A 288,358-nucleotide genomic window follows, 5' to 3' on the forward strand; every position below is an offset into this window, starting at 1 on the left:
TTGAGTCAGTGATGCCATCCAACCTACTTCCTAAATCTTTAATTGAATTGTTATAAGATAGTATACTTTGATCAAATACAGCTTGCAAAACAGGAAAAACCTGTATATCATTTCTCCTCTTTTTGGCTTTTCAATGAAAATTTTACAGGCTTTCTGTCATTTTACATGCCAAACCTTTGAAAAATAGATCTCAGAATCTAAATTTTACCAAAGAAGGAATCAAGAGGCAAAATACTTAAGTGACTTCCAAGGCCATTTTGTTGTTCGGTCCCGAAGTTGCGTCCGACTCTTTTGCGAGTCAGGCTTGCCAGCTTGCCAGCTCCTCTGTCCATGGTATACTGCAGGCAAGAATACCGGAGTGGGTTGCCATTTCCTTCTCCAGGAGACTTTCCCAACCCAGGTGTCAAACCCATGTTTCCCGCATTGCAAGCAGATTCTTTACCACTGCGCCACCAGGGAAGCCCAAGGTGATACTAATGACGAATCAAAAACTAGAAGCAATGAAAGGTTTTCTTAACATCCAGCCTTCAGCTCGGAGAAGGCAATGGCAACCCACTCAGTACTCTTGCCTGGAAAATCCCATGGACGGAGGAGCCTGGTAGGCTGTAGTCCATGGGGTCGCTAAGAGTCGGACACGACTGAGGGACTTCACTTTCACTTTCATGCATTGGAAAAGGAATTGGCAACCCACTCCAGTGTTCTTGCCTGGAGAATCCCAGGGACAGCGGAGCCTGGTGGGCTGCAGTCTATGGGGTTGCACAGAGTCGGACACAACTGAAGCAACTTAGCAGCAGGAGCAGCAGCTGCCTTCAGCTCTGTGCACCAAATCAAACTAGATAAGTTAATATTCTTCCTGACAAGCTGAAAGTCTGCATTCCTGTACCTACTTTAAAGTGGACTTTAATTCACATACACTATTATGTTCCTTGGCAAGATACCCTTTTCTGAGTATTATAAAAATAAAGCATTAATAATGTCAATGATACATTCTGTTAAACACTACTGCCTATTGTCTTAGATCAGGCTGCTATATAATAAAAATATCACAGACTGGGTGGCTTTAAAAAACAAATTTACTTCTCAAAATTCTGAAGGCTGAAATTCCAAGATCAGGGTATCAGCATGAATCTTCTTCCAAGCTTGTAGACAGCAGCCTTCCCTGATGGATCTTCACAAACGGGAGGGAAAGATTATCTGTTGTCTTCTCCATTAAAGGCACTCCTGGACTTTCTGGGTCTCCTGGACTCAGGACCCAAGAGAAAGATCAGTGACCTCCCAAGAGACTGAGTCAGACCTGTCTGTGAGTGTTTGGGAGTCTCTGGTGGAGGTACGGGTTGACAGTGGCCTGCCAGGGGGTCAGGGACACTGACAGCAGCAGTCCTGGGAGGTGTGGCATGCTGGTATAAGTTCTTTTGGAGGGGTCACCATTACCGCCATAACCCCTACCACTGATGAAGAACTGATGCTTCTGAATTGTGGTTCCAGAGAAGATTCTTAAGAATCTTGGACAGCAAGGAGATAAAACGAGTCAATCCTAAAGGAAAGCAACCCTGAATATTCATTGGAAGGACTGATGTTGAAGCTGAAGTTCCAATACTTTGGCCACCTGATGTGAAGAGCCAACTCACTGGAAAACACCCTGATGCTGGAAAAGACTGAGAGCAGGAGAAGAAGGGGACAACAGAGGACGAGATGATTGGATGGCATCACCAACTCAATGGACATGAGTTTGAGCAAACTCCAGGAGATAGTGAAGGACAGGGAAGCCTGGCGTGCTATAGTTCATGGGGTTACAAAGAGTTGGAGGCAACTCAGTGATTGAACAAGAACAATCCCTACCATAGTTTGGTCTCAGGCCAAATTACAGGGAGGGAACACAGCCCCATCTATCAGCAGAAAACTGGATTAAAGATTCACTGAGCAAGGCCCTGCCCACCAGAGCAAGATTCAGCTTTCCCCACAGCCAGTTCCTCCTATCAGGAAGCTTCCACAAGCCTCTTATTCTCATCCATCAGAGGGCAGACAGAATGAAAACCACAATCACAGAAAACTAACCAGAATGATCACATGGACCAAAGCTTTGTGTAACTTAATGCAATTATGAGCCATGCCGTGTAGGGCCACCCAAGACAGATGGGTCATGGTGGAGGGTTCCAACAGAACGTGGTCCACTGGAGAAGGGAATGGTAAACCACTTCAGCATTTTGCCTTGAGAGCCCCATGAACAGTATGAAAAGGCAAAAAGATATGACACTGAAAGATGAACCCCCCAGGTTGGTTAAGTGTCTAATATGCTACTGGAGAAGAATGGAGTAATAGCTCCAGAAGGAATGAAGAGGCTGTCAAACCAGAAATGACGCTCAGCTGTGGATATATCTGGTGGTGAAAGTCAAGTCAGATGCTGTAAAGAACAATACTGCATAGGAACCTGGAATGTGAGTGCCATGAATCAAGGTAAATTAGAAGTGGTCAAACGGGAGATGGCAAGCGTGAACATCAACATTTTAGGAATCAGTGAACTAAAATGGATGGGAAGGGGTGAATTTAATTCAGATGACCAATATATCTACTACTGTGGGCAAGATTCCCTTAGAAGAAATGGAGTAGCCCACATAATCAACAAAAGAGTCAGAAATGCAGTACTTGGGTGCAATCACAAAAATGACAGAAATGACGGAAAGATCTCGATTCATTTCCAGGGCAAACTATTCAACATCACAGTAATCCAAGTCTATGCCCCAACCATTAATGCTGAAGAAGCTGAAGCTGAACGGTTCTATGAAGATCTACAAGACCTTCCTTTTCATCAGAGGGGACTGAAATGCAAAAGTAGGAAGTCAAGAGAAACTTGGAGTAACAGGCAAGTTTGGCCTTGGAGTACAAAATGAAGCAGGGCAAAGGCTAACAGAGTTTTCTCAAGAGAACGCACTGATCATAGCAAACACTCTTCCAACAACACAAAAGACAACTCTATACATGGACATCACCAGATGGTCAATACCAAAATCAGACTGATTATATCCTTTGCAGTCAAGGATGGAGAAGCTCTACAGACTCAGCAAAAACAAGGCTGGGAGCTGACTGTAGCTCAGATCTTGAACTCCTTATTGCAAAATTTGGACTTAAATTGAAGAAAGTAGGGAAAATCAGTAGGCCATTCAGGTATGACCTAAATCAAATCCCTTATGATTATCCAGTGGAAGTGACAAATAGATTCAAGGGATTAGATCTGATAGACAGAGTGCCTAAAGAACTGTGGATGGAGGTTTGTAACACTGCACAGGAGGAAGTGATCCAAACCATCCCAAAGAAAGCAAGAAGGCAAAGTAGTTGTCTGAGGAGGCCTTATAAATAGCTGAGAAAAGAAATGAAAGGCAAAGGAGAAACAGAAAGATATACCCAACTGAATGCAATGTTCCAGAGAATAGCAAGGAGAGATAAGAAAGCCTTCATAAGCGAATGATGCAAAGAAACAGAAGAAAACAATAGAATGGGAAAGACTAGAGATCTCTTCAAGAAAATTAGAGATACCAAGGGAACATTTCATGCAACAATGGGTACAATAAAGGACAGAAATGGTATGTACCTAACAGAAGCAAAAGAGATTAAGAAGAGGTGGCAAGAATACATAGAAAAACTATACAAAGAAGGTCTTAATGACCCAGGTAACTACGATGGTGTGGTCACTCATCTAGAGCCAGAAATCCTGGAGTGTGAAGTCAAGTGAGCCTTAGGATGTATTGCTGCAAAGCTAGTGAAGGTGATGGAATTCTAACTGAGCTACTTAAAATCCTGTAAGATGATGCTGTTAAAGTACAGCACTCTATATGTCAGTAAATTTGAAAAACTCAGCAGTGGCCACAGGACTGGAAAAGGTCACTTTTCATTTCAATCCCAAAGAAGGGCAATGCCAAAGAGTGTTCAAACTACATTGTATAATTGTGCTCACTTCACATGCTAGCAAGGTAATGCTTAAAATCTGTCATGCTAGGCATCCACAGTACCTGAACTGAGAACTTCTAGATGTACAAGCTGGATTTCGAAAAGGCAGAGGAACCAGAGATCAAATTGCCAACATCTGAATCATAGAGATATCCAGAAAAACATCTTCTGCTTCACTGACTACATGAAAGCCTTTGACTGTGTAGATCACAACAAACTGTGGACAATTCTTAAAGAGATGGGAATACCAGACCACCTTATCTGCCTCCTCTGAAACCTGTATGCAGCTCAAGAACAGCTAGAACTGGACACAGAACAACTGACCAGTTCAAAAATGGGAAAGGACTACATTAAGGATGCATATTGTCACACTGCTTATTTAACTTCTATGCAGAATACATCATGTGAAATGCCAGGCTGTAGGAATCACAAGCTGGAATCAAGATTGCCAGGAGAAACAACTGCAAACACGCAGATGACACCACTCTAATGAAAGAAAGCAAAGAGGAACTGAAGAGGCTCTTAATGAAGGAGGAAGGGGAGAATGAAAAAGCTGGCTTAAAACTCAATATTCAAAAAATTAAGACAATGGCATCTGGTCCCATCACTTCATGGCAAATAGATGGGGAAACAATGGAAACAATGACAGACTTTATTTTCTTGGGCTCCAAAATCACTGTGGACAGTGTCTGTAGCCATAAAACAAGACACTTTTTGTGAAGGAAAAGCTATGACAAACCTAGACAGTATACTGAAAAGCAGAGACATCACTTGGCCCACAAATGTCTGTATAGTCAAAGCTATGGTATTTCCAGTGGTCATGTGTGGATGTGAGAGTTGGATCATAAAGAAGACTGAGTGCCAAAGAATTGATGCTTTCGAACTGTGGTGTTGGAGAAGAGTCTTCAGAGTCCCTTGGACAGCAAGATCAAGCTAGTCAATGCTAAAGGAAATCAAACCTGAATACTCACTGGAAGGCCTGATGCCGAAGCTGAAGCTCCAATACTTTGGCCACTGATGTGAAGAACTGACTCACCCGAAAAGACCCTGATGCTGGGAAAGATTGAGGGCAGGAAAAGGGGATGACAGATGAAATGGTTGACTGGCATCATCGATTCAATGGACAAGAGTTTGAGCAGACTCTGGGAGACAGTGAAGGACAGAGAACCCTGGTGTGCTGCAGTCCATAGGGTCACAAAGTGTCAGACAGGACTGAGTAACAACAACATAAAGGCACTAACCCCATGTCATGAGAGGTCCATCCTCAAAATCTAATTACCTAAGGCCCCACCTCTAAACACCATCACGTTGAGGGAGGGACTGGAGTTATGACTTCAACAAATAAATTTCAGGGAAACAAACATTCAGTCCATAGTGTCCACCTTTGTTAGAAACAGATTTTTTTTTACATGACAGAAATAGAGGTTCTCTGTACATTCATGGCTCAGAAGGTAAAGAATCTGCCTGCAAAGCAGGAGACCTGGCTTTGATCCCTGGGTTGGGAAGATCCACTGGAGAAGGAAATGGCAACTATCTCCCGTATTCTTGCCTGGAGAATTCCATGGACAGAGAAGCCTGGTTGGCTACAGTCATGGGGATGCAAAGAAGATACGACTGAACAACTAACACTTCTACTTTCATAAGTTTAAAAACCTAATAATTTAAACAAAGTGAAAAGTACTATCAGTTCAAAAAGATCTTAAAAATATAATAACAAGTGATGCTGGGAAAACTGATCAACCACTTGTAAAAGAATGAAACTAGAACACTTTCTAACACCATACACAAAAAGAAACTCAAAATGGATTAAAGATCTAAATGTAAGACCAGAAACTATAAAACTCCTAGAGAACGTAGGCAAAACACTCTCCGACATAAATCACAGCAGGATCCTCTATAACCCACTTCCCAGAATATTGGAAATAAAAGCAAAAATAAACAAATGGGACCTAATTAAAATTAAAAGCTTTTGCACAATGAAGTAAACCATAAGCAAGGTGAAAAGACAGCCTTCAGAATGGGAGAAAATAATAGCAAATGAAGCAAGTGACAAAGAATTAATCTCAAAAATATACAAGAAACTCCTGCAGCTCAATTCCAGAAAAATAAATGACCCAATCAAAAAATGGGCCGAAGAACTAAACAGATATTTCTCCAAAGAAGACATACAGATGGCTAACAAACACATGAAAAGATGCTCAGCATCACTCATTATCAGAGAAATGCAAATCAAAAGCACAACGAGGTACCATCTCATGCCAGACAGAATGGCTCCTATCCAAAAGTCTACAGGCAATAAATTCTGGAGAGGGTGTGGAGAAAAGGGAACCCTCTTACACTGTTGATGGGAATGCAAACTAGTACAGCCACTATGGACAACAGTGTGGAGATTCCTTAAAAAACTGGAAATAGAACTGCCATATGACCCAGCAATCCCACTGCTGGGCATACACACTGAGGAAACCAGAATTGAAAGAGACACGTGTACCCCAATGTTCATCACAGCACTGTTTATAATAGCCAGAACATGGAAGCAACCTAGATGTCCATCAGCAGATGAATGGATAAGAAAGCTGTGGTACATATACACAATGGAATATTACTCAGCCATTAAAAAGAACACATTTGAATCAGTTCTAATGAGGTGGGTGAAACTGGAGCATATTATACAGAGTGAAGTAAGTCAGAAAGAAAAACACCAATACAGTATACTAATGCATATATATGGAATTTAGAAACATCGTAACGATAACCCTGTATGCAAGACAGCAAAAAAGACACAGATGTATAGAACAGTCTTTTGGACTCTGTGGGAGAGGGCGAGGGTGGGATGATTTGGGAGAATGACACTGAAACATGTATATTATCATATGTGAAACGAATAGCCAGTTCAGGTTCGATGCATGATACAGGGTGCTCGGGGCTGGTGCACTGGGATGACCCAGAGGGATGGGCTGGGGAGGGAGGTGGGAAGGGGGTTCAGGATGGGAACACGTGTACACCTGTGGCGGATACATGTCAATGTATGGCAAAACCAATACAATATTGTAAAGTAATTAGCCTCCAATTAAAATAAATACATTTATATTAAAAAAACAAAAGGTCACCTAAAAAATATATATATATATAAATTTTAGAGAATAATTTTTCTTCTAATAAACTATTTTGTGATAAAATGTAACTGATATAAAGAGAATTTCTACTATGCTAATAAAAGTTTATGAGGCACCATAGTTATCATTTTTTCTTTCCAGATTGTCCCCAAGACCAGACGAAGAAGTTATGATAAAAAAATGTTGGAAATCTAATAGCACTGTTATTGAATATTAAGTCAATATTTATAACATCAGCAATTTTACACAAATACTGGGTATTCTTTTTGTACAATTAGGAAAACAAACCACACTTTCTATTTCTTTTCTTAGACATGTTTTGCATGCAAGCAAATACTCTTATTTTGTTTTTCTTGTTTTTCTTTGCCGTGAACATTCTTCAAAAGACTTTTCAAATAACTAGACTTGGCATATTTGCACAGCTGTATATCTAATTTTAAGTGTGTTAAATAATTGATCAAGAAGAATATGGTCAAAGAGGTACCCAGGGAATAATTATTGAACAAAAACGCAAACTAAGGGGAAAAATTTTTTTCTCCCAGAATATAAACTCAAGTTTAGAGAAGTTTCTTCCATGATATGAGATTGTTAGGGGTTAAATTTTCATAAAAACTAATCAAACCCCTTCTCACAATTTAAACTTCTACATGATCTTAAGGACCAAAATAATATGTTGTGAAAAACAATATGGGAAGTTACTTGGAGTACGAACTTAAAAGCAAATTTTCTAAATGACAAGGGCTACGCACTGGGGAAGCTATCAGATTTACTTCAAAGCAGCTAAAGCTTCTTTTATCCAGGTATATGTAAGCAACATTCCATACCATTAAATATCCCCTCCTTTTTGAAACATTTTCTTTACTTGGCTTCCAGCACATCAGTCTTCTAACTTTTCTTCTAGCTCACTAGTGAGTACTTCTCAGTCTCTTGCTGGTTCCTCCTCTTCTCTACTTCTTAATATTTGCATGCTCCAGGGTTTAGTCCTTTGCCATTTTCTCTTTGCAAGCTGTACTAAGTGATCTCATCCAATATCATGGCCATGAAATAGACTCCCAAATCAATTGTCAGAATCAAAATGTACCCTGAATTCTAGATTTGGATATCCAACTGCCTATTTAGCATCTCCTAACTAACATGACCAAAAACACCCTCATGACTCCACACTCCTTCAAATCTGTTCCTCATCTCTCCATTCCAGCATTCACCCAGTTGCTGAATCAAAAAACTAAGTGTCATCCTTTACTCCCCTCCCCTCCTTCATATCCAAGCTATCAGCAGAGCCTTTAAAATATAGCTTGAATCCAGTATCTGACTACCCACCCACCCACCCCACCTCCCCCATCATCCACCACACTAGTCTAAGACTCTTGCCTCGAAAACTGTAATAACCTAACTGTTCTCTCTGCTTAATCCTCTTCAATCTAAACTCTACACTGCAGCTCTATAGTTCAGTTCAGTCACTCAGTCATGTCCCACTCTTTGTGACCTCATGGGCCACAGCATGCCAGGCTTTCCTGTCCATCACCAACTCCCTAAGCTTGCTCAAACTCATGTCCATTGAGTTGGTGATGTCATCCAACCATCTCATCCTCTGTCGTCCCCTTCTCCTCCTGCCTTCAATCTTTCCCAGAATCAGGGTCTTTTCCAATGAGTCAGTTCTTCACGTCAGGTGGCCAAAGTACTGGAGCTTCAGCATCAGTCCTTCCAATGAATATTCAGGACGGATTTCCTTTAGGATGGACTGGTTGGATCTCCTTGCAATCCAAGGGGCTCTCAAGAGTCTTCTCCAACACCACAGTTCAAAAGCATCAATTCTTTGGCGCTCAGCTTTCTTTATAGTCCACCTCTTACATCCATACATGACTACTGGAAAAACCATAGCTTTAACTAGAGAGACATTTGTTGGCAAAGTAATGTCTCTGCTTTTTAATATGTTGTCTAGATTGGTTGTAGCTTTTCTTCCAAGAAGCAAGCGTCTTTGAATTTCATGGCTGCAGTTACCATCTGCAGTGATTCTGGAGCCCAAGAAAATAAAGTCTGTCACTGTTTCAATTGTTTCCCCATCTATTTGCCATGAAGTGATGGGACTGGATGCCATGATCTTTGTTTTTTGAATGTCAAGTTTTAAGCCAGCTTTTTCACTCTCCTCTTTCACTTTCATCAAGAGGCTCTTTAGTTCCTCTTCGCTTTCTGCCATAAGGGTGGCATCATCTGCATATCTGAGGTTATTGATATTTCTCCCAACAATCTTGATTCCAGGTTGTGCTTCATCCAGCCTGGTATTTTGCATGATGTACCTTGCATGTAAGTTAAATAAACAGGGTGACAATATATAGCCTTGATGTACTCCTTTCCCAATTTGGAACCAGTCTGTTGTTCCATGTCCAGTTCTAACTGTTGCTTCTTCTTGACCTGCATTCTCAGGAGGCAGGTAAGGTGGTCTGTTATTCCCATCTCTTGAAGAATTTTCCAGTTTGTTGTGATCCACATAGTAAATTTGTGATCCACAATGTCAAATTATGCCACTCCTCAGCTCTCCATCCCAGCTACAAGGATTGTCATGAACTACTCTCTGGCTTTCTCCCATTTCATTTCTTATCATTCCTTTAATCACTAGGTTGTAACCCTACTGGCCTCTGCTATTCCTCAAACACCAAGTAAGTTAACATTTTCAAATCTTTTTACTTGCCTTTACCTCTTCCTAGAATGCTCTTTCCCCCAATATTCACACGGTTCATACACTTATTTCATTAGGGCCTCTGCATATGTCACCTCTTCAAACAGGCCTTCCTTAAGCATCTTACATTGCAACCCTCTCAAACATGTATATCTCTTTATGTATAATTTGGTGGAAGGCAGAGTCTGATGATGAAGTCATTTTTCACTTGCTGGCTAAAGAACCCAGATCCTGCAAATCAAAGTTGGCCACATTGAAGGTCTCCTGAACCATGGATAGAAGGACAATTTAAAGGACTCCCTGAAGATGGCAGTCTGTTGCTGAAGCGAATATGGAAACTCAATGAGCCACTGGGCCTCTACCAATGAGGAAGGAATTTAGTCCCATACACTCAGTTTGTTTCTGTCCCTATTCTTTGCTTTTTCTTTATAGTATCTGATATTAGACATCTATTTACAACCTGTATTATCTGTCTTCTCCAATGGAGAAGTAAATTCCACAAAAGCAGGTACTATATAACCAGCACACAGAAGAGTTCACAGCACATGGTAAGCTCAGTAAATATGTATAAAATTAAAAATGAGTGAATACATAGGATTCTAGTCTGAACACCTTCCAATAATATAGTTCAGGGTTGTTTTGCTTTACAGGAAAAAAAGAACTGCAATGTGCTCTTAAATACAAAAGTAAATTCAGCCTGATTTCTCTCAAATGATACAAATTTTATTAAAAGGTGGAGAATTTTTCTGTAGCACTGAAGCAAAATTCCGTGGTAAATTTTCAGCAAGATATTCTAGCTATTATAAAAATTTTAAAAAGCTTCAGAATTATTCCTGAAAATAAGTTACAGTTAATTTATTTGAACCTAAACATTTAAAAATGGGATATATATATATATATATATATATATATATATATAAACACATACATGCACATGCACAAAATAGAGCAGTCTCGTAAAATCAAACTGGTAAAACTCCAGGAATGTGCATTATCCCACAGTTCTCTCCCTTTCCTTCTCTCATCAAATTTCTACTACCAGTGAAGGCCCAAGAATCTACCAACTACCTAAAGTCAGCTTTTAGAGTTAGAAATATATCCTGTTAACTTGGTGTTGGTATGGCTGTCCAAAATCAGTAAAAGGGCAACATTCGCAGAGGTTTCAGAGGCAGCTGAGTATTTTCCATAAATATGTCTGGCTTAGCTGCCACTGTATATTATCATCTGCTCTCTTCCATAAAAATAAAAATCATAGTTCACAAAAATGTGAAAAATCCCACCACATAATGGATATATCTCTTTATGCATAATTTGGTGTAAGGCAGAGACCGATGATGAAGTCATTTTTCACTAGTGGGCTAAAGAACCTAGATCCTGGAAATAACGTCAGCCACACTGAGGCTCTCCTGAGCCATGGGTAGAAAGCCAGTTTACGCACTCCCTGAAGGTAGCAGTCTGTTGGTAAAACGAGTATGGAAACTCAAGTTGAGCCCCTTGATCTCTTCAGCAACAAGGAAGTTTAGTCCCATATACTCAGTTTGCTTCTGTCAACATTCATTTAATGTTGATCAGGTGGAGGAAGGAAAAAAAAGCCCCTTTGACCCAATGCTGTCAGAGAGCATAAATCATAAAGTTAATGGATTTTCATTTTTACAAGAAGTGCATAAACAATGTCCACTCTCCTCCTAAACTAGCAACTGGGGGTTCTAAAAGTGGTTGCCAACTTTTTGTAAAGCAGTTAACTCCTGCAAACAGTTTGCTACATGAAAAGTCAAAGGCTATACTTACCTTGTTCTCAGTTTTACAAAAGCTGATGGCAGCCACAGCAAAGAATGAGCAGCTAGTAAGCCGGGTGTACCTCTGCTCCTGTGCAAAAGGCCTGATAAACTCTGAAGCTACACTTGTACACACGTGGTCCATGGCAACCAGATGTCTTAGTTATCTATTCCGGTGCCAGGTTTGGAGACCCTGGTAAAATTCAGAGGCTTGTAACTTGCCTGAGGCCAATGGTGGCTAAAGTAGTATCACTCATCCAACATGGTCTTCTAGAACAGAGGTCAGGAAACTTTTCTATAAACAGTTTTACAGTAAATATTTTTGGCTTTGCAGACCACAGAGTATCTGTCCCAAAAACTCAGCTTCAACACTGTGGCAAAGCCAGAGACAAGACGTAAATGCCCAGACACGACTGCCTTGGAGAGGGAGCCTGATTTCATCCAAGGGTCATAATTTGCCAACTCTACTCAAGAACTCTGCCATTTCCCATCATGAGGTGGAGTCTAATACCCCTCCCCGTGAACTTGGGGAAGTGTGTGATTTGCTTGTGACCAAGATAGTATGAAGGAACTGAGAGTGCATGACCTTCAAGGCTGCATCAGAAAAGGTGATGTTTTTTGTCCCTGAGACATCTGCCTGCCTGGAGCCCCAAGCCACCACAGAAGCATCCAGTTGTCCTGAGGCCACCATGCTGTAAGGAAGCCCAAGTGAGCCACATGGAAAGACCACATGAAGAAGCCTTGAGACTCTAAGAAGAGGGGGAGATTAACTCAGCCAGCCTCCAGAGTTCTAGCCCTCCATCTACCCGACTACAAGTTTGGGAAAGACCCTGAGGCAGAACCACCCAGTTAAAGCTCTCCCCAAATTTCTGCCTCGTAGAAATATTAATAATAAATGATTGCTATTATTTTAAGGCACTAAACAAAAAAAACTCAGAACACAGTCTCAAAACTAGTGAGTGGCAGACATGAGATTCAAACCTAGGTTGGCTTGACCCCAACACCACGTCTGTTCTATTACATGACTGCTAACAGCAGCCTTTTTAAAATATCATGCTAAAACATCCGTGACATGAAACATAAAAACAAAATGTTGATCAGGTGGTTCACGCTCTCTGCTCAGGGGACAGAAGAACGATGAATACTACTTCTTATGAAGTGTTTCAAGCCGTGTAACCCCTCTGAATATAAATAGTCCAAATACCAGTTCCATTTCTTCCCCTGCAGGCACAAAAATGGGAAAATTACTCATCAGGTATTTACTTTGCTTATTCTCTACCTCCTCTTCTTTGCCTAGAAAAAGTTCCCAGCATCCTGGATGTGCATACCAAGAGTAAGCTCGAATAGCCATGTTCTTTACTCAAACTCAGTCACTAAAGCAACATTCAAACTAGAGCATACCCAAAATTTAAGGGCTAAATATTCCTTTTATTATATTGACAAAAATATTTAGTTGTTCAGCTGAACAAGTACTGTGAAATGGAAATGGGTCATCATTCCTGCACTCTAGGAATTTAACATCTAAAGTACACAGCACAGGAGCAGACATTATTACATTAATGTCTATATTAAATATGTACACAGCAGAGTTTCTATACTGAGACAACTGTGTTTGGTTTTGTTACAGTCACACTTTGACTACATGCAAATGTATTATAGAATAAGATGATGCACAGACACAACAGCAAGAGTCAAACTATGAATAGTTTTATCTATGTAGAGGGTATGTGCCAATGAAGTCACATAAAAGTCACTGGAATTAATTCAGAAAGCAAATACTTTACTTTGAATTTGCCTAGGCAGCAGACATGGGATTTGGGGGAAAGTAAAGGTATAAATTCTTTTGATGAAATGAAGCTTTATCCCTGCTGCTGCTGCTGCTGCTAAGTCGCTTCAGTCATGTCCAACTCTGTGCGACCCCATAGATGGCAGCCTACCAGGCGCCTCTGTCCCTGGGATTCTCCAGGCAAGAATACTGGAGTGGGTTGCCAATTCCTTCTCCAATGCACGAAAGTGAAAAGTCAAAGTGCAGTCGCTCAGTCGTGCCCGACTCTTAGCGACTCCATGGACTGGAGCCTACTAGGCTCCTCTGTCCATGGGACCCTCCAGGCAAGAGTACTGGAATAGGAGCTTTATCCCTGCACATGATGAAAATAAATTTCCTTACCCGAATAGAGCTCATGTTTACTTTCCTTTCTTCTGGGCATTCCTTTAAAAACAAAAAAACAAACAAAAAGGGAAATGGAGAGAAATGGGGATGAAAATATTTGGTTAGCAGAAATTACCAGAAAATTAAGATGGCTCTTCACTGTCTGATTCATTTGCTATGTTCTATTCCTACCAACATTCTTGGAATCCTTTTGAATAAACACCCACTATAACCTTTCATATTTTTCCCTAGAAGCACAAACAGAAAGAACATAAAATTGCAGTAGATAAAGTGAGCACCATTTTGTTAATCTATGGCCTCATTTTTAAAAATTCTGGACTCAGTCACGGGTGGAGATGAAAGGTGTTATAGAAGGTTTTTCCCGAGGAATATGATTATCTGAATTGAGTTTTGAAGGATGAGGACGAAGTCTGGTGAGGCAGTCTGTGTACACAGTAGATTTCTGAAATTGTAATTTTTTAATGTAAACTCAAGAGCTAGGTGAGCTAGCTAGTTATTCTCTGGTTTTAACTATCACCTACGGTACTTCACTGAAAAGCTATCAATTCTAACGATCTTTTTTATGACTCACTGAGAAAAAACTCTGCCAATCAAACCATGTATAACACAATTAGAAGTTTATATTTTACAGTGAGTGAGTTTTAGATGTAGGCAGATTTTGAACATATATCATTTTTACCAACATGAAATGGTAAATGCAAACAAAATTCAATGGTGAAATTTTGAAATGGTGAAAGTTATTTCTAAAACTTCACATTCAGAGTCTAATTCTTCTGAATTACTTTTTTACTTGAGGGTTGTGGACATCTATGTTTATCTTCACACAGTATCATTCTTTGTGCCAGAGTGTGCATTATGCAGCATTTCTTAAAATAACAGAAAGCTACGGTGCTTGGGTCTCAACTGCAAAAAGCTAACCTACTTTTGGCCCTTGCCTCAAGGAAATGTCCCTAACATGGATGGTTCCAGCTCTTCCCTACCTTCTTACTTTGAGTCATTTGATTTTAAGGGCTTAATACAGTTCTCCAATATCATCTCCAATTCTCCCCCATGCTGCTGCCATCCAATCTGCAAGATCTGATTCTGGCCATCTGCCAGTACACACTTAAACAGCAAATGACAACTCTATCACGATTGCTACCTGGCTGACATCAATCACAAGATGCACCCTTATCTCTGAAAAGTTAAAAAGCAAAAAAAAAAAAAAAAAAAAAAGTAGTTTTGGAACTGATGAAGTATCATCCATGCTGATGAATTTCATACTTATTTCTCGCATTCCAATACCTCTCTTGAGCTTTAAAGGTCCCTGTTTCAAGGTGCCTACTTAAGCTTCTTGGATATCTAACAGGCATCTCAAACTTAAGTAGGTCCTACTTAACTGATTGATTCTTGATTCTTAACCTGCCCTCCCCACAAAAACAAAATAATCTATCCTGTTCTTCTATCAGTCAGTCAGTTCAGTTGGTCAGTCGTGTCCGACTCTTTGTGACCCCATGAACCGCAGCATGCCAGGCCTCCCTGTCCATCACCAACTCCCGGAGTCCACCCAAACCCGTGTCCATTGAGCCATCCAACCATCTCATCCTCTGTTGTCTGTCCCCTTCTCCTCCTGCCCTCAATCTTTCCCAGCATCAGGGTCTTTTCCAATGAGTCAGCTCTTCACATCAAGTGGCCAAAGTATTGGAGTTTCAGCTTTAGCATGAGTCCTTCTAAAGAACACCCAGGACTGATCTCCTTTAGAATGGACTGGTTGGATCTCCTTGCAAGGGACTCTTAAGAGTCTTCTCCAACATCACAGTTCAAAAGCATCAATTCCTTGGTGCTAAGCTTTCTTTCTAGTCCAACTCTCACATCCATACACAACTACTGGAAAAACCATAGCCTTGACTAGACAGACCTTGTTGACAAAGTAATGTCTCTGCTTTTTAATATGCTGTCTAGGTTGCCCATAACTTTCCTTCCAAGGAGTAAGCGTCTTTTAATTTCATGGCTGCAATCACCATCTGCAGTGATTTTGGAGCCCAGAAAAATAAAGTCAGCCATTGTTTTCCCCATCTATTTGCCATGAAGTGATGGGACCAGATGCCATGATCTTAGTTTTCTGAATGTTGAGCTTTAAGCCAACTTTTTCACTCTCCTCTTTCACTTTCATCAAGAGGCTCTTTAGTTCTTCTTCGCTTTCTGCCATGAGGGTGGTGTCATCTGCATATCTGAGGTTATTGATATTTTTCCTGGCAACCTTGATTCCAGCTTGTGCTTCCTCCAGCCTAGCGTTTCTCATGATGTACTCTGCATATAAGTTTGTACTCTACAAATAAGCAGGGTGACAATATACACCCTTGATGTACTCCTTTTCCTATTTGGAACCAGTCTGTTGTTCCATGTCCAGTTCTAACTGTTGCTTCCTCTTGTTCCTTAATCTAAGTCACACTGGCCTTCCTTTTTTCCCCTGAATCCTTTAAGTACTGTCCCCACTGCCTAGAATGCTCTTCTTCTAGTTATCTTTAGAGTTGGCTTATTCTCATCTTTTAGAAGAAATCTCAGATCAATTGTCACCTCTTCAAACAGGTCCTCTTTGAACACTCATCCCTGACAACTCCCCAGGAACACACTCTCACGCCACCCTGTTTATGCCTTTCATGGCATTTCTCAAAGTTTAAAATTATTACATCTACTTATTTCATTACTTATTTTTTGCTTGTTCTCATTAGAATAAACTGCATTTGGACAGAGACGGTAGCTTATCTTCTTAAGCACTGTATTCCTAGTGTCAAAAGCATGCTGTGCTGTGCTGTGCTTAGTCATTCAGTCCTGTCTGTCTCTTTGTGACAACATGGACTGTAGCCTGCCAGGCTCCTCTGTCCGTGGTGATTCTCCAGGCAAGAATATTGCAGTGGGGTGCCATGCCCTACTCCAGGGGATCGTCCCAACCGAGGGATTGAACCCAGGTTTCCCACACTGCAGGCAGATTCTTTACCATCTGAGTCACCAGGGAAGCCCAAGAATACTGGAGTAGGTAGCCTATTCCTTCTCCAGGGGATCTTCCCGACCCAGGAATCAAACCAGGGTCTCCTGCATTGTAGGCAGATTAAGCCCGTCAAAAGCATAGTGGACACCTAATATTTGTTGAATGAATAAACAAAGATATATCTAATTATTAGTTCAAAACTAATTGATAAGAAAACCAAGAGCTTCAGAATTTCCTGAAACATAAGCTTGACAAATGTCCAGACGCATGGAGTAACTTGAGCTCTTCTGATACTGAGAACTGATTGACCAAATTAAGTTTACTAAATTATCTCTAAAAATATGGTCAATTTGAAATATTTACAATGTGATAATTCAGCAAAGTAAAACTGTCAGAATTAAATCACACTAACATAGTATCAGAGGTTATTTTTATCACCTCAAAGGTATAATCATTAGATAATGAGCAGTAAGTTGGTGACATGGCTCAAAAGGTATTCTTTTAAGAGAAAGATTGACATTAAAGCACAGTATTTTCATAATCATACAGAAACATTAATTACAAAATGCTAGTTACACATTTTGCCAAATGTGCACAATGCTGTTAGAATTAAACTTTCAAGGATCAGCCTTCCTGCTGTATAGCACAGGGAGCTCAACTCAGTGTTCTGTGATGACCTGGAGGAACGGGATAGTGGTGGCGGAGTTCAAGAGGGAGGGGATATATGTATACACATAGCTGATTCACTTTGTTGTACAGAAGAAACTAACAACACGGTAAAGCAATTATATTCTAACCTTAAAAAAAAGAACCAACCTTCCTAAAATATTTTTTAAAACACTTCTGATTTAAAAGAATATATTAATTCCTGAACCCCCAAAATAAGTTTGCTTACCTATGTCTAAGTTGATAGCATTTACCATTTTAGAGACTGAATCTTATAATTAAGACATACACACACACACACACAGTTTGGGAAGAAAAGAGAACTAACTTAAAGAAAATTAATTCTATTCTGTGATTCATCATGTAGTATTCCAAGTAAGAACTGGATGCAACTGGACTCCCATTTATTGTTAGCAGTAATGTAAGTTGGTAAACATCTATTTCTGCTTTATTGACTATGCCAAAGCCTTTGACTGTGTGGATCACAATAAACTGTGGAAAATTCTGAAAGAGATGGGAATCCCAGACCACCTGATCTGCCTCTTGAGAAATCTGTATGCAGGTCAGGAAGCAACAGTTAGAAGTGGACATGGAACAACAGACTGGTTCCAAATAGGAAAAGGAGTTCGTCAAGGCTGTATATTGTCACTCTGCTTATTTAACTTATATGCAGAGTACACCATGAGAAACGCTGGACTGGAAGAAACACAAACTGGAATCAAGATTGCCGGGAGAAATATCAATAACCTCAGATATGCAGATGACACCACCCTCATGGCAGAAAGTGAAGAGGAACTCAAAAGCCTCTTGATGAAAGTGAAAGTGGAGAGTGAAAAAGTTGGCTTAAAGCTCAACATTCAGAAAACTAAGATCATGGCATCTGGTCCCACCACTTCATGGGAAATAGATGGGGAAACAGTGGAAACAGCGTCAGACTTTATTTTTCTGGGCTCCAAAATCACTACAGATGGTGACTGCAGCCATGAAATTAAAAGACCCTTACTCCTTGGAAGGAAAGTTATGACCAACCTAGATAGCATATTCAAAAGCAGGGACATTACTTTGCCAAAAAAGGTCCGTCTTGTCAAGGCTATGGTTTTTCCTGTGGTCATGTATGGATGTGAGAGTTGGACTGTGAAGAAGGCTGAGTGCTGAAGAACTGATGCTTTTGAACTGTGGTGTTGGAGAAGACTCTTGAGAGTCCCTTGGACTGCGAGGAGATCCAACCAGTCCATTCTGAAGGAGATCAGCCCTGGGATTTCTTTGGAAGGAATGATGCTAAAACTGAAACTCTAATACTTTGGCCACCTCATGCGAAGAGTTGACTCATTGGAAAAGACTCTGATGCTGGGAGGGATTGGGGGCAGGAGGAGAAGGGGACGACAGAGGATGAGATAGCTGGATGGCATCACTGATTCAATGGATGTGAGTCTGAGTGAACTCCGGGAGTTGGTGATGGACAGGGAGGCCTGGCGTGCTGCAATTCATGGGGTCGCAAAGAGTCCGACATGATTGAGCAACTCATATGATCTGATCTGATCTGAAGTTGGTATAACTTCTACTGAAAGCAATTTGACAACACGTAACAAAATTACACCTAACAAAACACCTAACAAAAGAAGCACGCCGGCTGTGACAGACCTCGCAGGACCTCGCAGAAGTGTGGTCGAGAGGAGCTACCCCACGTCTGAGGTCGGGGCGGGGGGCAGCCAAGAGTGCCAGGCTGCAACAGTGCAGGAGCGGCTGAGAGGAGCTATTCCACATCCGAGGTCAGGGGCAGTGGCTGGGAGGAGCTACCCCATGCCTGAGGCCAAGGGAGGCGGCCGGGAGGAGCTACCCCACGTCCCAGGAGTGGTGGCTGCATGGGTGCAGGAGGGCCAAGAGGAGCTACTCCACATTCAAAGTCAGGAGGGGAGGCGGTGAGGAGATACCCCTCGTCTAAGGTGAGGAGCAGTGGCTGCACTTTGCTGGAGCAGCCATGAAGACTTATCCCACGTCCATGGTAAGAGAAACCCAAGTAAGATGGTAGGTGTTGTGAGAGGGCATCAGAGGGCAGACACACTGAAACCATAATCACAGAAAACTAGTCAATCTAATCACACAGACCATAGCCTGGTCTAACTCAATGAAACTAAGCCATGCCCTGTGGAGCCACCCAAGATGGGCGGGTCATGGTGGAGAGGTCTGACAGAATGTGGTCCACTGGAGAAGGGAATGGCAAACCACTCCAGTAATCTTGCCTTGAGAACCCCATGAACAGTATGAAAAGGCAAAATGATAGGATACTGAAAGAGGAACTCCCCAGGTCAGTAGGTGCCCAATATGCTACTGGAGATCAGTGGAGAAATAACTCCGGAAAGAATGAAAGGACGGAGCCAAAGCAAAAACAATACCCAGCTGTGGATGTGACTGGTGATAGAAGCAAGGTCCGATGCTGTAAAGACCAATATTGCATAGGAACCTGGAATGTCAGGTCCATGAATCAAGGTAAATTGGAAGTGGTCAAAAAGGAGATGAAAAGAATGAACGTCAACATTCTAGGAATCAGCAAACTAAAATGGACTGGAATGGGTGAATTTAACTCAGATGACCATTATATCCACTACTGCGGGCAGGAATCCCTTAGAAGAAATGGAGAAGCCATCATGGTCAACAAAAGAGTCCGAAATGCAGTACTTGGATGCAATCTCAAAAACGACAGAATGATCTCTGTTTGTTTCCAGGGCAAACCATTCAATATTACAGTAATCCAAGTCTATGCCCCAACCAGTAACGCTGAAGAAGCTGAATAGTTTTGTGAAGATCTACAAGACCTTTTAGAACTAACATCCAAAAAAGGTGTCCTTTTCATTATAGGGGACGGGAATGCAAAAGTAGCAAGTCAAGAAACACCGGGGGTAACAGGCAAATTTGGCCTTGGAATACGGAATAAAGCAAGGCAAAGGCTAATACAGTTTTGCCAAGAAAACGCACTGGTCATAGCAAACACCCTCCTCCAACAACACAAAACTCTACACATGGACATCACCAGATGATCAACACCGAAATCAGACTGATTATATTCTTTGCAGCCAAAGGTGGAGAAGCTCTATACAGTCAGCAAAAACAAGACCAGGAGCTGACTGTGGCTCAGATCAACTTCTTATTGCCAAATTCAGACTTAAATTGAAGAAAGTAGGGAAAACCTAGACCATTCAGGTATGACCTAAAACAAATCCCTTATGATTATACAGTGGAAGTGAGAAACAGATTTAAGGGACTAGATATAATAGATACAGTGCCTGATGAACTATGGACTGAGGTTCGTGACTTTGTACAGGAGACAGGGATCAAGACCATCCCCAAGAAAAAGAAATGCAAAAAGCAAAATGGCTCTCTGGGGAGGCCTTACACATAGCTTTGAAAAGAAGGGAAGCGAAAAGCAAAGGAGAAAAAGAAAGATATAGGCACCTGAATGCAGAGTTCCAAAGAATAGCACGGAGAGATAAGAAAGCCTTCCTCAGCGATCAATGCAAAGAAATAGAGGAAAACAACAGAATGGGAAAGACTGGAGATCTCTTCAAGAAAATTAGAGATAGGAAGGGAAAATTTCATGCAAAGAAGGGCTCAATAAAGGACAGAAATGGTATGGACTTAACAGAAGCAGAAGATATTAAGAAGAGGTGACAAGAATACACAGAAGAACTGTACAAAAAAGATCTTCATGACCAAGATAATCACAGTGGTGTGCTCACTCACCTAGAGCCAGACATCCTGGAGTGTGAAGTCAAGTGGGCCTCAGAAAGCATCACTACAAATAAAGCTAGTGGAGGTGATGGAATTCCAGTTGAGCTATTTCAAATCCTAAAAGATGATGCTGTGAAAGTGCTGCACTCAATATGCCAGCAAATTTGGAAAACTCAGCAGCGGCCACAGGACTGGAAAAGGTCAGTTGTCATTCTAATCCCAAAGAAAGGCAATGCCAAAGAATGCTCAAACTACCGCACAATTGCACTCCTCTCACACGCTAGTAAAGTAATGCTCAAAATTCTCCAAGCCAGGCTTCAGCAATACGTGAACTGTGAACTTCCAGATGTTCAAGCTGGTTTTAGAAAAGGCAGAGGAACCACAGATCAAATTGCCAAAATCTGCTGGATCATGGAAAAAGCAAGAGAGTTCCAGAAAAACATCTATTTCTGCTTTATTGACTATGCCAAAGCCTTTGACTGTGTGGATCACAATAAACTGTGGAAAATTCTGAAAGAGATGGGAATACCAGACCACCTGACCTGCCTCTTGAACAACCTATATGCAGGTCAGTAAGCAACAGTTAGAACTGGACATGGAACAATAGACTGGTTCCAAATAGGAAAAGGAGTATGTCAAGGCTATATATTGTCACCCTGCTTATTTAACTTATATGCAGAGTACATCATGAGAAACACTGGGCTGGAAGAAACACAAGCTGGAGTCAAGACTGCCGGGAGAAATATCAGTAACCTGAGATACGCAGATGACACCACGCTTATGGCAGAAAGTGAAGAAGAACTCAAAAGCCTCTTGATGAAAGTGAAAGAGGAGAGTGAAAAAGTTGGCTTAAAGCTCAACATTCAGAAAACTAAGATCATGGCATCTGGTCCCATCACTTCATGGGAAATAGATGAGGAAACAGTGGAAACAGTGTCAGACTTTATTCTTGGGGGTTCCAAAATCACTGCAGTTGATGACTGCAGCCATGAAATTAAAAGACGCTTACTCCTTGGAAGGAAAGTTATGACCAACCTAGATAGCATATTCAAAAGCAGAGACACTACTTTGCCAACAAAGGTCCATCTAGTCAAGGCTATGGTTTTTCCAGTAGTCATGTATGGATGTGAGAGTTGGACTGTGAAGAAAACTGAGTGTCGAAGAATTCATGTTTTTGAACTGTGGTGTTGGAGAAGACTCTTGAGAGTCCCTTGGACTGCAAGGAGATCCAACCAGTCCATTCTGAAGGAGATCAGCCCTGGGATTTCTTTGGAAGGAATGATGCTAAAGATGAAACTCCAGTACTTTGGCCATCTCATGCGAAGAGCTGACTCATTGCAAAAGACTCTGATGCTGGGAGGGATTGAGAGCAGGAGGAGAAGGGGATGACAGAGGATGAGATGGCTGGATGGTATCACTGACTCAATGGACGTGAGTCTGAGTGAACTCCGGGAGTTGGTGATGGACAGTGAGGCCTGGCGTGCTGCAATTCATGAGACTGCAAAGAGTCGGACAAGACTGAGTGACTGAACTGAACTGAACAAAATTACAAAGATATACCCTTTGAAGTCAATTCCATGTGCAGCAATTTTATCCAACAGACACACTTGCACATGTATGAAATAATTTATATAGTTCAAACATATTCATTAGAGTATAATTTAATAATGATTGGAAATAACTCAAAAACTCAATTTATAAGTTATATGCTTAACTTGTACTACATCCATACAATGAAATACTACAGAGACAACAAAAAGAATGAGGCAGTCCTTTATGTACAAATATGAAACAAAAGGGATTCTCTTGTGGCTCTGTGGTCAAGAATCTGTCTACCAAAGCAGGAGACACAGGTTTAATCCCTGGGTTGGGAAAATCCCCTGGAGAAGGGAATGGCAACCCACTCCAGTATTCTTGCCTGGAGAATCCCATGGACAGTGATGCCTTGAAGGCTATAGTCCATAGGGTAGCAGAATTGGATACAACTGAGCAACTGAGAACACACACACACAGGCAAAATAAACGCCAAGATACTAAGTCAAAAAAAAAGTCAAGAGACAGGAAAAGTATGTATAATGTACAGTGTTGAAAAAGATCATTTACACAGAAATATAGTATACACATCTGGAAGGATATTCAAGAAACGGAAGATGGCTGTTCTATGATAAGTGTCCACATGGAGTTCCACTTCCAGGATAGGATCACGAGGAATTCTGTGGAACTACTCACCAGAAAACAGGCAAAGTTGGCAAAGACTGGTTTTATAAACCCAGGATTTAAAGTCTCTTGAAATTATCCTAATGACATACAAAAAATATAAAAATATTTATTCAACAAGATCTACTAAAATTCCATAAGAATAGCAGTGTAAGCCATTTGTCCTTCCTAGTTAGCATGGCAGATAAATCAGGGCTGTAAATATTTACAATAAAAATGAAGATCTCAAATTGATAATCTAATTTATTGCCAAGAAACCAGAAACAGGAGAGCAAACTAAACCCAGAGAAATAAAGAAAGAAATAATAAAGATCAGAGCAGAAATAATAGAAATAAAAAGTATATAAAGAGAGAGAATATCACACTTCCTGATTTCAAAACTTACTACAAAGTTTCAAAATAAAATAATGTGTTACTGGCATGAAGACAGACATATAGACAAGTGTAAATGAACAGAGAGCTCAGAAATAAACCATCATGGATATAGTCAAATGATCTTTGACAAAGGTGTCATGGCCATTCACTGGGGGAAAGAACAGTCTCTTTAACAAATGGTACTGGGAAAACTGCATCTCCACATGCAAAGGAATGAAGTTGGATCCTTTATACCATATACAAAAATTAACTGAAGGAAGGGAAGAAAATGGACTAAACATCTAAACATAAGACTAAAAACTATATGGATTTCTATATCCGTAGAAAACTGTATTTTTCAATGGATTAGAAAAATCCATAGGGGGAAAGATTTATGACACTGGATTTTATGATTTCTTAGGTATGACACCAAAAGCACAAGCCAAAACAGACTACATCTATATCCATATATACATATCCAAATGGCATTATATCATGCTTAAAACGTCTATGCATCAAAGGATGCAATCAAGCAAAATGAAAAGGCAACCTACAAAATGGGAGGAAATATTTGCAAATCATATATCTGTAAATAATTAATATCCAGACTTCTTATATAAAGAATTCCTATAACTCAAAAACAAAAAATCAAATAACCCAATTAAAATAACAGCAAAGGACTTGTAGATATTTCTCCAAAGAAGATAAACAAATGACCAATGAACATATAAAGAGATGCTCTGCAACACTAATCATTATGGAGATGTGAACCAAAGCCACAATAAGATGTCACTTCATACACATTAAGATGGATATTATGATTGCTATATTTAAAATGGATAACTGACAAGGACCTACTATATAGCACATGGAACTTTTCTCAATATTATGTGGCAGCCTGGATGGGAGGGGAGTTTGGGGGAGAATGGATACATGTATGCTGCTGCTAAGTCACATCAGTCGTGTCCGACTCTGTGCAACCCCATAGACGGCAGCCCACCAGGCTTCCCCATCCCTGGGATTCTCCAGGCAAGAACATTGGAGTGGGTTGCCATTTCCTTCTCCAATGCACGAAAGTGAAAAGGGAAAGTGAAGTTGCTCAGTGGTGTCCGACTCTTAGCGACCCCATGGACTGCAGCCTACCAGGCTCCTCTGTCCATGGGATTTTCCAGGCAAGAGTACTGGAGTGGGGTGCCATTGCCTTCTCCAGAATACATGTATATGTATAGCTTAATCCCTTCACTGTTCACCTGAAACTATCACAATATTGTTACCCCAACAGAAAATAAGCTTAAATTTTAAAAAAGATGGTTATTATGAAAAAAACTAGGAAATAGTAAGTACTGGTGAGGAGGATATGGAGAAATTGGAATTCTTCTGCACTGATGATATGAATGTAAAATTCATATGAAAATAGAATGCTGTTTCCTCAACAAAGTAAAAAAACAATTACCATATGATTCAATAATTTCACTTCTGTGTATATATTCAAAGGAATTGAAAATAAGAACTTGAAGAGAGAACTTTACATGCATGTTCATAGCAGCATTATTTACAACAGCCAAAGCTGGAAGCAAGCTAAATGTTCATCAAAGAATAAACAGATAAACAAAATGTGGTGTATACATACAATGGAATATTATTCAGCCTTTAAAAAGGATATTTCAAAACACTGCTATAACATGGATGAACCTTGAAGACATTATACTAAGTGAAGCAAGCAAACATATGATTCTACTTATATGAGCTACCTGGAACAGTCAAACTCACAGAGACTGAAAGTAGAATGAAGGTTACAAAGGCTGATGTGAGGAGGCAGGAGGGAATAGGGAGTTATTGTTTATTAAGTACAGAGTTACAGTTTTACAAGATGAAGAATTTTAATGCCAGTGAACTATATACTTTAAAACGGTTAAGTTTTATATCATGTATTTAATCACAATTTTTAAAGCTTTTAGTTTTTAAGTAGAGAAAAATCAATGACACTAAAAGTTTGTTCTTTGAGAAGATCAACACTGACAAACTTTTGGCTAGACTAGGGAAAAGATTCAAATTACCAAAATCAGGAATGAAAGGGGGAAAACATTACCAACTTTATAGAAATAAATATTATCAAAACAACAAGAACCTATTGTATAGCACAGGAAACTATATTCAATATCCTGTAATAAGCCATAATGAAAAAGAAAAGAAATTATTAAAAATAAAAGTTATTATCAATAAATTAGATAAATGATATAAAATGGACAAATTCTAGAAAAATAAATGTTGAAAGTGACTCAAAAAATTGAATATCTGTATAGACCTATGACAAGAAAAGCGGTTGACTAGTAGGGGACACATGCATCTGTGGCTGATTCATGTCGACGTATGGCAAAAACCATCACAATGTTGTAAAATAATTATTTTCCAATTAAAACATAAATTAATTTTTTAAAAAACCTTCCCAATAAAAATGCCTATGACCAGATCGCTTCATGGGTAAAATTTACCAAATATTTAAAGAAGAATTAATGTCAATCCTTCACAAACTTTTCCAAAGATTAGGAGAGAGAATATATCCTAACTTATTCTTTGAGGCCAGAATTAACCTGAAACCAAAACCAGACAAAGACATCATGAGGAAAAACCAATATCCCTATCCACCACAATTTACTGGGAGACCAAATTTGAAGGAAATTATGCTAGGTGAAATAAGTCAAACACAGAAGGACAAATACTATAAGATACCACTCATATTATGCATCTCAAATAATCAAACTCATAGAAGCAGAGAGAGTAGACTGGTCATTGCCAGGGGCTGAAAGGAGAAGGAAAAGAGGAAGCATTAAAAAAAGTACACGTGATAAACTAAAAAATTAATAAATTAAGAGTTCATCAAAATTTAAAACTTCTGTCCTTCAAAAGATACCAAAAAATGAAAAGAAACCCACAGACTAGGAAAGAACTTTTGCAAATTATATATATATATACATACATATATATATATATATATATATGATTTGTAAATTATATGATAATCAACTGGAATTTAGACTATAGAAATGAGTCTTACAAGCCATTTAGACAAATAACCTAATTTAAGAACGGGCAAAGGTATAAATAGACATTTCTCCAAAGGAAATATACAAATGGGCAATAAGCACATGAAAAGATGCACATCAATAGCAATCAAAAAGCACATCAATAGCTATCAGGGAAATGCAAATTAAAACCACAATGAAATACTACTTCACAGCTTCTAGGATGGCTAGAAAAAAAAAAACAAACCCAGACAATAACAAATCTTGAGGAAGGTATGAAGAAAATGGAATCCTTACACACTGCATACCCATAGATGAACCTTGAAAACATTAGAAAGAAGCTAGTCACAAAAACCCATATATTATTGTATGAGTTCATCTTTATGAATTTCCAGAATAAGCAAATCTGTATAGATATAAAGTAGATGAGTGTTTGCCTAGGTCTAGGGAATAGGGAAACTGGAGTGTGATAGCTAAGGGACAAGGGGTTTCTTTTGGGAATAATAAAAATATTCTAAAACAGATTATGGTAATGGATGCAAAGCTCAGTGAATATACTAAAAGCCACTGAAGTGTATACTTTTAAATTGGTGAACTGTACTGTATTTGACTTATATCTTAATAAAGTTGTGAAAAATAAGAAGAAACAGAAAAAAAATTTAAGTGCCCATATCTTTTAGGGACATAGAATCAAACATTTATGTAAAATTGTGTAACATTTGGTATTTGTTTCAAACTAACTGGGTCAGGGGAAAGTATGAAACTGGATGGGAATAAAGACGAGCTGGGTCTACAGGGGCTCATTATACTATACATTCTCTCTCTTTTTGTATTTTTAAAATTTACAAAACATGGGACTTCCCTGGCCCTCTAGTGGTTAAGACTCCATGCTTCCACTGCATAGGGCACAGTTCAGCAAACTAATGCAATATGCCACACAGTGCAGCCAAAACAGAAAATAAATAAATACAATTTACAAAATAAAAAAAGTTATGTTTAAAAAAAGTAATACAGGGGTATTTTAATAAAGGGAATGCCAAAGTCGATGGCAAGGTTAAGCCAAAATCTAGAAGATGAGAGCCCAGAGGGGTAAACCTAATATTCAAAGTCACTCCTGGCCTAAGGGAATTTGCCAATCCAAAGGAGTCACCTGCAAAACTGAGCTGCATCTCCACTAAGGGGTCATGAAATCAACTCAATGGACTTCAACAAGTATTTTTAAAAAAATTAGAATAGAATGGAATGGAATAAATCAGAGTATGTTATACACAGTGGCAAACAAACAAACAAACAAAAACCTGAGCTGCACTTCCACAACCTCCAAGGGCTAAGGTAACTAAAGTCAAAGCAAAGGGTTTGCCGAAAGTGGGAACTCTCATAAACTAACATTCACTTTAAACTAGAAACCCAAAGGGTTACCCTTCAAGGTAACAGTTCACCAGAAATAAATTAGCCTTCTCACAGGCTTGCAGTCTGTCCACCAATCATGTAAGGAATCTCAATTTGCATCAGGTTAGTGCCAAAGAGGGAGAAGGAAATGGCAACCCACTCCAGTACTCTTGCCTGGAGAATCCCATGGACAGCGGAGCCTGGTAGGCTGCAGTCCATGACATGACTAAGCGACTTCACTTTCACTTTTCACTTTCATGCACTGCAGAAGGAAATGGCAACCCACTCCAGTGCTCTTCCTGGAGAATCCCAGGGACGGGGGAGCCTGGTGGGCTGCCATCTATGGGGTTGCACAGAGTCAGACACGACTGAAGCGACTTAGCAGCAGCGCCAAAGAGCATCCCTATGCTTGTGTGCTTAGTTGCTTAGTCATGTCCGACTCTTTGTGACCCTATGGACTGTAGCCCACCAGGCTCCTCTGTCCATGGTATTCTCCAGGCAAGAATACTGGAGTGGGCTGCCATTCCCTTCTCTAAGAGTATCCCTAGGTACATGCAAGAAGCAAATGAAAGTTCTCTCTGCAGGAAGATATCATTCTAGTTTTCCAATTCTTTCTACAAATGATAGTCCAGGTGCCTATCACAAAGTTGAAAGTAAACAGGACACACAAAGAAATTAAGCAATATGAGGAAGAAACAGTAAAAGAAGGAGGCCGCAGAGACAGACACACAAAACTCCTGATAATGGAATTTTAAGACACAGATTACAAAACAATCTTGGACTTCCCTGGTGGTACAGTGGATAGGAATCCACCTACCAATGCAGGTTCAATCCCTGGTCTGGGAAGATCCAACATGCCCTGAGAAACAAAGCCTGAATGCCACAACTACTGAGCCTGTGTGCTGCAACTACTAATGCCTGCACACCTACAGCCTGTGCTCTGCAACAAGAGAAGCCACCATAATGAGAAGCCCACGTACCACAGCTAGAGAGGAGACCCAGCTTGTCTTAGAGAATGCCTGTACACAGTAATAAAGACCCAGTGCAACCAAAAACAAACAAATTATTAAAAGGGTAAACCAAAACACTTTTTACTAAGTTTAAAGAAACAAAACACTGGATGAACAAATCAAGAAGCAATAAAATGGCTACCTAAAAAAAAAGGCTCCCTAAAGATAAAGATAGGATGGAGGAAATAAGGATGAAATTCCTATAGTTAAGAATTTGGTGGGGGAGGAGCCAAGATGGCGGAGGAGTAGGACGGGGAGAACACTTTCTCCCCCACAAATTCATCAAAAGAGCACTTAAAAGCCGAGTAAATTCCACAAAACAACTGAATGCCGGCAGAGGACATCAGGCACCCAGAAAAGCAACCCAAGTCTTCGAAAGGAGGTAGGAAAAAATATAAAAGACAAAAAAAGAGACAAAAGAAGGAGGGACGGAGTTCCATCCCGGGAAGGGAGTCTTAAAAGAGAGAAGTTTCCAAACACCAGGAAACCTTCTCACTGCCGAATCTGTGCCGAGCTTTGGAAGCACAGAGGGCAACATAACAGGGAGAAAAAATAAATAAACAATTAAAACTTGCAGATTGCGAGCCCTACGGTAACTCCCCCAGTGGAGAAGCAGCGCAGACGCCTGCACACGCCATTAGCAAGCCAGGGCTGGGCAGGGAGGCGCGGCACGGGCTGCATCGCTTAGAGTAAGGACCTGGCCTATGAATACCCTGAGCGCTATCTGAGTGAAATAATCTGGGCTAGCAGACCAGACTGTGGGATATCTATCACGCAAAAAGCCAGCCCTAACCTAAGACACCACCAGGCCCGCGCATGGAACAAAGGACTGAACAGAGATAGTCGGCTGCAGACCTTCCCCCTCCGGTGACACGCAGCCAGAGCCAGAAGGGGGCAATCACAGCCCCAGAGAGACATTATCTATAAAACTGTAAGCAGGCTTCTTTGCTAACTAAAACTTCTTGGGGGTCTGGACGGTCAACATCTCCCTGAGAAGGTGCGCCAGTTGTACACCTAGACAACCGAGTGGCGGGGAGGCGATAAGTTGCAGCAATCGCGCTCGCTAAACACCTCATCACCTGAGCTGCTCGGACCTGGGAAGGGCACAAAACGCAGGCCCAACCGAGTCTGCACCTCTGAGGACTACCCGAGTGCCAGAACCTGAGCGGCTTGGACCTGGGAGGTGCAGGCAGCCCAGGGCCGGCCACCGATGGTTCCCCGCGGAACAACGTAGAGCCTGAGCAGTGTGGGCAGGGAGGCTACACGCGCCGTGAGCCGGGGCAGACCCAGCGTGGCTGAGGCACTGCGAGCACACGCCAGTGTTATTTGTTTGCAGCATCCCTCCCTCCTTCCCCACAGCGCGACTGAACAAGTGAGCCTAAAAAAAAAAAAAAAAAAGTGTCCTCCACCGTCCCCTTTGTGTCAGGGTGGAAACCAGACACTGAAGAGACCAGCAAACAGAAGAAGCTATAACAGAGGGAACCGCCTTGGAAGCTACAGGCAATAGATTAAAACCCTGTGGTTACTACAGACTACACAGGAAGGGGCCTACAGATCTTGAGAAATATAAGTCGGACCAAGGAACTAGCCAAAAATGAGCTGAACCCACAATACTCACAACAAAACCAGAGAAAGTCCTCGATATATTTTTACGATCATTCTTTTTTTTTTTTTAATTAAAAAAAAATTTTAAGTCCTCTATTATTCCTTTAATTTTCACTTTTACAACATATTACTTTGCAAATAAAAAAAGACCCTATTTTTTTTTCTTCAGCAAATTTCATATATATATTTTTTAGAATTTTTTGACCTTGTTTTTTTTTTTTTCTTCTTTTTTTAACATTGTATTTTTGAAATTCCAAACTCTACTCTAGATTTTTAATTTTAGCTTTTTGGTATTTGTTATCAATTTTGTACCTATAGTTTTTTTATAATTTCTGTGACTTTTTTTCTTTTTCTCTGTTTCTTTCTCTTCTTCTTTTATATAACATTGTATATCTGAAATTGCAAACTCTACTCTAGATTTTTAATTTATGCTTTTTGGTATTTGATATCAATTTTGTACCTGTATTTTTTCTTTGTAATTTTTGCGACAATGTTTGTTTTTGTTTGTTTGTTTGTTTTTCTCTCTTTTTCTTCATCTTTTTTTTTTAACATTGTATTTTTGAAATTCCAAACTCTACTCTAGATTTTTAACTTTTGCTTTTTGGTATTAGTTACCAATTTTGTACCTATATTTTCTTTATAATTTTCGCGACCTTGTTTGTTCGTTTTTTCTCTCTTTCTTTTCCTTCTTCTTTTCTTTAACATCATATGTTTAAAATTCCAAACTCTACTCTAGATTTTTAATTTTTGCTTTTATGTATTTGTTACCAATTTTGTACCTTTAAGAACCCAATCTTCAGTACCCACTTTTCACTAGGAAACGAGATAACTGGCTTAACTGCTCTCTTTCCCTTTGGACTCTCCTTTTTCTCCACCAGGTCGCCTGTGTCTCCTCCCTAACCCCTCTCTACTCCACCCAACTCTGTGAATTTCTGTGTGTTCCAGACGGTGGAGAACACTTAGGGAACTGATTATTGGCTGGATCTGTCTCCCTCCTTTTCATTCCCCCCTTTTATCCTTCTGGCCACCTCTGTCTCCTTCCTCCTTCTTCTCTTCTCTGTATAACTCCGTGAACATCGCTGAGCGGTCCAGTTGTGGAGTGCACATAAGGAAGTGATTATTGGCTAGCCCACTCTCTCCACTATTGATTCCACCTCATCTCATTCGGGTCACCTTTAACTCCCTCCTCCCTCTTCTCTTCTCCATGTAACACTGTGAACCTCTCTGGGTGACCCTCACAGTAGAGAAACTTTTCATCTTTAACATAGATGCTTTATCAGTGGTGCTGTACAGAAGGAGAAGTTTTGAAACTACTGTGAAAATAAGACCAATAACTGGAAGTAGGAGGCTTAAATCCAAACCCTGACTCCAGGGAACTCCTGACTCCAAGGAACATTAATTGACAGGAGCTCATCAAACGCCTCCATACCGACACAGAAACCAAGCACCACACAAGGGCCAACAAGTTCCAGGGCAAGACATACCAAGCAAATTCTCCAGCAACAAAGGAACACAGCCCTGAGCTTCAAGATACAGGCTGCCCAGAGTAACCCCAAAACCACAGACATCTCATAACTCATTACTGGACACTTCATTGCACTCCAGAGAGAAGAAATACAGCTCCACCCACCAGAACACCAACACAAGCTTCCCTAACCAGGAAACCTTGACAAGCCACCTGTACAAACCCACACACAGCGAGGAAATGCCACAATAAAGAGAACACCACAAACTGCCAGAATACAGAAAGGACACCCCAAAATCAGCAATTTAAACAAGATGAAGAGACAGAGGAATACCCAGCAGATAAAGGAACAGGATAGATGCCCACCAAACCAAACAAAAGAGGAAGCGAGAGGGAATCTACCTGATAAAGAATTCCAAATAATGATAGTGAAATTGATCCAAAATCTTGAAATCAAAATGGAATCACAGATAAATAGCCTGGAGACAAGGATTGAGAAGATGCAAGAAAGGTTTAACAAGGACCTAGAAGAAATAAAAAAGAATCAATATATAATGAATAATGCAATAAATGAAATTAGAAACACTCTGGAGCCAACAAATAGTAGAATAACAGAGGCAGAAGATAGGATTAGTGAATTAGAAGACAGAATGGCAGAAATAAATGAATCAGAGAGGATAAAAGAAAAACGAATTAAAAGAAATGAGGACAATCTCAGAGACCTCCAGGACAATATTAAACGCTACAACATTCAAATCATAGGGGTCCCGGAAGAAGAAGACAAAAAGAAAGACCATGAGAAAATACTTGAGGAGATAATAGTTGAAAACTTCTCTAAAATGGGGAAGGAAATAATCATCCAAGTCCAAGAAACCCAGAGTCCCAAACAGGATAAACCCAAGGCGAAACACCCCAAGACACATATTAATCAAATTAACAAAGATCAAACACAAAGAACAAATATTAAAAGCAGCAAGGGAAAAACAACAAATAACACACAAGGGAATTCCCATAAGGATAACAGCTGATCTTTCAATAGAAACTCTTCAAGCCAGGAGGGAATGGCAAGACATACTTAAAATGATGAAAGAAAATAACCTACAGCCCAGATTATTGTACCCAGCAAGGATCTCATTCAAGTATGAAGGAGAAATCAAAAGCTTTTCAGACAAGCAAAAGCTGAGAGAATTCTGCACCACCAAACCGGCTCTCCAACAAATACTAAAGGATATTCTCTAGACAGGAAACACAAAAACGGTGTATAAATTCGAACCCAAAACAATAAAGTAAATGGCAACGGGATCATACTTATCAGTAATTACCTTAAACGTAAATGGGTTGAATGCCCCAACCAAAAGACAAAGACTGGCTGAATGGATACAAAAACAAGACCCCTACATATGTTGTCTACAAGAGACCCACCTCAAAACAGGGGACACATACAGACTGAAAGTGAAGGGCTGGAAAAAGATTTTCCATGCAAATAGGGACCAAAAGAAAGCAGGAGTAGCAATACTCATATCAGATAAAATAGACTTTAAAACAAAGGCTGTGAAAAGAGACAAAGATGGTCACTACATAATGATCAAAGGAGCAATCCAAGAAGAAGATATAGCAATTATAAATATATATGCACCCAACACAGGAGCACCACAGTATGTAAGACAAATGCTAACAAGTATGAAAGGAGAAATTAACAATAACACAATAAGAGTGGGAGACTTTAATACCCCACTCACACCTATGGATAGATCAACTAAACAGAAAATTAACAAGGAAACACAAACTTTAAACGATACAATAGAACAGTTAGACCTAATTGATATCTATAGGACATTTCATCCCAAAACAATGAATTTCACCTTTTTCTCAGGTGCACATGGAACCTTCTCCAGGATAGATCACATCCTGGGCCATAAATCTAGCCTTGGTAAATTAAAAAAAAACAGAAATCATTCGAAGCATCTTTTCTGACCACAATGCAGTAAGATTAGATCTCAATTATAGGAGAAAAACTATTAAAAATTCCAACATATGGAGGCTGAACAACACGCTGCTGGATAACCAACAAATCACAGAAGAAATCAAAAAAGAAATCAAAATTTGCATAGAAACGAATGAAAATGAAAACACAAACCTGTGGGACACTGTAAAAGCAGTCCTAAGGGGAAAGTTGATAGCAATACAGGCACACCTCAAGAAACAAGAAAAAAGTCAAATAAATAACCTAACTCTACACCTAAAGCAACTAGAAAAGGAAGAAATGAAGAACCCCAGGGTTAGTAGAAGGAAAGAAATCTTAAAAAATAGAGCAGAAATAAATGCAAAAGAAACAAAAGAGACCATAGCAAAAATCAACAAAGCCAAAAGCTGGTTCTTTGAAAGGAAAAATAAAATTGACAAACCATTAGCCAGACTCATCAAGAAACAAAGGGAGAAAAATCAAATCCATAAAATTAGAAATGAAACTGGAGAGATCACAACAGACAACACAGAAATTCAAAGGATCATAAGAGACTACTATCAACAATTATATGCCAATAAAATGGACAACGTGGAAGAAATGGACAAATTCTTAGAAAAGAACAACTTTCCAAAACTGGACCAGGAAGAAATAAAAAATCTTAACAGACCCATCACAAGCACAGAAATTGAAACTGTAATCAAAAATCTTCCAGCAAACAAAAGTCCAGGTCCAGACGGCTTCACAGCTGAATTCTACCAAAAATTTAGAGAAGAGCTAACACCTATCCTGCTCAAACTCTCCCAGAAAATTACAGAGGAAGGTAAACTTCCAAACTCATTCTATGAGGCCACCATCACCCTAATACCAAAACCTGACAAAGATCCCACAAAAAAAGAAAACTACAGGCCAATATCACTGATGAACATAGATGCAAAAATCCTTAACAAAACTCTAGGAATCAGAATCCAACAACACATTAAAAAGATCATACACCATGACCAAGTGGGCTTTATCCCAGGGATGCAAGGATTCTTCAATATCCGCAAATCAATCAATGTAATACACCACATTAACAAATTGAAAAATACAAACCATATGATTATCTCAATAGATGCAGAGAAAGCCTTTGACAAAATTCAACATACATTTATGATAAAAACTCTCCAGAAAGCAGGAATAGAAGGAACATACCTCAACATAATAAAAGCTATATATGACAAACCCACAGCAAACATTATCCTCAATGGTGAAAAATTGAAAGCATTCCCTCTAAAGTCAGGAACAAGACAAGGGTGCCCACTTTCAGCATTACTATTCAACATAGTTTTGGAAGTTTTGGCCACAGCAATCAGAACAGAAAAAGAAATAAAAGGAATCCAAATTGGAAAAGAAGAAGTAAAACTCTCACTATTTGCAGATGACATGATCCTCTACATAGAAAACCCTAAAGACTCCACCAGAAAATTACTAGAACTAATACTCCACCAGAAAATTACTAGAACTAATAATGATTATAGTAAAGTTGCAGGATATAAAATCAACACACAGAAATCCCTTGCATTCCTATACACTAATAATGAGAAAACAGAAAGAGAAATTAAGGAAACAATTCCATTCACCATTGCAACGGAAAGAATAAAATACTTAGGAATATATCTACCTAGAGAAACCAAATACCTATACATAGAAAACTATAAAACACTGGTGAAAGAAATCAAAGAGGACACTAACAGATGGAGAAATACACCATGTTCATGGATTGGAAGAATCAATATAGTGAAAATGAGTATACTACCCAAAGCAATTTATAGATTCAATGCAATCCCTATCAAGCTACCAACAGTATTCTTCACAGAGCTAGAACAAATAATTTCACAATTTGTATGGAAATACAAAAAACCTCGAATAGCCAAAGCTATCTTGAGAAAGAAGAATGGAACTGGAGGAATCAACCTACCTGACTTCAGGCTCTACTACAATGCCACAGTTATCAAGACAGTATGGTACTGGCACAAAGACAGAAATATAGATCAATGGAACAAAATAGAAAGCCCAGAGATAAATCCACGCACATATGGACACCTTATCTTTGACAAAGGAGGCAAGAATATACAATGGAGAAAAGACAATCTCTTTAACAAGTGGTGCTGGGAAATCTGGTCAACCACTTGTAAAAGAATGAAACTAGAACACTTTCTAACACCATACACAAAAATAAACTCAAAATGGATTAAAGATCTAAACATAAGACCAGAAACTATAAAACTCCTAGAGGAGAACATAGGCAAAACACTCTCTGACATACATCACAGCCGGATCCTCTACGACCCACCTCCCAGAATATTGGAAATAAAAGCAAAAATATACAAATGGGACCTAATTAAACTTAAAAGCTTCTGCACATCAAAGGAAACTATTAGCAAGGTGAAAAGGCAGCTTCAGAATGGGAGAAAATAAGAGCAAATGAAGCAACTGACAAACAACTAATCTCAAAAATATACAAGCAACTCCTACAGCTCAACTCCAGAAAAATAAATGACCCAATCAAAAAATGGGCCAAAGAACTAAATAGACATTTCTCCAAAGAAGACATACAGATGGCTAACAAACACATGAAAAGATGCTCAACATCACTCATTATCAGAGAAATGCAAATCAAAACCACTATGAGGTACCATTTCACGCCAGTCAGAATGGCTGCGATCCAAAAGTCTACAAGCAATAAATGCTGGAGAGGGTGTGGAGAAAAGGGAACCCTCTTACACTGTTGGTGGGAATGCAAACTAGTACAGCCACTATGGAGAACAGTGACGAGATTCCTTAAAAAACTGGAAATAGAACTGCCTTATGATCCAGCAATCCCACTGCTGGGCATACACACCGAGGAAACCAGAAGGGAAAGAGACACATGTACCCCGATGTTCATCGCAGCACTGTTTATAATAGCTAGGACATGGTAGCAACCTAGATGTCCATCAGCAGATGAATGGATAAGAAAGCTATGGTACATATACACAACGGAGTATTACTCAGCCATTAAAAATAATACATTTGAATCAGTTCTAATGAGGTGGATGAAACTGGAGCCTATTATACAGAGTGAAGTAAGTCAGAAAGAAAAACACCAATACAGTATACTAACGCATATATATGGAATTTAGAAAGATGCTAACAAAAACCCTGTGTACGAGACAGCAAAAGAGACACTGATGTATAGAACAGTCTTATGGACTCTGTGGGAGAGGGAGAGGGTGGGAAGATTTGGGAGAATGGCATTGAAACATGTATAATATCATGTATGATACGAGTTGCCAGTCCAGGTTCGATGCACGATACTGGATGCTTGGGGCTAGTGCACTGGGACGACCCAGAGGGATGGTATAGGGAGGGGGGAGGGAGGAGGGTTCAGGATGGGGAACACATGTATACCTGTGGCGGATTCATTTTGATATTTGGCAAAACTAATACAATTTGTAAAGTTTTAAAATAAAATAATTTTTTTTTATTCCAGAATTTTATTTTTTATTTTATTTTTTTAAAATTTTATTTTATTTTTAAACTTTACAATATTGTATTAGTTTTGCCAAATATCAAAATGAATCCGCCACAGGTATACATTTGTTCCCCATCCGGAATCCTCCTCCCTCCTCCCTCCCCATACCCTCCCTCTGGGTCATCACAGCAGGATCCTCTATGACCCACCTCCCAGAATATTGGAAATAAAAGCAAAAATATACAAATGGGACCTAATTAAACTTAAAAGCTTCTGCACATCAAAGGAAACTATTAGCAAGGTGAAAAGGCAGCCTTCAGAATGGGAGAAATAAGAGCAAATGAAGCAACTGACAAACAACTAATCTCAAAAATATACAAGCAACCCCTACAGCTCAACTCCAGAAAAATAAATGACCCAATCAAAAAATGGGCCAAAGAACTAAATAGACATTTCTCCAAAGAAGACATACAGATGGCTAACAAACACATGAAAAGATGCTCAACATCACTCATTATCAGAGAAATGCAAATCAAAACCACTATGAGGTACCATTTCACGCCAGTCAGAATGGCTGCAATCCAAAAGTCTACAAGCAATAAATGCTGGAGAGGGTGTGGAGAAAAGGGAACCCTCTTACACTGTTGGTGGGAATGCAAACTAGTACAGCCACTATGGAGAAAAATAAAATAAAATTGAAAAAAAAAAAGAATTGAATAATTAGAATGTATCTAAGACAGAATGGGTAATATTAGTTACTCTTGAAATAAAAATATAAATGTTTGCTTGGAATTTTATAGCTTTTGGACACATATACTATATTAAATATATTATATATTATAATACTTAATGTACTATAATATGTAACCACAATCTCATGTATCTTTGGGTTTGTAATTATGTCTGGAGAGAGAGAGATTGTTAAGAAGAAAAATAATAAAAGCTGGATCAACTGGAAAAAAAAAAGAATTTGGAATCATTTAAATGTTTTATATATTCCAAGAATCAAATTAAATAAAAAATCAGATAATCAATAAGTTCCTACTGTATAGCACATGGAACTATATTCAATCTCCTGGGATAAACCATAATGAAAAATAAAATAAGAATGCATGTATGTGGATAACTGAGTCAGTTTGCTGTACAGTAGAAATTAGCACATTATAAATCAATTATACTTCAATAAAAAAGATTTCTAATGATCAAATAAAAAGAAAAAAGCAATCTCTAAAACATGAAAACAAACTGAAACAAATGTACCTAATTGCATATAAAACACAGTATATGCAATGTACATTTTTCATAGGATTTAGTCCAGGAGCAAAAACTAAAAATATTTCAAATTTCATCCAGTCTCATTATTAATAGTAATATATCATTAATTGAAACAAGTTTTTATGTACTGTATGATAAATCAGGCAAGTTATTATGAAAGGAAAAGAGAAAAAGGAAAGAATATCAGAAAATCACAAAACTATACTGCCTCTGTCTACTTGAAAACGAATTTTTATTCAATTATTGAAATCAATATGTTTTTGAAGGTCTACCTATTACTTTTTTCACCATCTGGTCCTTGACTACATTTTAAAACATCATCTCCTACCATGCTATAGCATACTCTAGTGACTTTTAAGGGCTTCCCTCGTATCTCAGCTGGTAAAGAATCCTCCTGCAATGAAGGAGACTCTGGTTCAATTCCTGGGTCGGGAAGATCCCCTGAGAAAGGGATAAGCTACCCACTCCAGTATTCTTGGGCTTCCCTAATGGCTCAGACAGTAAAGAATGTGCCTGCAATGCAGGAGACCTGGGTTTGATCCCTGGGTGAAGATCCCCTGGAGGAGGGCATGGCACCCCACTTTCTTGCCTGGAGAATCACCATGGACAGGAGACTGGCAGGCAGCAGTCCACAGGGTCCCAAAGAGTCTCAACTAAGCATAGCAGTGACTCTCAACTCGTGTTGTATATCAAAATATTTATATCAAAAAAGTAGATTCTGGATATCACCACAGTTAGTAAATCAAAATGTCAGGGTGCAAGTAATCAAGCACATATACTTTGGAAAAGTACCCTGGGTACTTCTGCTGCTGAGTCAGGTTAGAATACCTGCTCAAGCCCTACAATTCTGCTTAAATTCCTCAAATACAGCATGCTCTGACAAAGGGCAAACCACATCCAGTCCAATGCCTGTTTCTGTAAATAAACTTTTATTGGAATGCAATTATGCCCATTTGTTTACTCACTGCCTATGGCCACTTTCATGCTGCAACAGCAAGGTTGAGTAATCTTGACAGAGACCATGTGGCCTGCAAAGCCTGAAATATTTACAGTCTGGTCTTCCACAGGAAGAGTTTACTGCCCCCTGTTCTATTTTTGCACTTTTCCTCAAATATCACTCCTGTCTTGACAAGCTCATGCTCATCCTTCAAAACTCCAATCAGCATCATTTCTGTAAAGCCTGAGCTGGGTCAAACACCCGTGTATTTTTTCATTGTTCTCTGTACTTTCCCTATATTATTCATCATTCTTTATTGTAAGATGTCTGTTTAATGACTGCCTCCTCGACTGGATTCTAAGCTCTATAAGGGCAATACTTAGATGTGTCTTGTTCACCACAGTGCCTGGTTCTTGCATGAATATATTAAACAATTATTCAATGACTATCTTTCCCATTCTATACATTTTTTTCATTTTGTTAGATTTCTTAATGCTCTAGTCTGTTTAGGGAATTGTGAATCCAGAGTCTATCAGTGTATTTGTAATTCCATCCTGTTGTGTCATCCACACACATATGATATGCATACCATTTGAGGTAAGTCACTCACAATGTTGAAAATTACAGGGCTGGTGATAAAGTCCTAAGAAGACCCCTTTGCCTACATACTGATATCAACCCATTAGATCAGCAGTCTTTGGCTAAGACTTCAACTCTAATTATAATATTGTCTAGCTTACATTTTCCATCTTGTCTAGAAGGATTTTACCAAAGCTTCAACTTCTCTGTACCCTTTTCTTACCTGGCACCACCTCTACCCAAATAGAATTGAACTAATATTCCCTCCCCCTATTTCTCACAATTGTACTTCTCATTTCACCTAACTATATTGCAGTAATGTTCACAAATCTGTCTCTGCCACAAACCCAAGCTCTTTGTGGGTAGAAACTAACTTTGAATCCCCAGAGCCTAGCACAATAACTAAAAGATAGCTGATACTCAAAAAGTATGACTGAACACGTCTTGCAATTCAGACACACTAAATTTATGAAATGTCCTATTTGTGCCATCATGGTACTCCCACAGAAAATCTAAAAACTGTTTAAATATTCTTACCTGTAGCAGAAAGGAAACAGTATAACTCAAAAAAGCAGGATGATGGACTAAATTTAAACTTTTTTTATACTCTGCTACTGAAGCATTTCCTAAGACTTCAGGGTCAATATATAATCCTTTCTGGAAGGGTCTGGATGTCCACAGGCAACCAACCATCGCTGTCAAATACTGATTAAATTCTTGATAGGTCTTGCTGCTGAAGCTGAACTCTGATTTTGTCTATTGGGAAAGGAAAAAAAAAATTGTCATTATCACCTATTCTCCCTTCGTTTTTATTCCCAATAGATCTTATATCTCTACATTGGTGACTTAATACAGAGATTCATCATCCATACCTTGTGTACAAACTCATTTTTCTTTGCAGCAGTCAAATTTTTATGATACCTAAAAGACAGAACAAACAGAATAAAACTTTTACCATTAAATGCCTTTCCTATGTAAATATAAACAAAAGTTTACATTTTAAATGTAAATATATGTACATACACAAATATCCAGCTGTCTAGTTAAATATTTTTTTCCTTTTGTGGTACATTTTCCTCAAAGAATAAAAATTGACAGAGGCTCAAATATTGAATTGTACACTTAAGATATGCACTTGACTCTGTAAATCGTATTTTAGTAAAAAACAAAAGGCAATGTTTTTAATGTTTCAGTATTAAAAATTAATAAGAGTCTCAAAAGCAGCTACTGATACATAAACATTTTTTTAATGTGGAAAAAAAGGTGCAGTAGACAGGCTAAAGGGAAAACTTAGAAATATAATTTTTTCTTGACTGAGAACTATTCTAATTAGCTTTTGAACATTTCAGTTCAGTTCAGTTCAGTTGTTCAGTCATGTCCAACTCTGCGACCCCATGAACCGTAGCACACCAGGCCTCCCTGTCCATCACCAACTCCCGGAGTCCACCCAAACCCATGTCCCTTGAGTCGGTGATGCCATCCAACCATCTCATCCTCTGTCATCACCTTCTCCTCCTGCTCTCAATCTTTCCCAACATCAGGGTCTTTTCAAATGAGTCAGCTCTTTGCATCAGGTGGCCAAAGTATTGGAGTTTCAGCTTCAAAATCAGTCCTATTTAAACCTTAGCATAATCTTACAAGTTATGCCAAAAGAGTCTACACTTATGGCCTAAAAAGAGCAATTTCAGTCCATAAGTGGAAAAATTAGAAGGTATCAGAAATTTAATACTTACAGTTTCATACAATTGGTAATAGCTCCCCTTTATCTCCCAGAAAATGTTCTTTTTACCAAAGAAGCTATGTAGACTTAAACCAGTTGTTAGTTGTCAGTAAATGACTAATTTTTCTTTGCAACACAGCAACAAGAATTAGCAATGCTGAGTGCAACATTACCACTGCACAAAAAGATCCTTAACTATAAATTCTTTTATTACACGTCCCTCATGTTGACATTTTAAGAACACAGTTAAAATAGTTCCACATTGGAAGGTCATTCCCAAAAGAAAGCCAGGTTTCCTATTTCCAAAGGCCCTGGCAAAAAATAGATAACAATCTTATTGTTCTGAATATTTTACTGCATTATATATAATAAGCTTGTATGGGTGTGTGCAGTCGTGTCCGACTCTTTGAGACCCCGTGGGCTGTAGCTGCCAGGCTTCTCTGTCCATGGGATTCTCCAGGCAAGAATACTGGAGTGGGTTGCCATTTCCTTCTCCAGGGGATCTTCCTCATCAGGAGACTGAACCTGCAGCTCCTGCAGCTCCTGCATTGCAGGTGGGCTGCGCCACCTGGGACGCCCATATAATCTTACTGTAGTATATTTATATACTTTATTTTATAGCTGGAAAATGAGGATGGAATTATGATATAAAAATGGGGAAAAGGCTTCATACCTGTCCATAATGTAACAGAGTTGATTCAGGATACTGGAATCCAGGCTGAGGAGTACAGGATAGAAGACCCCAGGAGGAAACAACACCACTAATGGAAGGTTATAATTTATATATATGTCACACACCTTTTGGGAAGAATGATAACATCAGTATATAAATTATTCCTCAGAACCCCTCAACAAACTTCACCCAAAGAATCATTACTAGAGAATAAACAATAACATTAGGGATGGTCCTGCCTGATTCATAAACAGAATAGGTAGCCACAACTTTTGCTTAAAAATGTACCTCACCAAACAGTAACCTTATGATAGAGGATTATTTCTTGGAGGTTTTATTATTAAAATCTCTTTTTTTCTGGGGAGAAATCTTAGAGTTAGGGAGAAAGGGGAAAGGAACACTTCTTTCTTAAGTCCTATGCATGCTAAGTCACTTCAGTCATGTCTGACTCTTTGTGACCCAATGGACTGTAGCCCACCAGTTTCCTCTGTCCATGGTATTCTCCAGGCAAGAATACTGGAGTGGGTTGCTATGCCCTCCTCCAGGGGATCTTCCCAACCAGGGACTGAATCCACCATCTAGTGTGTCTCCTGCATTGACAGGCAGGTTCTTTACCACTAGTGCCACCTGGGAAGCCCTAGGTGGGCTTAAGTCCCATAAATACTGATTTATCACATTAGTTAGCTGTCAACCTGGAAAACAAGCAAGCAATCTTCTAACCAAATATAATACAACTAGGTATCAGTGAAGGGAAGAAGCCAGGAAAACCGAGATTAGTGGGTACTTCCTAGAAACAGTTCTGCCTAGGCTGAATACTACAAAACAACAGAAGAGGACCAGAATCATAGGTACTGGCAGAAATAAGGCAGCTGAAAGCTGGGGGTAGAGAGCTAAGGAAACAGCATATTTTTGTTTTTTTTTTTTTTTTACCAGGGGTTAAAGATCTATAATGGATGAGCAAAAAGACAGACTTCTGTCTAGGGTTAGCATTACTCAGGGGAATGTCTATTAAAGTGGTACCTGCAATTCAGGAAAAAGCATTTGCTTTTTCTCCTTGTCAATTATTCAGGCCAGAATATAATCATTAACTTCAAAATTAACTATGTTTAACTTTAGTTTATTAGCTAAAATTAACTATGATAATAAGATCATAGCCCAACTTAATAGTTGTACATAAAATTTAAACAACACCGTAGTAAAGCAGACAGCTATCACAAAAATCTAAGTAGGGGAAATGGGATGTGTACTACCTTCTCATAGAAATCCAAAATAAAGTGCAGCAAGAAAGTACGGTTGCTTTCCAAGCGCACTGCAGTAGTGGACAGCCATCCTACGTAGTGAATCAGTTCAGACACAGAGTTCATGGATCCACCTAAAGTTGTCTCTCTGCAACAAGAAACCATGACATGCAGATCCATTAGCAAAAGTCCTCACAATTTCCCAGCTAAAGCTGGATTAAATATACAGTAAAAAGTTGTTGGGAATTTCAGAAAATGATCGGCGCTCCAAAGTATAACTCACTTTTTTTAAAACCACAGTGATTACAACTATACAGCCATCTAGGGAACCACTAAGACCAATTCATAGAATATCCTGAGCAACCACTCTAATATTAGTAAATAACAGAGAAAGAAAGGATTAAACTCCAGACTTTAGATAATATTACCAATGTCCAGGGACCACAGCAGTCAGCAAATTAGTTTCTAAGTACACAAATCCAAAACCAGTTTTGCCAGAATTTCTGAACTAAAAATGCTGTCGAAGTATATTCACTTTAACTGGAATTCAATTTTTAAATTGAATGAGTAAAAATTCTGGCATCTTTCATTCTTCTAGTAAAAACCAGATCTAGATATTTTATACTCTAGCCAAATCAATGAATCATGTCTCTTTAAATGACACACGGATATAATTGGTTCAATCTATCTATCCATTCACCCTTGTCCTACAATCCACTGTTGACTGGATTAGGAAAAGATTGGGAAATGTGATTTCATAGCTTTATCCTCAGACCTAGATAGCCAACAATGACTACGCACAAGGAAAAATGAATCATATACAGTCTTAGAGTTTGAAATGATGACAACTCTACCATTACCCACCACCATGACATAATTCAGTGGCAGAGCAAGCAGGAAAAGATTAAGAGACCATTCAAATAGGTGGGGATACATACAATCAGACTGTCACTTGCAAAACTGTACTTTATGATTTCTGGCAGCACTTGACAAATATGTCTGAAATAATCTTCACAATAATGACTGCTCAAACAGCATCCTTTCAAAGTGTTTCTCTACAGGACATTACCACGGGCATTTTAGATGACACAATTCACCATTCAGCATTGCCTTCTACTCCCTACTGACTACAGCACGTTTAGCACTTCTGGCTCCTACCTACTAAAAGATGTTAGCATCCTCTTTCCAGTCACTGTGCCAACCAAAAATTCCCCCTGGAGAACCACTGCTGAGAACAGTTTCCCACCCTCCTCTCCTTGTTATCTACAACTACAATTTACTCCCTCTATGGTACATGGTCATATGATGGAGACATAGCATTACACTCCTGTCTCCAAAATGGAAGGAATTATAGAGAACTTAAGAGCTATATTTTATAATGCCAAGTAGTATTAAGATAAGCAAAGTTACCTATAATTATGTTCATTTATTTGTTTTAAGAATTTTAGAAAGCAGAGCCCCTTTTTAAATGCCCTCTCAAAATTTATGACACTAATTAAAAAGGATCCTAGGAATTTTAGAAAGAAAGTACAGAAATTGTAAATCACCTGTATTAGGGTACCTAAGACTTACACTGCAAATTGGCTAAAGATTATAAATGTAAATATACTATTCTTAATAGAATTGAGGTATTTGAAGAGATTAAGCATTCAAATGGAATTTCTTATGATAGGGGTTCTCAAACTTTAGCTTGTACCAAAATTCTGGAGGCATTTGTTAAAACACATATTTCTGAGCTCTACCTCCAGTAGTCATGTACGGATGTGAGAGCTGGACCATAACAAAGGCTGAGCACCAAAAAATTGATGCTTTCAAACTGCGGTACTGGAGAAGACTCTTGAGAGTCCCTTGGACAGTAAGGAGATCAAACCAGTCAATTCTAAAGGAAATCAATCCTGAATATTCATTGGAAGAATTGATGCTGAAACTGAAGCTCCAATACTTTGGCCACCTGATGCGAAGAGCTGACTCACTATAAAAGACCCTGATGCTGGGAAAGACTAAAGGCAGGAGGAGAAGGAGGTGGCAGAGGATGAGATGGCTGGATGGCATCAATGACTCAATGGACATGAATTTGAGCAAGCTCTGGGAGATGGTGAAGGACAGGGAAGCCTGGAGTGCTGCAGTCCATGGGGTCACAAAAAGTCGGACACAACTGGGCAACTAAATAGCAACAAGTTCCCAGGTTATGCTGATGTTGCGGGTCCAGAAACCACATTTTGAGAAGCACTGCTTTACAAGATACTTTCACTACTCACTAATGCTTCATTTTCTTCTAAAAGTGATCAGACATACATGATACATGGAAGCACTATAATAATGAATATGAAGAAACAAAAATTTTCCAGGCAACTTATAAGAATCTTGTTTTCTCCATTCTCATAACAAATTTGGAGATAACTATAGGGAAAAGAACACAGAGAAAAATAGATCTAGACTAATCTCACCAAAATAACCACCAAGTATTTGTGATTGAAGCTAAGGGATCCTTATGTTATAAAGTAAGAATGTGACTGATAATATAGGGAATCTGAACACTGATTAGATATTTGAACATATTATAAACTATTAATTTTTACATGTTATACTGATATCATTTTTCAACTGCTGAAATGATATCGGGTTTTGCTTAAAAAATATCTAGTACAAAGGAGGAGAGACATGAAGGGTGTTAAAGATGAGAAAAAGTTAATCACGAGCTGGTAACTGTTGAAGCTGGATGATGCATACATAAGGGTAATAATTGTACTATTTTCTCTACTTTTGAATTTGTTTGGAATTCTCTATAATATAAAGTTTAAAAAAATAATGTTAAAAAAGAATATAGGAGAACCCAAGACTCTAGGTAGAAAGAATCAAAGCAACCTGGTTTAGGCAGTTCCTTGAAATTCAATTAAGTCTTTGACTTTCACTTTAAGGTTTTATATTTAACAATAATGAACATAATGGAAATTCAGGGCTCTTTTTAAATTATAACGTGAAATTAAATTAATGTATACAAGCAAAATATATCAGGGAAACAAAAAAAAAATCTTTACAGCAAAATAACAGATTTTCCTAGCCATCATCAAAATTGACTTCACATATAAGCAAGAATACATTTTATAAAGTAAGCTAAACTGAATGAAAGCCAAAGTTGCAAGTTTTAACGTTAGAGGCTTAGGGGTTGCTTTCTGATTTATATAATAAAACTTGAAGAATTAATCTTTCTCACAGGATTGTGGGGAAGGGTGAAAAGTAGAAAAAAAAAACCTTAGAAAAGTACGATTCAGTATTTACATAGAGCAATTAGGTTTCATGTCACACCGTTAAACTCCATATGCAGTTTTGCACAGATCAACTCTTGTGGAGGGTTATAAGATAACTCACAGAGGACTGTTCCTAACAGATTTCACATGGATGTCCATAGAAAGCCACAGCAGCCAATTCTGCAGTAGTTCTTTCAGACACTGAAGAATACTACACTGCAGAGGCAAAACAAAAAATCATTCAGTTACACCATAGTGTTGAGAACTAACAGACTAAACCAGAGACTTAGAGACAGAAGGGACTATGGAGACAACCACATCCAATTCAGAACCCTGTAGCTGCTGCTCCAACCTGACCGGTCTCCAAGAAACAGATTAATGCAAGTACAAGTTTATTTTGCCATTTTCTCTACAAGCTGGCCCCCAGCTTATCAGCGACGAATAGACTCTTGTTTTTCCAAATTATATTCATTCATAATATATCACATCATCAAATATAGCATCACCCACCTCTTATCATCTCCCCTCAAAGATCCTCTTATGTTGTTTCAGATATGTGTTTCCTACTCTTTTCACCTTGGGTCTACAACTGCAATTTATTCTTTTGTTGGTCATAAAATTTATCTTCTATGACTGTGGAAAACAACTCTATAGTTTTCCTTTCTCAGGCTTTGCCTTGATATCCCAGGAACTTACTCACATATAAACAATATAGTCTTGAAACAAGTGTGCCTGGAACACTTGTAAGGATAAATTGTAATATCTACAAATTTGAAAGCAATCCACACCATCCCAAAACCTAATACATGAAATCTTTCTCAAACATCCTTAATAATTAACGGTCTAGATACTACTTGAATATGTGCAGTGATACAGTGCTCATTGCTACTTCATTGAAGAGTTCAATTAATTTTTTTTTAGAAACTGACATTCCTCACATTCAGATTATAAATATGTTTGAGTTGAAATCAAACTTGGAATCATCTAAAATAATCTATTTTGGTGCTAATTTAATATGGAAAGATATTCAATATTACTATGTCATATTCAGAAAATCTCCACTCACCTACTCTATCGCATCCAGCCTCCATATTAATGGAAGGCATGAGGTTTTTATCTTTATGAGAAGGCGGCATGGGTTTAAAAAAAAAGATTGAGAAGCACAGCTCTACACCACTCCTAAGTTATGGTCTCCAACTTCATCTGGGTCCTTAATGAAGCCCAGTGATCCTTTTACCATACTTCTCTTCAATCAGCTGTCTCTCTCTCCCATTTTTTTAATGGCTGTTCTCTTCACATAACACCCTCTTTAAGCTCCCTGCTCAATTCTGTCCTCTATAATGCACTTATTTTGAGAAATTTAACATTTTTAGGAAAAAGTATTTCAATTTCTTGCTCTTTGTTCAAATTATACAAATATATCTCTATGTCCACCTATCTCTACATCCTTGTCCTCAACCTTAGAAAACAGTAGTACCTCCCAACCCCTTACCACCATTCAGGAAAATCACTCTACCTAGTCTTAAATCAATACTATCATGCTTTTTCTGAAACCCTGCACTGTCAATTATCCCCCATCTTTCCCCCATTTTCAACCTCTCTCTCTTCTCATCTGGCTCCTTCTATCCTATCTATAAACATGTTCAGGTTTTTCCCACTCTGGGGACAAAAAAAAAATTACAACCTTCCCTTGATTCAAAGTCCCACTATAGCTCTCTTTCTCTATCCCTCCCTTAGCCAAAGTTTTGGAAACACAGTCAATACTCATTGTCTTGTCTTCATTTCTCATCAACTCCTCAAGCTCCACAATTTGGTTTTTATTCCACACTCCACTGAACCTGTTCACAAAGGTAGCCAAGACCTCTGTATTATCAATTCTAAAAGAAACTTTTTTGGTCCTTATCTTTCTGGACCCTCTTGGGATATGTGGCAACATTAGCCCTTCACTCCTTCTTGATAGCCTGTGTCTCTCTGTTCCTTTGGAACTACTATTCTCCTGGTTCTTTTCATACTTCTTGAAAATGTTCCTTTATAGACTCTCCTTTTCAGTGAGAATTAAGTAGTAAGTATTTCCTTGATTTCTGTCTTTGGCCCACTGTCTGTTTCCCTTCCTCTCTCCACCTCCTACTCTCAAATATGAATATATGCATGTGTTTATAAATGTATACTTGCTAGGCTGGAACATATGAAACTGCCAATTGTTAAACAGCTTTGACCTATCAGATTAAATCTATTCAGATGGTTTAATCTAATATTTACAGATAAACAGCACTCTATATTGGTAGAATAAGAGAAAAAAATAAAGAATAACCAAGGGACTTCCCTGGTGGTCCAGTGGCTAAGACTCTGCACTCCCAATGCAGGGGCCCAGGTTCGTTCCCTGGTCAGGGAATTAGATCTCACATGACACAATTCAGAGTTCACATGCTGCAACTAAAAACCCTGCGTGCCATAACTAAGACCCAGCACAGCCAAATAAACAAAAATAAATATTGTAGAAAAAAAAAAAGAATAACCGAATTAGAAGTTTGGGATAGGCAATTAATAAAGTACCATTTGACTAGGATAAACACTAATCAGGACAATATATTTTTTCTGTAAATGTGGCCAACAATAAATGATTTAAGGTGAAAAAAATTACAAAGGAACATTACTTATACTGTCACTCTTTTAGAATAGGAATAACCATTCTATAAGAAAGTGGCTCTCAAACTTAGATAGAACTCCTGTAAACCACAGTGGTCTTTTTTTTGGAGAATACTTCAAAATAGTAACACATTTTAATTTTATTATATAAGGTTAGAACAATTTTATTAACAGAAAATAACTATTATAATACATAGTGTGTACTCAATATATATTTGAGAAATGAAAAAGTGTATCTACAAAACTATCAACCACAACAATCAAACTAAGTATGCTTAAGTTATTTCCTAGTTTGTTTTTAATACTGATTTGCCACCTGTTCATTCACTTCATCATCTGCCACAAGTGGAAACAGCTCAGGAAAATGATATGTGACAAAACCTTAAAAACAGAAAATTCTACACATTAACTTTGATTTGAGTAACGGAGCATCTCAGGTCCAGGTTCAAGTGAATCCTATTAAAAAAACTACTGTTGTAATGTGGGTTTGAAATTGTGTACCACCAGCCATAGACTAAGACAATTTTTTTTTACCTTGAAAAAAATAGATGATGTAAAGAAAAGCCGTGAAAGATGGTCAAAAAGAAGTGGCTTCATCTCTAAAAATCAGAAAAGAAAAACATCATTCAATTCTTTTAATTAACATTACACTCAATTAAATGGCTCCAAATTTTCATGATACATACCAGAGAAGCTACTAAAAGGAATCCAGCTCACAAGTTGAAGGAACTGTGATCGACAACAGAGGCCATCCCAGAGAGGAAGGCTCTTATACAGGAATGCTTCACAGGAATAAAACCCCTCCTATAACACAAGTTGATGGTAAAATCTTACGTGGAGCTCTTCAGTCATAACTATACTCAAAACAACCAATTTATATTGTGCAATAGTTGTTTTACTCTTAATTTTTTTGTCATAAATATAATTAAAAGCCTTGGGTTAGGTATCAGACTTTCTCCTAAAAAGAACCAGATGATTAATATTTGAATACTTTAACATCTTTATCAACATAGTTTTCAAATACCATAAAACTTCACCAACTAAAAATAAGGTAAGAAATCAAATTATGAAATATTTTTCAAGATAAATGAAACTATTATTTTGGAGTACATGCAGACACTTGAATAGTCCATAAAGTTGCACAGTAAGTCTGGAATTTCAATAGGAGCCACAGACCAAACCTGAACTCTGGGCAACACCATCTGGAGAGGGCTGAGTGTCTAGCTGCTTGTGTTTTCACCAGTGAGTAAGGATCCAGGGCTTTCCCTTTTAATTCTGTCATCCTGAGTCTTAAATAGTGGCATGTACCAAGACTCTATTCTGCACCTTCTTTTCAGACATGAATTCTCTGAACAATCACATCTATAACACAGCTAAAACCATCACCTATATCATGAGGAGTCTTACATTTCTGCATTTCCAGCCCAAATCTCATTCTGATCCCTAGACTTATTATCTAACTGCTTACTGAACCTCTTAGATATTCCACAGGCATCTTTTAAACCAAATATATCTTTCCTTCTTAGCCTGCTTTTCTTATACTCCCATCATCATCCTCCCAAGCAGAAAATCTAAAAATTCAACCTAAATTAATTCTTTTATTCTCACCACCATTATCCATACCCAACTTCTAATTCAATGGTTTCATATAAAATCCTTAAGATTTATTCAACAAACATTTATTGAGAATCTCTTTTTTTTTAAAATTTTGCACCAGGTACCAAGTTGAACACCCATACATGAAGAAAAGTTAGACATGGTTCCCACCTGTCTGGAGCCCATAATGTGTGGAAAAACAGATGCTTCAAGATACCACAATACAGGAAAACACAGAAGAGCCAAGGGAGCACAAAGAACAAACATCTAACCCAGATTGAGTAAAGGCTTCTTGTCCATGCTGATACCTGAGTAGCAGCTTAACAGTACAACTCAGGGTTACCCAGGCCAAATAATTAACTGGCTTAACATATTCAGCAATCAAAAAAATGCTTGTTGATTGTAAGAACATAGGGTCACTGCTTGTGACTAACAGGGAGGGAACACAGCCCTACCCATCAGCAGAAAATTGGATTAAAGATTTACTGAGCATGGTCCTGCCCACCAGAGCAAGACCCAGTTTTCCCCACAGCCAATCCCTCCCATCAGGAAGCTCGCACAAATCTCTTATTCTCACCCATCAGAGGGCAGACAGAAGAAGCAAGAACTACAATTCCACAGCCTTCAAAACAAAAACCATAACCACAGAAAGCTAACTAAAATGATCACATGGATCACAGCCTTGTCATGGCAAAGGGGCTTGCATGATTCAATGAAGCTATGTGCCATGCTGTGTAGGGCCACCCAAAACAGAAGGGTCATGAGGTGGAGAGTTCTGACAAAACATGGTTCACTGGAGAAGGGAATGGCAAGCCACTCAGTATTCTTGCCTTGAGAACCCATGTATAGTATGAAAAGGCAAAAAGATATGACACCAGAAGATGAACGCCCCCAGGTCAGTATGTATCCAATATGCTACCAAAGAGCAGAGAAATAGCTCCAGAAAGAATGAAGAGGCTTTGGGCAAAGTGGAAACAACACCCAGTTGTAGATGTGCCTGGTAGTGAAAGTCAAGTCCAGTGCTATAAAGAACAATGTTGCATAAGAACCTGGAATTTGAGTTCCATGAATCAAGGTAAATCGGACGTGGTCAAGCAGGAGATGGCAAGAGAGAACATCAACATTTTAGGAATCAGTGAACTAAAATGAATGGAAATGGGCAAATTTAACTCAGATGACCATTGTATCTACTACTGTGGGCAAGAATCCCTTAGAAGAAATGTAGCCCTCATACTCAACAAAAGCATCCAAAATGCAGTACTTGGGTGCAATCTCAAAAATGACAGAATGATCTCAGTTCATTTCCAAGGCAAACGATTCAATATTACAGTAATCCAAGTCTATGTCCCAACCACTGATGAAGAAGCTGAAGCATTCTATGATGACTTACAATATCTTCTAGAACTTACACTAAAAAAGATGTCCTTTACATCTTAGGGGATTAGAATGCAAAAGTAGGAAGTCAAGAGATACCTGGAGCAACACACAAGTTTGGCCTTGGAGTACAAAATGAAGTAGGTCAAAGGTTAACAAAGTTTTGTCAAGACAACACATTAGTCATAGCAAAACATCTCTTCCAACAACACAAGAAACAACTCTATATATGGACATCACCAGATGGTCAATATTGAAATGAAACTGATTATATTCTTTACAATCAAAGATGAAGAAGTTCCATACAGTCAGCAAAAACAAGATCTGGAGCTGACTGTGGCCCAGATCATGAGCTCCTTATGGCAAAATTTAGGCATAAATTGAAGAAAGTAGGGAAAACCACTAGGCTATTCAGGTATGACCTGAATCAAATCCCTTATGATTATACAGTGGAAGTGAAACATAGATTCAAGGGATTAGACCTGATAGAGTGCCTGAACAATTGTGGATGGAGGTTTGTACACTGTACAGGAGGTGGTGACCAAAACCATCCCAAAGAAAAATAAAGCAAGAAGGCAAAGTAGTTGTCTGAGGAGGCCTTATAAATAGCTGAGAAAAGAAAAGAAGTGAAAGGCAAAGGAGAAACAGAAAGATATACCCAACTGAAGGCAGAGTTCCAGAGAATAGCAAGGAGAGATAAGAAAGCCTTAAGTGAATGATGCCAAGAAACAGAGGAAAACAATAGAATGGGAAAGATTTGAGATCTCTTCAAGAAAATCAGAGATACCAAGGGCACATTTCATGCAAGGATAGGTACAATTAAAGGACAGAAACAGCAAGGACCTAACAGAAGCAAAAGAGATTAAGAAGAGGTAGCAAGAATACACAGAAGAACTGTACAAAAAAGGCCTTAATGGCTCAGTTAACCACAATGGTGTGGTCACTCACTTAGAGCCAGACATCCTAGAATATGAAGTCAAGCGGATCTTAGGAAGCATTACTACAAACAAAGCTAGTGGAGGTGATGGAATTCCAGTTGAGCTATTTCAAATCCTGAAAGATGATGCTGTTAAAGTGCTGCACTCAATATGTCAGCAAATTGGGAAACTCAGCAGTGGCCACAGGGCTGGAAAAGGTCACTTTTCATTTCAATCCCAAAGAAAGGCAATGCCAAAGAATGTTCAAACTACCACACAATTGCGCTCATTTCACACGCTAGCAAGGTAACGCTCAAAACCCTTCAAGCTAGGCTTCAGCAGTATGTAAACCAAAAATTTTCAGATGTACAAGCTAGATTTCGAAAAGGCAGAGGAATCAGAAATCAAATTGCCAACATCTGTTGGTTCACAGAGAAAGCAAGGGAATTCCAGAAAAACATCTACTTCTGCTTCATTGACTACACTAAACCTTTCATTGTGTGGATCACAACAAACTGTGGAAAATTCTTAAAGAGATGGTACTCCCAGACCATCCTACCTGTCTCCTGAGAAACTTGTATGCAGGTCAAGAAGCAACAGTTAGAACCAGGCATGGAACAATGAACTTATTCAAAATTGGGAAAGGATTATGTCAAAGCTATTTATCAACACCCTGCTTATTTAACTTACTTGCAGAGTACATCATGTGAAATGCTGTGCTGGAGGAATCGCAAGCTAGAATCAAGATTGCCAGGAGAAATATCAGGAACTTCATATATCTATATGATACCACCCTAATGGCAGAAAGTTAAGAGGAACTAAACAGCCTCTTGATGAAGGAGAAAGGGGAGACTGAAAAAGCTGGCTTAAAACTCAACATTCAAAAACTTAAGATTTTGGCATCCAGTCCCATCACTTCATGGCAAATAGATGGGGAAAAAGTGGAAACAGTCACAGATTTTATTTTCTTGGGCTCCAAAACCACTGTGGATGGTGACTGCAGCCATGAAATTAAAAGACACTTGCTCCTTGGAAGAAAAGCTATGACAAACATAGACAACATATTAAAAATCAGAGACATCACTTTGCCAACAAAAGTTGGTATAATCAAAGCTATGGTTTTTCCAGTAGTCACGTATGCATGTGAGAGCTGGACTGTAAATAAGGCTGACTGTGGAAGAATTGATGCTTTCAAATGTGATGCTGGAGTAGACTTGAGAGTCCCATGGATTTCAAGGAGACCAAACCAGTCAATCCTAAAGAAAATCAACCCTGAATACTCATTGGAAGGACTGATGCTGAAGCTCCAATACTTTGACCACCTGATGCAAAGAGCCAACTCATTAGAAAAGACCCTGATGCTTGCAAAGTTTGAGGGCAAGAGAAGGGGGCAACAGAAAATAAAATGATTGGATGGCATTACTGACTCAATGGATAGGAGTTTGAGCAAACTCCAGGAGATAGTGAAGGACAGGGAAGCCTGGCGTGCTGTAGTCCATGGGGTCGCAAACTGTTCAGACACAACTTAGCAACTGAACAACAGTCACCTTGTGAGATTTTTCTTACTGGCCAATTCAATTAATTTAATGCATTCAGTTACATCTTCAGTTTGTTCTCTTAAATTACAGACCTCTTTCTCTGTTTTTGTGTGTGTGTCAGCCATGCCATGTGGCTTGTGGGACTTTAGTTCCCTGACCATGGATTGAATCCGGGTGTTCAGCAGTGACAGCATAGCATCCTAGCCACTGGACAGCCAGGGAATTCTCTAGATCTTTTTCTCTTATTTGGATAATTTAACAACTTCTTTCTTCACAGCCAACAGTACAAAGATAAACGTCAGTTCAATTGGCTCTATCTATAATGAATTTTGAGCTTCCCAGGTGGCACTAGTGGTAAAGAACTCGCTGGCCAATGCAGGAGATGCAAGAGACACAGGTTCGACCCATGGGTCAGGAAGATCCCCTGGAGGGCATGGCAACCCACTCCAGTATTCTTGCCTGGGAAATCCCATGGACAGAGGAGCCTGGAGGGCTACAGTCCATGCGGTCTCAAAGAGTTGGACACAAATGAAGCAGCTTAGCACACACTCATGATGAATTTTGAATTGAGCAAATATTGTTTACAAAAGATGTCAAGCACCAATGAAAAGGTTTTCAATGAATATCTAAATAAATTAAGAAGTGATGAAGTCATGGAACTCTGCTCAATGTTATGTGGCATCCTGGATGGAAAGGGAGTTTAGGGGAGAATGGATACATGTATATGTATGGCTGAGTCCCTTTGCCATTCACCTGAAACTATCACAACATTGTTAATTGGCTATATACCTCAATACAACATAAAAAACTAAAAAAAAAGAGAAGCAGTGATATAAGAAGGAAACAAGCAGAACCTTACTTGTAAGAAGCATTCTGCCCTGAGGATAGTGTCCAGGAAGTTGGCAAATTCTTTTCCATGATCATAATTATTCACCTTGTACCAATTACACTCTAGAACAGAAATATTAAGCATAAGGCTCTGGTTGCACAACAGTAAAAGCTAAACAAAACATCACCACAACTCTAAAGTGACAAATAAATGATAAATATAAACAAGCTATCAGTCTCATACATCTCAGCCAACTCACACTGGAGACTGTAACATATACATGGAGATGATAGTTCAATGTTCCTCAAGAACTTGGTAATACAGGGGGAAAGCTTATAGTAAAAAAAAATAAAGTGGTAAAAGTCATATATAATGAATACGGTTAGCTTTATGCCACACAGTAATCCAAAAGAATGTAAGTATATGAATTAAAAGCTTGAGAATGGCTAAATTTCAATTAGGGTGAACTGGGGGTAATCTAAGAGTGGTAGAACTTTAGTGAGTGGAAATTTAACTGTATCATACCCTATGTAAAGAAAGACTGAGTAGGAAAAAGAGAGCTATGCTGGAACTGACTAATACTGACCTTAAACACTTGAAGAGTCAGGATTTGCTTATCCAGGAAAGAAATAATCTGGTGAACACAATACTATTTTTAGAGAGATTGACTCCCTCAGAGGAAATGAAATGATTGGGTTTTACTATGGCCTGGATGAAAAACTCTCTCACTTCCCTTTCCTTCAGTTCAATAATTAAGAAACCTTCTGATGACTAATGTGGCTCCCATATACACTGATAGCAGAGAAGAGCTATTCTAGCCAGCAAACATGAACATTTTGGTCACCAGTAGGAATTACTTCTATCATGAAATAATAAGTTGACATTCTGGCTTACACAGTAGTCTCAGAGTTTGGTTAGCATTAATCTGATGATTCTGCAGGCTTAACAGCAAGTTTCTGAACATACAAAAGATAGAGAGGCCTTGGACTGTGACAGTCATCAAAGTGGAGGCAGCCAGCGAGTTCTGGTGACCATGCAGTAGTGTTTCTTTAACAACATATCTCCTTTCTTACTTTCCCTTGAAATTAGAACAATAGCAGCATTCAGGCTCTGAATATATGATCATCAGAAAAAATTATTATAGCTTATGAAGGCTCCTCCTGTCTAGACATCGTCATTCTTTTAAAAGAAACCTATTTCTAAACCATCTTGCTCCTTCTTCATTCATCTAACACTTAAAAAGCATCAATTTTTACCTTCTTGTAATGTTTGACTCAACCAGTGATAGAGCCTCAGTAAGACTGACTCATCTCTGACACAGTTAATATAGTGAAGTAGCAGAGAGCTGTTCAGCACTGCGCCCATCTGAGAAGGCAGCTGCAAAGACAGAAAAATTAGTCAACTGTAAGTATATAAAAAGGACATCAGAGCAACAAGGAAATCATCAGATAAGAAATACATAACAAAAATAAAGGCCATGAAGGTCAAATGGATTATGTAAATAAGCATGTGGCCCAGTTATATACCTCTAAGCAATGAATGTTCTGTAAGAGTTGAGGGAAGCTTTTAAGCTGTTCCAGTGGAAATGATCCATTGCTACTGAGGTAATCAGAAAGATTCATCCTTTTTTTTCTACTTTCTTTACTGTAGTTACAGGAATTTAGCACTGGTATAATTGAGTGAGAATTCCATTTCTAAAAAAGAAAGATAATGAGACAATCAGTGGATCAAACAGATTACAAACTATAAATGTAAAAGCACTTATTAAGGTGATCTAATGAATGGAGTCTGAATGTGGTTTGCATAGAATCCTAATTAAAGTAATTAAAATATACTCAGACATCTGTAATCTCTTCCAACATCTGAAACCTTATGGTTTGAACCTAACAATAAAGAAGGCTGTGGAAGTTACTTGGGGTTTTAAATACTTACTCTTTTTATAGGATAGACGTTAGTTAACATCAACTTTAGAGGTTCTGAAGGATATCCTGGATTCCTTGGCTTCAGAGCAAGTAGAGCGGTCTTCCACAGATTCTCTGAATTCTTAAAATAGATCTGCAAATTTGAAACCAATATAATATTGTAAAGTTAAAAAATTAAATAAATAAATCCAAGAAAAAAATAAAAGAAAAAAAAAGTACATGAGAGGAGGTATCCATAAGTTAGAACGGTATAAAATCTAAAACTTTATTAACTGAAAATAAATTAATTATGAAATATTTTGCACCCATGCAGGTCCATTTAAAGTATAATCAGGAATCTATTAAGAACATTGAATAGAATCAAAACGAAGTGTTAACCCCTAAAAAACTTCTCAGAAGCAACACTACAATATTAAATCTTAAACAGCATGCTATAAACATTTTAGTCAAAATCTATAAATTAACTTACTCAAAATAACATATTTCTATCCAAATATGACTTATCGCTCCTTAATCCCTTACCTTCTTTCTCATAGGCAAAGATACAGAAATCAAAGTAGGAACAAAGAATTTATACAGTGACAACAAAGCCTGGAGATGAGGCTGCATTCCCTGAAATAAAATAAGAGTTTTCAATTCTGTGGCCAATAAGAAAAAAAGAGTAACAATAAAATAAAAAGATTAAATGAATACTCAGATCCTAATTTTATTATGTGATATAGCTATAGGAAGATGCTATAGAAAATCGAGGAACAGAAACTCAAACATTTAAATCAACTATGATAAAGCAACCCTCACCGACTTGACATGTTCTCTTTTATGATCTTTTCCCATATTTTACTTCTTCCCTATATTTTCTCTCTTCTCTGCCTGATTAATATGAAGTAAAATTAAATTTAGACAAATCATTATTATTACTATCCTCAGAGAGCTATCAGAATATACTGCATGCACTCAAAGAACCGAAACAGGAAGCTATAAATCAGGAAAGTGAAAGTGGTAGTCGCCCAGTCTTGTCTGACTCTTTGTGAATCCATGACCTATACAGCCTACCAGGCTCCTCTGTCCATGGGATTTCCCAGGCAAGAATATTGGAGTGGGTTGCCATTCCCTTCTCTGGGGATCTTCCCAACCCAGGGATCAAACCCAGGTATGCATTGTGAGTAGATTCTTTACCATCTGAGCTAACAAGAGAGCCCCTAATAAAACAAAAACAATCACTGAATTGTAAATACCAACAGGAAACCTCATACTGGAGAAGCACAAATGTGCACACGTATTTGTGTTTTTCATGAAAACTGAATGCCTCTATGTAGGTCATGCAGGCTTCAATAATTAGGTATAGGCACCACAACTTCCCTCAGTTTCATACCCAAAGCTTCTGTTACCTGGCAAGTATAGTGGAAATAACAAGGCAAGAGGGTTGTAAGGACAAGAGATAATGGTCAGGATATATACTGAAGTTTAAGCATCCAGAGAAGAATGCTTTCCTAGATCACAGCCACAGAATAAATAAGCTAGTCACTTTAACAAAATAGTCATTTTTTATTACTCCCTAACATTTAATTTCCAGCCATACCAACCCAATTCCATGAACAGTTGCTGCTATTTGATATCTACCTGGCTTTTGCTCATGCTGTTCCCTGCCATGAGTGCCTTTCTTTTCCTTCCTGGCCTAGTTAAATTCTACTCACCATCATCACTCGTCCCTTGACCCCAGTCTAATTCTGATTTTTATTTTGTTGACTCAGCTCCCCAGGCAATAAGTTTCTTGAAGATAATGATGCATTCAGTTTTACATCCCCAAAGCCTAGCTCCATACCTAGCACAGAGTACACTGGCTAGAGTACTTACCATTTTGGCCTGAAGATCAAGCAGTTTTCTCACACGAAATGGTTTGACTAGTGAAGGTAAAGAAAAGAAGTTTGTGGTTCAGAATAAAAAGAATCATTGTCCATGTAGCTTCTCCTTACAACACATTAAGACTATAATTACCCTGCTCAGTTAAGCCATTAAGCAGATGCTCTCAGGTAAAAGTACTAAAAAGCAATTTCCCACAAAACCTTGCCATAGAACTAATGCTAATAATTAAAACTTTATAAAGGCCAATACAAATGCTAATTCCACAGAGTGAATGTAATACAATTGGAATGAAAATACTCACCGTTCTCTTTTTTGGTAAGTAAATATAACAAATGGCAGACATAAGGGCACTGTCAAAATATAAAAATTAAAAGAAAAAAATGACAACATATCTTGAAGACAGCAACAATACATTTTCCTTAAATATCAATCCTACAATGATTAAGTAAAAAGGCTTCAGGACTTGATTGAACAATAGTTTTAATTAGCACGTCTTTATGCTATTTAGGGGCTTCCCGAGTGGCTCAGCTGGTAAAGAATCTGCCTGCAATGCGGGAGACCTGGGTTGGGAAGATCCCATGGAGAAGGGAAAAGCTACTCACTCCAGTATTCTGGCCTGGAGAATTCCACGGACTGGATAGTTCATGGGGTCACAAAGAGTTGGACATTACTGAGTGACTTTCACTTACTCACTTACATGATTTTTAAAGTTATTTTTGGAATATAACAATGCAGACAACTCGAAAACCACAAACAGATTCTTCTACCTAACAAAAATTCATGTATTCCTTCTAGTGCGTGTGTACATGCTAAGTTCCCTCAGTCATGTCTGACTCTTTGCGACCCTCTGGACTGTAGCCTGCCAGGCTCCTCTGTCCATGGGATTCTCCAGGCAAGAATACTGGAGTGGATTGCCAATTCCTTCTAGCAGTCCACAGCTATTTAGATACAAACTTAAAACTTTTATCCTGATTTCCCACTTAAAAGTATTTTCCCATGTTACTTGGTCTTCAAAATGATCATTTTAAATGATCTTAATATTCCAGTGAATATACCAGAATTTAATTAGCCATTTAGACTTCAGTCTGGCAAAATAGCACACACTCAATAAATTTGAACTTAAAGTACTAAAGGATTGGTTCCTTATACCACATCATTTTGAGTGACCACTTGTTGAGGTTTTATTCTAGATTAGAGGTCAGCAAACTATACTTCACTTATTTTTGTAAATCAAGTTTTACTGCAACACAACTGCACTAACTCATTTATGTATTGGCCATGGCTGCTTTCCTGCTACAACAGCAGAGCTGAGCAGTTGTGACGCAAACTGAGTGGCCTGTAAAGCCTAAAATATTTACTTCCTTTTCTTTATAGGAAATTTGCTGTTATTTGTTCTAGAAGAAAACAGAGGAGAGTATCTTCATGACCAGAGAGTAGCAGTTCATTTTTCCCATTAAAAAAAGATAACCATAAAATAAAACATTAAAGAAAAACCCCAATAAATCAGAGTTCATGAAATTAAGAATATCTATTTATCAGACAAGAAAACAATATTCTATTGGAGGGATGGGTAAACAACAACCTGTGGATCAAATTCAGCCCACTGCTGGTCACTATGAATAGTTTTATTGGAACACAGCCATTTGTTTTTGTTTGTAGCTGAGTTTGCACTGCACCAGCAGAATGAGTACTTGTGACAAAGACAGTATGACGCTCAAACCTAAATATTTACTAGTTGGCCCTTCAAGAAAAACTTTGCCAGTACCTGCTTTAGAATATAGGAAATTGAAAAAGTAAATTATTAAAGGGGGCGACAGAGGATGAGATGACTGGATAGCATCACTGACTCAATGGACATGAGTTTGAGCAAACTCTGAGAGATAGTGAAGGACAGGGAAGCCTCGCACACTGCAGTCATTGGGATCACAAAGAGTCAGACACGACTTAGCGACTGAACAACAATAATAACAAATTATTAAATGGGACTAAAGAAGCAGCAAAACCCAAGATTTTTTTAAACAAAGTTATATTTTGGTAGTTATGACTCTATACTTTAAAGTACATAATTCCATATTGCCACTCTACTTAGAAATGAGTTGATAAAGACTGAATATACTTATAAGAAGTATGAATTTAGATATAGGATCTTCTTTTTAAGGGAAGAATACATATTATGACCAAGTTGCCATATTCTACACAAAATATAGTAACTTTCTGTAAAAAAAAAATTCACTGCCTCACATCCTTAGGATATGAAGCATTGAAAGCTGAAGTGTTAGTCACTCAGTCATGTCCGACTCTTTGTGATCCTATGGACTGTAGCCAACCAGGCTCCTCTGTCCATGGGATTCTCCAGGCAAGAATACTGGAGTGGGTTGCCATTCCTTCTCCAGGGGATCTTCCCAACCCAGGGATCAAACCCAGACCTTCTGCATTGCAGACAGATTGTTTACTGCCTGAGCAACACAGGGAAAGCTGTGAACCATTAGCAATACATGTTGGGTATAAAATGAGTGCCAACCTAAGCTCCAGTATTCTATCTGACACTGTCCTTTAATCATAGCACCTAGAAAGGAAAAAATTCATGTGCATCTGAGACTTTACAATTGCTTTGCTGACAAATAGTTAGCCACCGCATCTCAGTCACTACAGAGTCAAGCGCCCATCAAGTTGTGACTTTTTATTTTTACTTTTTGGCTGCACCACATGACATATGGGATCCTAGTTCTTGATCAACGATTGAACCCACACACCCTGCAGTGGAGTCTTAACCAGTGGACCACCAGGGAAGTCCCAAGTTGTAACTTTTTTTAATGCTTTTTATAGTTAGGATCCTTATTTCTTCTGGGTGATACTTATACAAATGTGTTCAGTTTATAAAAATTGATTGAACTGATTGAGCCCACGTCTCTTTTGTCTACTGCATTGGCAGGCAGGCTCTTTACCACTGGTCCCACCTGGGATACTTCAATAAATATTTTTAGGAGAAGAAGAAAGAAAAAAAAGGAAGCCCCCTTCTCACCTGCCATGCTGAGCAAGAAACTCTTTAGTCAGCATCATGAAAACTACTGAAGCATACTGAAATTATTTGACAAACATTTATGAATAGATCTTATTCATTCATTCATGAAAGAAGTATTTATTAAGCAGTAGATAAAACAGACAAAAAGACCTGCTCTTATGAAGTTTACAATACTAGATATTTTGGTTATAAAAGGTTCAGTCCCTGCCTGAAAGAACTCCTAAGTATGTATCCAAAAGAATTCTAAGCAGGGACTTGAACAGACACTTGGATGCCAATGTTCACTGCAACATTATTCATGTTAACCAAAAGGTAGAAACAATCCAAAAGTTCATCAACAGATAATGGTATATACATACAGGAGAATATCATTCACTCATAAAAACAAAGTTCTGACATATGCTATAACATGAATGAACCTTGAAGACATGTTAAGTGAAAGAAGCCAGACACAAAAGAACAAATACTGGATTATTCAACTTATATAAGGTACCTAGAATAGGCAAAGCATTATGCTTTCAAGTAAAAAGTAAAGTAAGTTAAAAGAAGCCAGTCAAAAATGACCCCACACTGTATGATTCCATTTATGTGAAATGTCCATAATAGGCAAATCTCTAAAGACACAAAATATATTAGGAGTTGCTTGCATGCATTCATACAAAGTCGTTTCAGTCATGTTCAACTCTTTGCGACCCCATCGACGTAGCCCACCAGGCTCTTCTGACTATGGGGATTCTCCAGGCAAGAATACTGGAGTGGGTTGCATACCCTCCTTCAGGGATTCTTCCCAACCCAGGGATTGAACCTGCATCTCTTATGTCTCCTGCATTGACAGGCAGGTTCTTTACCACTAGTGCCACCTCAAAAGCCCTAGGAGTTGCTTAAGAACCTCTAAACAGAAAGACAGGGGTGATAGCTAAAATGTATGAGTTTTTTTTTTTTTTTTAAGTGTAAGAAGGTCACAATAAAGCAAGCCACATGAATATGTTGGTTTCCCAAGGGGTATAAGATTTTTGAAGTGATAAAAATGGTCTACAATTGACTCTGCTCATGGTTGCACCTATCTATGAACATACTAAAACCCAGTAGATTTTACTTTGAGTGGACTGTATGGTATCTAAGTTATCTCACAAAGCTGCTTTTAAAAAGTATTTAGAGAGAAAAGAAACAACATATTACAATTAGACTGATTCAACAACAATGGAAAGGAGGTGCCAGTGGAATAATACTGTCAATGTCCTGAAAGAATTTAACTGTCACCCTAGTGTTCTACACACAGCAGAACCAAATTTCTTTTTTTTCCTACATATACATATATCTGTTCTTTTAAAAATTCTTTTCCTGATTAGGCAGAACCAATTTTCAAGAACATGGGCATAGTAAAAACATTTTTAGGCAAAGACAGAGTTTACCATCAAAGATTCTACTCTCAAACTGGGGCGCTATGACAACCCAGAGCAGTGGAATGGGGTGGGAGGTGGGAAGAAGGCTCAAGAGGGAGGGGACATATGTATATCCATGATATATGTTGATGTATGGCAGAAATCAACACAATATTGTATTATTCTTCAATAAAAATTAAAAATAAAAAGATTCTACTGAAAGAATATTCTAGGGATTTCCCCAGTGGTCCAGAGGTTAAGACGCCGCACTTCCACTGCAGCGGGCACAGGTTTAATCCCCTTCCCAGTTAGGGAAGTTCTATATGCTGGGTGGTGCAGCCATAAAAGGAAAAAAAAAAAAAACCTAAAGAAAATATTTTCAGAGGAAAATAATCTCAATTAAAGGTCTGAGATGTAAAAACAAATGATGAGCAAAGAAACTGGTAAATATGTGGGCAAATCTAAACAAATATTAATTGTGAAGAAAATAATAATGTCTACTACGTGTGTATGTGGAGGAGGATGGTGAAGAGTCAGAACTAAAATCAGATAATAGTGTATAATGTGGGAGGGATGTGATCAGAGTTAAAGCATTCTAGGGCCCTGTATCTTTCAAGATGAAGATAAAGATATTGGTTACCTCTAGACTTTAAGAAAAGCCTTAAAGATTTCAACTGAGAAAATTATAAAAAGTTATTAATTCATTAAAAACTAAACCCATTACATGATAAATGACATATTTTATGAAAAATAACTATATCTTCCAAACAAAAGAAAAATAGTAAGAAGGATGACTTTTTATATATTTTACATTTTATACTATATACGCATATTAAAATAGGTACAATAACAACACCACACACAGAGTATGTAATTTCCAACCAAGAATGGGGGAACACCACAATCAATCCAAAATAAGAGGGATGAGGAAAAGAATCAGAAAAAAAGCAGATCATTTAGAAAGCTCAAAATAAGAGATCTCAGGGCTCCCCTGGTGGCTCAGTGGTAAAGAATCCACCTGCCAATACAGGAGTTCCACTCTTGATCTGGGAAGATTCCACATGCCATGGAGCAACTAAGCTCATGCACCACAACTGTTGAGCCTGTGCTCTAGAGCCTGGGAGCTGCAACTACTGAAGCCTGTGCACCCTAGAGTCTGTGCTGCGCAACAAGAGAAGCCCACATACCACAATTAGAGTAGCTCCTGTTCCCTGCAACTCTAGAAAAGACTGCAGCAATAAAGACCCAGCACAGCCCAAAATAATAAAATTAAAAAATAAGGTATTCCTACTTATTTCTACAATATCAATAATCACTACAAAGGTAAATAAACTAATTTTCCAGGCAAAAGTGAAAAATCATTAAACAGGATTTAAAAATAAAATCTGTGCTACACTAAGTTGCTTCAGTCATATCCAACTCTTTGCAACCCTACAAACTGTAGCCAGCCAGGCTCCTCTGTCCATTGGATTCTCCAGGCAAGAATGCTGGAGTGGGGAAGTGTCTAAGACATGAGGGCAAAGGAAGATTTTTCAAAAAACCAAAAGACAGAAATACACCAAGTAATGTTGTTGCTGTTCAGTCGGTAAGTCGTATCCAACTCTTTGTGACCCTATGGACTGCAGCACACCAGGCCTCCCTGTCCCTCATTATCTCCCAGAGTTTGCTCAAGTTCATGTCCATACCAAGCAATATACTAGCCAAAATAAAGCCTGAGTTGACAATGTCAATATCAAACAAAATGACTAAAACAAAAAGCATTTTAACAAAACGCTACTCATGATACAGGTTTGACTCAGCAGGACAATATGAAAACTATAATTGTGCCTTTACCTAATAATAGACTCAAAATATATAAAGCAAAATTTGACAACTTTTTAAGGAAAAACTGACAAGTCTGCCTTCTGAGTGGGGAGATTTTCAACATATTTCACTTGGTAATTAACAGATGACCAGCAACAGGAACAACAAATCCATAGGATATGGAAAATTTCAATTCCAATAACCTTCATTCCCTTACTCTAGTCTTCAACAACTCACCCCACTGTCACTCTAAATCCTGTCATCACATTGAACCAGTCCCCCCCTGCAATCTTAAATTCCAATGCTACAACTTATATCATTCCAGTTTTTAATCCTAATACATGCCTTTAATGTCACCAAGGCAACCTGAAACTCAGCTCTTTGTGCTCCCAATCTGCTCTCTTTTGTCTTCACCTTCTCCCTTTTCTCTCTAGACTTCCTGATCCATTAGCTCAGTCACTCTCTTGCCTTCGTGTCCCACCCTGGAGGAACTACAACCCTTGACATTAGCAACATCACAAATTCGTGCTCCCTAAACTTAGAGTTGGACTGTGAAGAAAGCTAAGTGCCGAAGAATTGATGCTTTTGAACTGTGGTGTTGGAGAAGACTCTTGAGAGTCCCTTGGACTGCAAGGAGATCCAACCAGTCCATTCTAAAGATCAGTCCTGGGTGTTGATTGGAAGGACTCAGGCTAAAGCTTAAACTCCAATACTTTGGCCACCTCATGCGAAGAGTTGACTCACTGGAAAAGACTCTGATGCTGGGAGGGATTGGGGGCAGGAGGAGAAGGGGATGACAGAGGATGAGATGGCTGGATGGCATCACTGACTCGATGGATGTGAGTCTGAGTGAACTCCGGGAGTTGGTGATAGACAGGGAGGCCTGGCGTGCTGCGATTCATGGGGTCACAAAGAGTCGGACACGACTGAGCGACTGATCTGATCTGATCTGATATGAGGCTTATAGTTAACTTATGTGCTAAGTTGATTTGGTCATGTCCAACTCTTTGCAACCTATGGGCCATAGCCCACCAGGCTCTTCTGTCCATGGGATTCTTCAGGCAAGAATACTGGAGTGGGTGGCCATGCCCTCCTCCAGGGGATCTTCCAGACCCAGGCACTGAACCCGGATATCTTATGTTTCCTACATTGGCAGGCAGGTTCTTTACTACTAGTGCCATATGGGAAGACCAATAGTTAACTTACTTTTACTCATATTTGTACCTCCAATACTAGTTCAATGACTCTCACATTAGTAAATAAATGTTCATTGAGTGAATTTCTACAGGACGTAACCTCAAACTTTGTACATCTAAAGCCAAACATATTATGTTCCTTTTAAAACTACCTCCTTTTCCACAAATTTCCTTTTATGGTCAAAGGTACTATCATTTTGCATCATGCTGACTTACAAACTCTATCTTTATATCGTGACCTTTCCCTTAATCCAGTTTAGGTAGTAGATTATGTTAATTCTTCCTTTACAGTTTCCTTTAAGATTTGTCCCTTCAATTTTTCATACCCCTTAATCTCTGATAGTGATTCTCAGACTTTTTGGTGTCAAAACTCTTTACATTCTTAAAAATTAGAAGATCCCCAAAAGCTTTTGTTTATCTGGTTTATAGCTGTTGATATTCACCATATTAGAAATTAAAGTTAGGAAATTTTTTTAATGTTTAGTAACTCATTTAAAAAATAAACTCATTACATGCTAAATATAAATGAAATATTTTATGAAAAATAGCTATATTTTCCCAAAAAAAGGCTTAGTGTGACATAGTTTTACATTTCTACAATCTTTTATTTTTTTTGAAAGAATATAATTATTTATTCTTAATATTTCTTATATTACATCAAGTCATTTCTACAATCTCTTTAATGTTTTTAAATAGACAGATACTCTGCTTATGCATTAAATGTAACAATACATTGTTATGATTGAAGTACATGAAGAAAAGTTAGCCTCACACACATATGTAATTGGAAAAGAAGGAATATTTTAATAGCCTTTTCAAAAAAATTGTGGATATTAGTCTTTGATACTTCACCAAACTAATAAGTAGTAGTCTCTTAGGAAATAGCTGCAATGTGGATTCTGAAATCTTATCAATGAACTCTTTGTACTCTATTCCATTAAAATTCATTGATATATCTTACACTTTGGATGGCTTTTACCCATACATAATTTCAAACGAGATCATTTAGAAATTAGTTATACCTATCTCCCAAATGTTGACATATTTCATTATATAATTATTAATATAATTATAATATAATTACAATCATTATATAAAACTAAAAATCACAGTCATTAATATTCTCATTCTCATCAGCAAAGTCTTTTAAGTATTGGGAAGCTGTCAAGTTCATAATGACAAATACAAATTTTTCAAACTTGTCATTTTTGCTTAAAAGCGTAAATTTTACCATTTGCAACAAATAGTGCCAGTTGTTTTCTATGAAATGACCAGCTCACTTTGTTCATTTTCAAGAAAACATCTGCCAAATACCAAGTCTGAATAACCATAGTTTATATGTCAGTCATTCTTTGAAGTAAAAATGGTATTCCATGGAAAAAAGCAGCTAGTTTGGCTCACAATTCAATCACACAAAGTTCCTTTCCTCATGACAACTGTTGTGCTTTAATATGCAGAAAGGATTTATTTATACTTCCCATTTCATCATACAGAATATTAAAGATATGTCTCACAGGTTGAAGTTTAATATAATCAGTGAATTAATCTTTATTGCTTCATTTGGGGCATTATTAAGTAAAACTTGCATTTTTGTTTTTTACTACAGTAAAGAACACAACAAACCCTACTATAGTGCAGACTCACTGCCCTGAGTGTGTCAGCAGTTTTATCCATCATCAGTGCAAATGTCAACACAGTGAAAATAGCTACCAACATCTTAATATCACTATAAAGATAATTTTAACCTCTGAGACCTCCTGAAAGTTTCTCAGGAAGCATCAAAGGATCCACAGAGCATATTCGAGAATTGCTAGTTTAGGATATCATCATCATGTCAGTCTCCTAACTAGTCTTCCTGATTCTAGCTTCCATCCTAATTCATAATGTTTGGCATTATTAGATACAACTTCCTACAATGTTGCTTTCAACATGTTCTGTCCCAAATTTTTCAGTGATTTCCCCACTGGATAAAGTTCAAATTTCTTACCATCATATTTAAAGACCACTACAATTTTTCCTCACCCAATCTTTTCAGCCTTACCACCCACCACTGCCCGACATCAACTGTAATTAAGTCAGTCTGATCTATTTAAGGTTTCCTAAAACACAATTTACAACTTTTGCTTGAAATATTCCTGTCATATCAAACCTCAAATCTCAAATCCTACTCCACCTTCATGGCCCAGTTCAATGCCCACATACTTTATGATGCTTTTTCTAATCACTCTGGTTTACAGTGTTCTTTTCTTCCTGGAAGTATCACAGCAATTACTATCCTCACATTAACATATACTGTCTTTGATAATAGAACTTACGTGTTGTCATTTAACTTTATGTGCTTTTCTTAGTCTCTGAAATAGATTACAAACCCCTGGAATATAGAAACTCTCAGCTAATCTTTGAATCTTCTACACTGTCTCATATAATGCAACATAGTCAATTTTTGAAAATGAAATCAATAAATTAATTCCCTCCCTTCCCCAAAGCAAGAGAAGTTCTGTTAGATGAATGGTTCACACGGTCTGTGAACTACTGATGGTCCTTGAAAGACTTCCAGGTGGACAGTAGATTGATTTCTTAGTTATTAATGCTTTCAATGGGACTAATTATGCTATTTAATCAAAATCAGTCCACTGGCATCTCATGAAAAGTAATCCTCTCCTCATTAATTCTGATGAGGTTTTCACAGTGTTAATCAAGAAACTGTAGAATAAGTGACCCAAAGGACCCTGCTGAAGTGGTTTAAAAGGGAAAAGATGGCAATCATTGCTCTAAATCAGCAAAGAGACTCCAATGTGAACTCAATTCTATCTGTAACAATTATTTCCTTAAAAGAAGATAAAAAGCAAATGTGGGGAAAATTTCATTTGTTAATCTGAGAGACGGGTATAATGGTGTTCGTTATGCTACTCATTACACTTTCCTGTTTCATACATTTTAAAATAAGTAAGGAAAGTTGTTTGGCACTTTGAAGCACATATGGTGCATCGATATACAAGCACGTACCACTGATCAATGCATAATGCTGTTCAATTTTTACTTACCAGTGCATCATCTTGCAATGAAGCAAAAAAGAAGCCATAGAGCAAGTTAATTTGCTCCTTGTGATCAATGAAGTCAAACATTGCAACCAGCCAACGATAAAAAAGCACCTATTGAGAAACAAAATGCTTATCTTTAGAGAAATAGAACTGGCACAAAAGAGCTTAATTACCCCCCTCAGGACTGTTTTAGAAGCCTCTAGCACAAAGGATAATAGATTTTATTTCTCAGTAAAAATTTATATTTGAACAGAGTTCTTACATCAAGCTATATTGTTCCAAAACTACAAGCTTTGCACAAAAGGCCACTGCCATTACCTCATAAGTGGCTCTTCCTTGCCAGCCCTTAAGTGGCTCTGAAGGACTTATCATCCAAGTGTTTAAAAATATTACCTTGGTGCTACCAGAACACTTGCCAGCACAAAGCCAGGAGACTGCCTTAACCACGGAATCTTCTGATATTAGAGTTGCTGGAATCATACACTTGAATATCCGAGTGTTTACAGCACTCCCTAGAAAGTAGACAAAGTCCAAATTAAACTACATTTTAGGGTCTTGATTGTCCCTTCACTGTAATTAACTCTTGGTCCTAAAACTTTCACTTTATGTTGAAGGCAATAAAGTAATATTCAATAACTCTTATGGCAAAGGCAATGGCAACCCACTCCGGTACTCTTGCCTGGAAAATTCCATGGATGGAGGAGCCTGGTGGGCTACAGTCCATGGGGTTGCTAAGAGTCGGACACGACTGAGCTACTTCACTTTCACTTTTCACTTTCATGCATTGGAGAAGGAAATGGCAACCCACTCCAGTATTCTTGCCTGAAGAATCCCAGGGAAGGGGGAGCCTGGGGGGCTGCCATCTATGGGGTCACACAGAGTCGGACACGACTGAAGAGACTTAGAAGCAGCAGCAGCAGCAATAACTCTTATCATCATTACAAAGCATAGTTTGAAACAAAAATGTACCTTTAACTTCTAATATAAACTATAAAGCAAATTCTTTGGCTCTAATATTTCTATCTAACAATGGAAGATGAATACAGGATTTCTTCTTGGAAGGATGAAAATGTTTGGACATTAGATAGTAGTGATAATTGCCCAATTCTATGTGCTGTGCTTAGTTACTTAGTCATGTCCGACTCTTTGCAACCCCATGGACTATACAGTCCATGGAATTCTCCAGGCCAGAATACTGGAGTGAGTAGCCATTCCCTTTTCCAGGGGATCTTCTCAACCCAGGGATCAAACCCAGGTCTCCCACATTGCAGGTAGATTCTTTACCTTCTGAGCCACCAGGGAAACCCAAGAATACTGGAGTGGGTAGCTTATCCCATCTCCAGGGGATCTTGCTGACCCAGGAATTGAACCAGGGTCTCCTGGATTGCAGATGGACTGCATTGTAGGCAGACCTGGGAAGCCCACCCAACTCCATGGATATGCTTTAAAAAAAAAAAAAAAAGAACAAAACCAACCCCATATGCTTCCAAAGGGTGAATTTTATGGTATGTGAATTACATCTCAAAAATAGTGTTTTACTCCTAGGAAAATTTCAAGGACTTTTTAAAATGGCATAATAGATTCTGATTTATTTAAATCTCCTGTAAGACATCTTACATCAGCTGCTACATTTAAGAATAGATAGATTCATTTGTATTCTCCATCCACGCCCCCAAAATGGAAAGGATACCAGAATGAAACAACTACCCTATTAGCTGGTAGTATTGTCATTCTATATTGGTCCAATCTTTCCATCATTCTCTGGCTTCCATGCTATTCTCCCATCTGCTAATAGAAGTGATGTGACCAGTAGCTTTGTCTTAATATACACCCTATATCAGCTTCTGCTTATTAAGGCTTCAATAATTTTATATATACATACATTATCAATTTTTATATTTAAACATTGTTTTATTTGCGTTATACTGTGGTGATCAGAACCATTCACTGAAAAACTAGTGTTCTCAACTTCTCATACAAGTAGAAGCCACAACTGTATCTTGGATACATGTGTTTTTAACCAATGTTTTAAAGGCATTACAGTGTGGTAATCACATCCATTCAGTATAACACTGTTCTCAATTTCTCCCGAGAGTAGCATTCTTAGAAATATACAGGTCTTTAAACACTGTCTTAAATGTACTATAGCATGGTGATCACATCCATTCACTAAGATAACACTGTTCTTAACTTCACCCATAAGTAGCATTCTCAGAAAAGTCTTATACATGTCTTTTATTTTCCTACAGGTGCAGACCTCTTGTTTTTTTTTCCTTAGTAAAAATTGTTTATATTTAAGATGCACAACATGATGATATGATATAATCAGCCCTCCATATCCTCAAGTTCCACATCTGTGAATTCAACTAAACACACAAAGTATTCCTAAAAAATATTACATAAAGTTCCAAAAAGCAAAGCTTGAATTAGGCATACACAGGCAACTATTTACATTGCATTTACATTGTATTTACATTGTATTTACAGTTGTATCATTGGAAAAGACTGATGCTGGGAGGGATTGGGGGCAGGAGAAGGGGACGACAGAGGATGAGATGGCTGGATGGTATCACCGACTCGATGGACATGAGTTTGAGTGAACTCTGAGTTGGTGATGGACAGGGAGGCCTGGCGTGCTGCAATTAATGGGGTCGCAAAGAGTCGGACACGACTGAGTGACTGAACTGAACTGAACATGTAAACACCTGGCAGATACTGTATACCTATTATAGTAAAATGACTACTATAGTCAAGCTGATCAACATTTTATTTCCTTACATAGTTACCATTTTCTTCTCTGTGATAAGAGCACCTAAAGTCTATTCTCTTGCAAATTTCCAACATTCTATACAATATTACTAACTTTAGTCATCATGTTCTCTAGATTTACTTATCCCACATAACTACAACAATGTGTCTCATCAATTTCTACCCCATTATTTTGCGTTGAAAAAAGGAAGCGGTGATGGCAGGTAATGAATCATAAGAATAAAAATCTCTGCTTTCCACTCCGTGATTTCTTGTTTTTACCTCTCTTCTCCCCTATTCCCATCTCCCAATTCTTGTACAGTTTATAACAGTCTGACTACTAATACTCTATACATATACCAAATTCAAGGGGAGAATTCTATGTTGAATAGAATATTGACTCTATTCTTACTTCCCAGTAACTTTTTAATTACTAAAGAGTACAAAGTCCCTTTGTACCTAATTATGACATTTCTAGCAAATGCATTTCAACTTAGCAAAGGAGTTACATACAAAGATCTAATAGTGATGGGGGATATTATAGAAATAACAAAAAGGAGAAAAGCAATTAAGGAGGCTACCTTTAATATCTCCAAATTCCAGCTTAATAGAAAAATGAAATTAGACTAGAAAGCTAGATTATTTTACAAATTGTTATATACAAGTTTCAAAGCCTGAGGCATGCATTTTTAAAAACACATGCATTTGCTACAAGACCTAGCAAACATCACGAAAACCTAATCGTTTATTTCTGAGATATCATAAAAGAAAAGAGAAATTCCAAAGTAGAAAACATCTGTATATTCTATACATGTTTTAAGGGGAGAAGGAATAGATAAAATTGTCCTCGAGGGACACTAATTAGGTAAATATGAATTCATGGATATTTGTTAGAAGCAAACAATCTGAAACCACTTATAAGAAGACCAATTTTATTAGGTCAAATTTAACTTTCTAGGAAAACAGAGAACACTAATCAGGTAAAAATAGAGAACTAAAATACCCAGAAGTCATATACTGAATTCAGCTAGTCATGCATTGTTTCTTTAAAATACACATACGTACCCTTGCAAATGGCAACCCACTCCAGTATTCTTGCCTGGAGAATCCCATGGACAAAGGAGCCTGGCAGGCTACAGACCATGGGGTAGCAAAGAGTCGGACACAACTGAGGGACTAACACACACCCTTGCAAACATGATAGGATATGCACAAAGGTACCCAATATGCAAAATGGTATATTAAGTATCCAATTTTGACAGTTGTCTTAAAGAAAAAAAGTAGAAAATCTGATAGCAGTGTGGTGCACTATAAACACTAGAAGGGGAATAAGGAGACCAGAGTTCCCTGGTTCTAGCTCTGAGATGAAGCAAGTCTCTTTAACCACTCTGGGCTTCAGTTGAAAATGAGAATGTTCAAGAGCTAAAATACTCTCTAAGTCTAAATTTGGATGAGGGTAGGTTAAAAGGTTCTTAAGTGAAAAGAATAATGGACAGATACTATTTCTTTCTAAGATTCCCCCCACCCCCATACAAATGAACTTAGAACAGAAAAGGAAGCATTTACTCCAAAGAAAAAGCATCTTAACGGTTAAAGCCACAGACAATGGAATGGAGACAATATCAACAGCGACTTATTGTCACTGATAAGTGAAACTAAAGGCAATAAAGAACACTGCTGCTGCTGCTAAGTTGCTTCAGTCGTGTCTGACTCTGTGTGACCCCATAGATGGCAGCCCACCAGGCTCCCCCGTCCCTGGGATTCTCCAGGCAAGAACACTGGAGTGGGTTGCCATTTCCTTCTCCAATGCGTGAAAGTGAGAAGTGAAAGTGAAGTCGCTCAGTCGTGTCCGACTCTTCAAGACCCCATGGACTGCAGCCTACCAGGCTCCTCCATCCATGGGATTTTCCAGGCAAGAGTACTAGTGATCTCTTAATGTGCCTTCCAGCAACACTAACTATTATCTACCCTTCCTAACAGAAATACTAAAAATCGCTTCTAAGCATTTGGTAACAAGAATCCATTTTAAAAATAAAAATGTGATAACTAGCCATTTTCAGCATATGCACATAGCAACTTTTCGTTAAGGTAGTTTCAACATACTGACTGAAAGTGAAAGTCGTTCAGTCGTGTCCGACTCTTTGCAACCCCATGGACTATACAGTCCATGGAATTCTCTGGGCCAGAAAACTGGAGTGGGTAGCCTTTCCCTCCTCCAGGGGATCTTCCCAACCCAGGGATCAAACCCAGGTCTCCAGCATTGCGGGCAGATTCTTTACCAGCTGCGCCACAATCGAAGTTTGGACATAAGAAAGGTCCATTTGTATAATCTTAGATTGGTTTTATGAAGAGAATAGGAAAAATATACAGTTCTTTAACTGCATCTGATTCCAATCAACAATGTAATTCAAATTCTGAAAGGCAAAACTAATGCTGAAAAATTTATCCCTGTGACATACCAAATTTGCCACTGAGTGCCACACTTAATAGAATGTCGATTCCTTCTGGAGCTAACCCATTCTTCCATGCCACATTTTCCACAGTTTTCAAGTGTTTCTCTTTATTCTGTGAAGTTTTAATGGGACCTGAAAGAGGAACAATAGTAAACAGTGAGGACTTTAAAACTCTCTCACTCCTCAGCCTCAACAGTTACAATTAGACTACTTCAAAGGAACAGCTTTATGTAAAAAAAAGTCTTTCTAAAAACCCTTCAAAGCCCTTACAACCCTAGAATATTTGACAGCAGGAAAACTGAGTCCTGCCCTGGTTTCTTTGCTCTAAACTAAATAAAGCACCAAGACTAAGGTGTTTTCAATAACTAAGACAGTGGTTCACAAGCTTTCCTACACATTTGAATCACTTAGAGAGCTGTTGAAAAATTCCAATGCCCAAGTTGTGTCCCATACTAATAAAATCAGAAAATCTAAGAGTGGATGCCCGGTACCAGTGGTTTCTAAAGATTCTCGGGTAGGGGATTTCTCTGGTGGTCCAGTGGTTAAGAATCTGCTGTGCAATGCAGGGGACTCGGGTTCGATTCTCAGTCAGGAAACTAAGATCCCACATGCTGCAGAACTACTGAGACCTCGTGCCACAACTAGAGAGTCTGTGAAACGAAAGACCCCACATGACACAACAAAGACCCCGAGTACCTCCCGTGACAAAGCTGCATCCATGATGCGGTCAAATAAATCAATATTAAAAGAAAAAGATTCTGAGGTAATTTAATCCCAGTGTACAACAGTTTGAAAACCACTCTGCTGGAACCTTCTTTGTTGTTGTATCCCTAGTACCTAGCATACTGATATGTAGTTAAGTGCTCAATAAATGTCCATTAAATAAACAAAAATCATGAATGAGCAAAAATATGCTTTCCTTTAAAAATCCTTACCAAAAGAGTCTAGAAATTTTTCACAGGAACAGGCCTTACACAAGGAAAACAATCTCTTACCTTTCTCAAAGTATCTCAATGCTATCTGCAGAGCATTTTCTGCTTGATCATCAGCGCCTTCATAATCTTCCACAGTATTGTTCTGTCCACATTTTGAGATGTTCTTTGAGTCATTTAGGTCCTCTTTTACTCTCCAGGCCGAGAGTCTAGTCTGATAGCTACTACTATCCTGTGAAGTCCTCTTTCGTGCCCAAGAGTTAACTTTCTTTTGAGATGACATTACTGCACATGTTCTATACAAAAACAAGTGTCAAGGTGTCACTAACCAGCCAAACAGTCCCTCCCTTTTTACTCCAAAGACAGGGACCACACCTATCTGTACTCCCCACATTTAGTACAGAGTACCTAGCATACAAGTACACAATAAAAAACAACAGCAATCCAGGCAACAAAATCTATAGGTTAACCTTCTCAAAAAGCCCTTTGACTTAAAGAGTAACAGAGAGAAACAGCTCTCCAAGGTAACATTCACCAGCTGAATTGGCCCTGTGGGAGGGGGAAAAAAGATGGTAAAAGTACAGGGAACATAACAAATTCTTCTAAAATGGCTATATCACATAAGTGAGTCTAATACTAATTCATCTCATGAACTCAATGTTACTTTCTCCACTCCTATTTCTCTCCACTTTGCCTTGATTTTGCTTTTAATCTTTAATGCTGCCTGCCTTGTCAGTGCAAAGTTTGATTGCCAAACTAAGGATTCTCAGAACAGAAACATGCCTCGCTAATTCACTTATTCAGTAAATAATTACTAAGCATCATCTATATGCCAAGCACAGTTCTACTTATCAGGGATAAAAAAGTCAAGGCCTCTGCTATAGTGAAACTTACAGGGGGTGGGATGGGAAGGCACACGAGTCAATAAATAAGTAAATAACTAATAGTGAACATAATATACAGTGGTGTGATTAAAAAAAGGGGGGGTGAGGTGACAGTGACAAGCTACTGTGGAACAAGTGTTCAGAGAAAGCCTCTCTGACGTGACCTTTAAGCTAAATTCAAATGCCAGGAGGAACCAACTATGTTAAGATCCGGTCAAAGAGTATTTCATGGAGAGGAAAGAGCAAGACATACTAAGATCTTGAAGCAAGGTCTTTGTGTGTTAAAGAAACAGCAACACCACCAGTAAGAGGTGAGGATGAGTAGTGGCATGAAAGAGGTACAGAGTAGTGGGAGACAAAGTCAGAAAGGCAGACAGGGACTGCTATATTGGGGTTTGCCAACCAAAACAAGGAGTCTGGATTTTAAGTGTCATAGGCAACTAACTATAAGGGGAAGGGAAGAGTGTCAGAGAGAAAGTGATACCATCTGATTTATGTTTTAAGATCGTTTTAGCTACAGCGCAGAGAATAGAATGTCGGGGTCCAGGAGTGGAAACAGACAATTTAAAAAGTTTAGCAAAGGGCCAGAAGAGATGTGACTGTGGTCTGAACCTGGCCTAAAGTGTAAACAGTAAGAGAGACAGATGATTGCATTCGTGAAATGTTTTGGAAGGAGATTTATCAAAGCCGTAACAAAAGAATTGGATGTAGGGAAAAAGAGAGAAAGCCAGAATGACTTCTAAATTTGGGGCTGCAAATGGGAAAAACGAAAGGAATGGTCATAATGACACTCAACGCCACCTCCCTAGAACAGATAAGGCCGGAGCAGGAAGGAGAGCAATATGTGTGTCTAGACCACCAGGAAGTTCCAGGTTGCCAGTTGTTTCCTCGGGTCCTACGTAAAAAGGGCGGGCGACCAGCTTCTGGCCCCTTCTGATGGAACCTTCCCATCGCTCCCCAAGAACTCCCCTCTCACAGCCTGTGTCAACAGGGAGCAAACCTGGCCGCGACCACGGACCCACTGGGCAGATTCCTGGTTTAGGGGAAACCCGACACCTTGGAGGACTGCCTTGCTCAGAAATCAGGAGATTAATTCTCTTCGGTACCTGGGCTCCCATTTTGCTGTGTGTCTAAAAGTACCTCACCTCGTACACTCCGCGATCCCAAATCCTCCGGGTTCCACCTCTCGGATTCAAATAAACGGGCTCCACCCCGCGCATGCGCTTCCGCTGGGACGCGGGAGGCGGCGGGGCGGAGCCACGTGCTCTGCTGAAGCTTGATTGGTTGAGTCACAGCTCACTGGCGCGAGGCGGTGCGCGCGCTGACGCTGACGCAAACTCAATTCCTCAGAGCCGCGCGCCACACCCGCCAGGGCCTGGGGACGCGCAGCAAGTCGGCGGTTGCTGCTGAAATCAGCTGATTGGCTGACGTTCCCCTTGTTCTAATATTGTTCGCATTCGTCACTGTGCGTAAAACAAAACGATTAGTGTCTCGGTTCTTGAATTTAACAAGACCACTTATAGTGATCCTTTTGCACAGGCTGATTCCAAATGTCGGGACTTTGTAGAAAAATATGAAACTGCAAACTTCTCAATAAAGGCTGTTTTCCCTTGCTGGGCAAGAGAATTAAGCTAAAGGGCCTGAGACCTCTGAAGCTGTCTCTAGGAGGTGAGAGGAAAGGACAGCTGAATCGGCCTTCTTTTTACCGAGAATGGGCATGTATACCTTCGAGGGTTTGCTGGAAACGGCGTCTTGTACGTAGCTGGCCAATCAAAATGCAAAGGTTCCTAACTTTGAGGAATCGATGGACTTTACAGACACTGGCTAAAACAGCAACAAGGGCTTAGTCTGAGACCTGAGATTAGTCCCTGGCTTAATCTTCTTAGAGTGGGGGAGTGGCGAGAAAAGATAAAAATTTAGTGACTCTGACAGATTTTTTTGAGGCCAAAAAAAGCCCCATAAACTGTAGGCAAAACTGTGGGAGGAAACTTTGCAATCTTAGGGAGAGATGAAGAATCAGATTATGTTGATGCATTTGGGAAAGACTACAGCAAAAATGTGGAAGTTGGACTGTGAAGAAAGCTGAGCGCCGAAGAATTGATGCTGTTGAACTGTGGTGTTGGAGAAGACTCCTGAAAGTCCCTTGGACTGCAAGTAGATCCAACCAGTCCATTCTAAAGGAGGTCAGTCCTGGGTGTTCTTTGGAAGGACTGATGCTAAAGCTGAAACTCCAATACTTTGGCCATCTCATGCGAAGAGCTGACTCATTGGGAAAGACTCTGATGCTGGGAGGGATTGGGGGCAGGAGGAGAAGGGGACGACAGAGAATGAGATGGCTGGATGGCATCACCAACTCGATGGATATGAGTTTGAGTGAACACGGGGAGTTGGTGATGGACAGGGAGGCCTGGCGTGCTGCAATTCATGGGGTCGCAAAGAGTAGGACACGACTGAGCGACTGAACTGAACAGCAAAAATGGTTATTTGACACATCTTACATGGTTTTCAAAGTACTTTCAAGAACTCGTGTTTAATCATGCATGAGAACGGACTTCAATATTTTCTATGATAGCTGCTCTTCCTTATCTAGTAAAACTGAAAAATTCTTGAGACACATTTTCATGATTTTAATCATTTCATAGACTCATATGTAAATTGGAAAGAATTTAAGCCTTCAATCACCTTGTTTTTGTATATGAAATTGGGGCCCTGTGTGGTAAAATAATTTGCCTAATGTGACAAGTCTGTGGCACTGGAATTTGTGCAAGTTTGTGGGTACATATATAGTGAGACACGCTGGCTCATCTTTATTTATTCATCTGCAATTTTTTTTGTGTGAAATCATTCTTCAACCTTCCCTTGGCACCACCAAACCTGGGAATTGTATTGAGATCTTAATTTTGTGGCTTTCTGTTTCATGTGCTGACATCACAAAATTGTGAGTGAACCATTTAAATGAGATTAGAAAGTTTTTAACCTCACTAGTATATTATTGTGCTCCCCCTTGTCTTTATTTTCCTCCCACATCCACTCAAAAATAAAACAGCCTGAATCCCATGATATGACACTTTCTTTCTAGACTTTCATTATTTGTCCAGACTATTTCCTCCAAACTTCAAAAATGTTTATTTTGAAAGAATGAGAGAAATAAGACAGAGAGGTATCAATTAACAAGAACAATGACACTGAAGAAAATACATTAATTTGTACTCCCCACACACAACACCCCCACCCCTTTCCCCATCCCTGGCACAATGATATTTAAACCATCAGAGCACATCTAACAAGGAGAAGCAGCAGTATATAATGAAGAAAGCAAATTTTCATACTGCTCAATCCGACTAACCCATATTGAATGTCCTTCCCCCAGCTAAACTCCACCCACTGAAAGAGGTATAGTAGAGGAGACAACCATGGGGGTAACTTGGATCTCTGCTTACACTAGCAAAGTTCAGTGAAAATTCAGTAAGAATAGTGAATCTGATTGGCAGGAAAGACTGGATACAGCTCCTCTGTCAAATTTCAGATGATTGAAGAGAACAGCTAGAGTTGGAGATTCACAGACTTGTAACAGGACTAATCTTTGCTCCCTCAACTGCAACAGTGGAGCAGCTGCCAAATCCTGGTTAGCTGCTGAGAATAGTGGAAATGAGGCAGCTTTTGGCTTAAGAAAATCCAAAACAGATGTCTGATAACAAGTTTATTGTTTCAGTTTCAAACTGTGAATAAAGGAGCTTAGTAGGCTGGGCTCCGACAAAGGCAAGGTGAAACTTCCAATTTTATCACTTGAAGAATTAGACTATCTACTGACTGCATTATTTCCCTTATTTTAATTAAACTCAATATGGAGTATTTACAATTTAAACAACTTTTAAAGTAGAGGTTAATTCATTTTACATGTAACTTAGTGTCTCAAATTGAAGGAACTTTTTCCTAAAGCGGGAGGTTTAAGTTTTCAGCTTAATCTAATGAGGCATCCCTGTATCCCATGGGAATACATAGTTTGTTTTATACCAAGAAGTAAGTGGGATTCTCTTTATAGGAGATTTGTTTTATTCTGCCTTTACTAGAATCAGTCTATAAAGGAAAGGATACCTATGCAGGATTAGTTCAAGATCAGAGCCTTTTCCTTCACACATGCATGCGAACACACACATACACACACCCACACCCACACACACACACACACACAGAGTAAGTAACGTTTACCCACACATAATCTCACAGTCACATGCTTGCTGGAATCCATCTCACAAATACACTTCAATAGTTAGCCATATACATGTACATGCAGCAAGATGTGAGAGTTGCCCCAGAGTGATTAAAGGTGGTGCACACACGTCTATGTGGGGAGGTCATTTTAGGGTATAGGTGTACACAAGCCAATAGGACCATCAACTTGCAGGTTATATGTGTCACTTTTCCCCCAAGATAAATAAATCAAATGAAAAACACACACTGACATCTTCCTGGGTGTCATGGAGGCAACTGCCTGGAAGGTCCATTTTTTGCACTTCTGCTCTCCTACGACAATTTCATTTTGCCCTGAGGGGCCTTCTCGTATAAGGACGGCTGCTCCTCGGTATTCCCGGCATTGCCGTCACTCCCCGCATTCCCTGGAGGCGAGGATTTCTTCTCAGAAGACCGGTCTTCAGGCTTGCGGGCAATCAGCAGGCGGCAGGTGAGCAGGATTCCAAACACCAGGGCATGGGCGTAGCGTTTGAGAGGATCACCGACTAGCTGGTGGAAGAAGAGGACCGCCAACACCAGCAAGAGGAGGAAAAAGTTGGCCACATCTTTGGGACGCCCAGGCACAAGAGTCATGACAATGCCACAGGCCACCTCAAGAGCACCAATGCTTTTGCGGAGGAGAATGGAATTGATCCCCATTTTCTTCAGCAGAGGGAGGGCTCGCACATAGCTCTTGTAAGCACGTTTCTAGAGTGGAATATCATAAAGAAATAAATCGCTGCATTAACCATGATTTTACCATTAGAATGAAGAGCACACAAGCAAGGTCCTTCTTCTCCACTATTCCCTTTCCACACCAGTCAAGGGTGTCCTGTTCTTTATTTACCATGTCCCCTAAATAAAAATCTTATAATAAAGGGAAAAAAGCAAGCAATCTGCTGAGATCCTTGTGATTTAATCCTTAGTAACACCATCAAAGGTAACAGAATTTGACTTTATAGTTTAAAAACACTTTTTTTCTGCCAAGCGTGAGTGTCAGCAATGGGGATTTGGGATCTTAGTTCCAGACCAGGGATCAAACCCAGGCCCCCTGCAGTGGAAAAACCCTTGAAAAAAATTTTTTTCTGATTATAAATCATAAACAACATTAAGAATTTAGAAGAAAATTCATTGGGCCCATGAAAACTGGTACAGATTAGCCATATCCACATTTTCCAGTGCCTGCTGCTACTGCTGCTAAGTCACTTCAGTCGTGTCCAACTCTGTGTGACCCCACGGATGGCAGCCCACCAGGCTCCCCTGTCCCTGGGATTCTCCAGGCAAGAACACTGGAGTGGGTTGCCATTTCCCTCTCCAATGCATGCAAGTGAAAAGTGAAAGTGAAGACACTCAATTGTATCTGACCCTCAGCGACCCCATGGACTGCAGCTTTCCAGGCTCCTCCATCCATGGGATTTTCCAGGCAAGAGTACTGGAGTGGGGTGCCATTGCCTTCTCCGTTTCCAGTGCCTACTTTGTCCAAACGCAGATGCATATGAGCAACAACAAAAATGAAACAAGACAATAAAGCCTCACTAATTTGGACTTCCCTAATTTGGAATTTTTGATAATTCAAAAAATATCTGAGTCGGAGTTTACATTTGTGAAATCTGTAAAATTTTTTTTTAAAGTGTGCTAAGCAAATAGAAAATTTAAATGTATGCAAATGTTAGCCCCTTATATATCTTTAAGATATAGTAAGCCAAAAATCATTCTCATGGTCATTGACATAAATCCCTGGGCTTTTACAAGGCACTGATTAATTTTAATTCAGTAAACACTTATTGAATACCTATTATGGATTATGTGATGGAGATATAGAGATGAATATAACAGGGTCAAGAAACTGTTGTTCTAGTAGGGGGAAACATGCATAAAAACATCATGGAAGCAGCATGGTTAGTGGTATATAATAGAGTACTGTATAAGGTCTAATTGTAGCCCAAAGGCAGATATCATGGAACAAAGAAGGGAGGCACTGGTTATATTGCAAAGTAATAGAATTTTACTGACCTTAGAGTAATAGATAATAATATTTTTCACTATTCAGATGGACCCAATCCTTATCTTATAGTAAATTGATGAGATTTTATCAAATCTGTTTTTTCCTGGTTTTGCCCAGTACTTTGTTTTCATGAAGCATCCATTAATTCATTCAATATTTATTAAGTGCCTCCTTGTGCTAAGCATTGTGCTTGGTACTCTGGATACAGATTTCAATCATTCAAAACCTTGCCTTCCTAAAGTTTGCATTTATAGGAAGAAAAGTTATGGAAGTACATAAATACAATGTAGCATTATGGTCGTAGGTACAGTGGAGATGCACTGGAGTGGTCAAATTTCCCTAGATGGGGACTGAGAAAAGCTAGAATGTAATCTTTTTTTTTTTTTCATATTTATTATTTTTTTTAAAATAATTTTTAACATTTTTAAATTTCAGGTATACACATGCTCCCCATCCTGAGCCCTCCTCCCTCCCCCCTCCCCACACCATCCCCCTGGGCCGTCCCAGCGCACCAGCCCCAAGCATCCAGCATCGTGCACTGAACCTGGACTGGCATCTCGTTTCATACATGTATGAATGTAGAATGTAATCTTAAAGAAAAGCAGGTGTTTGCAGAATCAATAAGGGAAGAGCAGTACAGGCAGAGGAAGCTAGATGAGTAAAGGCCCTGTAGGACATAATAGACTGGTGTATTTCAAACACTGCCCCAGCTCAGCATAGGTTGGGGGAGGGAGAGGTAAGGGGGAGACATGAGACAGAGACGACAGATATGAATCAGATCATAGAGTGTTGCATTGTGGAGCTGGACTTTATCCTATAAGCCAAGAGAACAACATAATTTGCATTTAAGGAAGATCTCTCTGGAAGTAGCATCAGGGATGGATTGGGAGAGGTATGCCGGGAAGTGAGGAGATCAGGTGAGAGACCTGGACTAGAGTAAGGACAATAAGGATAGAGGGAAGGGATGGAGTCAAGGATACTTTGAATGCAAAGTCAATAGGAATTGATGTTTTATCAGATGTGGCCACGGAGGGAAAGGGAGAAGTCAAGACTGCATACGGAAGAAGAGGGGGAAGAGGCAAGAAGGAATGAGGAACTCAATTTGGAGTTTTTTAGTTGAAGTTATCTCTAAGACATCTCTAAGTGGAGCTGTCTCATAGGCAACTCAGTAATAGAGGTCTGAGGTAAAGATACAGAATTGATAGTCATCAGTATTCCCAGGTAGAATGTATACAGTGGGAAATTTTGTGTGACAGACATTTTAATAAGGGGAGGAAGAAGAGAATCCACAACATAGACAGAGGCAAGTGTGGTTAGAAAAGTAGGAGGCAACACAGGAGAGATGGGGTCATAAGGGCCAAGAATTTTAAGAAGAGAATAGTCAAAAGCACCAGATGCAAGACAAATATTATAAGAATCAGGCAGAAAGCCAACTTGACCTGTTGGGAGCATCTGGTGCTTAGAATAATGTTCACACACTCTAGTTTGGAACGAATGTTAAGTCATTTCTCTAGTGAATGCACCTTTATTTCATGGACTAATTATCGTGAGTGGCACAAGATAATCCTTTATGAGTACTGTTTTAAGATCCATGGTTTAGATTTTTTTTTAAAAAAAGCATGGGTTTGGATTCAAACAAGCTTGGCTTCAAATTCTATCTCTGTTACTTTCTAGTTGGGTGCCCCCTGGGCAAATTACTTGCTTCTCTGAGTCTCATTTTCCTGAGCAAAGCTGGGACTAAGATGAAATGAGTTAGGCTATGTCCCCTGAGTACAAAATTTAAGAAGGCACCAAAACACTCATTGATTAAGGTTAATAATATCCACACACACAAAAAAATCACAACTTTAAACAGAAGCAGGATCCAATTTTGCACTTGTATGACCCTGCCTCACACCTCTTCCTAACACTGGCCCTGTCAGATCCTGTCTTAGTTGTCTTTATTTGCCTTTATTCACCTCTGACTGGTTTGATCTCCTTGCTCACAGCATTCTCATTTTTGGTGATCTGATCTGACTCTTGAAGCTTCCAAATAATTTGGGTTCCTTGGTAGCTCAGATGGTAAAGAATCTGCCTGCAATGTAGGAGACCCAGGTTTGATCCCTGGGTTGGGAAGATCCCCTGGAGAAGGGAATGGCCACCCACTCCAGTATTCTTGCCTGGAGAATCCCATGGACAGAGGAGCCTGGCAGGCTACAGTCTATGGGGTCACAAAGAGCTGGACATGACTGAGCAACTTTCACTTCATTCACCTCTAGTCCCTACCCTGTTACTGAGCATATAAGAAAACTCAAAGTATCAGTCCTTCCTCCTCCTTCTCATTTTAGGTTAAATCAGGGATTTTCGGAGAGAAATTAGGAGAGGTTGACCAGTAGGAAGAGTAAAACTCTGGGTTTAACTGAGCTAGACACATATGGATCAGAGTTGAGTCAAGGGATAGGGCATCTGGTGGTTTCCTCTCACTATTAGCCTAGATGCCACCTGCTCACTCTCTGTCTCTCTACACTCTAGTGATGGTAGCAGGGGACATGAGGGGAAGAAATCTAGACCCAAGAGTTTTTCTTATCACTCTGAAGGTTGGACTTTTTCTAATTAGCAACACAAAGCTCCCCAAGAGGCAGATCCTAAATCCTAAGTGTAACCTTCTAACATAATAAACACAGGAAGCAGGATGATTTTCTTACAATCAGTTCAGAGCGAAGATTTCTAGATGGTGACTGAGTGGCTTCTGGAAACATTCCTTTGTTTTGCCTAGGGCTAACCACCCATCATTGAAGAATAGATTTTTATCTATACTATAGTAGAACCTTTAGGCCAAATTCCAGGTCTTTAAATCAAGTTCCTATGGCCTCGATGAACGCTTTTCTCTCCATTTGGTATAACTCCATATTACTTTTTCAGTTTATCTAACCTCTGGAACTGCAGCTGTGGATATTTGTATGCAGCAGTTGCCTCTTTCTTTCCTTCTTTTCTCAAGAGGAAACTGCGTGTGGATAAGTCATTTCATCACATCTTTGGTTCAAAGCTGAGTAGGTACAGATAGCGTCTCTTCTCCAGGACTCCAGACAGTGAATGTCTAACTTGTTAGAGATGGGACTCAGCTTGGATAGGGTCTTGACAGTATAGGAAGCCCTTTATTCTTTCTCCTGTGGAACAGGATAGAGACATCAAAAGTATCCTACTATTGCCAGCCCCCACAAGACTTGGGCCAGGTCACCTCAATTCTAATAGAAGGGTCACATGTCTATAGTAATTAGATCTCTAAAGACTTTAATTGTTGTGACAGTAAGAATAAAGAGTTAACTGAGTCACTCTCTCAAAAGGCTCTCCCAGTTCACTTTGTTAGGTCTGTTTCTTTCTTGCAGACTTTGTATAGGTCTGTTTCTTTTTCATTGCCATGACCCAGACCCTGTAACCATAGTTTCCTTATAGTAAAAGGAGAGAGAAGTGTTTAGTCAACCTTTTCAAATACCTTTAGTCAAAGACAGTCATCCAGAAATATCCATATTAGCTAAATTCCAATTCTAGTTTTGCCCCTAAATTGCTTGGAGAAAATTAGTTAAGTATTGTATTACCTCAGTTTCCCCCCTTTTGAAATTAAATGAGCATTTTGGAGATTTGGTCAAAGAATCATAACATCATAGCATCAACCAAGGGCCACATACACATATTTTATCATTACTGAAGCACACAATTAGAAATCCATATATTTGCAAGCCACAGTAATTACTTTAATGATAATAGCAATGTTTCAAGCCCGTTCATTTGTATAGTATGAGATGGTATGATTCAGACATGAATCAAACGTATATGGAACCTTTCTTTAGTCATATCTTTTTGCTTCTTATCATTTAGTCTTCACAACACTCCAGGGTTCATGATCTCATATTAATTACATTAAACTTGAACACCTCACAACTGTCTAATAATACTCATCTTCGATTACAGTTAATTACCCATCCAAGCCAGCTAACAGGACAAAATGGGAAGAGAGGGCAAATAATTTGTTCCACTTTAGTTCACTTATACCAGTTAGGCAAACGAAAAAAAAAATTTTTGGCTAATATACTGTATAATTCCATTTATTTGTTGCTATTCAGTCTCTCAGTCATGTTTGATTATTTGCAACACCACGGACTGCAACATGCCAGGCTTCCCTGTCCTTCACTATCTCCCAGAGTTTGTTCAAACTCATGTCCATTGAATCGGTGGTGCCATCCAACCATCTCATCCTCTGTTGTCTGCTTCTCCTCCTGCCTTCAATCTTTCCTAGCATCAGCGTCTTTTCCAATGAGCCAACTCTTTGCATGAGGCAGCCAAGTAAAAACAGAAAAAACTAACTTATATTGTTGGAAGTTGGGATTTATGCAGGGAGTGGATGTAGGTACTAACGGGAAGGGGCCATGAGGTTAGTTTCTGGGATGCTGGTCATGTTCTATTTCTTGATCTAGGTTACACAGGATTCTTAAAATTCCTTGAGCTGTACACTTAGGTGTACATTTCAGTATGTATGTTATACTTCAATACAATTTATAGGGGAAAACTATATGAAAGCAGAAGAGAGCATTGACAAAAATATATTTTGGCTAAAAACCTCAGTCTGGTTGCTATATTAGATCATAAAGGCTACATAAGTGCTGAAAAATTTACTGACTCAAGTATGATTTTCCTGAATCTCTGTAGGGAAAAAAAAAGCCATATGTGAATGATAGATCATCTCTTAAATGCAATAAAAAGCCATCACATGCTTAATTGCCAAATATCATGTGAATAAAAACACCTTTTAAGCAGTTCTACTTTCCACTATCATATAATGCCCACCTAAAAAGGAAGCTGCAAGCCTGACCCTACTAACCAGAGTGGATCCCTCCCAGATTGCATCTAAGGGGAGAAGGGTCTGACTTCCACTCAGTCAAAAGTCGCTCTAAAACAAGCACAGTTGTTGGCCATTGGAAGCTACAAGCTCCCTGGCATAAATTCCAATGTAGTTTAGCTTAGGCTAGCTAGCTGTGTAAACTAAGCAAAGTCACTTCACATCTCAGGGTCAGTCGCCTCTCTGAGGGAATAAACATATTGTACCACCTCAAAGAACAGTCTAAGCATTGGTAAATTACTATCTTATTATGTAGTTGGAATGCAATTAATAGTGTGATTGGAAGCATAAAAGATCACCTGTGGACATTAAATAAAACCCTGGGGAAATACTGAAGGGCATTTAACTACAAATAAGCAAATCATTCAAATCAACAACAAACCTTCCCTATGAGGGGCTGCAAAGAAGCGGCAAAGACTTGCTGTGTCTTCTTCAGGGTCAAAAATCCTTTGGCTTCAATGTGACAGGATTTTTGGTGTTTTCTTACTGTTCCATTTGTGGCCCTTTGTGCATGCGGGATAGAACCACTGCTAGTGAACCCCTGCTACAAAGAGCTGAATACCAAATAGAGAGCAAGTCAACCATTCATATGTTAAACTGCCTAACAGCATTTCTGTACTGTCTCCCAATTCCAAGTGAATTAATGAAGGCACTTAGTCAAGGGAATGGTCGGTCGTGTTGCATTCACGTGGGATTTAGAGTACTCTATAGTGACACTTGCTAAATTGGAAGGAGGTATGGAGTGACACATACCAAACGGGCTATTCAAGAGAGGCATCCAGAAATTCTGCACGAGATCCACTATGCACTACCCAGCAGCAAGTGTAAGGTTTTCTATATTAGCTGATTGCATAGAGGTCTGTTCACCAACACATGTAAAAATAGCAACCTGCTCTTTTAAATGCCTGATTTCAATCCCTTAAACTGGTCCTTCAAATTAGTCAGGAAATCACTGCATAACATAGTGTCAATTATATCATCACCTGAACCCAGAGCATTTCTTGAACACCTACCATATTCATATACTGTACTAGATTCTTCCATATGCAACCTCAGTTAATATTTACAACAACCTCCTGTGGTAGGTATTATCCTCATTTTACGGATGAGGAAACTGAGGCAGACGCTTCAGGAGTGTCAGGTCTTGAACCCAAACCAATATGACTCAAAGTCTGTACTCTTTCCACTAACCTTTCCTGGCTTCCCCAGTAGAGACAGGAAAGAAGTTCATATCCATTTGTCTGTCTAGTTTTTAGCAGTGATTCTCCATGGACGGGATAACACCTAAACAGAATACTAATGGCTTTAGAACAACAACAACAAAAAATAGTTGACAGAAGAACAAAAAGAAAATCCAAATTAAAAAAAATTGGTTTCAAAGTAAAATGAAACCCCAAAATATGGGATTGGGACAGTTGAACTGGTACCAAAAAAGGAGAAAGAATGTGCCACATATTTTCAAGAACCGGTCGTAAGTTCTGACATCCAAAAAAGCAGTTGTAACCATTAATGATTCCTCTACTGGGAATACTGAGTCACAGATTTGGTTTCTAATCTCTGCTCCAGCAGCAGCTTAGCCTAGCATCTTGGATAAGTCATTAAACTTGCCTTGTTTCTGTTTATCCATCAATAAAATAAGCATAACTTTAAAAAATGAATCTACCTCACTGAGATGTTTTAAAGAACAATCATAAACAATAACAACAACAACACCTTGAGATTTTATATAAAAAGCCATTGCAGTCAATACCTGACTAACTCCATCAATGCAGAGGAATCACTCCTCAATGGAAAACAGAAAATCCCAGATCATTATCCCAGCTGATCTCTGGTTGGAGTCCTGAGGGGCTGTAACCTGCTTCTAAGAGGCAAGAAATGACTTCTGAACTGCATCATCAAGAGCCAACCAGAGAAATCTGAAGGGTGGTGACCAGCCAAGACAATGCTACAATGACTCATTCATTCACCAAGCCATTCAATGAATATAAACTGAGCACCTTCTTTGTACTAGAACTGAATTGTCCCCACTTTCTATGGGTTCAACAATAAAGCTAGGCTGGCCCAGGCACAATGCAGTGGGCCCTATGCCAGAAAGCCATCTCTAGCCTGGGGCCTAATACTCAATACAGGAGAGAACTCTGGACAAGGGCAGTCTGAAAATTCTCTTTAAGCTTCTTAGTACTGTGATGTTTACCTCCCAGCTATAGTTCTTCCATTTCCTCCAGATGCCCTTAAGCACAGAATTGTGCATGCGCGCACGCGCGTGCGCGCACACACACACACACACACACACACCCCGGCTTCCCAGGTAGCTCAGCTGGTAAAGAATCCGCCTGCAATGCGGGAGACCTGGGTTCAATCCCTGGGTTGGGAAGATCCCCTGGAGGAGGGCATGGCAACCCACTCCATTATTCTTGCCTAGAGAATCCCCATGGACAGAGGAGCCTGGTGGGCTACAGTCCATAGCGTTGCAAAGAGTCAGACACACACACACACAATCATTCTGTACTGCTGTATTAGATTACACCTATTTAAATATCTTCCTTTGTATGATATGGAATCTTCATATATTCTGCCTTTCACTAGACTGTAACAGACAGCTCCACTCCCTGGGAAGAAACCTACTGTAAACCCATTTGTGGCTGATTCTCCTCCTGAGCGCCTGCCAAGCTGATCGGAAGCTTCCCGGTGACTCCATCTTAGTTGGATTGCCTGCAGAACCTAACACTGTACTTAGGGTGCAGCTTGGATGGCCTCTAAAGCAGCTGAGCAGGGTCTAGGGAGACAGGGAGTACACTGAGGAAGGGTACTATGTCCCTATAGAAAGGGAAAGCTTAAATATACCTAAGGCACACACACACACACAAACATATAAATGTATGTATATATGAAAAGGAAAGAAAATCAAGAGCATATGCATTTATTTATAACCTAACGCCAAACTACTACTGCCAAGATAAAAATATAGTGGCAATTCCCCTCCACCCTTTCCCTCTGCCTTTGGTGGCTTCTGCTACCCCACCTCCTCTCCCCTCCCCTCTTCTCCCCAATGCAGGCTGTCTTGGATACTCATTTTGACCTGATTTCATTTCCATCTGGTCAAATGTTATGGGAGGAGGGAAAGCGGGAAAGAGAAATGCATTAGGATTTGCCACTGGGGCTAGCCCTTGGCCCTTGAGTGTTAGCTGCCCTCCCTGACCCCAAGGTGATCCTGTGATGAGAGAGACATGGGAAACACAAGCTTAAACCCTGAGACTGAAGCCAGAGCTTCTTGCAAACATTTCCGAGTATCTATGATTTGCCAGGCTCCATCCATTTGCAGCTCATGGTTGAGGGGCTCTGGAAGGCTCCGCAGTGAGCTCCATGAGAGCGATTTATTCCTGTCAACTGTCAGCGTGTGGGGCTATTCCTCCTAGCCTCAGCCCTAATGGGGAGTCCCTCTTGCCTCTTCTCTCCTCCTTTTTCTCTCCTAAGCTCCTTTCCTTCTTGACCTTGAGAGCCCAGTAATGGGTTCCCTCCCAGGACTGGCAGTCTGGCAGAAGCAATGAGAAGCAGGTTCTCTTCAGCTGGGGTGGGGTAATGAAGAAGCAGAGTGACTGGAGGAGAAGCGAGAGAGCAAGAAAGTGCTGGAAACATCCCCTGTCATCTCCTTCCTACTCCACAGCCTGGGAACAAGTCCTCTTCACGCCCAGCTGGGGAGTGCAGCCCAGCCCCCAGGTTGCAGAGGAGATGTTTTGGTCAGTCACCTTCAGGTGATTTGAACTCTGCAGAGGGGAAACCCTGCAGAGGGCCTGGCCTTGGGCATCCACAGGAGCCAAGATGGGGATTATGGACTATTTTGCGGGAGGGAAAAAGCAGACTGCAGATTAGCCCAGAAACAACACAAAATAAAACAAAACATCCAGCTTTCCCTTGAGAGAAGAAGAAGCAGGGTTTCAGTGACCTTTATTTGGGCCAAATCTGCTTTTGTCTCGAGGATATAGACACACGCCCAGGCAGCTAGGGGAATACCATCCGCTCCCCATCTGGGATGAGGGATACCATCTCTGCCCCTAAAAATTGCTTGTATTAGTAGCCCATTCGCCCTCAGCTCTTTCCTCCTTCCCTTTTGTTCTTCCCCAAGATAAATAAACTCTCCAGCTTGCTAAACTCTTAGCTCCAAGGGAAGCAATCAGACTTGCAGACTGGTTGCCCGGACTTTGGGTGTGCTGGAAGGAGGAAAGGGCTCCTGCCGGTGACAGGTGTTACGCAGGTCTCAGCCCTCGGGTTTACTTGGGGGTGGAGGGTTTACTTGGGCAACCCCTCCCCCAACTGGCATTCAGTGGCTCCCAAACAGTTGTTCCCAGCTAGCCCACAAACGATCTCCCTCTCGTCCAGCTGCTCCTTCCCAGCGCAAAGTTGTTGGGGAGAAGGGAGGGTCCGGGGTGGGGGTAGGGGTGAAAGGGCTGGGACCTTGGACCAGGGAGGAAAGAAGGGGAGAGGTACTCTCCATCCCTTCGGAGTGCGCTCCTCATCACCCGTTGACTTCACTTACCATCTCACTGTAGGCATCCTTGCTGAGCCTGGGGGTCAACTTGATAGTCCCCATGAAAACAAAGAAGAGTCCCAGGGCCACTGAGAGGGCCACGACGGTTACGGTTCTAGGGGATGCCATGGGGTCACCAAGGCAGGTCCGGACTAATCGTTCTGCTTTGCGCACCCTCTGGTCTAAAGCGCAGGCATTTAGCGCAGAGAGAGCTAAAGGGACACTGCGGAGGCAGCAGGCAGCTAGAATGACAAAGGGAGAGGAGGGAGCTCGAGAGAAAAATTGAGAGATCGAGATTCAACCTCTCTCACTACAACAATCGCTGGGTCCTAATGCCCTACGGTTGCTCCTCACTGGCCGGAAAGCACAGTCTCGAAATTAAACGAAGTCCCAAACTGAGGTAGAAACTTCAAGTCTTAAATGGGGAAGGTTATGTTGCGAATTCAGTCCCCGGGCTGCCTCTGAAATGAGGAATGAAGGAAGATCATTCTATCACTTCCCCCCAGGAGCGCTTTCGATCTCTCTAGTTCTTTAATTATTCACTCTCACTTTTCAGCCTCTCTTCTCTCCACTTTTCCTTCCTCTCTCCTTCTCTCCCCTTTTCCTTTCCCTCACCAAAACATGAGTCCTAGGAGTTGCTAGTTTCTGCAGTAGGTAACACTCGAGGATGAATCTGCAAAGTTTTCAGGCTTGATTGTTGCCAAAGAAAGCTTTATCTTCCTCTTCCTCCAAGTTTTTTCATGGCTCCTATTGCTCAGTGGTTAATTCCAGAGTTTTAAAAGTGACATTTAAGGCCCTCCACATTTGGACCTCTGCCTCTCTTTGGAGGTTTGTGTGTGTTCAGTTGTGTCCAACTCTTTGTAACCCCATGGACTGTAGCCCACCAGGCTCCTCTGTCTATGGAATTTCCCAGGCAAGAATACTGGAGTGGGTTGCCATTCCCTTCTCCAGGGGATCTTCCCGACCCAGGGATCAAACCCCAGTCTCCTGCTTGACAGGCAGATACTTTACCAATGAGCCACCTGGGAAGCCCCTTTGGAGGTTTATCTTCCAACAACCCCCACTGCCACCCCATCTCCTTTCTACTCATGGTCCCATCCAAGCTGAGATGTCCCACCTCCCCTACATTCGCTTTCCCTGCTCGGTCACTCTTCATTAGCAATCAGCCTTTTCTTCAGTGCCACCTCCTCCATAAAGACTTCCCTGATGCACTCCCAGCTGGATATGATTTCTCCCTCTGACTTCCTGTTCTAGTAACCAATATTTATTGGCTGTTAACTAAGTGCTAGACACTGCCTTTGACTTGTATTAACTAATTTCGTCTTAACAACATCAGTGAGCTAGATGAGTTCCCATCTTATGGATGTGACATTGAGGCAAAGGGAAGTTAATTAAGTAACTTGCCCTACAGAATTCAAACCTGGGCAGTCATTTCCAGAGCCCAGGTTCTCAACCATTCATCTGCTGCCTCTCTGTATAATATTTTGCATCATAAATATGGCGCTTACCTGATACTGAACGTTGTAATTACACACACAGATGCAACTTTTTGAGAGGCAGTGTTCATTAAGAGAGAACAGTCTGGAGTCAGACCCAGAAGGTCCAGGGTTTCAATCCCAACTCTACCACTAACTGTAAACTTGGATAAGTCACTTATCTGAGCCTCCATTTCCACATTCATAAAATGTGAATGAAAATTCTACTTCAAAAGTTTGTTGTAAGAATTTTATGTTCATAAATTGCTTAGCACAGTGTCTAACACAATGAGACCTCAATGGATGTGGTTCTTTTCTTGCTTGTTCTGCTTTCCTAATCCACACCACAACTAGCTATGATTGTAAGCATTTAGATGGTAGGAATAGGACTTACCTGATGGTCCAATGGTTAAGAATCCACCTGCTAATGCAGGGGACACAGGTTCTATTCCTGGTCTGAGAAAATTCCACATGCTGCAGGGCAACTAAGCCTGCACGCCCTAGAGCAAGTGCTCTGCAACAAGAGAAGCCATAACAATGAGAAGCCCGTACCTGCAACTAGAGAGTAGCCGCCACTCGCCTCAACTAGAGAAAATTCACGTGCAGAAACAAAGAGCCAGCACAGCCAAAAATACCTAAATAAATATATATATTTTTTATTTTTTATTATTTTTTTAAATTTTATTTTATTTTTAAACTTTTTAAAGGTAGGAACAACTTCTGCATATCTCCCACAATACCTAGAACAACCCCTGTTGTGCACCAGAGCCTTATATATCTTGACTGGGAAAATTTTGATGAATTTAAATGCAGCTATTCTGGGGAGTGGGCTTCCCTGGTGGCTCAGACAGTAATGAATCCACCTGCAATGCGGGAGACCTGGGTTCGATCCCTGGGTTGGGAAGATCCCCTGGAGGAGGGCATAGCAACCCACTCCAATATTCTTGTCTGGAGAATCCCCATGGACAGAGGAGCCTGGTGGGCTGCAGTCCATGGGGTCAGAGTCAGATACAACTGAGCGACTAAGCACAGCACAGCCCGTTCTGGGGAGTTGTAACACTTTAAGCTTTAGCCATCATTTATATCTTATGGTGGAAGCATTTTTGACTCTTTTCTGATTATGATTCAACCTATAAATTAGTGAGTGACTGCAACGTACATAAAAGTTAAATAGGCACTGTGACGGTGATGGTGACGGTGAAGTCGATCAGTCGTGTCCGACTCTCTGCGACCCCGTGGACTGTAGCCTACATGGCTTCTCCGTCCATGGGATTCTCAAGGCAAGAATACTAGAATGGTCTACCATTTCCTTCTCCAGGGGATCTTCCCGACCCAGGGATCAAACCCGGGTCTCCCACATTGGAGGCAGACGCTTTAACCTCTGAGCTGCCAGGGAAGCCCAATTAGGCACTGTAGGAATACACAAATAAATGAGGCATAGATCCTGCTCCCAATGGGCTTGTTGCATAGTGGAGAGTAGGATTTGTTAGGAGAAAATTTCTTCATACATAAAGAACCGGAAAGAATAAACCAAAATGAAATGTTTGTCTTGATAATTTGTTTTCCAAATGTCCTACATTGAACATGGCAGTAAAATGAGTACTTAGGGAAGTCCATCCACGTAGTTGAGTAACTGATTAAAAAAAAAAATATATATATATATATGCTATTTTCCTTTCAAATTACATGATATTGGGTATAACACTATTAATTATAAAAATGTATAAAATACTGAATAATAAATAAAATCCTGAATAAGGAAAAAGTTACTCATGATTCCAGTGTGCAGAGATAAATATTCTTAATATTTTGATGGGTTGATATTTTCACTGACATTTTTCTTAAATACCTGTCTATGTACAAAATATTTATGAATTAGTTTTTCAAAATTTGGTCCTACTATAGAGTCAGCTTTATGCCCTGCTTTGTTTTTAACTTGTTAGCATTTTTTCTGTATCAACAGACACATCTTTAAAAAATGATCGCATAGTACTTTAGCATCTTTTGATACTGCAATTCATTTAACTATTCTCCTATTGCTAGATGTTGATGGTTGATGTTTCCATGTTTTTTCCCTGTGCATATCCTTATATATCTTTATCTGAATTCCTGAACTTTTTCTTAGGATAAATTCCTAGAAGATGATAGGTCAAAATTATGAAGTTTTCAAATATATACAAATTTAATTAGAGCTAACATTTACTCATCAGTTAGAGGATACCAGGCACTATGCTAAGTGACTTGCAAGTACTGTGAGATTAGTACTATCAGTTGTCTCCATTTTGTGAATGAGGAAACTGAGCCAGGAGGGAAACATCTCAAGTCTAGAGCATGGCTTCCGCCTGTTAGGGTACTCAGGCCTGTATTGTTCCTCAGTTTGTTGTTGCTGCTTCTTTGATTGGGCATTCCAGGTGGGGCTAGTGGTAAGAACCTGCCTGCCTACTTATACAGGAGATCTGGATTCAATCCCTGATCAGGAAGATGCCCTGGAGAAGGGAATGTCTACCCACTCCAGTATTCTTGCCTGGGAAATTCCATGGACAGAGGAGCCTGACAGGCTATAGTCCATGAGTTCACAGAGTCGGACATGACTGAAGCTACTTGGTGTGCACACTCCTTTATTTCATTTAAAAGATATGAATATTTAAAAGACTCTTGGTACATATTAATAAAGTGCTTTCCAGAAAAAAATTGGACCCTCTGATCAGCAACATAGAAATATATACACATTACACATCAGATCTGGACCAAGAGTATCAGTGTGGTTTTCATCTTCACCAATTTCACTGTGTAGAATTTTGTATTTCATGGATTATTAGTGTGTTAGAACATTTTCATAGATTTATTAGTTGTATGCATGTCTTCAGTTTATGTCCTCTTCCATTTCTATTTTGAGTGTTAGTGGGTTTTGATTGATTCATAAGAGCTCTTCTTTGTCAATAAATTTGGTAGAGTCAAATCTAGGAATCTTTTTGTGATTTTATTCATTGATTTTTGCTTAGAAAATTCATCCCAATCTCAAGAATAAACATTTGTCTATATTTTCTTAAAGCAGTTCTAGTTTTTCATCTTTTTTACATTTAATATTGTTGACGAAATCTGTGCTCATTGGTCTGTGATGCTTCTTTTTCTTTTTGAATTGGAAGAAAATTGCTTTACAATGTGATGTTGGCTTCTGCCATATAACAATGCAAATCAGCCATAAATTATTGTATATCATCAGGTTCTTGTTTCGTTTTAGGTCGGTCTCAAGGCTTTCTGTTCAATCCTACTGATTTTGTTTGCTGATTCTTGTGACAGTATGTGCAGGCATGAGTGCTAAGTCATTTCAGTTGTGTTCGACTCTTTGTGACCCCCATGGACTGTAGCCTGCCAGGCTCCTCCGTCTGTGGGGTTCTCCAGGCAAGAATACTAGAGTGCATTGCCAGGCCCTCCTCCAGGGCATCTTGCTGACCCTGAGATCAAACCATTGTCTCCTGCATTGGCAGGTGGGTTCTTTACCACTAGGACCACCTGGGAAGCCCTCTTGTGACAGTACTGTATTTTAAATATTATAACTTATGTATACATTTTAATATCTTATAAGCCAAGTCTCTCATCACTATTATTCTTTTTCTAAAATTTCTTTGCCATTCTCCCCTCTTTATTGTTTTATGTAAACTTTAGAATCACTTTATCAAGGTAAAATAACTTTGAATTTTGACTTGATTGAATTAAACACGTAATTAATTTTAAACCTTGATATTGTACAAAATTTAGCTTTCCCATCCAGAAATATGGTATTGATTTCCATTTATTCAAATCCTAGTTGCTGAGAGATGTACAAATATCCTTGTTTTCTCTGTGTAGGGCCTATACTTTTTAAAAAGATATTCCTATGGATTTTATGCTTTTCTTGTCATCATGAATGGATTTTTTCCTCCATTATACTTCTAACTAGTTGTTGCTGACTTACAGGAAAACTATTGATTGGTATTCAGCCACTCTGCTGAACTCTTCTGAACTCTTGTTAAATCTATGGGTTTCGATTGATTCCCTTGGGTGTTCTCTGGATAGACAACCAGATCATCTGCAAATAATGATGATTTTTGTCTCCCTTCCAATACTTACACCTTGTTTCTTTTTTATATCTTCCTGCTTTAGCTACAGACCAGCTTCTTACATTTGCCTGGCCTGGGGCAAGAGTACAAATGGAGGCCAACTTACTGTGTGTCGAGGAACCAAGGATTGGAACACAAAAAGAAGCATGAAAGCCAATGCTTGTTACTACTGGGAAACAATCATCATTATGAAAGAATCTATTGCTATTGAGAGAGGAAGGACTTGACAAGTTAATTTGTCTTTTCTCTTACTAAGCACTTCTGCTACTCAAATTTTCCCTATACACCAAACAGTGTCTGACATCAGTGGCAGCATAACTCACATCATGGCATTTGGATGCATTTGCCTTTTATTTCAAGTTAGTAAAGAACTATCATTTATTGAGGACTTGGCATGTGTCAAATGCCATTCTAAGTGCTTTACACATGTAAGCTAATTCATTCCTTATGGCAACCCTAAAAAGTAGCAACTATCATTGTTAGGCTTTGACTGATTATGCAATTTGCTCAGTCACTTGCCTGTAATGTCCCTGAGGCGGCATTTGAAACCAAGGTAGGTGTGAAACCAAAAGTTCATTTTGTTAACAACTACTGTTTTGCTAACTTCTGTTTTATCATTTGTCATGATATTGGCTGTTGGTTTGAGATGGATATTCTTTATTTGGCTCTGAATGTGAAATAGAATACTAGATTTTTCGCCTTGAACTTGAAACTGAGCTGAGATCTTATACCTTGTTCCTTCAAAGAGGTAGACATCTTTGTTATTTCTTAGGGCCTGAGAAATTCTTTTCTTGATCCATCTCATTCCTTACATGCTAGCACTTAAATATTGGTAGGTTTTTGCTCCAACTGTAGAGGTCTCTGAATGGTGACTGCCTAAGGCATTGCAAACTCACAAGCCTGCAGACAGTGAAGAGTTAACATAACTGTGTTAATTGGTGAGACATTAGGCTGCAGATACTAAGTTTTTATATTGTGACCTCCTCAATGCTCTGGAAATTTGGGGGTGACTACTAATGAGGGCACCAATTATAGCACAGATTACTCACATTCTTTTGGTGGTTCTCAAAGAGTAGTTTGAGAACCTCAAGTGATCCATTATTTCCTTGAGGTATTTTGTGGGCTGATCTCTTAGAGGATTAATATTATTTTGTTTCTGATTTGCTTTTACTTGCGTCTTATCCAAAGAAGTGTCATTTCCCCTATTTGTTATGGGAGAGGTTTGCTGTGATGTACAGTAGATGTCCTGCTGAGTCATTTGCCTTGTTATAGTGGTCCTGATTGAAAGACTGAGAGTCACAGCAGCATGTGTGCAACACCCACACCTCCCATAGGGTCACAACATGATGACTGGCTCTGTAGACTGAAGTGGGATGCCTTAATTTTATCACTGGCTACCAGCCTGGCATCCTGCAGTCCATGGGGTCGCAAAGAGTGGGACAGGACTTAGTGACCGAACAACAACCATCTTGACAGCAATCATTCTGTGTTAGGCATTGTATCATTACAGTGCATTACATATGCCAGCCCATTCAATCCTCCAAATAGTCCTATGGAACAAGCCCAGTGGATTCAGTCATTATGGGGGAAATTGAGGCTCAGAGAGTTTAGGTCATTTGCCCAAGATCATCTTTTCCTAAGTGGCACAGTTAGAAATGGAGTCTGAGCCACAGCAGAGCCTATATTTTTGGATCATTATTGATCCTTAACCTTAACTAGCATTAAAATCACCAGGAAAGGGGTTTTTAATGCATATTAGTGGGGCTCAGAGGCCCTGATATTCAGTCCCTCCCTGAATATTCACTGGAGGGACTGATGCTGAAGCTGAAGCTCCCATACTTTGGCCACATGATGCGAAGAGCCGACTCATTGGAAAAGACCCTAATGTTGATTGAGGGCAGAAGGAGAAGGGGATGAGAGAGGACGAGATGGTTGGATGGCATCACCGACTCAATGGACATGAGTTTGAGCAAGCTCCAGGAGATGGTGAAGGATAGGAAAGCCTGGCATGCTGCAGTCCATGGGGTTGCAAAGAGTCGGACACGACTGAGCAACTGAAGAACAACAACAGAGGCTTCTCAGGTTGTGCTAGTGGTAAAGAATCTGCCTGCCAGTCTGGGAGACATAAGAGATGTGGGTTTGATCCCTGGGTTGGGAAGATCCCTTGGAGAAGAAAATAGCATTCCATGCAGGTATTCTTGCCTGAAAGAGCCCTCTGGCAGAGGAACCTGGCAGGCTACAGTCCACGGAGCTGCAAAGAGCTGGACACTACTGAGCCCTTGAGCACCAGCAGCAGTGGGACCCTCGACAGAGACTGATTTAATTTGTCTGAGGTGGGATCTCCAGCAATGGTATTTTACAAAGCTGTTCAAGTGCTTCTAATATGCATCTACACTAATGAACACTGCATTCTGCTGTATTAAAACTCAGCAGCCTCAGCTGTATCTCAGGAAAATACGAGGCACGTGGTGGCAAAAGTGAAAAGAGAAATAAGGTCATGGTGGGGTGAGTGTTATGTTCAATATGTGCCTCTGTTTGTCTACTGTAGGCAACAGACATTCTTTATAAGGTAGGTGTGAACAACCAGCTCTGAGGAGAGCTTTCACAGTAATGGCTCTTTCCTCAGCTTCACAAATGGTGCTAATCAAGCCGCTCCACAGCCTTGAACTGAATGTGTGAGTTATATCAAAATCCCAACTGACAGGTAGCTATACTGGGCAAATACTGAACTTCCTCTTTAACTCTTCAGCTTACTTCCAAAGGAGAACCAAGATCACACGGTACATGCATCAGGCTTCCATAATTGTCAGGACTAAGAAACTGAACCTAACTCAAGATATGTCTAGCTGTTTCCAGAAATATTATATTCTATGAGGGCAGCCAGTGCACTGTTTTTTCACCCTTGGTGGTGTCTCTAGCCAGTTGTCTGGTCTTCCTGGAGAGGCAACTGAAACCTGAGATCAGAACATCCCCAGGACCCCTGAGTACTGAGCCATGAAGCAAACACAAACCACCTACAGCTCTTTTCAGCTCTAGGCTCTTCTGTTCTTGACCAGAGGCAGTAGAGTACAGAGTGCAGTTCCTCTGCTCCAGCAACGCCAGCATCACTTGGGGATGTCTTACAAATGCACGTTCTCAGGCCCTGCCCCCAGACCTACTGAATCAGAGTCTCTGGAAGATGGAACCCAGCAATCTGTGTTTTAAGGAGCCCTCTAGGGCATTTTGATGCATGCTAAAATTTGAGAGCCACTGGCCAAAAGTTAAAAGATTAAAAGTGGAGATGTGGCATCAGACTGTTGAATTCAAGTTCTGGTTCCATCACTTACAGTGTGACCTTGGGCAGGTTATTGATGCTTCACTAAGCCTAAGTTATCACATCTGTAAAATAGAGTTGCTAATTTTCTTCTCTGTAAAATAGGTACTTACACAGAATGATGTGTATAGAACACAGAGCACAGTATGAGGCACAAAGTAAGGATTCAATAAATGTTGGATACTTTGGCTCAGTGAGTAAAGAACACACCTGTAATTCAGGAGACACAGGAGACTCAGGTTTGATCCCTGTGTCAGGAAGATTCCCTTGGAGGAGGAAGTGGCAACCTACTCTAGTATTCTTGCCTGAAAAATCCCAAGGACAGGGGAGCCCAGGTGGGCTACAGTTCAGAGAGTTGCAAAGAGTTGGACACAACTGAGTGACTAAACACACACACACACACTCATTTTTATATGGGCTGTTCTGGATGCAGTAAGTCCTTTACATAGAAACCTTCACATTGAGAATTTTTAAAGATGCAAACATAAGTTCGCATGTCCAAATCCACAAGTTAGTTCACATGTCTGGCGTACATTGTCATATGTGTGCATCCTTTACTAAGTGGTTGTGCTTTTGTGCACTTTACTGTACAGTAATATCTAGAGTACAGTAGTACAATATCTCTAATTCAAGCTCCAGATGTCTAGAAGCAAGCATAAAAACAGTGGTGATGTAGCTGGTACTACTGTACTTTTCAAGGTATTGTACTGTAAGATTAAAATGTTTTATTTATTTTTTGTGTTTGTTTTATGTATTATTTGTGTGAAAAGTATTATAAACCTATTACAGTATAGTACTATATAGCTGATCATGTTAGTTGGATACCTAGGCTAAATTTGTTTGACTTACAGACTGGACTTACGAACGTGCTTTCAGAATGAAACTCATTTGTATGTAGGGGACTTACTGTAATCACCTTTCATTTCCAATATGACTGGGTTCCCTTGGAAAAGATCCTGATTATAAGATCATAATGGAGAAGGCAATGGCACCCCACTCCGGTACTCTTGCCTGGAAAATCCCATGGATGGAGGAGCCTGGTAGGCTGCAGTCCATGGGGTCACGAAGAGTCGGATACAACTTAGCAGCAGCAGCAGCAGCAGCAGCAGCAGCAGCATAAGATCATAAACCTAGTAGTGTATCTTAACTCAGTGAAGTGAGTGAAAGTTGCTCAGTCATGTCCAACTCTTTGTGACCCCATGGACTGTACAATCCATGGAATTCTCCAGGCCAGAATACTGGAGTGGGTAGCCTTTCCCTTCTCTAGGAGAGCTTCCCAACCCAGGAATCAAACCCAGGTCTTCCCCACTGCAGGTGGATTCTTTACCAGCTGAGCCACAAGGGAAGCCCAAACAACTCAGTGGGGATGGGGCAAAAAGTATTTCATCTACCAGTTTCTTCGGCGATTCATGGAACATAAAAGTGGGGTTATGACTCAGAAGCAATCTAGTTCTACCATTCCATTCAACCTAATAATGGCTCTTAAAAGAAATCCAGGCACACAGCATCAGGCAAGAAAGTAGAGATGAGTGTCTGTGTTATTGAGGGTTTACTGAGGACGGCAATTTGGAAAGGATTGAAATTTTAGCTTCTAGGTAGTTGTAGAATTTGTGCCCTTGGTGCTGAGTCCCAGGCATAAAGCCAAGGCTCATGTACTGATAGCATTCCAATGTAGAGCAGGACATGGAATAGGTGTCCCCATGTTATTTCTCTACATCTAGCTCTAAGGGATGAGCTGTCAATGCTGGAATGCTATTGACATTGAATTGCAAATTTCAATGCTATATAAAAGCAAAGGGTTGAGACCTTATTAAGTGAGAAAATGAACATTAGCACCACCCATGTAAATGTGAGGTAGTAAATATCTGTGTTACCCTAGAAACCAGAACATAAAAGTAGATAGGTAGTTTGGTGACAGTTTCCAGGGTAATTCCTCTCACTTCCAACATAAGAGCTTTCCTATTATGTTAACTCTTTTTTTTTTTTTTTTTTACATGCCCACTGGACCTTCACTTGATGTTCCACTATCATCTCCTTCTCCCAAAAGCTTCCCTTTCTGACTTCCCTATTTTTGAAAGTGCCATTCTCCTAAGTACTATCATCCAAAATGCTTGATGTTTATCAGGTAATTGAAGGTCCCCCAAGGTAATGTGTATCTCCAAACCTAAGAGGTAGAGTTTAGAAAAAATTAGACACATATATCAGAAAACGATAGACTCTTCAATTGAAAAAATTTTAAAAGCTCACAGTGGATGAAACTAGCCATCTGTGACTCTTCCTTGAAGCAACTTCTTGTGAATATAATTTGCAGATATACTGCCAATGAGATTAAGATGCTTCCCAATACCTCACTTGGGAGCTACCAACCTAGAATGTAATTCATGTAAGATGAGCTGTTACCTTGGCAACTGTGACATGTAATGATGCTAGGAGGCAGTTAATAATGTAATGACAGAAGATTCTGGTAACTAGTTAGAGATGGTGGGAAAAGACCATTGGAAAGTCAGTGTTTATCCATCTTTGATCAAGTAACAGAAACACTGATCTGATAAATGTGTTACATATAACCCAGTCAAAGAGCTCCATTAAAACCATTTAGCTCCATATATTCAAACTACAAATGATTGTTAGTTTGGTTTCTCAGATACATTCATGGCTGGTAGGTATAACCTTATATAGGAGATAAGAATGTTTCTAGATGCTTGGGGCTGGTGCACTGGGATGACCCAGAGGGATGGTATGGGGAGGGAGGAGGGAGGAGGGAGGAGGGTTCAGGATGGGGAACACATGAATACCTGTGGCAGATTCATTTCGATATTTGGCAAAACTAATACAATATTGTAAAGTTTAAAAATAAAATAAAATTAAAAAAAGAAAAAAGAATGTTTCAGTCTCTAGAAACTATATTCCTCACTGGCACTATGTTGCCTATAAATCTGCTTAGTGTAAGTTAGTCCCTCAAAGTCTAAACCACTTCCCTGGGAACTGATGAAATCTAGTTCTCAGTTTCACATACTATGGGAGTTTCACTAAGATTCATCAATTCACTTTTTCTCTGATATTTTAGGTGTTTTCTCCCCTAATTATCAATGTAATGACTGTTCATTGTAGAAAACATTGGAAAGTACAGAAAAGGAAAGATGGAAGAAAAATTTTGTAAATGGTCACCCCAAGTTCACTCTTTAGAAGCAACCATTGTCTTCCAATGCATTTTTTTCTTTACAAATTTAAAATTATACTGAGTGCACGATTATTTATCCTGCCCTTTTCACTTAAGATTGCCTTCTACACACACTTTCATGTCATTATAGGCTTTTCAAAGACACAATTTTAAGTAAATTTTTTATTGACATATAACGTGCATACAGAAAAGCACACATATCAAGAGTATAACAATGAATTTTCACAAAGTGAATACGTCTTTATAACCAGCACCCAGATGAAGAAATAAAATACTATCTGCACCTCAGAAGCCTCCTCATGCCCCCTGACGGCCACTCCCTGTACCCTAAAGGGCATCCTGATTTCTAACACCATGCCACAAGCATAATTTTTAGTGTCTCTGTAATTGTCTATGGGTATCTCCTCACGGCCGCCCCTCCTGACCTTGAACGTGGAAAGTAATGCTCAAAATTCTTCAAGCCAGGCTTCAGCAATACGTGAACCGTGAACTTCCAGATGTTCAAGATGGTTTTAGAAAAGGCAGAGGAACCAGAGATCAAATTGCCAACATCCACTGGATCATCAAAAAAGCAAGAGAGTTCTAGAAAAACATTTATTTCTGCTTTATTGACTATGCCAAAGCCTTTGACTGTGTGAATCACAATAAACTGTGGAAAATTCTGAAAGAGATGGGAATATCAGACCACCTGACCTGCCTCTTGAGAAACCTGTATGCAGGTCAGGAAGCAACAATTAGAACCGGACATGGAACAACAGACTGGTTCCAAATAGGAAAAGGAGTTCGTCAAGGCTGTATATTGTCACCCTGCTTATTTAACTTCTATGCAGAGTACATCATGAGAAACGCTGGGCTGGAAGAAGCACAAGCTGGAATCAAGATTGCCAGGAGAAATATCAATAACCTCAGATATGCAGATGACACCACCCTGATGGCAGAAAGTGAAGAGGAACTCAAAAGCCTCTTGATGAAAGTGAAAGAGGAGAGTGAAAAAGTTGGCTTAAAGCTCAACATTCAGAAAACTAAGATCATGGCATCTGGTCCCACCACTTCATGGGAAATAGATGGGGAAACAGTGGAAACAGTGTCAGACTTTATTTTTTTGGGCTCCCAAATCACTGCAGATGGTGATTGCAGCCATGAAATTAAAAGACCCTTACTCCTTGGAAGGAAAGTTATGACCAACTAAATAGCATATTAAAAAGCAGAGACATTACTTTGCCAACAAAGGTCCGTCTAGTCAAGGCTATAGTTTTTCCAGTTTTCAAGTATGGATGTGAGAGTTGGACTGTGAAGAAAGCTGAGCACCGAAGAATTGATGCTTTTGAACTGTGGTGTTGGAGAAGACTCTTGAGAGTCCCTTGGACTGCAAGGAGATCCAACCTGTCCATTCTAAAGGAGATCAGTCCTGGGTGTTCATTGGAAGGACTCATGCTAAAGCTGAAACTCCAATACTTTGGCCACCTGATGTGAAGAGTTGACTCATTGGAAAAGATTCTGATGCTGGGAGGGATTGGGGGCAGGAGGAGAAGGGGACGACAGAGGATGAGATGGCTGGATGGCATCACCAACTCGATGGAAGTGAGTTTGAGTGAACTCCGGGAGTTGGTGATGGACAGGGAGGCCTGGTGTGTTGCGATTTATAGGGTTGCAAAGAGTCGGACACGACTGAGTGACTGAACTGAACTGAACTGAATCGTCTATGGACAGACCATATTTTATGTAACCATTCCGTATTCTTCTAATGTTGGACCTTGAAGATGGTTTTTTATTTTTAACTTTGAGACCCTCTGGTCATATATCTTTGTTCACATCTCTACTTCCTTAAAATAGATGCTTAGAGATGGAATTTCTGGGGCAAATAGTATGAAAATTTTAGAAGCTCTGGGTTCTAATTGCTTTCCAGGAAATTTGTATCCATTTACAATTCCACCAGCAATGTGCGAGAGCATCTGCCTCACTGTCTATGGACTAGTTTCAGTAACATCGGTTCTTTTTTTTCCATTAATTTTATAGATAAAATAATATTATCTACATGATATAGTTGGCATGTTCTGTCATTATTAGAGAGGTAGAACAAAGCAATTTTTGACCATTTATGTTTCTTTTCCTGTGAATTATCTCTCCGTGCCTTTGCCAAGGTCTCTGTTGGTGTCATTGGGTTTTTCTTATAAGTTTATATAGCTCTTTATGCAATAAAATAATGCTCTTTTGCCATAGTCATATATATTTTTCTGTTTATGACTGAATTTGTTAATTACATTTTTGTCATATATAAGTTTTTCAGATTTGTGTCGTAAAATTTACCTACATGGTGGTTTTTCCCACTGCTAAAGTTTCAGTTCAGTTCAGTCGCTCAGTCGTGTCCAGTTCTTTGCGACCCCATGAATCACAGCACGCCAGGCCTCCCTGTCCATCACCAACTCCCGGAGTTCATTCAAACTCACTTCCATTGAGTCAGTGATGCCATCCAGCCATCTCATCCTCTGTCATCCCCTTTTCCTTCTGCCTCCAATCCCTCCCAGTATCAGAGTCTTTTCCAATGAGTCAACTCTTCACATCAGGTGGCCAAAGTACTGGAGTTTCAGCTTTAGCATCATTCCTTCCAAAGAACACCCAGGACTGATCTCATTTAGAATGGACTGGTTGAATCTCCTTGCAGTCCAAGGGACTCTCAAGAGTCTTCTCCAACACCACAGTTCAAAAGCATCAATTCTTCGGTGTTCAGCTTTCTTCACAGTCCAACTCTCACATCCATACATTACCACTGGAAAAACCATAGTCTTGCTAAAGTTTTCCTATGTCCAAATTTCAGAGGTATAATCATCTATATTTTAGGGCTTTTATGATTTGATTTTCTTTTGACCTTCAGTTAATTCATCTGGAATTTTGAGTTGTTGCCTGGTAGTGGGCTCAAATTTTCATGGGTATCACTGGAGTGCTTATTAAAAGCCCAATATGCCTTAGCCCTAACCCCCCTGGGATTTCGATTCTGTAGGTGTGGAGTAGGGCTCAGAAACCTACGTGTGTTACAATCATCCCCTGCTTAAGTTGCTCATGGGCTTCTGTGCACATGTTAAAACACTCTTACAGAATACAGTGTAGCCTGCCTTAGTACAAAGACTCAGCACCTCTCATCTTGATGACACAGCTCCTAGAATTCCCTTCTAGGAACATCTCATGAAAAAACTCTTCACCAGTTGCCTGTTGTTAAGGGAACTAGATCAAACCCTGCATCCCAGCACTCCAACTCCAGGCCCTTCTTTTTTATTCTATTTAATAAAAATATTTAATCTGCCAAAACGTATAAAAATACAGTAGGAGGAATTCCCTGACAGTCCAATGGAACTAAGATCCAGCACGATGCATGGAAAAAAGGCACCACAATCTTTTCCAACCTGGCCTGCCTCCTCCTGGGCCTTGGACCTTGGACACGTATGGACACATATTGCTCATTCCTGTTTTCATGTTGCAGCCCCCACCTCCTCTCAAGTGATTAAAATTCTATGCATTCAGTTCAGTTTTCATTCACTTCCTTCCTTGACTACCAGGAAGATCTGCTGCTTTCCTAGAATTACCAAAACCCACAGTTGTGTATTCTGACTTTGTGCATCTTGTCTTTCCATCAGGTCACACACTCTCAAGGGCGCAGTGTGTCTATCCGTCGTGGCCTCTAACACAGGCCAAGAGGCCAGGAAAGCACACCTAAAGAACGTGGTTAATGGAACCAAACCAGATCTCACTGCCAAGTGATTTTAATACACGTTATTTCTGAGAGCTAATGCCGTAGCCTCAGAAATTCTTTCCTTGTCCAAAATGAGAATATTTGACAGTTTTCTAGAGACTTCACTTTGTAGTGATTTGGTTTGCTGATAACAAAGTTAAGCAAAGGTTATTTTGGTTTCAGCTCTTCTTTAATTTAACAGTATTGCTTATCATCTATGACATGTTCATTTATTGACTTGCCAGTTGAAGAGTCTAACCTTTTCCATAATATGGGATATTTCTTTCCCCTCTTACATATGTAATGGTTTCTCTTGTAGAGTAGACCATGGTTTATCAGATTAAACATATATAAAAGTGTTAATGGCTAAATAATTACATTATAGCTTCCTTAATCTCTTTTCTCTCTGCATCCCTCAGGGTTTTCCTTTCTCAAATAGCAGACCTGCTTTAAATGAGTGCTTGGATGCTCAGAGCAGGTAGGGGTGGGGGTGACCAAAGATGCACTTTTCCTTTCAGTAGAGGAGATGGGATTCAATTCAATTCATCAAATATTTATTGAGCTCCTATTGGGCACCTGGCTCTGGGATAGACACAACAAAGGATGCCAAGATGAGGAATGATAAAGGATCAGAGGGCATCAGAAGGAGAAGAAATGGGAAGAAGAGGTGAGGAAAAGAATAGGGCTGACTTTCTGAATAAGACAGAATTAAAAAGAGAGAGAGAAGAGACCCGAAGGTGCAGTCTCTGGCCTGGTCTCACTTACTAGCTCCGCATAGAATTAGAAACCTGAAGCAACAGTTTGAGCTCCCGTTTTGCTCAAGAGCCATTAGAGCAGTTAGCATGGCCACAATTTGAGTCAAGCACTTACCTGCTCAAGTCTTTAGAAATGGAAGGCAAAAGTCTCTCTATTTTTCTTTCCTTTTTTAGTGGATTAAATTTTTTTTTTCCATTGGGGTATAGTTGATTTACAATACTCTTAGTTTCAGGTGTACAACATAGAGACTCAAATTTTTTATATATTAAAAAATATAAAAGTCCCTGTGCTGTCCAATGCATCCTTGTAGCTTATTTATTTTATACATCATATAAAGATCTCTTTTTAAAAAAGGTATATATTCACATGTGTGCACGTGTGTGTATACACACACAGTATATACAATTATTTTTGAATGATAATAGCTAATATTTGTTGAGTGTGTGCTTACTCTGTTCTTAGCACTTTGCATGTATTACCTTTGTTAATCTTTCTCACAACCCAGTGAGATAGGTGCAATTATTATGGACATTTTTTTCAGATGAGAAAACTGAGGCACTCAGCAATTATGTAATTGGCTCAAATTCACACAGCTTATAAGTGGCAGATCTGTGCTTTGAACCTTGGTCTGGTGGACAGAGGGCTTCCCTGGTGGCTCAGGCTGTAAAGAATCCGCCTGCAATGCAGGAGACTTGGGTTCCATCCCTGGGTCGGGAACATCCCCTGGAGGAGGGAATGGGCTATGCAGTCCAGTATTCTTGCCTGGAGAATTCCATGGACAGAGGAGCCTGGTGGGCTACAGTCCATGGGGTCGCAGAGTCGGATGAGACTAAGCGCGCAAGTGCTAGCGGACAATGTTGGCTGTTAAGCGAGTTACTGGTCCATGTTTAACTTTAACTGCTGTACTCACTAGTGTAATACATTGCCTTACACATAATAGGCATATTTTGCTTTGAATAAATAAATAACTGAAATGCTGACTATAAAGTGCTTTCATTTAAGCCCAATTACTATTAAGCATACAAATCAAGTGTCATAAAATGAGATTCGCTTTGTTGTAAATTTTATTGTGTTAAAGTAACTGTTTTTTGTGATTCATGGGGTCGCAAAGAGTCGGACACGACTGAGTGACTGATCTGATCTGAACTGTTTTTTACAGCACACACGTGTGCATCCTTCAACATTACGATTTGAGGAAACCACCAGACTCTACATCTCCCAATCTTCTATTCCATTAAGGATCTGATGCCTGCGATTCTACCACTAGAAAACTATTCTTTCAGTTGAAAGAGTTAAACAGCAAGCACCCAGGACAGGCTAAAGGCTGTTTACACCACAGGGGGATTTCTAAGTGATTTTGGAGGTTTATCCAGGTCCACCAATGGGAGGGTGAAGAGAGCAGGCAGGGGGCAGGGTCGCGCAGAGGGGTGGGGTGGGGGGAACTTGGGCTCGGAGGCGCCGGGCTGTAGGGCCAGTAGTGCATTAGCGGAAAGGCTGCAGAGGAAGTGCCTCAGGCAAAGTCGTGGGACTGGATCCCGAGACAGGCTGCCCGGGGGCCGGGCCGCTAGTTCCGGGCAGAAACTCCTGCGTCCTGCCGCGCCTGCTCTCGGGAACTCGTGGCGCCGTGCGCACCAGGAAGTGACTCTCCCCAGCGGCTCCGATCCGGACCTTTACCGTAGTCTTTTCGTTGACAGCCTCTGGGTTGTATTGGTTACAGAAGGTAAGAGGGGTGCCTGAAGTGTCCGAAAACCCGACTTGAATATTCCCAACAGTACAGAAAACTGCTTACTGCGCCAAACTGCCCGCCAGGCGGGGAGTGGGGAAGGTAGGCGGGGTGGGAGGGGACGACCCCACGCTGGCTGCACTTGGGTGCGTCCTGCCCTGCGTCCGTCTGTCTGTGCTTTGACCTCCGGGTTCCCGGCTCCCCTGACCCTGCAGCCCGCCAAATTTCAGTAGTTGCCTTTCCTAGTGTCTCTTCTTGTTGGGCTTCTTACGGACTCGGTGGGCAGAACTTGCCCAAGAGGAAAGGGATGGAGGGGCTGGTGAATGGGGGTCTCGTGGGGAAGGAAGGACCTGACGGCACGAGGGCTGCAGTCAGTTACGGATGTGGCAGTAAACCCGTCTGTCCATCTGGTTTAGCCAGGAAGCATGTCTGGGACCAGGGCAACTGAAAGAAAGGTGAATGGAGAATGTAAGCAGAATCTTTTTCCGCGGGTGAACATTTGCTCCGAGGAGATCCATGGCTCTGTGAGGATCAGACCTACTACATAGTCTCTGCTTTGAACCTCTCTGAGCATTTCAGGCTGGTTCGCTATTCAGCCCTGGAGACTTAGTTTACCTCCATGTCTGGGGCTTTGGGTCCTGGGTGCCCTTTCTGATAAATTCCTGAGGCAGAAATAGATTGTCACAGTCTTTTTTTTTTTTTTTTAACCCAGGCATTTACTTAAAACAGGAAACACTGTAAAAACAAAATAGTTTTTTTCTGTGAACAAATGCCCCCTCTGTCATCAAGAAACAGATATAACTCACTTTGGTATTACTGTACTGCCTTGAAACATGTATTTCACTACAGACATTTCTGAGTATGATGAGAGGTTCTTTACCAGGAGAGATGTCTCGTTGGCACCTTGAAATAGTAGAGTCCTACTGTAGACTATATCTGATCATTTGGAGAAGGAAATCTGGAAAGACAAGGGGTACAGGGCAAATGGAGCACAGTCATTGTGGCAGTCAGGAGGGAAAGGGGCCACACTTTCCCCAAAAGTCTAGATGTTATGGGGGTAGAGATAGCTGTCTTCAAATACCTCAGCTCCCCTGCCAACCCCACTAAGGCATGCAGCTTCCCTCTTCTTCCTTGCCAGCTGGAGGGACAGTGCCCCTTTCCTGGATGAGCACTGCTCCCTCTCTCTGTAGTGGGGCCTCCTCAGTGCCCCCCTCCAAACCATTCTTTATTTTTTGTCTCCTGCACCTTCACTCACTTCCTCTCTCTGGCTTTTGCTTTTCCTTATATCAAGTACACACATGTGTCTCACCTTGGAAAAAGGTCTCTCACAGGTCACACATTTAATAATATTAACAGATGGTCCAGAGTGAGCCTTAAGTTCAACACACAACAGCAAGCACTGAGGTTAGGAAAGTGTGTGTGTGTGTGTGTTTTAATTAATTAATTAGGCTGTATCAGGTCTTAGTTGTGGCATGTGGGATCTTTCGTTGCAGTGTACCGATTCTCTAGTTGTGGCACATGGGCTCAAATAGTTGTGGTGTGCAGGCCCCAGAGTGCATGGGTTTTAGTAGTTGGAGCACGCAGGCTCTGTAGTTGTTCTGTGCCGGCTTAGTTACTCTGAGGCATGTGGGATCTTAGTTCCCCGACCAGGGATTGCACCCATGTCCCCTACAGTGGAAGGCTGATTCTTAAGCCCTAAACCACCAGGGAAGTCCCTGTGTGCTTTTTTTTAAGTTTCCACATAATTGTTTTTGAGCTTTCCATGTGGCTCAGTCAGTAAAGAATCTGCGTGCAATACAGGAGACCCACATTTGATCCCTGCATCGGGAAGCTCCCTGGAGAAGGGAATGGCTACCCAGTCCAGTATTCTTGCTTGAGAAATCCCTTGGACAGAGGAGCCCGGCGGGCTACAGTTCATGGGGTTGCAAAAAGTTGGACCCGACTTAGTAACTAAACAACAACAATAATAGTTTTTACCCTCACAGCACTCACATGCATTGTTACATCTTGCCAGGTTTGCAGGTTGGACACATAGAGGCACAAAGAAGTCAAGTGACACACTTTGAATCAGAGCCTGAGGCAGTATGGTGATAGATGTTGAACACCTGCTGTGTTAGGCCCAGTCCTGAGTGCTTTCAATATATGAGGTCATTTAATTCTTACCACCCAGGACTGATCTCCTTTAGAATGGACTGGTTGGATCTCCTTGCAGTCCAAGGGACTCTCAAGAGTCTTCTCCAACACCACAGTTCAAAAGCATCAATTCTTTGAATGAGATGGCTGGATGGCATCACCGACTTGATGGACATGAGTTTGGGTGAACTCCGGGAGTTGGTAATGGGCAGGGAGGCCTGGCGTGCTGCAATTCATGGGGTTGCAAAGAGTCGGACACGACTGAGCAACTGAACTGAACTGAACTGAAATGAATTCTTACCACAACCCTGAAAGGTAGGTGTTACCAGTTCTCGTTTTATAGATGGGGACACTGAGCTTCATAGCACTTAAGTAACCTGCCCAAAGTCATAGAGCTAGTAAGAAGCAGAGCTAGGGTTTGAACATGAGCCCACAGCCCATGTTCTTAATCACATGCCCTTTTCTGGGAATTGGTTGAAGTATGTTCATTTCCAAGGAAAACCACTCAGTATCACAGTAATCCAAGTCTGTGCCCTAACTAATAATGCTGAAGAAGCTGAAGTTGAATGGTTCTATGAAGACCTACAAGACCTTCTAGAATGAACACCCAAAAAGATGTCCTTTTCATTACAGGGGACTGGAATGAAAAAATAGAAAGTCAAGAAATACCTGGAGTAACAGGCAAATTTGGGCTTGGAGTACAGAATGAAGCAGGGCAAAGGCTAATAGAATTTTGCCAAGAGAACACACTGGTCATAGCAAACACCCTCTTCCAACAACACAAGAGAAGACTCTACACATGGCCATCACCAGATGGTCAATACTGAAATCAGATTGATTATATTCTTTGCACCCAAAGATGGAGAAGCTCTATACAGTCAGCAAAAACAAGACCGGGAGCTGACTGTGGCTCAGATTGTGAACTCCTTATTGCCAAATTCAGACTTAAATTTCTTTCTTAAGTTAAAGAAAGTAGGGAAAACCACTAGACCATTCAGGTATGACCTAAATCAAATCAGGTCATTGTACAGTGGAAGTGATTATACAGTGGAAGTGAGAAATAGGTTCAAGGGATTAGATCTGATAGACAGAGTGCCTGAAGACCTATGGATGGAGGTTCATGACATTGTACAGGAGGCAGGGATCAAGACCATCCCCAAGAAAAAGAAATGCAAAAAGGCAAACTGGTTGTCTGAGGAGGCCTTACAAATAGCTGTGAAAAGAGACGTGAAAGGCAGTGGAGAAAAGGAAAGAGATACCCATTTGAATGCAGAGTTCCAAAGAATAGCAAGGAGAGATAAGAAAGCCTTCCTCAGTGATCAATGCAAAGAAATAGAGGAAAATAACAGAATGGGAAAGGCTAGCAATCTCTTCAAGAAAACTAGAGATACCAAGGGAACATTTCATGCAAAGATGGGCTCAATAAAGGACAGAAATGGTATGGACCTAAGAGAAGCAGAAGATATTAAGAAGAGGTGGCAAGAATAAACAAAAGAACTGCATAAAAAAGGTCTTAATGACCCAGATAATCACAATGGTGTGATCACTCACCTAGAGCCAGACATCCTGGAATGTGAAGTCAAGTGGGCCTTAGGAAGCCTCACGACGAACAAGGCTAGTGGAGGTGATGGAATTCCAGTGGAGCTATTTCAAATCCTGAAAGATGATGCTGTGAAAGTGCTGCACTCAATATGCCAGCAAATTTGGAAAACTCAGCAGTGGCCACAGGATTGGAAAAGGTCAGTTTTCATTCCAGTCCCAAAGAAAGCCAATGTCAAAGAATGCTCAAACTACCGCACAACTGCACTCATCTCACACACTAGTAAAGTAATGCTCAAAATTCTCCAAGCCAGGCTTCAATAGTACGTGAACCATGAACCTCCAGATGTTCAAGGTGGTCTTAGAAAAGGCAGAGGAACCAGAGACCAAATTGCCAACATCCACTGGATCATCGTAAAAGCAAGAGAGTTCCAGGAAAACATCTACTTCTGCTTTATTGATTACACCAAAGCCTTTGACTGTGTAGATCACAACAAACTGTGGAAAATTCTTCAAGTGATGGGAATATCAGAGCACCTTACCTGCCTCTTGAGAAATCTGTATACAGGTCAAGAAGCAACAGTTAGAACTGGACATGGAGCAACAGACTGGTTCCAAGTAGGGAAAGGAGTATGTCAAGGCTATATATTGTCACCCTGCTTATTTAACTTCTATACAGAATACATCATGAGAAACGCTGGGCTGGAGGAAGCACAAGCTGGAATCAATATTGCTGGGAGAAATGTCAACAACCTCATATGCAAATGACACCAACCTTATGGCAGAAAATGAAGAAGAACTAAAGAGCCTCTTGATGGAAGTGAAAGAGGAGAGTGAAAAAGCTGGCTTAAAACTCAACATTCAGAAACTAAGATCATGGCATCTGGTCCCATCACTTCATGGCAAATACATGGGGAAAGAATGGAAACAGTGACAGACTTTATTTTTGGGACTCCAAAATTACTCCAGATGGTGGCTGCAGCCATGAAATTAAAAGATGCTTGCTCCTTGGAAGCAAAGTTAGGAGCAAACTAGAGAGCATATTAAAATGCAGAGACATTACTTTGCTAACAAAGGTCCGTTCCAAAGCTATGGTTTTCCCAGTGGTCATGTGTGGATGTGAAAATTGGACTATAAAGAAAGCTGAGCACCGAAGAATTGATGCTTTTAAACTGTGGTGTTAGAGAAGACTCTAGAAGAGTCCCTTGGACTGCAAGGAGATCCAACCAGTCCATCCTAAAGGAAATCAGTCCTGAATGTTCATTGGAAGGACTGATGCTAAAGCTGAAACTCCAATACTTTGGCCACCTGATGTGAAGAAATGACTCATTCGAAAAGACCCTGATGTTGGGAAAGATTGAGGGCAGGAGGAGAAGGGGACGACAGAGGATGAGATGGTTGGATGGCATCACCAACTCAAAGGGCATGAGTTTGAGTAAACTCAGGGAGTTGGTGATTGACAGGGAGGCCTGGCGTGCTGCAGTCCATGGGGTCACAAAGAGTCAGACACAACTGAGGGACTGAACTGAACTGATATTAACACCTGAACTCTGGGCCAACTTACATTCATCCTGTTAGAAATTTAACTCCCCCGCCCCCCCGAATGCTTCCATGTTATGACAGTTACCTTCTTTAGTACTTTGTAAACATACAAAATGTTATATGGCTAAATATTACAGCATGCCTGTCAGCATCCTTTAAATTACCTAGTGATCATGCATACTAATTTTGTGGTAATACAGAGAGCCATGGAAGAATCTTTGTTAATAAACCAATTCCATAATTAAACTTTAAATATATTTCATTCTGAATTAAAGTATGACTTAACATGAAATCCAAGGTAGAGGGCAAGGGCAAAAAAGTTATTTCATGACAGATCAGTGAGGTGTCTGAGTCCATTCACGTGTCCTGGGTGTTTAAAAAAGTTACACATCAATGATCATGCACCATTAGGTAAATAGGCAACAAAACAGAGTCTTGTGTTGGGAAAAAGGGATTACTTCCTCTTTCCAAAGTGAGGTCGTTCACCTGTTCTAACTCTTCCAGTTTTTGATTCATAGTTACTCCCACTATTCTTTCCCCCTCTGCTCCCTTCTGTTAATATTGCCACCCCCACTCAGTCCAATACTGTGTTTAAACCTTATGACAGTTGTAATTAACATGTACTGAGTTTTTCCCAGGCACTGGACACTGTGTTCTGAGCTTTACAAACATCATCTCTATTTAATGTTCTGTTAAATGCTTTTTATTAATTATCCTTTATTAACCTTTGCAGCTACTCTATAAGGTAGATGCTGTTATTATTTGCATTTTGCAGATGAAAAAGAGGAGGATCAGAAAGAATGATTAACCTGCCAAAGGCCACCTAGCTAGTAGGTGGTGGAGCCAGGGAATTGCCCAGGTCTTCCTGACTCTAGGGTTTGCACGCCTAAGGTCTCAAACTTTCTTTTTTCCCTACTGCCTACCATTTCCCATTGCCTTATTTCCTATTTTTCTTTGGACTCAGACTTACTGAATGGGTCAGTGCTCTTGCCAAAAGTCATCTCCTTTGGCCACCAAGCTCTGTAATCCCCTGATTCAACTGGGTCAACAGCATCTCATCTTGCTTTCCAAATATTGCCTTTCTCCCAGGTTTTGTCATTTTGCTCTTCTCTTTGCTAAAAGCTCTTTTTTAATCTTGTAGACACTTGGCCAAATCTCTCACCCTGACTTCTCTCCTGAATTGTACTGCTTCTCTACTTACTTGTTAGATGTTTCCGCTTGGATGTTTCCCTGTCATTTCAAACACGTGCCTCAAACACGACTTTGCTTTTTATTAACCTCCGAGTTTCATCTTAATTTTTCTATGTAAAGGCTCCATCAGCTCACAGTCGGCTTCACAATAAAGTCCACATTTTACTCAGGCATTAAAGTTCTTCCAGGGCTTCCCTGGTGGCTCAGAGGTTAAAGCATCTGCCTGCAATGTGGGAGACCTGGGTTCGATCCCTGGGTTGGGAAGATCCCCTGGAGAAGGCAATGGCAACCCACTCCAGTATTCTTGCCTGGAGCATCCCATGGACGGAGGAGCCTGGTAGGCTGCAGTCCATGGGGTCACAAAGAGTCAGACAGACACGACTGAGCGACTTCGCTTTCACTTATCTTCCAGATAACCCTTTGGTGGAACTTTTCAACCTGATTTCCTCTGTTCCCTAAAATGAACTACCATTTTAGCCAGACTGATCGAGCCACTGTCCTCCAAATACCTGATTGACCTCCCTGCCATCTTTTAAGACCTAGTGCATGGTCTGCTTACTGTGAGAAACCTTTCCTGAGCACTCATCAGGAACCAGGCATAGGGTGTTATTTCATCTTTTCCTGTGTCCATGCTTGATCTCCTAAATTACTCAATAGATTATGACCTTTGTAACCCCTCTGGTATCTAGTGTGGCACAGTGCCTGGCACATAGTCACTACTTACTAAATATTAGTTGATTGATGGGTTGTTTAGTAGGAGGGTAGAATGGAGAGGGACTGGCCACAAAAGTGTATCCCGAGAGTTGAACCCTTTTCTGGAGGACAGATAATATTTTTTCCTCATCTTTTTATATTGGGAGCCATAGCCAGTGCCTGGAGTGCAGTAACTGAGTTCAGCCAAGCAGTGACTCTGTGCCAGGCACTGTGCTAGGTGCTGGGTAAAGTTTCTAAATGAATGAAGGACTTCTGACGTTGTGCCTCTGTTTCCCAACTTCTGTTTGTCCACCTTTCCTGCTGGTGAATTTCAGTGTTTCTGTGGTTGTCAGGTATTAAGAGTCCCAGTGCACAGCCTAAGATGCTTCCTCTCCAGAATGGGTCTCTTCTCTAAACTGGGGCTGTTCCCCTGGTATGCCAGAAAACCTCCAGGTTGGTCACAGCTCTTTCTGGGATCAGCATGGAAGGAAAACTTCACCCAGGTGATAGCCAAGAAGCATCAAAGAGGACAGGAAAGTCAGAAGAAACCAAGACATCTTGGGCCACTAGATGATTCCTGGCAGGAAAGGTAAGGCCCTTCCCCTTAACAAGTCTGAATCTCTGGGCCTGTTGAAATTCTGTAGGCTTGATGTGCAATGTGGTGTTGCAAGGATTCAGAGGGCACCTCAGGTAGGATACCCAGGACAAACTGAAAACATCTAAGGAATACTGGCAGAAATGCTTTGGGATTGCAGAAAATACTCTTCTTGCCTTTACGTGTGTTTTTGGCAGAAAGGGGATATTAAACTGCAATCCTCTGTCTAAAAAGGTCCAGGATAGGTCTGCTGAAAACAAGGGACTTGGAGATGAGATGGATTAGAAATGAATAGTCCCACTGCAGTCATGCAAATACAAATATACCTCATTTTATGCAACAACTGTATTTTCTAAATCAAATTATATTTTAAAAGCGTTAGGGAGGTGAGCTATTTAAAGGAACCCAACAGTGAAGCCTTTTTGTAATATGATTAATTACCTCCTGATAAATCTGGATTTTTCTTATATTAGGTTTGCCCATCTGTTCAGCTTTGTTAAGCAGATAGCACCAAAATGGGCTCTCCTCCCAGACTCTTATCTCCCCGGGGGCCTGAGAGTTAGGTCTTCTGAATGACAAGTAAAATGCCGGAGCAAATGGCGGCAGGAGGTACTTTTGTGGAGTAAGAGGCTCAGTACATATTTAGATAATGAATTAGGTACCTGGTTTATTTTATTCAAGGCTGGCTGATGTTGTGATGCCACTCTGGAGGCTGAGCTATGAAGAACAGCTCAAGGTAGGGACCCAGCGCAAGTCTTCACTACTCCATCCCATCAGGTACTAGACTTGTAGGAAGCTTGGCTGGACAGCTCTACCCAGATGCCCCAACAGGTCCTTAAAAAAGCAATATGCTAATGAATCTGAAATTTTCACTTTAGGCCAGTTACGTCTTCCAAACACTAGAGCCTTATATCCAAATGCCTGTTTCCTTTCTTCCTTGATTTTTTTTGTGTGTGGTACTTATAGCTCTGTGTATGTGTGTAGCAACTATTCTTGCTTCATATATAGCTGTACTTTCCAACACGGTAGCCACTAGCTACATGTGGCTATTTAAATTTAAATACAGTCAATTCTGCTCTAATGCTTGTTTTGAAAATGAAAATTTGTTCCAACAGATTGAGGTCTTAGGGAACAATTTGAACATAATGCAGATTTCATGTTTGCTTAGGAATGACTTCATCCATAAGAAACGCAAGATAAAAGGGTATCCATACCTAGCTGAACTGAGCTGGGTATGAATTCATAAAATGAACACGTGTACACATATCATACATCTCCTGGCTTCCTCAGTTCACTGAGAGGTTATGAGCCACACCCATTCACATCTGCTGTGAGAACTTTCTGTTCCGCCCACATAACCCTCTTTTCACCATCTCATGTCTCACAAGTGGACAGCCACTTCCACAAGCAAGTTTCAGGTCTTTGTGGTAATGTGCCATCCCATTTATACATTGCTTAACCATTTAACATGCAGAAAACTGTGTTGTTTTTATTAGTTTCCTACATTTTCTGTGAGTGTAACTGATAAAGATTTGGAATGTGAGTGTGCAACCCCATTTTCCCATGAGCCCTGTGATTTGTTTGGAGTATTGTGCATAGTATGGAGTAAGAATGCTTGTCATACATGATAGCAGAGCCAACTGCTATTAAAATGAAATAAGATGAAAAATTCAGTTCCTCAGTTGCATAAGTCACTTTTCAAGGGCTCAGTAGCCACCTGTAGCTAGTGTAGGCTGCCATATTATAGAGAACATAACACCAATAGAGAACATTTCCATTATCACAGCAGGTCTACTGGACAGCACTAACATATAGCTGAAATGTTCAGTCTGAAAGGTCAGATAGAACGATGAGTTTACACAAGAGCTCACTTAAACTTTTCCCAATACCATGTTAGATCTGTGGCTGTCCCATCATTCTGAGTTCCTTATCTGCTGAGACCATGACCCAAGGACTCATGGAACTACTTTCTCTCATCCTGTTTGTTTTCTGTTCTTTGAGTTGATACTGCTGAAGTTGTTTCATTGCTTATGTTCTTTTGCAGATGAAATTTGAAGCTCAGAAGAAAATTTTAGAGAGATTAGAATTTTACCTCCAAGGGCTAAATGGAGTCAATATGACAACAACTGGACCCAGATCCAAGGGGCTCTGCTGTTTTCTCCATCCTATTATACCTTCTGTAAGTCCATATTTCCCTATCCTTTATCTACTAAGTCTCCTTAATAGCTAATAATATCAGCCAATACTTAACTGGGCACTTGCTGGGGACCAGGCTCTATGCTAAGTGAGTAACATGCATCATTGTCTTGTTTTACTGTTTCCAGTCACACTGAGGGTAGACACTATCATTTTACAGATGAATACTTGAGGCTCAGTGATTTTATTATTTTTGTCTATTTTAAATTTTTACTTTTTGGCTGCACTGGGTTTTTGTTGCTGCACACAGGCTTTCTCTGGTTGCAACAAGCAGGGGACTATTCTTTAGTTGTGTTGTGTGGGTTTCTCATTGTGGTGGCTTCTCTTGTTGGCAGAGCATGGGCACTAGGGCATGCAGGCTTCAGTAGTTGTGGTGCATGGGCTTAGTTGCTCCATGCCATGTGGAATCTTCCTGGACCAGGGATCAAACCCATGTTCCCTGCATTGGCAGGTAGATTCTTAACCACTGCAGCACCAGGGAAACCCAAGAGATTAAATAATTTGCTGAAGGACACACATCTAGAAAGTGCCAGATCTAAGGTTTATACTTAGGTCAATCTGATGCAAAGCCACTTTTTCAACAATTACACACTGCTACCTCCTTAGAAAGATCTCAGACTTTGGAAAACTTATAATGAGGCTGCAGAGAGGCAGAATTTACTTTGTGGCAGAGGTTGACAAACTATGGCCCAAAAGCCACATCTGCTCTGCTGCTTGACTTTGTAAATAAAGTTTTATTGGAACACAGCTGAGCTCACTTGTTTATAGATTATCTGTGGCTACTTTGGCACTGCCATGGCAGAGTCAAATAGTTGGGATAGGGACCACACAGCCTGAAAAGCCTAAAATTATTTACTATTTGGCCCTTTATTTGGCTTCCCAGATGGCTCAGTGGTAAAGAATCTGCCTTCCAATGCAGGAGACGCCAGAGACATGGGTTTGATCCCTGGGTTGGGAAGATCCCCTGGAGAAGGGAATGGCAAACCACTCCAGTATTCTTGCCTGAAAAATTCCATGGGCAGAGGAGCCTGGAGGGCTATGGCCAGGGGGTCACAGAAAGTTAGACAAAACTAAGCACACATGCACACTTCCTTTATTGAAAAAGGTTTTCAGCTCCTGCTTTATGGAAAGATTGGATCTCTTTTTCTTCTATACAGTGCCTATGGAGTGCTTTTATCTTCTCAGCCATGGACTTTCATGTAGTCGTATCTCCTAATCAAGCATCTTTTATTTTTTTCTCATCCAGAGAACACTCTTTCATTCTTTGTATTTTGTCCTGCTTGGTTTTAATTTACCTGTTGTCCCTATCCTGTCCTTCTGCCTTCTCCAGCCTGTCATTGATGGCTACTGAAATAAGTCCACCTTCTCTGTGAACCGAGGTCCAGGTGGCAATCCAAAGACTGTGGGGTACTACCTGGGAACTTGGAGAGGTCAGCTGAAGCATGTGCCTAGTAGAAATAACAAACCAAACACTGAAAGGAAAGGGGAGATTGCAGAGAACAGTGTCTGTGGGAGTGGAGAGGAGTGGGAAATATGGTGGATTTAAAGGAGATGGTTGAATTTGAAGCCTTTGATGCCCCATGGACTGTAGCCCCACCAGGCTCCTCTGTCCATGGAATTCTCCAGGCAAGAATACTGGAGTGGATTGCCATTCCCTTCTCTAGGGATCTTCCCAACCCAGGGATCGAACCTGGGTCTCCTGCATTGCAGGCAGATTCTTTACCATCTGAGCCACCAGGGAAGCCCAAAGGAGAAGGTTGAATTGGAAGCCTTTGATTTAGAGCATGATCACAAGGTTAATTGGAGATGTGGTGTGTATAGATACACAATGGAATCTTACTCAGCCACAAAAATAATGAAATAATGCCATTTGCAGCAACGTGGATGGACCTAGAGATTATCGTATTAAGTGATATAGTTCAGTTCAGATCAGTCGCTTAGTCGAGTCTGATTCTTTGTGATCTCATGAGCTGCATCATGCCAGGCCTCCCTGTCCATCACGAACTTCTGGAGTCTACCCAAACCCATGTCTATTGAGTCGGTGATGCCATCCAACCATCTCATCCTCTGTCGTCCCCTTCTCCTTCTGCCTTCAATCTTTCCCAGCATCAAGGTCTTTTCAAATGAGTCAGCTCTTCGCATCAGGTGGCCAAAATATTGAAGTTTCAGCTTCAACATCAGTCCTTCCAGTGAACACCCAGGACTGATCTCCTTTAGGATGGACTGGTTGGATCTCCTTGCAGTCCAAGGGACTCTCAAGAGTCTTCTCCAACACCACAGTTCAAAAGCATCAATTCTTTGGCACTCAGCTTTCTTTATAATCCAACTCTCACATCCATACATGACCACAGGAAAAACCATAGCCTTGACTAGATGGACCTTTGTTGCCAAAATAATGTCTCTGCTTTTCAATATGCTGTCTAGGATGGTCATAACTTTCCTTGCAAGGAGCAAGCGTCTTTTAATTTCATGCCTGCAGTCACCATCTGCAGTGATTTTGGAGCCCAGAAAAATAAAGTCAGCTATTGTTTCCATTGTTTCCCCATCTATTTGTCATGAAGTGATGGGACCAGATGCCATGATCTTAGTTTTCTGAATGTTGAACTTTAAGCCAACTTTTTCACTCTGATCTTTCACTTCCATCAAGAGGCTCTTTAGTTCTTTACTTTCTGCCATCAGGGTGGTGTCATCTGCATATCTGAGGTTATTGATATTTCTCCCGGCAATCTTGATTCCACCTTGTGCTTCTTCCAGTCCAGCGTTTCTCATGATGTACTCTGCATATAAGTTAAATAAGCAGGGTGACAATATACGGCCTTGACGTACTCCTTTCCCTACTTGGAACCAGTTTGTTGTTCCATGTCCAGGTCTAACTGTTGCTTCCTAACCTGCATACAGGTTTCTCAAGAGGCAGGTCAGGTGGTCTGGTATTCCCATCTCCTTCAGAATTTTCCACAGTTAATTGTGATTCACACAGTCAAAGGCTTTGGCATAGTCAATAAAGCAGAAATAGATGTTTTTCTGGAACTCTCTTGCTTTTTTGATGATCCAGCGGATGTTGGCAATTTGATCTCTGGTTCCTCTGCCTTTTCTAAAACCAGCTTGAACATCTGGAAGTTCATGGTTCATGTATTGCTGAAGCCTGGTTTGGAGAATTTTAAGCATTACTTTACTAGCGTGTGAGATGAGTGCAATTGTGTGGTAGTTTGAGCATTCTTTGGCATTGGCTTTCTTTGGGATTGGAATGAAACGTGACCTTTTCCAGTCCTGTGCCCACTGCTGAGTTTTCCAAATTTGTTGGCATATTGAGTGCTGCACTTTTACAGCATCATCTTTCAGGATTTGAAAGAGCTCAACTGGAATTCCATCACCTCCACTAGCTTTGTTTGTAGTGATGCTTCCTAAGTGGCATAAGCTAGACAGATAAAGAAAAATATATTATATTGCTTATATGTGGAATCTAAAAAAAATAATACAAATGAACTTATTTGCAAATCGGAAATAGACCCACAAACACAAAACAAATTTGTGATTACCAAAGGGGAAAGTGAGGGGAAAGGATAAATTAGGAGTTTGGGATTAACATAGACACACTACTATATATAAAACAGATAACTAACAAGGACCTAATGTGTAGCACAGGTCCTTGTGCTATATATTAAACTCTACTGAATATTCTGTAATAACCTGTAAAGGAAAAGAATCTGAAAAAGAACATATATATGTATGTGTGTATATGTGTATACATGTGCTGTATATGTGAAAATAACACAAAATTGTAAATCAACTATACTTCAGTTAAAAAAGACATAAAAAACCAAGGTTAATTGAGGATACTTTTTGGTGGGTAATCATTCTATTATAGTGCTAGCAATCAACCTCCACCCCCAGCTTTCTTCCTCTAAAAACCATATGCCTGAGACCTAGTAAGCATTTCATCAGTGTTAATGCTGGTACTGTTGCTCTCTCATTATCATCACTGTTGTCATCATTGTCGTCATTATTGTCTTCATTTTATGTTGCTTTCTGTACTAACAGCGGTCTCCTGCTTATTAGAGAGATGCCCTTTCTATTTCACATCCCTAAATCCCTGAAAATCAGAGCTTTCTGTGATAAATCTACCTTAAAAGAATTGATAGGGAAGGTGAGTTCTGTGAGGGAAATCACAGTGTCATATTTCTGAGACTTAATTCTAGTATCCATTCCCAGATTCCATTCCTGAACTTTCCATTTGCCCATTTTCAATAAATTCACTTGAAAAACCATGTTTTTATATTAGTCACACTGTTTAATATCCATATGCCTTAGACTACAGTTCATTAGGGCAGGCACTTGGGTTTCTTTTTTTCCCCGTGTACTGAATTAAATGAGTATATGACGTCAGTGTTCTGTTATTCACTAACAGAAAAGCAAAACCCATTACATTTTATTTCCCTCTTAAAATCTGAACAGAAAGCATACCTTGTCATATCATGCATTTGTGGCAGGAGAGAAAATATTGAGAACTAGCTCTGTTAAGAATAGGTGTTTTAATGGCTAGACCAGGAAGCAGGTTTTTCCTCTGAAAAATGGCCTTGAGCATGAATTAGGTACTTTGCTTCTTCACATCTGCATATGCCTCTGTGGAGGAGAGGATTTGAGTTGCCAGACATTTTCTTCTAAATTATCTTTTAGGAAGAAACTGTGTAAATCAAATTCTTTTTCTTTCCATAGACAGGGATGTAGTCTGTGTACGGTCTAACCATCGGAAAAACGTCCCCAAGAAACACAATCAAGTGGCACAGGTAATAAGGAACAAAGAAAGGCTGGTTGAAGATGACCCCGGGCATTGCAGTCTAACTACAGCAACCCTGACATTTTAATAATAGAGCCACATCTAGTGCTGCAGGGGAGGAGGGGTTCTGTTCTGAAAGTGTACCTCTTAACGTCAGAGAGAACATTGCTAGTGTTTCATTTCAGAGAGGATGGAGAGGAGGAGAGAGAACTGCATCCATTATTGCAAATGTCAAATGTCCAAACAATTTAATAGGGGGAAAATTTAGAACAGAGAGGTACTGATGAGGACAGGATAGCAAGTAGCGTGTGTCTGAAATAGTGGGAAGGCTAGTGTTTTCAGCAGAACAAGGTTGAAAAATATGATGAGAAATGTGGGAGTGGGCATAAGACATCTACATCATGACATTTTTACATCCTTCTGTTTCATGTACCCATTATTTACTGAGTACCTACTATGGGTCAGGCACTGTGGTACGTGCTGGGGATCCAGGGGTGACTCAAACATGGTACCTGCCTTCCTGGAACTTAAAAAGGGAAAAGCCTTACTTATGAGGACTAAACAAGACTCCCAACTGAGATACTTGTTCCCTATTTATACTTACTAGTATCCATCAGCTTTATGAGACTTGGTGGTTCCTTCTGATAGGACACATCTTGGCCTCAAAGATTTCCTGGCCAGGACATAGCTCTCATCATAGGATCATTTTCCAGAAATCTTCCTACATGACCCTTATCAGCATCTTCTCCCATTGTATTCAGTGACTATTCTAAATTCTTACCTCTCCTTGAATTTCCTATCCCATCACGTTTACCCTTGCTTTTGACAGATGGCTGTGCCTGGTTCTTCACTGGAAAATTAAGACCACCAGATGAGAACTCTCTTAGCTACTTCCCCTACCATCTACCAATTTTGCTGAAACCTTACCCCGCTTTTTCCTCCTATCTCAGTGAAATGCTCTCAGTTCTCCCTGTCCAAGGTTGTTCTTCTTGAAACACCATCTTGGACTCATCTCTCTCCCCAGGATCCTTGCTCCTTCATTACATTCCCTCTTTCTCCTATATCTTTACCTCTTTTTCCCCACCTATGTAAGCTCTTTTCTTTCAGTTCATAAGCATGTTCAGTATTTTTCATCTTTTTTAAAAAAAATCTGATGGTTCTTGCTTCTGCCCCCAATAATCCCTAGAAATCAATCTTTCCAAAGTTACCAATGACCTCTGTTTTGCCAAATTTAATGGAAACTTTCTGCCCCTAACTTATTCAACTTTTCTCTGCCTTTGGCACCACTTCTTATTGTTATTTTCCTCCTTGGGAACACTGTTTTTGTTTGGTTTCTATGATACCATTCTCTGATGGGTTTCCTCCTGTTTCTCTGGCCAAAATCTCTTAGTCTTTCTTATGGGATCTTTTTCTCATTTTCTGTCCCATGGTAAGTGTTAGTATCCTCCAGGACTCTGCCCTTGGCCTTGTTTTTGAATATATTCATGGGAGACTGAACACCCCTATAGCTGATGATTGGAATCAGTCAGTCAGTTCAGTCACTCTGTCGTGTCCAACTCTTTGCGACTCCATGGACTGCAGCACACCAGGCTTCCCTGTCCATCACCAACTCCCAGATTTTACTCAAACTTATGTCCATTGAGTCAGTGATGCCATCCAACCATCTCATCCTCTCTCATTCCCTTCTCCTCCTGCCTTCAATCTTTCCGTGCATCGAGGTCTTTTCAAATGAGTCAGTTCTTCACATCAGGTGGCCAAAGTACTGGAGTTTCAGCTTCAGCATCAGTCCTTCCAATGAACATTCAGGACTGATTTCCTTTAGGATGGACTGGTTGGATCTCCTTGCAGTCCAAGGGACTCTCAAGAGTCTTCTCTAACACCACAGTTCAAAAGCATCAATTCTTCAGTGCTTAGTTTTCTTTATAGTCCAACTCTCACATCCATACATGACTACTGGAAAAACCATAGCTTTAACTAGATGGATGGATGATTGGAATGACCACCTATAAATTGACAACTCCTAAACTTACATTTTCATTCCAGCTCCGTCTTGAGCATTGTCCTGCGGAGCTCTTCAAGTCAGCATTGGCCCACATTAAGATTTCTCAACCTCTACACTATTTACATTTTGAATTGAATAATTACTTATTGTTTGGGGCTGTTAGGTGTGCTGTAAGATGTTTACCAGCATCCCTGGCCTCTGCCCTTAGGGACCATCAATCCGTTGTGACAACCAAAAATGTTTCCAGATATATTTTGTGCAGTACAATCACTTCTGGTTGAGAACCATTGCCCTAAACTAAATATATCCTCTTCTCTTTCCAAGTGTGCCCTTTTTTTCCTCACCTTAGTAAATGGTAGCAACATGTACTAGAAACGTACATCATCTTTGACTTCTCTTTTTTATGGCTGGGCCATGCAGCTTCCAGGATCTTAGTTCCCCAGCTAAGGATCAAACCCATGCTCCCTGCAGTGGAAGTGCAGAGCCCTAACCACTAGGCCAGTAGGGAATTTCCCTAGATTCCTCTGTCTTAATCCCACTTCTTCCTCAGCTGCATCTAATTATCTCCAAGTCCTTTCAGTTTTCCTTTCCTTTTTTTTTTTTTTTGGTGCTGTGGGGCAGTGATGGGGGAGTTTTGTTCTTATTTTGTTTTTGGTTTTGTTCTTATTTATTTACTGGGTTCAGTTTTTCTTTCTAAAAATATCATGACTCCACCCTCTTCTTTCTATTTCCACCACCATTATCACTATTATTATTACTACCACTCCATTCCAAGCTTCCATCTTCTCTCAGACTGCTACAATAGCTTCTAAATTGGTCTCACTATTATTTAGGGTCTGTTTGTTATGCATGTATGCGTTCTTAGTCGTTCCAGTCTTGTTAGACTCTTTGCGACCTATGGACTGTAGCCGGCCAGGCTCCTCTGTCCATGGGATTCTCCAGGGAAGAATACTGGAGTGGGTTGCCATGCCCTCCTCCAGGGGATCTTCCCCATCTGGGGATTGAAGCTGTGTCTCCAGAATTGCAGATTCTTTACCCACTGAGCCACCTGGGAAGCCCCTATATTGTTAGGATTCTATAAATATTCACTCCTGTGCCAAATAGATGTATTAAGATTTTGTTTCCTTTATTGTATGTACTATTTTTTCTTTCATTTTGTATTATGGAAAGTTACAAACATATTAAAGTATAGAATGATATAATAAACCACATATACCCATTACCAAGCTTCAATAACTATCAACACGTGGCCCAACTTGTTTTCGCTGTCCTCTCACCCACTTTCCACTAACCCCTTTGGATTTGATTGAGGCAAATTCTAGGCATTGTATTATATAATATGCTAATACTGCAGCTTGAGTTTTAACAGAAAGGACTTAAATTTTTAAACATAATTTCATACTCTTGTCACACCTGAAAATAAGCATTTATCCCTTAATATCATCAAATACCTAGTAAATGTTCAGATTTGGCACTATATTATCTCATAAAAGGGGCTTCCCTGGTGGCTCAGATGGTACAGAGTCTACCTGCAGTGTGGGAGACCTGGGTTTGATCCCTGGGTCAGGAAAATCCCCCGGAGAAGGAAATGGCAACGCACTCCAGTATTCTTGCCTAGAAAATCCCATGGATGGAGGAGCCTGGCAGGCTATAGTCTATGGGGTTGCAAAGAGTTGGACACAACTGAGTGACTTCACTTTCTTTCTTATCTCAAAAAACTTGATTGTTATAGTTGGTTTGTTCAAACCAAGATTCAAGCAAGATTCAAGGTATACACATTGCATTTGATTAACATGTCTCTTTAGCCTCTTAATTTATAAGTACTTTTCCCTATTAATTTCTTTGTCCCTGCAGTTTACTTTTTAAAGAAACTGGTTTGTTTTCATGTGGAGATTCTCACTTTCTGGATTTTGCTGATTGAATCTTCTTGATATCATTGAGTGTTCTTCCTCTGTCCCCTGTATTTACTATGAGCTGGTAGATGTAGAGTGTTTATCAGAATCACGTTTGATTTTTGGCAAGAATGTTTTCATACATAATGTCTAATGGGCTGTCTTTTGGTGATGTTAAGATTGAACCGTTGATTCAGGTATCATCAGTCTCATCCACTCATTGAAAAGTTCCCTGTCAGCTTTTCACCTAATGGTTTAGCTGTCTTTGGTGATCATTGCCTAGATCCATTATTTCAGAAAGGGGTTGCAGTGTAGTGATATTCTAAATCTATCATTTATTAGTAAAAATCCTTATAGAAATAACTTTTCCCTACCAATCCTTTGATTACTCTAAGGTACTCTTACAAGAAAGGCAGGATAAATCCTTGTTTCTTTGTCCTTCCTCAAAAGATGATCAGTTAAATGTGTTTGTTTTGGTACCATTATGAATCATAATTTTTTTTTAGCATACTTGATGTATTTTAATCTACTACAGCTAACTAGAGTTTTCTTGGTACTCAAAATATTCCATTTTTGGCCAATTGAAACCTCTTTAGGTTGCTTATGAACCCTAGATGGCCCTGATAGTTCTAGAATGGTAAGATATTTCTAGCACACCTAGTCCATTTTCTGTTTAGGAGCTGAAATCAGCCATTTCTTCAAGGAATCCTTGTCTCGTTTAATGGGAAATGGTAGGGTGCTAAGTGGGTGCTTATTTATACTAAGTTGGTCATATTTCAAAGCCTCGTAAGTGGACAGTGCTAGGAAATATTTTTTAAAAGAGAAAATATATCATGTATTTATAGCGATATACCCAAATCAAATTAAAAATTACAGAGTTTTTACTTAAATCCTTTGATTTTATATTTTTATCTCCTGTCTCTTACAGTAAAAACTTTAGTCCTGACAACATTAGTATAATTACAGTTGACCCTTGAACAAGTTCACAGTTAGGGGTGCCAACCCCAGTGCAGTTGAAAATCCACCTCTTATCTGTGATTCTTCATCTGTGGATTCAATCAGCCATGCATCATATAGTCCCTGTAGTACAGGTTTAGTGAAAAAAATCCTCCTATAAGTGGACCTATGCAGTTCAAACCCATATTGTTCAAGGGTCAGCTGTACCTATTTATTCTATACGAGTCTTTATGTACAATTTCAGAACAATCGTACTAATATTACTAACAAATGGTTACTGAAAAGAGTTCGAGATCTCTGTCCAGTTCTTTTTGTCAAATTATTGTGATTGTGAAGGAATTCATCTCTTTGTAGTTACATCACCAACTTGACACTTGATACATGGGTTGGTTTTTTTTTTTCCCCTCATTCTGCTTGCTTTCAAATTATAGGGATGGATTTTTTTTTTTTTTACTTTTTCCTTTTGATTGAATTTTTAAAATAATTTTATAAGATATTTACATGGTTTCAAAGTCAAATCTACAAAATGAAGGTGTATTTAGAGAGTTCTAGCTTTCACCTCTGACCCGTCTACCCAGTTTGCTTCCTTCGTCTAAGGGTGACATTATTATTCACTTTTATTTATTTGTGAAAAATGGAAACACATTTGTATCTCCCCCTTTCTTAGCTAAAAGGTAGCTTAATGTGCACATGGTTCTGTATCTTTTTAAAAAATTAATTTATTTATTTTAGTTGGAGGCTAATTACTTTACAATATTGTAGTGGTTTTTGCCATACATCAACATGAATCAGCCATGGATGTACATGTGTTCCCCATCCTGAACCCCCCTCCCACCTCCCTCCCCATCCCATCTCTCAGGGTCATTCCAGTGCACCAGCCCTGAGAACTCTGTCCCATGCATTGAACCTGGACTGGTGATCTGTTTCACATGTGATAATATACATGCCTCAATGCTATTCTCTCAAATCATTCCACCCTGGCCTTCTCCCACAGAGTCCAAAAGTCTGTTCTTTACATCTGTGTCTCTTTTGCTGTCTCACATATAGGGTCATTGTTACCATCTTCCTAAATTCCATATATATGCATTAATATACTGTATTGGTGTTTTTCTTCCTGACTTACTTCACTTTGTATAATAGGCTCCAGTTTCATCCACCTCATTAGAACTGATTCAAATGCATTCTTTTTAATAGCTGATTCCATTGTGTAATATTGTAATATTCTACTGTGTATACATACCACAGCTTTCTTATCCATTCCTCTGCTGATGGACATCTAGGTTGCTTCGATGTCCTAGCTATTGTAAACAGTGCTGTGATGAACATTGGGGTACATGTGTCTCTTTCAATTCTGGTTTCCTCAGTGTGTATGCCCAGTTTTTTTTTCCATTTAATAATGTACTTTGTTTTTTTTAAAAAAATAGCTGCTTAGTTTTATATAATGTGATGAATTTTAAAACTTTTGGTTTCATGGCTTGATTAATTACATCATTTTCTCATTGGCTTAGTTTTCTATGAACCTATTGCTTTTTGTTTCTTCTGAGTGCTCTAAGAGCTCTGTTGAACATTCATCAATATTATCCATATGGTCAAAAACTTGAGTTTAGTTTTTTTCCCTGAAGAGCTCTTTTCTGGAGAATCCATGCTAGGCTCCTGAGGGCTTCTGCTGGACTGTTACCTTGGGACTCCTTTTTCTGTTCTCTTCCTGTCCTTCCCCCTGTTTCTGAGATCCTCTATGTCTTTTTCTGGTTTACATCCTTATTTGGCTGGAATACAACCTCCATTAGCTTCCTGAGGAAGGATTCCCAGGAATAAGAGTCTTTGCATGTCTATAAATGTCTTCATTCTTTCCTGACATGTGATTAAGAGTTTTTCTAGATTTCAAATTCTATATTTGAATCATTTTCTTTTATAAATTTGAAGACACAGTTTCATTGTCATCTGACTGCTAGTGTGGTGTAAATCTAAATGCCACTTGAAGTTCTATTTCTTTGTAGATAATCTCTACCCTCTTTTTTGGTCTAGAAGCTTTTAGGAAATCTGTTTATCCCTGAAACTTCATGACCATGTGGCTCTTCTTTCACTCATGGTGGTGGGCACTTTGTAGCCTTTTTTAACCTGGAAGCTAGTATTTTCAGATGTAGGGAATTTTTCTGTGTTATTTCTTTAAATATTTTTAATTTTTATTTTCTGTCCATGCCACTCAGCTCATGGGATCTTAATTCCCTGACCAAGGATTGAACCCTGGCCTCTGCAGTGAAACCGCCAAGTCCTAACCACTGGACTGCCAGGGAATTCCCTATTTTTATTTTATTTTTTGAAGTATAGTTGATTTGCAATGTTGTGTTAGTTTCAGGTATACAGCAAACTGATTCAGTTATACGTATATATTCTTTATCATATTCTTTTCCTTTATAGGTTATTATAAGATATTGAATATAGTTCCTTCTACTGTATAGCAGATCCTTGTTGCTTATCTATTTTATATATAGGAGTGTGTATAAGTTAATTCCAAACTCCTAATGTATCCCTCCCCCAATCCTTCCCCGTAGATAAGTTTGTTTTTATATCTGTAAGTCTATTTTGTAAATAAGTTAGTTTGTATCATTTCTTTGAGATTCTGCATATAAGTGATAGCATATGATATTTATCTTTTTTCCATCTGACTTAATATGGTAATCTCTAGGCTTATTCTGGAATGTGAAGTCAAATGGGCCTTAGGAAGCATCACTAAGAACAAAGCTAGTGGAGGTGATGGAATTCCAGTTGAGCTCTTTCAAATCCTGAAAGGTGACACTGTGAAAGTGCTGCACTCAATATGCCAGCAAATTTGGAAAACTCAGCAGTGGCCACAGGACTGGAAAAGGTCAGTTTTCATTCCAATCCAAAGAAAGGCAGTGCCAAAGAATGCTCAAACTACCGCACAATTGCACTCATCTCACATGCTAGTAAAATAATGCTCAAAATTCTCCAAGCCAGGCTTCAGCAATACATGAACCATGAACTTTCAGATGTTCATGTGGTTTTAGAAAAGGCAGAGGAACCAGAGTTCAAATTGCCAATATCTGATGGATCATGGAAAAAGCATGAGAGTTCAAGAAAAACATCTATTTCTGCTTTATTGACTATGCCAAGGCCTTTGACTGTGTGGATCACAATAAACTGTGGAAAATTCTGAAAGATATGGGAATACAAGACCTCTTGATCTGCCTCTTGAGAAACCTGTATGCAGGTCAGGAAGCAACAGTTAGAACTGGACATGGAACAACAAACTGTTTCCAAATAGGAAAAGGAGTACATCGAGGCTGTATATTGTCACCCTGCTTATTTAACTTATATGCAGAGTACATCATGAGAAATGCTGGGCTGGAGGAAGCACAGGCTGGAATCAAGATTTCTGGGAGAAATATCAATAACCTCAGATATGCAGATGACACCACCCTTATGGCAGAAAGCGAAGAGGAACTAAAGAGCCTCTTGATGGAAGTGAAAGAGGAGAGTGAAAAAGTTGGCTTAAAACTCAACATTCAGAAAACTAATATCATGGCATCTGGTCCCATCAATTCATGGCAAGTAGATGGGGAAACAGTGGAAACAATGGCTGACTTTATTTTTTTGGGCTCCAAAATCACTGCAGATGGTGATCGCAGCCATGAAATTAAAAGACGCTTACTCCTTGGAAGGAAAGTTATGACGAACCTAGACAGCATATTGAAAGGCAGAGACATTACTTTGCCAATAAAGGTCCATCTAGTCAAGGCTATGGTTTTTCTAGTGGTCATGTATGGGTGTGAGAGTTGGACTAGAAAGAAAGCTGAGTGCCGAAGAATTGATGCTTTTGAACTGTGGTGTTGGAGAAGACTCTTGAGAGTCCCTTGGACTGCAAGGAGATCCAACCAGTCCATTCTGAAGGATATCAGTCCTGGGTGTACTTTGAAAGTAATGATGCTAAAGTTGAAACTCCAGTACTTTGGCCACATCATGCGAAGAGTTGACTCATTGGAAAAGACTCTGATGCTGGGAGGGATTGGGGGCAAGAGGAGAAGGGGATGACAGAGGATGAGATGGCTGGATGGCATCACCGACTCGATGGACATGGGTTTGGGTGAACTCCAAGAGTTGGTGATGGACAGGGTGGCCTGGCATGCTGCGGTTCATGGGGTCGCAAAGAGTTGCACACAACTGAGTGGCTGAACTCAGCTAGGCTTATCCCTGTTGCTGCAAATGGCATTATTTCATTCTTTTTTTAATGGCTGAGTAGCATTACATTTTATACATGTATATACTGTGTCTTTATTCACTCATCTGTTGCTGAACATTTGCATTGCTTCCATGTCTTGGCTATTATAAATAATGCTGCTATGGACAATGGGGTGCATGTATATTTTCAAATTATAGTTTTATCCAGATATGTGCCCAGGAGTAGGGTTGCTGAATCATATAGAAATTCTAATTTTAGTCTTTTAAGGAATCTCCATACTGTTTTCCATAGTGGTTGCACCAATTTACATTCCTACCAACAATGTAGTAGGGTTTCCTTTTCTCTACACTCTATCCAGCATTTACTATTTGTAGATTTTTTGATGATGGGCATTCTGACTGGTGTGATATATTATTTTTTAAATTATCTCCTTCCTCTCATTTTATATGTGCTGTCTCTTCTGCCTGTTATTTAGACTTTGGACTTCACAAATTAATTCTGTAGTCTGCTACTCACTCCTCTTCTGTTTGCCATCTCTTTCCCCTTTTGTTCTTTTTATGAAATTTTCTTGACATAAATGCCAACATTTTTATTTTTTTTCCTACTACCTTTTAATTTTCAAAAGCTTTACTTGTTCTCTCATTGGTCCTTTTGTATAGCATCTTTTTGTTAGTAATATACGTATATATATATATATATTTTGTTGTTGTTGTTCAATTACCAAGTCATATCCGTCTCTTTGTGGCTCCATGGAAGCATGCCAGGCTTCCCTGCCCCTCACCATCTCTTGGAGTTTACCCAAGTTGATGTGTGTATATATATATATATATATATATATATATATATATATATATATAATTTTGCTTTTTCCCCCTGTTCATTGAATTATCTGCTTCCTTTAGGAACATTTTTTCTTGTTTGTTTTGGGCACTGTCTTTTGCAATGGAGGCTTTAATCAAATATGACTTCATATTTAAAAATGAGGCCTTAAAAATTGATTGGCAATTCATCTTGAATGGGTTTGTTGATTCTTAGCTTCACTGCTGGTGCTTATGGGTGGGGGCCCATGTCTCTGTCTTGGGAGATCATTACTCTGAGACTTTTCAGTTTCTTGAGAGAATTTATATTGAATTTTCCAGTGTCCATTGCTCTGCCACCACTCCGCCTTGTATTTCCAAATTCAGAGCTTTTATGTGTTCATTTTCTCCTGAGGAAAAAAGAATCCCCAATCTCCTGCTATAGAAGGATAGAGGTTTTCAGTAGGATGAGATTATTTACCAGTTTTATGTCCAGACTTTCAACTAAATCCTGTTTTTAGCACTATACCTTATTCCACCTCTGCCTCCTACAATACCTTGCACTTCAAGTTTCAGTCTTTCCAGCTTGGGTGGAGCAGATAAGCTTTATATCTCATCAGATCCCCCTTTGTAGGTAGTCCAGATGTAGCTTCCTTCATCTTGCTAAGTCAGTTGCCACTACAGTCTGCTTTGCATCTTTTAAAACTTTATTTAGTTTGCTCTTGTTGTCTTCTCTCCCATTATCTCTGTTCTTTCTTTCATTTATTCATTCAGCAAGTGCAATTGAGTACCAAGTGCCAGGCACTATTCTGGGTGCTTAGGATATAATAATGAAGAAAATATCCCTTCCCTTGTGGAACTTACATTTTAGTAGGGGGAGACAGATTTTAAAAAATAATAAAGTAAATTATATAATATATTAGAATGTGATAATTATGGCTGTGGTCTGAATGTTTATGTCCCTCCAAATTTTATATGTTGAAATCCTAACCCTCAGGATAATAGTATTAGGAGGGTGGGGCTTTTGGGGGGTACTTAGATCATGAAAATGGAGTTCTCATGAAAGAAATTGTGCCCTTATAAAAGAGGCCCCAAAGAACTAGGTTGTCCCGTCTGCCATGTGAGGTTACAGTGAAAAGACACCTATCACTGAGGAAACTGTCACCAGACACTGAATCTGCCAGTATCTTGAGTTTGGATTTCCCAGTCTCCAGAACTGAGAAATTTTTGTTCTTTATAAGTCACTTAGTTTATGGTGATTTTGTTTTAGCAGTCCAGACAGACTGAGATAAATGCCATGGGAAGCCTACAGCAGGATAAGGAGGATGAGAATTCATAGGTTTGGGGGAAATATTGGTTGTAATTTTAAATGGGATCAAGGCAGGCTTCATTGAGAAGCCTGAATACTTGACATACATACTGATACTGATACTTGAATAAAGCAGTTTTCAACTGGGCGTGTTCAGTTCAGTTCGGTTCAGTCGCTCAGTCGTGTCCAACTCTTCACGACCCCATGAATCACAGCGAGCCAGGCCTCCCTGTCCATCACCAACTCCCAGAATTCACTCAGACTCACGTCCATCGAGTCAGTGATGCCATCCATCATCTCATCCTCTGTCATCCCCTTCTCCTCTTGCCCCCAATCCCTCCCAGTGTCAGAGTCTTTTCCAATGAGTCAACTCTTGGCATGAGGTGGCCAAAGTACTGGAGTTTCAGCTTCAGCATCATTCCCTCCAAAGAAATCCCAGGGCTGATCTCCTTCAGAATGGACTGGTTGGATCTCCTTGCAGTCCAAGGGACTCTCAAGAGTCTTCTCCAACACCACAGTTCAAAAGCATCAATTCTTTGGTGCTGAGCCTTCTTCACAGTCCAACTCTCACATCCATACATGACCACAGGAAAAACCATAGCCTTGACTAGACGGACCTTTGTTGGCAAAGTAATGTCTCTGGTTTTGAATATGCTATCTAGGTTGGACATAACTTTCCTTCCAAGGAGTAAGCGTCTTTTAATTTCATGGCTGCAGTCACGATCTGCAGTGATTTGGGAGCCCAAAAAAATAAAGTCTGACACTGTTTCCACTGTTTCCCCATCTATTTCCCATGAAGTGACGGAACCGGATGCTATGATCTTCGTTTTCTGAATGTTGAGCTTTAAGCCAACTTTTTCACTCTCCTCTTTCACTTTCATCAAGAGGCTTTTGAGTTCCTTTTCACTTTCTGCCATAAGGGTGGTATCATCTGCATATCTGAGTTTATTGATATTTCTCCTGGCAATCTTGATTCCAGCTTGTGTTTCTTCCAGTCCAGCATTTCTCATGATGTACTCTGCATAGAAGTTAAATAAGCAGAGTGACAATATACATCCTTGACATACTCCTTTTCCTATTTGGAACCAGTCTATTGTTCCATGTCCAGTTCTAACTGTTGCTTCCTGACCCGCATACAATTTCTCAAGAGGCAGGTCAGGTGGTTTGGTATTCCCATCTCTTTCAGAATTTTCCAGGTTTATGGTGATCCACACAGTCAAAGGCTTTGGCATAGTCAATAAAGCAGAAATAGATGTTTCTCTGGAACTCTCTTGCTTTTTCCATAATCCAACGGATGTTGGCAATTTGATCTCTGGTTCCTCTGCCTTTTCTAAAACCATCTTGAACATCTGGAAGTTCACGGTTCACGTATTGCTGAAGCCTGGCTTGGAGAACTTTGAGCATTACTTTACTAGTGTGTGAGATGAGTGCAACTGTGCTGTAGTTTGAGCATTCTTTGGCATTGCCTTTCTTTGGGATTGCAATGAAAACTGACCTTTTCCAGTCCTGTGGCCACTGCTGAGTTTTCCAAATTTGCTGGCATGTTGCCTGCAGCACTTTCACAGCATCATCTTTCAGGATTTGAAATAGCTCCACTGGAATTCCATCACCTCCACTAGCTTTGCTCGTAGTGATGCTTCCTAAGGCCCACTTGATTTCACATTCCAGGATGTCTGGCTCTAGATGAGTGATCACACCATCGTGATTATCTGGGTCATGAAGATCTTTTTTGTACAGTTCTTCTGTGTATTCTTGCCATCTCTTCTTAATATCTTCTGCTTCTGTTAGGTCCATACCATTTCTGTCCTTTATTGAGCCCATCTTTGTGTGAAATCTTCTCTTGGTATCTCTAATTTTCTTGAAGAGATCTCTAGTCTTTCCCATTCTGTTGTTTTCCTCTATTTCTTTGCATTGATCGCTGAGGAAGGCTTTCTTATCTCTTCTTGCTATTCTTTGGAACTCTGCATTCAGATGTTTATATATTTCCTTTTCTCCTTTGCTTTTTGCTTCTCTTCTTTTCACAGCTATTTGTAAGGCCTCCCCGACAGCCATTTTGCTTTTTTGCATTTGTTTTCCATGGGGATAGTCTTGATCCCTGTCTCCTGTACAATGTCACGAACCTCATCCATAGTTCATCAGGCACTCTATCTATCAGATCTAGGCCCTTAAATCTGTTTGTCACTTCCACTGTATAATCATAAGGGATTTGATTTAGGTCATACCTGAATGCTCTAGTGGTTTTCCCTACTTTCTTCAATTTAAGTCTGAATTTGGCAATAAGGAGTTCATGATCTGAGCCACAGTCAGCTCCTGGTCTTGTTTTGGTTGACTGTATAGAGCTTCTCCATGTTTGGCTGCAAAGAATATAATCAATCTGATTTTGGTGTTGACCATCTGGTGATGGCCATGTGTAGAGTCTTCTCTTGTGTTGTTGGACGAGGGTGTTTGCTATGACCAGTGCATTTTCTTGGCAAAACTCTATTAGTCTTTGCCCTGCTTCATTCCGTATTCCAAGGCCAAATTTGCCTGTTACTCCAGGTGTTTCTTGACTTCCTACTTTTGCATTCCAGTCCCCTATAATGAAAAGGACATATTTTTTGGGTGTTAGTTCTAAAAGGTCTTGTAGGTCTTCATAGAATCATTCAACTTCAGCTTCTTCAGTGTTACTGGTTGGGGCATAGACTTGGATTACTGTGATATTGAATGGTTTGCCCTGGAAACGAACAGAGATCATTCTGTCGTTTTTGAGATTGCATCCAAGTACTGCATTTCGGACTCTTCTGTTGACCATGATGGCTTCTCCATTTCTTCTGAGGGATTCCTGCCCGCAGTAGTAGATATAATGGTCATCTGAGTTAAATTCACCCAATCCAGTCCATTTCAGTTCGCTGATTCCTAGAATGTCGACATTCACTCTTGCCATCTCTTGTTTGACCACTTCCAATTTGCCTTGATTCATGGACCTGACATTCCAGTTTCCTATGCAATATTGCTCTTTACAGCATCGGACCTTGCTTCTATCACCAGTCACATCCACAGCTGGGTATTGTTTTTGTTTTGGCTCCATCCCTTCATTCTTTCTGGAGTTATTTCTCCACTGATTTCCGGTAGCATATTGGGCACCTACTGACCTGGGGAGTTCCTCTTTCAGTATCCTATCATTTTGCCTTTTCATACCGTTCATGGGGTTCTCAAGGCAAGAATACTTAAGTGGTTTGCCATTCCCTTCTCCAGTGGACCACATTCTGTCAGCCCTCTCCACCAAGACCCGCCCGTCTTGGATTGCCCCACGGGCATGGCTTAGTTTCATTGAGTTAGATAAGGCTGTGGTCCTAGTGTGATTAGATTGACTAGTTTTCTGTGGGTGTGTTAGTTGCCTAAAATGGGTAGCCCTTTCCTTCTCCAGGGGACCTTCCTGACCCAGGAATCAAATCCGGGTCTCCCAAGTTGTAGGCAGATTCTTTACCATCTTTTATTTTTTCATAGGAGACATTTAGCAGTGTTAGAGAAATTTTTGGCTGTCACCACTGGGGGGTAGTTGTGCAGTGCTGCTGGTATCTGTCTAGTTAGTAGAGCCCAAGGATGCTCTTAAACATCCTGCAATGCAAGGAGTTGACAATAATGCCAAGGTTGGGAAGCTTTGGAATTAAGCCTTAAAGAAAATGAGGGTATCTGCCGCGTGGAGGTGAGGGAAGACCATTCTAGGCAAAGAGAACAGCCATGGCAAAAGCCCTAAGGTAGGAGTGTGGCATGCTTTCTGGAGGAACTGAAAGTACACCCAGAAGAGGAACAGGAGATGAGGTAAGATGATTAATATGGGCCAGAACATGTAGTACCTTAGAGGTCGTTGTGGGGACTTTGGCTTTTATTCTGAGCTATTGGAAGTTGCTGGCTCAAGATGAGGACTGCAAATTAACCATAGGGGCCATTGGTGACTTTAGAGCAGAAGCTGTTTTGGTGGAGTAGTGGGGACCTGATTCAAGTGGGTGAACAGAAAGTGAGGAATGGGAGGCAGTGAGTATAGACAATTCTTTTGAGAGTTTTGATACAAAGAGGAACATAGAGATGGAACAGTGGCTGGTGGGGAAAGTGGGGTCGAGAAGGTTACTTTTCTTTTTAAAGGTAGGAGAGTAAGAAAGGCATGCTTGTATATTGATGGGAATCATCCCTTAGTGAGGGATGAAAATGACGTAGGAGAGAAAGAAGGGAGAATTGGTGAAGCAATGAGTTTAAAGAAGTTTATGTTTTTTAGTCCTCTGTTTCATTTTAGTGGGATTTTTAAGAGGAATAGTCTGTTATTTTAACTAAAAGGCCCTTTCACTCTTAAAAAATTACTTTATTCAGGTATAATTGACATGCAGCATTGCATAAGTTTAGGATGTACAGTGTGTTGATTTGATGTATTTATGCAGTTGACCCTTGAACAACACAGGGATTGGGCACTGACATTCTGCAGTTGAAAATCCACCTATAACTTTATAGTCAGCCCTCCATATCCTTGGTTTTCCCATATCTGGTTCCAGATCTCGAGTTCCACTAACCCCAGATTAAAATAATCACAGATAGTGTAGTACTTCTTTACTGAAAAAATCCACATGTAAGTGGGCTCACATAGTTCAAACCCATGTTGTTCAAGGGTCAACTGTATATTGTAATATGAGACTTGGCATTACCATGTAAGAATAAGAGTTTCAGCCTCTATTTTGTAAATAAACAAACCAAGGCCTTGGCTCATACAGTGGAGAAGCTGTATTTCATATTTACTTACCCATTATCTTCCAGGTCAGATTCAGTTTTTCAGTTCCCATCCTTCTAGGACCTCAATGACATTCGAATTTTGCCTCCAGAAAACATTAATTTCCAACCAGCAAGTAAACAGAAGTTGAACCAGTCTTTTAATTTTTTTTTAACAATTTAAAGAATATTTACTTTTTGGCTGCATTGGATCTTAGTTGCAATTCATGGGCTCTTCATTGCATCATGCAGGCTCAGTAGTTGGGGCACTTGGGCTTAGTTGCCGTGTGGCATGTGGGACACTAGTTCCCCGACCAGGGATTGAACCCATGTCCCCTTAATTGGAAGGTGAATTCTTAACCATGAGACTACCAGGGAAGTCCCCGAACCAGTCTTTCTTTAAATCACCAACTTCAAAATTTGGGAAAATATGTTCAGTATAGTTAAGCATCTTATGTCACATTTATATGAAATTATAGCAAAAGTAATCAAGTGCACCCTTAATTGATTTTTACCCTTTCAGGCAGTACTGGTTTCTGGTGTAACTCTCCTTTCCATGCACAATTTTGGGTTTGTTTGAAAACAGAGTGGACCCCAAACACATGGATTATGAAAACAAGAGGACCTAGTAAATCAGATAATGTGTCCTGTTGTCATAGCAACTGGCTTTTGTTTGAAGGTTGGCTTTAAGGATTTTTGGTATCTCAGCAACTCAATCAGGACTGCTTTTGACCTTTGTTTACCAGGACAACATGAAGGATCTGACTAAGCTATGGTATAGTTGGCACCTGGTTGCATGAAGAAATACAGAAACAGTGGGCTTACATTAGGAGGTTATAATAAAAATGGAATTATAGCAGCTTAGTAGTATATTAGGAATTGCTGCTAGGAGGAATTCACAGAAATGGAAGATTATTGTTTGCCACATTATGCATACAATAAACTACATTCTACATACAAATTCTACATACAAATACCTTTCCTGTTCTTTCATACCTTCTCTCAATAATAATTATTGAGCACCTGTTGTATGCTAGACTCTGGGTACAATTCTGTGTCTTCATGGAGCATACTGTTTGAGCTACAATGGGTAGGATCCCTCTGTAAGGTCATAGGCAGGGATCATATTTCTTATATCACTGCATTAGTTTGCTAGGGGCGCCATAACAAAATACTGCACAGACTGGGTGGCTTAAACAACATAAACTTGTTTTCTCATAGTTCTGGAGGCTGGAAGTCCCAAGATCAATGTGTCAGCAGGTTTGGTTTCTTTGGAGGCCTCTTTCCTTGGCTTTCAGATGGCTGCCTTTCTGCTGTGTTCTCATGTGGTCTTTCCTCTGTGCACATGTGCATGCCCAATGTCTCTGTGTATCCGAATTTCCTTTTTGTATGGAGATAACAGTCAGATTAGATTAGGGCCCACCCTAATTGCCTCATTTTAACTTAATCACGTCAGTTTAGCTCATAATACTGTATCCTCTGGATCCTCAAAATTCATGTTCTTCTCATATGCAAATACAATCATGCCCATCCCAGCAGCCCAAAATTCTTAACCCATTCCAGCATCAATTCTTAAGTCCTAAATCTTATCTAAATGAAGTATGTATGAGAGATACCAATCAAGGTATAAGTCATCCTGGGCTTCCCAGGTGGCTAGACAGAGGAGCCTGACAGGCTATAGTCCATGGGGTCGCAAAGAGTTGGACACAACTGAGCAACTGAGCATGCATGTGCAGCCCAGGAAGCCCTCACCCACATTGGGCTTCAGCTGGCATAGTGGTAAAGAATCTGCCTGCAAGGCAGGAGATGGGGATTTGATCCCTGGGTCGGGAAGATGCCCTGGAGTAAGAAATAACAACCCTGTCCAGTTTTCTTGCCTGGAAAATTCCATGGACAGAGGAGCCTGGCAGGCTGCAGTCCATGTGGTCACAAAGAGTTGGACATGACTAAGTGAGCACACACACACATAGTTCATCCTAAGACAAAATTTCTCTTTAGCTGTGAACCTGTGAAATGGAACAAGTTAACTGCTTCCCGAGTATGGGAAGCAGAGGATAGTCATTCCCATTCCAAAAGGAACAAATTGGAAACAAGAAAGGGGTCACAGGTCCCAAGCAAATTTGAAGCCTAGCAGGAAAATTCCATTTTAAGGATCAAAATAATCCTCTTTGGGTTAATACTGTCCTCCAGGCCCACTGGTGTGGTGGGCCCACTTGGGTGGCAGCCTTGCCGACTGAAACCACCAGGGTTCAGACACCCTAATGGCCTCATTTTAACTTAATCATCTCTTGAAAGACCTCATCTTTAAATCTAGTCACATTCTGAGGTACTGAGGGTTCAACATTTGAATTAGAGGGGAGGGATGTATTTTAGCCCATAGCAGTCACTCAGTATGAGTAATCAGCTGTCAAACTTTGTTAGTTTTGCCTATGTAATAATACTGTTTTCTTCCAATACTATGAAGTACTCCTTTGACAGTCCCCATTGGAGCCCTGCCTTCTGTTTCATGAAGGTAGGTACTGGTGTGAGCTCATAGTCTGTACCAATAGCCAAGGGCACACAATGGCCATCATCATTTTTCATCCCCAGGAATTAACGTAGAGACTCAAGGAATGACAAGGGGCAGCTTCTATAGTAATCCTTAGTATCAGTATGCTTTAGTTGGTGTTGAGAGGTTTCAGGGTAAATAGCAGATACAAAGCATCCATGGAATGTTTGTATGCGTTAGAAGGGTTAGGGATGGTGATGAGGAGGAGATGGCCAGGATTCTTTTAACCATGCTGCTGGCATAATCAAACCAAAGGGACAGGCTCCGTTACCAAGTTAGTTATCACGGAAGGACTCTTAAGGTTTTTCCTAAGAACTTTGCCCATGGAAGTTATTAGGTGCTCTACCAAATTCAAAAAGCCAATTTAATAGAGACTAGAATATAGAGCTCCAGTGGCTCAGATGGTAAAGAATCCACCTGCAATGCAGGAGACCTGGGTTTGATCCCTAAGTCTAGAAGATCCTCTGGAGAAGGAAACGGCAATGCACTCCAATATTCTTGCCTGGAGAATTCCATGGACAGAGGAGCCTGGAGGGCTACAGTCCAAGGGGATCGCAAAGAGTCAGATGTGACTGAGAGACTAATACTTTCACTTTTTTTTCAGAATATGGTCAGAATTTCATAATCCACATAATACTTTTACATTTGTAATACACTTAGAACTTTCAAACATTCCAACATTAAAACATTCTTATGTGATCATCTCAAGTAATTTGTGAAGTAGACTAGAGAAGGAGAGGGCGGCATAGAGGTACCCAAGGCCAGTAAATAAATGCCAAGAGCCGACTCATTGGAAAAGACCCTCATACTGGGAAAGATTGAGGGCAGGAGGAGAAGGGGGTGACAGAGGATGAGATGGTTGGATAGCATCATCGAATCAATGGACATGAGTTAGAGCAAGCTCTGGGAGATGGTGAAGAACAGGGAAGGCTGGCATGTTGCAGTCCATGGGGTTGCAGATTCAGACGCGACTTAAGATACTAACAACAACAACAACAGAATAGCAAGGCTAAGGCTTGAACCTACATCACTGATTCCTGGCCTTTTAACTCTATAGCTCAAACATTGTTTATTTTCATATGTCCTTGTGTCAAGCTAATGGATAGGGCTCTCTGTAGAGATAACAAGAATTTTAAAACATTTGGGACTCGAAGAAAGGATTTAGTTACTGTGGTCATTCTCTTCCATGCCCTTTCTTTCCTTTCTCCTAGGAAGCATGTCTTCTGAGGTGGCATTTGGATGGGTGGGTGGGATATTTGAAACAGAGAAGTATGAAGCGAATTGAAAGGTCACTGTTTACTTGAAATGGAACAAAAGCTTAGTTTGGCTCCTTGGTTACAACAAGAATAAGTGTCACAGTTTCTTTAGAGAATTATTAAAGACGCTCAAACCAGAGAAAGTGCCATATCTATGGCACTTTAGGATTTGTCAAAACCCAATAAGCAAAGCAACGCTTCTGCTGAAATGTGAAAGTAACATTTTTTTTTGGTTCTACAGAACATTGCTTTATGTTAAGTGTTATTTATAATAGGATTTGAGAAATGTACCTTCTTGTCTGACTGCTGCAGGGCTGATTACCATAGAGCTTGAAGAGAAAATGATCAGAGATGAGTTTTTGCTTGACTCCTGATTTTGTGCTCTGGGCATGAGGAGCTCTCTGTTCAGGAGGAGCTCTCTGTTCAGAAGGAAGCTGTAAAGGAGTTTTTCACCAAAGGGCCAGGAGCAGTCTGTGACTTAACATCACTTTACCTCCAGGAAAGGTAAACCTGGGATAGCCCCACAGCAAGCCAGAGGCTGATGGCTTGGTATATCCTGGGTTGTGGATTAGTGAGGCAGAGCTGCTGATGGCTGAGTGACTGCATGTACCTCCATCCCCTGAGAGGGGAACACCAGCATAGCTCTCAGGGCCATGCCATGGAGGCTTTGTCTCCTAGCTGAGATGCTGGGGGCTCCTTCTCCAGCCAACCACAGAGATAGGTTGGCCTGCCATTCCAAAGGGCTGTCTTCTTTTATTCTTTTGTAGCACAATGACCCATTACAGCCATCAGCAGTCCCCTACTAGCTCCTCTTTGGGGATCCCCACATCTTTGAAGATCTCCTAGGCTTGAAGTTCTGCATGTCTCTGGATGCCTTTTTCCAGGTCAACACTGCTGGTGCAGAGATGCTGTATCGGACTGTGGGCGAGCTGAGTGGAGTGAACTCTAACACCATCCTCCTTGACATCTGCTGTGGAACTGGCAAGTGGCAGCCCAGGGCAGAATCTGCATGCAGCTTATCTCCCTACCATCTACCCTGCACCCAGGGCCCTTGCAGACTGGGAGGTTGTGGTAGTGGTATAGGCATAAGCTCACTGGTCTCATACCCTAAAATACCCTCCTCTTATTCTCTCCTACTTCTTCAGGTGTGATCAGCCTCTCTGGCCCAGTATACCTCCTAGGTCCTTGGGATTGAGTTGGTGGAGCAGGCGGCAGAGGATGCCCGGTGGACAGCAGCCTTCGATGGTACACTGCTTACCTTCTGGGGAGAAATTAAGAGTTGTTGTTGTTCCTCTGCCGTGGGAAAGAGCATGCACTGTATCCACAACTGTGGGGAGGAAGGGAAAGTATTCTGGAGTGGTCAGAGTTGGATCCTGATGGTTTTCCAAAAGAGGTCCCAATAACTAATCTCCCCCCCTTTTATTTTTAAATTGAAGTATAGTTGATTTATGTGATGTGAGTGAAAGTTGCTAAGTCGTGTCCGACTCTTTGCGACCCCATGTGCTGCAGCCTGCCAGGCTCCTCTGTCCATGGAATTCTCCAGGCAAGAATACTGGAGTGGGTTGCCATTTCCTTTTCTAATAGTTGATTTATAGTGTTGTGTTAGTTTCAGGTGTATAGCAAAATGATTCATATATATATATATATATATATATATACATACATATATATATATATTCATTTTTAGATTATTTTCCCTTATAAATTATTACGAAATATTGAGTGTAGTTCCCTGTCCTAAACAATAGGTCCTTGTTGGTTACCTATTTTATATATAGTAGTATGTATCTGTTGATTTATCCCTCCTGAATTTATCCCAAACTCCTAATTTATCCCTCCTGAATCATTCTTTTTTTCTATCCAGAAAAAGCCTAAAGAAAGGAATAAGCCTAGTTGATAGAAAGGGAACTTGGCAAAGCTTTAATATAAAAGAGCCTTCTTGACATTAGACTTACGAGGCATCATAACATAATACAGTCAGTTTCAAACTATTTTTAGCAATAAGATCTTTTCTTTGAACAAAATCTTCTGCCAAATGCAACATAGAAAAAAGATTTTATCTCCCCCTCTACCTCACCCCCAGACAGTTCCTGAGGCTCTGTGTGAAAACCTCCAATACAGCAGAAGGAGCACTTGAGTTATAGTCAAGGTTTTCTTCTTGGTATAGGTCCTTAAATACTGTGTGAGTTGCTGAGTTGTAAAATAATACATCTAGTCTCTCAGGTGAAAGTCTCACTGAGATACTGCAAGGGAAGTGCATTGGAAAAAATGAAGCAGGTCTAAAGCATTTCTTTCATTGTTAGGCAGAAATATGCTAGATCCAATGGGAAGATCCCTGGCTTCTGCATGTTTCCATAAAGCTGAAGTTCCCCACCCCCAACTGCTGGGCTTGTTCTTTTTTTTTTTTTTCATTTATTTATTTTTATTTGAAGGATAATTGCCTTACAATATTGTGTTGGTTTCTACCAAACATCAGCATGAATCAGCCATAGTTTTGCCCATGTCCCCTCCCACTTGAACATCTCTCTCACCTCCCTCCCTGTCCCACCCCTCTAGGTTGTTGCCAAGCCCTGGTTATGGCATGTGGGCCTCTCTCTTGCAGGCATCACCAACTGTTAATTCCACCCTGGTAAAGCAGAGATTTTGCCACAGCTACTAAAGTCAAAGGAAGATGGGCAGTCAATTGTTGCTGTGGTGAACCCAGCCTGGGCAGGACTGTGTAAGGATGACTAGCTTTCCTGTTACAGAGCAAGTTAGGCGTTTCCATGATGTCCACCAGCTTTGGTTCTTCACATCTACACCTTGGTAAGGCTGCTCTTAGTGGGCTGGCTCTGAACCTGCTTCTCCTCTTTATTCCTAACCAGTCCTGTGTGCTTACCAGTTGGGAGTTTGTGATAACCTGGACCATGATAGTTTAATTATATTAATAGCAACATGTTTCCTCCTTCAGACTACCAGGTGGTTCAAGCCAATCACAACTGCGGGGCCTTCCACACTCTAGTTTTTGTTTCCTACAAGCCCCATGGTGAAACCACAAGGAACATCATTGAGTGAGTCTTGACTTCATTTTCAGATTATCTTTTCCTGATGATCAAAGTAATCCTTAATGTTATGTTTATTGTGCAGAATTTGGAAAGCATAGAGAAGTGAAAAGAAATAAAAAAGTCATTATACTATCATCAAGTGTTAGTTATGGGGCCAGATCATGGATGAGGCAAATAAAGCAACCCACATTGGGTATAAAATTTAAGAGGATACCCCAAATCTTAATAATCAAGACACATTTAAAAATTATTTATGTATTTATTAATTTTTGGCTGCACTGGGGTCTTTGTTGCTGTGCTGGGGCCTTCTCTTAAGACAGACCATGGGCTTTAGGTATGAGGGCTCAGCAATTGTGGTGCACAGGCCCAGCTGCCTTGAGGCATGTGGAATCTTCCTAGACAAGGGATCAAACTGTTGTCCCCCTCGTTGGCAGACAGATTCTTAACCACTGGACCACCAGGGAAATCCTCAAGAACATTTTTAATGCAATATTTAAAAAATTAAAATTAGTCCAAAATATCTGTGAACAAAATACTAAGTTTTTTACTAAGTGAGATTCATTCCTGTACTTGCTAAACCATGCCTTATTCATCTTACTCTAGTCCTGGCCCTACTTTCAATAAAACTTTATTTATAAAAGCAGGCAGCCAGTCTGCAGGTCATAGTTTTACAATTTGATTTTCCAGATTATTGTATGAAGATATCATTTGTCTTGATTACTGAGTTTGGGGCACCCTTTTACATTTTGCACCCACAGTGAATGCCTCCTGCTTTATTCCTAGTTCTGACCCTGGTCAATTATTTTGATCTTTGAAATGTTCTTTTCTTGTAATCTCTCTCTCTCTCTCTTTTTACATAAGTAACATAACTTCTTTGTAATATTTAAACAATATAGGTAATCATAAAGTACAAATGAGGGAATTCCTTTGCAGTCCAGTGATTAGGACTCTGTGCTCTCACTGTCAAGGGCCCGGCTTCACTCCCTGGATGGGGAACGAAGATCCCACAAGCTGTATGGTGTGGCATAAATAGATAGGCAGACAGATAAATTAAAGATGATGTACCTAGATGAAAGTGCAAATTAAAAGGAAATAAATTGAGCTTTCAAGTTAGTGAGCTAGAAAAAGAACAGTGACGTTAAGAATAACTGAAGGAAGAAATCACTAACATTTTAAAATTCCAGAAATTAATGAACTACAAAACAAAAAACCTATAGACTTCAACAAATAAACCGAAGATATTATTGGAAGAAGAAAATGAAATAGATAAGTAAACCTAATCAAGAATATAGTCTTAAATGAGAAAAAGAGTATAACTATAGGCATGAAGGCATTTTTAAAAATTTAAAGAAGTACTTTGTATAACTCCCTCCTAATACTTTGAAAACCTAGGTGAAATGGAAGATTTTTGAGAAGAATGCAAAGGCTAATATTAATTCTAGAAGCTATAGTAAACTTTAACATACCAGTACCCACAAGAAAAAATTAAGAAAGTAGTTAAAGAGCTTCTTCTACCCAAAATAAAGTCATGAAGCCCATATATTTTCACACTCTTATTTCCTTCTCTTTTCTTGAATACTCTTCCAGTTGTCCTTTATTTTCATTATACAGTTTAAAAATGTTTATATATATATTTATGAAGATGGGACCTCAAATCACTGAGGAACAAATGAACTACTTAATAGATTAGATGGTGGTTGACAACTGGGAAGCCAAGGCAAAAAAAAAAAGAAATGATTGGATCCACATCTCATGCTGCAGACCAGGATAAATTATAGAAGAGTTGAAGATTTAAGTGTAAAAGGAGGAAATCATAAATATACCCTAGGAAATCAGAGAATTCTTAAAAATAATCTTGAAGTGTAGAAACCCTAACTATGAAAATTCAGAAGCCATATAATAAAAGGTTGTTAAGTGTGGCTACATAAAACATAATTTCCTTTGTTACACAATACACAAAAATGATTTCAAAATGGATTTAAAGAACTAAATATAAGAACCTGAAACATGGGAGTACATCTCTTTGACCTTGGGTTAGGCAAAGCCTTCTTAGAAATAACATCAAAGACCTAAGGAACAGCTACAAGAATGTGTGTGTGTGTGTGTGTGTGTGTGTGTGTGTGTAATTGAACATCATCAAAGGTAAAAAAAAAATAACTTTTTGTGCTACAAATGATACCATCAAGAAAGTGAAAAGAATCCACAGAATAACAGAATAGGAGAAAATATTTGAAAAATCATTTACCTGATAAGGGACTGGTGTCCAGAAGCCAGGTACAGAAGATCACATAATATATGATTTCATTTATAGGAAATGTCCAGACTAGGCAGATCTCTAGAGACAGAAAGTAGATTTGTTGCCTAGGCCTTAGAGTCGGAGAAGGCAATGGCAACCCACTCCAGTACTCTTGCCTGGAAAATCCCATGGATGGAGGAGCCTGGTAGGGTGCAGTCCATGGGGTCGCTAGGAGTCGGACATGACTGAGCGACTTCACTTTCACTTTTCACGCACTGGAGAAGGAAATGGCAACCCACTCCAGTGTTCTTGCCTGGAGAATCCCAGGGATGGGGGAGCCTGGTGGGCTGCCATTTAAGGGGCCGTGCAGAGTTGGACATGACTGAAGTGACTTAGCAGCAGCAGCAGCAGTAGGCCTTAGAGTGGGGCTTCCCTAGTGGCTCAGCAGTAAAGAATCTGTCTGCTAATGCAGGAGACTCTGGTTCGATCCCTTGGTCGGGAAGATCCCCTAGAGAAGGAAATGGCAGCCCACTCCAGTTTTCTTGCCTGGGAAATCCTGTGGAGAGAGGAGCCTGGTGGACTACAGTTCATGGGGTTGCAAAGAGTCAGATACGACTTAGCGACTGAACAACAGGGCAGAGGATCGGGGGTTTGAGGAGAAATGGGGAGTGACTGCTAAGGAGTTAATGAAAATATTTCAAAATTGATTGTTGTTATAGATGCATAACCCTGTGACTATACCAAAAACCACTGAACTGAATAAATGATTGTGCTTTATGCTATCTGAATTATATTACAATAAAATAGTTTAGAAAATCAATAACTTGCTTGATAAAAAACATCAAAAGCAAAGAGAGGAGAAAACATACAAACTGGAAAAAATTTGCAGTTCATATCACAAAGGCTTTTTTCCTTAATTTAGAATAAACTCCTGGAAATAGATAAGAAAAAACACAATAGCCTAAAAGGAAAATGAATGCATGATATAAAAAGAAAACATAAATGTGTTTATGACCCACGAGAGGAAGTTCAGTGTCTTCCATTACAGTGAAAATGCAAATTAAAACTACCCTAAGATACCATTTTTATATCTTAGATTGGCAATTTCATAAATTTGATAATGTACTGTTGGCAGTACTGTGGGGAAACACAAATCCTAAAAATTTACCAATAAGGGTGTAAATTAGCACTATCTCTATGGAGGGAAATTTAGCAATATGGATTAAAATTATAAATGTGTACATACCCTTTGACACAGTAATTCCATTCCTGAGGCTTTGTCCTACAAATATACTGACATATGTTGATTGATTGATTGCAATATTGTAACAGCAAATGATGAAATAGCCTAAAAGCCCCATCAGTGAGGAACTAAGTTAAATTAAATATGCTACATCCCATACAATCGAATACCATTTTTTCCTAACTTCCTGGCCCTCAGTTAAGTTCAGTTCAGTTGCTCAGTCATGTCCGACTCTTTGCGACCCCATGAATCACAGCACGCCAGGCCTCCCTGTCCATCACCAATTGCCGGAGTTCACTCAGACTCATGTCCATCGAGTTGGTGATGCCATCCAGCCATCGCATCCTCTGTCGTCCCCTTCTCCTCCTGCCCCCAGTCCCTCCCAGCATCAGGGTCTTTTCCAGTGAGTCAACTTTTCACATGAGGTGGCCAAAGTACTGGAGTTTCAGCTTTAACATCATTCCCTCCAAAGAAATCCCAGGGCTGATCTCCTTCAGAATGGACCGGTTGGATCTCCTTGCAGTCCAAGGGACTCTCAAGAGCCTTCTCCAACACCACACTTCAAAAGCATCAATTCTTTGGCGCTCAGCTTTCTTCACAGTCCAACTCTCACATCCATACATGACCACTGGGAAAACCATAGCCTTGACTAGACTGACCTTTTTTGGCAAAGTAATGTCTCTGCTTTTCAATATGCTATCTAGGTTGATCATAACTTTTCTTCCAAGGAGTAAGCATCTTTTAATTTCATGGCTGCAATCACCATCTGCAGTGATTTTGGAGCCCCCCAAAATAAAGTCTGACACTGTTTCCACTGTTTCCCCATCTATTTGCCATTAAGTGATGGGACCAGATGCCATGATATTAGTTTTCTGAATGTTGAGCTTTAAGCCAACTTTTTCACTCTCCACTTTCACTTTCATCAAGAGGCTTTTTAGTTCCTCTTCACTTTCTGCCATCAGGGTGGTGTCATCTGCATATCTGAGGTTATTGATATTTCTCCCGGCAATCTTGATTCAAGCTTGTGCTTCTTCCAGCCCAGCGTTTCTCATGATGTTCTCTGCACATAAGTTAAATAAGCAGGGTGACAATATACAGCCTTGACGTACTCCTTTTCCTATTTGGAACCAGTCTGTTGTTCCATGTCCAGTTCTAACTGTTGCTTCCTGACCTGCATATAGGTTTCTCAAGAGGCAGGTCAGGTGGTCTGGTATTCCCATCTCTTTCAGAATTTTCCACAGTTTATTGTGATCCACATAGTCAAAGGCTTTAGCATAGTCAATAAAGCAGAAATAGATGTTTTTCTGGAACTCTCTTGGTTTTTCAATGATCCAGCAGATGTTGGCAATTTGATCTCTGGTTCTTCTGCCTTTTCTAAAACCAGCTTGAACATCTGGAAGTTCACAGTTCATGTATTGCTAAAGCCTGGCTTGGAGAATTTTGAGCATTACTTTACTAGTGTGTGAGATGAGTGCAATTGTGCAGTAGTTTGAGCATTCTTTGGCATTGCCTTTCTTTGGGATTGGAATGAAAACTGACCTTTTCCAGTCCTGTGGCCACTGCTGAGTTTTCCAAATTTGCTGGCATATTGAGAGCAGCACTTTCACAAGAGGGCATCAGAGGGCAGACACACTGAAACCATAATCACAGAAAACTAGTCAATCTAATCACACTAGGACCACAGCCTTGTCTAACTCAATGAAACTAAGTCATTCCCGTGGGGCCACCCAAGACGGGTGGGTCATGGTGGAGAGGGTTGACAGAATGTGGTCCACTGGAGAAGGGAATGGCAAACCACTTAAGTATTCTTGCCTTGAGAACCCCATGAACAGTATGAAAAGGTAAAATGATAGGATACTGAAAGAGGAACTCCCCAGGTCAGTATGTACCCAATATGCTGCTGGAGATCAGTGGAGAAATAACTCCAGAAAGAATGAAGGGATGGAGCCAAAACAAAAACAATACCCAGCTGTGGATGTGACTGGTGATAGAAGCAAAGGTCTGATGCTGTAAAGAGCAATATTGCATAGGAACCTGGAATGTCAGGTCCATGAATCAAGGCAAATTGGAAGTGGTCAAACAGGAGATGGCAAGAGTTAACGTCGACATTCTAGGAATCAGCGAACTAAAATGGACTGGAATGGGTGAATTTAACTCAGATGACCATTATATCTATTACTGTGGGCAGAATCCCTCAGAAGAAATGGAGTAGCCATCATGGTCAACAGAAGAGTCCGAAATGCAGTACTTGGATGCAATCTCAAAAACGACAGAATGATCTCTGTTCGTTTCCAGGGCAAACCATTCAATATCACAGTAATCCAAGTCTATGCCCCAACAAGTAACACTGAAGAAGCTGAAGTTGAACAGTTCTATGAAGACCTACAAGACCTTTTAGAACTAACACCCAAAAAATATGTCCTTTTCATTATAGGGGACTGGAATGCAAAAGTAGGAAGTCAAGAAACACCTGGAGTAACAGGCAAATTTGGCCTTGGAATACGGAATGAAGCAGGGCAAAGACTAATGTAGTTTTGCCAAGAAAATGCACTGGTCATAGCAAACACCCTCGTCCAACAACACAAGAGAAGACTCTACACATGGACATCACCAGATGGTCGACATTGAAATCAGATTGATTATATTCTTTGCAGTCAAAGATGGAGAAGCTCTATACGGTCAACCAAAACAAGACCAGGAGCTGACTGTGGCTCAGATCATGAACTCCTTATTGCCAAATTCAGACTTAAATTGAAGAAAGTAGGGAAAACCACTAGAGCGTTCAGGTATGAACTAAATCAAATCCTGGCCCTAGGTAACCACTAATCTACTTTGTCTTTATGGATTTGCCTATCCTGCACAATTCATACAAGTGAAGTTCTTTGCAAATGTGGTCCTTTGTATCTGACTTCTTTCTCTTAGCATGATATTTGTAGGGTTCATCTGTGTTGTAGCATGTAGCAGTACTTCATTCCTTTTTATGTCTGAATAATATTCCATTCTATAGATATACCACATTTTATTTATTCACTCGTGAGTTGATGGGCACTTAGGTTGTTTCCTTATTTGGCTATTATGAGTAGTATTGCTATGAATATTCATGTGCAAATTTTTGTGAGAACATATATTTTCATTTCTCTTGGGAAGATACCTAGTAGTAGAATTGCTGGGTCATATGATACCTATTTTAACCTTTTGTGGAACTGCCAGACTATTTCCAAAGCAGCTAGCCCATGTTATATTCCCAGAAGCAGTATGTGAATGTTTCACTTTCTCTATATTCTTGTCAAGTCTACTGTCTGTGTTTTTTGTTATATACATCCCAGTGGGTGAGAAGTGGTATTTCTTGTGGTTTTGATTGCATTTCCCCATGGTTAATGATGTTAACCATGCATTTCCCTGTGGTTAATGGTGTTGAGCATTTTTTCATGTTTGTTGTCCATTTGTATATATTCTTTGGAGACCTGTTTATTTAGATGTTTTGCCCATTTTTCAGTTGGGTCATCTTTTTATTATTGAGTTTTAATAATTCTTTTAAAATTATATATACAAGTTCCTTATCAGGTACATGATTTGCAAAAATTCTCTACTATTGTGTGGGTTGTCTGTTTACTTTCTTGACATTATCCTTTGAAGCACAATATTATTTAATTATGATGATGTCCAGTCTGTTTTTTCTTTTGTGGCTTCTGATTTTGGTTATAAGGTATGTTACTAAGTGGAAATAGCAAGGTATTCATAATATTTTTGTAAAAAAGGGCCAAAGATGAACAGAATATTTATTTGTATTTGCTGTATATGCATAGAGAAATTGGTAAGTTTTATAAGAAACTGATAATTGAAAAAAATTAAAATGAAAAGGACTTCCCTGCATTCTAGTGGTTAAGAGTCTGCATTTCCACAGCAAGAGGCACAGTTTTGATCCCTGGTCAGAGGACTAAGATTCCAAATGTCATGCCACATGGCTGGAGGGGGGAAAAAAAAGAAACTGATAATAGTAGTTACCTACTGTGGAGGAAAACTACAGGGATGGGAGTCAGAGGTAGGGAGAAACTTCATTATATATCTTTGCATGTTGTTTCACTTTTGAATAAAATGAAAATATTTTGCAAAACAGCAGATTAAAAATGCAATGATTTAGAGTAAGCCTAGGATTCTGCTAATGGTCAGACTGAGTAAAACAAGCAACATGGTATCAAAAAGGCAAGAAAATTTTATTTTGAAAAGATGGTATGTGCACGTGGTAGAAAAATTAAAACAATATAAAAAAGTGCTTGTGCATGTAGTTAATGAGTCTTTTTTATTCCTGGCTCCTAGTGCTTCAGATGTCACTACTCTTACTAGTTTCTTGTGTAGCCTACCAGAGATATTCTGTGTGTGTGTGTGTGTGTGTGTATGTGTACACATCCTTCTTTATCTCTTTTTGAAACAAGTGGAAACAGACTATAAACACTGTTCTAAAGGACCTAGAGATTATCATATTAAGTGAAATAAGTCATACAGGGAAGGACAAATATCATATGATATCCCTTACTTCAGTCAGTTCAATTGCTCAGTCATGTCCAACTCTTTGCAACGCTATGGACTGTAGCACACTAGGCTTTCCTGTCCATCACCAACTCCCAGAGCTTGCTCAAACTCATATCCATTGAGTTGGTGATGGCATCCAGCCATCTCATCCTCTGTTGTCCCCTTCTCCTCCTGCCTTCAATCTTTCCCAGCATCAGGGTCTTTTCCAATGAGTCAGTTATTCGCATCAGGTGGCCAAAGTATTGGAATTTCAGCTTCAGCATCAGTCCTTCCAATGAATATTCAGGACTGATTTCATTTAGGAGTGACTGGTTTGATCTCTTTGCAATCCAAGGGACTCTCAAGAGTCTTCTCCAACACCACAGTTCAAAAGCATCAATTCTTCAGTGCTTAGCTTTCTTTGTAGTCCAACTCTCACATCCATGCATGACTACTGGAAAAACCATAGCTTTGAAGAGATGGACCTTTGTTGGCAAGGTAATGTCTCTGCTTTTTAATATGCTGTCTAGGTTGGTCATGGCTTTTCTTCTAAGGAGCAAGTGTCTTTTAATTTCATGGCTGCAGTCACCATCTGCAATGATTTTGGAGCCCAAGATAATAAAATCTGTCACTGTTTCCATTGTTTCTCCATCTATTTGCCATGAAATGATAGGACCAGATGCCATGATCTTAGTTTTTTGAATGTTGAGTTTTAAGCCAGCTTTTTCACTCTCCTCTTTCACTTTGATCAAGAGGCTGTTTAGTTCTTCTTTACTTTCTGCCCTAAGGGTGGTGTCATCTGCATATCTGAGGTTATTGGTATTTCTCCCAACAATCTTGATTCCAGCTTGTGCTTCATCCAGCCTAGCATTTCACATGATGTACTCTGCATATAAGTTAAATAAGCAGGGTGACAATACACAGCCTTGACATACTCCTTTCCCAATTTGGAACCAGTTCATTGTTCCATGTCCGGTTCTAACTGTTGCTTCTTGACCTGCTTACAGGTTTCTCAGGAGGCAGGTCAGGTGGTCTGGTATTCTCATCTCTTGAAGAATTTTCCATAGTTTGTTGTGATCTACACAGTCAAACTGTGGGGCTTCCCCTGTGGCTCAGCTGGTATAGAATCTGCCTGTAACGTGGGAGACCTGGGTTTGATCCCTAGGTTGGGAAGATCTGCTGGAGAAGGGAAAGGCTACCCACTCCAGTATTCTGGCTTAAAGAATTCCATGGACTGTTTACTTCACGGGGTTGCAAAGAGTCAGACAGGACTGAGCGACTTTCACACTAACACAGTCAAAAGCTTTGGCGTAAATCAATGAAGCAGAAGTAGATGTTTTTCTGGAACTCTCTTGCTTTTTCTATGATCCAATGAAATCACTTATATGTGTAATCTAAAAAGGTGATGTAAACAAACTTATATGCAAAACAGAAATAGACTCACAGACATAGAAAACAAAATTATGGTTACCAAAGGGGTTAGCAGTGGTTAGTGGGGAGATAAATTAGGAATTTGGAATTAACATATATACACTACTATATATAAAATGGGTCTTCCCAAGTGGAACTAGTGGTAAGGAACCTGCTTACCAGTGCAGGAAATGAAAGAGACGTGGGTTCGATCCCTGGGTTGAGAAGATCCCCTGGAGGAGGGAATGGCAATGCACTCCAGTATTCTTGCCTGGAGAATCCCATGGACAGAGAAGCCTGGCAGGCTACAGTCCATGGGGTCCCAGAGAGTCAGATGCAACTGAAGTGACTTAGCACACAGCATGCACATAAATAAAATAGATAAACAGCAATGACCTACTGTATAGCACAGGGAACTATATTCATTATCTTGTAATAGCCTTTAATGGAAAAGAATTTTAAAAAGAATATATATATATTATATATTATAAAGAATATATATATTATATATATTGTATATAATATATATGTATAACTGAATCACTTTGCTGTACACCTGAAACTACCACAATATTGTAAATTAGCTATACTTCAATTAAAAAAGTTTTAAAAACCACTGTTCTGCACCATGCTTGCCACTTAACAAAAGACTTTAGAGATTGTTCTACAATGATGTAGAATCTATATCAGTACTTATAGGTCTACTGGATTTTTTAGTATAGGCTATATAGTTTTAACTTCCATAAATATGGATCGCAGCCATTCTGACTGGCGTGAAATGGCACCTCATAGTGGTTTTGATTTGCATTTCTCTGATAATGAGTGATGTTGAGCATCTTTTCATGTGTTTGTTAGCCATCTGTTTGTCTTCTTTGGAGAAATGTCTATTTAGTTCTTTGGCCCATTTTTTGATTGGGTCATTTATTTTTCTGGAGTTGAGCTGTAGGAGTTGCTTGTGTATTTTTGAGATTAGTTGTTTGTCAGTTGCTTCATTTGCTATTATTTTCTCCCATTCTGAAGGCTGTCTTTTCACCTTGCTAATAGTTTCCTTTGATGTGCAGAAGCTTTTAAGGTTAATTAGGTCCCATTTGTTTATTTTTGCTTTGATTTCCAGTATTCTGGGAGGTGGGTCATAGAGGATCCTGCTGTGATGTATGTCGGAGAGTGTTTTGCCTATGTTCTCCTCTAGGAGTTTTATAGTTTCTGGTCTTACATTTAGATCTTTAATCCATTTTGAGTTTATTTTTGTGTATGGTGTTAGAAAGTGTTCTAGTTTCATTCTGTTACAAGTGGTTGACCAGATTTCCCAGCACCACTTGTTAAAGAGATTGTCTTTAATCCATTGTATATTCTTGCCTCCTTTGTCAAAGATAAGGTGTCCATATGTGCGTGGATTTATCTCTGGGCTTTCTATTTTGTTCCATTGATCTATATTTCTGTCTTTGTGCCAGTACCATACTGTCTTGATAACTGTGGCATTGTAGTAGAGCCTGAAGTCAGGTAGGTTGATTCCTCCAGTTCCATTCTTCTTTCTCAAGATCGCTTTGGCTATTCGAGGTTTTTTGTATTTCCATACAGATTGTGAAATTATTTGTTCTAGCTCTGTGATCCAAAAGTCTACAAATAATAAATGCTGGAGAGGGTGTGGAGAAAAGGGAACCCTCTTACACTGTTGGTGGGAATGCAAACTAGTACAGCCACTATGGAGAACAGTATGGAGATTCCTTAAAAAACTGGAAATAGAACTGCCTTATGATCCAGCAATCCCACTGCTGGGCATGCACACTGAGGAAACCAGAAGGGAAAGAGACACGTGTACCCCAATGTTCATTGCAGCACTGTTTATAATAGCCAGGACATGGAAACAACCTAGATGTCCATCAGCAGAAGAATGGATAAGAAAGCTATGGTACATATACACAATGTAGTATTACTCAGCCATTAAAAAGAATACATTTGAATCAGTTCTAATGAGGTGGATGAAACTGGAGCCTATTATACAGAGTGAAGTAAGCCAGAAGGAAAAACACCAATACAGTATACTAACGCATATATATGGAATTTAGAAAGATGGTAACAATAACCCGGTGTACGAGACAGCAAAAGAGACACTGATGTATAGAACAGTCTTATGGACTCTGAGGGAGAGGGAGAGGGTGGGAAGATTTGGGAGAATGGCATTGAAACATGTAAAATATCATGTAAGAAACAAGTTGCCAGTCCAGGTTCGATGCACGATACTGGATGCTTGGGGCTAGTGCACTGGGATGACCCAGAAGGATGGTATGGGGAGGGAGGAGGGAGGAGGGTTCGGGATGGGGAACACATGTATACCTGTGGTGGATTCATTTTGATATTTGGCAAAACTAATACAATTATGTAAAGTTTAAAAATAAAATAAAATTTAAAAAAATAAATAAAATGTATTCCAATTGAAAAAAAAAAACTTCCATAAATATGTCATTTAACTTGTCTGTTGCTAATTAATTTTAAGGTTGTTTCTACTTTATTGTTATCATAATGTTAGTGAATGTCCTTGTACATATATGTTTGTGTGTTTGTGCAATGACTGTATATATTGGATGAATAAGTGTATGTGATGATATATATATATTCGAGATAAATTCCTGACGTGGAATGTCTGGGTTAAAGGATATATACTGTTAACATTTTCATGTATTTTCTAACAGAGCTCTAGAATCAACTTATCAAAAATATTCTTGTGCTTGTGATTGGAAGTACACCAAAGTAATTAATTCATTTAAGGAGAATTGAAATTTTTACAGTATTTTTTCTGTTCAGATATGTGACCTGTCTCTTAAATTACTGTAGGCTTATGTGATTCTTGAAATTTTTTTCCAATATAGGTCTTTTTTCTTAAGTTTAATATGACACTGTAAAGTTTTTCATGCTATTATGAAAGGGACCTTTTTCATGATATTTGCTAACTGGTTATTGGAGATTTTGGGTCAAGCTACCTATTCTTTTATTTGCTTTATACATTTTCCAGTTGATTCTCTTGCATATTCTTGGTAGCTCGTCATGATTACCTTATAAAAACAGTTTTGTCTCTTTCCTTCAAATACTTTTTTCCCCCTCATTATATTGGATAGAAGATGTTCCCATGTAGGAATGATAGTGCATATCTTGTCTTGTTCCTTATTTTAATAGGCAGTGCTTGAAACTACTGAGTGTTAGCCAGGGAAACCAGAACTCTTCTTCTTTGTTGGTTTGAGTGTAAATTAGTACAACATTTGCAATTTTTATTTATTGATGGATTTTGGCTGTGCTGAGTCTTCATTGCCATGCAGGCTTTCTCTAGCTGGAGCAAGTAGGGGCTACTCTCTATTTGTGATGTGTGGGCTTCTCATTGTGATGGCTTCTCTTGTTGCAGAGCACAAGGCTCTAGGGTGCAGGCTTCTGTAGTTTCATTGTGCAGGCTCAGTAGTTGTGGCACGTGGGCTTAGTTGCTTCAGAGCCTGTGAAATTTTCCCAGACCAGGGATCGAATCCATGTCTCCTGCATTGACAGGCAGATTCTTAACCACTGGACCACCAGGGAAGTCTAATAAAACATTTTTAAACAACTGTTTGGTCATACATATCTTAGGGCCTTAAAAACATACAGACTCTACTTAAAAACATACAGTTCTACTACATAACTAAAAATGTATGCAAAAATTTTACTGTCAGAGTATTGATGAAGAGATTTTTTGAAATAGCAAAAGGTTAGAAACAACTTATATTTCCAGTGGCAAGGAATTAGATAAATAAGCTACATTACATTTATTTAATGAAATACCACATAGCCAATAAATAAGAGGTAACTACATATAATATAGTGGAAAGATGCTCATGATACATTATTACTTGAAGAAATTGTTGTAAAGCAATATGTAAAATATGTAGAGTGTGATTCCACTTTAAGACACCAATTTAAATGTACATACTTGGGAAGATATATCCTAAAAATTTAGCAGCAGTTATTCTTCACTGAATGGTGAGCTTATAGGTGAATTTTTGTTCTGAATTTTCAATAGAGTAAGTCAGTAATATATATTAATTACATAGTGTTTGCAGATTATACAAAAATGTGTGATGCTCCATTTACCATTGAACCCCTACTTTGTGTTACACACTAAGAACACAGAGATGAATAATAAGCAGTTTTGGCCTCATTTCTACCCTTAAAAAGATTATACACTCCCATGAGGAAGATGGTTAAGAAAAAACAAACCCAGGTAGTTACATTAAATATGATAAGTGCTATTATAGAGAGAAACATGGGGCTGTGGGAACACAGAGCAAGGGCTTAAATTATAAGCAATTGGATTCCTGTAGTTTCTCCTTGGTTTATTAAACTGATACTAGGATTGCTTTCTATAGCTTGTGCTGTCCTCCAGACTCCACTAAGAAGCTCCTCGGCAAGCCTTTCATCCTGAGACAAGCTGTGCCTGTGGATCTATTCCCCCACACCCCTCACTGCGAACTGGTGCTTCTCTTCACTCGATATGCAGCCTCTTACAAGCCTGTCGGCTCTTTGTTAAGGTTGAAGTGTCAGTAACTTCCAGGTTTGGCATATTGTGACATCACAGACCCTGAAAACATTACTGAGGAAACCAATCTTTGGATCTTGAGCAGGAAGAATAAGTGGGCCTCCTTCCCGAGGCAGATTTATAACCTTAGTTTTCAGGTTAACTGGCTCTCATGCAAATTTGCCTGGTTGTGACCATTCTTTGGATGTGGATCTGGACTATTCCTTCCTTTTGCTGTCAGCCTGTCATGGCTTGCTTGATCCCAGTTTATAGCCTGTCTCCTCCGTCTGGTTCTGCCTGTGGTGGGGTGACAATTGAGCTTTTCTCTGTATGTGGTCATAATTTCACATTGACTCAGATATCTGTATTTGCCCAGAGATTTTACTAGATGTGTTCTGCATTCATGAGGTAGCCGTGGATTAGAATTAGAAACAAGTCTAGCTTTTTCAAAAAGCAGAGTAAGCTATGAAGTGATTGCAGAGTGGCTGTGTGATCTCAGTAGAGCTTCATTCCTTTGGGTTTTTTAGGCTAGAACAGCCTTTAAAAGTGTGTTTACCCTTAAGAGCAATACCACCAATTACCTCTCACCTATGGAAGGAGAAGTGATTGTAGTAGAGACCCTATGGGGACGGAGAGCTTCAAAGAAGAAACTGAATACCTATAATTGTGCTGTGTAGTATGGAGGCAGAAAGTTCCAGAACCCCCTAATGATCCAGTATATACTATAACAAACTGGATATTGAAACTGACATTCTCTAGTCATGATTTCTTCAGTTCTGGAGTTGATCTTGGATATGTGCCCAACAATTAAAAAAAAATTTTTTTTAATGTTTATTTTTTTTTAATTTTATTTTATTTTTAAACTTTACAATATTGTATTAGTTTTGCCAAATATCGAAATGAATCCGCCACAGGTATACCCGCGCTCCCCATCCTGAACCCTCCTCCCTCCTCCCCCCCCACCCTCCCTCTGGGTCGTCCCAGTGCACCAGCCCCAAGCATCCAGTACCGTGCATCGAACCTGGACTGGCGACTCGTTTCATACATGATATTATACATGTTTCAGTGCTATTCTCCCAAATCTCCCGACCCTCTCCCTCTCCCACAGAGTCCATAAGACTGATCTATACATTGGTGTCTCTTTTGCAGTCTCGTACACGGGGTTATTACAGAATTTTGTGGTTTTCTGTCATACATCAACAAGAATCAGCCATAGGTACACCCATGTTCCCTCCCTCCAAGACCTCCCTCCCATCTCCCTCGCTATCCTACCCTTCAGCCTGTTAGAGCCCCTGTTTGAGTTCCCTGAGTCATACAGCAAATTCCCATTGGCTATTTACATATGGTATTGTAAATTTCTATGTTACTTTCTCCATACATCTCCCCTTCTTCATCCTCTCCTCCCCCCATGTCCATAGATCTGTTCTCTATGTCTGTTTCTCCATTGCTGCCCTGAGAATAAATTCATCAGTGCTATCGCTTTAGATTCCATATATGTGTCAGGCAATGGCACCCCACTCCAGTACTCTTGCCTGGAAAATCCCATGGATGGAGGAGCCTGGTAGGCTGCAGTCCATGGGGTTGCGAAGAGTCAGACACGACTGAGCGACTTGACTTTCACTTTCACTTTCATGCATTGGAGGAGGAAATGGCAACCCACTCCAGTGTTCTTGCCTGGAGAATCCAAGGGACAGGGGAGCCTGGTTGGCTGCCGTCTATGGGGTTATACAGAGTCGGACACGACTGAAGCAGCTTAGCAGCAGCAGCAGCAGCATACAGTATATATATTTCTCTTTCTGACTTACTTCACTGTATAATAGGCTCTAGGTTCGTCCACCTCATTGGAACTGGTTCAAATGCATTCCTTTTTATGGCTGAGCAGTATTCCATTGTATATGTGTACCACTGCTTCTTTATCCATTCATCTGCTAGGTTGCTTCCATGTTCTAGCTATTGTTAATAGTGCTGTAGTGAATATTGGGATACATGTGTCTTTTTCAATGTTTGTTTCCTTAGGGTATATGCCTCAGAGTGGGATTGCTGGGTCATATGGTGGTTTTATTTCTAGCTTTTTAAGGAGTCTCCATACTGTCTTCCATAGTGGCTGTATCAATTTACATTCCCACAAGCAATGCAAGAGTGTTCCCTTTTCTCTACACCCTCTCCAGCATTTATTGTTTGTAGACTTTTTGACGGTGGCCATTCTGACTGATGTATGGAGAAGGCAATGGCACCCCACTCCAGTGCTCTTGCCTGGAAAATCCCATGGATGGAGGAGCCTGGTGGGCTACAGTCCATGGGGTCGCTAAGAGTCGGACACGACTGAGCGACTTCACTTTCACTTTTCACTGTCATGCATTGGAGAAGGAAATGACAACCCACTCCAGTGTTCTTGCCTGGAGAATCGCAGGGACAGGGGAGCCTGGTGGGCTGCCGTCTATGGGGTCGCACAGAGTCAGACACGACTGAAGTGACTTAGCAGTAGCAGTATTCTGACTGATGTAAGGTGGTATCTCATTGTAGTTTTGATTTGCATTTCTCTAATAATGAGTGATGTTGAGCATCTTTTCATGTGCTTGTTAGCCATCTGTATGTCTTCTTAGAAGAAATGTCTTTTCATGTCCCTTTCCCACTTTTTGATTGGGTTGTTTGCTTTTCTGGCATTGAGTTGTATGAGCTACTTGTATATTTTGGAAATGAATCCTTTGTCAGTTGTTTCATTTGCTGTTATTTTCTGCCATTCTAAGGGTTGTGTTTTCACCTTGTTTGTAGTTTCCTTTGCTGTGCAAAAGCTTTTAAGTTTAATTAGGTCCCAGTTGTTTATTTTTGTTTTTATTCCCATTACTCTAGGAGGCGGGTCATAGAAGATCATGCTTTGATTTCTGTCATCGAGTGTTCTGCCTATGTTCTCTTCTAAGAGTTTAATAGTTTCTGGTCTTACATTTAGGTCTTTAATCCATTTTGAGTTTATCTTTGTGTATGGTGTTAGGTAGTGATCTAATTTCATTATTTTGCACGTGGCTGTACAGTTTTTCCAGCACCACTTATTGAAGAGACTGTCTTTGCCACATTGTATATTCTTACCTCCTTTGTAAAAAATCAGGTACCCATAGGTGCATGGGTTTATCTCTGGGTTCTCTATCTTGTTCCATTGGTCTGTATTTCTGTTTTTGTGCCAGTACCATACTGTCTTGATGACTGTAGCCTTGTGGTATAACCTGAAGTCCAGCTCCATTCTTCTTTCTCAAGACTGCTTTGGCTATCTGGGGTCTTTTGTGTTTCCATATGAATTGTGAAATTTTTTGTTCTAGTTCTGTGAAAAATGACATTGGTAATTTGATAGAATTCACATTGAATTTGTAGATTGCATTTGGTAGTATAGTCATTTTCACAATATTGTTTCTTCCTACCCAGGAACATGGAATGTTTCTCCATCTGTTTATATCATTTTTTTTTATTTCTTTGATCAGTGTCTTATAGTTTTCCATATACAAGTCTTTTGTCTCCTTAGGTAGATTTATTCCTAGATATTTCTTTTTGTTGCAATGGTGAATGGGATTGATTCCTTAATTTCTCTTTCTGATTTTTCATTGTTAGTATATATCCTATATACTAACAATGCAAGTGATTTCTGTGTATTAACCTTGTATCCCGTGACTTTGCTGTATTCACTGATTAGCTCTAGTAATTTTCTAATAGTTTCTTTTGTGTTTTTTATGTATAGTGTCATGTCATCTGCAAACAGTGAGTTTTACTTCATCTTTTCCGATCTGGATTCACTTTCTTTCTTTTTCTTCTCTAGTTGCCATAGCTAGAACTTCCAAAACTATGTTGACTAATAGTGGTGAGAGTGGACACCCTGGTCTTGTCCCTGATTTTAGAGGGAATGCTTTTAGTTTTTCATCATTGAGAATAATATTTGCTGTGGGCTTTTCATGTATGGCCTTTACTATGTTGAGGTAGGTTCATTTTATGCCCATTTTTTGAAGCGTTTTTCTATCATAATGGATGCTGAATTTTGTCAAAGGTTTTTTCTGCATCTATTGAGATGATCATATGCTTTTTATCTTTCAGTTTGTTAATATGGTGTATCACATTGATTGATTTGTATATCTTGAAGAGTCCTTGCATCCCTGGAATAAACCCAACTTGATCATGATGTATGAACTTTTTAATGTGTTGTTGAATTCTGTTTGCTATAATTTTGTTGAGGATTTTTGCATCTATGTTCATCAGTGATATTGGCCTGTAATTTTCTTTTTTCGTGTTGTCTTTGCCTGGTTTTGGTATCAGGGTGTTTGTGGTCTCATAGAATGAGTTTGGAAGTGTTCCTTTCTCTGCAGTGTTTTGGAAGAGTTTCAGAAAAATAGGAAAATTATGTTTTGAATCTTAACAGCCTAATTTAATTAAATTTAATAATTTAAAAATAGTTAAATTATGTTTTGCGTCTTAACAGCCTAAGGACATGTAACTTAGCAAGCACTGTTTGATTTACAAAGTGATATCAGGTCACCTAGTGTTTCTAATTCTTGTCAACTGTAAATACCTCTAGAGAAGCCTCTTTGTCATAAAAATACGGCTTTTAAAGCTACTGTGTGAAAGGAAAAAGCGAAAGTCACTCAGTCGTGTCCGACTCTTTGCAACCCCATGGACTATACAGTCTGTGGAATTCTCCAGGCCAGAATACTGGAGTGGGTAGCCTTTCCCTTCTCCAGGGGATCTTCCCGACCCAGGGATCAAACCCAGGTCTCCTGCATTGCAGGCGGATTCTTTAACAGTTGAGCCACAAGGGAAGCCCCATTGTATGAATATCCATATAAAAATGTTAGAAGGAAGTAGTCTCAAATGATAAAGAGTGTTGACTAATGGTAGTCAAATAAGTTTTATTTCCATTTCCCTATTTCTCATTTTATGAAAATAATATGTTTATATATTATAGGCATATATTTCCATTTCCCCATTTTTATTTTATATAAATAATATTAGTATATTATTTCTTTAAAAAAAATTTTTCCCCAGTTGTTTATTTTGGAGGTGATATCTTTCCTCTTTGTTTTTTTTTATAAATTTATTTATTTTAATTGGAGGTTAATTACTGTACAATATTGTATTGGTTTTGCCATACATCAACATGAATCCGCCACAGGTGTACACGTGTTCCCCATCCTGACCCCCCTCCCTCCTCCCTCCCCATACCATCCCTCGGGGTCGTCCCAATGCACCAGCCCCAAGCATCCAGTATCATGCATCGAACCTGGACTGGCGATTCGTTTCATATATGATATTATACATATTTCAATGCCATTCTCCCAAATCATCCCACCCTCTCCCTCTCCCAGAGCCAAAAGACTGTTCTTTTTTCTCCTTCTTTGTTCCCTATCTGCTAAATGTAAACTGGAAGTCAGAGTTATCTTTCTCATTCTCATATTCAACTGCCTACAAGGTAGATTCTACCTGGATATCTTCTAGGTACTCTAAACTCAAAGTATCTAATTTATGTACTTTACATCTTTCCTCCAAACCCGTTCTTGCTTCTGTACTTTCAATCTTGATGAATATAACAATCTACTCAGTCACTCAAGCTAGAAGCCTGGGAATTACATCTGAGTCCTTTTCCTGTACCCTCTGCCTACATGTAGCTGGCCACCAAGTCTCCATCCTGCAGGTTACATCATCTTGCACCAGGTTATTATTGAAAGGGCCATCTTCCCAACTTGTGCTGCTGTATTCATGCTTGCCCCATCCATTCCATTCTTTGTAGCGAGAGTGAGTTTTCTAAAATGCCATTCTCATTGTTTCTCCAGTGCTTGAAATCTGTCTGTCATGGGCTTCTTGTTTTTAAAATAAAGTCCTAAATAAAATAAAGACCCTTCTTCATAGAGCCTCACAGCCCTTTCATCATCTGGGTAGCCTCATTTTTCTATATACATTGAGTTCCTTTCCTTGAAAAAAACAAATTTCTTCCATTCTGGTCCTTTCTACTACTGTTTCCTCAGCATGGAATGTGCTTTTTTCTTTTGGCTAACTCATTTTTCTGTTTTTAACTTAGCTATTCCCTGAGGAATATCTAATGAATAAATATAGGATTAGTTGTATATAATCAGCTTTGTGCTAATTGTGTTAGTGTACATTGTGTAAGTAATATGATTTTAGAATTTGTGCTTTCATCATTTTTGTAATGCAAACTTTTAAACATACAGAAAGTTAAAAGAATAAGTATTGGGTTGGCCAAAAAATTTGTTTGGGTCTTTCTGGAATATCTTATGAAAAAACCTGGATGAACTTTTTGGCCAAGCCTGGTACACTGTAGTCCATGGGGTTGCAGAGAGACACCACTGAGTGACTGAACTGATCTGAATACAATGAACGGCAGTATACCCACCACCAGGATTCAACAAATGTTAGCATTTTGCTAAGATAAGGATCTTGCACCAAGTGTGTATCAGTGCACCACATCCTTCATTGAGGAAGTTTCATTTCCAGAAATATGTCAGGCAGATTAAATACTGTGCTTAGTGACATGGTTCATTTACATCTCTGGGCTGCCTGAGTAGTACTGCTCTATATTCAGATTTCCCCAGCTGTCCACCGAATGTCTTTTATGGTCGGTTCACATGTTGCATTTGAGTATGGTCTCTCTTTAGTGTCTTTTAATCTAAAACAGTTTGCCCACTTTTTGTTAATGGCATGGACTTTTAGAGACCAGGTCTACCCCACTTATGAATCTGTCTGATTGTAGTGTGTGTGCCCAACCGTCCTGGTTTGCCTAGGATTCTCCTGGTTTAACACTGATCCTACATCCTGGAGAGTCCTCAGTCCTGGGCAAACCAGGATGGTTTGTTTTCTTAAGAAAAACTAAAGTGTTTAGCTTTCCCTTCCAGCCCCTGAATTTCCTATAAACTGGAAATTGTTGGATTTAGAGGCTTGATTGGATCCAGTTTTTTTTTTTAATTTATTTTTAAATGGAGGATAATTGCTTTACAATGTTGTGTTTACAGTGTTTCTGCTGTACAACAATGTGAATTAGCCATAATTATATATATATATCCCCTCCTCATGAATCTCCCTCCCCCTTCCCATCCCACCCCTCTAGGTTGTGACAGAGTGCCAGGCTGGGCTCTCTGTGTTATGTAGTAGCTTTTCCATTAACTATTTTACACCTGATAGTGTGTATATGTTGATTTTAGTTTCTCAATTCATCCTACCCTCTCCTTCCCCTACTGTATTCACAAGTCTGTTTTCTACGTTTGTGTTGCTGTTCCTTCCCTGCAAATAGATTCATCAGTACCATTTTCCTAGATTCCATATATATGCATTAATATCTCAGCTGGTAAAGAATCTGCCTACAATGTAGGACATCCCAGTTTGGTTCCTGGGTCGGGAAGATCCCCTGGAGAAGGGATAGGCTACCAACTCCAGTATTCTTGAGCTTCCCTGGTGGCTCAGACAGTAAAGAATCTGATTGCAATGCAGGAGACCTGGGTTCAATGCCTGGGTTGGGAAGATCCCCTGGAGGAGGGCATGACAACTCACTCCAGTATTCTTGCCTGGAAAGAATCCCTATGGACAGAGGAGACTGGTGGGCTACAGTCCATGGTGTCACAAAGAGTCGGACACAACTGAGCGACTAAGCACAGCAGATGATTTTTTTTTCCCTTTCTGACTTAGTTCACTCTGTATAACAGGATCTAGGTTTATCTACCTCACTAGATTCAGTTTTGATAAGAATGCTTCATAAATATTCTGCATACTTCATGTAGCCTCCCATTAAGAGGTATACTGACAGTTGTCCACTCATAGTAAAGGTGGTGGTTAAGGTCGTGGCCCTCAGAACTCTGTATGTAATTTTAATTTTCTCTTCCTAATTAACAATAAATCTGGGCTTACTTTGGTACCATGTGACTGTCCTGTTCCTCAGTTACCTCTCACCTAAAAAATTCAGCATTATTGTTTCCTGACTCAGTAATTTTTTCTTCTAATTTTTAAAATGTATTTTCTGATTTAATTGGGGTTACAAAATGATGTCTTTCTAATTCAGTCATCCAGTCTACATTTGTTAGCTGGGATTCTTCTGTAAAGATGAGCTTTTTCTTATCCATAGGATATCACCCAAAAGGGCCAGGTAAAAGCCAGATTCTTTCCCCTCAAATACCAATTTTCAGAGCAAGTTGATATAATAGTTACTTTCAATAGTGGAGAGGTAGATTTATTTGTTTTTTTGGATATCACTTAATTCAGTGTTACTTAAATTTAATGTTTTCCATCCAGTTCTGTCATTTTCTTTGTAATGCTCAAATTTTCTCCGGTTTGGCCAATGGGAGTCCCTTTAGTCCTTTAGACATGCTTCCGTGAGTCTTTGATCACTAACTTAAATTCTGACAGACAGTTCCTGGGTTTGTCATACATTTCTCTGCCTTAGTCCTGAAATCAGCCATTTCCAAGGAGCCCTGATCCCTTTTATTAGAGAATGGTATTTAGAAACCAAGATCTGGATGCTGGATGTTAAAAGCAAAATCTAATAGTATTGTATTCCAGTCTGTGAGCTGCAAAATGTAACTGTAATGACCAACTCTCCTGATTTACTTTGAATCTGGGATTTTCAGTGCTAAAACCAGGAGCATCCTAGGCAAACCAGGACAAGTTGGTCACCCTAAATTGGTCACATTGATTTTTATTATTATTTTTTCTTGAAGCATAGTTGATTTACAGTTCATGTAGTTAATACCTAGTAATGATTAAGGGAGAATAGTAGAAATTGGGGGTTGTGGACCAGTAGTAGCTAAAGTACCTCTAAATTCTCAGGAAATTCAAGGGTTTATACTAAATGATCTCTTGCAACTGTAAAATATCTAGGTCTAGGATAACAAACTTCAGTGCACATTAGTATCACCTTTAAAAATACTGATCCCTGGACCTCAGATATTCCAGTTTAATTGGTTTAGGGGGGGACTCAGGCATCTGTATTTTTAAAATGAACCCCCCACCCCCGGTAATTCTCATGTGCAGCCAAGGCTGAGAACCAGTGGTCCATATGGGGCTCTGCCTTTCAAGGTATGGTCCCTAGACCAATAGCATTGGCATCACCTAGGAGCTTGTTTGAAATGCAGACTTCCAGGTTCCACCCTAACTGGATTAGAACCTCTGAGGGTGAGACCCAACTTTCTGTGTTTTACTGAATGTGTGTGATTCTAATGTACACTCAAGTTTGAGAACCACTGGTTTAGAATGACAGTTTGCAGCCTTGGTTGTGTCAACTGAAATAAAAACACACAACCTGTGAGCTGTGAGTTCAGTTTTATTTGGGGACTTACTGAGGGCTATAGCCCAAGAGATAGCCTCTCAGATAGCTCCGAGGAACTGCTCTAATGAGGTAGCTGGGGAGAAGTCAGCATTGTATGTAATTATGGAGGAGGGGGTATGAGTGATCAAGCACACATCCCAGTAGAAGGTTGCTCTTGTCATGAGGAACAGATATCTCAGTTAATGATTTTAGTGCTTTTATGGGTATGGGAAGATGCAAAAACCTGAGGACATAAAATTTTTTTCCTGAAAATATCTAACTGTAGGCCTTTTTTTCATGAGCACAGAGTGCCTCATTCCTGACCTTTGCCCTGAATTCCTTGAGGGGTACTTTAGGATGGATGGTGGGCAACATTCTTTGTTTTATGGTTGCAACATTAGAATCATCTGGGGACCCTTTTTTTTTTTAAAGCAATTTTTACTTTTAAAAGTATTTTTAACCAAGGTATGTGTTTTAATTTTTATTTTTATTGGAGAGTAGTTGGTTTACAATGTTGTGTTAGTTTCAGGTGTAAAGCAAAGTGATTAAGTTACACACACACACACACATATATATACACATACATATGTGAAAGTTGCTCAGTCGTGTCTGACTCTGCGACCCCAATTACTATACAGTCCATGGAATTCTCCAGGCCAGAATACTGGAGTGGGTTGCCTTTCTCTTCTCCAGGGGATCTTCCCAACCCAGGGATCAAACCCAGGTCTCTTGAATTGCAGGTAGATTCTTTACCAGCTGAGCCACAAGGGAAGCCCATACACACACACACACACATATATATTCTTTTTCAGAATCTTTTCCCATATAGGTTATTACAGAATATAGAGTTCCCTCTGCTATACAATAGGTTTTTGTTGATTATCTATTTTACATATAGTATAAATATATAGTGTGTATATGTTAATCCCAACCTCCTAATTTATCCCTCTCCCTCACCTTTCCACCCGGAGACATTTTAAAACAGATTTCTGGGTGTCATCCCCTCAGAGATTCTGATTTAATTCACTTTGGGTGTGGCCCTAGCATCATTGTTTTAAAACCTTCTCATATGGCTCTAATGTGTAGGTAAGGATGAGAATCATGTGCTAGGGTTTCTTTTTTTTCCCCCTCCAAGCCCAGCATTTGGCTTGATGAGTAAAAATGCACATCAAGTTGCAGATAAAAACTAACTAGTTGATGTATATGTATAACAGATTCACTTTGTTGTGCAGCAGAAACTAACACAACATTGTAAATCAACTATACTCCAATAAAAAAAAATTTTTAAACCTAACTAGTTGGGTAATGTGTAGGCCAAATAACTTGCTTTTGTGGTTTCTCCTTGTCTATATCCATGCAGGGTCTCTGAGCACTGGTTTTCAGTCCTTTGCAAAGGTTTTCATCCCTTTAAAGCACTTCCTTTCCCATTCTCTCTGCAGTTATTTTGGTAGGTGTGATAGGGAGTCAGGCATAGAACCTTCAGTTGCTAGTGGTCCTAGATAAGCCTTAAAGTTGACTCACATACATGACAAGAAAAGGTGAGCTCATTTTATTGATATTAAAATAGGACAATTATTCTAAGAGTTTGTCCTCAGCCTGCTTCCTACCTGGTGTCTAGAACTGGCTTCTCATTAGGCTCATCTTAGAGTTACTGAACCTCTGAGTGTAAATTTTACCATCACCTTTATTACAGCTGTGAAGTTGCACCCACAACCATGCTTCCCAGTCTTGGCTGCACATTGAACTACTTCTGGGAGCTTTTCAGAAAATCCTGGTTTCTGGGACTTGGGCGCTACCCCTAGATCTTCTAATTTAATTAGTCTGGGATGTGGCCCAAGCATCACAATTTTTAAAATATTCCCTGAACGTGATTCTAATGTGAAGCCAGTGTTGCTTACTTGCTTGCTTGCTTTCTAAGTTACTTCAGTCCTGTCCAACTCTTTGTGACCCTGTGGACTGTAGCCCACCAGGATCCCCTGTCCATGGGATTCTCCAGGCAAGAATACTGGTATGGGTTGCCATGCCCTCCTCCAGGAGATCTTCTTGACCCAGGGATCGAATCCGCATCTCTTACATCTCCCACATTGTGGATGGATTCTTTACTGCTGAGCCACAGAGGAAGCCCACAGCCAGGATTGCATGTGTGTGCTAAGTTGCATCAGTCATATCTGACTGTGCAACCCAATGGACTGCAGCCTGCCAGGCTCCTCTGTCTGTGGGATTCTCCAGGCACGAATACTGGAGTGGGTTGCTGTGCCCTCCTCCAGGGGATCTTCCCGACCTAAGATTCGAACCTGTGTCTCTTCTGTCTACCTGCATTGGTATGTGGGTTCTTTACCACTAGAGCCACCTGGAAAGTCTGCAGCCAGGGTTGTGATCTTCCAAAAAGGGCCATTGTTCCCAAATTTGTCTGCACATTAAAATCCCCTGGGGCTCTTTTAAAACTTCCAAAACCCAAGCCACACCCCAGATAATTAAATCATTTCAATCTCGGGATGGACACAGGCATTAGAAATTTCAAAGTTTTCCCAATGAGTCCCATATGCATATGCAGTGCCATATGCAGCCAGGATTGAAAACCACAGGGTTAGGATATTTGATGTTTGGATGTTGGGAGAGAGGAGAGAATAATTGTCATTTGCTGAGATTTAAGACTTTCAGCCCTTCATTTTTAAAATCACATTTCCAGTTTATAATTTACAGGGTCATCATTGTCATTTTTCTGAGAAATATATTTCAAAATGGCATGCCATAAAGTACAGTCATGAACCAATTGAAGCTCCCTTAGAGCTCACCAATTATTGCAAGTGCAAAGGACAGTTGAAATGGAGTATAATTATTATGTACCAGACCTAAAAATTTCCATCAGCTGATTTGATTTCATCGTTATATGCATTTGCATATATGTATTTCATCAAAGGAGACTAAGTGGGTGGGGAGGGATGCTGACACCTAGCCCAGAGCCACAAAATGGAAGAATATGTCAATATCCTCTAGTCCATTTCTGTCAGAGATCCTCAGGGTACACGGAGGGAATTTAAATATATAAAGGTGTTGGGATTCACTGTTTGCATTTACTGCTCACCTTGTAACCAATCCAAGGAATACCTAAGGAGAAGAGAGGGCTGTTATTTAGCTATTTTAGGGTCTGTCTCCTTCAACTAGAATAAGATTTGAAGGAATAAGGACCGTTCACTATTCTATTTCTGTCCAGCACCCAAGCCAGTATATGAAATGCTGCAGGTGCTCAGAGCAACAATATAGCATACTGGCCAAGATGACCAGCTGTGGAATCAGGCTGACCTAGTCTTGAATTCTGGCTGCATCACTTTTACATGCTGTATGACTTTGGGTGAGTTACTTAACCGCTGTTCCCTGCTCCTCTATCTGTAAAAGAATGGTAATGGTACTTTCTTCATGAGATTGTTGTGATTTATTAAGTGAAACAGTATTTGTGAAGCACTTTGCAAATTGCCTGGCACCTAGTTTGCATGGATTAAGGGGGGAATTATTCTTAATAATCCAATTATTCGTTGAAGGAATAAATGGATATCATAGCCTCATTTCCCTTTCCTCTCTTGAGATTAGCAAAGAGTCAAAATAACCTATTCAATTTGGTTTCTGTAAGATTTCAGTACTTCATTTCAGGCAAACAAAACCAAACACACATCGGAGAGAGTCCCTTCTGTGCTGGTGTGGGTGTTTCTCAGCATTTATGTTACAGTCAAATATTACAGCTTCTAGTTAGACGTTTAACTACAATTTGAAGAAAAATGACACATAGGAAACAGATAAAGCCATCCGCTCATTTTGTCACCCTCATAATATTGGTTGCTAAAATAACCCACTTGTCAAATCCCTTTGTACTACTGTGAGAAGTGCTGATGTAAGACATGTTTTCTGAAAATAACCATGATGAGAGGTGTCACAAATTCAGAGCTTGGGTACAGAAGTAATAGAGTTCCCTCATGAGTTTCTTAGAATAGCTCAGGATCATAAATTGGCCAGACACTTACTGGCTTACCTGTTTCACCTCCTAAAAGGAGAATAGTTTCTAGGTTTTTTTTTTTTTTTTAAACTAAACTATTATAATCACTGCATAGGATCCTGGATTAGACCCTGCACAGAAAAAGGACATTATTGGAGAAACTGGTGAAATCTGAATTAAGTCTATAGTTTAATAAATAGTATTGTGCTAATGTTAATATCATAGTTTTGATCAATCTACCAGAGTTATATGCATCTTAATGTTAGGGGAAGTTGGGTGAGGGGTTTATGGGAACTCTTCATACTATATTTACAAATCTTCCATAAATCTAAAATTTCAGAATACAAAGTTTTTTTTTTAATAAAGAAAAGACTACACATAGTCTTTTAAAAACTAGATGTACTGATTGAAAGCTAATTCTAAAAAAACCCAAGTCTGGGCAGGGCTTGAGGCCAGGGCTCCAGAAGGAGAATAGTGCTTACCCAGATACCCATATATGTGCTAGATGTTTGGCTAAGTGTAATAAGCACTACCGGAGACAAGGGTGGGGCTGGGGGAAAGCATTTAGCAATTCTTCTTCAATGAGGGATTTCTGGAAGCCTATCCAAAAATAGTTTCTTTCTCTCCTTGTAAGCTAGCTTAGTTCAAAACACAGCAATCCCACTTAAAAGAGGTCCAAACACATGTTTCCTTAAACTCCCATATTGGAGCTTTGTGGACTAGGTGTTTTGAAGGAATTTTTCATTGGAGTGCTAAACCTGAAATGGCATATATGTGCTCACTCAGCCATGTCCGACTCTTTGTGACTTCATGGACTGTAGCCCACCAGGCTCCTCTGTGGAATTTCCCAGCCAAGAATACAGGAGTAGGTTGCCATTTCCTACTCCAGGGGATCTTCGCAACCCAGGGATCAAACCCATGTCTTTTTTCGTCTCCTGCATTGGCAGGCAGGTTGTTTACCACTGTGCCACCTGGGAAGCCCATTTTAAAGCATTAGCCCCCTTAGCATTAAATTCTTATTTATTCCCTGAATCAAATAATCTGCAGAGTTAACTCCTGTGTCACTTAAAAGGCAGATGTCTTAGTAACCTAGCATGACCAGCACAACAATTTTAAAAAGTGTATTATAATACAAGGTGTTGTTGGGGGTAGGGGTGGAAACTCAAAGGACTGTGGTGCTCTTCATTCTCTTTGGTACTTTAGGGATGAATTATTCAATGTGTGTTTTCCATAGTTCTGATCAGCATGTGTACCTATTTCCTATTGTGCTGTTTTTGTGTAACATTATTTCACATTCTGGTTCCCACCTGCACAGTGCACATAATTGGCATCTTTAATGGCTGTGTAATATTCCATTGTATCAAATAGCAGGATAGTCCTTAAGGCTGGGCTCATTTTTTTGAGCAGATATAAAAGGCCTGCTGTCTCTTAGCACCAGAGGTCTATTTTAATTCCTGGAAGTGGTGACTAGCAGGAGCGTGGGATTGCGTGGGATTCTTGAGTCATCATCGCCCAGCAGTTTGAGCGCTTTGTTAACATCGCTTTGCCCACCACCAACCAGCAGAGCCTCCTGGGCTCCTGGGACCTGAGCCAGGCACTTCAGGAGCACTGGAGTGGAAGTACAAGCACCCTGACTCCCACAGCCCTAAGCCGATACGGTCTCCCTCCCAACAGCAGGAAGTTTCTGCTGCTTTCTCTCTCGCCTGGGATAACTCCACCTGTGTTTCCCATAGAGCTTGATATAAGAGAAAAAGCCAAGGATTATTATAGTTAAAGGAATAGGCATGGGTCAGAGGTGCCATGGCTATAGTTCTTTTAGGCGCACCTGTGAAAATGAAGTGGGATGTTGGGATGGTGGGCGATAGAACACCTATTCTCTACACCCTTTCCTGTCAGAAATCCAAGTTTGGGCTATCCAATGAAGAGTTTACAGGGGTGAATGCCAAAGCAGTGAATCCCGACTTGAGCCCTACCCCACCCATAGCCAATGGTGTTTTATAGTTAAGAATGCTAGTTGGCAAAATTCTCCTGAGTGGTGTATTTAAGTCTTGCCAGTTGCAACTGCCTTGAAGATGAGTGGTTTTAATAGGATACTGGGAGGAAAGAGTGATATTTGAAACACAACTGGGATGGTTCAAGCACCAGAAGCTCAAATTTCCAGGGGATTTGTAACTAGGTTACCTGTTGTTATTCAGGTATCACTGGAACCCCTTCAACCAGGATTGGTGGAAGTAGCATCCATTACTGTGAATGCATCTGATTCTGAACCATCACCCCCCAAATCTAAAAGTAGGAGGTCAAAAAAACCCTGTTAATTCTACTTTCAGTAAGTCTGAAGCAAGGATTTCAAAGTTAAAAACCCCATTAAAAACAAAAATTTCAATTATAGCATTATTCAATAATATCAAATATAGAGAAACCAATGCATAATTTATGTGTTTTTGTTTTACATACATGAAGTACAGTTTTGTTTGAATATTGAGATGTTATTTAAAAATATATTACCTGTTTTTCATACAGTTGTCTTAGCACTAAAAAGTATGTGTGCGTGTGTGTGTGTGAGAGAGAGAGAGAGAGAGAACGAGAGAGGTGGCGAAAGGAAAAGTAACAGCCTATTTTGGTATTTCATGTTATTTGTAAGTTCGAAAGCTCTACTATACATATAATCTGGAGAAGGCAATGGCACCCCACTCCAGTACTCTTGCCTGGAAAATCCCATGGATGGCGGAGCCTGGTAGGCTGCAGTCCATGGGGTCGCTAAGAGTCGGACACGACTGAGTGACTTCACTTTCACTTACCTGTTCTTGGTTTCCATATCCAATCCCAAATCATCACAATTCTTCCTTAACTCTTAACAGTGTCCTGAATCTCTGACCCATGTTCTGCAGATCATACTGGATACCAACCCTACTGATTGCACACTAGGATGGGTAGTAACAGCATATGAAGAGTGGTGACAAGATTTCATGAGTAAAAACCATTCAGAACACAGCATCTCTACCTATACACATGGAATTCTCTAATCCAAAAGCCCAGGCCTGTCTTGCAAGACGAAATGGACAAGTACCCAGAGCCACATAGGGCTTGTTGAATGATGAGCCAGGGTCATATATTTAAAGTGTCTCTGACAGGAGCTAGACTTTAAAAGTCTTGGAGGAGGCAGGCCAAGACCTTGACAATGAAAGGAGAGAAACTCCAAGGCAACCATTTGCCTGAAAGAATATTTGCCCCCAAGGCTCAAGAAGCTCTCATTAATCTTGGTCCCTGAGCTGCCACACTGAGACAGTTTGTAAGACCTTTGTTTTTTGGCAAATTTTAGGATTCTCAAAGATGAGGCTCTGGGAAGTGGTGGTTGGCAGTGGTTATAGTCACCCTGTGCTGTGCTATATACTCAATCGCTCAGTCATGTCTGACTCTTTGTGATCCCATGGACTGTTGCCCATCAGGCTCCTCTGTTCATGGGGATTCTCCATGCAAGAATGCTGGAGTGGCTTGTCATGCCCTTCTCCAGGAGTTCTTCCCAACCTAGGGATCAAACCCAGGTCTTGCAAGTGGATTCTTTACTGTCTGAGCCACCAGGGAAGCCCATGAATATTGGAGTGGATAGCCTATCCTTTCTCCAGGGGATCCTCTCAACCCAGGAATCGAACCGGGGTCTCCTGCATTGCAGGTGGATTCTTTATCAGCTGTGCTGCCAGGGAAGCCCTATAATTACCCTAGATTCCCTATACTCTTTGTACTTTAGAATCTAAGACATCTCTCCTTGGGTTATCCTTTGCAGAAAAGAGGATACTTCTCCCAGTATGGAAGTATAGCTATCTGATGATCTAAGATCCTCCCCTAATCATAATAATAGTCGGTAACATTTCATGAGCTACTTATGTGCCGGGCACTCTGCCTAGCATTTTGGCCCTGGCTTGTCCTCTTTGATCCTCAAAATAAGCCTGTGAGGTATGTGCTCTTCTTCTTGTCTTCACTGGGGGTAATTGCCAGGTCATTCAGCTTGATAAGGAGTTTGGAAAGTATGGCAACACCCTGCAGCAACCAAAGTATTCACTCAAAATAAATAAGGTTTTCCTGGCTGTATTGAGGGGATATTCTTTAAATATTTTTGATTAATAGACTTTCTGTAGGAAAATTTGGTTGACACCCAGGAACATGTATATTGTAGAAAGGAAAGTATGCCAATATATTGAAATTCAGTTATGTCAGAGGTTGTTTCAACCTAAATTCTCCACCCTGCTCATACTCATAGATAGCACTCCTAATTCCTTTTAGCCATACTTTCTTCCCCTCTTGGCCGAGAAGGTATGCCTGCCTCAGACATAATGCTGTAAAGAGCAACATGAGTGAAGAACCTTGGTTTGTTGAATTATAGTCTCCTGTCTGGTAAACTCCTCTTCAGCAGAGACATTTGATATATCCCTGGGTTGGAATGATTGTCAGCAGAATTTTCCAGTAATATTTATTGGACAAATTGAAGGGAATGTAGGTGGGGTCAAGATGGGCTTCCCAGGTGGTGCTAGTGGTAAAGAACCCACCTCCCAATGCAGAAGATGTGGAAGAGATGTGGGTTCAATACCTGGATTGGGAAGATCCCCTGGAGGACAGCATGGCAACCACCTCCCAATGCAGGAGATGGAAGAGATGTGGGTTCGATACCTGGATTGGGAAGATCGCCTGGAGGATGGCATGGCAACCAACTCCAGTATTCTTCCCCAGAGAATCCCATGGACAGAGGAGCCTGGTGGGCTATAGTCTATAGGGTTGCACAGAGTTGGACATGACTGAAGCAACTTAGCAATTATGCAAGCACAAGTACAGATGGGTCAAGAGTGTCCAGAGAAGACCCAGAGAGGGTGTAGTATATTGGGGCAGGGAAGATAGCACATTGGCTCAGGCACACAGGAGATCTGGATTTCAGGAGCATGTCTGTCAGTGATCAGTTCTGCAGCCTTCAGCAAGTCACTTAACCTCTCTGTACCAAATGCCTAATCTGTATAACAATTGGCATTGGACTAGATGTTCTTCAAGATTGCTTCCAGCGCCATGACTTAAGCCGAACCTTAGAATCCTGTCAAAGACCCACAAAGTGCCTGAGGTGGTCCCCTTGGACTTAAAGCCATAATAAGGCATAATAAGGCATAATAGCAAATGCTGCAGCCTTAGACAGTGTCTGGCCCTCCAGATGGGGTTGTGAGACTGATGCTTATTATGTGCCAGGTTTCTCTTTCTCAGAAACAGTTATAGGCTAGTTGGTTTATACTTCCTGGTGAGACCATATAGGTAGGAGTTAAGACCATGAGTTATGGAGTTGGAACTTGGTTTAGTCTGAAGAGCAGTTCTGTCATTTCCTAATGGGTGCCTTGGGACAAATTGTTTGACCTCTTTAAACATCAGTTTCTGCCTCTGTAAGATGATGGTAGGACTGACCTCAAAGCCTTGTGAAGATGAAAGGCAGTAATGTACGTAAACCACTTAGCCTAGTGTCTGGCAGAATGGAAGTCCTAGCTCACCTGGGTCTGCCACTACCATCAGTGTGCTTACTGCAGTCAACCTAATTCTTCTAACATGGGCATGATGAAGCTTCAACATTTTCCCTGGATATAGCTTTCTCTTCTGGGTAAAGTTTGAGAAAAGCTTAAGATCTTTCTGGCCTTAAGTAGCTTCAGAGTCAGATCTGGGTTTGGTTCCTTGTTCTGCATCTTACAGCCTCTGGGACCTTAGGTAAGTTATTTTTCTCTGCCCCTTAATTTCTTCATCTGTAAAACAAAAACAAATATGCTGCCTACACCCATGGGTTGTTGTGAATAAAATAATGAACGTGAAGAGCTTAGTGCTATGTCTGACAACCAGAAGGCACTCAGGAAATGGGGGCTGTGGTACTGATGGTGAAAGTAGCAGCTATAGTCATAGTGAATGATGATTCCCACCACTAACACTGCCCTCTCTGGAATGGACAGTTGAATGTTTTTAAGCTCGTACAGTTTTTGCACACCTAACCTAAATGTTAGGAGACTCATCAGTTGCTATTCCTGAAGGGACAGCAGAAGAATTGTTGCCAGGCTTCACAGACAATGGCTGGGAATTTAAAACCGAGTTGTTTTCGGAGGCGTGACTAAAAATGATTCCGTAGAGCATAATTCTCAGCAGAATACTTTACTTATGCCAGTCCCCTTCCACCCAAGAACACAAGGGGAGAAAATGTAGTTCTAAACTGACCCTATACTTCTAAGACTCAATTGCAGTTGGTTACCCTTGATATGTTGCTCACAGACTTCATCAGGAGCATTAGGGTACAAAAATCTTCTGATCTTCTTTGCCAGGGTCATCTTCATTCTTAAACTATTTCAAACTATTCATTCCCCCTAACTATTTTTGAGCCCCTTGGTGGGGATAAGATTCATTTGATGGCTCGAAGATTGATGTGTGGGCACAACAGGAGTTCTAAGGGATATAATGTCAGAGTAGGTGGAATTATAGGGGGACTGTGGAGGTATTAACAGACAGAAATTTGAAAACTGAAAAATTCTAATGGTTCTGTAGATGAACCCATTTACCAAAGGAGGGATATGAGATATTTCTTTGGACGTTCCTTCATTTTTCTCTTTAGCTCTCTGTTAAAAGTCTGCTAAAAGAGAAAGAAAACAGGCGTCACTGCAAACGAAGCTAGGCACAAGGCTTCCTGTCCTTCCAGGTGAGGAGGGTGTTGCCTACTTTCCAAGGGGTGTAGATTGCATCCCACCAGGTGTCCCCCTCTGCCCTGACCTCATACTTGCTCTCCCTCTTGCTCTCTTCCCTTCACCTAAGGAATACTAACCACATCAAAGGCTTCAAAGGCTTCATCAGGGATTGTCCAGTAACATGTCCTCTGAGTCCCAGGTGCCCATTCTCCTTTTTGCCCTTGGCTCTGAGGTTATAGAAATGAAAAATGGGTTTCAGTTTTGGACACAGACTTAGGAGTAGAATCAGACATCTAGAAAGACACTTCTTCCACTCTTCTGCTGTATTCCTGCCACTCAACTTTCATCCTCCTTCCCAGAGCAGCACCTCTGTCCTCAGTGTTCCTGTCCAGGTTGTCTTCATTCTTAAACTATTTCAAACTATTTATTCCCCTTAACTATTTTTGAGCCTCTTGATGGGGATAAGATTCATTTGATGGCTCGAAGATTGATGTATGGGCACAACGGGAGTTCTAAGGGATATTATGTTAGAGTAGGTGGAATTATAGGGGGACTGTGGAGGTATTAACAGACAGAACTAACAGCCCCTCTGTGTAGGTGTAACAACCCAAGGCTCTGAGGTAGCCTGAAGGGCAGATTCTTTGGAGAGCAAAGGTGACATTATAAAATTGACAGTTTACCATCATGGAAACTGCGGCCAAGGAACATTTGAGATGGAGTAGCCATTAACAACAATGGGCCTTTAAATCCTCACAGCTTTCTTTTTTTAGTGCCTTTAGTGTATTGGGAGAAATCATATATGATTATTAAAAAATTTCTGATAATACAAAAATCCTAAAAAAGGTACCTCGGCCTTCTAAAAATCACCTAGAATCTTACCCTTAGAGAAAACCACTGCTCATGTTTGGTGATTTCCCTCCAGATAGTCTATGGACATATATACATCATGCTGTACATGCTGTGCTCTGACTTTATTTTCTCCAACAAAACACCAACGGTTGTGGAAAACTTTCCATGCCAGTCAATATGTCAACATTAGCCCTTTTAAGGTCTGCACAGTATTCCATTGTATTGGTGCACCATAATTTATTTAGCCATTCACCACTGTTAGACCTTTAGCTTGTTTTCAGCTTTTAGCTGTTATGCACAATGCTGTGATTGAACAACTATGAGCATTCTTTTTTGTGTACTTGTGTAATTATCTTTGGCTACAATTCAAGACATAAAATGATTGGCTCATATGGTTTCCACAATTTTAAAGTTCTCTCTCTCTCTCTCTCTCTCTCTCTCTCTCTCTCTATATATATATATATATATATATATGCTCTTCTTGTTGTTCAGTTGCTAAGTTATGTCCCACTCTTTCACGATGCCATGGACTGTAGCCCACCAGGCTCCTTTGTCCATGGAATTTCCCAGGCACAGATACTAGAGTGGGTTGCCATTTCCTTCTCCAAGATATATATATATGGCACAAGAGACACAGATTTAATCCTTGGGTCGTGAAAATCCCCTGGAGTAGGAAATGGCTACCCACGCCAGTATTCTTGCCTGGGAAATCCCATGGACAGAGGAGCCTTGCAGGCTACAGTCCATGGGGTTGCAAAGAGTTGGACATAACTGAGCATGTGCACATGTACACACACAGGCACGCACACACACACACACACATAGAGAAAGAGAGATGGAGAGTAGGAGGGAGACAGACAACCAAACTACTCTCTCTAAAGATTGTACCAATTTGTACGTCTACCACTGGAAATCATAACCTTTAAGATAACCCTACAGCCATCCAGACAAAGATCCTGGAGCATCGTACTGGGCTGCCAAATGGTACTCTCCAAGCACTTCATCTGCTTCTCTCCTGATCACCAACCACAGCATGAAAAAAGAGTTTGGGGCTCAAAACTCACTCCTCACTTTAAATTGTGAGGAAAGGCCTTTATATCTTTTCTACCTTAACTAATCAATGTTCCAGCCTTACCTTCAAAAAGATCATCCTCAGTATATGGGGCTGGGGGATGAAAGTCATCACTTGGACCATAGCGAAGCTCGGGGGTGTTAAAAGCTCCAGCGATGATACGAGTCCCAGCGATGATAAGAGCCCCAGCGGTGATACGAGCCCCAGCAGTGTTACTAGCTCCAGCAGTGTTACCAGCTCCAGCTGTGTTAGGAGCTCCACTGGTGTTACGCAGTCCAGCAGTGTTATGAGATCCATTTTCCCCAGAATATTCACCTTCCTCCATGGGTTCATCTAAGGCAAAGGTTACTGATACGTTCTTCTTGGGTCTTATTATTACACCTTCTTTCTGTATATCAGCAAGATGGAGGAGAAAGTCAATTGGTGCCCAAAGAGTTTGGAGATTGGTCCCTGAGGTAATAACATTTAATGAGCCACTTACTAGCAGGATTGACTTCAGAGGCTTAGGTTCCATTGAGTGTTGTCCTACATGCTGTCTGTTTTCTTTGGACATTCCCATCTGGGTAGCAAAGCTGGAGAAGATAGAGAGGATAAAGCCATAGTGAAAACAGATGCGAGCTCCTTAATCAAATTCAACTATCCCCCCATCCCTACCATGTGTCTTCAGACAATTAGAGGAACAACAGAGGAAGAGGACATTTAGTCTTTTTATTCCTCAAAACCTTGATCACCTCCTCTTTTTCTTCTTTTCTATATTCCTGTTCTCTCCCACCTTGCTGTATTATTGGAATGATCAGAGAATGGGAAGCAGAGAATGTGGAGCAGCTCCAGGATAGTTATCCATAGAATATTGCCAATAAGCTCCTTAAGGGGCCTGTGTTCCTTTTCTCCTCTGTGTAACAAACCAGAGAATATGGCATTGAAACATGTATAATATCATATAAGAAATGAATCACCAGTCCAGGTTCGATGCAGGATACAGGATGCTTGGTGCTGGTGCACTGGGATGACCCAGAGGGATAGTACGGGGAGGGAGGTGAGAGGAGGGGTTCAGGATTGGGAACACGTGTACACCCGTGGCGGATTCATGTTGATGTATGGCAAAACCAATACAATATTGTAAAGTAATTAGCCTCCAATTAAAATAAATTTAAATTAAAAAAAATAAAATATATACAGTCCAAAAAAAAAAAAGAAACCCTGTTTTGAAGAAACTCTATTACTGATGATTTAACTCATCCCACTCAAATTGTGCCTAGGGGAGGATGTACCTAACAGTGTTGGGATGTTTGTGGTCACTGCCTTCACCCCATTTGGGCCAACTGATCTTGAGAGACTTGCTCAGCACCTCACAGAATTCATGCTCCTCCCAGAACTCCCTGCTTATATTGAAGATTAACTCCCGCATCTATTCTTATCAGTACACCTAACAGAGGCAGCTCGGTACCTGTCTGCTGGGGATCTTTCCTCAAATCCTCTAGTGCTACTGGAGGCTGCAATGGTTGGTGGCAGTGGCTGTTGGCGAGTACACAGCTCTTCATATTTCTCCCCAATGGCAGATAACAGCCAGTGCAGGCCATCAATTATAGGTTGACGGCGCCTTTGGAGTTCTTTGACAACTGAACAAGGTTCCTGTGACAAAAAGAGAAGACTCCAGCCCAGGAGCTTGGGACCTCTGGGGCCCATAGTCTCAATCACCCTCAGCACACAGGTACACAGAAGCTCTGCTGTACCTAGAGAGGCTCTTAAGACTTCCTAAGAGATACTCAGCATTTACTCCTGAGAAGGTAAATGAAAGGTACAAAAGCTAGGTCCTTTAATCAAGTGTCACGTCTTGGATGTATAACCTTGGACAAGGCACACAGGGTCTCTGAGCCTTGGCTTTCTTAACCATAAAATGAGACTACTGAAACTTCCAGCTTTAAAGAGCTGTTTTACAGGCCTAATGAGAAAACAGATGCAAAAGTGCTGTGAGTGAGTGGTACTTATTATCACAGTTGAGTCAGAAATCATTACCATACTTGTGTCAGGGAGAGGCTTTGCCTGAGATCTGGCATAGGAGACTGATTATGGGCTGTGGAAGGCATCAGCCTTGGTTGAGAGGACAAGGGAAGGGAGGGCAGGACACTTACCACTCGGCACGGAGACTTGTTCTCATTCATTAGTCTCTCCAGCAGCAGATATTCAATGATATCACCAGGTGGCAGGGCATCCATCTTATCCTGCTTGTTGGCCAGGCTAAAACCAGGCATTGGAAGATTTTTAGGGAAGAAGAGAGGATGAGTGAAACTGAGATAGAGACCAAGGGCAAGAAAAAAAAGGAAAGAGGGGGATATCCAATTCTGGTACAGTTGCTCCATATCCAGGGACTAGCTTTTAAGCCATACCCAGTAAGGTGATCCAGACATTTTTCTAGCCAGCTCTCAATGGAGGAAAGAATAGCACAAATAATTTGAATCTGAAATAATCCCCAAGCCTCCTTTCTGACTTCTACACTACACCATCAAACTTTAATTAGAATTTCTAACTGGGATAGGAACAAATTTGGAGCTTTTACACCCTTCCCTAAACTCTGTTCATGCTTGAGCTGGGGGTGCTAACAAGGAATAAAAAAGGCTAAAAGGGCATGGGGAGGATTGACAGGCCGCCTGAAATATCACCCTGGAATAAGAGGTAGTGGCATAAGTCTCGGGCACTCTGCCAAGGGAGCAGGCCACTGGCATTGAATATACAACACAGGAGTTTTCTGCCTTCATCTCAGGGTCAGAGACTGAAGCCAGAAAAGAGAAGCAAATGTAGGGAGGCAGTCTTCAGGAAGAGTTGACAAATGAGTGAGGAGGGTGTGTGCATTTCCCTTTGATGACTGCCTTCAAAATTACCTTTGCACAATTAGATAATAGGTTCCCCCATGGCAGTGTCTGGTAGAAAGTGGCTCTTGAAAACAGCCCATAGAGGACTGGTCCACTACCCCTCAGCCAAAGAGGAGAGGCGGTCTAATTGGATGTGATAGAGGGACCACCTAGCCCTTCCTCTGTCTACTTCTCTTCTAAAGGCTCAGAATGGAAGGGGAAATTGGACACAAAGGTAGAGTCTTACAGTAGGATGGGTTTCCCAGCCACTCTTTCATCAGACAGCATGTTGGGTAAGATGACCTTCACTTCCTGCATGCGCTCCAAGTCACTGGAATCGAGGACAAAGACAAGCCCATGTGCCTGAGCATAGTAGTTTGGCCAGATTTTGCGGCCCTGCATGTCTCCTTTTAGGTCATAGATGGAAACTTCATAATTATCCACCAGGAGTGTGGTTGGTTCAGAGCTTGAACAACTGTCCATCCTACTCCTACTAGGGAGTTCTATGCATAGGGGAAGAGAGGATGAAATAATTTGTTAAATGATTATCTGGACCTTGATTACAGCCTGCCCTCAGAAATCCTATGGAGGTGTCCTGGCATCCTGCTCATGCTGATTCATCTTCCTAAACTAGCACTTGGCCCACACTACCCTATCCTGGCTCAGTAACCTTCCTTGAGTGCCTGTTGCTCTGAAGACAGAATACAAACTCTTTTACCTCCTAACCTGCCAGATCCATTTCTTCCCTGACTGCTATCCAGGGTCTCTGGTACCCAGCCTCTTCCTCCCTCTGCTTCTTGACTCGTGTGCCTCCCTGTCCCCCATTCCACATGCATGTCAGGCTCTCCCTTGCCCCGGGCCTTCACAAGATACTAGTCCTACTGGTTAGAACACTTTCCCACTACTCTGCTTGGTTAAAACCTATTTTGTTTTTAAAAGGTCAATTCAGATCTTGTTTCTTCTAGAAAATTTTCTTAACTCACACTACCATCCCCAAGTCCGGATAAGGTGCCTTTCTTCTGGGCTTACCACTACCACAGCACATGTATGCTTAGTCGCTCAGTCATGTCTGACTCTTTGTGACTCCATGGACTGTAGCCTGCTAGGTTCCTCTTTCCATGGGGATTCCCCAGGCAAGAATACTGGTATGTGTTGCCATGCTGTCCTCCAAGGGATCTTCCCAACTCAGGGACTGAACCCAGGTCTCCTGCATTGCAGGCGGATCTTTTACTGTCTGAGCCACCAGGGAAGCCCATGTTACAGTGTTATAAATTCTGTGATTTATTTATCTGGGTTATCAACTGCAACAGGATAGAAACCCCTTCAGTATTTGCTATTATATATTCACAATGTCAAGCACAGAAACTGGCAGACGGGTGTTCAATAAATATTTGTTGAATGCATCTGATGAAACTCTTCTTTCCCATCCTTTCTTTAAGGCCCAGCTCAAGTACCACTTTCTTTAGGAAGCCTCGCTGACTGGCCCAGCTCTCACTTCGATCTCTAGTTAAGCACATGATGTGTTAAACTGGTCCTTCACCTCATTCTGTGCATATCCTGCCTCCCCAGTGAAAATATAAGCTCTGTGAGGGAGGGGCTCTGCATTCCCTTACACATAGTAGGTGTTCAGTAAATGTTTATGGGGCCTGTTACTGTGGAGGAGAGTATGAAGTCCTCTTCCTCTCATATCTCCTAGAAACCATGCCAAACTCAGACACCTTTGCCCTTTCAAGGCTATGGCCACACCATACAGTCCCACAGGGCATTCCACCTCTCACTCAGTCCCCAGAGAAATGCAGTTCAGCATTTCTCTAGACACATTCCAGTCTATTAAACCGACAGCCTGGCTTAGCTCTCTGCCCACGTTAGTAGCAAGATGATTTTACAGATTCTCTACACTCATACCTGGGAGTTCTAAGACCAGAATCAGTAGCTTCTTATCTCTAGTTTCAGATTTACATGGGACATTTTTATAGGATTGCTAGAATAAGCTGCTTAGCTGAGAAGTTAACAGGATGCTTTCAGATCTTTGGAAATGTATGACTATACACACAGGTGTGTGTATACATAATATGCCTCTATATGTGTGTATATGTACATATTATTACATTTTACTATCATCTCATAGTGTCCTCTTCTGATTTTATGTTAGTCAATGATTTAATTATAGCTTTCACAGAACATATAATTTTCATTCACAATTTTATGTTATTTGTTATGTCTATATTAGACTACTTAAAAATAATAAGTGAATAGGTTAAAACTCTAAAGGTAATTTTTAAATCATGTTTTCTATATCAAAGCAAACTTTATGTTTTTTCCCTGTTATTTCTTTGTATTTGCAACCTTACCAATTCTCCAATAATTCAATCTATTGTTGGCAAACCGTAAAAACCATCAGAACTTGCTCTCTGACAATGTACATTTCTCTTATTTCCTCTATTAATTTATAAACACTCTGAGGACAGGTACTGAGTCAAATCCATCTCTATATCCCTAGCAGAATGCTACATAAAGCATAGTTTGGGGATCATCTGCTTTAGAGTTACATGGGGGTGATGGTTAAGTCCCCCCCTGTGCCAAATGAATAAGAATCCATACATTTGGGACACAAGCATCTGTATGTTTAGCAAACTCCTATGTTTAACAAAATCCCTAGGTGATTCTTCTCACCTTATATTTTGAGACTCACTGCCTTAAAGAGCAGTAGAATTTATGCCTGTCTCAGACTTACTGGTGCACCTGTTAAGATTTTTGATTCCCTGGGCCTTCTCCAGGCCCAAATCTGAACCTTCAGGTCCCCTGTGAGTTGGTCTGATTCTGATTTTTGGCTCTCAGTACCCACTCTGCACACCAGGATCACCTGTGGAGCTCTTAAAACCTATGACACTAGGCCTCATTCTTTGAGAGAGAGAGATCTGGGGTGGGGCTAAGACAGCATTTTCTTTTAAGGTTCGAAATATATATCTAGGTTTGAAACTGCTTTAAACGCCCTCACTTGCCCCATATGACCATGCCGGACAAAATAGTTATAGTGAATGATGTTGTTGATAATAATGGCTTATGTCCCAAAATATTTTATAGCCAGTGTCTTCAAATGTTTACACAAGTTACTGCTTATAGATTGGAACTTCCTCCCTAGGCTATCATCTATTTTCAGCAATTATAAACATTTGCAGGAGCTTATAGGGGGCAAGCTATTGCATTTTGGGTACAGAGGAGTCTACTAGTCTCTGGAAGTCTTACATGGACAGAGGTGGCCTGAGATAATTCTTCAGAATGTGACATTAGTGGAAATTTGCTTCTTAGCCATAAAAACATCTCTGTGAATGAAGTTTATGAATCAGCCCCAAGTTATTCATCAACCACAAGGCAAGTTAAACAGTAACAAATTAGACTGCAAGCTCTATCTTCTAGGAATTAGAATGGAAAGCACATGCTATTCTCATAGGCAAAATAGCATAAGGCTAATTACAGTTGAGTGCTTCCCTAAGATGGCTATTAGAAAGGCCTGGGGTGTTCTTAATATATTCCCAGGCCCCACCCAGACTGGATGGGAATCTAGGGGTGGTGCTGAATTGGGCTTTAAAAATTATTCCCTTTATCAGTAACCTTGTGATTTATCTTGGTTCCTTGATTTTCTTGCTGCTGCTTACCTTTTTTTTTTTTTTTTAAATTATCATTTCTGCCAATCAGAGATTTGGGAGAGGCAGAATCAAGTTTGCTGCCTGTAAGGTGGAATACCAGGCTGAACCACTGGCTGAAATGTCAAGGTATTAAACTGGAGATTTGGTATTAAACTTGCCTGTCTCTGAACTGACACCATTTCTCAAGCTCCAACCCTCTATATGAACTGTCAAAAAGAGTTTCACGTTATTAAAATTGTTCATCATCCCACACTTGTCTCTCTTATCTAGACCAAATTCCACTTTAATTGAGTCTGACACTAGACACTGTTTCAAACTTGCTATCCTTCCTTATCAACTACAGTGCTTTGCATAGTCACAGTTCATTCATACTGACACTATGAAAAGACCTTCAATTAGGGTATCTTGTAAAGGGAGCAGGTAACAGACATTACATAAACAGGCTGATAACACCTGAGGAGAGGAGTATATGGTGTCTGTGTGTGTGTGTGTGTGTCTTGTTCGTGTGTGTTGGGAAGTGTTTACCTTCAAATGAGGTAACTTGAGCGCCATGAAGTAAGGGTAGGAAGGAATGATATTTCATTGTTCACTGGGACCCAGGGGAGACCTAAACTAGTATCTAATGCTCTCAGTTCCTTACGTCTCTGGAAGGCCTTCACAAGATCAGTTTTGCCTGAGTTGTGCAGTCCAATGATGATGATGGCTACATGTCTAGAAATGGAAAAGAAAAATGAGTCAAAGCCTTAAAAGTACTGTTAGTTCTCAGTCTAAAGAAAGAATTATATTCTTGGTGTTTGGGGCTCTGCCTGCAGTAGTCCCAATGCAGTCATAAAGGCACAGCCAGGTGGTAGAAGGTGGAGTGGGAACTACTCCCCAAAGCCTCCAAGGACACTTTGCTTCCCTGATTCACTTGCCTTGTAGAACTGGCCATCCTCCCCCAACCCTGCCCCTAATCTTGTAGACACTACCTAGTCATGCCCCCTAATAATATATATCATAAGGATTTGTCCTGTGAGGGACTATGGCTAGGTACATTGGAGGAAATGGTGGAACAGGTCTAAGGAAATAATTACAGTATTACCTTTGGGTCTTTTCAGTTGTCTTTAGATGACACCAGCAGGAGGTCAGAAGCCGGAACATGATTCAGCTTAGTTCTTTAATATTAAGGGAAATAAGAAATCATCCCACGGTTAACTCTGAACCTAAATTAGCTTATGAATACACAGAAACTGATAAACAGACTGGGACCGTCAAAAGTCCATTATTTCATTCTGTCCAACCTTGTTTATGTCATGGAATGGATGGGGTGCAGGGGAACCGATTATCATCAACTCTAGTGGCAAAACAGTGATTTCTTGTTAGGAATGCAACCTACACCAGCATGATGGCATTAGGTGTGGCCTATCCCTTCAGCCATAGTTCATCCCTGTTAGGAATATCTTTATTCAACCTTGGAATTGGGGATAGGGTGGAGAAATGCATTGCCTAAGTAAAAAGGGTACTTTAGACAATTGCTTCACGGTTAATCCATGTTATAGCATGTATTAATATTTCATTCCCTTCTATAGCTAAATAACATTCCATTGTACGGATATACCACATTTTGTTTATCCATTCATCAATTGATAAGATGTTTGGATTGTTTCTACTTTTTGACTCTTATGAATAATCCTGCTATATATATGTGTGTGTGTGTGTGTAGGATTGTATAAGTTTTATATGGACATATGGTTTCAGTTCTCTTGAGTATATACCTAGGAGTGTAATTGCTGGGTCATATGATAACTTTGTGTTTAACATTTTCAGAAAGTGCCAGATTGTTTCTATATTTTACATTCCTACCAGCAGTTCCAGATGGTTCTAATTTCTCCACATCCTCATCAACCGTCATTGTCTTTTTGTTTAATATTAGTGGGTGTGAAGTGTTTGTCTATTGGGCTGGTCAAAAAGTCCATGAGATCTTAAGAAAAACCCAAATAAACCTTTTGGCTAACCTAATGGTTGTGGTTTTGATTGACTGTGTGGATCATAATAAACTGTGGAAAATTCTGAAAGAGATGGGAATACCAGACCACCTGACCTGCCTCTTGACAAACCTGTATGCAGATCAGGAAGCAACAGTTAGAACTGGACATGGAACAACAGACTGGTTCCAAATAGGAAAAGGAGTACGTCAAGGCTGTATATTGTCACCCTGCTTATTTAACTTATATGCAGAGTACATCATGAGAAACCCTGGGCTGGATGAAGCACAAGCTGCAATCAGGATTGCTGGGAGAAATATCAATAACCTCAGATATGCAGATGACACCACCCTATGGCAGAAAGTGAAGAGGAACTAAAAAACCTCTTGATGAAAGTGAAAGAGGAGAGTGAAAAAGTTGGCTTAAAGCTCAACATTCAAAAAACAAAGATCATGGCATCTGGTCCCATCACTTCATGGGAAATAGATGGGGAAACAGTGGAAACAGTGTCAGCCTTTATTTTTGGGGGCTCCCAAATCACTTCAGATGGTGATTGCAGCCATGAAATTAAAAGACGCTTACTCCTTGGAAGGAAAGTTATGACCAACCTAGATAGCGTATTCAAAAGCATAGACATTACTTTGCCAACAAAGGTCCGTCTAGTCGAGGCTATGGTTTTTCCAGTGGTCATGTATGGATATGAGACTGGGACTATGAAGAAAGCTGAGCGCCTAAGAATTGATGCTTTTGAACTGTGGTGTTGGAGAAGACTCTTGAGAGTACCCTGGACTGCAAGGAGATCCAACCAGTCCATTTTAAAGGAGATCAGTCCTGGGTGTTCTTTGGAAGGACTGATGCTAAAGCTGAAACTCCAATACTTTGGCCACCTCATGCGAAGAGCTGACTCATTGGAAAAGACTCTGATCCTGGGAGGGATTGGGGGCAGGAAGAGAAGGGGATGACGGAGGATGAGATGGCTGGGTGGCATCACCGACTCGATGGACTTGAGTTTGAGTGAACTCCAGGAGTTGGTGATGGACAGGGAAGCCTGGCGTGCTGCAATTCACAGGTCACAAAGAGTCAGATACAACTGAGTGACTGAACTGAACTGAATGTCTATGTATGGGGCCCAGAGCTGGGGGAAGCTCTGGTTGGGTTACCAAAGTACTTAGGCTGATACTCAGATGGGCTTTGGTTAGCTCTCTGATGATTATGTAGTGAGTATGTATCTGCTTATCAATGGATAACTTAGCAGGATTCTGCAGAATCACCCACTGTTTTAGAGAACTGCTATCCCCAAATAGAGACTCGCATTTCATAGCATTTCTTATTAGAGCATTGTTCATTCCCTAGGAAATCATTCAGATTCCCATAAGGACCTCCTGGAAAATAGGTCTGGCTTATGCCCTTCCAAAGGAAAACCTGATATGTGGCCTGTGATCAAAACCAGCCTTATTCCAGCTTTGCTCATGATGCTGATAAGACCAGGAGCCTGAAACACCACTGTCTGATTGTCTGGGTTCCATGGTAGCCATCTCCCTTTAAGACAGAAGTAGCAGCTTCATGTCTGTTTCCTGATAATTGCAGAGCTTCCTAGCTTGATCTCAGACAGTCTGTATTTGTTAGTACCACTAAGAGAGGTCCAACTGGCATCACACAAATTCTTCCTTAAGAACATATCTTAAAGAAGGATAAGTAGGATAACCAAGAAGGAAAATCATTGGACTAGGGATTATCAGGTCCTTTCACTTCCAGCACCTCTCCTGGGTACTCTAGGATGAAATCATCTAAATTAAACCTACCATTTTCAGAATTCTTATCTACAGAATGGAGATAATGATATATTTTGCTTACCTTGAGGTGGTTAATTATGTATCTGATTAGAAGTTGGTTCTTTTTGAGAGGACTTAAAATGGATGTGTTGCGCCTTCTAGCTTTCTTGCCAGAGTAACACAGCTCAGTTGCCCCCTTATGCTGGCTGTCAAGGTTCTGACATATCCATGGTAACCACTGCTTGGTTTATAGCAACCAAACTCATATCTCCCTACCTTGTCTGATTATATAGCTAATTACTAAATTACTGAATTTTTAGTCATCACGTTTTTAAGTTTACAAAGTATCTACATAGAACTTACAGTGTGTCAGCACTCATTTAAGCAATCTATACATACTAAACTCATTTAATCCTAATAACATGGCAAAAAGTAGGGGCCATCATTCACAAAAAGGTTAAGTAATTTGCCCAAATGTACCCATTTAGTAAGTGGTAATGCCCAGAATTCAAAGCCAGGTGGTCTAGTTTCAGAGACTGTGTATTAAGGGTCTCACAGGCTGTGTGAATGAGATTTTCAGGGGCCAGAGAAACTACCGCAGCTCTGGGCCTTTCCATCTTTTCTGGACAAACTGTATTGTACTCCTTTTTAAGTCAACTTTAAAATAAACTTTTATAAGAACAGTTTTAGATATACAGAAAAGTTCAAAGACAGTACAGAGAGTTCACATTATACCCTGCACCTGTTTTCCCCCTTTATTAATAGTATTGATCTAACACATATAGACTACCAGTTATTTTTCCAGCAAAAATGGGTTTATTTGGAATCAACAAAGAATTACAATTTGGGGTCTGCCATCATAGCAAGTCACACACAAGTACCCCTCACAGCAAGGAGGGGGAAAGGTAGTTGGTTGGGCTATACTAAACAAAAGAGTCTATTGGGGGAATTTAGAGCTTGAAGTCAGAGAAGGCAATCGCACCCCACTCTAGTACTCTTGCCTGGAAAATCCCATGGACGGAGGAGCCTGGTAGGCTCCAGTCCATGGGGTCGTCAAGAGTCAGGCACGACTGAGCAACTTCACTTTTACTTTTCATTTTCATGCATTGGAGAAGGAAATGGCAACCCACTCCAGTATTCTTGCCTGGAGAATCCCAGGGACAGAGGTGCCTAGTGGGTTGCCGTCTCTGGGGTTGCACAGAGTCAGACACGACTGAAGCAACTTAGCAGCAGCAGCAGCAGAGCTTGAAGTATAGTGGCTTTTCATTGGCTGAGTTGTGGCAATCTCTCATTGGCTGAGTTGTAGCAATCTCTCACTGGCTGAGCTCTGGCCAGGCAAGAAATGGAAGTCTTCCTGTTGGGCTCTGCTGTTGTCATAGGGTGTGAGAGCTCCTCTTTCTGATCTCCTATTCTAATTGTGATTTTTTTATTAATTTTTACATTTCCTCCTTTTGATCTTGATCTTTCTCTGAAAGGGCTTCCCTGATGGCTCAGTGAGTGAGGAATCTGCCTGCAGTGCAGGAGACACAGGAGATGTGGGTTCGATCTCTGGGTAGGTAAGATCCCCTGGAGAAGGAAATTACAACCCACTCCAATATTCTTGCCTGGGAAATCCAGACAGAATAGCCTGGTGGGCTATAGTCCATGGGGTAGCAGAGTTGGACACAACTGAGCACACTCTCCAGATGATCTTCCTCTGAAAGCAGTGCTGGTTAAGACTTGGGTTTTCTGGTTTCAGTGACTTTTTGTCCCTCAGTGCCAGAAACGACCTTTCCTGGGTGTGGTATTCAATGATGGAGGGAAAGCATACACACTGGAAACCTACTGAGGTCACATTTGAGTAACAAGGAAGGGTAGAAGGGACAACTCTGAGGCCACTTACTCTTGAGAGTCCCTTGGACTGCAAGGAGGTCCAACCAGTCCATCCTAAAGGAGATCAGTCCTGGGTGTTTATAGGAAGGACTGATGCTGAAGCTGAAACTCCAATACTTTGGCCATGTTATGTGAAGAGTTGACTCACTGGAAAAGACCCTGATGCTGGGGGGGATTGGGGGCAGGAGGAGAAGGGGACGACAGAGGATGAGATGGCTGGATGGCATCACCAACTTGATGGACATGAGTTTGAGTGAACTCCGGGAGTTGGTGATAGACAGGGAGGCCTGGCGTGCTGCGATTCATGGGGTCGCAAAGAGTCGGACACGACTGAGCAACTGAACTGAACTGAACTTAAAGTCCATATATAGTCAAGATCATAAACATTGGAGATCATATGAAAGATTTGGCAGACAAACTTCTGACAAGCCTGATCTAACTCTCTTGGGAAAGCTGTTCCATCAGATGTTGTGTGCTTCAATTCTGGGAGCTATTTACTGTCAGGTCACCAGATGATGTGCAGGTCCACTCAGGGTGTGGTGCTTTCTCTCCGTGTGTCACATGAATCCAAGAGTCTGTTGCCTGGAGTTTCATGGCACAAGGGTTGGTTAGCAGTACCTGATAGGGGTCTCTCCAGTGAAGTTAAAGAGAATCCTTCTGAAGGTGTCTTTTCCAGTATATGAAATCTCCAGGTTGCAAGGGTGCTTAAGGTCTTCATCTCCGGAGAGTGCACTGTGAAACCACTGCTCTAGCAAAACATGGTTATTTTTAATAGAAGCAATTAGGCCTTTGCAACACTGGAATATTTCTCGTTTCATCAGCTGCAGGTTAAACAGTGCAAGAGCCAAGTGCACTGAGTGTCCTGTGACTATCTCAAAGGGTGAGAGTTTGAATTCCACAAGGGATGGATATAAGATTTAGAAGGATCAGTGGCAGTGCTTTTGGCCAATATATTTGGAGGGCCCATACAAATTTTGCCAATTGAGTTTTAATAATTCCATTAGTGCATTTGACTAAACCAGAGGATTGAGGATGCTAAATGCAGTAAAAGTGTTGTAAAACTGGCCAAACAGCACAGGTATCAAAATATCTGACCAGTAAAATGGGTCCCTTGATCGTTATGAATTGTGGGAGGATTTCCCCAGGTAGGGATAATATTTTCCAGAAAGACCAGCCATAGAAAAAGCAGTAGCCTGTCTGCAAGGGAAGGCTTAAGTCCAGTGTGAAAACATTCACACCATGACCAAAATATATTTATATCCCTGAGATGGGGAAAGTTGTATTAAATCCAATTGCCAGACCTTGCATGGTCCGTTAAGACAGTTTAAAATGTTTGGAAGCAGTAAGAACAGGCTTCCCTGGGTTGTCCTTTGGATTAGTGGGGCAAGTGAGGTAGGCACTTTTTGCAACTTTGTAAATGTTTCCCCACCAATATTGATTCATGAAAGATGGAATTTTGTCAGTAGACCAATGATCTAATGCATGTACAATGGTTAGGAGTATAAATTTTGCAATCTCTAGTAGGACTGAGTTGTTATTTGATCTGAATCAGAGCTTTCTCTTTTTATCAAACCAAGAGTTGAATTTCCAGTCTTTTTTCTTTTTTGAGACCAATTGTTGGGCTTCTCCAGCCAGTTTTTCTAAGTTATCATTTGGGGAAATACCCCTTTGTATCATGACAGAAGTTTGACTGCTTTTGATTCCTTTAAGTGCAGCGTTCCTTATGGAACTGTCAGCAAGGTAATTTCCTTTAGCTTCCAGGGAGTCAAGATAAAAATGCCCTGGAATTTTAATAATAGCTTAAGTGGCAGGTAAAAGTACTGCATTCACTAATGTTTGAACATAGGAGCCATTTTAAATTTTATCTCTACTGAAAGTTAGGAAGCCATGTTGCTTCCACAACATTCCAAAATCATGAGCTTCTCCGAAACCATATCTACTATCAGTATAAATTCTGGCAGTTTTGTACTTGGGTAAAGTATGAGCTTGTGTAAGATCACATAATTCAGACTTTGGGGCTGAAGTAGCCATTGGTAAAGATGCTGCCTCAAAAACAATGAAAGGAGTTGCTATAGCATACCCAGCACAGTATTTACCATGATCACCTTTTAGATAAGAACTATCAGTGAACTTTGAGAAGTCAGCATTACCCAAATTATTTTCTTGCAGGTCATCACAAGGCATCAGGATATAATCCATCAGCATTAAGTAGTGGTGAGAGACTTCACTGGTGATGGAGGGCAGAAGAGCAGCAGGATTAAGGTTATTACAACCTAAAAGAGTTACGTGAGGAACTTAACAAAAGGACTTCTTAGGAGGTGAGGTGGCTGACTGAGAAATATTGAGTGTGGTGAGAATTCAGAAGGGCTTCTACTGCATGAGGTACAAAAATGGTTGAAAGGAATCCCACCTCAATCTTTTTGATGACCTTAACCAAAAAGGCAGTGGCAGTAATGGCTCTAAGGCAAGTTGGAAAGACAACTTAGAAGGCTGCAGGCACCCAAGGTGCTTAATTGGTAACAATCTTTTTTCTAATATCCTGGCTCTTTGCAATAATAGCAGGGTAGACCTGTGCCACAGTGTACAGTTGCTGGCTTTAATACTCTGTGGATAGATGGTGGTTCTCATGTTTTTGGGTGAGTATCCCAAACGCATTATATTCCTTTATATATTCCATATATAAAACCGGAAAAGAGAACCTGATCATTGGATGCCCAAGAGTGTGTAGGTGCATCAAACTCTCCTTTAAGGCCTTAAAGACTATTTTGTCTGGTTCTTCCCATAAAATTGGGTTGAGGTTGCTCTTTAGTAAAATATACAGAGATTTGGCCATAAGAGAGAAATTTGGAATCCAGTTTGAGTAATATCCAACTAGCCCGAGAGAACCTCACATTTGGCACTTCATTTTGGATTTTTGGAAGCTTAGGACATTATGAAGCCTTCTGGATTCAGGTATAGCCCTTTTTCTGGTATCAGGTGTCCTAAATATTGAAGTGGTTTGGGAAAACTGCAATCTTCCCTTGGCAACCTTATGTCCCTCTAAGGCTAATAACTTTAGCAAGTGGATGCTGCTTTCCTGTGAGAAGGCTTGAGAAGGAGAACAAAGAAGCAAATCATCCACACAATGCACCAAAGCAGAACCCCTAAGGAACTTTGTATCATCCAGATCAGCCTTCAGGATTTCTGAGAAATAAAGGCTCTCAGTAAAACCCCAAGGCATTACTGTACGGATGCATTGTTTTGTTTTCCAAATGAGGCCAAAAAGGTATTGGTTAGAATGCACCACATACATCAATTATAGTAAAGAATTTGCTTCTGTTGGAAATGGATGTTAGTAGTGTGTGAGTTAGGAATAAAGGGTGTTGAGGGATAAGAGTCTTGTTTATTGCTCAGAAATCCTGGACAAACTTCCACCCTCAGCCCTTAGGTTTCTCGATGGTAAAATCAGGGGATTATAGGGATTAGTATAGGGATAATGATGACTTGTTATCTTCTATTATAGGCTTTTTATCTCGAAGGCCTTCTTTCCTTACAGTGTGTTGATTCATTCTGGAGAGAAATTTGGGGGTATTTATTTGGATCTTGATGGGATGTGTACTGTGAATTTTACCAATATCAGTTGGAGATTTTGCCCATAAGGAGGGTGGTATCTGATCCAGTAGGAACAAATGATCAGTGTGTCCAGAATCAGCTGTAGTACCATCAAAGACAGAAGAAATAAAATATGTCAAAGGGTCATTTAATTTACCTGATTGACTGCTTTATTTCCTCCTCATGGGAGAGAAAAATTCTGGCATGATACTTCCCTAAGAAGTCTTGGTCAAATAAATAGGTAGGGGTGGAGGAACTGAGGAGAAAATGTTGTGTGTTTCTCAAAGGGCCTAGAGAAAAGAATGGCTTCAGAGATAGGAACCTTTGGAAGTTCATTAGAGAACCCTAGTATTTGAACTATCTTAGTACTCCAAGGCAGAGACTGTTTATTGTAGTGGAATTGAACACCAAAGAATGTGGCTCTGGTGTCACTTAGGACTGGAAAAAATTTACCCTTAACATGGAGAAATGTTATTCAAGATAATCAAAAGGGAGGGATTGGGAATAGCTCTTATAGTTCCTTTGACTCTTGTTATTGAGAATTAGGGGGATGTTGGAAAGACAACTTAGAAGGCTGCAGGCACCCAAAGTGTGAAAATTGGTAACAATCTCTTTTCTAATATCCTGGCTCTTTGCAATAATAGCAGAAACTAGGAGGGTTTTGTTTTTGTTTAGGGACCTCCATTTGCTTGAATTGAACATTAAGAATTTTAGCAGTTTTCCTTTTACATGACTAAGCTAGAGTGTGAGAGACCTGGGTTGCCAGATTAACTAAATCTGGAGTGGACAAAGTTTCCCATTCAATCTTGGTCCTTTTTACTAGAAGAGAAAGATCCTATTTTAGCCCACTAATAAAAATACAGTTGCAAGCTACCCAAGTGGAATCAACATCTGAAGGAAGGTAAGAATTTTCTTTAAATACATTCTGAAGTTGATCATAATACTCATGAATAGGTTCATCAGATTTTTGTGTGCAAGTCTGAATTTTGTTCTAGTTAACAGGCTTTCAGAAAGCCTTATGAATTGCTCTTGGAAATCACTTAGTGATCGCCTAATCTCCCAGTTATAATTCTAGAGAGCTCTCAGGATTTCCCCAGTTGTGAATTTTCATCCAAATTTAGGCCTGGTCTTCACTGACAGGCATATGAACTAACTAATCTAAGTCAGAGTCGATAAGTTTGAATAACTATATTATATTCCTCACCAAATCTGTAAGGATTTCAGTTACTTTGGGAAAATCTTTGACTATGGCTTTGCAGTTCCACTTTAGTCCAGGAGATGTAAAATAATTAAGAGTATAGCCTCTGGATCCTCTGAAGGCTTAATTTTAAAGAGACGGGTTCTGATAAGTTCAGAGGAAATGGCACAGGGGAGTTTCAGAGAAAAGGGAAAGTTTGGCAAGAGAATTAGTATGGGGGAACTGAGAGTTATAGATGAGGTATCAGATCAGATCAGATCAGTCGCTCAGTTGTGTCCAACTCTTTGTGACCCCATGAATCTCAGCACGCCAGGCCTCCCTGTCCATCACCAACTCCTGGAGTTCACTCAGACTCACGTCCATCAAGTCAGTGATGCCATTCAGCCATCTCATCCTCTGTCGTCCCCTTCTCCTCCTGCCCCCAGTCCCTCCCAGCATCAGAGTCTTTTCCAATGAGTCAACTCTCCGCATGAGGTGGCCAAAGTACTGGAGTTTCAGCTTTAGCATCATTCCTTCCAAAGAAATCCCAGGGCTGATCTCCTTCAGAATGGACTGGTTGGATCTCCTTGCAGTCCAAGAAACTCTCAAGGGAAGAAGGAGGATGATGCCAGAGGCAGAGTCAGAGGAAAGGAACAAGATGACACTGGAGACAGTATCCGAGATACAGAAGCCAGGGACAAGGAACATGAGGCTTTGGCAGCCATTTTGTCTTTGCTTGCTTCAGTTGATCTTAAAATCTTACATTGCAGAGATGAAATTTTAGGCTCCTGATAATGCATTATCAGGAAATAATGAAATATAGAAATAGGCATTCCATTCAGTTTTGGAAATTTTACAGATATGGCTGTCCAATTTTGTTTTAAGAAAAGTAAGTTTGGGATTTCAGTATTTCTCCATAATCCCCATTCATGTTCTCAATTGCCTTTGGTTAGGTTGGTCCATTTACTTAGAAATGTGAATGAGGAAGGACTACAGATTTTTAAACATAAAATCAGTCAGAATTCTTGTAAGGGCACCCTCAAAGTATTTAGCTAATTGGAATCACATTTCTCAGAGGTTTTTCTTTAGAGTAAAACAGTAATTTTCAAACAGCCTAAACAGCTTAAATGGACTCAAACACCCTGCAGGCCTGTATCAGCAAGTTCTAAGGGAACAGTTTAGTTTTAAAGGAGCCAGGACAAAGGCTGCTCAGCACAGCCTAATCCTGAACGAGGCAGGCTCAGCACAGCCTAATCCTGAACGAGGCAGGCTGAAGACTGAACAGCACAGTTTCAATGAAACAGCTCCTGTTCCAAAAGAAATTCAGCTAAAGGCTAGCATAGTTTCATTTGGAATAGCAGGCCAAAGTGCTTAACTCACAGACAGAATAAGGCTTTAATCCGAATAAACCTCCAGGAGAAAAATTTACCCTCAAGCCTCAGAGCTGGTGATTGAAAAAAAAAAAATTTCAATGGACTTTTTAGGTAACTTACCTATCTGCTTACTAGCCTCAGAGTTGTTGTGGGGTCTTCTCTGAATCCCTGCATTGGACACCAAAATGTTCACCTTAAACAGTTTGCCAGTTACTTCTCCAGTAAAAACCGATTTACTCAGAATCAGCAAACAATTATACCCTAGGGTCTCCAACTATGGCTGCCACAAACAAAGCCCTCCGCCTCAGCCGAAAAAGACTGTTACGGAAAGGAAGTTGCAAAGTCTAATAAGCAGACAGATCATTGGATGAATTGAGAGTTCCAAGTATAGTGGCTTTTTATTGGCTGAGTTGTGGCAATCTCTCATTGGCTAAACTCTTGCCAGGCGAAACAATCAAGTTTTTCTTTCTTCTTCCTGTTCCGGGCTGCTATTGTCCTAAGATGTGAGAGCTCCTCCTCTGACTTGTTGACTTTTTAATTTGAGGTTTCTGTTATTCATTTCTGTAACATCTCACACTAGTATGGTACATTTGTTAAAATTAAAGAACCAGAATCGATGCATTGTTGTTGCTGTTGTTGTGCAGCTGCTAAGTCGTGTCTGACTCTTTGTGACCCCATGGAGTGCAGCACGCCAAGCTTCCCTGTGCTATAGTATCTTCAGCTGCTGCTGCTGCTGCTAAGTTGCTTCAGTCGTGTCCGACTCTGTGCTACCCCACAGACGGCAGCCCACTAGGCTCCTCTGTCCCTGGGATTCTCCAGGCAAGAACACTGGAGTGTGTTGCCATTTCCTTCTCCAGTGCATGAAAGTGAAAAGTGAAAGTGAAGTTGCTCAGTCGTGTCCGACTCTTAGCAACCCCATGGACTGGAGCCTACCAGGCTCCTCCGTCCATGGGATTTTCCAGGCAAGAGTACTGGAGTGGGGTGCCATTGCCTTCTCCGTCAGTTTGCTCAAATTGATGTGTCGGTTGAGTCAGTGATACTATCTAACCATCTCATCCTCTGCTGCCCCATCTCCTTTTGCCTTCTATCTTTTGCAGCATCAGTCTTTTCTAATGAATTGATACATTATTAGTAACTAAAGAACATACCTCAGTCACATTTCCTTAGTGAAGTTGCTTTTGCCATTAGTGTCCCAGACTCCACTTACTTCCAAAGTTAGTTGGGTCAACACTCTTAACCCTGCCTCCTTCAATGAAGTTGTTTTGTACATTCATAATACACATTCTGTAATAAGTTAATTTTGTGTGTCAACTTGACAGGGCTGCGGTGTGCCCAGATATTTGGCCAAACATAATTTTGGGTGTTTCTGTGAGTGTTTTTAGGTGAGATTAACTTTTAAATAGCAGAGAAGGCAATGGCACCCCACTCCAATACTCTTGCCTGGAAAATCCCATGGACGGAGGAGCCTGGTGGGCTGCCGTCCATGGGGTTGCACAGAGTCGGACACGACTAAAGCAACTTAGCAGCAGCAGCAGTAGCAACTTTTATTTATTTATTTATTTATTTTTGGGACTCAGGAAAGCAAATTGCCCTCCCTAATTTGACCTCATCCTCAGTGGCTCATATGATAAAGATTCTGTTTGCAATGAAGGAGACCTGGGTTTGATCCCTGGGTAGGGGAGAGCTCCTGGAGAAGGGATTGGCTACACACTCCAGTATTCTTGCCTGGAGAATTCCGCAGACACAGGAGCCTGGTGGGCTATAGTCCACTGGGTCGCAAAGAGTTGGACATGATTGAGCTACTAAAAATCAGTTGGAGGCATGACTAAAATCAAAAAAGCTGACCCTTCACCAAGTAAGAGAGGAAAATGTCAGGCAGAAGTCTGACTGCTTTTGAACTGGATCATTGACTTCTTTCCTGTCTACAGACTCAAAGTGAAACAATGGATCTTCCTGGATTGTGAGCCTGCTGGTCTTTGGACTGGAACTACACCATCTGCTGTTCTGGTTCTCAGGCCTTAGGACTCCTCCTGGAACTAAACAATTGACTCTTCTGGATCTCTAGCCTGCCAATTCATCCTGCTGATCTTGGGGCTTGCCAGACTGTATAAATGTATAAACCAATACCTTGTAATAAATCTAAACACACACACACAGATATCCTATTGCTGGGATAGAACAGCTATCTGTTCTTGCAGCAGGACCTCCTTCTATATTATCTCTTATCTCTTGCCTCCGTTCTCTGCCTCAAATACTCTCCTCCCATTGTTCACTTTCATGCTTTATTGTCATCTCTCAATTCTCTCGTCTTCTTGTCACCTCCTCAAAAGAAGCCTTCCCTGACTCAGGCTGTTCTCCTTTCCCCTTTCATCCCTTTTATTTTTATTTTAAACATTTAATTAAAGTAAAGATACAGAAAACTACACAAAACTTAGCTTAAAGCGTTACTATAAAGTGAACACCCTAGTAACCATTATCTTATTTAATCTACATGTTTATGTTCTATTCCTTTCTTTTTTCTTCTCTTTTTAAAGTTTATCATACATTAACATAAACTTTAAAAACCTGCATCTATACAGTTTTAAGACACATAGATTGATGTATCCACCACCACCATCTATATACAGAATAGTTCTGTCACCCCAAAAAACTCTCTGTTGTTATCCCTTTATAGTTTCACCTCTACCTCAACCTCCCCGCTACCACTAACCTCTGGCAACTAATAATCTGTTCTCTGTCATTATAGTTTTGTCATTTGGAGAATGTTATATATATGGAATCATACATTTGTGATTAAAACTGGCTTTTTTAATATCAGCCTAATGCCATTGAAATGCATCCAAGTACTTGTGTTTATTAAATACTTGGTTTCTCTTTATTGCTAAATAGTATTCCATTGTGTGGATGTACCACAGTATATTTATTCTATCTTTTGAGTAGCATTTGGATTACTCAAATAGAACTAGAATAAACATTTATATTCAGGATTTTATTTAATAGTTTGGATGTTTATTTAATTATATTTTAAAATTGAGGTGTAGTTGATGTATAATGTGGTTCCCTGGTGGTTCAGATGGTAATGACTCTGGCTGCAATGCAGGAGACCCAGGTTTGATCCTTGGGTCAGGAAGATCCCCTGGAGAAGGAAATGGCAACCCACTCCAGTATTCTTGCCTGGAAAATCCCATGGACAGAGGAGCCTGACAGGCTACAGTCCATGAGGTCACAAAGAATCAGACATGATGTATAATATTATATTAATTCCAGTTGTACAACATGGTGATTCAAAATTTTTCTAGATTATATTCCATTTATAGTTGTTATAAAATATTGACTATTTTCCCTGTGCTGTACAATATATTGTTGTACCTTATTTTATGCATAGTAGTTTGTACTTCTTAATTCCCTACCCATCTCTTGCTCATCCCCCCTTCCCTCTCCTCACTGGGAACACTAGTTTGTTCTCTATATCTGTGAGTCTATTTCTTTTTTGTTATATTCACTATTTTTTTTTTTTTTTAGATTCTACATGTAACTGATGCAATACAGTATTTGTCTTTCTCTGTCTGATTTATTTCACTAAGCATAATACTCTCCAGGTCCATCTGCGTGTGCATGCTCAGCTTCTCAGTCGTGTCTAACTCTTTGGGACTCTTTGGACTGTAGCCTGCAAGGTTCCTCTGTCCATGTGATTTTTCAGGCAAGAATACTGGAGTGGGTTGCCATTCCCTCCTCCAGAGGATCTTCCTGACCCAGGGATTGAATCTATGTCTTCTGCATCTCCTGCACTGAAGGTGGATTCTTTACCTGCTGAGCCATCAGGTCCAGGGACATCCACATTATTGCATGTGTCAAATGTTCATTTTTTATGTCTGATTAATATTCCATTGTGTGTGTGTGTGTGTGTGTGTGTGTGTGTGTGTGTGTGTGCATATATAAGCCCATCTGGTCTAATGTGTTGTTTAAGGCCATTGTTTTCTTATTGATTTTCTGTCTGGATGATATAGCCATTGGTAAAACTGGGGTATTAAAGTCCCCTAAAATTGTTGTATTGTTGTCTGTTTCTCACTTTCAGTTCAGTTCAGTCGCTTGGTCATGTCCAACTCTTTGTGACCCCATGGACTGCAGCACGCCAGGCCTCCTTGTCCATCAACAACTCCCGGTGTTTACAAACTCATGTCCATTGAGTCATTGATGCCATCCAACCATCTCATCCTCTGTCGTCCCCTTCTCCACCCACCTTCAATCTTTCCCAGCATCAGGGTCTTTTCAGATGAGTCAGTTCTTTGCATCAGGTGGCCAAAGTATTGGAGTGTCAGTTTCAGCATCAGTCCTTCCAATGAATATTCAGGACTGATTTCCTTTAGGATGGACTGGTTTGATCTCCTTGCAGTCCAAGGGACTCTCAAGAATCTTCTCTAACACCACAGTTCAAAAGCATCAATTCTTTAGCGCTCAGCTTTCTTTATAGTCCAACTCTCACATCCATACATGACTACTGGAAAAACCATAGCCTTGACTAGATGGACCTCCGTTGGCAAAGTAATGTCTGTGCTTTTTAAATAGGTTGTCTAGGGGTTGGTCATAACTTTTCTTCCATGAAATCTTTTAATTTCATGGCTGCAGTCACCATCTGCAGTGATTTTGGAGCCCCAAAAATAAAGTCTGACACTGTTTCCCGATCTATTTGCCATGAAGTGATGGGACCAGATGCCATGATTTTAGTTTTATGAATGTTGAGCTTTAAGCCAACGTTTTCACTCTCCTCTTTCACTTTCATCAAGAGATTCTTTAGTTCTTCCTTTTCTGCCAAAAGGGTGGTGTCATCTGCCTATCTGAGGTTATTGATATTTCTCCCAGCAATCTTGATTCCATCTTGTGCTTCTTCTAGCCCAGCGTTTCTCATGATGTACTGTGCATATAAGTTAACTAAGCAGGGTGACAATATACAGCCTTGACATACTCCTTTCCCTAATTGAAACCATTCTGTTGTTCCATGTCAAGTTCTAACTGTTTCTTCCTGACCTGCATACAGATTTCTCAGGAGTCAGGTAAGGTGCTCTGGTATTCCCATCTCTTTAAGAATTGTCCACGGTTTGTTGTGATCCACACAGTCAAAGGCTTTGGCATAGTCAGTATAACTGAAGTAGGTGTTTTTCTGGAACTCTCTTGCTTTTTTGATGATCCAACAGATGTTGGAAATTTGATCTCTGGTTGCTCTCCCTTTTCTAAAATGAGCTTGAACATCTGGAAGTTCACGGTTCACATATTGTTGAAGCCTGGCTTGGAGAATTTTGAGCATTACATTACTAGCGTGTGAGATGAGTACAATTGTGCAATAGTTTGAGCATTCTTGGCATTGCCTTTTTTTGGGATTGGAATGTAAATTGACCTTTTCCAGTCCTGTGGCCACTGCTGCGTTTTCCGAATTTTCTGGTCTATTGAGTGCAGCGCTTTCACAGCATCATCTTTTAGGATTTGAAATAGCCCAACTGGAATTCCATCACCTCCACTAGCTTTGTATGTCATGATGCTTCCTAAGGCCCACTTGACTTCACATTCCAGGATGTCTGGCTCTAGGTGAGTGATCATACCATCATGATTATCTGGGTCATGAAGATCTTTTTTGTACAGTTCTTCTGTGTATTCTTGCCACCTCTTCTTAATATCTTCTGCTTCTGTTAGGTCCATACCATTTCTGTCCCTTATTGCGCACATCTTTGCATGAAATGTTCCCTTGGTATCTCTAATTGTCTTGAAGAGATCTCTAGTCTTTCCCATTCTGTTGTTTTCCTCTATTTCTTTGCATTGATCGCTGAGGAAGGCTTTCTTATCTCTCCCTGCCATTCTTTGGAAATATGCATTCAAATTGATACATCTTTCCTTTTCTCCTTTGCCTTTTGCTTCTCTCCTTTTCACAGCTATTTGTAAGGCCTCCTCAGACAACCATTTTGCCGTTTTACATTTCTTTTTCTTGGGGATGGTCTTGATCCCTGCCTCCTGAACAATGTCATGAACCTCTGTCCATAGTTCTTCAGGCACTCTGTCAGATTCAATCCCTTGAATCTATTTCTCACTTCCACTGTGTAATCATAAGGGATTTGATTTAGGTCATACCTGAATGGTCTAGTGGTTTTCCCTGCTTTTTTCAATGTAAGTCTGAATTTGGCAATAAGGAGTTCATGATCTGAGCCACAGTCAGCTCCTGGTCTTGTTTTTGCTGATTGTATAAAGCTTCTCCATCTTTGGCTACAAAGGATATAATCAACCTGATTTCGGTGTTGACCATCTGGTGATGTCCATGTGTAGAGTCTTCTCTTGTGTTGTTGTTGTTTCTCACTTTAGGTCTGTTAATATTTGCTTTATCTATTTAGATGCTCTTATGTTAGGTGCATAAATATTTATAAATGTTATATCCCCTTCATGGGTTGACCCTTTTATCATGATATAATGACTTTTTCTCCTTTTACAGTCTTTATCTTAAAGTCTATATTGTCTGATATAAGTATAGTTATTCTAGTTTTCTTTTGGTTTTCATTTGCATGGAATATATTTCCCCATCTTTCAGTTTCAGTGTGATGCACGCAGCATATATATGGGTCTCTTTTTTTGTATATGTACATTCAAACCACTCTGTGTCTTTTGACTGGAGAATTTAGTGCATGTACATTTAAAGTAATTTTGGTAGGTGTGTACTTATTGCAAATTTGTTCATTGTTTTCCCTGGCTGACTGTAGTTCCTCTTCTCTTGCTCTCTTCCTTTGTGATTTGATGATTTTCTGTCACCCTTTCTCTATATGTTTTGTGTATAAGTTTCTGCTTTGTGGTTACCATGAGGTTTACATATAATAACTTATAACTGTCTTTTTAAATTTATTTTTAATTGAAGGATAATTGCTTTACAGTATTGTGTTGGTTTCTTCCAAATATCAACATGAATCAGCTTTAGGTCTACATATGTCCCCTTTCTCTTAAATCTCCCTCCCCCTCCCCATTCCACCCCTCTGGGTTGTTACAGAGCCTTGGTTTGAGTTCCCTGAGTCCTATAGCAAACTATTTTAATATGATCACAACTTAAGTATGAATTTATTCCAGAACTCTATATTTTTACTTCCCTCCCCATGTTCATGATGTCACAATTTCCATCTTTTTGTCTTGTGTATCCATTGACAAATTATTATGGCTATAGTTATTTTTACTACGTCTTTTAACCTTCATACTAGCTTTATAAGTGATTAATCCAGCCCCTTTACAATATTAGATTTTATGAATTTTACTATATATTTACCCTTACCAATGAAATTTTTCTTTCATATGTTTTCCTGTTACTAATTGGTGCCCTTTTGTTTTGGCTTAAAGAAGTCTCTTAAACATTTTTTTATCAGGCTGATCTAGTGCTGATGAGCTCCTTTACCTTTTGCTTGTCTAGAAAATTTTGAATCTCTCCTTCAATTCTAATCTAAAGTTTGCTGTGTAGAGCATTCCTTGTTGGAATTCACTCATCTTTCCTTCCTACCCCTAGTCTTAGGTGACCACTAATTTACTTTCTATTGATTGCCTATTCTGTACATTTAATGTAAATGGAATCATATAATATGTAATCTCTTGTGAAAGGCTTCTTACACTTAGCATAATATTTGGAAGACTCATCCATGTTGTAGCATGTATTAGTATTTCATTTCTTTTTATTGCTAAATAATATTTAATTGCATTGAATATGCAACATTTGTTTATCCATTTGTCAGCTGATGCAGATTTTGGGTTGTTTTTATTTTTTTGGCTCTTAGGAATACTGCTGTGATGACATGATGTTCAAAATTTTGTATGGGCCTATCTTTTATTTCTCTTAATCATACACCTAGGCATGGAATTGCTGAGTTATATGGGAAACAAATTGTTAAGGAACTGCCAGATTATTTCTCAAAGCAGTTACACCATTTACAATTCCACCATCAGTGTATGAAAGTTCCACCATTGCCACTCTTTGATAGTATTTTTATTATCTATCCTTCTGATTATAGCCATCCTGTGGTGTGTGATGAGATATCTCATTGTGGTTTTGATTTACATTTCTCTGATGTCTGATGATGTTGGGCATCTTTTTATGTACTTATAGGCCATTTGTATATCTTCTTTGGAGAAGTATCTATTCAAATCTTCCATCAATTTTAAAAGTTTGTTTGCTTGTCTTTTTATTGTTCAGTGGTAAGAGTTATTTATACATTTCTGATTCAAGAACTTTATCAGGTATGTGACTTGCAAAATTTTCTCCCATCATATGAGTCATGTTTTTACTTGCTTAATGGTGTCCTTTGCAGCAAAATTTTAAAAAGTAGATGAAGTCCATTTATCTGTTATTCCTTTTGTTTTTTTGTGCTTTGGGTATCTTATCTAAGAAACCACTGCTTAATCCAAGTTCATGAAGATTTATGCCTATTTTCATAGAAGAATGTATAATTTCATCCCTTATACTTAGGTTCAAACATTTAAAATTAATTTTCATGAATGGTATGAGCAAGTGGTCCAATTCATTCTTTTGCAGGTGGATATCCAGTTGTCCATAAAATTCTGGGCAATTTTAACACGTGTATAGATTTTTTAAATTAATTAATTAATTTCAATTGGAGGCTAATTACTTTATAATATTGTAGTGGTTTTTTTTTAAAGTACTATATGTGCTAATATTGACTATTTTTTTAAAATTTTGTTTTATTTTTAAACTTTACAATATTGTATTAGTTTTGCCAAACATCGAAATGAATCCGCCACAGGTATACCCGCGCTCCCCATCCTGAACCCTCCTCCCTCCTCCCCCCCACCCTCCCTCTGGGTCGTCCCAGTGCACCAGCCCCAAGCATCCAGTACCGTGCATCGAACCTGGACTGGCAACTCTATTGTAGTGGTTTTTGCCATACATTGATATGAATCAGCCATGGATGTACATGTGTTCCCCATCCTGAATCTCCCTCCCACCTCCCTCCCTAACCCATCCCTCAGGGTCATCCCAGTGCACCAGCCCTGAGCACCCTGTCTCATGCATTGAACCTGGACTGGCGATCTGTTTCATATATGGTAATATACATGTTTCAATGCTATTTTCTCAAATCATCCCACCCTTGCTTTCTCGCACAGAGTCCAAAAGTCTGTTTTTACATCTGTGTCTCTTTTGCTGTCTCGCATATGGGGTCATCATTACCACCTTTATAAATTCCATCAGATCAGATCAGATCAGATCAGTCACTCAGTTGTGTCTGACTCTTTGCGACCCCATGAATCGCAGCACGCCAGGCCTCCCTGTCCATCACCAACTCCCGGAGTTCACTGAGACTCACGTTCATCGAGTCAGTGATGCCATCCAGCCATCTCATCCTCTGTTGTCCCCTTCTCCTCTTGCCTCCAATATGCATTAATATACTGTATTGGTGTTTTTCTTTCTGACTTAATTTACTCTGTATAATAGGCTCCAGTTTCATCCACCTCATTAGAACTAATTCAAATGCATTCTTTTTAATAGCTGAGTAATTTTCCATTGTGTATATGTACCACAGATTTCTTATCCGTTCGTCTGCCGATGGGCATCTAGGTTGCTTCCATGTCCAAGCTATTGTAAACTGTGCTGCGATGAACATTAGGATATACGTGTCTCTTTCAATTCTGATTTCCTCAGTGTGTATGCCCAGCAGTGGGATTGCTGGGTCATATGGCAGTTCTATTCCCAGTTTTTAAAGGAATCTCCACACTGTTCCTCATAGTGACTATACTAGTTTTCATTCCCACCAACAGTGTAAGAGTGTTCCCTTTTCTCCACACCCTCTCTAGCATGTATTGTTTGTAGACTTTTTGATAGCAACCATTCTGACTGGCATGAGATGGTACCTCATTGTGGTTTTGATTTGCATTTCTCTGATAACAAGTGATGTTGAGTATCTTTTCATGTGTTTGTTAGTCATCTGTATGTCTTCTTTGGAGAAATGTCTGTTTAGTTCTTTGGCCAATTTTTTGATTGGGTCATTTATTTTTCTGGAATTGAGCTGTAGGAGCTGCTTGTATATTTTTGAGATTAATTCTTTGTCCATTGCTTCATTTGCTGTTATTTTCCCCCATTCTGAAGGCTGTCTTTTCACCTTGCTTATAGTGTCCTTCATTGTGCAAAAGCTTTTAATTTTAATTAGGTCCCATTTGTTTATTTTTGCTTTTATTTCCATTACTCTGGGAGGTGGGTCATAGAGGATCCTGCTATGATTTACATCAGAGAGTGTTTTGCCTATGTTTTACTCTAGGAGTTTTATAGTTTCTGGTCTTACATTTAGATCTTTAATCCATTTAGAATTTATTTTTGTGTATGGTGTTAGAAAATGTTCTAGTGTCATTCTTTTACAAGTGGTTTACCAGTTTTTCCAGCACCACTTGTTAAAGAGATTGTCTTTTCTCCACTGTTTATTTTTGCCTCCTTTGTCAAAAATAAGATGTCCATAGGTGCATGGATTTATCTCTGGGCTTTCTATTTTGTTCCATTGATCTTTTTTGTGCCAGTACCATACTGTCTTGATGACTGTATCTTTGTAGTATAGTCTGAAGTCAGGCAGGTTGAGTCCTCCAGTTCCATTCTTCTTTCTCAAGATTGCTTTGGCTATTCAAGGTTTTTTTTTTTTTTTTTCCATACAAATTGTGAAATTATTTGTTTTAGTTCTGTAAAAAATACCATTGGTAGCTTGATAGGGATTGCATTGAATCTATAGATTGCTTTGGGTAGTATATTAATATTATATTAATATTTTGCTATATTGATTCTTCCTATCCATGAACATGGTATATTTCTCCATCTATTTGTGTCATCTTTGTTTTTTTTTTTTTTATCAGTGTTTTATGGTTTTCTATACATAGGTCTTTTATTTCTTTAGGTATATTTATTCCTAAGTATTTTATTCTTTTTGTTGCAATGGTGAATGGGATTGTTTCCTTAATTTCTCTTCCTGCTTTCTCATTGTTAGTATATAAAAATGCAAGGGATTTCTGTGTGTTAATTTTATATCCTGCAACTTTACTATATTCATTGATTAGCTCTAGTAATTTTCTGGTGGTGTCTTTAGGTTGTGTGTTCACACTTTCACAGTGTGTGTCTTCTCATGTGTGTGTCTTTCTCAATGTGTGTGTGTTTGTTTGTCTCTCTGTGTGTGCGGGGCTAACTCTCAGTGTGTGTGTGTCCCTGTGTGTGTGTTTCTCTCTGTGACTCTCACAGTGTCTCTGTTTGTGTATCTCCCAGTGTGTCTCTCTCTCCATGTGTGTGCTTCTGTCTCATTGTGTGTCTGCCTCTGTGTAGTGGGTCTCTTTTGTAGTGTCTGTGTGTGTTGCTCAATGTGTGTGTCTCTCCCTCTAAGTTGTGTGTGTTTCTCCCTCTAAGTTGTGTGTGTCTCTCTGTCAGTGTTTGTGTGTATCTCTCAGTGTGTGAATGTTTGTCTCGTTCACTGTGTTTAAGTTTCCCTCCCTCAGTGTGTGTGTGTGTGTGTGTGTGTGTGTGTGTGTGTCTAGCTCTCAGGAGTGTGTGTCTCTTCCTGAATGAGGGTGTCTCTCTCAGTGTGTGTGTCCCTCTCAGTTTGCATGTCTCTGTGTGTCTCTGTCTGTGTCTCTCCATGTACTTTTGTCTCTCTCTCAGTGTCTGTCTCTCTCTCAGTTTTGTGTGCCTCTCTCAGTGTGTGAGTGTGTGTCTCGCTCTCCTTGTTTAAATTTCTCTGCCGCAGTGTGTGTGTGTGTGTGTGTGTGTTTGTGTATATATATGTATATCTCATGCTCTCAGGAGTGTGTGTCTCTTCCTGGATGAGGGTGTCTCTCTCAATGTGTGTGTTCCTCTAGTCTGCCTGTTTCTGTGTGTGTCTCTGTGTGTGTCTCTCATATGTGTGTCTCTCAGTGTTTTTTTCTCTCTCTCGGTGTGTGTGTGTCTCTCAGTGTGTGTGTGTCTCTGTGTTTTTCTCTCTCTCTCAGTGTGTGTCTCTCTCTCAGTGTTTGTGTCTCTCTCAGTGTGTGAGTGTGTGTCTCGCTCTCCTTGTTTAAGTTTCTCTCCCTCAGTGTGTGTGTGTAGATCTCGCTCTCAGGAGTGTGTGTCTCTTCCTGGATGAGGGTGTCTCCCTCAGTGTGTGTGTGCCTCTAGTCTGCCTGTCTCTGTTTGTCTCTGTGTGTGTCTCTCATATGTGTGTCTCTCAGTGTTTTTTTCTCTCTCTCAGTGTGCGTGTCTCTCTCAGTCTGTGTGTCTCTCTCATTATGAGTGTGTCTGGTTCTTAGCGTGTGTGTGTGTGTCTCTCTCTGTATATGTATATCTCTCAGTGTTTGTGTCTCTCAGTGTGTGTGTCCCTCTAGTCTGCCTGTCTCTGTGTGTCTCTCTGTGTGTCTCTCAGTATGTGTGTCTCTCAGTGTGTTTCTGTGTCTCAGTATGTGTGTCTGTCTCAGTGTGTGTGTTTCTCTCATTGTGAGGGTGTCTGGTTCTTGGTGTGTATGTGTGTCTCTCTCTGTATGTGTATGTCTCTCAGTGTGTGTGTCTCTCAGTGTGTGTCCCTCTCAGTTTGCATGTCTCTGTGTGTGTGTCTCAGTGTGTTTTTGTCTCTCTCTCAGTCTGTGTTTCTCTGTATGTTGTGTGTTCACTCTTTCACAGTGTGTGTATTTCTCATGTGTATGTCTTTCTCAGTGTGTGTGTGTGTTTGTCTGTCTCTCTCAGTGTGCATGGCTAACTCTCAGTGTGTGTGTGTCCCTTTCAGTGTGTGTGTTTCTGTGTGTATATTACTCACTGTGACTCTCACAGTGTTTCTGTTTGTGTCTCCCAGTGTGTCTCTATCTCCATGTGTTTTTTCTGTCTCATTGCGTGTGTGCCTCAGCGTTGTGGGTCTCTTTCATAGTGTCTGTGTGTTGCTCAATGTGTGTGTCTCTCCCTCTAAGTTGTGTGTCTCTCTGTATCTCAGTGTTTGTGTGTCTCTCTCAGTGTGTGAGTGTGGGTCTCGCTCTGCTTGTTTAAGTTTCTCTCCCTGAGTGTGTGTGTGTGTGCGTGTGTGTGTGTGTGTGTATATATATATATATATGTATATATAGAGGGGGAGAGAGAGAGAGAGAGAGAGAGTGCTCTCAGGAGTGTGTGTCTCTTCCTGGATGAGGGTGTCTCTCTCAGTGTGTGTGTCCCTCTCAGTTTGCATGTCTCTGTGTGTCTCTGTCTGTGTCTCTCCTTATATTTTTGTCTCTCTCTCAGTGTGTGAATGTGTGTCTCGCTCTCCTTGTTTAAGTTTCTCTGCCTCAGTGTGTGTGTGTAGCTCACTCCCAGGAGTGTGTGTCTCTTCCTGGATTAGGGTGTCTCCCTCAGTGTGTGTGTGCCTCTAGTCTGCCTGTTTCTGTTTGTCTCTGTGTGTGTCTCTCAATATGTGGGTCTCTCAGTGTGTTTTTTTCTCTCTCTCAGTGTGAATCTCAGTCTGTGTGTCTCTCTCATTGTGAGTGTGTCTGGTTCTTAGCTTGTGTGTGTCTGTGTCTCTCTCTGTATGTGTATGTCTCTCAGTGTGTTGTCTCTCAGTATGTGTGTCTCTCAGTGTGTGTGTTTCTCTGTATGTTGTGTGTTCACTCTTTCACAATGTGTGTCTTTCTCAGTGTGTGTCTGTGTTTGTCTGTCTCAGTGTGCATGGCTAACTCTCAGTGTGTGTGTGTGTCCCTTTCAGTGTGTGTCTCTGTGTGTGTGTTTCTCTCTGTGACTCTCACAGTGGCTCTGTTTGTGTGTCTCCCAGTGTGTCTCTCTCTCCATTTGTGTTTCTGTCTCATTGTGTGTCTGCCTGAGTGCTGTGCGTCTCTTCTTAGTGTCTGTGTGTAGATCAATGTATGTTTCTCTCCCTCTAAGTTGTGTGTGTGTGTCTCTCTCTCAGTGTTTGTGTGTCTCTCTCAGGGTGTGAGTGTGTGTCTCACTCTCCTTGTTTACGTTTCTCTCCCTCAGTTTGTGTGTGTGTGTGTCTAGCTCTCAGGAGTGTGTGTCTCTTCATGGATGAGGGTGTCTCTCTCAGTGTGTGTGTCCCTTTCAGTTTGAATGTGTCTGTGTGTCTCTGTGTGTGTCTCTCAATATGTGTGTCTCTCAGTGTGTTTTTCTCTCTCTTTTTGTGTGTGTCTCTCACTGTGTTTTTCTCTGTGTGTGTGTCTCAGTGTGTCACTGTCATTGTGAGTGTATCTGGTTCTGTGTGTATGTGTCTGTCTCTGTATGTGTATGTCTCTGTGTGTGTGTGTCCCTCTCAGTTTGCATGTCTCTGTGTGTCTCTGTGTGTGTCTCTCCGTGTACTTTTGTCTCTCTCTCAGTGTGTGTCTCTCTCTCAGTGTTTGTGTGTCTCTCTCTCAGTGTTTATGTGTCTCTCTGAGTGTGTGAGTGTGTGTCTCGCTCTCCTTGTTTAAGTTTCTCTCCCTCAGTGTGTGTGTGTATATTTATATGTCGCTCTCAGGAGTGCGTGTCTCTTCCTGGATGAGGGTGTCTCCCTCAGTGTGTGTGTGCCTCTAGTCTCCCTGTCTCTGTTTGTCTCTGTGTGTGTCTCTCAATATGTGTGTCTCTCAGTATATTTTTTTCTCTCTCAGTGTGTGTGTCTCTCTCAGTCTGTGTGTCTCTCTCATTGTGAGTGTGTCTGGTTCTTAGTGTGTGTGTGTGTTTCTCTCTCTGTATGTGTATATCTCTCAGTGTTTGTGTCTCTCAGTGTGTGTCTCTCAGTGTGTGTGTGTCCCTCTCAGGTTGCCTCTCTCTGTGTGTCTCTGTGTGTATCTCTCAGTGTGTTTTTGTCTCTCTCTCTCTGTGTGTCTCTCAGTGTGTGTTTCTCTGTATGTTGTGTGTTCACTCTTTCACAGTGTGTGTCTCTCTCATGTGTGTGTCTTTCTCAGTGTGTGTGTGTGTGTGTCTGTCTCTCTCAGTGTGCATTACTAACTCTCAGTGTGTGTGTGTCCCTTTCAGTGTGTGTGTCTCTGTGTGTGTGTTACTCACTGTGACTCTCACAGTGTTTCTGTTTGTGTCTCCCAGTGTGTCTCTATCTCCATGTGTGTGTTTCTGTCTCATTGTGTGTGTGGCTCAGTGTTGTTGGTCTCTTCTAGTGTCTGTGTGTTGCTCAGTGTGTGTGTCTCTCCTTCTAGGTTGTGTGTGTCTCTGTCTCTCAGTGTTTGTGTGTTTCTCTCACTGTGTGAGTGTGGGTCTCACTCTCCTTGTTTATGGAGTATTACTCAGCCATTAAAAAGAATACATTTGAATCAGTTCTAATGAGGTGGATGAAAATGGAGCCTATTATACAGAGTGAAATAAGCCAGAAAGAAAAACACGAATACAATATACTAACGCATATATATGGAATTTAGAAAGATGCTAACAATAACCCTGTGTACGAGACAGCAAAAGAGACACTGATGTATAGAATAGTCTTGTGGACTCTGTTGCAGAGGAAGAGGGTAGGAAGATTTGGGAGAATGGCATTGAAACATGTGTAATATCATGTATGAAAAGAGTTGCCAGTCCAGGTTCGATGCACAATACTGGATGCTTGGGGCTGGTGTACTGGGACGACCCAGAGGGATGGTATTGGGAGGGAGGGGGGAGGAGGGAGGAGGGTTCAGGATGGGGAACACATGTATACCTGTGGTGGATTCATTTTGGTATTTGGCAAAACTAATATAATTTGTAAAGTTTAAAAATAAAACAAAATTAAAAAAAAAAAGTTTCTCTCCCTCAGTGTGTGTGTGTATATATAGTCTCACTCTCAGGAGTGTGTGTCTCTTCCTGGATGAGGGTGTCTCTCTCAGTGTGTGTGTCCCTCTCAGTTTGCATGTCTCTGTGTGTCTCTGTCTGTGTCACTCCATTTACTTTTGTCTCTCTCTCAGTGTGTGTATCTCTCTCAATCTTTGTGTCTCTCTCAGTGGGTGAGTGTGTGTCTCGCTCTCCTTGTTTAAGTTTCTCTGCCTCAGTGTGTGTGTGTGTGTTTGTGTGTGTGTGTATGTATATCTATCTATCTATCTATCTATATATCTATATCTCGCTCTCAGGAGTGTGTGTCTCTTCCTGGATGAGGGTGTTTCCCTCAGTGTGTGTGAGCCTCTAGTCTGCCTGTCTCTGTTTGTCTTTGTGTGTGTCTCTCAATATGTGTGTCTCTCCCTGTGTTTTTTTCTCTCTCTCAGTGTGAGTCTCTCTCAGTCTGTGTGTCTCTCTCATTGTGAGTGTGTCTGATTCTTAGCTTGTGTGTGTGTCTCTCTCTGTATGTGTATGTGTCTCAGTGTGTGTGTCTCTCAGTGTGTGTGTCTCTGTGTGTGTGTCCCTCTCAGCATGTCTCTGTGTGTCTCTGTGTGTGTCACTCAGTGTGTTTTTGTCTCTGTCTCAGTATGTGTCTCTCTGTATGTTGTGTGTTCACTCTTTCACAGTGTGTGTCTTTCTCATGTGTGTTTCTTTCTCAGTGTGTGTGTGTTTGTCTGTCTGTCTCAGTGTGCATGGCTAACTGTCAGTGTGTGTGTGTTCATTTCAGTGTGTGTGTCTCTGTGTGTGTGTTTCTCTCTGTGACTCTCACAGTGTCTCTGTTTGTGTGTCTCCCAGTGTGTCTCTCTCTCCATTTGTGTTTCTGTCTCATTGTGTGTCTGCCTGAGTGTTGTGCGTCTCTTCTTAGTGTCTGTGTGTAGGTCAATGTGTGTTTGTCTCCCTCTAAGTTGTGTGTGTGGCTGTCTCTCAGTGTTTGTGTGTCTCTCTCAGGGTGTGAGTGTGTGTCTCACTCTCCTTGTTTACGTTTCTCTCCCTCAGTGTGTGTGTGTGTGTTCTAGCTCTCAGGAGTGTGTGTCTCTTCCTGGATGAGAGTGTCTGTCTCAGTGTGTGTGTCCCTTTCAGTTTGAATGTGTCTGTGGGTCTCTGAGTGTGTCTCTCAATATGTGTGTCTCTCTGTGTGTTTTTCTCTCTCTTTCTGTATATGTCTCTCACTGTGTTTTTCTCTCTCTCTCAGTGTGTGTCTCTCTCAGTGTGTCACTATCATTGTGAGTGTATCTGGTTCTTTGTGTATGTGTCTGTCTCCGTATGTGTATGTCTCTGAGTGTGTGTGTCCCTGTCAGTTTGCATGTCTCTGTGTGTGTCTCTCCATGTACTTTTGTCTCTCTCTCAGTGTGTGTGTGTCTCTCTGAGTGTGTGAGTGTGGGTCTCGCTCTCCTTTTTTAAGTTTCTCTCCCTCAGTGTGTGTATGTGTGTGTGTGTGTATATATATATATATATATATCTCGCTCGCTCTCAGGAGTGTGTGTCTCTTCTTGGATGAGGATGTCTGTCTCAGTGTGTGTGTCCCTCTCAGTTTGCATGTCTCTGTGTGTCTCTTTCTGTGTCTCTCCTTATATTCTAGTCTCTCTGTTAGTGTGTGTGTCTCTCTCAGAGTGTCTCTCTCAGTGTGTGACTCGCTCTCCTTGTTTAAGTTTCTCTGGTTAGTGTGTGTGTATCTCGCTCTCAGGCATGTGTGTCTCTTCCTGGATGAGGGTGTCTCTCTCAGTGTGTGTGTCCATTTCAGTTTGAATGTGTCTGTGTGTCTCTGAGTGTGTCTCTCAATATGTGTGTCTCTCAGTGTGTTTTTCTCTCTCTCTGTGTGTGTCTCTCACTGTGTTTATCTCTCTCTCTCAGTGTGTGTCTCTCTCAGTGTGTCACTGTCATTGTGAGTGTATCTGGTTCTTTGTGTATGTGTCTGTCTCCGTATGTGTATATCTCTGAGTGTGTGTGTCCCTGTCAGTTTGCATGTCTGTGTGTGTCTCTGTGTGTGTCTCTCTGTGTACTTTTGTCTCTCTCTCAGTGTGTGTCTCTCTCTCAGTGTGTGTGTGTCTCTCTGAGTGTGTGAGTGTGTGTCTCGCTCTCCTTGTTTAAGTTTCTCTCCCTCAGTGTGTGTGTGTAGATCTCGCTCTCAGGAGTGTGTGTCTCTTCCTGAATGAGGGTGTCACCTTCCGTGTGTGTATGCCTCTAGACTGCCTGTCTCTGTCTCTGTGTGTGTCTCTCAATATGTGTGTCTTTCAGTGTGTTTTTTTTCTATCTCTCAGTGTGTGTGTCTCTCTCAGTCTGTGTCTCTCTCATTGTGAGTGTGTCTGGTTCTTAGCATGTGTGTGTGTCTCTCTCTCTGTATATGTATATCTCTCAGTGTTTGTGTCTCTCAGTGTGTGTGTCCCTCTCAGTTTGCATGTCTCTATGTGTCTCTGTGTGTCTCTCAATGTGTTTTTGTCTCTGTCTCAGTGTGTGTGTCTCTCAGTGTGTTTGTGTTTCTCTGTATGTTGTGTGTTCAGTCTTTCTCAGTGTGTGTCTTTCTCATGTGTGTGTCTATCTCATGTGTTTATATTTCTTACTGTGTGTGTGTGTTTGTCTGTCCCTCTCAGTGTGCGTGGCTAACTCTCAGTGTCTGTCTGTCCCTTTCAGTGTGTGTGTATGTGCGTGTGTGTGTCTCTCTGTGACTCTCACAGTGTCTCTGTTCGTGTGTCTCCCAGTGTGTCTCACTCTCCATGTGTTTGTTTCTGTCTCATTGTGTGTCTGCATCAGTGGAGTGGATCTCTTTCGTAGTGTCTGTGTGTTCCTCAATGTGTGTGTCTCCCTCTAACTTGTGTGTGTCTGTCTCTCAGTGTTTGTGTGTCTCTCTCAGTGTGTGAATGTGTGTCTCGCTCTCCTTGTTTCAGTTTGTCTCCCTCAGTGTGTGTGTTTGTGTCTAACTCTCAGGAGTGTGTGTCTCTTCCTGGATGAGGTTGTCTCTCTCAGTCTGTGTGTCTCTCTCAGTCTGTGTGTCTCTCTCATTGTGAGTGTGTCTGGTTCTTAGCATGTGTGTGTGTCTCTCTCTCTATATGTATATCTCTCAGTGTTTGTGTCTCTCAGTGTGTGTGTCCCTCTCAGTTTGCATGTCTCTATGTGTCTCTGTGTGTGTTTCTCAATGTGTTTTTGTCTCTGTCTCAGTGTGTGTGTCTCTCAGCGTGTTTGTGTTTCTCTGTATGTTGTGTGTTCAGTCTTTCTCAGTGTGTGTCTTTCTCATGTGTGTGTCTGTCTCATGTGTTTGTATTTCTCACTGTGTGTGTGTGTGTTTGTCTGTCCCTCTCAGTGTGCGTGGCTAACTCTCAGTGTCTGTCTGTCCCTTTCAGTGTGTGTGTATGTGCGTGTGTGTGTCTCTCTGTGACTCTCACAGTGTCTCTGTTCGTGTGTCTCCCAGTGTGTCTCACACTCCATGTGTTTGTTTCTGTCTCATTGTGTGTCTGCATCAGTGGAGTGGATCTCTTTCGTAGTGTCTGTGTGTTCCTCAATGTGTGTGTCTCCCTCTAACTTGTGTGTGTCTGTCTCTCAGTGTTTGTGTGTCTCTCTCAGTGTGTGAATGTGTGTCTCGCTCTCCTTGTTTCAGTTTGTCTCCCTCAGTGTGTGTGTTTGTGTCTAACTCTCAGGAGTGTGTGTCTCTTCCTGGATGAGGTTGTCTCTCTCAGTGTGTGTGTCCCTCTAGTCTGCCTGTCTCTGTGTGTCTCTCTGTGTGTGTCTTAGTATGTGTGTCTCTCAGTGTGTTTTTATGTCTCAGTATGTGTGTCTGTCTCAGTGTGTGTCTCTCTCATTGTGAGTGTATCTGGTTCTTAGCGTGTGTGTGTGTCTGTCTCTGTATGTATGTCTCTCAGTGTGTGTATCTCTCGGTGTGTGTGTCCCTCTCAGTTTGCATGTCTCTGTGTCTCTGTGTGTGTCTCTCAGTGTGTTTTTGTCTCTCTCTCCGTGTGTGTCTCTCTCAGTGTGTGTTTCTCTGTAAGTTGTGTGTTCACTCTTTCACATGTGTGTCTTTCTCATGTGTGTGTCTTTCTCAGTGTGTGTGTGTGTTTGTCTCTCTCAGTGTGCATGGCTAACTCTCAGTGTGTGTGTGTCCCTTTCAGTGTGTGTGTCTCTGTGTGTCTGTTACGAACTGTGACTCTCACGGTGTTTCTGTTTGTGTCTCCCAGTGTGTCTCTATCTCCATGTGTGTCTTTCTGTCTCACTGTTTGTGTGCCTCAGTGTTGTGGGTGTCTTCTAGTGTCTGTGTGTTTCTCAGTGTGTGTGTCTCTCCCTGTAAGTTGTGTGTGTCTCTGTCTCTCAGTGTTTGTGTGTCTCTCTCAGTGTGTGAGTGTGGGTCTCGCTCTCCTTGTTTAAGTTTCTCTCCTTCAGTGTGTGTGTGTGTGTGTGTGTGTGTGTATACATCTATCTATCTATCTATCTCACTCTCAGGAATGTGTGTCTCTTCTTGGATGAGTGTGTCTGTCTCAGTGTGTGTGTCCTTCTCAATTTGCATGTCTCTGTGTGTCTCTTTCTGTGTCTCTCCTTATATTCTTGTCTCTCTGTTAGTGTGTGTGTCTCTCTCAGTGTTAGTGTCTCTCTCAGTGTGTGACTCACTCTCCTTGTTTAAGTTTCTCTGCCTCAGTGTGTGTGTATCTCGCTCTCAGGCGTGTGTGTCTCTTCCTGGATGAGGGTGTCTCTCTCAGTGTGTGTGTCCCTTTCAGTTTGAATGTGTCTGTGTGTCTCTGAGTGTGTCTCTCAATATGTGTGTCTCTCACTGTGTTTTTCTCTCTCTCTCAGTGTGTCACTGTCATTGTGAGTGTATCTGGTTCTTTGTGTATGTGTCTGTCTCCGTATGTGTATGTCTCTCAGTGTGTGTGTCCCTCTCAGTTTGCATGTCTCTGTGTGTCTCTGTGTGTGTCTCTCTGTGTACTTTTGTCTCTCAGTGTGTGTCTCTCTCAGTGTGTGTCTCTCTCTCAGTTTGAATGTGTCTGTGTGTCTCTGAGTGTGTCTCTCAATATGTGTGTCTCTCACTGTGTTTTTCTCTCTCTCAGTGTGTCACTGTCATTGTGAGTGTATCTGGTTCTTTGTGTATGTGTCTGTCTCCGTATGTGTATGTCTCTCAGTGTGTGTGTCCCTCTCAGTTTGCATGTCTCTGTGTGTCTCTGTGTGTGTCTCTCTGTGTACTTTTGTCTCTCAGTGTGTCTCTCTCAGTGTGTGTCTCTCTCTCAGTGTTTGTGTGTCTGAGTGTGTGAGTGTGTGTCTTGCTATCCTTGTTTAAGTTTCTCTCCCTCAGTGTGGGTGTGTAGATCTTGCTCTCAGGAGTGTGTGTCTCTTTCTGGATGAGGCTGTCTCCCTCAGTGTGTGTGTGCCTCTAGTCTGCCTGTCACTATTTGTCTCTGTGTGTGTCTCTCAGTATGTGTGTCCCTCAGTGTGATTTTTTTTTTCTATCTCTCAGTGTGTGTGTCTTTCTCAGTGTGTGTGTCTCCCTCTTTGTGCGTGTGTCTGGTTCTTAGAGTGTGTGTGTGTGTCTATCTCTATGTGTATATCTCTGAGTGTTTGTGTCTCTCAGTGTGTGTCTCTCAGTGTGTGTGTCCCTCTCAGTTTGTCTCTCTCTGTGTGTCTCTGTGTGTGTCTCTCCGTGTGTTTTTGTCTCTTTCTCCGTGTGTGTGTCTCTCAGTGTGTGTTTCTCTCAGTGTGTGTTTCTCTGTATGTTGTGTGTTCACTCTTTCACAGTGTGTCTTTCTCATGTGTGTCTTTCTCAGTGTGTGTGTGTGTTTGTCTATCTCAGTGTGCATTACTAACTCTCAGTGTGTGTGTGTCCCTTTCAGTGTGTGTGTCTCTGTGTGTTACTCACTGTGACTCTCACAGTGTTTCTGTTTGTGTCTCCCAGTGTGTCTCTATCTCCATGTGTGTGTCTCTGTCTCATTGTGTGTGTGGCTCAGTGTTGTGGGTCTCTTCTAGTGTCTGGTGTTGCTCAGTGTGTGTGTCTCTCCTTCTAAGTTGTGTGTGTCTCTATCTCTAAGTGTTTTTCTGTTTCTCTCTCAGTGTGTGAGTGTGGGTCTCGCTCTCCTTGTTTAAGTTTCTCTCCCTCAGTGTGTGTGTATAGATCTCACTCTCAGGAGTGTGTGTCCCTTCCTGGATGAGGGTATCTCTCTCAGTGTGTGTGTCCCTCTCAGTTTGCATGTCTCTGTGTGTCTCTGTCTGTGTCACTCCATTTACTTTTGTCTCTCTCTCGGTGTGTGTCTCTCTCTCAATCTTTGTGTCTCTCTCAGTGGGTGAGTGTGTGTCTCGCTCTCCTTGTTTAAGTTTCTCTGCCTCAGTGTGTGTGTGTGTGTATATATCTGTATATATATATATATCTATATCTCGCTCTCAGGAGTGTGTGTCTCTTCCTGGATGAGGGTGTTTCCCTCAGTGTGTGTGAGCCTCTAGTCTGCCTGTCTCTGTTTGTCTTTGTGTGTGTCTCTCAATATGTGTGTCTCTCCCTGTGTTTTTTTCTCTATCTCAGTGTGTGTCTCTCTCATTGTGTGTCTGATTCTTAGCTTGTGTGTGTGTCTCTCTCTGTATGTGTATGTGTCTCAGTGTGTGTGTCTCTCAGTGTGTGTGTCTCTGTGTGTGTGTCCCTCTCAGCATGTCTCTGTGTGTCTCTGTGTGTGTCACTCAGTGTGTTTTTGTCTCTCTCTCAGTGTGTGTCTCTCTGTATGTTGTGTGTTCACTCTTTCACCGTGTGTGTCTTTCTCATGTGTGTTTCTTTCTCAGTGTGTGTGTGTGTTTGTCTGTCTCATTGTTCATGGCTAACTCTCAGTGTGTGTGTGTCCGTTTCAGTGTGTGTGTCTCTGTGTGTGTGTTTCTCTCTGTGACTCTCACAGTGTCTCTGTTTGTGTGTCTTCCAGTGTGTCTCTCTCTCCATTTGTGTTTCTGTCTCATTGTGTGTCTGCCTGAGTGTTGTGCGTCTCTTCTTAGTGTCTGTGTGTAGGCCAAGTTGTGTTTGTCTCCCTCTAAGTTGTGTGTGTGGCTGTCTCTCAGTGTTTGTGTGTCTCTCTCAGGGTGTGAGTGTGTGTCTCACTCTCCTTGTTTACGTTTCTCTCCCTCTGTGTGTGTGTGTGTGTGTGTGTTCTAGCTCTCAGGAGTGTGTGTCTCTTCCTGGATGAGGGTGTCTGTCTCAGTGTGTGTGTCCCTTTCAGTTTGAATGTGTCTGTGGGTCTCTGAGTGTGTCTCTCAATATGTGTGTCCCTCACTGTGTTTGTCTCTCTCTTTCTGTGTGTGTCTCTCACTGTTTTTCTCTCTCTCTCAGTGTGTGTCTCTCTCAGTGTGTTACTGTCATTGTGAGTGTATCTGGTTCTTTGTGTATATCTCTCAGTGTGTATGTCTCTGAGTGTGTGTGTCATGTCAGTTTGCATGTCTCTGTGTGTCTCTGTGTGTGTCTCTCTGTGTACTTTTGTCTCTCTCTCAGTGTGTGTGTGTCTCTCTCAGTGTGTGAGTGTGTGTCTCACTCTCCTTAAGTTTCTCTCCCTCAGTGTGTGTGTGTAGATCTCACTCTCAGGAGTGTGTGTCTCTTTCTGGATGAGGCTGTCTCCCTCAGTGTGTATGTGTCTCTAGTCTGCCTGTCTCTGTTTGTCTCTGTGTGTGTGTCTCAATATGTGTGTCCCTCAGTGTGTTTTTTTTTCTATCTCTCAGTGTGTGTGTCTCTCTCAGTGTGTGTGTCTCTGTCTTTGTGCATGTGTCTGGTTCTTAGAGTGTGTGTGTGTGTCTTTCTCTATGTGTATATCTCTCAGTGTTTGTGTCTCTCAGTGTGTGTGTCTCTGTGTGTGTGTCCCTCTCAGTTTGTCTCTCTCTGTGTGTCTCTGTGTGTGTCTCTCAGTGTGTTTTTGTCTCTCTCTCTCTGTGTGTGTCTCTCAGTGTGTGTTTCTCTGTATGTTGTGTGTTCACTCTTTCACAGTGTGTGTCTTTCTCATGTGTGTGTCTTTCTCAGTGTGTGTGTGGTATTTGTCTATCTCTCTCAGTGTGCATTACCAACTCTCAGTGTGTGTGTGTCCCTTTCAGTGTGTGTGTGTCTGTGTGTGTGTGTTACTCACTGTGACTCTCATGGTGTTTCTGTTTGCATCTCCCAGTGTGTCTCTATCTCCATGTGTGTGTTTCTGTCTCATTGTGTGTGTGCCTCAGTGTTGTGGGTGTCTTCTAGTGTCTGTGTGTTGCTCAGTGGGTGTGTCTCTCCCTCTAAGTTGTATGTGTCTCTGACTCTCAGTGTGTGTCTCTCTCAGTGTGTGAGTGTGGGTCTCGCTCTCCTTGTTTAAGTTTCTCTCCCTCAGTGTGGGTGTGTAGATCTCGCTCTCAGGAGTGTGTGTCTCTTCCTGGATGAGGGTGTCTCTCTCAGTGTGTGCGTCCCTTTCAGTTTGAATGTGTCTGTGTGTCTCTGAGTGTGTCTCTCAATATGTGTGTCTCTCAGTGTGTTTTTTTCTCTCTCTCAGTGTGTGTCTCTCTCAGTGTGTCACTGTCATTGTGAGTGTATCTGGTTCTTTTTTTATGTGTCTGTCTCCGTATGTGTATGTCTCTGAGTGTGTGTGTCCCTGTCAGTTTGCATGTCTCTGTGTGTCTCTGTGTGTGTCTCTCTGTGTACTTTTGTCTCTCTCTCAGTGTGTGTCTCTCTCTCAGTGTTTGTGTGTCTCTCTGAGTGTGTGAGTGTGTGTCTCGCTCTCCTTGTTTAAGTTTCTCTCCCTCAGTGTGTGTGTGTAGATCTCGCTCTCAGGAGTGTGTGTCTCTTTCTGGATGAGGCTGTCTCCCTCAGTGTGTGTGTGCCTCTAGTCTGCCTGTCTCTGTTTGTCTCTGTGTGTGTCTCTCAATATGTATGTCTCTCAGTGTGTTTTTTTTCTATCTCTCAGTGTGTGTGTCTCTCTCAGTCTGTGTGTCTTTCTCATTGTGAGTGTGTCTGGTTCTTAGCGTGTGTGTGTGTCTCTCTCTGCATGTGTATATCACTCAGTGTTTGTGTCTCTCAATGTGTGTCTCTCAGTGTGTGTGTCCCTCTCAGTTTGCCTCTCTCTGTGTGTCTCTGTGTGTGTCTCTCAGTGTGTTTTTGTCTCTCTCTCTCTGTGTGTGTCTCTCAGTGTGTTTGTTTCTCTGTATGTTGTGTGTTCAATCTTTTTCAGTGTGTGTCTTTCTCATGTGTGTGTCTATCTCATGTGCGTAGCTTTCTCACTGTATGTGTGTGTGTGTTTGTCTGTCTCTCTCAGTGTGCATGGCTAAGTCTCAGTGTGTTTGTGTCCCTTTCAGTGTGTGTGTGTATGTGTGTTTGTGTCTCTTTGTGACTCTCACATTGTCTCTCTTCGTGTGTCTCCCAGTGTGTCTCTCTCTCCATGTGTGTGTTTCTGTCTCATTGTGTGTCTGCCTCAGTGGAGTGGGTCTCTTTCTTAGTGTCTGTGTTCCTCAATGTGTGTGTCTCTCCAAGTTGTGTGTGTCTGTCTCTCAGTGTTTGTATGTGTCTCTCCATGTGTGAATGTGTGTCTCGCTCTCCTTGTTTAAGTTTCTCTCCCTCAGTGTGTGTGTGTGTGTGTGTCTAGTTCTCAGGAGTGTGTGTCTCTTCCTGGATGACGGTTTTTCCCTCAGTGTGTGTGAGCCTCTAGTCTGCCTGTCTCTGTTTATCTCTGTGTGTCTCTCATTTTTTTTCCTCTCACAGTGTGTGAGTCTCTCTCAGTCTTTGTGTCTCTCTCATTGTGAGTGTTTCTGGTTCTTAGCGTGTGTGTGTGTCTCTCTCTGTATGTGTATGTCTCTCAGTGTGTATGTCTCTTGGTGTGTGTGTCCCTCTCTGTTTGCATGTCTCTGTGTGTCTCTGTGTATGTCTCTCAGTGTGTTTTTGTCTCTCTCGCGGTGTGTGTGTCAGTGGGGGTGTTTCTCTGTATGTTGTGTGTTCACTCTTTCACAGTGTGTTTCTCGTGTGTGTCTTTCTCAATGTGTGTGTGTTTTGCTCTGTCTCAGTGTGCATGGCTAACTCTCAGTGTGTGTGTCTCTGTGTGTGTGTTTCTCACTGTGACTCTCACAGTGTCTCTGTTTGTGTGTCTCCAAGTGTGTCTCTCTCTCCATGTGTGTGTTTCTGTCTCATTGTGTGTCTGCCTCAGTTTTGTGGGTCTTTTCTTAGTGTCTGTATGTTCCTCAATGTGTGTGTCTCTCCCTCTAAGTTGTTTGTGTCTCTGTCTCTCAGTTTTTGTGTGTCTCTCTCAGTTTTTGAGTGTGGATCTCGCTCTCCTTGTTTCTTCCCTCAGTGTGTGTGTGTGTGTGTGTGTGTGTCTTTCTAGCTCTCAGGAGTGTGTGTCTCTTCCTGGATGAGGGCGTCTCTCTCAGTGTGTGTCCGGCTAAGTTTGCATGTCTCTTTGTATCTCTGTGTCTCTCTCTGTGTACTTTTGTCTCTCTCTCAGTGTGTATGTCTCTCTCTGTCTGTGTATATCTCTCAGTGTTTGTGTTTCTCAGTTTGTGTGTCCCTCTCAGTTTGCCTCTCTCTGTGTGTCTCTGTGTGTGTCTCTCAGTGTGTTTTTGTCTCTGTCTCCGTGTGTGTGTCTCTCAGTGTGTGTTTCTCTGTATGTTGTGTGTTCACTCTTTCACAGTGTGTGTCTTTCTCATGTGTGTGTCTTTCTTAGTGTGTGTGTGTGTGTTTGTCTGTCTCTCTCAGTGTGCATTACTCTCAGTGTGTGTGTGTCCCTTTCATTGTGTGTGTCTCTGTGTGTGTGTTTTCACTGTGACTCTCACAGTATTTGTGTTTATGTCTCCCAGTGTGTCTCTATCTCCACGTGTTTGTTTCTGTCTCATTGTGTGTGTGCCTCAGTGTTGTGGGTCTCTTCTAGTGTCTGTGTGTTTCTCAGTGTGTGTGTCTCTCCTTCTAAGTTGTGTGTGTCTCTGTCTCTCAGTGTTTGTGTGTCTCTCTCAGTGTGTGAGTATGGGTCTTGCTCTCCTTGTTTAAGTTTCTCTCCCTCAGTGTGTGTGTGTGGGTGTGTGTGTGTATATATATATATATATATAGAGAGAGAGAGAGAGAGAGAGAGAGAGAGCGCTCTCAGGAGTGTGTGTCTCTTCCTGGATGAGGGTGACTCTCTCAGTGTGTGTGTCCCTCTCAGTTTGCATGTCTCTGTGTGTCTCTGTCTGTGTCACTCCATTTACTTTTGTCTCTCTCTCAGTGTGTGTCTCTCTCTCAATCTTTGTGTCTCTCTCAGTGTCTGAGTGTGTGTCTCACTCTCCTTGTTTAAGTTTCTGTCCCTCAGTGTTTGTGTGTATATATATCTTGCACTCAGGAATGTGTGTCTCTTCCTGAATAAGGGTATCTCCTTCAGTGTGTGTGTGCCTCTAGACTGCCTGTCTCTGTTTGTCTCTGTGTGTGTCTCTCAATATGTGTGTCTCTCAGTGTGTTTTTTTCTATCTCTCAGTGTGCGTGTCTCTCTCAGTCTGTGTGTCTCTCTCATTGTGAGTGTGTCTGGTTCTTAGCGTGTGTGTGTGTCTCTCTCTCTGTTTGTGTATATCTCTCAGTGTTTGTGTCTCTCAGTGTGTGTGTCCCTCTCAGTTTGCATGTCTCTATGTGTCTCTGTGTGTGTTTCTCAATGTGTTTTTGTCTTTGTCTCAGTGTGTGTGTCTCTCAGTGTGTTTGTGTTTCTCTGTATGTTGTGTGTTCAGTCTTTCTCAGTGTGTGTCTTTCTCATGTGTGTGTCTATCTCATGTGTTTGTATTTCTCAGTGTGCGTGTGTATGTGTTTGTCTGTCCCTCTCAGTGTGCGTGGCTAACTCTCAGTGTCTGTCTGTCCCTTTCAGTGTGTGTGTATGTGCGTGTGTGTGTCTCTCTGTGACTCTCACAGTGTCTCTGTTCGTGTGTCTCCCAGTGTGTCTCACTCTCCATGTGTTTGTTTCTGTCTCATTGTGTGTCTGCATCAGTGGAGTGGATCTCTTTCGTAGTGTCTGTGTGTTCCTCAATGTGTGTGTCTCCCTCTAACTTGTGTGTGTCTGTCTCTCAGTGTTTGTGTGTCTCTCTCAGTGTGTGAATGTGTGTCTCGCTCTCCTTGTTTCAGTTTGTCTCCCTCAGTGTGTGTGTTTGTGTCTAACTCTCAGGAGTGTGTGTCTCTTCCTGGATGAGATTGTCTCTCTCAGTGTGTGTGTCCCTCTAGTCTGCCTGTCTCTGTGTGTCTCTCAATGTGTTTTTGTCTCTTTTTCCATTTGTGTCTCTCTCAGTGTGTGTTTCTCTGTATGATGTGTGTTCACTCTTTCACAGTGTGTGTCTTTTTCATGTGTGTCTTTCTCAGTGTGTGTGTTTGTCTGTCTGTCTCAGTGTGCATGGCTAACTCTCAGTGTGTGTGTGTCCCTTTCAGTGTGTGTGTCTCTGTGTGTGTGTTTCTCTCTGTGACTCTCACAGTGTCTCTGTTTGTGTGTCTCCCAGTGTGTCTCTCTCTCCATTTGTGTTTCTGTCTCATTGTATGTCTGCCTGAGTGTTGTGCGTCTCTTCTTAGTGTCTGTGTGTAGGCCAAGTTGTGTTTGTCTCCCTCTAAGTTGTGTGTGTGGCTGTCTCTCAGTGTTTGTGTGTCTCTCTCAGGATGTGAGTGTGTGTCTCACTCTCCTTGTTTACATTTCTCTCCCTCAGTGTGTGTGTGTGTGTGTGTTCTAGCTCTCAGGAGTGTGTGTCTCTTCATGGATGAGGGTGTCTCTCTCAGTGTGTGTGTCCCTTTCAGTTTGAATGTGTCTGTGGGTCTCTGAGTGTGTCTCTCAATATGTGTGTCTCTCACTGTGTTTTTCTCTCTCTTTCTGTGTGTGTCTCTCACTGTGTTTTTCTCTCTCTCTCAGTGTGTGTCTCTCTCAGTGTGTCACTATCATTGTGAGTGTATCTGGTTCTTTGTGTATGTGTCTGTCTCCGTATGTGTATGTCTCTGAGTGTGTGTGTCCCTGTCAGTTTGCATGTCTCTGTGTGTGTCTCTCTGTGTACTTTTGTCTCTCTCTCAGTGTGTGTCTCTCTCTCAGTGTTTGTGTGTCTCTCAGTGTGTGTCTTGCTCTCCTTGTTTAAGTTTTTCTCCCTCAGTGTGTGTGTGTAGATCTCGCTCTCAGGAGTGTGTGTCTCTTTCTGGATAAGGCTATCTCCCTCAGTGTGTGTGTGCCTCTAGTCTGCCTGTCTCTGTTTGTCTCTGTGTGTGTCTCTCAATATGTGTGTCTCTCAGTGTGTTTTTTTTCTCTCTCTCAGTGTGTGTGTCTCTCTCAGTCTGTGTGTCTTTCTCATTGTGAGTGTGTCTGGTTCTTAGCATGTGTGTGTGTCTCTCTCTGCATGTGTATATCACTCAGTGTTTGTGTCTCTCAGTGTGTGTGTCCCTCTCAGTTTGCCTCTCTCTGTGTGTCTCTGTGTGTGTCTCTCAGTGTGTTTTTGTCTCTCTCTTAGTGTGTGTGTGTCTCTCAGTGTGTTTGTTTCTCTGTATGTTGTGTGTTCAATCTTTTTCAGTGTGTGTCTATCTCATGTGTGTAGCTTTCTCACTGTATGTGTGTGTGTGTTTGTCTGTCTCTCTCAGTGTGCGTGGCTAAGTCTCAGTGTGTTTGTGTCCCTTTCAGTGTGTGTGTGTATGTGTGTTTGTGTCTCTCTGTGACTCTCACATTGTCTCTCTTCGTGTGTCTCCCAATGTGTCTCTCTCTCCATGTGTGTGTTTCTGTCTCATTGTGTGTCTGCCTCAGTGGAGTGGGTCTCTTTCTTAGTGTCTGTGTTCCTCAATGTGTGTGTCTCTCCCTCTAAGTTGTGTGTGTCTGTCTCTCAGTGTTTGTGTGTGTCTCTCCATGTGTGAATGTGTGTCTCGCTCTCCTTGTTTAAGTTTCTCTCCCTCAGTGTGTGTGTGTGTATATGTCTAGCTCTCAGGAGTGTGTGTCTCTTCCTGGATGAGGGTGTTTCCCTCAGTGTGTGTGAGCCTCTAGTCTGCCTGTCTCTGTTTGTCTTTATGTGTGTCTCTCAATATGTGTGTCTCTCCCTGTGTTTTTTTCTCTCTCTCAGTGTTTGTGTGTCTCTCTCAATGTGTGAATGTATGTCTCGCTCTCCTTGTTTAAGTTTCTCTCCCTCAGTGTGTGTGTGTGTGTGTGTGTGTGTGTGTGTCTAGCTCTCAGGAGTGTGTGTCTCTTCCTGGATGAGGGCGTCTCTCTCAGTGTGTGTGTCCGTCTAAGTTTGCATGTCTCTTTGTGTCTCTGTGTGTCTCTCTGTGTACTTTTTCTCTCTCTCAGTGTGTGTGTCTCTCTCTGTGTTTGTGTGTTTCTCTCAGTGTGTGAGTGTTGATCTCACTCCTCTTGTTTACATTTCTCTCCCTCAGTGTGTGTGTGTGTGTATAGCTCACTCAGGAGTGTGTGTCTCTTCCTGGATGAGGGTGTCTCTCTCAGTGTGTGTATCCCTCTCAGTTTGCATGTCTCTGTGTGTCTCTGTCTGTGTCTCTCCGTGTACTTTTGTCTCTCTCTCAGTCTGTGTCTTTCTCTCAGTGTTTGTGTGTCTCTCTCAGTGTGTGAGTATGTGTCTCACTCTCCTTGTTTAAGTTTCTCTCCCTCAGTGTGGGTGTGTATCTCTCTCTCAGTACTGTGTGTCTCTTCCTGGATGAGGGTGTATCCCTCAGTGTGTGTGTGCCTGTAGTCTGCCTGTCTCTGTGTATCTCTGTGTGTGTCTCTCAATATGTGTGTCTCAGTGTTTTTTTTTCTCTCTCTCTCAGTGCATAAGTCTCTCTCAGTCGGTGTGTCTCACTCATTGTGAGTGTGTTGGGTTTTAGCGTGTGTGTGTGTGTCTATCTCTGTATGTGTATGTCTCTCAGTGTGTGTTTCTCTCAGTGTGTATGTCTCTCAGTGAGTGTGTCACTCTCAGTTAGCATGTCTCTGTGTGTGTCTCAGTGTGTTTTTGTCTCTCTCTATGTGTGTGTGTTTCTCAGTGTGTGTGTTTCTCTGTATGTTGTGTGTTCTGTCTTTCTCATTGTGTGTCTTTCTCATGTGTGTGTCTTTCTCACTGTGTGTGTGTGTATGTTTGTCTGTCTCTCTCAGTGTACGTGGCTAACTCTCAGTGTGTGTCTGTCCCTTTCAGTGTGTGTATCTGTGTGTGTGTCTCTCTGTGACTCTCACAGTGTCTCTGTTTGTGTGTCTCCCAGTGTGTCTCTCTCTCCATGTGTGTGTTTCTGTCTCATTGTGTGTCTGCTTCAGTGGAGTGGATCTCTTTCGTAGCGTCTGTGTGTTCCTCAGTATGTGTGTCACTCCCTCTAAGTTGTTTGTGTCTCTCTCTCAGTGTTTGTGTGTCTCTCTCAGTGTGTGAATGTCTCACTCTCTGTTTAAGTTTCCCTCCCTAAGTGTGTGAGTCTCTCTCAGTCTGTGTGTCTCTCTCATTATGAGTGTGTCTGGTTCTTAGCGTGTGTGTGTGTCTGTCTCTGTGTTTGTATGTTTCTCAGTGTGTGTGTCTCTTGGTTTGTGTGTCCCTCTCGGTTTGCATGTCTCTGTGTGTCTCTGTGTGTGTCTTTCAGTGTTTTTCTGTCTCTCTCTCAGTGTGTGTGTCTCTCAGTGGGTGTGTTTCTCTGTATGTTGTGTGTTCACTCTTTTTCAGTGTGTGTCTTTCTCATGTGTGTGTCTTTCTCAGTTTGTGTGTGTGTTTGTCTGTCTCTCTCAGTGTGCATTACTCTCAGTGTGTGCGTGTGTCCCTTTCAGTGTGTGTGTCTCTCTGTGTGTGTTTCTCTCTGTGACTCTCCCAGTGTCTCTTTTTGTGTGTCTCCCAGTATGTCTCTCTCTCCATGTGTGTTTCTGTCTCATTGTGTGTCTGCCTCAGTGTTGTGGGTCTCTTCTTAGTGTCTGTGTGTTGCTCAATGTGTGTCTCTCCCTCTAAGTTGTGTGTCTCTGTCTCTCAGTGTTTGTGTGTCTCTCTCAGTGTGTGAGTGTGTGTCTCGCTCTCCTTGTTTAAGTTTCTCTCCCTCAGTGTGTGTGTGTGTCTGTGTGTGTGTGTGTCTCGCTCTCAGGAGTGTGTGTCTCTTCCTGGATGAGGGTGTTTCCCTCAGTGTGTGTGTCCCTCTAGTCTGCCTGTTCCTGTGTGTGTCTCTCAGTGTGTTTTTGTGTCTCAGTATGTGTGTCTGTCTCAGTGTGTGTGTATCTCTCATTGTGAGTGTGTCTGGTTCTTGGCGTATGTGTGTGTGTGTCTCTCTGTATGTGTATGTCTCTCAGTGTGTGTGTCTCTCAGTTTGTGTGTCCCTCTCAGTTTTTCTGTGTGTCTCTGTGTGTGTCTCTCAATATGTGTGTCTCTCAGTGTGTGTGTCTCTCTCAGGCTGTGTGTCTCTCTCAATGTGAGTGTGTTTGGTTCTTAGCATGTGTGTGTGTGTGTGTCTCTCTCTGTATGTGTATGTCTCTCAGTGTGTGCGTCTCTCAGTGTGTGTGTCTCTCAGTGTGTGTGTCCCTCTCAATTTGCATGTCTCTGTGTGTCTCTGTGTGTGTCTCTCAGTGTGTTTTTGTCTCTCAGTGTGTGTGTCTCTCAGTGTGTGTGTTTCTCTGTATGTTTTCTATGTAGAGGATCATGTCATCTGCAAACATTGAGAGTTTTACTTCTTCTTTTCCAATCTGGATTCCTTTTATTTCTTTTTCTGCTCCGATTGCTGTGGCTAAAACTTCCAAAACTATGTTGAATAGTAGTGGTGAGAGTGGGCACCCTTGTCTTGTTCCTGACTTTAGGGGAAATGCTTTCAATTTTCACCATTGAGGATAATGTTTGCAACACATGTATAGATTTTTATAACCACCACCATAATAAAAATATAGAACTGTTTCTTAACCAGATATATTCATCATTGTACCCTTTTATAGTCATAGTCATCTTTCTTTCTCTAAGTCTTGGCAACCAGTTATCTTTTCTTCATCTCTATAATTTTATCATTGAGAAAGGTATATAAATGGAATCATATACTACATAACCTTTTGCGATTGGATTTTTCACTCAACACAATTCCTTTTAGATCCATCCAACTTATTGTGTGTAGTATCAATAGTTTGTTTGTTGTGTGTGTGTGCATGTGTGTGTGTCTTCCTTCAGAATTTCTACATAGACAATCATGTCATCTATAAATGGGTGGTTGTATTTCTTCCTTTCCAGTCTTTTTTTCATTTTTTTTTCATTTTTCTTGCTTTATTGTGTGATTAGAATGTCTAGTACTATGTTGAATAGCAGTGGTTAGAGGAAGACATTTTTACCTTGTTTCTGAAAGCATTCAGTCTTTCAGTCTTAAGGAAGATGTTAGCTCTGATTTTTCATGGATGTTCTTCACTAGGTTAGTGAAGTTATCTTGTATTCCTTAATTGCTGAGAGCTTTTATCATGAACAGATGTTTAATTTAGTCAAACACTTTTTATATATCATTTGAAATGACAATATGTTTTTTGTTTTAAAGTCTGTTGATAGTTGGATTACATTGATTTTCAAATATTGACCAACCTTGTATCTGGGGAATATACCTCACTTTGTCATGGTGCATAATTATTTTTATATATTGGGGCTTCCCTGGTGGCTCAGATGGTAAAGAATCTATCTGCAATGCAAGAGAACTGGGTTTGATCCCTGGGTTGGGAAGATCCTCTGGATGAGGAAATGGCAACACACTCCAGTATTCTTGCCTGGGAAATTCCATGAACAGAGGAACCTGGAGGGCTATAGCCCATGGGGTCGCAAAGAGTCGGACATGACTGAGTGGCTAATCATGATGCATAATTATTTTCATATGTTGCTGAATTCTATTTGTTCATATTTTGTTGAGGATTTTTGAGTCTTTGTTCATCAGTGATAATGCACTGTAGTTTTCTTCTTTTTCTGCTGGATTTATATGATTTTTATCTCAAGATAATATTGCCCTCATTAGGTGATTTGGAATTTCTTCCTCTTTTCTGAAAGAGATTGTGTAGTATTAATGTTATTTCTTTAACAGTAAGTGGTTTGATAGAGTTCTCTAGTAAAACCATTTGGGCTTGGAGATCTCGCTTTCAGCAGTTTTTGAACTATGAGTTTAATTTTCTTAATAGTTATAGAACTAATGAAATTATTTCATGTTGAATAAGTTGTGATAATTTGTGCTTTTCAAGGGATTGGTCCATTTCATGTAAGTTGTCATATATATCTGTGTAAATTTGTTCATGGTATTCCCTTATCCTGTTGATGTATACAAGTTCTGTGGCAGTATTTCCTCTTTTTTTCCTGATGTTGATAAATTGCATCTTCTTTTCCTGGCTAATCTTTCTAAAGGTTTATCAAATTTGTTGATTCCCCCCCCCCAAAGAACCAGCTTTTTTGCCATTGATTTTCTGTAGTTTTTCTGTTGTCAATTTTATTGATTTCTGTTTTTATCATTATGATGTCCTTCCGTCTTTGCTTTGAGCTTATTTTACTGTTGTTTTTATAATTTTAAGAGTTTTCCTGTTTTCTAATGTAAGGATTTAGTGCTATAAATTTCTCTCTTGGCACTGCTTTTGCCTGCATTCTTCCAATTTTTATATATTGTATTTTCATTTTTATTCAGTTCAATGTATTTTTTAAATTTCCCTTGGGATTTTTTTTGACTCATGATATGTTTATATGTGAGTTGCTTAATTTCCAAATGTTTGGAGATTTTCCTGTTGTTTTTCTGTTACTGACTTCTAGTTTGGTTTCACAGTGGTCAGAGAATATACTTTTATATTTTTGGTTCTTTTAAATTTGTTCAGATTTATTTTATGGTCTAAGAAATGGTCTGTCTTGGTCAATATTCCATGGGCTTTTGAGAAGACTATCTGTTCTGCTATTGCGTTAAATGTTTTACAAATGTTGGTTGATATTGTTGTTCAATTCTTCTATATCCTTGCTGATTTTCTAATAGTTCTATCAGTCGTTGAGAGAAGGATATTAAAGTTTCTAAGTGGAATTATGTATTTATTTGTCTTTTCATTTCAATTTGTTTTTGCTCTATAAAATACTTTGCATCTCCATTGTTTGATATATACACACTTAGATTTGCTATGTCTTCTTGCAGAATTAAACTTTTTATCATTATGTAATTTCCTTCTCAGTCTCTGATAATTTTCTTTGTTCCAGAGTCTATTTTATCTTTTCACACTATTTGCATGGTATGTCTTTTTACATCCTTTTCTTTTCAACCTAGCTATGTCATTGTATTTGAAGTAGATTTCTTGTAGACAACATAGTTGGGTCATGTATTTTTTTTAAACCACTGTGCTGAACTCATTTTTTTAGTGGGTTTACTTAGGTCATTTACATTCAGTGTAATTGTTGTTATGTTAAGGCTTATATTTGTTGCTGTTTTATATTTGTTTGTTTGTTCCCTTTGCCTTTTGTTCTTCTTCTCAATTTTTTTTACCTTGTTTTGTGTTACTTGAACTTTTTTTAAAGAATTTCATTTTGATTTGTCTATATAGGTTTTGAGTATTTTAATAGATTTTTTTTTAGTAGTTGTTCTCATTATTACATTTATATGTGAGTAACTTATCACAGTCTACTAATATCCATATTTTATCCTTTGGAAAATTTTCAGCCATCATTTCTTCAAATATTGAATACTTTCTTAGTTCCATAGTCTTTTTTCCTTATTTTCTTAGACTTCATTGTTATAAATTCTGTCCTTTTTTCATTTACTCACAGCCCCCCTGAGGCTCTGTTCATTTCTTTCCAGTTATTGCTGGGAGGGGGTGGAAGTTTAGCTCCCTGCTAGATCCTCCCCAGCACCAGGGGGAAGAATGGGGAATGGGGATGTTGACTCTCACTACCTCACTGCTGCCAGGTGGGGATGGTTCCACTAACATTATTCCAGTGGGAAAATGGGGTGCCAGCTCTCACTATCCTGCATTGCCTTGTTCCACTTCTTTGTTACCAAAAAGGTGGGGTGGAATTTCTGCCCTCTGTTTGATCCCACTGATATTACCCCTGTGGGGGAGACAGAGGGCCAAGTCTCCTTGTCTAATTGCTGCTATGTGGGGCCAGACATGGGTGGCTCTATTTGGTACTGCTTACACCACAGGGAAGGAACATTTTTTCCTTTCATGTTTGGTTAGAATAGGTTGGGTATTATCAAAAAGATTTTCTGTTCTACTAGGCCACCATTCCCTTGATTATTTAACTAAAGGGAACAATATTTTCTTGGGACTTTTCTTGGTCTGGGCCTTTTGACAATTTCAGGTTGTAGGCTTCTCCAGTGCCCTATTTGTAATATATGAGAAGCAAAAAGAAATCCCAGGCAACTTACAACTGTAGTGTTCCTCACATCCTATAGTCTCCAGGCAGTCTACTTTCTTCTTTCCACTTTTCAGAGTCTTCTTATGCTTAATTGTTATTTTTGTCCAGGGTTTGTTTTTGTTGTAAGAAGGAAGACTAATGAAATGGGCCATTAATTTTGAAAAAAATATTTAATTCTTTCCTTCTTTTATTTATGTGTATTCTTGAGTTGACTTTAATTCATTTTTTTCAGTCAGGATAGTTCATATATTATCATTTGAAATATATTTGAATATATCAGAACAAATAAATGAATTTAATGTTACAGCTTTCTTATGCATACCACTTTAGTTGCTTATCATGGGTTTTGGTGCATGTTGATTTCCTTGCTCATCATTTCTAAATAGTTTTTAATTTCTGTTTTGATTCTCTATTTAACCCAAGGGTTATTTGAAGAGTGTTTTTAAAATGCCAAGTGGATAGATGAGAGCAAAGCTGTCCTTTGTGCTTGCATATTTCTACGTAAGGTCAGCAGTTCCTCAGAGAGCCTTTTTCTGAGATGCTCTCATAGAAAAATGAAATTAAAAATTTGAACTCAGCTATTCTTTTCCTATTCTTCATTCTTTAAGTGTTTATCATGGACTTACATTCAGCAAGCCTCAAGATGCTTGGTCTTGACAGGGAGAAAAAAATAAAGTTAAGACATAGTTCCTGCCTTCAAGAAGTATACTATCTAGTTGGGGCAATAGTATGCCTACCCCAAGCTGGTTAAATAGCAATACCTGACATTAGGGACTAAATAACTGGCAATGAGGGTCCAAGAAAAGGGAAATCACTGTACACTAAAGTAGCTGGGGGAAGACCTTTTGGAGAAGGGAGAAGTGTTTGAGTTACAACTTAAAGGTAAGTAGGTAAGATTTAAATATACAAGAAGGAAAGAGAAGAATGTTTTAAGGCTGAGAGATTGACATATGAAAGACCACCTTTGATAGAAATGGGAAGGTTGGTTGGCTATGTTGAGTTTTGGGTGATTACAGAACATCTGATGGAGAAATACCCTGGAAGTGATGGAGAAATACACTGGAAGTTATTGATCTTTGCATGTGTGCGTGCTCAGTTGCTTCAGTAGTGTCCAACTCTTTGCAGCTCTATGGATGGTAGCCCACCAGGCTCCTCTGTTCATGGGATTCTGGAGTGGGTTGCCATTGCCTCCTCCAGAGGATCTTCCTGACCCCAGGATCAAACTTGTGTCTCTTACATCTCCTGCATTGGCAGGCAGATTCTTTACTGCCAGCACAACCTGGGATTAGTTGGTGAGAAACTAGTTGAATTTAGCTTTGTCTAAAACAGGCAACCCACTCCAAGATTCTTGCCTGGAGAATTCCATGGACAGAGGAACTTGGTGGGCTACGGTCCATGGGGTCACAGAGTCAGACATGGCTGAGTGACTAACACTAAAACAGTAGTCTGTTCTTTTTTGGCTTGGTCAGAAGAATAGAATTCTGTTCTGGATAGTAGTTTGGTTGAATACATGTGTCATGAATTGTACACCAGATATCTTTTGCCTATCCTTCCTGGTCCACCCTCTTCCCTCTTATACCCTTCTCTGTGCCCCAGGAAGCTAATCTATATGGATTACATCAGTGTGTTCCCTTTCTTCCTTGGCGTCTGGTAGGGTTTGGGCAGTGGAGATCCCTGGTGGGACAGGAAAGGGAGAAAAGAAACTGAGGTCAGAGTGTTCCTGGCTTCTTCCAATAGGATTGCCTCTGGCTGGCTGCTATTCCTTAACTAAAAATAAAGGTCGTAGTGCCTGCAAGGGGACCCTCTATACACCACAGTCTCTTTTTTCTGGTATGTGCCTCCTCCCATCATCCTTTTGGGTGTAGGGTGGTAACAGCCCCAAGTTACTGCACTATCATATATCCTTTGTTTTCATATACTCTGCTCACACTTTTGTGAATAGTACTTTTGTTAAACTTTCCACTAATTATGCTAATTTGAGTGTACCATCTGTTTCCTGCTGGGACCCTGACTGAAACAGATGAAGTCTCAATTTTCAAAGACTTAGAATATAATAAAGTAAGCCTAACATAAAGTATGACTAAATATGATTCAATCTGTCTCTCTCTGATTAATCCGGGCTCTTGCAGTGCTTCCACATAATCATTCTGAAGCACAGTCTTCAGAGTATCATAATGTGTAGGCGTGCCACTTCATAGAATATTAACAATAGCTGGCATTTATAAATTACTCTCTCCATACACAGCACTACACATGTTTTATATGCATTATTTTACTTAACCTTCACAAAAAGCCTATGAAGTCGGTAAGTGCTTTCATCTTTTTATAGGTGAGGAAACGTAAGGCTCAGAGAGACTAAATAGCTTACCAGAGATTTCACAGCTAAGAAAACAGAGCTGGGATTTAAACGCAGATCTGTCTGATTCACAGCTCATGTTCTAAACACAAAGTGTGATCCTAGATCAGCAGCATGCAGGAGCTTGTTAGAAATGCAGAATCTCAGGCATCATCTCATACTTCCTGAGTCAGAATTTGTATTGTAACAGATATCCAAGGGATTCACATGCACATGAAGGTTTGAATACAGTACTCTAAACCATGTAACTTTACAATCCATTATTGACTACTGTTGAAAATTGTTTGGTGCTGAGGAAAAAGAATATTTATTTTTTTTAAAAGTAACTTTGAGGTGATAGATATGTTAATTAGCTTGATTGTAGTAATCATTTCACAATGTTTCAGTTCAGTTGCTCAGTCATGTCCAACTCTTTGAGACTCCATTCACCACAGCACGCCAGGCATCAACTCCCATCATCAACTCCATCATCAACTCCCGGAGTTTACACAAACTCATGTCCATTGAGTTGGTAATGCCATCCAACCATCTCATCCTCTATTGTCCCCTTCTCCTCCCGCCTTCGATCTTTCCCAGAAACAGGGTCTTTTCAAATGAGTCAGTGCTTCACATCAGGTGGCCAAAGTATTGGAGTTTCGTTTTCAGCATCAGTCCTTCCAATGAATATTCAGGACTGATTTCCTTTAGGATGGACTCGTTGGATCTCCTTGCAGTCCAAGGGACTCTAAAGACTCTTCTCCAACACCACAGTTTAAAAGCATCAATTCTTCGACCCTCAGCTTTCTTTTTTTTTTTTCTTTTTTTTATTATTTTTTTTATTTTTTTTAAAATTTTATTTTATTTTTAAACTTTACAATATTGTATTAGTTTTGCCAAATATCGAAATGAATCCGCCACAGGTATACCTGTGTTCCCCATCCTGAACACTCCTCCCCCATCCCTCAGCTTTCTTTATAGTCCAACTCTCACATCCATACATGACCACTGGAAAAACTATAGCCTTGACTAGACGGACCTTTGTTGGCAAAGTAATGTCTCTGCTTTTTAATATGCTGTCTAGGTTGCTCATAACTTTCTTCCAAGGAGCAAGCATCTTTTAATTTTATGGCTGTAGTCACCATCTGCAGTGATTTTGGAGCCCCCCAAAATAAAGTCTGTCACTGTTTCCACTGTTTCCCTATATATTTGCCATGAAGTGATGGGACCAGATGCCATGATCTTCATTTTCTGAATGTTGAGCTTTAAGTCAACTTTTTCACTCTCCTCTTTCACTTTCATCAAGAGGCTTTTTAGTTCCTCTTCACTTTCTGCCATAAGGGTGGTGTCATCTGCATATCTGAGGTTATTGATATTTCTCCCGGCAATCTTGATTCCAGCTTGTGCTTCTTCCAGCCCAGCACTTCTCATGATGTACTCTGCAAATAAGTTAAATAAGCAGGGTGACAATATACAGCCTTGATATACTCCTTTTCCTATTTGGAACTAGTCTGTTGTTCCATGTCCAGTTCTAACTGTTGCTTCCTGACCTGCATACAGGTTTCTCAAGAGGCAGGTCAGGTGCTCTGGTATTCCTATCTCTTTCAGAATTTTCCACAGTTTATGGTGATCCACACAGTCAAAGGCTTTGGCATAGTCAATAAAGCAGAAATACATGTTTTTCTGGAACTGTCTTGCTTGTTCAATGATCCAACGGATGTTGGCAATTTGATCTCTGGTTTCTCTGCCTTTTCTAAAACATCTGGAATTGCACAGTTCATGTATTACTGAAGCCTGTCTTGGAGAATTTTGAGCATTAATTTACTAGTGTGTGAGATGAGGGCAATTGTGCAGTAGTTTGAACATTCTTTGGCACTGCGTTTTTTTGGGATTGGAATGAAAACTGACTTTTCCAGTCCTGTGGCCACTGCTGAGTTTTTCGAATTTGCTGGCCTATTGGATGCAGCACTTTCACAGCATCATCTTTTAGGGTTTGAAATAGCTCAACTGGAATTCCATCACCTCCACTAGCTTTGTTTGTTTTTTTTTTCCAACTACAATTTTATTTTATTTTTAAACTTTACAAAATTGTATTAGTTTTGCCAAGTACCAAAATGAATCCGCCACAGATATACATGTGTTCCCCATCCTGAACCCTCTTCCCTCCTCGCTCCCCATACCTTCCCTCTGGGTTGTCCCAGTGCACCAGCCCCAAGCATCCAGCATCGTGCATTGAACCTGGACTGGCAACTCATTTCATACATGATATTTTACATGTTTCAATGCCATTCTCCCAAATCTTCCCACCCTCTCCCTCTCCCACAGAGTCCATAAGACTGTTCTATACATCAGTGTCTCTTTTGATGTCTCGTACACAGGGTTATTGTTACCATCTTTCTAAATTCCATATATATGCGTTAGTATACTGTATTGGTGTTTTTCCTTCTGGCTTACTTCACTCTGTATAATAGGCTCCAGTTTCATCCACCTCATTAGAACTGATTCAAATGTATTAGTTTTAATGGCTGAGTAATACTCCATTGTGTATATGTACCATAGCTTTCTTATCCATTCATCTGCTGATGGACATCTAGGTTGCTTCCATGTCCTGGCTATTATAAACAGTGCTGCGATGAACATTGGGGTACATGTGTCTCTTTCCCTTCTGGTTTCCTTAGTATGTATGCCAAGCAGTGGGATTGCTGGATCATAAGGCAGTTCTATTTCCAGTTTTTTAAGGAATCTCCACACTGTTCTCCATAGTGGCCGTACTAGTTTGCATTCCCACCAACAGTGTAAGAGGGTTCCCTTTTCTCCACACCCTCTCCAGCATTGATTGCTTGTAGACTTTTGGATCGCAGCCATTCTGACTGGTGTGAAATGGTACCTCATAGTGGTTTTGATTTGCATTTCTCTGATAATGAGTGATGTTGAGCATCTTTTCATGTGTTTGTTAGCCATCTGTATGTCTTCTTTGGAGAAATGTCTATTTAGTTCTTTGGCCCATTTTTTGATTGGGTCATTTATTTTTCTGGAGTTGAGCTGTAGGAGTTGCTTGTATATTTTTGAGATTAGTTGTTTGTCAGTTGCTTCATTTGCTATTATTTTCTCCCATTCTGAAGCTGCCTTTTCACCTTGCTAATAGTTTCCTTTGATGTGCAGAAGCTTTTAAGGTTAATTAGGTCCCATTTGTTTATTTTTGCTTTTATTTCCAGTATTCTGGGAGGTGGGTCATAGAGGATCCTGCTGTGATGTATGTCAGAGAGTGTTTTGCCTATGTTTTCCTCTAGGAGTTTTATAGTTTCTGGTCTTACATTTAGATCTTTAATCCATTTTGAGTTTATTTTTGTGTATGGTGTTAGAAAGTGATCTAGTTTCATTCTTTTACAAGTGGTTGACCAGATTTCCCAGTACCACTTGTTAAAGAGATTGTCTTTAATCCATTGTATATTCTTTCCTCCTCTGTCAAAGATAAGGTGTCCATATGTGCGTGGACTTATCTCTGGGCTTTCTATTTTGTTCCATTGATCTATATTTCTGTCTTTGTGCCAGTACCATACTGTCTTGATAACTGTGGCTTTGTAGTGGAGCCTGAAGTCGGGTAGGTTGATTGCTCCAGTTCCATTCTTCTTTCTCAAGATCGCTTTGGCTATTCGAGGTTTTTTGTATTTCCATACAAATTGTGAAATTATTTGTTCTAGCTCTGTGAAGAATACTGTTGGTAGCTTGATAGGGATTGCACTGAATCTATAAATTGCTTTGGGTAGTATACTCATTTTCACTATATTGATTCTTCCAATCCATGAACATGGTATATTTCTCCATCTATTAATGTCCTCTTTGATTTCTTTCACTAGTGTTTTATGGTTTTCTATGTATAGGTCTTTAGTTTCTTTAGGTAGATATATTCCTAAGTATTTTATTCTTTCCATTGCAATGGTGAATGGAATTGTTTCCTTAATTTCTCTTTCAGTTTTCTCATTATTAGTGTATAGTAATGCAAGGGATTTCTCTGTGTTGATTTTATATCCTGCAACTTTACTATAGTCATTGATTAGTTCTAGTAATTTTCTGGTGGAGTCTTTAGGGTTTTCTATGTAGAGGATCATGTCATCTGCAAACAGTGAGAGTTTTACTTCTTCTTTTCCAATTTGGATTCCTCTTATTTCTTTTTCTGCTCTGATTGCTGTGGCCAAAACTTCCAAAACTATGTTGAATGGTAATGGTGAAAGTGGGCACCCTTGTCTTGTTCCTGTCTTTAGAGGAAATGCTTTCAATTTTTCACCATTGAGGATAACGTTTGCTGTGGGTTTGTCATATATAGCTTTTATTATGTTGAGGTATGTTCCTTCTATTCCTGCTTTCTGGAGAGTTTTTATCATAAATGGATGTTGAATTTTGTCAAAGGCTTTCTCTGCATCTATTGAGATAATCATATGGTTTTTATTTTTCAATTTGTTAATGTGGTGTATTACATTGATTGATTTGCGGATATTGAAGAATCCTTGCATCCCTGGGATAAAGCCCACTTGGTCATGGTGTATGATCTTTTTAATGTGTTGTTGGATTCTGATTGCTAGAATTTTGTAAAGGATTTTTGCATCTATGTTCATCAGTGATATTGGCTTGTAGTTTTCTTTTTTTGTGGGATCTTTGTCAGGTTTTGGTATTAGGGTGATGGTGGCCTCATAGAATGAGTTTGGAAGTTTACCTTCCTCTGCAATTTTCTGGAAGAGTTTGAGCAGGATAGGTGTTTTTTGGCCCATTTTTTGATTGGGTCATTTATTTTTCTGGAGTTTAACTGTAGGAGTTGCTTGTATATTTTTGAGATTAGTTGTTTGTCAGTTGCTTCATTTGCTATTATTTTCTCCCATTCTGAAGGCTGTCTTTTCACCTTGCTAATAGTTTCCTTTGATGTGCAGAAGCTTTTAAGGTTAATTAGGTCCCATTTGTTTATTTTTGTTTTTATTTCCAGTATTCTGGGAGGTGGGTCATAGAGGATCCTGCTGTGATGTATGTCAGAGAGTGTTTTGCCTATGTTCTCCTCTAGGAGTTTTATAGTTTCTGGTCTTACGTTTAGATCTTTAATCCATTTTGAGTTTGGAGTGATGCTTCCTAAGGCCCACTTGACTTCACATTCCAGGATGTCTGGCTCTAGGTGAGTGATCACACCATCTTGATCATCTGGATCATGAAAATCTTTTTTGTATAGCTCTTCTATGTATTCTTGCCACCTCTTCTTAATATCTTCTGCTTCTGTTAGGTCCATAATATTTCTGTCCTTTATTGAGCCCATCTTTGCATAAAATGTTCCCTTGGTGTCTCTAATTTTCTTGAAGAGATCTCTAGTCTTTCCTATTCTATTTTTTTCCTCCATTTCTTTGCTCTGGTCACTGAGGAAGCCTTTCTTTTCTCTCCTTGCTATTCTTTGGAACTCTGTATTCTAATGGGTATATCTTTCCTTTTCTCCTTTGCTTTTTGCTTCTTTTTTTCTCTCAGCTATTTGTAAGGCCTCCTCAAACAGCCATTTTGCTTTTTTGCATTTCTTTTTCTTGGGGATGGTCTTGATCCCTGTCTCCTGTACAATGTCACAAATCTCCGTCCATAGTTCTTCAGGCACTCTGTCTGTCAGAGCTAATCCCTTGAATCTGTTTCTCACTTCTACTGTATAATCATAAGGGATTTGATTTAGATCATACCTGAATGGTCTAGTGGTTTTCCCTACTTTCTTCAATTTAAGTCTGAATTTGGCAATAAGGAGTTCATGATCTGAGCCACAGTCAGCTCCCGGTCTTGTTTTTGCTGACTGTATAAAGCTTCTCCATCTTTGGCTGCAAATAATATAACCAATCTGATTTCGGTGTTGACCATCTGGTGATGTCCACGTGTAGAGTCTTCTCTTGTGTTGTTGGAAGAGGGTGTTTGCTATGACCAGTGTGTTCTCTTGGCAAAACTCTATTAGCCTTTGCCCTGCTTCATTCTGTACTCCAAAGCCAAATTTGCCTGTTACTCCAGGTGTTTCTTGACTTCCTGCTTTTGCATTCCAGTCCCCTATAATGAAAAGGACATCTCTTTTGGGTGTTAGTTCTAGATGGTCTACTATAGAACCGTTCAACTTCAGCTTCTTTAGCATTACTGGTCGGGGCATAGACTTGGATTACTGTGGTATTGAATGGTTTGCTTTGGAAACAAACATGAGATATCAACGAACAGCAGAGATAATTCTGTTATTTTTGAGATTGCATCCAAGTACTGCATTTTGGACTCTTTTGTTTACTTTGATGGCTACTCCATTTCTTCTAAGGGATTCTTGCCCAGAGTAGTAGATATGGTCATCTGAGTTAAACTCACCCATTCCAGTCCATTTTAGTTCGCTGATTCCCAAAATATTGACGTTCCCTCTTGCCAACTCCTGTTTGACCACTTCCAATTTGGACCTAAGATTCCAGGTTCCTATGCAATATTGCTCTTTACAGCGTCAGACCTTGCTTCTATCACCTGGCACGTCCACAACTGGGTGTTGTTTTTGCTTTGGCTCCATATCTTCATTCTTTCTGGAGTTATTTTTCCACTGATCTCCAGTGGACACCTACCGACCTTGGGAGTTCATCTTTCCTGTCCTATCTTTTTGCCTTTTCCTACTGTTCATGGGGTTCTCAAGGTAAGAATACTGAAGTGGTTTTCCATTCCCTTCTCCAGTGGACCACATTTTGTCAGAACTCCCCACCATGACCCATCCATCTTGGGTGGCCCTACATGGCATGGCTCATAGTTTCATTGAGTGAGATGAATTTATACATGTATCAAATGTATACGTGTATCAAAACATCATGTTGTACACCTTAAATCTTTACAATTTTGTCAATCATACTTCAATAAAACAGGAAGGGAAGAATATTTACCATTCTTTACTCTTTAACATTGGCATCATGTGGTCTTATAAATGGAATCTGCAAAGCCAGATCTGTCATTTTTTGAGATGAGTACCTTGAGAAACCATTGGGAGTTTGACCTGGTGAAAAGTGCCAGGAAGTGTCCAGAGCTGCTGCTGTTGTGGAAAAGAGAACTTGATGCTTGATCCTTGCCAGACGTTTATGATTTACTTCAAACATGTTTAATATACACATTTATATGCACCTTTATAACACCTTTAGCTGCAGAACTTAAGAGAATCCTTAATCTGTATACACTTGCCTAGCCCTTTGAAAGAAACTGGTCTGCTCAGAACGTGTAATTTACTGCCCTTAGACTCCCCTTCTACAGTGTTCTTATCTCACCCTCATCCCTTAGTCTACCCCCATACACCCTTTCTCTCACCTCTTCCTTGTTCTTATCCGTATCTGCTTTAGGAAAGCATATCAGATGATAGACCTATGGAATGTGCTTCATCTCGGTAGTTGTCATGGGAATTAAAACTTAAAACCACAGTGAGATCCTACCACACATCCACCAGAGAGGTTAAAATGAAAAACGATCTACAGTACCATGCACTGATAAAAACGTGGGTCAGTTAGAACTTTCTTCCACCATTGGTGGTAGTGTAAATTGGTATAACTACTTTGGAAGAGTATTTGCCACTGTCTACTAAAGCTGAACTTATGCCTACCCTATGACCAAGTAATTCCACTCATGGATTTCTTTAATCATACATTTTATTATTAATTTATTGCTTGCTTACTTGATTGAAGTACAGTTGGTTTACAATGTTGTGTTAGTTTCAGGTGTATACCACTCATGCATTTTTATTTTTTATTTTTTAAACTGTTTTATATTGGAGTATAGCCGATTAACAATGTTGTGCTAGTTTCAGGTGGACAGCAAAGGTACTTAGCCACCCATATACATGTATCCATTCTCCCCCAAACTCCTCTCCCATCCAGGTTGCCACATGAAATACTCATGGAGTTTTAATCAAGAGAAACTCTTCCACGTGTGAACAAGGAAACATGCATGTACAGATGTCCCCTGAAGGATTTGGTTTCTGATAATAAAAAAATGAAAAACAACCTAAATGACTATGAACAGAATGAATACATAAATTATAGTATGGTGTATTCATCTGACGAAATTCCATAAAGCAGTTGAAATGAATTATAACGACATATAGCAACACAGAACTGAGTAAAATGTATCAAAACCATACTATTGAGAAAAAAACTTGCATAAAATTCTGTATAATTACATTTATGTAAAATATACGGACACAAAACAATATCCTATAATGTTTAAGGTACATGAATGGATAGTAAAATGAAGAAAAGTCCTCAATAAATATTTATACACACACACACACGGAGCCAGTTAGTGGCAGAGCTAGGAAGAGAAACTGGTACTTCTTATTTTTATTTTTTTATTAAGACTTTATTTTGTACTTAGTTTTATTGAAGTATAGTTGATTTACAAAGTTGTGTTAATTTCTGCTACATAGCAAAGTGACTCAGTTATAAACATTTGTTTTCATATTCTTTTCCATTCTGGTTTATCACAGCATATTGAATATAGTTCTCTGTGCTATACAGTAGAACTTTGTTCTTTATCCACCCTCTAGTTTGCATCTACTAATCCCAAACTCCAAATCCATACCTCCCCAACACCCTCCAATCTTGGAAACCACAAGGATTTTATTTTTTAGAGTAGTTTAACATTCATAGCAAAACTGAGAGGAAGGTAGAGATTTTTCCATACTCCTTATTCTTTTCTGACCTAAGTAATGGAGTCTTCAAACCCTGAAGGATCTTCACAATCATTAATGTAGCTCCCTGTCTCAAGTAACTATACCTTGTGTAGCTCAGAATACATTATGGGAGTCTGGTGAGTTTGGGGGATCCACAGGTTAATTGTCTGTTTTACATGAAGTCAGAGATCCAGGTTGCTGTAAACTGTTTTTCCTGCATCCTCACCCTTTGTGTACTGGCCAGGAATGCTGAGTTTGACATGCTTAAGGGTATCAGTAAACAGGGTAACATGAAACACTAGCAAGCAGGTGACTGTTTCAACCTAAAGTCGAACTCCTCCAGCATTTCTCTGTCATGTTTGACTAGCTCTGGAATTAGCTGCTGGACACAAAGCCTAGGCCAGAGAACAGGAAAACTATAAGTGGTCTCCAGTGTAATTAAAATGGAATCAAAATTCTAAGTCCTAAATAACACAAGTTTTAATGTTAAGGGCCTACAGGGTATTTAGGAAGAGACAGAATTCCTGAAAATGAAAGGCAGTAGTACATGGTCTCTTCTCTCCCTGACCTACTATGGTTTACTTTTTCTCAATTACTTAGTAATGGGGTTTAAATTCCCCAGCTGCTAAGACCTTGAAAATCTACCAGAGCAGTATGTGAGCCAGAATGAAAGAGAGTTGTAGAAAAGCAGGGAGAAAAGAAAAGAAGAGATTCCCTTCAATGGGTTGTTTCCTTTCTTTGATTTTGGAATTGATGATCTGCCTTGCCTATTTGATCTAGCAATGACCTTAAGAGAGGTTTAGGGTTCTAGTCCCTGCACCAGCACTTACTAGCTCTGTGATCTTGAGCAAATCAATTAACTTCTTTGAACTTTACATGCCTCATCCATAAAATGGTGATAATAATAGTATTTACTTTATATGGTTGATGAGTCTATAAAACGCTTAACACAGTGCTAGACACATGGTAAAAGCTCAATATATTAATGATGATAGTTCTTGTTACAGCATCATGGAAGCAAAGGAAGAGAGCATTTTGAGTAGAAAAGGGAAATCTGCTCTACATAATGCCAAGTACAGCCAAGAGGTGAAGGAGGATGAGAACTGAGAAAAGGCAAGGGTTTGAGACTTGATTAGAAATGCTGAGTGATACTTACATTTGAGACTTATCATCTGAGCTCCTTATTTTTACTGGAAATGGGAATCAGAGTTTAAAAAGAAAACTCATTTCTTGTGGTCAGGATACATATTTATTTTAGCTTCAGAGCAAGCAATGTTTATAGGGAGTGTATGTAAGAAGGTAGCTGTGACTGTGACAATCATAGCAGCCTCCTGCCATGCTGTCCATTAGAACTTTCTGTGAGGTGGAAGTGTTCACCATCTATGCTGACTGAGACACGTGTGGCTGTTGAACACTTGAAATATGACCAGTGTGACTGAGAAACAGAATTTGTAATTTTATTTAATCTTAGTTCAGTTCAGTTGCTTAGTCATGTCCAACTCTTTGCAACCCCATGGACTGCAGCATGCCAGGCTTCCCTGTCCATCACCAACTCACAGAGCTTGCTCAAACTGATGTCCATTGAGTTGGTGATGTCTTCCAACCGTCTCATCCTTTGTTGTCCCCTTCTCCTCCTGCCTTCAATCTTTCCCAGCATCAGGATCTTTCCTTTTTTTTAAAATATAAATTTATTTATTTTAATTGGAGGCTAATTACTTTACAATATTGTACTGGTTTTGCCATACATCAACATGAATCTGCCATGGGTGTACACGTGTTCCCCCATCCTGAACCCCCCTCCCACGTCCCTCCCCATACCATCCCTCTGGGTCATCCCAGTACAACAGCCCCAAGCATCCTGTATCCTGCATTGAACCTGGACTGGCAATTCATTTCATATATGATATTATACATGTTTCAATGCCATTCTCCCAAATCATCCCACCCTCTCTCTCTCCCACAGAGTCCAAAAGGATCTTTTGAAATGAGTCAGTTCTTCACATCAGGTGGCCAAAATATTGGAGTTTCAGCTTCAGCATCAGTCCTCCCAATGAATATTCAGGACTGATTTCCTTTAGGATTGACTGGTTGGATCTCCTTGCAGTCCAAGGGACTTTCAAGAGTCTCCTCCAACACCACAGTTCAAATGATTCAATTCTTTGGAGTTCAGCTTTCTTTAGGGTCCAAGTCTCACATCCATACATGACTACTGGAAAAACCATAGCTTTGACTAAATGGACCTTTGTTGGCAAGGTAACATCTCTGCTTTTTAATATGCTGTCTAGTTTGGTCATAGATTTTCTTCCAAGGAGTAAGCATCTTTTAATTTCATGGCTGCTGTCACCATCTGCAGTGATTTTGGAGCCCCCCAAAATAAAGTCAGCCACTGTTTCCCCATCTATTTGCCATGAAATGATGGGACTGGATGCCATGATTTTAGTTTTTTGAATCTTGAGTTTTAAGCCAGCATTTTCACTCTCCTCTTTCACTTTCATCAAAAGGCTCTTTAGTTCCTTTTCACTGTCTGCCGTAAGAGTGGTGTCATCTGTGTATCTGAGGTTATTGACATTTCTCCTGGCAATCTTGATTCCAGCTTGCACTTCATCGCATGATGTACTCTGCATAGAAGTTAAATAAGCAGGGTGACAATATACAGCCTTTATGTACTCCTTTTCCAATTTGGAACCAGTCTGTTTTTCTATGTCCTGTTCTAACTGTTGCTTCTTGACCTGAATACAGATTTCTCAGGAGGCAGGTCAGGTGGTCTGGTATTCCCATATCTTTAAGAATTTTCCACACTTTGTGGTGATCTACACAGTCAAAGGCTTTGGTGTAATCAATAAGGCAGAAATAGATGTTTTTCTGCTGTCTATGGGGTCGCACAGAGTCAGACTCGACTCAAGCGACTTAGCAGCAGCAGCAGATGTTTTTCTGGAATTCTCTTGCTTTTTCTATGATCCAACTGATGTTGGCAATTTGATCACTGGTTTCTCTGCCTTTTCTAAATCCAGCTTGAACACCTGGAAGTTCTTGGTTCATGTACTGTTGAAGGCTGGCTTGGAGAATTTTGAGCATTACTTTGCTAGAGTGTGAGATGAGTGCAATTGTGCTGTAGTTTGAACATTCTTTGGCATTGCCTTTCTTTGGGATTGGAATAAAAACGGAACTTTTCCAGTCCTGTGGCCACTCCTGAGTTTTCCAAATTTGTTGGCACATTGACTGCAGCACTTTAACAGCATCATCTTTTAGGATTTGAAATAGCTGTAAAGAGCAATATTGCATAGGAACCTGGAATGTCAGATCCATGAATCAAGGCAAACTGGAAGTGGTCAAACAAGAGATGGCAAGAGTGAATGTTGATATTCTAGGAATCAGCAAACTGAAATGGACTGGAATGGGTGAATTTAACTCAGATGACAATTATATCTACTACTGCAGGCAGGAATCCCTCAGAAGAAATGGAGTGGCCATCATGGTCAACAAAAGAGTCTGAAATGCAGTGCTGCTGCTGCTGCTAAGTCGCTTCAGTCGTGTCTGACTCTGTGCGACCCCATAGACAGCAGCCCACCAGGCTTCCCCATCCCTGGGATTCTCCAGGCAAGAACACTGAAGTGGGTTGCCATTTCCTTCTCCAATGAATGAAAGTGGAAAGTGAAAGTGAAGTCGCTCAGTCGTGTCCGACTAGCGGCCCCATGACTGCAGCCTACCAGGCTCCTCCGTCCATGGGATTTTCTAGGCAAAAGTACTGGAGTGGGGTGCCATTGCCTTCTCTGCCGAAATGCAGTACTTGGATGCAATCTCAAAAATGACAGAATGATCTCTGTTCGTTTCCAAGGCAAACCATTCAATATCACAGTAATCCAAGTCTATGCCCCAACCAGTAACGCTGAAGAAGCTGAAATTGAACGGTTCTATGAAGACCTACAAGACCTTTTAGAACTAACACCCCAAAAATATGTCCTTTTCATTATAGGGGACTGGAATGCAAAAGTAGGAAGTCAAGAAACACCTGGAGTAACAGGCAAATTTGGCCTTGGAATACGGAATGAAGCAGGGCAAAGACTAATAGAGTTTTGCCAAGAAAATGCACTGGTCATAACAAACACCCTCATCCAACAACACAAGAGAAGACTCTATACATGGACATCACCAGATGGTCAACACCGAAATCAGATTGATTATATTCTTTGCAGCCAAAGATGGAGAAGCTCTATACAGTCAGCAAAAACAAGACCAGGAGCTGACTGTGGCTCAGATCATGAACTCCTTATTGCCAAATTCAGACTGAAATTGAAGAAAGTAGGGAAAACCACTAGAGCATTCAGGTATGACCTAAATCAAATCCCTTATGATTATACAGTGGAAGTGAGAAATAGATTTAAGGGCCTAGATCTGATAGATAGAATGCCTGATGAACTATGGAATGAGGTTTGTGACATTGTACAGGAGACAGGGATCAAGACTATCCCCATGGAAAAGAAATGCAAAAAAGCAAAATGGCTGTCTGGAGAGGCCTTACAAATAGCTGTGAAAAGAAGAGAAGCGAAAAGCAAAGGAGAGAAGGAAAGATATAAACATCTGGATGCAGAGTTCCAAAGAATAGCAAGAAGAGATAAGAAAGCATTCTTCAGCAATCAATGCAAAGAAATAGAGGAAAACAACAGAATGGGAAAGACTAGGGATCTCTTAAAGAAAATCAGAGATACCAAAGGAACATTTCATGCAAAGATGAGCTCGATAAGGGACAGAAATGGTATGGACCTAACAGAAGCAGAAGATGTTAAGAAGAGATGGCAAGAATACACAGAAGAATTGTACAAAAAAGATCTTCAAGACCCAGATAATCACGATAGTGTGATCACTGACCTAGAGCCAGACATCCTGGAGTGTGAAGTCAAGTGGGCCTTAGAAAGCATCACTACAAACAAAGCTAGTGGAGGTGATGGAATTCCAGTTGAGCTATTCCAAATCCTGAAAGATGATGCTGTGAAAGTGCTGCACTAAATATGCCAGCAAATTTGGAAAACTCAGCAGTGGCCACAGGACTGGAAAAGGTCAGTTTTCATTCCAATCCCAAAGAAAGGCAATGCCAAAGAATGCTCAAACTACCACACAATTGCACTCATCTCACACGCTAGTAAAGTAATGCTCAAAATTCTCCAAGCCAGGCTTCAGCAATATGTGAACCATGAACTTCCAGATGTTCAAGCTGGTTTTAGAAAAGGCAGAGGAACCAGAGATCAAATTGCCAACATCCGCTGGATCATCGAAAAAGCAAGAGAGTTCCAGAAAAACATCTATTTCTGCTTTATTGACTATGCCAAAGCCTTTGACTGTGTGGATCACATTAAACTGTTGAAAATTCTTCAAGAGATGGGAATACCAGACCACCTGATCTGCCTCTTGAGAAATTTGTATGCAGGTCAGGAAGCAACAGTTAGACCTGGACATGGAACAACAGACTGGTTACAAATAGGAAAAGGAGTACGTCAAGGCTGTATATTGTCACCCTGTTTATTTAACTTCTATGCAGAGTACATCATGAGAAACGCTGGACTGGAAGAAGCACAGCTGGAATCAAGATTGCCGGAAGAAATATCAATAACCTCAGATATGCAGATGACACCACCTAATGGCAGAAAGTGAAGAGGAATTCAAAAGCCTCTTGATGAAAGTGAAAGTGGAGAGTGAAAAAGTTGGCTTAAAGCTCAACATTAAGAAAATGAAGATCATGGCATCCGGTCCCACCACTTCATGGGAAATAGATGGGGAAACAGTGGAAACAGTGTCAGACTTTATTTTTCTGGGCTCCAGAATCACTACAGATGGTGACTGCAGCCATGAAATTAAAAGACGCTTACTCCTTGGAAGGAAAGTTATGACCAACCTAGATAGCATATTCAAAAGCAGAGACATTACTTTGCCAACAAAGGTTCGTCTAGTCAAGGCTATGGTTTTTCCTGTGGTCATGTATGGATGTGAGAGTTGGACTGTGAAGAAGGCTGAGCACCAAAGAATTGATGCTTTTGAACTGTGGTGTTGGAAAAGACTCTTGAGAGTCCCTTGGACTGCAAGGAGATCCAACCAGTCCATTCTGAAGGAGATCAGCCCTGGTATTTCTTTGGAAGGAATGATGCTACAGCTGAAACTCCAGTACTGTGGCCACCTCATGTGAAGAGTTGACTCATTGGAAAAGACTCTGATGCTGGGAGGGATTGGGGGCAGGAGGAGAAGGGGACAACAGAGGATGAGATGGCTGGATGGCATCACTGACTCGATGGACGTGAGTCTGAGTGAACTCCGGGTGTTGGTGATGGACAGGGAGGCCTGGCGTGCTGCGATTCATGGGGTCGCAAAGAGTCGCGGACATGACTGAGCGACTGATCTGATCTGATCTGATCTGAACTGGAATTCCATCACCTCCACTAGCTTTGTTCATTGTGATGCTTCCTAAGGCCCACTTGACTTCATATTCCTGGATGTCTGGCTCTAGGTGAGTGATCACACCATCATGGTTATCTGGGTCATGAAGATGTTTTTTGTATAGTTCTTCTGTGTATTCTTGCCACCCTTTCTTAATATCTTCTGCTTCTGTTAGGTCCATAATATTTCTGTCCTTTATTATGCCCATCTTTGCATGGAATGTTCCCTTGGTATCTCTAATTTTCTTGAAGAGATCTCTAGTCTTTCCCATTCTATTATTTTCCTCTATTTCTTTGCATTGATCACTGAGGAAGGCTTTCTTGTCTCTCCTTGTAAATCTTTAGAACTCTGAACTCAAATGGGTGTATCTTTCCTTTTCTCCTTTCTTTTAGCTTCTTTTCTTTTCTCAGCTATTTGTAAGGCCTCCTTGGTTAACCATTTTGCCTTTTTGCATTTCCTTTTCTTGGGGATGGTTTGGTGTATGGCAAGATGGCAGAGTAGAAGGACATGCATTCATCTTCTGGAGGACTCTGAAGGACTCTGAAGATGTCCTTCTACCTCTTCAGAGTAGAAGGACATGCAAGAACTCCAAAATACAACTTGCTGCTGAACCACCATCGACAGGAAAATGTTGGATCCCACCAAAAAAAGATACCCCATGTCCAAGGGCAAAGGAGAAGCCCCAGCAAGATGGTAGGAGGAGTGAAATCGCATTTAGAATCAAACCCCATACCTACCAGAGATGCTTGGAGGGCTCAGACAAAACCTTGTGCACACCAGGACCCAGAGGCCCCACAGAGACTGAGCCAGACCTGTGTTTGAGTCTCCTGTGGAGGTATGGGTCAGCTAATCTTAATTAGCTTACATTTAAATAGCAACATGTGGGTAGTGGCACTCATCAGTCTAATTGGGGAAGGAAGGCAAATACTCTTGAAATCAGTTAAATACCAAAAGGATTGGGATCAGACAGTAGAGACTTAATGGTTCAGAAAAAGAGTGATAACCTTCTGTGCTGGAGAGTTTAAGGATTTTAAGTCTTGTAGCAGAGGTGAAACTTGGGCCTCACCTTAAAGCAGGTAGTGTTTGGATAGGAGGAAAGAAGGCAGGTGGTCATTCCAGATGGGTAGGAGGGTGTGGGCAAAGGTTTAGAGTTAGAAATGCCTCCCTCCATGAGAAGTTTGAGGATAGTGGCCTTTCTAGAATAGAGTGTTCCTATGAGGAGTTAGGTGGGTGGGGGCCAGGTCATGAACAGCCTTGAATGCTAGAACAAAGTGTTTAGGCTTTGTCTACCTAGGCCAATGTTTTGCAAACCTTGCTAAAAGCACAGATTCCCAGGCCCCACCCAAACCTACTAAATCAAACTTTCTGGCTTGCAGCGTATGAAATCAGTATTATAAGTAAGCTCCGCAGGTGTGTATGATCCACATTCAAGTTTGAGATCTATCAGGCAGAAAGATGGAGAAGGCAATGGCACCCCACTCCAGTACTCTTGCCTGGAAAATCCCATGGACAGAGGAGCCTGGTAGGCTGCAGTCCATGGGGTCGCTAGAAGTCAGACATGACTGAGCGACTTCACTTTCACTTTTCACTTTCATGCACTGGAGAAGGAAATGGCAACCCATTCCAGTGTTCTTGCCTGGAGAATCCCAGGGACGGGGAGCCTGGTGGGCTGCCGCCTCTGGGGTCGCACAGAGTCGGACACGACTGAAGCGACTTAGCAGTAGCAGCAGCAGTAGGCAGAAAGAAGCCCTAGGAAGCTTTTGATCAAAAGAGTGACATGATGATAGAGGAATCATAGGAAGCTTGATAAGGAGAGAAAGTGTTGGATACAGAAACTAGCTAAGGTAACCAGATGTGAACTTCAGAAATTCTGATCTTCTTTCTGGCTGATATCCTTGGAATTTTCAATCAATTCCTAGTATTTCCCTGCAGGTCATATTTGAATTTTCCACACAATTTGTGTTCTGTTTTAAATGACTGGGGCCCAAACACCACAGCCTGATTGCCTAGGTTCAGATACCAGCCACACTATTTAAGCTGTTTTAGCCCAGACAAGCCACTTAATTTTTCTTTGCTTCAGTGTCCTTATCTGTCAGCTGGAGATGATTATAGCCCCATCCGATAAGGACATTGTGAGTGTTAAATGAGATCATAAGTAAGATGGTTTAGAACAGTAGAGTAAGTCCCCTTCATGCGAACATTCAAGCTTTGAACTTTCAAAGATGCAAACATGCATACATTGTCATGTACGTGCATCCTCTACACGCGGTTGTGCTTTTGTGTACTTTAGTGTACAGTACTGTTGCTGTGCAACATGAGGAGCTTACTAAAGACCTGAGGGAACTCGAAGCCCAGAGAAAGGGCAAAGAGAGACAAGAGGAAGAAGTAACTGAAGAACTGAAGAGTTTCATGACACAGGGAATGGCAGGGGGATTTTCTTTCTTTTTTTTTTTTTTAACCATTTATCATTTATTTATTATTATTATTTTACTTTACAATATTGTATTGGTTTTGCCACACATCAACATGCATCTGCCATGGGTGTACACATGTTCCGCATCCTGAACCCCCCTCCCACCTCCCTCCCCATCCCATCCCTCTGGGTCATCCCAGTGCACCAGCCCCAAGCTTCCTGTATTATGCATCGAACCTGGACTGGCGATTCGTTTCTTATATGATATTATACATGTTTCAATGCCATTCTCCCTAGTCATCCCACCCTCACCCTTGACTGGATTTTCTTTATTTAAGGAGGCACTGTTAGTTTTGAGGCATGGGACCTGAACGGAGAATGGTACAGGAAGGTTGCAGGAGCTGTTCAGAATGCAGTCCAGCGCTGCCATGTCATCTATGATGAGCAAAAACAGATCTACTGTCCAGATATCACTGGACCATTTTGTCAAAGAGGGTAGATAGAAGTGAATCCAGCAAGGAATGAGAACCTGTGCCATCAACATCAGGCATGGATGAAACTGCATTTTGCCCTCCATCTCCTAATGCTGACCATCCTTCAGCTCTACCATCTCTTACCTGCCCTTCCCCCTTCAGTCAGTAATCCTTCTTGCCTGTTTACTTGGTGCCAGCCCCTGAATGCCAGCTGTTGTACTGTAATACTGTACTTCTCAAGGTACTGTACTATTAGATTAAAAATGTTTTCTTTATATTTTGTGTTTGTTTTTGTGTATTGTGTGAAAATTATTATAAACCTGTTACATACAGTACACCACTATATAGCTAACTGTTATTTGGGTACCTAGGTTAACTTTGTTGGACTTATGAACAAATTGGACTTAGGGATGTGCTCTTGGAACTCATTTGTATGTAGGGGACTTATTGTATCTAGCACATACTAAGCACTCAGTTGATGGTATTAAATATTATTGAAACTAAAGAGCTCTTTAATTTATTCCAATTTCCATAACAAAAGTAATCTTCACCACCAACAAAGTCTTAAATTTGCCCATTCAGAATATTAAACCCGAGCCTCAGACTTTTTGATTAATGAGTTGTATTTTAAAGTATCAGTTCAGTCGCTCAGTCATGTCTGACTCTTTGTGACCTCCCTATCCATCACCAACTCCTGGAGTTTACACAAACTCATATCCATTGAGTTGGTAATGCCATCCAGCCATCTCATCCTCTGTCATCCCCTTCTCCTCCTGCCCTCAATCTTTCCCACCATCAGGGTCTTTTCAAATGAGTTGGCTCTTCGCATCAGGTGGCCAAAGTATTGGAGTTTCAGCTTCAACATCAGTCCTTCCAATGAACACCCAGGACTGATCTCCATTAGGATGGACTGGTTGGATCTCCTTGCAGTCCAAGGGACTCTCAAGAGTCTTCTCCAACACCACAGTTCAAAAGCATCAGTTCATCTGTGTTCAGCTTTCTTTATAGTCCAACTCTCACATCCATACATGACCACTGGAAAAACCATAGCCTTGACTAGACAGACCTTTGTTGGCAAAGTAATGTCTTTATTTTTTAGTATGTTGTCTAGGTTGGTCATAACTTTCCTTCCAAGGAGTAAGCGTCTTTTAATTTCATGGCTGCAGTCACCATCTGCAGTGATTTTGGAGCCCAGAAAAATAAAGTCAGCCACTGTTTCCACTGTTTTCCACTGTTTCCCCATCTATTTGCCATGAAGTGATGGGACCGGATGCCATGATCTTAGTTTTCTGAATGTTGAGCTTTAAGCCAACTTTTTCACTCTCCTCTTTCACTTTCATAAAGAGGCTTTTTAGTTCCTCTTCACTTTCTGCCATAAGGGTGGTGTCATCTGCATACCTGAGGTTGTTGATATTTCTCACAGCAATCTTGATTCCAGCTTGTGCTTCTTCCAGCCCAACATTTCTCATGATGTACTCTGCAAATAAGTTAAATAAGCAGGGTGACAATATACAGCCTTGATATACTCCTTTTCCTATTTGGAACCAGTCTGTTGTTCCATGTCCAGTTCTAACTGTTGCTTCCTGACCTGCATACAGGTTTGTCAAGAGGCAGGTCAGGTGGTCTGGTATTCCCATCTCTTTCAGAATTTTCCAGTTTAATGTGATCCACACAATCAAAGGCTTTGGCATAGTCAGTAAAGCATAAATAGATGTTTTTCCTGAACTCTCTTGCTTTTTTGATGATCAGCAGATGTTGGCAGTTTGATCTCTGGTTTCTCTGCCTTTTCTAAAACCAGCTTGAACATCTGGAAGTTCACAGTTCATGTATTGCTGAATCCTGGCTTGGAGAATTTTGAGGATTACTTTGCTAGAGTGTGAGATGAGTGCAATTGTGCTGTAGTTTGAGCATTCTTTGGCATTGCCTTTTTAGGGATTGGAATGAAAACTGACCTTTTCCAGTCGTGTGGCCACTGCTGAGTTTTCCAAATTTGCTGGCATATTGAGTGCAGCACTTTCACAGTGTCATCTTTCAGGATTTGGAATAGCTCAACTGGAATTCCATCACCTCCACTATCTTTGTTCGTTGTGATGCTTCCTAAGGCCCACTTGACTTCACTTTCCATGATGTCTGGCTCTAGGTGAGTGATCACACCATCATGATTATCTTGGTCGTGAAGATCTTTTTTGTACAGTTCTTCTGTGTATTCTTGCCACCTCTTCTCAATATCTCCTGCTTCTGTTAGGTCCATACCATTTCTGTCCTTTTTTGAGCCCATCTTTGCCTGAAACGTTCCCTTGGTGTCTCTAATTTTCTTGAAGCGATCTCTTGTCTTTCCCATTCTATTGTTTTCCTCTATTTCTTTGCATTGATCGCTGAGGAAAGCTTTCTTATCTCTCCTTGCTAATCTTTGGAACTCTGCTTTCAAATGGGTATATCTTTCCTTTTCTCCTTTGCTTTTCGCTTCTCTTCTTTTCACAGCTATTTGTAAGGCCTCCTCAGACAGCCATTTTGCTTTTTTTACATTTCTTTTTCTTGGGGATGGTCTTGATCCCTGTCTCCTGTACAATGTCACAAACCTCCATCCATAGTTCATCAGGCACTCTTTTAAAGCATAACTCTTCACTTAATTTATCATGATTATCTTTCATAAAATAAGTCTAAATAGAGGGAAAATTGTTCTTCCCATTGAATGTGTTAATCTATCGTTAGTTCTTGGCTATGAATTATATATCTTTTAATACTTTGTACTTTTTATATTGCTACTACCTTTCAGTGAATGCTGTTTGGGGACTGATAATACAAAGATAGTTTCTTGTTCTGGTGTCAGTGAGCTCACAATGTACTGTGGGTACAGAGCCCACTTTTTCAAGGAATGAGAAAATCTCTTTAGATGCCTACTTGGTAGTTTGTGAACTTTTGTTTTCTGCTTCACTTTTCTTCCAGGCCTCACCTGAATAGAAGCTTCTCCTAGTCTCTCCAGTTTCAGTTGACAGTCAGCTGCTTGAAGCAACTCTCAGGATGCGCCTTCTGATCTTGAAGGCAGAGAGGGAAGAAAATAGCTGGACACCCATCATAGCCACCTATACATTTCTGAGACAGGGTGAGCCAGGAAATTGCCTTAGACTCTTCTTTCAGAAGCAAAGTCACTCCTAATTTTGTTCACTTGTGCTATGTTTAGTTTCCTCAGTCATGTCTAACTCTTTGCAACTCCATGAACTATAGCCCACCAGGCTCCTCTGTCCAGGGGGATTCTCCAGGCAAGAATACTGAAGTGGGTTGCCATGCTCTCCTCCAGGGGATCTCCCCAACCCAGGAGTCTAACCCAGGTTTCCCGCATTGCAGGTGTATTCTTTACTGTCTGAGCCACCAGGAAAGCCCAAGAATACTGAAGTGAGTAGCCTATCCCTTCTCCACAGGACCTTCCTGACCCAGGAATTGAAGCAGGGTCTCCTGCATTGCAGGAGGGTTCTTTAACAGCTGAGCTACTAGGGAAGCCCTTTTGAAAAGATGGTTCTGTGACATGGTTGGTTAAGGTTCTTTTTTGTTTTTAACAGATGAATGTCTATTTTCCCTACTGCATGGATGCGTGCATGCTCAGTCATGTCCGACTCTTTGTGACTCTGTGGACTCTAGTCTGCCTGGATCCTCTGTCCATGGGATTTCCCAGCCAAGAATACTGGAGTGGGTAATGAATAGCTCCCAGAATCACAAGTTGGACTGGAGAACCTGACTCAGGGCTACACAGTCAACATCATGGCTGTTACCATTACTACCATCATGCTCTTACCATTAGTGGGTTAGCTCAGGTCCTCACAGATGCAAAAGCCCAGCTGGAATTAGACAAGCGGAGCCTTATTGGGGAAAATATATGTGAGAGAATGTAGGGAGGGAGCCAGAGAAGCTGGGAGAGCTGTTTAATGTAAATCTGAACTTTATGGATGAGAGAAGGAAAGAAGAAGGTTGAATAGGAAGAGTCATAGACTGAAGTTTAGTGCTAATGAAGTTGGACCAGGCTGATGGGGAGTCCTGTTACCAAAGTCACAGGCCACATAGTCCTATGTCTCCCAGAAATGGGCCTGACTCCTTCTGTGCTTAGTCATTGGCTGGGAACAGTGGGGCTTCAGAGCAAAGCAGCAAATCTTGGGGTGAATATAAAGCACATTAACTGGAGCAAAGGTCAATGACACTTCCCACATTGGAAGAACCAAGAGGCACACTGTCATGACTGTCTGAATTGGAGATTGTCCACTTCTTTGGGCCACTGGCTCCCAGTTCCTTGCGTTAAGGAAGCCTAAGTTATAGGCCTGTGCCCCGACTATAAGGGGGCCCTACTTATTAGCAAGAGTCTTATGTCCTCACCCCCAAAATAAAGGGATTCAAATGCTGTACAGAAATGCCTGCAAAAACGGGTCTATTATATTGTGTGAATTCCTTGAGAGCTGAGATCTTTGTCTTACTTACTGCTATTACAAATAAATGTTTATTGAAATAAGTGGATGCGACCAACTGGTGTTCAAATGATCTTACACACATACACACACTCAATTTACCCGTCAGTCAGTCAGTTCAGTCCCTCAGTCGTGTCTGACTCTTTGCGACCCCATGAATCGCAGCACACCAGGCCTCCCTGTCCATCACCAACTCCCAGAGTTTACTCAAACTCATGTCCATCGAGTCGGTGATACCATCCAGCCATTTCATCCTCTGTCGTCCCCTTCTCCTCCTGCCCCCAATCCCTCCCAGCATCAGAGTCTTTTCCAGTAAGTCAACTTTTCACATCAGGTGGCCAAAGTATTGGAGTTTCAGCTTTAGCATCAGTCCTTCCAATGAACACCCAGGACTGATCTCCATTAGGATGGACTGGTTGGATCTCCTTGCAGTCCAAGGGACTCTCAAGAGTCTTCTCCAACACCACAGTTTAAAAGCACCAATTCTTCAGCGCTCAGCTTTCTTTATAGTCCAACTCTCACATCCATACATGACCACTGGAAAAACCATAGCCTTGACTAGACGGACCTTTGTTGGCAAAGTAATGTCTCTGCTTTTTAACATGCTATCTAGGTTGGTCATAACTTTCCTTCCAAGGAGTAAGCGTCTTTTAATTTCATGGCTGGAGTCACCATCTGCAGTGATTTTGGAGCCCCCAAAAATAAAGCCTGACACTGTTTCCACTGTTTCCCCATCTGTTCCCCATGAAGTGATGGGACCAGATGCCATGATCTTCATTTTCTGAATGTTGAGCTTTAAGCCAACTTTTTCACTCTCCTCTCTCACTTTCATCAAGAGGCTTTTTAGTTCCTCTTCACTTTCTGCCATAAGGGTGGTGTCATCTGCGTATCTGAGGTTATTGATATTTCTCCCGGAAATCTTGATTCCAGCTTGTGCTTCTTGCAGCCCAGCGTTTCTCATGATGTACTCTGTGTATAAGTTAAATAAGCAGGGTGACAATATACAGCCTTGACGTACTCCTTTTCCTATTTGGAACCAGTCTTTTGTTCCATGTCCAGTTCAGGGAAATGCAAATCAAAACCCACTAGGGGACTTCCCTGGTGGTGCATGGGATAGAAATCTGCCTGACAATGCAGGGGACATAGGGTCGATCCCTGGTCTGGGAAGATTCCACATGCCGTGGAGCAACTAACCTGTCACCACAACCACTGAGCCCACACTCCAGTGCCTGTGAGCCATAACTACTGAGCCTGTATGCTGCAACCACTGAAGCCTGCACACTTACAGCCTACACGCCACAGCTACTGAGCATGTGTGCTGCCTAGACTCTACGCTACATGGCAAGAGAAGCCACCACAATGAGAAGCCCTCACACCACAATGAAGAGTAGCCCCTACTCGCTGCAATTAGAGAAAATGCATACAAAAGCAACAAAGATACAGCATGACCAAATAAATATTTTTTAAAAAATAAAACCACTAGGATGTCTATAATGAAAAAAAGACAAGTGTGTTGAGGATGTAGAGAAACACAGTGCTGATGGAAATGTAAAATGGTGCAGCCACTTTGGAAAATGGATGATGAACTGGTAGCCTGGAATAGGTTAATCAAAAGTCTTTGTCCTCAAGGAACTCAGGGCAAAAAGAGAAGGCCCAGAGGATACCTGACTGATTTTGCACTACATATCTTTTAAGGATTCTGACAGTCCAAACTGAGCATTCTATAGACAGAAGCCATTCTTCCATCCTAACTACTGCTTCTCCAGGCCTTGCCCATCACCTCCCACTAGGTAGTGTTGTGAGACTGGACTATCAGCCACTTCCTACCCATCTCTCTCTTTCCTCTCTTCTTCCCTCATGGATGCCAGCTACCTCTTATGAGTCAGCTCTGGCTGCAGTGGCTTTGCAAGCTCAAACCTATCCCTGAGCCTTATGTCATTCAGAAGGGTTTTGAAAACTAATAAATATGCCAAGAGCTTTTCAATGGCTTTTAGACCCATTCTCTGTTCCTGCTGAGTCAGAGGTAGGGGGAGTGAGGAGTCAAATCTTTAGTCTCCCTTTCCTGCCCTACCAAACCCCTGAACACAGCCTAGCTAACTCTCAGGGGAAAGCCTAGAGGTATCACTTCAGATTGTCAGTCCTTAGGAGATCAATGCTGTTAATGGGGAAGGGGTTCCCAGGGCCACAGTAGTCTTACAAATATCAGCATTTCCAGCGTCTCTAATCTTAAGAAGATAAAGGGCTGGAGTCTAGAGATTGCCTAAAAGAGAAAAGAGTTAGACAGAAACGGAAAATTCTCAGTTTCTCCCAGCAGGGCTAAAGGAACAAGGAAATAAGAGACCAGAGGATTTAGTGACATAAAGCGCCAGAGAATCCTAGGGCTGAAAAGAGAGACACTGGTGAGTGAGGGGGATCAGAGAGCAGGAGATTTACAGGTCTATACCAACCTTAGGGGAATCAAAGAAATGTAACAGTAGCATCTCTGCCTTTAAGGAACTTAGAGTAATTTAGTGGTGAAATAAAAAATTATATACTTGAAACAATTTGTAATTTTGTGCTAAACTGTGGGATTGACCCCCCAAAAAATGGAACTCTGAGAAGTGCTGACATCCTTTGTGAACTGAATGGCTGATTGAGGCATTAGGTGTTCCCACAGGACTTTATGCTCTAGCTACAGTGGCTCCAAATTTTAGGGATGAGTGTGCTTGCTTCTTGCATGTTTTACCGGAGGAAGCATGGGGAGGAAGCTTCACCATCATCACCACTTGTTAATCACTATCATCAACAAGAACCACAATAAATATTAATTGAGCATCCCTCCCTGAGTCTACACTTCTGTTTAGGAGGCAGGGCAAACACAGAAAGAGTCCAAGGACTAGCACAAGAGAGTATATGCCAGTAGCACCAAGACAGAGGGGGAAATGAGAGATGGGGAGGTGAGGAAAGGCTTCCTGGAGGAGGGAGTGCTTGAATTGCCCCTTGAAAGAAGGTTAGGGTTTGGACTGATGAAGAAAAGAGTGAAGGAGGTTGTAAATGGCCTCAACAAGGCACTGAGACATCAAGGCAAGTATGATTAAGTGAGAAAACCTGTTGGACTGGAGCAAAGGGTGTGGCAGGGTAACGTGGGTGATGAAGCTGGAGAGGAAAATTGTGTGGTGATGATTATAGAGAGCCTTAAATGTCAGACAGAAAAAAGTAAGAAGGCAGTGAAGATTTGCATATTTGGGGAGTGACAAGGGCTCGGGGCTTCCCTGATGGCTCCTACAATGCAGGCGACCAGGATTCTGTCTCTAGGTTGGGAAGATCCCCTGGAGAAGGGAATAGACAGAGAAGGGAATACCCACTCCAGTATTCTTGCTGGGAGAATTCCATGGACAGAAGAGCCTGGTGGGCTACAGTCCATGGGGTCACAAAGAGTCAGACACAACTGAGTGACTAACACTTTGAAGGGCACAGAGAAGGAGGAAAGGATAAAAAGAAAAACATGGGGATTCTACGTTCTTCCTAGCTTCAGTCTCCCATGTTAGGGTGATCAACTCAGCAAACAGAAGAGTTTGTCACCCTACTTGTGATTCATCTTGGGAAAGGTTTCCAAAGAAGCCCCCAGGAAGCTTCATACCACATACTTACAGTTGGCAAAGAATTTGGTGCCTTTTGGAAAGTCCCAGCTCCTCAACCCTATGTGTGACATGTTCTCTGATACTGTTGACCCACCTTGTGAAACAGAAAGGAGGCAGGATCAGTCTGCTAACCCAACTGCCACATGTGTCTCAAAAGGCAACAACCTTGTAGAAGCTCATCTGTGCCTGGATCAGCCCGGGAGGGAGGCAGCAATCACAGGAATGTTGAGAAAGTGCCACCACAGCCAGACTCAGCCTTTCTCCAGGCCATCCTGATGGTGGCTGTGACTTGGCCATTCCTCATCTAGATTCTTTTTACTGACTTCCTGCAGCAAAAGGAGATTGGCAAGGCTCTGCTACATTTGTATTATTACCAAGAGGCAGATGTTTTTTCTTTTCCCCTGGGGTTTAGAATTATGCAAATGAAGGCACAAAAACAAAAGTTCAGCTAGGTGGGGGAGGATTCTGTTAAGAATCTAGGCAATTCTCAGAGCTCTTTAAGACACCCCTCTCAGGTTTTACTAACAGCTCACTTGGCTCCTCTCCAGTCAATTTAGAATTTGGTACCTCTTCAGAACCTTCCAACCAAAGACCTGAAAGTTCGTTCTAAAGTTCCTACCTTGGCCTCATTTTTCAAGTGGAGAAATCAAGGCATATAATATGGGTCGGTGGGTTGACCTTGAGTCTCGACACCCCCTCTATCTTTTTCTTTCTCCCTTCGGGTATATACAGTCTCTCTTGGAAAGGAAACTCTACGGCCTGATTGCCTCCCAGGTCTGTCCTCCACCCAACAGTAACAAAATCTGGAGGGCAATAGGACCTAGGGAGATTCAACCCTGAGGCCGAGAGAGACACACCTGCTTAACCGCGTGGGTTGAGCAAGTGTGGGAGCGAGCTAGTTAGGGAGGGAGGGGTAGAAGTGGGCGTCTGCTGCTCTGGGGCAAGAGGAAAGCTGTAGCCCCCTCCAGGGTTCGGGGGTCGTGATAAGAAATCCTTCTAAAGGTTGGCCCAAGCCCCCTTTTGTTGCGCCTCTACGCACCGAGCATCTTTCATCTGCCTGCCCTGGAAGTCGCAGACTGGTTTTGTTTGGTCCCAGCTGTCTCTCCCATTCCGCTCACCCCCGCCCTCTGTGTGCCTTAGTTCCTGAAGTCACCAATCTCTCACAGCTGGAACTGCGGGCCGGCAGGACCCAGGCAGCAGACGGCGCCCAAGAGTTTGGTGACATTTGTCCGGCTGGGTTGGCACCCCGCACGTTGTATTTTTCGCTAGCAAAGTTTCTCGGTGGAAAAGAAGCCCCTCCAGTTTTCTCTGGATCCTGTAGCGGACGCGCACGCCACTTCGCTCCCCGGTGACTGCGCTTGGGGACGGGGCTGTGGCTCTGCTCCTGCCTCTGGTCGGGCTGCCTTGGGTGCGGAGCTTGGGGAATCCTGAGAAGCCGACGTGAGAACCTTTGACTAAGCGTGGGTCTGGAGAGAGCGCCCGCGAGCAGGCGAGCTAACAGCCGTAGCTTAGCAATAGCTAGGTACCTGGTCACTGAACTGAATCCCGAAGGGACGTTCAGGCTGCAACCCCCACTTCTGACTGGCTCAGTTCTCGGCCGATTTGAGAGAGCACACTGGTCAGCGCTCCTCGAGAGCAGCTGCTGAGTGTGGGTGCCCCAGGAAATCGGCCTGCCCCGCTGCCTAGAGGGCTGCGAAAGGCGGAACCGCCACCGAAACAGCAGTTCCCATGGCTCCTTACACGACTGGAATTGGACCCCTGACTAGGCGCTAAGATGTTTGCTTTTGCCTTGTCCAAATTCCACAGCACGTGTGTTGACGATTGGAATCCCGGCCTAATCAAGAGTCAAGTTCAAAGTGGTACTCCTGGATCCTTCATCTCAAACTCCAACAAGTCTAATTTGAGACTAGAAGAGAGGGATCTCCTGCTCTAACTAGTAGATCTCCGTTCTGGAATTGGACTTGACAGCTTTCCTCACCAATACTTCGACTGCAGCTGTTGCACGTTCTTTGGGGGGTGGGGGAGGGGCGGTAGTTCTCTGAAAACCAGACCACAACAGTTGGAACCTCAACAATGGACCAAGTTTTTGAAATTCCCGAAGAGCCAAACGTGGAGCCGATATCCTCTCTTGAGGAAGATGTCATCCGTGGGGCCAACCCCCGATTTACCTTTCCATTTGGCATCCTCTTCTCCACCTTTTTGTACTGTGGGGAGGCAGCATCTGCCTTGTATATGGTTAGAATCTACCGGAAGAATAGTGAAACCTACTGGATGACGTACACCTTTTCTTTCTTTATGTTTTCATCCATCATGGTCCAGTTGACCCTCATTTTTGTCCACAGAGACCTGGCCAAAGACAAGCCACTATCATTGTTTATGCATCTAATCCTCATGGGACCTGTTATCAGGTGAGCAACTTTTCCATCTTTTCCCTCCTCCTCTACCCCCACTCATTGTGCAGAGAAGGATGAATTTAATATTTTTAAAGACTGCTACTGTGCCTCTAATTAAATCGATTCTTCTATTCCCTCCCACTCTTGACTTTCCTGCCTGCCACCCACAAAGTCTTATCTGCAGTCTTAAGTGCCATCGCAATGAACATGTGGCATGTACCCGTGTTCCAAAACCATGTTTGGTACCATTAATAAGACTTCATCTGACAATGTTTGCTATCTGAATTTGAGACCAATTGATGTGATCACCTTGTGAACACTGGCCATAGCTTTGGAGTATGTTATTTTGACCCCGCCTTTTAGATGCTCTTTACATTGGGTGGAAGTTCCTTATCCTCTCCGTCCCATCTCACATTCAGTTTCTTTAACTTGAGCTGCTTGGGCTGCTGTGACTGCTATTTTCAAATTTTCTGGAGTTATTTGACATCTGGGAAATATTTTAAGCCATTTGTGCTCATCTGGTACCCCAACCCTTTGTAGTTTGTTTTTCCTGGCAGTTTATTGGTCCCCTGTTTATCCCTTTGTATCTTTCTGCAATAAAGGTACACGGTTAGAAGGGGCAAAGGAAGAAAGTCTATCTGGATGCTGTAGCACAATATAATAATATAGAGTCTTTCCATTCTGATTGCTTTGAAAGGATAAGAATGTGCCTTATCCTAAGGGGGACAGGCATCTGCATCAGAAGTCTCATCTGGATGCTACGGGATTTTCAAGATAGAGAGATGTTGCAAAATTTATGAGGTCAGTAGGAAAGAATGGACCAAGTTTATCTTGATTGCAAGAGAGGCGGAAACCTGCAGTCAGCTGAGGAATATGGATCATAGTGTTGATGTTGTAATTGCGATTAGGGAGATGTTTCATCATCAGAGACATAAACAGTCTGAAACTGGCTAAGGATGGAACTCTTTAAAGAAAAATTTTTATCAACATATTTAAACGAGGAGGAATTGATTATGCTCCATCAGTGAAAATTTGAGACATCAATAGAAACAGTGGCCTGGAATTCAGGAGACCTGGAATCTAGTGGGCCCCCCTCGCCCCCTCTGTCATTGACTAGTTATGCAGCCTTGGTGAAATCCCTGAAGATGCCTTGAGCCTCAGTTCCTTCATCTGTAAAATAAATGGCTTGGGCTAGATCATGGGTCTCAAACTCAAACACTTAACAGGGGTCAGGCAAGTATCATAAATGAGCAAGGGAAGACAAGTATGAGAAAAACAGTAGCTTCATGTGTGATGATAAATAAAAATGAAGTTTCATTGTTAAAGAAATGATGGAGAGTAGTGAGTGCTGTGGCAATCTGGAGTCCGCAAGATAAGCCTAAAGGAGGCAACTGCTCCACAGCTCCAGTTCGTTGTTTCCTTGTGGGAATTCAGACCCAGTATCACCAAGGCCCCAACTTTTCAGGAGAAGCACTCAAGACAGGATTTTGTGGGAAATAGAATGACTTAATATTTTGACAAGTGATTTTGGTAATTAAATAAAAACACTGTCTGAACCAAACAAGACACAGCTGTTCTTCAGATGTGACTCAGCTGGCCTATACAAACTCTGGACTAGGTAATCTAAAGGTCCTTTCCAGTTCTAAATCTTTGAAGTTAAGCTGTGAAAGGAAGACCTCATCTTGAACTTTGAATCAAGATGTCATTTAGAGATGTCGTCAGAGGAGCAAGGAAACCATTCTTCTCTCCCTTTTTAAATGTAATCTATTGAATTAAAAGTTCAAGTGCTCTTTTAAAAAAATTATATCGATTGGAGGATAATTACTTTACAATATTGTGATGGTCTCTGCCATACATCAACATGAATCAGCCATAGGCATACATGTGTCCCCTCCCTCCTGAAGATGCAAATTTCAGTAAGTACTTCCCCAGCTCCCCATTTTGACTTCTCTCTTTGCTTTGCGGCCTCCCAAGCCATCTTTAATTTGGACCATCCATAGTTTTGAGTACTCTGTTTCATTTTTATCATTTAACTTTGACTAGATATGATTGGAAAGCATTTATAATCTCAGTCAGCTAACCCGACAGCCAGGAAAAATAATTAAAAGCTCATAGATCATATGCTTGATAATGCTTATTTTCAAGGCTTATTTTCAATTTCAAAAATTACATTTTTAGGTAGGTAGGAACTTGATTAGTGCTATTAGGCACATGAAGGTGTTTGGAGGGCCTGGCTTTCTTATGTGAAATGCAAAGCTACCTCTGGAAGTGAAAATGTATTCTCATGTTGTGCCATTTATAAGCAAGGCAAACATGCTTACGTAAACCAGTAAATAGCCTTAAGAATAGAAGCAGGAACAGGATTCTTCATGCAACCGCCCCCCCCCCAATATTTTATTCAGCAATAACATTGATGGGCTTGGGTTAAAATCTAAAATCTTTTGTTGGAAGTGCACATATGCATTTTTCCTGAATCAGAGGAGAAAGTTGCTTTTTTTTTTTCTTCTCTGTTTTTTCCTTCCATCTTTTTCTCTCCTGGATTTCAGTTTTCCTTACAGTGCGGATGTTTCAAGCTACATGCTTCAAGCTGGCACACATGCACCAATGTCAAAGGCATCCTGTGGATAAATGATACAAATGAACTTATTTACAAAGCAGAAACAGAATCATAGGCTTAGAAAACAAATTTATGGTTACCAAAGGTGAAAGGTGAAGGGGAGAGATAAATTGGGAGTTTGGGATTGACATACACACTACTATTTTTTAAATAGGTAACTGGGATTTGTCTGGTGGTCCAGTGGCTAAGACTCTCTGCTCCCAATGCAGGAGGCCTAGTTTGGATCCCCAGTTGGGGAAGTAGCTCCTACATACCACAAATAAGACCTGGTGAAGCCTAATAACTAAATAAATATTTTTTAAAAAATAGATAACCAACAAAGACTTACTGTAGAGCACAGGGAACTCTGTTCAATATTTCATAATAATCTAAATAAGAAAAGAATTTGAAAAAGGATACATGTATATGTAGAATTGAATCACTTTGCTGTACACCTGAAACTAACATAACATTTTAAATCAACTATAGTCCAATATAAAATAAACATTTTTAAGAAAAGAGAGATCCTGTGGAGAATGGCAGCCAGCCAGTGCTCTTTCCTATTAGGTCTAGAGAGCATATAAATCTCTGAACTTGTCTTTGGTCTCTTTATCTGTTAAATTTCATTGCCATTATCATCTCCTTCCATCACTTCTCACTCTGTATTCTTTGCTTCCTTCTTATTCTTTTATTTACTCAGCAAATATTTATCAAATGCCCACTATGTGATAAGGGCAGTGAGTGAGATAAATATAGCCCTTAGCCTGTCAGGAACGGAGAAGGCAATGGCAACCCACTCCAGTGTTCTTGCCTGGAGAATCCCAGGGACGGGGGAGGCTGGTGGGCTGCCGTCTATGAGGTCGCACAGAGTCGGACACAACTGAAGCGACTTAGCAGCAGCAGCAGCAGCAGCCTGTCAGGAAAGACAGCTTAAATTTCGACACAACTGTTCCAACTTATCATAAAAAATAGTCCACAGTTTCCATTCATTTCTCTGTGTGTGGTGGCTGGGGAGGGGCGGGAATTCCAAATCAAAGAAGATTTTCCTCTTTTATAGAGAAAGAATGAAGTTTAAAAGGCTGTTGTTCCCTAAAAGGTCAAGAGACCCCCAGAACAAGCTTTAAAGAGGTCTTTTGAAGTTTCCTAGGTATATAGTACATTGGGTTCTGAGTTGCCAAGTCTTTTTAATTACCTTTGTTGCTAAATGGCTTTCCTGTGTATATTTTAAATTATTTAAATTTTTTATTGGAGTATAGTTGATTTATAAGCATCCCTGTGTATTTGAGAGGTTTTTTCCCAGATCTCCTCCAAGACTTTTTGGCTGAAACAGTTATACCTGTGGGCTTTGTCTTGAAAAAGCAGAGCTTAAAAGACCTGATTATGAAGCTGAAAGGTTTTAATAAGCAACATTTTTCCTCAGGAACTTAAGGTGTTATGAAAACCAGAGCCTTTTGGAACCTTCATCATTTTCTCTCAACACATTATTAATGTTTTTGTATTCAAGTCATTTTTCTATTATAGGCTTATTATTAAGGAGACAAAGCAATTTCTAAGTCCTCAAATACTTCTGAATTGGTATTCTTAGGTTGGTCGATGACCAAATGAACACAAAAGATTTAGATTCAAGTGATTTATAGAAGGCATGACCAGCTGTTTGACTCATGAAAATTGAGAAGAACAGGAGTGAAAGAATGGCAAAAAGTAGCACAACCTTCCTGAGTTATTTATCCCCTCTCACCACCAATTTCTTTCCTAGGACAGCTTTAGTTAAGTTCCCATGATGCTTTACTTCTGCAGATGTTTGGAAGCCATGATTAAGTACCTCACACTGTGGAAGAAAGAGGGGCAGGAGGAGCCCTATGTCAGCCTCACCCGAAAGAAGATGCTAATAAATGGCGAGGAGGTGCTGATAGAATGGGAGGTGGGCCACTCCATCCGGACCCTGGCTATGCACCGCAATGCCTACAAACGTATGTCACAGATTCAAGCCTTCCTGGGCTCAGTGCCCCAGCTGACCTATCAGCTCTATGTGACTCTGATCTCTGCAGAGGTCCCCCTTGGTAGAGGTGAGTGGGGTCAGGTGAGGGGCGGGTTCCACTAAAATCAAGGGTCTTAGAAATCTAGACCTGAACTGTCCAAGATACTGGCCACCAGCTTCCTGTGACTATTTAAAATTTAAAAATGTATTTCCTCAGTCATACGAGCCACATTTCAAGTACTCAGCAGCTATGTATACCTCGTGATTACTGTATTGGTATTATAGAACTTTCTGTTGGACAGCACCAATAGTCAACTTGCAGAGCCAGATATCTCAGGCCTGCCAGATTTCTTAAACCTGAGTAAGGTATTTAGACTAAAAACATCATAGATAAACCGTCTCTGGGCCCAGAAGTGAGTAATACCAGCAGCCAGTAGGACATGTTTCCTACCCACAGTGTTTACATTGCATTGAGGGTGTTTGGTTGGTTGGTATAGGGATGGCTGCCTTTTAATAAGAGTTTCCCTAGTATTCTGATCATGAGAAAACATAATCACTGGGTGAAAGCTCCTTTTACAACTTACACTCCATACTCAGACCTAAGTCAGTTAATACAGGAATCTGCATTTTTTGAAAGTACCCTGATTGATTCTGATCAGCCACTTTTGGGAATCACTGATTGAATCACTCCTTCCTTCCATCTCCAGTGGGGAGAAAGAAAAAGGGTATGGATTGAATATTGGTGAGGGTCAGGCCTGGCCCCAGTTCTGACCTTCTCTGTGTTCTTTAGAAGAAGTTACCAAAGAGGTCACTGTCTTAATCTCTCATTTGTAAAAGAGGGATCCTGGGATGAGTAAGCCTCTAGCAGAGGATAAAGTGTGAGTCAGTGTTTCAAAAGTTGAGATAAAGTACTGTTAATGACTTTTAACAGCCTAAGATTAGCTTCATCTACTTGGGCCTGAGCTGGTACAGCTGTGGGTATAGCTTTGGACCATTTCCTTATTATTATGTATTGACCCTGCTTCACAAAGCCCCATGTTTCAAATAAGTGTAGGGAGGAAATATGTCCTCTTTTTTCTCTGCTAAGAATTGTTCATGAAGTTCTGCTGGTCTTGAAGCTTTTTGCATACCTAGAATTGACAGTAGTTGGGGAGAAAAATCTCTGGAAATGATTCCTCCTGAGAATTTTGAGGGTAATTAAATCACTTAATTAAAATATTATGCATTATAAAAGTAATACATGCACAGAACGAATGGCCTGCAGGTAATTGTATATGCACAGACTATTTCTATGAAGATATGCAAGAAACGATTTACCTCTAGGGAGTGAAAATGAGCAGTCACCTGGCTTTTAGCTTTTACTTTATACCCTTTTATATGTTTTGAATTCCTTTTCACCATGATCATGTATTACTATTTTTGGTCATTTTTTTTAAATTATAAAAATCAGACATGATTATGGTAAAGATTCAAAACTGTACTGAATATATGTAAAATAGGAGAGGTAATCTCATTTCCCAAAGGTAATCTGTTTACCATTTAGTGTATATCCTTCCAGACTTCTTTTTACTGTGTAAATATAAACATACATACAATATATATATGTGTGTGTAGCTACCCTTGTGGCTCAGATGGTAAAGAATCTACCTGCAATGAAGGAAACGTGGGTTCAATCCCTGGGTCAGAAAGATCTCCTGGAGAAGGAAATGGCAACCCACTCCAGTATTCTTGCCTGGGAAATCTCATGAACAGAAGGAGCCTGGCAGGCTACAGTCCATGGGGTCAAAAAGTCAGACACGCCTGAGCACATGACCCATATATGTTTGCCCAAAAAGGGCTGTATTAAACATTCTTTTCAGCAACATGTTTTTTCAAAAGTATACCATGTTTCTTCAATAGTTAATTATATATACATATATAATAATTATAGATACATATATGATAATATAAATATACTATATATTTCTTTTATATGAATCGAACCATTCTTTCTTATTTCTTACTTCCCTAATCTTCTGTTGGTAGGATTAAAGTTTATTTATAATTTTTCCATGCAAAGTTTTTCTCTGATTACAGACCATGCTCCTTTGAACATCTTTATTTAAAGTGTCTGTGTACTGGAATGAGACTCTGTAGAATAACTTCTTAGCAGTAGAATTGCTGGGAGAAAAGATTTGTATGTTTAGAATTTCATCAGTACCGCCAAAAGGTTGTGTGAATTTGTTTTCCCAAGTGTATGAATGTGCCTGTTTCTTCATATCTTAAGCTAAACACTTGTATAATTATAAGATAATTATTTTAATTGCTTTATGAGTGAAGCTGAACATCATTTCATGTTTGGACGTTCTGTTCTTATCTCTATATAGTACTCACTTTTTCTAGTGTGATGTTTGTGTTTTCCTTATTCATTTGGATGAACTATTCACTTATTCTGCCTATTAATCCTTTCCCAGCTGTGGATAAGTGTGTATGTATACATTTGTATAATGTTCTGTATGTGTGCACATACACACATTTTAAATGTGCATATATATGTCATACATGTAAGAGATGTGCAGCACACTATATGTAAGGGACAATATACTTGTAGTATTTTCTGGCATTTTGAAGTATTCAATTTTTATGTATTCATATTCTTTATTGCTTTTAGGTCTTGTGCCTTTCTTACAAAGGCCTTTCACAGCTCATATCTGATAGAGCAGTTTAGCCTGATCTTCCAAACAGAATGAATTTTCAGTTTGTCAATTCCCCCACCAGAACACAAAGCAAGACAATAACAATGAAAAAAAAAGCATTTTATTGAGAATGTGATTGAGATTGCACTCCATTATTTAGGTTATTTTGGAGGGAGTTTACATGTTTTGCAGGATCAGTTAATTTCATGTTAGAAGATAATTGAACTCTCGATTTCATTTAATATTTAGAAATGACTTTATTGAGGTATAAATGACAAAAACCTCTACCTATTTAATGTGTACAACTTGATGAGCTTGGAGATAAATATACCTCCATGAAACATCACTACACTCTATGCCATAAATATGTAAGAACTCTAGCAAGAAAATTACAGTCAATCCTGGGTATCTGCAGGGGTTTGTTTCAGGGACCCCTCATGGATACCAAAATCTGCAAATGCTCAAATTTCTTATATAAAATGGTGTAATATTTGCATATGACCTGTGTACTTCCTCCCATATACTTTACATCATCTCTAGGTTACTTATAATACCTAATACAATGTAAATGCTATGTAAATAGTTATGGATATGATGTAAATACTATGTAAATAGTTGCCAGTAAATGGCAAATTCAAGTTCTGCTTTTTGGAACTTACTGGAATTTTTTCCCAAGTATTTTCCATCCATGTTTGGTTGAATCTGTGGATGCAGAGAGCCAACTATATACAATTTGACTGAGGTACACTTCATTAAATGTTTTTGAATATACTTCAGTAAAATTGTATCATTTTCTTGTTATAGGTCTTACACATTTTTGTGAGGCCTATGTCTAGGTGTTCTATCAGTTTTTAAATCAACTAATTTCCTAAGTGTCAGGGTAGTGCCTATGTAAATTAAATGCATCTCCTGCACTTTAGGAAATAGAGAATGGTGATGATGATGATAGGGGCTAGCAGATAGAGTTTACTATGTTCCAGGGATTTCTCTAATGTAATCATTTCATTTAAATCTTCACAACAATGCTATAAGATACTTGTTATTATCCACATCTTACAAAATGAGAAAACAGAGGCACTGAGAAGTTAAACAAATTCCCCAAGGTCCCATAACTAATGGATGGCAAAAAGGATTGGCATCTAGGACATCCACCTTTAGAACCTATATTTCTAAGTATGAAGTGACAATATTAGTCACTCAGTCGTGTTTGACTCTTTGCAACCCCATGGACTGTAGCCCTCCAGGTTCCTCTGTGCATGTGATTCTCCAGGCAAGAATACTGGAGAGGGTTGACATTTCCTCCTCCAGGGGAAATTCCCAACCCAGGGATCAAACCTGGGTCTCCTGCATTGCAGACAGATTCTTTACCACCTGAGCCACCAGGGAAGCCCAACTATATCACTATACAAAGGTTGTAGGGGAAGCTTTCTGCAAGGCCTTATTTTCAATTCTTTGGTGATTTCCCCTATTAAAATCTTTCTGATGATACCCTCTCTCTTAAGGTTTTGTAAACTACTTTTTGGTTTCACTTTTCCTCATTTTCACCCACCCTCCTATCTTCTCCTTGCTACTCCTCTTTTTTACCATTTGCTCTGGGAGGCCATCTGGATCAGCATAGAGGAGCAAATTCACTAGCAGCATTATGACCTCTTACGGCATGTGTCTATTTGTAGGGAGACAGATGGAAGGTGTTTTTACATTAATTGGAAGCATCAAGCTTTCTGCCTTTTATTACACTACTATCAGCAAACGAGTTCTAAGTTAAGGGAAAGCATCACCACACTTGGCCAGCTATACATCTGCCCTGAAGTTCCAAACTCCATAAGGAGCATCAGCTCTTGAGGATGGCACTGAGTGTGGTTTATACAGCTAAGAGTTTAACAAATAATCATTTTGTACTCCTTAAACTAATACAATGTTATATGGCAATTATATCCCAATACAGCTAGAAAAAATTATAAATAATAAAAATAAAGCTAAGAGTAGGCACTTTAGTCTCCCATTCCAGTACTTGAGACTGCAACCCTATACTTAGAGCTGGAAAAGATCTTGGAAACAAAGCTGTGCTTCTTTTTGGCTTTCCATGGGGAGGTCTTTACTTCTCTTGCAGATTAAATTGACATTTCAATGGCTGTAATGACCTGAATCCAGTGTTTTTATGAGAACAGAAAGCTCCAGTGTTTCTTTTGGATGAGTACACTTGGGCCTCTCATTCTCCTTGACAGCGCTAGATCTTTCTTAGTGACCAGTATCCTCAAAGGAAGGAAGAAAAAGAAAGGGTCACTGGAGTTGAGACTCAGGAGAGCAAGTTAGGGAGCATACTGATCCTTCAGTGATATGGATGTTATGGGCTAAGAAATTTTTTTTTTAAACCACTCTGCCAGAAATTTGGGGATTCCTAAAGTTTACCATACCACTGATGTGATAAACTGGCATTGCTGGTGATTAATACAAGCAACTCTAGAATATCTCAGTGACCTAGGAGACTGAGGCACGTAGATATTCAGTGATTTGCACAAGCTTCTGCACTGCCGAACCAAGGACTTCTAATTGTAGATATTTTACTCTGCCTCTCTAAATTCAGAATTCTTCGTTAATTCCACAAACATTTGTCGAGCACCTACTATACTCCAGGCAGTGTGCTAGGTTCTGGTGACACAGCAGTGAACAAAATAGACATGGCCCTTTCTGCCCTCTTGGAATTTCTGGGATATATTTTATATTCTAGAAATGCACACAAACAAGATTACTTCCCTGAAGAAAATATTCCTCAAAGCAGGGAATTCTATAACCAAAGGCATTCTCTCTGAGTCTTCTAAGACAGGATTTTTTTCAGATAGAGTTCTCTCTGCCTCCAGCATTGTTTTCTCAGGTTTCATCAGGTAGATGCTGCTTATCCCTTTATATGTACTCTTTTTGTGTTAGTGACCTCTCAGTGCTAGTTCTGAAAGTGTTAGTTGTGTTCAACTCTTCTATGACCCCATGGGCTGTAGCCCTCCAGGATCCTCTGTCCATGGAATTCTCCAGGCAAGAATACTGGAGTGGGTTGCCATTTCCTTCTCCAGGGGATCTTCCCAGCCCAGGGATCGAACCCACATCTCCTGTGTCTCCTGCATGGCAGGCAGATTCTTTACGATCTGAGTCACCAGGGAAGCCTTCAATGCTTGTTCTGAGACTCACTTTTTAAAAACATTTATTTTGTATGTTTATATGATTATTAAAGTATTACAGTACATGTTCATTTCTTTTTTTGTGTTTGTTTGTTTTTTCTAATTTTATTTTATTTTTAAACTTTACATAATTGTATTAGTTTTGCCAAATATCAAAATGAATCTGCCACAGGTATACATGTGTTCCCCATCCCGAACCCTCCTCCCTCCTCCCTCCCCATACCATCCCTCTGGGCCGTCTCAGTGCACCAGCCCCAAGCATCCAGCATCGTGCATCGAACCTGGACTGGCAACTCGTTTCCTACATGATATTTAGAAAGATGGTAACAATAACCCGGTGTACGAGACAGCAAAAGAGACACTGATGTATAGAACAGTCTTATGGACTCTGTGGGAGAGGGAGAGGGAGAGGGTGGGAAGATTTGAGAGAATGGCATGTTCATTTCTAATTTCATGGGAAATTTAGAAACTAGAGAAATGTAGAAAAACAAAAACTGCTACAGTCCCTATCACACAAAAATAATTAGTTTGTTTCCATTTTTTTCTCTGAATGTTCCTGGTTTACACAGCTGTGTTCATTCATAGGTTTTCTCTTAAGCCCTCAAATCTTGCCTATCGTCTCTCTGGATCTCTGGGTCAGAGTACAAAGTTCATCAACATTGACTGCCTATTTTTTCTGTTTCTTTTCTTCTTTCTTACAGTGGTGCTCATAGTCTTTTCCCTGATATCTGTCACCTATGGGGCTACCCTCTGCAACATGTTGGCTATCCAGATCAAGTATGATGAATACAAGATTCGCCTTGGGCCACTAGAAGTCCTGTGCATCACCATTTGGCGGACATTGGAGATCACCTCCCGCCTCGTGATTCTCGTGCTCTTTTCAGCCACCTTGAAGTTGAAAGCTGTGCCCTTCTTACTGCTGAACTTCCTGATCATCCTCTTTGAGCCTTGGGTGAAGTTCTGGAGGAGTGGTGCCCAGATGCCCAATAATATTGAGAAAAATTTCAGCCGAGTGGGCACCCTGGTGGTGTTGATTTCCATTACTGTCCTCTACGCTGGCATCAACTTCTCTTGCTGGTCAGCTTTGCAGTTGAAGTTAGCAGATAGGGACCTTGTTGAGAAAGGTCAGAACTGGGGACACATGGGCCTGCACTATAGTGTGAGATTGATAGAGAATGTGATCATGGTCTTGGTTTTTAAGTTCTTTGGAGTGAAAGTGTTACTGAATTACTGTCATTCCTTGATTGCCTTGCAGCTCATTATTGCTTATCTGATTTCCATTGGCTTCATGCTCCTGTTCTTCCAGTACCTGCATCCGTTGCGCTCACTCTTCACCCACAATGTGGTGGACTACCTCCACTGTGTATGCTCCCATCGACACCCTCGGGGTACGGTTGAGAACTCAGAGCCATCTGCTGATGCTGAAGCAAGGCAAAGCATTGTCTGATTCTATCTTTCAGATATTTGGGGATGGGTTGGGGGATGCCAAGACCAACTGTAGAATTGAAGGAGATGATGAGGCTCTTGGGTGAATATCCACCAGGATATTTTTTTGAGTTTTCTGGTAAGCCTATCAGAAGAAAGAGCAGCCCCCAAATAGATTTCATTTCCTTAAGATTGACTGCTATGTTTGTCTTTTATATTTTGTCCTACCTCCTTTCGAAGACAATGGGCTGCTTTTCTGGGTACCTGATGTCCTCTGCCGGCATTCAGAAGTTGTTTTGTGGAATTTACCCGGCGTTTAAATGTTCTTTTGATGAATTTGTGGGAGAGAAAGTGATCTCCCCGTCCTATTCCTCCGCCATCTTAGCTCCTCCTCAGATTGACTGCTATGTTTGAACACCAAGGTAACTACTACATATCTGGGAGAGTCAGAGATGTCATTCATATTCCATCCACCCTGGCCAGCTGTCTGGCTGCCCTGTGAGATAACTTACATCCATGCACCTAAGGCTCTCTGTGACCTTTAAGCTCTGCTCATTCCCTTGAGCATTACTGAGCTTTCTGTGGACTGAACTGAATGACTCAGAATCCCACCAGAATATATCCTGACTGAACAGAGGATGTGACTGTTTACCAGCTATGGGTACTGCCCAGGAAACAGTTTGACTAATGTGGAACCTGTAACTGTGAACGGGGCTGGAGTCTTTCAATTCCAATGAGAAACAGTGATTAAGAGGTAAACCCCCACTATTGAAAGAGCTGTCCCACAAATGAGTTAGCTTTCCATTAGGACTTTACTAGTGATCATTCATCAGGGATCTTTTTTTTTTTCCAGAAGCCCTTCAAAGACACACTGTGAGGAGGGAGTTCAGAGTAGGATTCATTCAAGGCATAAAGCAGCGTGACTCTCTATCTCAGGGACCTGCATGAGCCTCCAGTGTGCTGAGTGGAGTGGTTGAGTCAAAGCTCTTACTTCTTGCCTCTTTATCAAGGATTCCCTCCAACCTGGCTTTGTTGTGCTCTTTGACCAACACTGATGTAGATCTCAGAGAAGCTGAACTGTAATTGAAAATGTTTCTAATGTGTGGAAGAAATGAAAATTGCTTTGTGTCTCCTACTTTCCTCAGTATTTTGTTGATTCATTTTTTTTCAGAGAACAAGAGAGGTAATAATACCTAGGACATCACCTTTATGTTGTTTGGGGTTGGGAGAGTGGCTAACACCCCTAGGTGGAGTGAAGGCAGAGGAGGAAAACCAGATCACGTTAAAGCATCAGTACTGCTTTCTGCCCACAAGATTTTATTTTCTAATAAGGAGCATATGCTTATCAACCATCTGCTCATTCCTACACCCCCAGTGGAGGAATGCAGGTCTCCCTTCCTTATGTATCTTAGTGTTTATATCTCATATGAGTTGGATTGGGAAGATCCACTGGAGAAGGGATAGGCTACCCTCTCCAGTTTTCTTGGGTTTCACTGGTGGCTTAGCTGGTAAAGAATCCTCCTGCTATGCAAGAGACCTAGGTTCATTCCCTGGGTTAGTAAGATCCCCTGGAGAAGGGAGCAGCTACCCACTCCAGTATTCTGGCCTGGAGAATTCCATGGACTGTATAATCCATGGGGTCACAAAGAGTTGGACATGACTGAGTAACTTTCATTCATATGAGTTGGGTATTTTGAAGAGAAAGTCAGCTGGATGCCTCTAAAGTCACCAAGGATATGAAGCTTCTATGGCCACTGACAATTGGGACTGAGTATCCTAGCATTTACCTAACTAATGGTTGCCCCTCACAGACCAAGAAAGTAAGGTTAACTCCTAATAGCATGAATCAGTTGTGCCCACCACAATGCCGTGAGGAATTGTGAACAATCTAATCTAAGAGTCCTCATTCTCATCCAGTCTTACTCTTGGGATCTTGGTAAGAATTTATCTTTTGCCATTTCTCTTCCTCTTATCTAATGTTGGAAGAACTCCCTCTGCTAAGCAGCAGGGTGTGAGCCAAAATTGTCCTATTTCCTGACATGTCTTGTGTGGTTTTGCCATCTTCAACCACTGTTTGGGGCTGAAAGGATTGGATACTTATTTTGGGGAAGAGTAAAGTGACTTGCTTTTGAGAAGTGGAGATTTCCTCTTTCAACATAACTCTCCATTCCTCATCCTCATCTTTCATGATGGAGATGTAGGTGGTTGTCATAAAAAGCACACACCACTGTCCTCTGATTGTTATTCAAGGTAATTTTGAAAGAAATAACCTACCAAATCTCCAGAAGAACACACTGCCTCTTTGGAATTCAAGCAATAATTTCTCCCTAGTGGTTAATGTGCCTTCCATTATTTAAGAGCAAGAGGAGTGTGGAGCTATAATTTAGTCCAGAAAAGCCATGTGAGTCAGCTACTTAAGGATCAGGTGCTATGAGAACATAGAAACACACAGTTGACCCAGGCAAGCCAATTGGAGCTGAAGTGGAGATACAGAGGGCAGAAAAATGTGGCTCACGCCAGACTAGACATATTTTCCTGCATGTATCCTTTCCATCCTCAGCGACTTAATATGCCAGGAATGCAGAGTTTAGGGTGAAGATTGTGGAGCAAGTTCCACTTGAAAAACCAGCTGCTATGTTTTCCACAGAGAAGAGACACCAGTGATACATTACACAAATGAACCTTCAGAACCTCCTATAGGTGGTGGCCTTTCTGTCCCATAGCAATCTTATAGATGCACAGGAGATGCATTGTGGAATATAAGAATAGAGCAGAGGAGTGTGCTCCTTTCCATCTGCAAATACTTCTTTGATTACTCTCTTTTTACCTTCTGAAACCTTAAAGCAACACAGGGTACTTTTAAATTTTATTTTTAATTGAAGGATAATTGCTTTATAATATTGGGCTCTGTAACAACATAGAGGGGTAGGAAGGGGTGGGAGGTGGGAGGGAGGTTCAACACAGGGTACTTTTGTAGGGGCAAGTCTGAGTGGGAGAGGAGGCAGAGATGGGGCCAGCAAATGGACCTTGGAAAAGGAGTACAGAATTACAAAGTGCGGGGGGGGGAATGCTAGACCATTGTAGCAAAAACTATTCTTATGTCATTGAAAATTCAGTAGGCTAAGTATGGACAAATGAACATATTAAGAAAATGAATTATTAATAAATAATAGTTGTCAATTTTAAAGACTATGGGCATAGAACCATGAGGCACTGTAGGAGAATTAAATGCTAGCTAATATTTATGAGCACTTATTATATGTCTGGCATGGTGCTTTATATGCATTATTTCATTCAATCCTCAAAACAACTCTTTTGAGGGTAAGTACTGTGATTCTGCATTTTACAGATGAAGATTCTAAGGCATAGAAAAGTGAAGTGACCTCCCTGAGGTCACAGATAGTGTCAGAACCAGGATTCAGTCTTGGGCACTCAGGCCCCAGACCTTATACTCTTGATCATGATGTAAACTTGCCTAAGTCCTCTTAGGTCCTTTGTGAAATTATTTTAATGTGTTAGTGGTTTCAAGAATAGTTTGTGGGCTGTGGCTGGGTTTATATCAAGCATGCTTTTTCACAAATACTTATCAAGGGGCACCACTCAATTCACTCTAGAGAAGGGTCAAGTCCTGAAAAGCCTACGAGGAAAACTGAGGATGTGTTCACATGCACCTGTAGGCTGGAGACTGAGACGGTTGGGAAGTGGGGTTGGACGGGGAGGGGAAGGATGGTGAAGAGAATCATTTCCTTTCTAGTTTCAGGATTTTGACTCCTTATGTTCTTAGACACACACCTTCCAGATCCTGGTTGTGGAAGTAAAACTGGAGGGAGCAATTCCAGTCAGGATTGTATGACCACTTCCTCCAGAAATAACCAATCAGAGCAGGGGAGTGCTGAAGCCCATTCTCTTATACTTTTCTCTGGCTGATACTGCCCTTACTGCTGTTGAGAAGCTGACCCACAGAACATGCTAGAGGATGGGGACACTACAGAATAACACCCCTCCAGGAGCTGTCATAGCTCTGAGAGTCTAGGTCAACCTTGAGTGCTCTTTCAGCTAGCCCTCCTCATGCCTGCACCTTACAAGGCCATAGTCTTTAGCTTTACAGAACTGATTACTAATTCCTGGGACAGGGTGAGCTGGATGGCTATAGGGTTGGGTACTCCCCCAAACAGTCCATATAAATCCATGAGGCTCTGTCTTTGACAAATCTTTTAGCACAAAATCAGTTGACTCTGGACCCTCCAAAATATTTCCCAAGAGTGGAGATCCTCCTTCTCTGAAGTTTTTGCTTTTGGGCTTTATTACTGTTGGGAGGCAGGGATATTGAGTTATATCCTTTGAACTGAGAAGGAACTTTAAGACCGAAAAATGAAGCAGGCAACTCCATAAAGTGCAATTATGAAGTTTATTGTGGGCATAGGCAGGATCTGGTGGACAATGACCCAGGGATATTCACAGCTGCACTCTATGCCCCCGAAAGGGGTATGGGGGAGTTGAAAAGGGATCAAAGCTAAAAACAGAATCTGGCTACCAAGGGAGACACACATTTGCACCTATGGGAACCAGGGTTCTTTCCTCCCCCATCCAAGGAGTCTCATTATCATTAATCATCCAGATCAGCAGAAAGTATTCTTCCAGTTTTCATATCAGATGAAGGCAAAGCTAAAAGTTAATAGGGAACTCAACTGGCTTGGGTGCATTCCTAGTGAGTAGGCTAAAGTTAAGTCATGCAGAGAAGGGAGGGAGTAGGACTCTGACCCTAAGAGCTGACAAAATGGGGTCAGTTTGATTCAGCCACACAATTACTGTCTTCAGAGGACGCATAGGCCCACAATTTTATGCCTTTCCTCCTGAAAGACTGGCACCATCAGTCATACACTTCAGGCCTTAGAAACTCTGCAGTGCACAGTGAAAGTATGTTGTGGGCCTTGGCAACAAAACACATGCCGTGTGAATCTGGGAAATAGCAAGGCCAGTCTGTGTAAGATATGAAAGTTACCTGCAAAAACACATTTTCATATATGGAAATAACATCTGAATAGCACTTTATAATATTCAAGACACACACATATTAGCTGTCTTACCAATGTGTCATTGTTAGGACAAGCCCTCTGAGTTGTACACGTGGGTTTGCATTGTTCTAATGGGAGGAATCAGTTACGAGGATGGGATTAACATACAGATACTACTATATATAAAATAGATGAACAACAAGGTCCTACTGTATAGCACAGGAAACTATACTCAATATCTTATAATAACCTATATTGGAAAAGAATTTGAAAAAGAATATATCTATATATGTGTGTCCATGTGTGTAACTGAATCACGCTATAAATGTGAACCTAACACAACATTGTAAATCAACTATACCTCAATTAAAAAAAGAAGCCTAGCAAGGAGAATGTAACAAAGATAAATTCAGCCATGAGTATATTAAGTAAATACAATAACTAATTTTCAGTTCTGTTCATCAACTTTTAAACTCGTATTTTGTGCCTGCAGAGTCTATGTAGATATCTCAAAGAGCTACATAGATGCTGAAAGACAAGTGAATCCGAAATATTGAGTATAAGTGATGTTGGAGATAAATAGGCACCTTCATATTACTGGTATGAGAGTAAACTATTGGCACAAATTTTCAGAAGGTCACTTGTCAGTATTTGTCAAAATTACATGGCATACTTTTTGTCTCAGAATTTTAACCTCTAGAAATTTTTCCCCATGGAAATATAGCCACAATTGTGCAGAGAAAGATGTATAAGGATATTCATTGAGGCACTGTTTGTCTCCATGAAAAATTATTAACTTAAATTTCCATCTATAAGGAAAAGATTAAATTCTTGCAACTCCATAATTGAAATACTATCAAGTCATTAAGAAGAATCGTGTAGGTGTATACAGCAGGTGCTGAGTGAAAAGACAGGTGAAAAAAAGCAAGTTGGAGAACAAAATGTATAGGATAAGGTTATGAAGAATTACTCAAACTTGGAAACAAGGGTGTGATAGGAAGAATGATGCCCACCCCCTCCTGCTCTGCCATAAAGATCTCCTTGTCCTAATCCTCACAATGGCCAGGGAGAATTAAGGGAGAATTGCTAATCAGTTGGCCTTGAAATAGGAACTTATCCTGGATTATCTGGGTATGCTAGAGAACACGATGTGAAGATGGAGGCAGAGATATTTGAAGATTTTATAATGTTGGGTTTAAGATGGAGAAAGAGGGGACTTCCTTAGTGGTCCAGTGGTTAAGACCCTATGCTTCCACTGCAAGGGTGCTAAGTCATGTCTGACTCTTTATGACCCCATGGACTGTAGCCCGCCAGGCTCCTCTGTCTATGGTATTCTCCAGGCAGGAATACTGGAGTGAGTTGCTATTTCTTCCGCTAGGAAATCTTCCTGACCCAGGGATCAAACCCGAGTCTCTTCTGTCTTCTGCATTGGCAGGTGTGTTCTTTACTACTAGTGCCATCTGGCCAATGCGAGGGCCACGGATTCAATCCCTGGTTGGGGAACTAAGACCCCATGGTGGTGCAGCCAAGAACATAGTAATTAATTAAAAAAGAAAATATGTTGACAACAATTTAAAAAAAGATGGAGGAAGGGGCTACAAACTGAGAAATGAAGCTCTAGGATGAAAACAAGGAAATAGATTGTCCCATAAGGCCTCCAGAAGGAGCCAGGCCCTGCTGACACTTTGATTTTGGCCCATGAAGCTGGTTTTGGATTTCTGACTGTCATAACTGTAGGAAAATATTTTTTTAAAAAAAACTAGTTTATGGTAATTTATTAAAGCAGCATAGGAAATTAATACAAAGGGAAGAGATGATTACTTGATGCTTTAATGTCACATTGAAAGCATTTTCCAACACACCTATTTAGGTGTCATCTGACTCTTTAGGTCTAGAGAAGTATAATTTAGCACAACTAATGAGGATTTAGTCATTTTACAATTCTGTAAAACTGATGCAATGATATTTTCTGTCCACCTAAAGAAGACATCACGATTTTGGTTCTTATTGCCCTCTTGGGCATTAATCAACTTTGATTCTAACTTAG

At 40.6% G+C, this 288,358-nt stretch overlaps 5 protein-coding genes and 1 non-coding gene across 10 annotated transcripts; 3 read left to right on the forward strand and 3 right to left on the reverse strand.

Moving 5' to 3' along the window:
- Positions 1-10,433: 10,433 nt before the first annotated feature.
- Positions 10,434-78,626, reverse strand: CENPI (centromere protein I). The gene is made up of 21 exons (XM_061409222.1): positions 78,521-78,626; positions 76,555-76,787; positions 75,566-75,691; positions 70,752-70,870; positions 70,362-70,469; positions 60,216-60,264; positions 59,906-59,952; positions 58,574-58,663; positions 58,062-58,184; positions 57,656-57,823; positions 57,386-57,506; positions 56,160-56,251; positions 50,562-50,679; positions 50,410-50,474; positions 47,351-47,445; positions 43,994-44,129; positions 42,744-42,868; positions 41,223-41,271; positions 40,888-41,106; positions 13,675-13,716; positions 10,434-12,728 (listed from the first exon to the last, which is right to left on the reverse strand). The coding sequence occupies exons 2-21, from the start codon at positions 76,772-76,774 to the stop codon at positions 12,627-12,629; spliced, it is 2,214 nt and encodes a 737-aa protein (XP_061265206.1). The 5' UTR covers positions 76,775-76,787; positions 78,521-78,626; the 3' UTR covers positions 10,434-12,626.
- On the forward strand, positions 49,550-49,621 carry TRNAG-CCC (transfer RNA glycine (anticodon CCC)). Its single transcript has one exon. It is a non-coding gene; the product is annotated as a tRNA-Gly (tRNA).
- A 1,851-nt stretch (positions 78,627-80,477) lies between the features above and the next one.
- TMEM35A (transmembrane protein 35A) lies at positions 80,478-93,314 on the reverse strand. Its single transcript, XM_061409223.1, has 2 exons — positions 93,018-93,314; positions 80,478-82,313 (listed from the first exon to the last, which is right to left on the reverse strand). Exons 1-2 carry the CDS (start codon positions 93,135-93,137, stop codon positions 81,900-81,902), a joined length of 534 nt encoding a protein of 177 aa, XP_061265207.1. The 5' UTR covers positions 93,138-93,314; the 3' UTR covers positions 80,478-81,899.
- Positions 93,315-93,340: 26 nt separating this feature from the next.
- TRMT2B (tRNA methyltransferase 2 homolog B) lies at positions 93,341-162,978 on the forward strand. The gene is given in 17 exon segments (XM_061408762.1): positions 93,341-93,408; positions 108,707-108,826; positions 111,199-111,277; positions 118,732-118,967; positions 119,655-119,709; positions 121,018-121,152; positions 122,500-122,599; positions 125,883-125,956; positions 144,293-144,433; positions 146,007-146,143; positions 146,407-146,432; positions 146,435-146,624; positions 146,697-146,704; positions 146,795-146,884; positions 148,242-148,358; positions 148,590-148,689; positions 162,467-162,978. Coding segments are annotated over 17 exon segments (1,854 nt in total). The 3' UTR covers positions 162,645-162,978.
- An 18,523-nt stretch (positions 162,979-181,501) lies between these two features.
- On the reverse strand, positions 181,502-203,212 carry ARL13A (ADP ribosylation factor like GTPase 13A). 5 transcript variants are annotated; one of them, XM_061409244.1, is made up of 10 exons: positions 202,853-203,209; positions 192,065-192,137; positions 191,624-191,694; positions 187,584-187,839; positions 186,620-186,725; positions 185,935-186,119; positions 184,969-185,059; positions 184,551-184,875; positions 182,704-182,793; positions 181,502-182,514 (listed from the first exon to the last, which is right to left on the reverse strand). In XM_061409244.1, the coding sequence occupies exons 2-9, from the start codon at positions 192,121-192,123 to the stop codon at positions 182,729-182,731; spliced, it is 1,158 nt and encodes a 385-aa protein (XP_061265228.1). In that variant the 5' UTR covers positions 192,124-192,137; positions 202,853-203,209; the 3' UTR covers positions 181,502-182,514; positions 182,704-182,728. The 5 variants fall into 5 exon arrangements, with proteins under 5 accessions (XP_061265228.1, XP_061265227.1, XP_061265224.1 ...); XM_061409243.1 differs by having other exon boundaries at positions 181,502-182,511; positions 184,551-185,059; positions 202,853-203,212; XM_061409240.1 differs by having other exon boundaries at positions 184,551-185,059; positions 202,853-203,212.
- A 65,581-nt stretch (positions 203,213-268,793) lies between these two features.
- On the forward strand, positions 268,794-282,431 carry XKRX (XK related X-linked). The gene is made up of 3 exons (XM_061409238.1): positions 268,794-269,467; positions 273,846-274,114; positions 280,573-282,431. Exons 1-3 carry the CDS (start codon positions 269,133-269,135, stop codon positions 281,316-281,318), a joined length of 1,350 nt encoding a protein of 449 aa, XP_061265222.1. The 5' UTR covers positions 268,794-269,132; the 3' UTR covers positions 281,319-282,431.
- The last annotated feature ends 5,927 nt before the right edge of the window (positions 282,432-288,358 follow it).

The sequence above is a fragment of the Bos javanicus genome, chromosome X, assembly GCF_032452875.1.
Source record: "Bos javanicus breed banteng chromosome X, ARS-OSU_banteng_1.0, whole genome shotgun sequence".
Classification (NCBI taxonomy): domain Eukaryota; kingdom Metazoa; phylum Chordata; class Mammalia; order Artiodactyla; family Bovidae; genus Bos; species Bos javanicus.

Bases quoted from the DNA above. Each gene is read 5' to 3' on its own strand.
- CENPI (XM_061409222.1), bottom strand. From the start codon at position 76,774: ATGTCATCTCAAAAGAAAGTTAACTCTTGGGCACGAAAGAGGACTTCA. The intron at 57,824-58,061 runs GTAAGTATTTAA...TTTCTTTTTTAG, and splicing joins ACGTCTATCCTATAAAAAGA to AAATGGAATTCTCACTCAAT. The intron at 41,107-41,222 runs GTATGGATGATG...CTTTCCCAATAG, and splicing joins AAAATGAGTTTGTACACAAG to ACAAAATCAGAGTTCAGCTT.
- TMEM35A (XM_061409223.1), bottom strand. From the start codon at position 93,137: ATGGCATCCCCTAGAACCGTAACCGTCGTGGCCCTCTCAGTGGCCCTG. The intron at 82,314-93,017 runs GTAAGTGAAGTC...ATTCCACTCTAG, and splicing joins AGGATGCCTACAGTGAGATG to AAACGTGCTTACAAGAGCTA.
- ARL13A (XM_061409243.1), bottom strand. From the start codon at position 192,123: ATGTTCCGGCTTCTGACCTCCTGCTGGTGTCATCTAAAGACAACTGAA. The intron at 186,120-186,619 runs GTAAGTGTCCTG...TTTTTGTCACAG, and splicing joins ACAAGTCTCCGTGCCGAGTG to GAACCTTGTTCAGTTGTCAA. The intron at 182,794-184,550 runs GTAAGGCTGGAA...CTATAACCTCAG, and splicing joins TGAGGATGATCTTTTTGAAG to AGCCAAGGGCAAAAAGGAGA.
- XKRX (XM_061409238.1), top strand. From the start codon at position 269,133: ATGGACCAAGTTTTTGAAATTCCCGAAGAGCCAAACGTGGAGCCGATA. The intron at 269,468-273,845 runs GTGAGCAACTTT...TTACTTCTGCAG, and splicing joins CTCATGGGACCTGTTATCAG to ATGTTTGGAAGCCATGATTA. The intron at 274,115-280,572 runs GTGAGTGGGGTC...TCTTTCTTACAG, and splicing joins AGAGGTCCCCCTTGGTAGAG to TGGTGCTCATAGTCTTTTCC.